This window comes from Pan troglodytes, chromosome 10, assembly GCF_028858775.2.
Source record: "Pan troglodytes isolate AG18354 chromosome 10, NHGRI_mPanTro3-v2.0_pri, whole genome shotgun sequence".
NCBI lineage: Eukaryota > Metazoa > Chordata > Mammalia > Primates > Hominidae > Pan > Pan troglodytes.
Window position 1 is genome coordinate 58,956,400 of NC_072408.2, and position 288,358 is coordinate 59,244,757.

Consider the following 288,358-nt stretch of genomic DNA (forward strand, 5'->3'; position numbering starts at 1 on the left):
GGATTTCTTCATATACTGCAAGAAAGAAGAATTCTCAGTAACTTCTTTGTGTGGTGTGTGTTCAACTCACAGAGTTAAACCTTCCTTTAGAAAGATCAGTTTTGAAACACTCTTTTTGTGGAAATTGCAAGTGGAGATTTCCAGCGATTTGAGGGCAAATTGAAATAACCCCGTTTCAAAACTACACAGAATCATTCTCAGAAACTACTTTGTAATGGGTGTGTTCAACTCACAGAGTTTAACCTTTCTTTTCATAGAGCAGTTTGGAAACACTCTGTTTGTTAAGTCTGCAAGTGGATATTTAGACCTGGTTGAGGCCTTCGTTGGAAACGGGATTTCTTCATTGAATGCTAGACAGAAGAATTCTCAGTAACTTCTTTGCGTTGTGTGTATTCAACTCACAGAGTTGAACGTTCCTTAAGACAGAGCAGTTTTGAAACACCCTTTTTGTGGAATTTGCAAGTGGAGAATTCAAGAGATTTGAAGCCAATCTTAGAAAGGGCAATATCCTCTTTTAAAAACTAGACAGAATCATTCTTAGAAACTTCTTTGTACTGGATGTGTTCAACTCACAGAGTTTAACCTTTCTTTTCATAGAGCACTTTGGAAAAACTCTGTTTGTTAAGTCTGCAAGTGGATATTTAGACCTCTTTGTGGCCTTCGTTGGAAACGGGATTTCTTCATATACTGCAAGAAAGAAGAATTCTCAGTAACTACTTTGTGTGGTGTGTGTTCAACTCACAGAGTTAAACCTCCCTTTAGAAGGATCAGTTTTGAAACACTCTTTTTGTGGAATTTCCAAGTGGAGATTTCAAGAGATTTGAGGCCAATCTTAGAAATGGCAATATCCTCGTTTAAAAACTAGACAGAATCATTCTCAGAAACTACTTTGTACTGGATGTGTTCAACTCACAGAGTTTAACCTTTCTTTTCATAGAGCAGTTTGGAAACACTCTGTTTGTTAAGTCTGCAAGTGGATATTTAGACCTCTTTGTGGCCTTCGTTGGAAACGGGATTTCTTCATATACTGCAAGAAAGAAGAATTCTCAGTAACTACTTTGTGTGGTGTGTGTTCAACTCACAGAGTTAAAAGTCCCTTTAGAAGGATCAGTTTTGAAACACTCTTTTTGTGGAATTTCCAAGTGGAGATTTCAAGAGATTTGAGGCCAATCTTAGAAATGGCAATATCCTCGTTTAAAAACTAGACAGAATCATTCTCAGAAACTACTTTGTACTGGATGTGTTCAACTCACAGAGGTTAACCTTTCTTTTCATAGAGCAGTTTGGAAACACTCTGTTTGTTAAGTCTGCAAGTGGATATTTAGACCTCTTTGTGGCCTTCGTTGGAAACGGGATTTCTTCATATACTGCAAGAAAGAAGAATTCTCAGTAACTTCTTTGTGTGGTGTGTGTTCAACTCACAGAGTTAAACCATCTTTTAGAAAGATCAGTTTTGAAACACTCTTTTTGTGGAAATTGCAAGTGGAGATTTCCAGCGATTTGAGGGCAATCTTAGAAATTGAAATAACCCCGTTTCAAAACTACACAGAATCATTCTCAGAAACTACTTTGTAATGGGTGTGTTCAACTCACAGAGATTAACCTTTCTTTTCATAGAGCAGTTTGGAAACACTCTGTTTGTTAAGTCTGCAAGTGGATATTTAGACCTCTATGTGGCCTTCGTTGGAAACGGGATTTCTTCATATACTGCAAGAAAGAATTCTCAGTAACTTCTTTGTGTGGTGTGTGTTCAACTCACAGAGTTAAACCTCCCTTTAGAAGGATCAGTTTTGAAACACTCTTTTTGTGGAATTTCCAAGTGGAGATTTCAAGAGATTTGAGGCCAATCTTAGAAATGGCAATATCCTCGTTTAAAAACTAGACAGAATCATTCTCAGAAACTTCTTTGTACTGGATGTGTTCAACTCACAGAGTTTAACCTTTCTTTTCATAGAGCAGTTTGGAAACACTCTGTTTGTTAAGTCTGCAGGTGGATATTTAGACCTCTTTGTGGCCTTCGTTGGAAACGGGATTCTCAGTAACTTCTTTGTGTGGTGTGTGTTCAACTCACAGAGTTAAACCTTCCTTTAGAAAGATCAGTTTTGAAACACTCTTTTTGTGGAAATTGCAAGTGGAGATTTCCAGCGATTTGAGGGCAAATTGAAATAACCCCGTTTCAAAACAACACAGAATCATTCTCAGAAACTACTTTGTAATGGGTGTGTTCAACTCACAGAGTTTAACCTTTCTTTTCATAGAGCAGTTTGGAAACACTCTGTTTGTTAAGTCTGCAAGTGGATATTTAGACCTGGTTGAGGCCTTCGTTGGAAACGGGATTTCTTCATTGAATGCTAGACAGAAGAATTCTCAGTAACTTCTTTGCGTTGTGTGTATTCAACTCACAGAGTTGAACGTTCCTTAAGACAGAGCAGTTTTGAAACACCCTTTTTGTGGAATTTGCAAGTGGAGAATTCAAGAGATTTGAAGCCAATCTTAGAAATGGCAATATCCTCTTTTAAAAACTAGACAGAATCATTCTTAGAAACTACTTTGTACTGGATGTGTTCAACTCTCAGAGTTTAACCTTTCTTTTCATAGAGCAGTTTGGAAACACTCTGTTTGTTAAGTCTGCTAGTGGATATTTAGACATCTTTGTGGCCTTCGTTGGAAACGGGATTTCTTCAAATACTGCAAGAAAGAAGAATTCTCAGTAACTACTTTGTGTGGTGTGTGTTCAACTCACAGAGTTAAAACTCCCTTTAGAAGGATCAGTTTTGAAACTCTCTTTTTGTGGAATTTCCAAGTGGAGATTTCAAGAGATTTGAGGCCAATCTTAGAAATGGCAATATCCTCGTTTAAAAACTAGACAGAATCATTCTCAGAAACTACTTTGTACTGGATGTGTTCAACTCACAGAGTTTAACCTTTCTTTTCATAGAGCAGTTTGGAAACACTCTGTTTGTTAAGTCTGCAAGTGGATATTTAGACCTCTTTGTGGCCTTCGTTGGAAACGGGATTTCTTCCTATACTGCAAGAAAGAGGAATTCTCAGTAACTTCTTTGTGTGGTGTGTGTTCAACTCAGAGAGTTAAACCTTCCTTTAGAAAGATCAGTTTTGAAACACTCTTTTTGTGGAAATTGCAAGTGGAGATTTCCAGCGATTTGAGGGCAAATTGAAATAACCCCGTTTCAAAACTACACAGAATCATTCTCAGAAACTACTTTGTAATGGGTGTGTTCAACTCACAGAGTTTAACCTTTCTTTTCATAGAGCAGTTTGGAAACACTCTGTTTGTTAAGTCTGCAAGTGGATATTTAGACCTGGTTGAGGCCTTCGTTGGAAACGGGATTTCTTCATTGAATGCTAGACAGAAGAATTCTCAGTAACTTCTTTGCGTTGTGTGTATTCAACTCACAGAGTTGAACGTTCCTTAAGACAGAGCAGTTTTGAAACACCCTTTTTGTGGAATTTGCAAGTGGAGAATTCAAGAGATTTGAAGCCAATCTTAGAAATGGCAATATCCTCTCTTAAAAACTAGACAGAATCATTCTTAGAAACTACTTTGTACTGGATGTGTTCAACTCACAGAGTTTAACCTTTCTTTTCATAGAGCAGTTTGGAAAAACTCTGTTTGTTAAGTCTGCAAGTGGATATTTAGACCTCTTTGTGGCCTTCGTTGGAAACGGGATTTCTTCATATACTGCAAGAAAGAAGAATTCTCAGTAACTACTTTGTGTGGTGTGTGTTCAACTCACAGAGTTAAACCTCCCTTTAGAAGGATCAGTTTTGAAACACTCTTTTTGTGGAATTTCCAAGTGGAGATTTCAAGAGATTTGAGGCCAATCTTAGAAATGGCAATATCCTCGTTTAAAAACTACACAGAATCATTCTCAGAAACTACTTTGTAATGGGTGTGTTCAACTCACAGAGTTTAACCTTTCTTTTCATAGAGCAGTTTGGAAACACTCTGTTTGTTAAGTCTGCAAGTGGATATTTAGACCTCTTTGTGGCCTTCGTTGGAAACGGGATTTCTTCATATACTGCAAGAAAGAAGAATTCTCAGTAACTACTTTGTGTGGTGTGTGTTCAACTCACAGAGTTAAAAGTCCCTTTAGAAGGATCAGTTTTGAAACACTCTTTTTGTGGAATTTCCAAGTGGAGATTTCAAGAGATTTGAGGCCAATCTTAGAAATGGCAATATCCTCGTTTAAAAACTAGACAGAATCATTCTCAGAAACTACTTTGTACTGGATGTGTTCAACTCACAGAGTTTAACCTTTCTTTTCATAGAGCAGTTTGGAAACACTCTGTTTGTTAAGTCTGCAAGTGGATATTTAGACCTCTTTGTGGCCTTCGTTGGAAACGGGATTTCTTCATATACTGCAAGAAAGAAGAATTCTCAGTAACTTCTTTGTGTGGTGTGTGTTGAACTCACAGAGTTAAACCATCTTTTAGAAAGATCAGTTTTGAAACACTCTTTTTGTGGAAATTGCAAGTGGAGATTTCCAGCGATTTGAGGGCAATCTTAGAAATTGAAATAACCCCGTTTCAAAACTACACAGAATCATTCTCAGAAACTACTTTGTAATGGGTGTGTTCAACTCACAGAGTTTAACCTTTCTTTTCATAGAGCAGTTTGGAAACACTCTGCTTGTTAAGTCTGCAAGTGGATATTTAGACCTCTATGTGGCCTTCGTTGTAAACGGGATTTCTTCATATACTGCAAGAAAGAAGAATTCTCAGTAACTTCTTTGTGTGGTGTGTGTTCAACTCACAGAGTTAAACCTCCCTTTAGAAAGATCAGTTTTGAAACACTCTTTTTGTGGAAATTGCAAGTGGAGATTTCCAGCGATTTGAGGGCAATCTTAGAAATTGAAATAACCCCGTTTCAAAACTACACAGAATCATTCTCAGAAACTACTTTGTAATGGGTGTGTTCAACTCACAGAGTTTAACCTTTCTTTTCATAGAGCAGTTTGGAAACACTCTGTTTGTTAAGTCTGCAAGTGGATATTTAGACCTCTTTGTGGCCTTCGTTGGAAACGGGATTTCTTCATATACTGCAAGAAAGAAGAATTCTCAGTAACTACTTTGTGTGGTGTGTGTTCAACTCACAGAGTTAAACCTCCCTTTAGAAGGATCAGTTTTGAAACACTCTTTTTGTGGAATTTCCAAGTGGAGATTTCAAGAGATTTGAGGCCAATCTTAGAAATGGCAATATCCTCGTTTAAAAACTAGACAGAATCATTCTCAGAAACTTCTTTGTACTGGATGTGTTCAACTCACAGAGTTTAACCTTTCTTTTCATAGAGCAGTTTGGAAACACTCTGTTTGTTAAGTCTGCAAGTGGATATTTAGACCTCTTTGTGGCCTTCGTTGGAAACGGGATTTCTTCATATACTGCAAGAAAGAAGAATTCTCAGTAACTTCTTTGTGTGGTGTGTGTTCAACTCACAGAGTTAAACCTTCCTTTAGAAAGATCAGTTTTGAAACACTCTTTTTGTGGAAATTGCAAGTGGAGATTTCCAGCGATTTGAGGGCAAATTGAAATAACCCCGTTTCAAAACTACACAGAATCATTCTCAGAAACTACTTTGTAATGGGTGTGTTCAACTCACAGAGTTTAACCTTTCTTTTCATAGAGCAGTTTGGAAACAGTCTGTTTGTTAAGTCTGCAAGTGGATATTTAGACCTGGTTGAGGCCTTCGTTGGAAACGGGATTTCTTCATTGAATGCTAGACAGAAGAATTCTCAGTAACTTCTTTGCGTTGTGTGTATTCAACTCACAGAGTTGAACGTTCCTTAAGACAGAGCAGTTTTGAAACACCCTTTTTGTGGAATTTGCAAGTGGAGAATTCAAGAGATTTGAAGCCAATCTTAGAAAGGGCAATATCCTCTTTTAAAAACTAGACAGAATCATTCTTAGAAACTACTTTGTACTGGATGTGTTCAACTCACAGAGTTTAACCTTTCTTTTCATAGAGCAGTTTGGAAAAACTCTGTTTGTTAAGTCTGCAAGTGGATATTTAGACCTCTTTGTGGCATTCGTTGGAAACGGGATTTCTTCATATACTGCAAGAAAGAAGAATTCTCAGTAACTACTTTGTGTGGTGTGTGTTCAACTCACAGAGTTAAACCTCCCTTTAGAAGGATCAGTTTTGAAACACTCTTTTTGTGGAATTTCCAAGTGGAGATTTCAAGAGATTTGAGGCCAATCTTAGAAATGGCAATATCCTCGTTTAAAAACTAGACAGAATCATTCTCAGAAACTACTTTGTACTGGATGTGTTCAACTCACAGAGTTTAACCTTTCTTTTCATAGAGCAGTTTGGAAACACTCTGTTTGTTAAGTCTGCAAGTGGATATTTAGACCTCTTTGTGGCCTTCGTTGGAAACGGGATTTCTTCATATACTGCAAGAAAGAAGAATTCTCAGTAACTACTTTGTGTGGTGTGTGTTCAACTCACAGAGTTAAAAGTCCCTTTAGAAGGATCAGTTTTGAAACACTCTTTTTGTGGAATTTCCAAGTGGAGATTTCAAGAGATTTGAGGCCAATCTTAGAAATGGCAATATCCTCGTTTAAAAACTAGACAGAATCATTCTCAGAAACTACTTTGTACTGGATGTGTTCAACTCACAGAGGTTAACCTTTCTTTTCATAGAGCAGTTTGGAAACACTCTGTTTGTTAAGTCTGCAAGTGGATATTTAGACCTCTTTGTGGCCTTCGTTGGAAACGGGATTTCTTCATATACTGCAAGAAAGAAGAATTCTCAGTAACTTCTTTGTGTGGTGTGTGTTCAACTCACAGAGTTAAACCATCTTTTAGAAAGATCAGTTTTGAAACACTCTTTTTGTGGAAATTGCAAGTGGAGATTTCCAGCGATTTGAGGGCAATCTTAGAAATTGAAATAACCCCGTTTCAAAACTACACAGAATCATTCTCAGAAACTACTTTGTAATGGGTGTGTTCAACTCACAGAGTTTAACCTTTCTTTTCATAGAGCAGTTTGGAAACACTCTGTTTGTTAAGGCTGCAAGTGGATATTTAGACCTCTATGTGGCCTTCGTTGGAAACGGGATTTCTTCATATACTGCAAGAAAGAAGAATTCTCAGTAACTTCTTTGTGTGGTGTGTGTTCAACTCACAGAGTTAAACCTCCCTTTAGAAAGATCAGTTTTGAAACACTCTTTTTGTGGAAATTGCAAGTGGAGATTTCCAGCGATTTGAGGGCAATCTTAGAAATTGAAATAACCCCGTTTCAAAACTACACAGAATCATTCTCAGAAACTACTTTGTAATGGGTGTGTTCAACTCACAGATTTTAACCTTTCTTTTCATAGAGCAGTTTGGAAACACTCTGTTTGTTAAGTCTACAAGTGGATATTTAGACCTCTTTGTGGCCTTCGTTGGAAACGGGATTTCTTCATATACTGCAAGAAAGAAGAATTCTCAGTAACTTCTTTGTGTGGTGTGTGTTCAACTCACAGAGTTAAACCTCCCTTTAGAAAGATCAGTTTTGAAACACTCTTTTTGTGGAAATTGCAAGTGGAGATTTCCAGCGATTTGAGGGCAATCTTAGAAATTGAAATAACCCCGTTTCAAAACTACACAGAATCATTCTCAGAAACTACTTTCTAATGGGTGTGTTCAACTCACAGAGTTTAACCTTTCTTTTCATAGAGCAGTTTGGAAACACTCTGTTTGTTAAGTCTGCAAGTGGATATTTAGACCTCTTTGTGGCCTTCGTTGGAAACGGGATTTCTTCATATACTGCAAGAAAGAAGAATTCTCAGTAACTACTTTGTGTGGTGTGTGTTCAACTCACAGAGTTAAACCTCCCTTTAGAAGGATCAGTTTTGAAACACTCTTTTTGTGGAATTTCCAAGTGGAGATTTCAAGAGATTTGAGGCCAATCTTAGAAATGGCAATATATCCTCGTTTAAAAACTAGACAGAATCATTCTCAGAAACTACTTTGTACTGGATGTGTTCAACACACAGAGTTTAACCTTTCTTTTCATAGAGCAGTTTGGAAACACTCTGTTTGTTAAGTCTGCAAGTGGATATTTAGACCTCTTTGTGGCCTTCGTTGGAAACGGGATTTCTTCATATACTGCAAGAAAGAAGAATTCTCAGTAACTACTTTGTGTGGTGTGTGTTCAACTCACAGAGTTAAAAGTCCCTTTAGAAGGATCAGTTTTGAAACACTCTTTTTGTGGAATTTCCAAGTGGAGATTTCAAGAGATTTGAGGCCAATCTTAGAAATGGCAATATCCTCGTTTAAAAACTAGACAGAATCATTCTCAGAAACTACTTTGTACTGGATGTGTTCAACTCACAGAGTTTAACCTTTCTTTTCATAGAGCAGTTTGGAAACACTCTGTTTGTTAAGTCTGCAAGTGGATATTTAGACCTCTTTGTGGCCTTCGTTGGAAACGGGATTTCTTCATATACTGCAAGAAAGAAGAATTCTCAGTAACTTCTTTGTGTGGTGTGTGTTGAACTCACAGAGTTAAACCATCTTTTAGAAAGATCAGTTTTGAAACACTCTTTTTGTGGAAATTGCAAGTGGAGATTTCCAGCGATTTGAGGGCAATCTTAGAAATTGAAATAACCCCGTTTCAAAACTACACAGAATCATTCTCAGAAACTACTTTGTAATGGGTGTGTTCAACTCACAGAGTTTAACCTTTCTTTTCATAGAGCAGTTTGGAAACACTCTGCTTGTTAAGTCTGCAAGTGGATATTTAGACCTCTATGTGGCCTTCGTTGTAAACGGGATTTCTTCATATACTGCAAGAAAGAAGAATTCTCAGTAACTTCTTTGTGTGGTGTGTGTTCAACTCACAGAGTTAAACCTCCCTTTAGAAAGATCAGTTTTGAAACACTCTTTTTGTGGAAATTGCAAGTGGAGATTTCCAGCGATTTGAGGGCAATCTTAGAAATTGAAATAACCCCGTTTCAAAACTACACAGAATCATTCTCAGAAACTACTTTGTAATGGGTGTGTTCAACTCACAGAGTTTAACCTTTCTTTTCATAGAGCAGTTTGGAAACACTCTGTTTGTTAAGTCTGCAAGTGGATATTTAGACCTCTTTGTGGCCTTCGTTGGAAACGGGATTTCTTCATATACTGCAAGAAAGAAGAATTCTCAGTAACTACTTTGTGTGGTGTGTGTTCAACTCACAGAGTTAAACCTCCCTTTAGAAGGATCAGTTTTGAAACACTCTTTTTGTGGAATTTCCAAGTGGAGATTTCAAGAGATTTGAGGCCAATCTTAGAAATGGCAATATCCTCGTTTAAAAACTAGACAGAATCATTCTCAGAAACTTCTTTGTACTGGATGTGTTCAACTCACAGAGTTTAACCTTTCTTTTCATAGAGCAGTTTGGAAACACTCTGTTTGTTAAGTCTGCAAGTGGATATTTAGACGTCTTTGTGGCCTTCGTTGGAAACGGGATTTCTTCATATACTGCAAGAAAGAAGAATTCTCAGTAACTTCTTTGTGTGGTGTGTGTTCAACTCACAGAGTTAAACCTTCCTTTAGAAAGATCAGTTTTGAAACACTCTTTTTGTGGAAATTGCAAGTGGAGATTTCCAGCGATTTGAGGGCAAATTGAAATAACCCCGTTTCAAAACTACACAGAATCATTCTCAGAAACTACTTTGTAATGGGTGTGTTCAACTCACAGAGTTTAACCTTTCTTTTCATAGAGCAGTTTGGAAACAGTCTGTTTGTTAAGTCTGCAAGTGGATATTTAGACCTGGTTGAGGCCTTCGTTGGAAACGGGATTTCTTCATTGAATGCTAGACAGAAGAATTCTCAGTAACTTCTTTGCGTTGTGTGTATTCAACTCACAGAGTTGAACGTTCCTTAAGACAGAGCAGTTTTGAAACACCCTTTTTGTGGAATTTGCAAGTGGAGAATTCAAGAGATTTGAAGCCAATCTTAGAAAGGGCAATATCCTCTTTTAAAAACTAGACAGAATCATTCTTAGAAACTACTTTGTACTGGATGTGTTCAACTCACAGAGTTTAACCTTTCTTTTCATAGAGCAGTTTGGAAAAACTCTGTTTGTTAAGTCTGCAAGTGGATATTTAGACCTCTTTGTGGCATTCGTTGGAAACGGGATTTCTTCATATACTGCAAGAAAGAAGAATTCTCAGTAACTACTTTGTGTGGTGTGTGTTCAACTCACAGAGTTAAACCTCCCTTTAGAAGGATCAGTTTTGAAACACTCTTTTTGTGGAATTTCCAAGTGGAGATTTCAAGAGATTTGAGGCCAATCTTAGAAATGGCAATATCCTCGTTTAAAAACTAGACAGAATCATTCTCAGAAACTACTTTGTACTGGATGTGTTCAACTCACAGAGTTTAACCTTTCTTTTCATAGAGCAGTTTGGAAACACTCTGTTTGTTAAGTCTGCAAGTGGATATTTAGACCTCTTTGTGGCCTTCGTTGGAAACGGGATTTCTTCATATACTGCAAGAAAGAAGAATTCTCAGTAACTACTTTGTGTGGTGTGTGTTCAACTCACAGAGTTAAAAGTCCCTTTAGAAGGATCAGTTTTGAAACACTCTTTTTGTGGAATTTCCAAGTGGAGATTTCAAGAGATTTGAGGCCAATCTTAGAAATGGCAATATCCTCGTTTAAAAACTAGACAGAATCATTCTCAGAAACTACTTTGTACTGGATGTGTTCAACTCACAGATGTTAACCTTTCTTTTCATAGAGCAGTTTGGAAACACTCTGTTTGTTAAGTCTGCAAGTGGATATTTAGACCTCTTTGTGGCCTTCGTTGGAAACGGGATTTCTTCATATACTGCAAGAAAGAAGAATTCTCAGTAACTTCTTTGTGTGGTGTGTGTTCAACTCACAGAGTTAAACCATCTTTTAGAAAGATCAGTTTTGAAACACTCTTTTTGTGGAAATTGCAAGTGGAGATTTCCAGCGATTTGAGGGCAATCTTAGAAATTGAAATAACCCCGTTTCAAAACTACACAGAATCATTCTCAGAAACTACTTTGTAATGGGTGTGTTCAACTCACAGAGTTTAACCTTTCTTTTCATAGAGCAGTTTGGAAACACTCTGTTTGTTAAGGCTGCAAGTGGATATTTAGACCTCTATGTGGCCTTCGTTGGAAACGGGATTTCTTCATATACTGCAAGAAAGAAGAATTCTCAGTAACTTCTTTGTGTGGTGTGTGTTCAACTCACAGAGTTAAACCTCCCTTTAGAAAGATCAGTTTTGAAACACTCTTTTTGTGGAAATTGCAAGTGGAGATTTCCAGCGATTTGAGGGCAATCTTAGAAATTGAAATAACCCCGTTTCAAAACTACACAGAATCATTCTCAGAAACTACTTTGTAATGGGTGTGTTCAACTCACAGATTTTAACCTTTCTTTTCATAGAGCAGTTTGGAAACACTCTGTTTGTTAAGTCTACAAGTGGATATTTAGACCTCTTTGTGGCCTTCGTTGGAAACGGGATTTCTTCATATACTGCAAGAAAGAAGAATTCTCAGTAACTTCTTTGTGTGGTGTGTGTTCAACTCACAGAGTTAAACCTCCCTTTAGAAAGATCAGTTTTGAAACACTCTTTTTGTGGAAATTGCAAGTGGAGATTTCCAGCGATTTGAGGGCAATCTTAGAAATTGAAATAACCCCGTTTCAAAACTACACAGAATCATTCTCAGAAACTACTTTCTAATGGGTGTGTTCAACTCACAGAGTTTAACCTTTCTTTTCATAGAGCAGTTTGGAAACACTCTGTTTGTTAAGTCTGCAAGTGGATATTTAGACCTCTTTGTGGCCTTCGTTGGAAACGGGATTTCTTCATATACTGCAAGAAAGAAGAATTCTCAGTAACTACTTTGTGTGGTGTGTGTTCAACTCACAGAGTTAAACCTCCCTTTAGAAGGATCAGTTTTGAAACACTCTTTTTGTGGAATTTCCAAGTGGAGATTTCAAGAGATTTGAGGCCAATCTTAGAAATGGCAATATATCCTCGTTTAAAAACTAGACAGAATCATTCTCAGAAACTACTTTGTACTGGATGTGTTCAACTCACAGAGTTTAACCTTTCTTTTCATAGAGCAGTTTGGAAACACTCTGTTTGTTAAGTCTGCAAGTGGATATTTAGACCTCTTTGTGGCCTTCGTTGGAAACGGGATTTCTTCATATACTGCAAGAAAGAAGAATTCTCAGTAACTACTTTGTGTGGTGTGTGATCAACTCACAGAGTTAAACCTCCCTTTAGAAGGATCAGTTTTGAAACACCCTTTTTGTGGAATTTCCAAGTGGAGATTTCAAGAGATTTGAGGCCAATCTTAGAAATGGCAATATCCTCGTTTAAAAACTAGACAGAATCATTCTCAGAAACTACTTTGTACTGGATGTGCTCAACTTACAGAGTTTAACCTTTCTTTTCATAGAGCAGTTTGGAAACACTCTGTTTGTTAAGTCTGCAAGTGGATATTTAGACCTCTTTGTGGCCTTCGTTGGAAACGGGATTTCTTCATATACTGCAAGAAAGAAGAATTCTCAGTAACTTCTTCGTGTGGTGGGTGTTCAACTCACAGAGTTAAACCTTACTTTAGAAAGATCAGTTTTGAAACACTCTTTTTGTGGAAATTGCAAGTGGAGATTTCCAGCGATTTGAGGGCAAATTGAAATAACCCCGTTTCAAAACAACACAGAATCATTCTCAGAAACTACTTTGTAATGGGTGTGTTCAACTCACAGAGTTTAACCTTTCTTTTCATAGAGCAGTTTGGAAACACTCTGTTTGTTAAGTCTGCAAGTGGATATTTAGACCTCTTTGTGGCCTTCGTTGGAAACGGGATTTCTTCATATACTGCAAGAAAGAAGAATTCTCAGTAACTACTTTGTGTGGTGTGTGTTCAACTCACAGAGTTAAACCTCCCTTTAGAAGGATCAGTTTTGAAACACTCTTTTTGTGGAATTTCCAAGTGGAGATTTCAAGAGATTTGAGGCCAATCTTAGAAATGGCAATATCCTCGTTTAAAAACTAGACAGAATCATTCTCAGAAACTTCTTTGTACTGGATGTGTTCAACTCACAGAGTTTAACCTTTCTTTTCATAGAGCAGTTTGGAAACACTCTGTTTGTTAAGTCTGCAAGTGGATATTTAGACGTCTTTGTGGCCTTCGTTGGAAACGGGATTTCTTCATATACTGCAAGAAAGAAGAATTCTCAGTAACTTCTTTGTGTGGTGTGTGTTCAACTCACAGAGTTAAACCTTCCTTTAGAAAGATCAGTTTTGAAACACTCTTTTTGTGGAAATTGCAAGTGGAGATTTCCAGCGATTTGAGGGCAAATTGAAATAACCCCGTTTCAAAACTACACAGAATCATTCTCAGAAACTACTTTGTAATGGGTGTGTTCAACTCACAGAGTTTAACCTTTCTTTTCATAGAGCAGTTTGGAAACAGTCTGTTTGTTAAGTCTGCAAGTGGATATTTAGACCTGGTTGAGGCCTTCGTTGGAAACGGGATTTCTTCATTGAATGCTAGACAGAAGAATTCTCAGTAACTTCTTTGCGTTGTGTGTATTCAACTCACAGAGTTGAACGTTCCTTAAGACAGAGCAGTTTTGAAACACCCTTTTTGTGGAATTTGCAAGTGGAGAATTCAAGAGATTTGAAGCCAATCTTAGAAAGGGCAATATCCTCTTTTAAAAACTAGACAGAATCATTCTTAGAAACTACTTTGTACTGGATGTGTTCAACTCACAGAGTTTAACCTTTCTTTTCATAGAGCAGTTTGGAAAAACTCTGTTTGTTAAGTCTGCAAGTGGATATTTAGACCTCTTTGTGGCATTCGTTGGAAACGGGATTTCTTCATATACTGCAAGAAAGAAGAATTCTCAGTAACTACTTTGTGTGGTGTGTGTTCAACTCACAGAGTTAAACCTCCCTTTAGAAGGATCAGTTTTGAAACACTCTTTTTGTGGAATTTCCAAGTGGAGATTTCAAGAGATTTGAGGCCAATCTTAGAAATGGCAATATCCTCGTTTAAAAACTAGACAGAATCATTCTCAGAAACTACTTTGTACTGGATGTGTTCAACTCACAGAGTTTAACCTTTCTTTTCATAGAGCAGTTTGGAAACACTCTGTTTGTTAAGTCTGCAAGTGGATATTTAGACCTCTTTGTGGCCTTCGTTGGAAACGGGATTTCTTCATATACTGCAAGAAAGAAGAATTCTCAGTAACTACTTTGTGTGGTGTGTGTTCAACTCACAGAGTTAAAAGTCCCTTTAGAAGGATCAGTTTTGAAACACTCTTTTTGTGGAATTTCCAAGTGGAGATTTCAAGAGATTTGAGGCCAATCTTAGAAATGGCAATATCCTCGTTTAAAAACTAGACAGAATCATTCTCAGAAACTACTTTGTACTGGATGTGTTCAACTCACAGAGGTTAACCTTTCTTTTCATAGAGCAGTTTGGAAACACTCTGTTTGTTAAGTCTGCAAGTGGATATTTAGACCTCTTTGTGGCCTTCGTTGGAAACGGGATTTCTTCATATACTGCAAGAAAGAAGAATTCTCAGTAACTTCTTTGTGTGGTGTGTGTTCAACTCACAGAGTTAAACCATCTTTTAGAAAGATCAGTTTTGAAACACTCTTTTTGTGGAAATTGCAAGTGGAGATTTCCAGCGATTTGAGGGCAATCTTAGAAATTGAAATAACCCCGTTTCAAAACTACACAGAATCATTCTCAGAAACTACTTTGTAATGGGTGTGTTCAACTCACAGAGTTTAACCTTTCTTTTCATAGAGCAGTTTGGAAACACTCTGTTTGTTAAGGCTGCAAGTGGATATTTAGACCTCTATGTGGCCTTCGTTGGAAACGGGATTTCTTCATATACTGCAAGAAAGAAGAATTCTCAGTAACTTCTTTGTGTGGTGTGTGTTCAACTCACAGAGTTAAACCTCCCTTTAGAAAGATCAGTTTTGAAACACTCTTTTTGTGGAAATTGCAAGTGGAGATTTCCAGCGATTTGAGGGCAATCTTAGAAATTGAAATAACCCCGTTTCAAAACTACACAGAATCATTCTCAGAAACTACTTTGTAATGGGTGTGTTCAACTCACAGATTTTAACCTTTCTTTTCATAGAGCAGTTTGGAAACACTCTGTTTGTTAAGTCTACAAGTGGACATTTAGACCTCTTTGTGGCCTTCGTTGGAAACGGGATTTCTTCATATACTGCAAGAAAGAAGAATTCTCAGTAACTTCTTTGTGTGGTGTGTGTTCAACTCACAGAGTTAAACCTCCCTTTAGAAAGATCAGTTTTGAAACACTCTTTTTGTGGAAATTGCAAGTGGAGATTTCCAGCGATTTGAGGGCAATCTTAGAAATTGAAATAACCCCGTTTCAAAACTACACAGAATCATTCTCAGAAACTACTTTCTAATGGGTGTGTTCAACTCACAGAGTTTAACCTTTCTTTTCATAGAGCAGTTTGGAAACACTCTGTTTGTTAAGTCTGCAAGTGGATATTTAGACCTCTTTGTGGCCTTCGTTGGAAACGGGATTTCTTCATATACTGCAAGAAAGAAGAATTCTCAGTAACTACTTTGTGTGGTGTGTGTTCAACTCACAGAGTTAAACCTCCCTTTAGAAGGATCAGTTTTGAAACACTCTTTTTGTGGAATTTCCAAGTGGAGATTTCAAGAGATTTGAGGCCAATCTTAGAAATGGCAATATATCCTCGTTTAAAAACTAGACAGAATCATTCTCAGAAACTACTTTGTACTGGATGTGTTCAACTCACAGAGTTTAACCTTTCTTTTCATAGAGCAGTTTGGAAACACTCTGTTTGTTAAGTCTGCAAGTGGATATTTAGACCTCTTTGTGGCCTTCGTTGGAAACGGGATTTCTTCATATACTGCAAGAAAGAAGAATTCTCAGTAACTACTTTGTGTGGTGTGTGATCAACTCACAGAGTTAAACCTCCCTTTAGAAGGATCAGTTTTGAAACACCCTTTTTGTGGAATTTCCAAGTGGAGATTTCAAGAGATTTGAGGCCAATCTTAGAAATGGCAATATCCTCGTTTAAAAACTAGACAGAATCATTCTCAGAAACTACTTTGTACTGGATGTGCTCAACTTACAGAGTTTAACCTTTCTTTTCATAGAGCAGTTTGGAAACACTCTGTTTGTTAAGTCTGCAAGTGGATATTTAGACCTCTTTGTGGCCTTCGTTGGAAACGGGATTTCTTCATATACTGCAAGAAAGAAGAATTCTCAGTAACTTCTTCGTGTGGTGGGTGTTCAACTCACAGAGTTAAACCTTACTTTAGAAAGATCAGTTTTGAAACACTCTTTTTGTGGAAATTGCAAGTGGAGATTTCCAGCGATTTGAGGGCAAATTGAAATAACCCCGTTTCAAAACAACACAGAATCATTCTCAGAAACTACTTTGTAATGGGTGTGTTCAACTCACAGAGTTTAACCTTTCTTTTCATAGAGCAGTTTGGAAACACTCTGTTTGTTAAGTCTGCCAGTGGATATTTAGACCTCTTTGTGGCCTTCGTTGGAAACGGGATTTCTTCATATACTGCAAGAAAGAAGAATTCTCAGTAACTAGTTTGTGTGGTGTGTGTTCAACTCACAGAGTTAAACCTCCCTTTAGAAGGATCAGTTTTGAAACACTCTTTTTGTGGAATTTCCAAGTGGAGATTTCAAGAGATTTGAGGCCAATCTTAGAAATGGCAATATCCTCGTTTAAAAACTAGACAGAATCATTCTCAGAAACTACTTTGTACTGGATGTGTTCAACTCACAGAGTTTAAACTTTCTTTTCATAGAGCAGTTTGGAAACACTCTGTTTGTTAAGTCTGCAAGTGGATATTTAGACCTGGTTGAGGCCTTCGTTGGAAACGGGATTTCTTCATATACTGCAAGAAAGAAGAATTCTCAGTAACTTCTTTGTGTGGTGTGTGTTCAACTCACAGAGTTAAACCTTCCTTTAGAAAGATCAGTTTTGAAACACTCTTTTTGTGGAAATTGCAAGTGGAGATTTCCAGCGATTTGAGGGCAAATTGAAATAACCCCGTTTCAAAACAACACAGAATCATTCTCAGAAACTACTTTGTAATGGGTGTGTTCAACTCACAGAGTTTAACCTTTCTTTTCATAGAGCAGTTTGGAAACACTCTGTTTGTTAAGTCTGCCAGTGGATATTTAGACCTCTTTGTGGCCTTCGTCGGAAACGGGATTTCTTCATATACTGCAAGAAAGAAGAATTCTCAGTAACTACTTTGTGTGGTGTGTGTTCAACTCACAGAGTTAAACCTCCCTTTAGAAGGATCAGTTTTGAAACACTCTTTTTGTGGAATTTCCAAGTGGAGATTTCAAGAGATTTGAGGCCAATCTTAGAAATGGCAATATCCTCGTTTAAAAACTAGACAGAATCATTCTCAGAAACTACTTTGTACTGGATGTGTTCAACTCACAGAGTTTAACCTTTCTTTTCATAGAGCAGTTTGGAAACACTCTGTTTGTTAAGTCTGCAAGTGGATATTTAGACCTGGTTGAGGCCTTCGTTGGAAACGGGATTTCTTCATATACTGCAAGAAAGAAGAATTCTCAGTAACTTCTTTGTGTGGTGTGTGTTCAACTCACAGAGTTAAACCTTCCTTTAGAAAGATCAGTTTTGAAACACTCTTTTTGTGGAAATTGCAAGTGGAGATTTCCAGCGATTTGAGGGCAAATTGAAATAACCCCGTTTCAAAACAACACAGAATCATTCTCAGAAACTACTTTGTAATGGGTGTGTTCAACTCACAGAGTTTAACCTTTCTTTTCATAGAGCAGTTTGGAAACACTCTGTTTGTTAAGTCTGCCAGTGGATATTTAGACCTCTTTGTGGCCTTCGTTGGAAACGGGATTTCTTCATATACTGCAAGAAAGAAGAATTCTCAGTAACTACTTTGTGTGGTGTGTGTTCAACTCACAGAGTTAAACCTCCCTTTAGAAGGATCAGTTTTGAAACACTCTTTTTGTGGAATTTCCAAGTGGAGATTTCAAGAGATTTGAGGCCAATCTTAGAAATGGCAATATATCCTCGTTTAAAAACTAGACAGAATCATTCTCAGAAACTACTTTGTACTGGATGTGTTCAACTCACAGAGTTTAACCTTTCTTTTCATAGAGCAGTTTGGAAACACTCTGTTTGTTAAGTCTGCAAGTGGATATTTAGACCTCTTTGTGGCCTTCGTTGGAAACGGGATTTCTTCATATACTGCAAGAAAGAAGAATTCTCAGTAACTTCTTTGTGTGGTGTGTGTTCAACTCACAGAGTTAAACCTTCCTTTAGAAAGATCAGTTTTGAAACACTCTTTTTGTGGAAATTGCAAGTGGAGATTTCCAGCGATTTGAGGGCAAATTGAAATAACCCCGTTTCAAAACTACACAGAATCATTCTCAGAAACTACTTTGTAATGGGTGTGTTCAACTCACAGAGTTTAACCTTTCTTTTCATAGAGCAGTTTGGAAACACTCTGTTTGTTAAGTCTGCAAGTGGATATTTAGACCTGGTTGAGGCCTTCGTTGGAAACGGGATTTCTTCATTGAATGCTAGACAGAAGAATTCTCAGTAACTTCTTTGCGTTGTGTGTATTCAACTCACAGAGTTGAACGTTCCTTAAGACAGAGCAGTTTTGAAACACCCTTTTTGTGGAATTTGCAAGTGGAGAATTCAAGAGATTTGAAGCCAATCTTAGAAAGGGCAATATCCTCTTTTAAAAACTAGACAGAATCATTCTTAGAAAGTACTTTGTACTGGATGTGTTCAACTCACAGAGTTTAACCTTTCTTTTCATAGAGCAGTTTGGAAAAACTCTGTTTGTTAAGTCTGCAAGTGGATATTTAGACCTCTTTGTGGCCTTCGTTGGAAACGGGATTTCTTCATATACTGCAAGAAAGAAGAATTCTCAGTAACTACTTTGTGTGGTGTGTGTTCAACTCACAGAGTTAAACCTCCCTTTAGAAGGATCAGTTTTGAAACACTCTTTTTGTGGAATTTCCAAGTGGAGATTTCAAGAGATTTGAGGCCAATCTTAGAAATGGCAATATCCTCGTTTAAAAACTAGACAGAATCATTCTCAGAAACTACTTTGTACTGGATGTGTTCAACTCACAGAGTTTAACCTTTCTTTTCATAGAGCAGTTTGGAAACACTCTGTTTGTTAAGTCTGCAAGTGGATATATAGACCTCTTTGTGGCCTTCGTTGGAAACGGGATTTCTTCATATACTGCAAGAAAGAAGAATTCTCAGTAACTACTTTGTGTGGTGTGTGTTCAACTCACAGAGTTAAAAGTCCCTTTAGAAGGATCAGTTTTGAAACACTCTTTTTGTGGAATTTCCAAGTGGAGATTTCAAGAGATTTGAGGCCAATCTTAGAAATGGCAATATCCTCGTTTAAAAACTAGACAGAATCATTCTCAGAAACTACTTTGTACTGGATGTGTTCAACTCACAGAGGTTAACCTTTCTTTTCATAGAGCAGTTTGGAAACACTCTGTTTGTTAAGTCTGCAAGTGGATATTTAGACCTCTTTGTGGCCTTCGTTGGAAACGGGATTTCTTCATATACTGCAAGAAAGAAGAATTCTCAGTAACTTCTTTGTGTGGTGTGTGTTCAACTCACAGAGTTAAACCTTCCTTTAGAAAGATCAGTTTTGAAACACTCTTTTTGTGGAAATTGCAAGTGGAGATTTCCAGCGATTTGAGGGCAAATTGAAATAACCCCGTTTCAAAACTACACAGAATCATTCTCAGAAACTACTTTGTAATGGGTGTGTTCAACTCACAGAGTTTAACCTTTCTTTTCATAGAGCAGTTTGGAAACACTCTGTTTGTTAAGTCTGCAAGTGGATATTTAGACCTGGTTGAGGCCTTCGTTGGAAACGGGATTTCTTCATTGAATGCTAGACAGAAGAATTCTCAGTAACTTCTTTGCGTTGTGTGTATTCAACTCACAGAGTTGAACGTTCCTTAAGACAGAGCAGTTTTGAAACACCCTTTTTGTGGAATTTGCAAGTGGAGAATTCAAGAGATCTGAAGCCAATCTTAGAAAGGGCAATATCGTCTTTTAAAAACTAGACAGAATCATTCTTAGAAAGTACTTTGTACTGGATGTGTTCAACTCACAGAGTTTAACCTTTCTTTTCATAGAGCAGTTTGGAAAAACTCTGTTTGTTAAGTCTGCAAGTGGATATTTAGACCTCTTTGTGGCCTTCGTTGGAAACGGGATTTCTTCATATACTGCAAGAAAGAAGAATTCTCAGTAACTACTTTGTGTGGTGTGTGTTCAACTCACAGAGTTAAACCTCCCTTTAGAAGGATCAGTTTTGAAACACTCTTTTTGTGGAATTTCCAAGTGGAGATTTCAAGAGATTTGAGGCCAATCTTAGAAATGGCAATATCCTCGTTTAAAAACTAGACAGAATCATTCTCAGAAACTACTTTGTACTGGATGTGTTCAACTCACAGAGTTTAACCTTTCTTTTCATAGAGCAGTTTGGAAACACTCTGTTTGTTAAGTCTGCAAGTGGATATATAGACCTCTTTGTGGCCTTCGTTGGAAACGGGATTTCTTCATATACTGCAAGAAAGAAGAATTCTCAGTAACTACTTTGTGTGGTGTGTGTTCAACTCACAGAGTTAAAAGTCCCTTTAGAAGGATCAGTTTTGAAACACTCTTTTTGTGGAATTTCCAAGTGGAGATTTCAAGAGATTTGAGGCCAATCTTAGAAATGGCAATATCCTCGTTTAAAAACTAGACAGAATCATTCTCAGAAACTACTTTGTACTGGATGTGTTCAACTCACAGAGGTTAACCTTTCTTTTCATAGAGCAGTTTGGAAACACTCTGTTTGTTAAGTCTGCAAGTGGATATTTAGACCTCTTTGTGGCCTTCGTTGGAAACGTGATTTCTTCATATACTGCAAGAAAGAAGAATTCTCAGTAACTTCTTTGTGTGGTGTGTGTTCAACTCACAGAGTTAAACCTTCCTTTAGAAAGATCAGTTTTGAAACACTCTTTTTGTGGAAATTGCAAGTGGAGATTTCCAGCGATTTGAGGGCAAATTGAAATAACCCCGTTTCAAAACTACACAGAATCATTCTCAGAAACTACTTTGTAATGGGTGTGTTCAACTCACAGAGTTTAACCTTTCTTTTCATAGAGCAGTTTGGAAACACTCTGTTTGTTAAGTCTGCAAGTGGATATTTAGACCTGGTTGAGGCCTTCGTTGGAAACGGGATTTCTTCATTGAATGCTAGACAGAAGAATTCTCAGTAACTTCTTTGCGTTGTGTGTATTCAACTCACAGAGTTGAACGTTCCTTAAGACAGAGCAGTTTTGAAACACCCTTTTTGTGGAATTTGCAAGTGGAGAATTCAAGAGATCTTAAGCCAATCTTAGAAAGGGCAATATCGTCTTTTAAAAACTAGACAGAATCATTCTTAGAAAGTACTTTGTACTGGATGTGTTCAACTCACAGAGTTTAACCTTTCTTTTCATAGAGCAGTTTGGAAAAACTCTGTTTGTTAAGTCTGCAAGTGGATATTTAGACCTCTTTGTGGCCTTCGTTGGAAACGGGATTTCTTCCTATACTGCAAGAAAGAAGAATTCTCAGTAACTACTTTGTGTGGTGTGTGTTCAACTCACAGAGTTAAACCTCGCTTTAGAAGGATCAGTTTTGAAACACTCTTTTTATGGAATTTCCAAGTGGAGATTTCAAGAGATTTGAGGCCAATCTTAGAAATGGCAATATCCTCGTTTAAAAACTAGACAGAATCATTCTCAGAAACTACTTTGTACTGGATGTGTTCAACTCACAGAGTTTAACCTTTCTTTTCATAGAGCAGTTTGGAAACACTCTGTTTGTTAAGTCTGCAAGTGGATATATAGACCTCTTTGTGGCCTTCGTTGGAAACGGGATTTCTTCATATACTGCAAGAAAGAAGAATTCTCAGTAACTACTTTGTGTGGTGTGTGTTCAACTCACAGAGTTAAAAGTCCCTTTAGAAGGATCAGTTTTGAAACACTCTTTTTGTGGAATTTCCAAGTGGAGATTTCAAGAGATTTGAGGCCAATCTTAGAAATGGCAATATCCTCGTTTAAAAACTAGACAGAATCATTCTCAGAAACTACTTTGTACTGGATGTGTTCAACTCACAGAGGTTAACCTTTCTTTTCATAGAGCAGTTTGGAAACACTCTGTTTGTTAAGTCTGCAAGTGGATATTTAGACCTCTTTGTGGCCTTCGTTGGAAACGGGATTTCTTCATATACTGCAAGAAAGAAGAATTCTCAGTAACTTCTTTGTGTGGTGTGTGTTCAACTCACAGAGTTAAACCTTCCTTTAGAAAGATCAGTTTTGAAACACTCTTTTTGTGGAAATTGCAAGTGGAGATTTCCAGCGATTTGAGGGCAAATTGAAATAACCCCGTTTCAAAACTACACAGAATCATTCTCAGAAACTACTTTGTAATGGGTGTGTTCAACTCACAGAGTTTAACCTTTCTTTTCATAGAGCAGTTTGGAAACACTCTGTTTGTTAAGTCTGCAAGTGGATATTTAGACCTGGTTGAGGCCTTCGTTGGAAACGGGATTTCTTCATTGAATGCTAGACAGAAGAATTCTCAGTAACTTCTTTGCGTTGTGTGTATTCAACTCACAGAGTTGAACGTTCCTTAAGACAGAGCAGTTTTGAAACACCCTTTTTGTGGAATTTGCAAGTGGAGAATTCAAGAGATCTGAAGCCAATCTTAGAAAGGGCAATATCGTCTTTTAAAAACTAGACAGAATCATTCTTAGAAAGTACTTTGTACTGGATGTGTTCAACTCACAGAGTTTAACCTTTCTTTTCATAGAGCAGTTTGGAAAAACTCTGTTTGTTAAGTCTGCAAGTGGATATTTAGACCTCTTTGTGGCCTTCGTTGGAAACGGGATTTCTTCATATACTGCAAGAAAGAAGAATTCTCAGTAACTACTTTGTGTGGTGTGTGTTCAACTCACAGAGTTAAACCTCCCTTTAGAAGGATCAGTTTTGAAACACTCTTTTTGTGGAATTTCCAAGTGGAGATTTCAAGAGATTTGAGGCCAATCTTAGAAATGGCAATATCCTCGTTTAAAAACTAGACAGAATCATTCTCAGAAACTACTTTGTACTGGATGTGTTCAACTCACAGAGTTTAACCTTTCTTTTCATAGAGCAGTTTGGAAACACTCTGTTTGTTAAGTCTGCAAGTGGATATATAGACCTCTTTGTGGCCTTCGTTGGAAACGGGATTTCTTCATATACTGCAAGAAAGAAGAATTCTCAGTAACTACTTTGTGTGGTGTGTGTTCAACTCACAGAGTTAAAAGTCCCTTTAGAAGGATCAGTTTTGAAACACTCTTTTTGTGGAATTTCCAAGTGGAGATTTCAAGAGATTTGAGGCCAATCTTAGAAATGGCAATATCCTCGTTTAAAAACTAGACAGAATCATTCTCAGAAACTACTTTGTACTGGATGTGTTCAACTCACAGAGGTTAACCTTTCTTTTCATAGAGCAGTTTGGAAACACTCTGTTTGTTAAGTCTGCAAGTGGATATTTAGACCTCTTTGTGGCCTTCGTTGGAAACGTGATTTCTTCATATACTGCAAGAAAGAAGAATTCTCAGTAACTTCTTTGTGTGGTGTGTGTTCAACTCACAGAGTTAAACCTTCCTTTAGAAAGATCAGTTTTGAAACACTCTTTTTGTGGAAATTGCAAGTGGAGATTTCCAGCGATTTGAGGGCAAATTGAAATAACCCCGTTTCAAAACTACACAGAATCATTCTCAGAAACTACTTTGTAATGGGTGTGTTCAACTCACAGAGTTTAACCTTTCTTTTCATAGAGCAGTTTGGAAACACTCTGTTTGTTAAGTCTGCAAGTGGATATTTAGACCTGGTTGAGGCCTTCGTTGGAAACGGGATTTCTTCATTGAATGCTAGACAGAAGAATTCTCAGTAACTTCTTTGCGTTGTGTGTATTCAACTCACAGAGTTGAACGTTCCTTAAGACAGAGCAGTTTTGAAACACCCTTTTTGTGGAATTTGCAAGTGGAGAATTCAAGAGATCTTAAGCCAATCTTAGAAAGGGCAATATCGTCTTTTAAAAACTAGACAGAATCATTCTTAGAAAGTACTTTGTACTGGATGTGTTCAACTCACAGAGTTTAACCTTTCTTTTCATAGAGCAGTTTGGAAAAACTCTGTTTGTTAAGTCTGCAAGTGGATATTTAGACCTCTTTGTGGCCTTCGTTGGAAACGGGATTTCTTCCTATACTGCAAGAAAGAAGAATTCTCAGTAACTACTTTGTGTGGTGTGTGTTCAACTCACAGAGTTAAACCTCCCTTTAGAAGGATCAGTTTTGAAACACTCTTTTTATGGAATTTCCAAGTGGAGATTTCAAGAGATTTGAGGCCAATCTTAGAAATGGCAATATCCTCGTTTAAAAACTAGACAGAATCATTCTCAGAAACTACTTTGTACTGGATGTGTTCAACTCACAGAGTTTAACCTTTCTTTTCATAGAGCAGTTTGGAAACACTCTGTTTGTTAAGTCTGCAAGTGGATATATAGACCTCTTTGTGGCCTTCGTTGGAAACGGGATTTCTTCATATACTGCAAGAAAGAAGAATTCTCAGTAACTACTTTGTGTGGTGTGTGTTCAACTCACAGAGTTAAAAGTCCCTTTAGAAGGATCAGTTTTGAAACACTCTTTTTGTGGAATTTCCAAGTGGAGATTTCAAGAGATTTGAGGCCAATCTTAGAAATGGCAATATCCTCGTTTAAAAACTAGACAGAATCATTCTCAGAAACTACTTTGTACTGGATGTGTTCAACTCACAGAGGTTAACCTTTCTTTTCATAGAGCAGTTTGGAAACACTCTGTTTGTTAAGTCTGCAAGTGGATATTTAGACCTCTTTGTGGCCTTCGTTGGAAACGGGATTTCTTCATATACTGCAAGAAAGAAGAATTCTCAGTAACTTCTTTGTGTGGTGTGTGTTCAACTCACAGAGTTAAACGTTCCTTTAGAAAGATCAGTTTTGAAACACTCTTTTTGTGGAAATTGCAATTGGAGATTTCCAGCGATTTGAGGGCAAATTGAAATAACCCCGTTTCAAAACTACACAGAATCATTCTCAGAAACTACTTTGTAATGGGTGTGTTCAACTCACAGAGTTTAACCTTTCTTTTCATAGAGCAGTTTGGAAACACTCTGTTTGTTAAGTCTGCAAGTGGATATTTAGACCTGGTTGAGGCCTTCATTGGAAACGGGATTTCTTCATTGAATGCTAGACAGAAGAATTCTCAGTAACTTCTTTGCGTTGTGTGTATTCAACTCACAGAGTTGAACGTTCCTTAAGACAGAGCAGTTTTGAAACACCCTTTTTGTGGAATTTGCAAGTGGAGAATTCAAGAGATTTGAAGCCAATCTTAGAAAGGGCAATATCCTCTTTTAAAAACTAGACAGAATCATTCTTAGAAAGTACTTTGTACTGGATGTGTTCAACTCACAGAGTTTAACCTTTTTTTTCATAGAGCAGTTTGGAAAAACTCTGTTTGTTAAGTCTGCAAGTGGATATTTAGACCTCTTTGTGGCCTTCGTTGGAAACGGGATTTCTTCATATACTGCAAGAAAGAAGAATTCTCAGTAACTACTTTGTGTGGTGTGTGTTCAACTCACAGAGTTAAACCTCCCTTTAGAAGGATCAGTTTTGAAACACTCTTTTTGTGGAATTTCCAAATGGAGATTTCAAGAGATTTGAGGCCAATCTTAGAAATGGCAATATCCTCGTTTAAAAACTAGACAGAATCATTCTCAGAAACTACTTTGTATAGGATGTGTTCAACTCACAGAGTTTAACCTTTCTTTTCATAGAGCAGTTTGGAAACACTCTGTTTGTTAAGTCTGCAAGTGGATATTTAGACCTCTTTGTGGCCTTCGTTGGAAACGGGATTTCTTCATATACTGCAAGAAAGAAGAATTCTCAGTAACTACTTTGTGTGGTGTGTGTTCAACTCACAGAGTTAAAAGTCCCTTTAGAAGGATCAGTGTTGAAACACTCTTTTTGTGGAATTTCCAAGTGGAGATTTCAAGAGATTTGAGGCCAATCTTAGAAATGGCAATATCCTCGTTTAAAAACTAGACAGAATCATTCTCAGAAACTACTTTGTACTGGATGTGTTCAACTCACAGAGTTTAACCTTTCTTTTCATAGAGCAGTTTGGAAACACTCTGTTTGTTAAGTCTGCAAGTGGATATTTAGACCTCTATGTGGCCTTCGTTGTAAACGGGATTTCTTCATATACTGCAAGAAAGAAGAATTCTCAGTAACTTCTTTGTGTGGTGTGTGTTCAACTCACAGAGTTAAACCTCCCTTTAGAAAGATCAGTTTTGAAACACTCTTTTTGTGGAAATTGCAATTGGAGATTTCCAGCGATTTGAGGGCAATCTTAGAAATTGAAATAACCGCGTTTCAAAACTACACAGAATCATTCTCAGAAACTACTTTGTAATGGGTGTGTTCAACTCACAGAGTTTAACCTTTCTTTTCATAGAGCAGTTTGGAAACACTCTGTTTGTTAAGTCTGCAAGTGGATATTTAGACCTCTTTGTGGCCTTCGTTGGAAACGGGATTTCTTCATATACTGCAAGAAAGAAGAATTCTCAGTAACTACTTTGTGTGGTGTGTGTTGAACTCACAGAGTTAAACCTCCCTTTAGAAGGATCAGTTTTGAAACACTCTTTTTGTGGAATTTCCAAGTGGAGATTTCAAGAGATTTGAGGCCAATCTTAGAAATGGCAATATCCTCGTTTAAAAACTAGACAGAATCATTCTCAGAAACTTCTTTGTACTGGATGTGTTCAACTCACAGAGTTTAACCTTTCTTTTCATAGAGCAGTTTGGAAACACTCTGTTTGTTAAGTCTGCAAGTGGATATTTAGACCTCTTTGTGGCCTTCGTTGGAAACGGGATTTCTTCATATACTGCAAGAAAGAAGAATTCTCAGTAACTTCTTTGTGTGGTGTGTGTTCAACTCACAGAGTTAAACCTTCCTTTAGAAAGATCAGTTTTGAAACACTCTTTTTGTGGAAATTGCAAGTGGAGATTTCCAGCGATTTGAGGGCAAATTGAAATAACCCCGTTTCAAAACTACACAGAATCATTCTCAGAAACTACTTTGTAATGGGTGTGTTCAACTCACAGAGTTTAACCTTTCTTTTCATAGAGCAGTTTGGAAACACTCTGTTTGTTAAGTCTGCAAGTGGATATTTAGACCTGGTTGAGGCCTTCGTTGGAAACGGGATTTCTTCATTGAATGCTAGATAGAAGAATTCTCAGTAACTTCTTTGCGTTGTGTGTATTCAACTCACAGAGTTGAACGTTCCTTAAGACAGAGCAGTTTTGAAACACCCTTTTTGTGGAATTTGCAAGTGGAGAATTCAAGAGATTTGAAGCCAATCTTAGAAAGGGCAATATCCTCTTTTAAAAACTAGACAGAATCATTCTTAGAAACTTCTTTGTACTGGATGTGTTCAACTCACAGAGTTTAACCTTTCTTTTCATAGAGCAGTTTGGAAAAACTCTGTTTGTTAAGTCTGCAAGTGGATATTTAGACCTCTTTGTGGCCTTCGTTGGAAACGGGATTTCTTCCTATACTGCAAGAAAGAAGAATTCTCAGTAACTACTTTGTGTGGTGTGTGTTCAACTCACAGAGTTAAACCTCCCTTTAGAAGGATCAGTTTTGAAACACTCTTTTTGTGGAATTTCCAAGTGGAGATTTCAAGAGATTTGAGGCCAATCTTAGAAATGGCAATATCCTCGTTTAAAAACTAGACAGAATCATTCTCAGAAACTACTTTGTACTGGATGTGTTCAACTCACAGAGTTTAACCTTTCTTTTCATAGAGCAGTTTGGAAACACTCTGTTTGTTAAGTCTGCAAGTGGATATTTAGACCTCTTTGTGGCCTTCGTTGGAAACGGGATTTCTTCATATACTGCAAGAAAGAAGAATTCTCAGTAACTACTTTGTGTGGTGTGTGTTCAACTCACAGAGTTAAAAGTCCCTTTAGAAGGATCAGTTTTGAAACACTCTTTTTGTGGAATTTCCAAGTGGAGATTTCAAGAGATTTGAGGCCAATCTTAGAAATGGCAATATCCTCGTTTAAAAACTAGACAGAATCATTCTCAGAAACTACTTTGTACTGGATGTGTTCAACTCACAGAGGTTAACCTTTCTTTTCATAGAGCAGTTTGGAAACACTCTGTTTGTTAAGTCTGCAAGTGGATATTTAGACCTCTTTGTGGCCTTCGTTGGAAACGGGATTTCTTCATATACTGCAAGAAAGAAGAATTCTCAGTAACTTCTTTGTGTGGTGTGTGTTCAACTCACAGAGTTAAACCTTCCTTTAGAAAGATCAGTTTTGAAACACTCTTTTTGTGGAAATTGCAAGTGGAGATTTCCAGCGATTTGAGGGCAAATTGAAATAACCCCGTTTCAAAACTACACAGAATCATTCTCAGAAACTACTTTGTAATGGGTGTGTTCAACTCACAGAGTTTAACCTTTCTTTTCATAGAGCAGTTTGGAAACACTCTGTTTGTTAAGTCTGCAAGTGGATATTTAGACCTGGTTGAGGCCTTCGTTGGAAACGGGATTTCTTCATTGAATGCTAGACAGAAGAATTCTCAGTAACTTCTTTGCGTTGTGTGTATTCAACTCACAGAGTTGAACGTTCCTTAAGACAGAGCAGTTTTGAAACACCCTTTTTGTGGAATTTGCAAGTGGAGAATTCAAGAGATCTGAAGCCAATCTTAGAAAGGGCAATATCGTCTTTTAAAAACTAGACAGAATCATTCTTAGAAAGTACTTTGTACTGGATGTGTTCAACTCACAGAGTTTAACCTTTCTTTTCATAGAGCAGTTTGGAAAAACTCTGTTCGTTAAGTCTGCAAGTGGATATTTAGACCTCTTTGTGGCCTTCGTTGGAAACGGGATTTCTTCATATACTGCAAGAAAGAAGAATTCTCAGTAACTACTTTGTGTGGTGTGTGTTCAACTCACAGAGTTAAACCTCCCTTTAGAAGGATCAGTTTTGAAAGACTCTTTTTATGGAATTTCCAAGTGGAGATTTCAAGAGATTTGAGGCCAATCTTAGAAATGGCAATATCCTCGTTTAAAAACTAGACAGAATCATTCTCAGAAACTACTTTGTACCGGATGTGTTCAACTCACAGAGTTTAACCTTTCTTTTCATAGAGCAGTTTGGAAACACTCTGTTTGTTAAGTCTGCAAGTGGATATATAGACCTCTTTGTGGCCTTCGTTGGAAACGGGATTTCTTCATATACTGCAAGAAAGAAGAATTCTCAGTAACTACTTTGTGTGGTGTGTGTTCAACTCACAGAGTTAAAAGTCCCTTTAGAAGGATCAGTTTTGAAACACTCTTTTTGTGGAATTTCCAAGTGGAGATTTCAAGAGATTTGAGGCCAATCTTAGAAATGGCAATATCCTCGTTTAAAAACTAGACAGAATCATTCTCAGAAACTACTTTGTACTGGATGTGTTCAACTCACAGAGGTTAACCTTTCTTTTCATAGAGCAGTTTGGAAACACTCTGTTTGTTAAGTCTGCAAGTGGATATTTAGACCTCTTTGTGGCCTTCGTTGGAAACGGGATTTCTTCATATACTGCAAGAAAGAAGAATTCTCAGTAACTTCTTTGTGTGGTGTGTGTTCAACTCACAGAGTTAAACGTTCCTTTAGAAAGATCAGTTTTGAAACACTCTTTTTGTGGAAATTGCAATTGGAGATTTCCAGCGATTTGAGGGCAAATTGAAATAACCCCGTTTCAAAACTACACAGAATCATTCTCAGAAACTACTTTGTAATGGGTGTGTTCAACTCACAGAGTTTAACCTTTCTTTTCATAGAGCAGTTTGGAAACACTCTGTTTGTTAAGTCTGCAAGTGGATATTTAGACCTGGTTGAGGCCTTCATTGGAAACGGGATTTCTTCATTGAATGCTAGACAGAAGAATTCTCAGTAACTTCTTTGCGTTGTGTGTATTCAACTCACAGAGTTGAACGTTCCTTAAGACAGAGCAGTTTTGAAACACCCTTTTTGTGGGATTTGCAAGTGGAGAATTCAAGAGATTTGAAGCCAATCTTAGAAAGGGCAATATCCTCTTTTAAAAACTAGACAGAATCATTCTTAGAAACTACTTTGTACTGGATGTGTTCAACTCACAGAGTTTAACCTTTCTTTTCATAGAGCAGTTTGGAAAAACTCTGTTTGTTAAGTCTGCAAGTGGATATTTAGACCTCTTTGTGGCCTTCGTTGGAAACGGGATTTCTTCATATACTGCAAGAAAGAAGAATTCTCAGTAACTACTTTGTGTGGTGTGTGTTCAACTCACAGAGTTAAACCTCCCTTTAGAAGGATCAGTTTTGAAACACTCTTTTTGTGGAATTTCCAAGTGGAGATTTCAAGAGATTTGAGGCCAATCTTAGAAATGGCAATATCCTCGTTTAAAAACTACACAGAATCATTCTCAGAAACTACTTTGTAATGGGTGTGTTCAACTCACAGAGTTTAACCTTTCTTTTCATAGAGCAGTTTGGAAACACTCTGTTTGTTAAGTCTGCAAGTGGATATTTAGACCTCTTTGTGGCCTTCGTTGGAAACGGGATTTCTTCATATACTGCAAGAAAGAAGAATTCTCAGTAACTACTTTGTGTGGTGTGTGTTCAACTCACAGAGTTAAAAGTCCCTTTAGAAGGATCAGTTTTGAAACACTCTTTTTGTGGAATTTCCAAGTGGAGATTTCAAGAGATTTGAGGCCAATCTTAGAAATGGCAATATCCTCGTTTAAAAACTAGACAGAATCATTCTCAGAAACTACTTTGTACTGGATGTGTTCAACTCACAGAGGTTAACCTTTCTTTTCATAGAGCAGTTTGGAAACACTCTGTTTGTTAAGTCTGCAAGTGGATATTTAGACCTCTTTGTGGCCTTCGTTGGAAACGGGATTTCTTCATATACTGCAAGAAAGAAGAATTCTCAGTAACTTCTTTGTGTGGTGTGTGTTCAACTCACAGAGTTAAACCATCTTTTAGAAAGATCAGTTTTGAAACACTCTTTTTGTGGAAATTGCAAGTGGAGATTTCCAGCGATTTGAGGGCAATCTTAGAAATTGAAATAACCCCGTTTCAAAACTACACAGAATCATTCTCAGAAACTACTTTGTAATGGGTGTGTTCAACTCACAGAGTTTAACCTTTCTTTTCATAGAGCAGTTTGGAAACACTCTGTTTGTTAAGGCTGCAAGTGGATATTTAGACCTCTTTGTGGCCTTCGTTGGAAACGGGATTTCTTCATATAGTGCAAGAAAGAAGAATTCTCAGTAACTTCTTTGTGTGGTGTGTGTTCAACTCACAGAGTTAAACCTCCCTTTAGAAAGATCAGTTTTGAAACACTCTTTTTGTGGAAATTGCAAGTGGAGATTTCCAGCGATTTGAGGGCAATCTTAGAAATTGAAATAACCCCGTTTCAAAACTACACAGAATCATTCTCAGAAACTACTTTCTAATGGGTGTGTTCAACTCACAGAGTTTAACCTTTCTTTTCATAGAGCAGTTTGGAAACACTCTGTTTGTTAAGTCTGCAAGTGGATATTTAGACCTCTTTGTGGACTTCGTTGGAAACGGGATTTCTTCATATACTGCAAGAAAGAAGAATTCTCAGTAACTACTTTGTGTGGTGTGTGTTCAACTCACAGAGTTAAACCTCCCTTTAGAAGGATCAGTTTTGAAACACTCTTTTTGTGGAATTTCCAAGTGGAGATTTCAAGAGATTTGAGGCCAATCTTAGAAATGGCAATATATCCTCGTTTAAAAACTAGACAGAATCATTCTAAGAAACTACTTTGTACTGGATGTGTTCAACTCACAGAGTTTAACCTTTCTTTTCATAGAGCAGTTTGGAAACACTCTGTTTGTTAAGTCTGCCAGTGGATATTTAGACCTCTTTGTGGCCTTCGTTGGAAACGGGATTTCTTCATATACTGCAAGAAAGAAGAATTCTCAGTAACTACTTTGTGTGGTGTGTGATCAACTCACAGAGTTAAACCTCCCTTTAGAAGGATCAGTTTTGAAACACTCTTTTTGTGGAATTTCCAAGTGGAGATTTCAAGAGATTTGAGGCCAATCTTAGAAATGGCAATATCCTCGTTTAAAAACTAGACAGAATCATTCTCAGAAACTACTTTGTACTGGATGTGCTCAACTCACAGAGTTTAAACTTTCTTTTCATAGAGCAGTTTGGAAACACTCTGTTTGTTAAGTCTGCAAGTGGATATTTAGACCTGGTTGAGGCCTTCGTTGGAAACGGGATTTCTTCATATACTGCAAGAAAGAAGAATTCTCAGTAACTTCTTTGTGTGGTGGGTGTTCAACTCACAGAGTTAAACCTTACTTTAGAAAGATCAGTTTTGAAACACTCTTTTTGTGGAAATTGCAAGTGGAGATTTCCAGCGATTTGAGGGCAAATTGAAATAACCCCGTTTCAAAACAACACAGAATCATTCTCAGAAACTACTTTGTAATGGGTGTGTTCAACTCACAGAGTTTAACCTTTCTTTTCATAGAGCAGTTTGGAAACACTCTGTTTGTTAAGTCTGCCAGTGGATATTTAGACCTCTTTGTGGCCTTCGTTGGAAACGGGATTTCTTCATATACTGCAAGAAAGAAGAATTCTCAGTAACTACTTTGTGTGGTGTGTGTTCAACTCACAGAGTTAAACCTCCCTTTAGAAGGATCAGTTTTGAAACACTCTTTTTGTGGAATTTCCAAGTGGAGATTTCAAGAGATTTGAGGCCAATCTTAGAAATGGCAATATCCTCGTTTAAAAACTAGACAGAATCATTCTCAGAAACTACTTTGTACTGGATGTGTTCAACTCACAGAGTTTAAACTTTCTTTTCATAGAGCAGTTTGGAAACACTCTGTTTGTTAAGTCTGCAAGTGGATATTTAGACCTGGTTGAGGCCTTCGTTGGAAACGGGATTTCTTCATATACTGCAAGAAAGAAGAATTCTCAGTAACTTCTTTGTGTGGTGTGTGTTCAACTCACAGAGTTAAACCTTCCTTTAGAAAGATCAGTTTTGAAACACTCTTTTTGTGGAAATTGCAAGTGGAGATTTCCAGCGATTTGAGGGCAAATTGAAATAACCCCGTTTCAAAACAACACAGAATCATTCTCAGAAACTACTTTGTAATGGGTGTGTTCAACTCACAGAGTTTAACCTTTCTTTTCATAGAGCAGTTTGGAAACACTCTGTTTGTTAAGTCTGCAACTGGATATTTAGACCTCTTTGTGGCCTTCGTTGGAAACGGGATTTCTTCATATACTGCAAGAAAGAAGAATTCTCAGTAACTACTTTGTGTGGTGTGTGTTCAACTCACAGAGTTAAACCTCCCTTTAGAAGGATCAGTTTTGAAACACTCTTTTTGTGGAATTTCCAAGTGGAGATTTCAAGAGATTTGAGGCCAATCTTAGAAATGGCAATATCCTCGTTTAAAAACTAGACAGAATCATTCTCAGAAACTACTTTGTACTGGATGTGTTCAACTCACAGAGTTTAACCTTTCTTTTCATAGAGCAGTTTGGAAACACTCTGTTTGTTAAGTCTGCAAGTGGATATTTAGACCTGGTTGAGGCCTTCGTTGGAAACGGGATTTCTTCATATAATGCAAGAAAGAAGAATTCTCAGTAACTTCTTTGTGTGGTGTGTGTTCAACTCACAGAGTTAAACCTTCCTTTAGAAAGATCAGTTTTGAAACACTCTTTTTGTGGAAATTGCAAGTGGAGATTTCCAGCGATTTGAGGGCAAATTGAAATAACCCCGTTTCAAAACAACACAGAATCATTCTCAGAAACTACTTTGTAATGGGTGTGTTCAACTCACAGAGTTTAACCTTTCTTTTCATAGAGCAGTTTGGAAACACTCTGTTTGTTAAGTCTGCCAGTGGATATTTAGACCTCTTTGTGGCCTTCGTTGGAAACGGGATTTCTTCATATACTGCAAGAAAGAAGAATTCTCAGTAACTACTTTGTGTGGTGTGTGTTCAACTCACAGAGTTAAACCTCCCTTTAGAAGGATCAGTTTTGAAACACTCTTTTTGTGGAATTTCCAAGTGGAGATTTCAAGAGATTTGAGGCCAATCTTAGAAATGGCAATATATCCTCGTTTAAAAACTAGACAGAATCATTCTCAGAAACTACTTTGTACTGGATGTGTTCAACTCACAGAGTTTAACCTTTCTTTTCATAGAGCAGTTTGGAAACACTCTGTTTGTTAAGTCTGCAAGTGGATATTTAGACCTCTTTGTGGCCTTCGTTGGAAACGGGATTTCTTCATATACTGCAAGAAAGAAGAATTCTCAGTAACTTCTTTGTGTGGTGTGTGTTCAACTCACAGAGTTAAACCTTCCTTTAGAAAGATCAGTTTTGAAACACTCTTTTTGTGGAAATTGCAAGTGGAGATTTCCAGCGATTTGAGGGCAAATTGAAATAACCCCGTTTCAAAACTACACAGAATCATTCTCAGAAACTACTTTGTAATGGGTGTGTTCAACTCACAGAGTTTAACCTTTCTTTTCATAGAGCAGTTTGGAAACACTCTGTTTGTTAAGTCTGCAAGTGGATATTTAGACCTGGTTGAGGCCTTCGTTGGAAACGGGATTTCTTCATTGAATGCTAGACAGAAGAATTCTCAGTAACTTCTTTGCGTTGTGTGTATTCAACTCACAGAGTTGAACGTTCCTTAAGACAGAGCAGTTTTTAAACACCCTTTTTGTGGAATTTGCAAGTGGAGAATTCAAGAGATTTGAAGCCAATCTTAGAAAGGGCAATATCCTCTTTTAAAAACTAGACAGAATCATTCTTAGAAAGTACTTTGTACTGGATGTGTTCAACTCACAGAGTTTAACCTTTCTTTTCATAGAGCAGTTTGGAAAAACTCTGTTTGTTAAGTCTGCAAGTGGATATTTAGACCTCTTTGTGGCCTTCGTTGGAAACGGGATTTCTTCATATACTGCAAGAAAGAAGAATTCTCAGTAACTTCTTTGTGTGGTGTGTGTTCAACTCACAGAGTTAAACGTTCCTTTAGAAAGATCAGTTTTGAAACACTCTTTTTGTGGAAATTGCAATTGGAGATTTCCAGCGATTTGAGGGCAAATTGAAATAACCCCGTTTCAAAACTACACAGAATCATTCTCAGAAACTACTTTGTAATGGGTGTGTTCAACTCACAGAGTTTAACCTTTCTTTTCATAGAGCAGTTTGGAAACACTCTGTTTGTTAAGTCTGCAAGTGGATATTTAGACCTGGTTGAGGCCTTCATTGGAAACGGGATTTCTTCATTGAATGCTAGACAGAAGAATTCTCAGTAACTTCTTTGCGTTGTGTGTATTCAACTCACAGAGTTGAACGTTCCTTAAGACAGAGCAGTTTTGAAACACCCTTTTTGTGGAATTTGCAAGTGGAGAATTCAAGAGATTTGAAGCCAATCTTAGAAAGGGCAATATCCTCTTTTAAAAACTAGACAGAATCATTCTTAGAAACTACTTTGTACTGGATGTGTTCAACTCACAGAGTTTAACCTTTCTTTTCATAGAGCAGTTTGGAAAAACTCTGTTTGTTAAGTCTGCAAGTGGATATTTAGACCTCTTTGTGGCCTTCGTTGGAAACGGGATTTCTTCATATACTGCAAGAAAGAAGAATTCTCAGTAACTACTTTGTGTGGTGTGTGTTCAACTCACAGAGTTAAACCTCCCTTTAGAAGGATCAGTTTTGAAACACTCTTTTAGTGGAATTTCCAAGTGGAGATTTCAAGAGATTTGAGGCCAATCTTAGAAATGGCAATATCCTCGTTTAAAAACTAGACAGAATCATTCTCAGAAACTACTTTGTACTGGATGTGTTCAACTCACAGAGTTTAACCTTTCTTTTCATAGAGCAGTTTGGAAACACTCTGTTTGTTAAGTCTGCAAGTGGATATTTAGACCTCTTTGTGGCCTTCGTTGGAAACGGGATTTCTTCATATACTGCAAGAAAGAAGAATTCTCAGTAACTACTTTGTGTGGTGTGTGTTCAACTCACAGAGTTAAACCTCCCTTTAGAAGGATCAGTTTTGAAACACTCTTTTTGTGGAATTTCCAAGTGGAGATTTCAAGAGATTTGAGGCCAATCTTAGAAATGGCAATATATCCTCGTTTAAAAACTAGACAGAATCATTCTCAGAAACTACTTTGTACTGGATGTGTTCAACTCACAGAGTTTAACCTTTCTTTTCATAGAGCAGTTTGGAAACACTCTGTTTGTTAAGTCTGCAAGTGGATATTTAGACCTCTTTGTGGCCTTCGTTGGAAACGGGATTTCTTCATATACTGCAAGAAAGAAGAATTCTCAGTAACTTCTTTGTGTGGTGTGTGTTCAACTCACAGAGTTAAACCTTCCTTTAGAAAGATCAGTTTTGAAACACTCTTTTTGTGGAAATTGCAAGTGGAGATTTCCAGCGATTTGAGGGCAAATTGAAATAACCCCGTTTCAAAACTACACAGAATCATTCTCAGAAACTACTTTGTAATGGGTGTGTTCAACTCACAGAGTTTAACCTTTCTTTTCATAGAGCAGTTTGGAAACACTCTGTTTGTTAAGTCTGCAAGTGGATATTTAGACCTGGTTGAGGCCTTCGTTGGAAACGGGATTTCTTCATTGAATGCTAGACAGAAGAATTCTCAGTAACTTCTTTGCGTTGTGTGTATTCAACTCACAGAGTTGAACGTTCCTTAAGACAGAGCAGTTTTGAAACACCCTTTTTGTGGAATTTGCAAGTGGAGAATTCAAGAGATTTGAAGCCAATCTTAGAAAGGGCAATATCCTCTTTTAAAAACTAGACAGAATCATTCTTAGAAAGTACTTTGTACTGGATGTGTTCAACTCACAGAGTTTAACCTTTCTTTTCATAGAGCAGTTTGGAAAAACTCTGTTTGTTAAGTCTGCAAGTGGATATTTAGACCTCTTTGTGGCCTTCGTTGGAAACGGGATTTCTTCATATACTGCAAGAAAGAAGAATTCTCAGTAACTACTTTGTGTGGTGTGTGTTCAACTCACAGAGTTAAACCTCCCTTTAGAAGGATCAGTTTTGAAACACTCTTTTTGTGGAATTTCCAAGTGGAGATTTCAAGAGATTTGAGGCCAATCTTAGAAATGGCAATATCCTCGTTTAAAAACTAGACAGAATCATTCTCAGAAACTACTTTGTACTGGATGTGTTCAACTCACAGAGTTTAACCTTTCTTTTCATAGAGCAGTTTGGAAACACTCTGTTTGTTAAGTCTGCAAGTGGATATATAGACCTCTTTGTGGCCTTCGTTGGAAACGGGATTTCTTCATATACTGCAAGAAAGAAGAATTCTCAGTAACTACTTTGTGTGGTGTGTGTTCAACTCACAGAGTTAAAAGTCCCTTTAGAAGGATCAGTTTTGAAACACTCTTTTTGTGGAATTTCCAAGTGGAGATTTCAAGAGATTTGAGGCCAATCTTAGAAATGGCAATATCCTCGTTTAAAAACTAGACAGAATCATTCTCAGAAACTACTTTGTACTGGATGTGTTCAACTCACAGAGGTTAACCTTTCTTTTCATAGAGCAGTTTGGAAACACTCTGTTTGTTAAGTCTGCAAGTGGATATTTAGACCTCTTTGTGGCCTTCGTTGGAAACGTGATTTCTTCATATACTGCAAGAAAGAAGAATTCTCAGTAACTTCTTTGTGTGGTGTGTGTTCAACTCACAGAGTTAAACCTTCCTTTAGAAAGATCAGTTTTGAAACACTCTTTTTGTGGAAATTGCAAGTGGAGATTTCCAGCGATTTGAGGGCAAATTGAAATAACCCCGTTTCAAAACTACACAGAATCATTCTCAGAAACTACTTTGTAATGGGTGTGTTCAACTCACAGAGTTTAACCTTTCTTTTCATAGAGCAGTTTGGAAACACTCTGTTTGTTAAGTCTGCAAGTGGATATTTAGACCTGGTTGAGGCCTTCGTTGGAAACGGGATTTCTTCATTGAATGCTAGACAGAAGAATTCTCAGTAACTTCTTTGCGTTGTGTGTATTCAACTCACAGAGTTGAACGTTGCTTAAGACAGAGCAGTTTTGAAACACCCTTTTTGTGGAATTTGCAAGTGGAGAATTCAAGAGATCTGAAGCCAATCTTAGAAAGGGCAATATCGTCTTTTAAAAACTAGACAGAATCATTCTTAGAAAGTACTTTGTACTGGATGTGTTCAACTCACAGAGTTTAACCTTTCTTTTCATAGAGCAGTTTGGAAAAACTCTGTTTGTTAAGTCTGCAAGTGGATATTTAGACCTCTTTGTGGCCTTCGTTGGAAACGGGATTTCTTCCTATACTGCAAGAAAGAAGAATTCTCAGTAACTACTTTGTGTGGTGTGTGTTCAACTCACAGAGTTAAACCTCCCTTTAGAAGGATCAGTTTTGAAACACTCTTTTTATGGAATTTCCAAGTGGAGATTTCAAGAGATTTGAGGCCAATCTTAGAAATGGCAATATCCTCGTTTAAAAACTAGACAGAATCATTCTCAGAAACTACTTTGTACTGGATGTGTTCAACTCACAGAGTTTAACCTTTCTTTTCATAGAGCAGTTTGGAAACACTCTGTTTGTTAAGTCTGCAAGTGGATATATAGACCTCTTTGTGGCCTTCGTTGGAAACGGGATTTCTTCATATACTGCAAGAAAGAAGAATTCTCAGTAACTACTTTGTGTGGTGTGTGTTCAACTCACAGAGTTAAAAGTCCCTTTAGAAGGATCAGTTTTGAAACACTCTTTTTGTGGAATTTCCAAGTGGAGATTTCAAGAGATTTGAGGCCAATCTTAGAAATGGCAATATCCTCGTTTAAAAACTAGACAGAATCATTCTCAGAAACTACTTTGTACTGGATGTGTTCAACTCACAGAGGTTAACCTTTCTTTTCATAGAGCAGTTTGGAAACACTCTGTTTGTTAAGTCTGCAAGTGGATATTTAGACCTCTTTGTGGCCTTCGTTGGAAACGGGATTTCTTCATATACTGCAAGAAAGAAGAATTCTCAGTAACTTCTTTGTGTGGTGTGTGTTCAACTCACAGAGTTAAACGTTCCTTTAGAAAGATCAGTTTTGAAACACTCTTTTTGTGGAAATTGCAATTGGAGATTTCCAGCGATTTGAGGGCAAATTGAAATAACCCCGTTTCAAAACTACACAGAATCATTCTCAGAAACTACTTTGTAATGGGTGTGTTCAACTCACAGAGTTTAACCTTTCTTTTCATAGAGCAGTTTGGAAACACTCTGTTTGTTAAGTCTGCAAGTGGATATTTAGACCTGGTTGAGGCCTTCATTGGAAACGGGATTTCTTCATTGAATGCTAGACAGAAGAATTCTCAGTAACTTCTTTGCGTTGTGTGTATTCAACTCACAGAGTTGAACGTTCCTTAAGACAGAGCAGTTTTGAAACACCCTTTTTGTGGAATTTGCAAGTGGAGAATTCAAGAGATTTGAAGCCAATCTTAGAAAGGGCAATATCCTCTTTTAAAAACTAGACAGAATCATTCTTAGAAAGTACTTTGTACTGGATGTGTTCAACTCACAGAGTTTAACCTTTCTTTTCATAGAGCAGTTTGGAAAAACTCTGTTTGTTAAGTCTGCAAGTGGATATTTAGACCTCTTTGTGGCCTTCGTTGGAAACGGGATTTCTTCATATACTGCAAGAAAGAAGAATTCTCAGTAACTACTTTGTGTGGTGTGTGTTCAACTCACAGAGTTAAACCTCCCTTTAGAAGGATCAGTTTTGAAACACTCTTTTTGTGGAATTTCCAAGTGGAGATTTCAAGAGATTTGAGGCCAATCTTAGAAATGGCAATATCCTCGTTTAAAAACTAGACAGAATCATTCTCAGAAACTACTTTGTATAGGATGTGTTCAACTCACAGAGTTTAACCTTTCTTTTCATAGAGCAGTTTGGAAACACTCTGTTTGTTAAGTCTGCAAGTGGATATTTAGACCTCTTTGTGGCCTTCGTTGGAAACGGGATTTCTTCATATACTGCAAGAAAGAAGAATTCTCAGTAACTACTTTGTGTGGTGTGTGTTCAACTCACAGAGTTAAAAGTCCCTTTAGAAGGATCAGTGTTGAAACACTCTTTTTGTGGAATTTCCAAGTGGAGATTTCAAGAGATTTGAGGCCAATCTTAGAAATGGCAATATCCTCGTTTAAAAACTAGACAGAATCATTCTCAGAAACTACTTTGTACTGGATGTGTTCAACTCACAGAGTTTAACCTTTCTTTTCATAGAGCAGTTTGGAAACACTCTGTTTGTTAAGTCTGCAAGTGGATATTTAGACCTCTATGTGGCCTTCGTTGTAAACGGGATTTCTTCATATACTGCAAGAAAGAAGAATTCTCAGTAACTTCTTTGTGTGGTGTGTGTTCAACTCACAGAGTTAAACCTCCCTTTAGAAAGATCAGTTTTGAAACACTCTTTTTGTGGAAATTGCAAGTGGAGATTTCCAGCGATTTGAGGGCAATCTTAGAAATTGAAATAACCGCGTTTCAAAACTACACAGAATCATTCTCAGAAACTACTTTGTAATGGGTGTGTTCAACTCACAGAGTTTAACCTTTCTTTTCATAGAGCAGTTTGGAAACACTCTGTTTGTTAAGTCTGCAAGTGGATATTTAGACCTCTTTGTGGCCTTCGTTGGAAACGGGATTTCTTCATATACTGCAAGAAAGAAGAATTCTCAGTAACTACTTTGTGTGGTGTGTGTTCAACTCACAGAGTTAAACCTCCCTTTAGAAGGATCAGTTTTGAAACACTCTTTTTGTGGAATTTCCAAGTGGAGATTTCAAGAGATTTGAGGCCAATCTTAGAAATGGCAATATCCTCGTTTAAAAACTAGACAGAATCATTCTCAGAAACTTCTTTGTACTGGATGTGTTCAACTCACAGAGTTTAACCTTTCTTTTCATAGAGCAGTTTGGAAACACTCTGTTTGTTAAGTCTGCAAGTGGATATTTAGACCTCTTTGTGGCCTTCGTTGGAAACGGGATTTCTTCATATACTGCAAGAAAGAAGAATTCTCAGTAACTTCTTTGTGTGGTGTGTGTTCAGCTCACAGAGTTAAACCTTCCTTTAGAAAGATCAGTTTTGAAACACTCTTTTTGTGGAAATTGCAAGTGGAGATTTCCAGCGATTTGAGGGCAAATTGAAATAACCCCGTTTCAAAACTACACAGAATCATTCTCAGAAACTACTTTGTAATGGGTGTGTTCAACTCACAGAGTTTAACCTTTCTTTTCATAGAGCAGTTTGGAAACACTCTGTTTGTTAAGTCTGCAAGTGGATATTTAGACCTGGTTGAGGCCTTCGTTGGAAACGGGATTTCTTCATTGAATGCTAGACAGAAGAATTCTCAGTAACTTCTTTGCGTTGTGTGTATTCAACTCACAGAGTTGAACGTTCCTTAAGACAGAGCAGTTTTGAAACACCCTTTTTGTGGAATTTGCAAGTGGAGAATTCAAGAGATTTGAAGCCAATCTTAGAAAGGGCAATATCCTCTTTTAAAAACTAGACAGAATCATTCTTAGAAACTTCTTTGTACTGGATGTGTTCAACTCACAGAGTTTAACCTTTCTTTTCATAGAGCAGTTTGGAAAAACTCTGTTTGTTAATTCTGCAAGTGGATATTTAGACCTCTTTGTGGCCTTCGTTGGAAACGGGATTTCTTCATATACTGCAAGAAAGAAGAATTCTCAGTAACTACTTTGTGTGGTGTGTGTTCAACTCACAGAGTTAAACCTCCCTTTAGAAGGATCAGTTTTGAAACACTCTTTTTGTGGAATTTCCAAGTGGAGATTTCAAGAGATTTGAGGCCAATCTTAGAAATGGCAATATCCTCGTTTAAAAACTAGACAGAATCATTCTCAGAAACTACTTTGTACTGGATGTGTTCAACTCACAGAGTTTAACCTTTCTTTTCATAGAGCAGTTTGGAAACACTCTGTTTGTTAAGTCTGCAAGTGGATATTTAGACCTCTTTGTGGCCTTCGTTGGAAACGGGATTTCTTCATATACTGCAAGAAAGAAGAATTCTCAGTAACTACTTTGTGTGGTGTGTGTTCAACTCACAGAGTTAAAAGTCCCTTTAGAAGGATCAGTTTTGAAACACTCTTTTTGTGGAATTTCCAAGTGGAGATTTCAAGAGATTTGAGGCCAATCTTAGAAATGGCAATATCCTCGTTTAAAAACTAGACAGAATCATTCTCAGAAACTACTTTGTACTGGATGTGTTCAACTCACAGAGGTTAACCTTTCTTTTCATAGAGCAGTTTGGAAACACTCTGTTTGTTAAGTCTGCAAGTGGATATTTAGACCTCTTTGTGGCCTTCGTTGGAAACGGGATTTCTTCATATACTGCAAGAAAGAAGAATTCTCAGTAACTTCTTTGTGTGGTGTGTGTTCAACTCACAGAGTTAAACCTTCCTTTAGAAAGATCAGTTTTGAAACACTCTTTTTGTGGAAATTGCAAGTGGAGATTTCCAGCGATTTGAGGGCAAATTGAAATAACCCCGTTTCAAAACTACACAGAATCATTCTCAGAAACTACTTTGTAATGGGTGTGTTCAACTCACAGAGTTTAACCTTTCTTTTCATAGAGCAGTTTGGAAACACTCTGTTTGTTAAGTCTGCAAGTGGATATTTAGACCTGGTTGAGGCCTTCGTTGGAAACGGGATTTCTTCATTGAATGCTAGACAGAAGAATTCTCAGTAACTTCTTTGCGTTGTGTGTATTCAACTCACAGAGTTGAACGTTCCTTAAGACAGAGCAGTTTTGAAACACCCTTTTTGTGGAATTTGCAAGTGGAGAATTCAAGAGATCTGAAGCCAATCTTAGAAAGGGCAATATCGTCTTTTAAAAACTAGACAGAATCATTCTTAGAAAGTACTTTGTACTGGATGTGTTCAACTCACAGAGTTTAACCTTTCTTTTCATAGAGCAGTTTGGAAAAACTCTGTTTGTTAAGTCTGCAAGTGGATATTTAGACCTCTTTGTGGCCTTCGTTGGAAACGGGATTTCTTCCTATACTGCAAGAAAGAAGAATTCTCAGTAACTACTTTGTGTGGTGTGTGTTCAACTCACAGAGTTAAACCTCCCTTTAGAAGGATCAGTTTTGAAACACTCTTTTTATGGAATTTCCAAGTGGAGATTTCAAGAGATTTGAGGCCAATCTTAGAAATGGCAATATCCTCGTTTAAAAACTAGACAGAATCATTCTCAGAAACTACTTTGTACTGGATGTGTTCAACTCACAGAGTTTAACCTTCCTTTTCATAGAGCAGTTTGGAAACACTCTGTTTGTTAAGTCTGCAAGTGGATATATAGACCTCTTTGTGGCCTTCGTTGGAAACGGGATTTCTTCATATACTGCAAGAAAGAAGAATTCTCAGTAACTACTTTGTGTGGTGTGTGTTCAACTCACAGAGTTAAAAGTCCCTTTAGAAGGATCAGTTTTGAAACACTCTTTTTGTGGAATTTCCAAGTGGAGATTTCAAGAGATTTGAGGCCAATCTTAGAAATGGCAATATCCTCGTTTAAAAACTAGACAGAATCATTCTCAGAAACTACTTTGTACTGGATGTGTTCAACTCACAGAGGTTAACCTTTCTTTTCATAGAGCAGTTTGGAAACACTCTGTTTGTTAAGTCTGCAAGTGGATATTTAGACCTCTTTGTGGCCTTCGTTGGAAACGGGATTTCTTCATATACTGCAAGAAAGAAGAATTCTCAGTAACTTCTTTGTGTGGTGTGTGTTCAACTCACAGAGTTAAACGTTCCTTTAGAAAGATCAGTTTTGAAACACTCTTTTTGTGGAAATTGCAATTGGAGATTTCCAGCGATTTGAGGGCAAATTGAAATAACCCCGTTTCAAAACTACACAGAATCATTCTCAGAAACTACTTTGTAATGGGTGTGTTCAACTCACAGAGTTTAACCTTTCTTTTCATAGAGCAGTTTGGAAACACTCTGTTTGTTAAGTCTGCAAGTGGATATTTAGACCTGGTTGAGGCCTTCATTGGAAACGGGATTTCTTCATTGAATGCTAGACAGAAGAATTCTCAGTAACTTCTTTGCGTTGTGTGTATTCAACTCACAGAGTTGAACGTTCCTTAAGACAGAGCAGTTTTGAAACACCCTTTTTGTGGAATTTGCAAGTGGAGAATTCAAGAGATTTGAAGCCAATCTTAGAAAGGGCAATATCCTCTTTTAAAAACTAGACAGAATCATTCTTAGAAACTACTTTGTACTGGATGTGTTCAACTCACAGAGTTTAACCTTTCTTTTCATAGAGCAGTTTGGAAAAACTCTGTTTGTTAAGTCTGCAAGTGGATATTTAGACCTCTTTGTGGCCTTCGTTGGAAACGGGATTTCTTCATATACTGCAAGAAAGAAGAATTCTCAGTAACTACTTTGTGTGGTGTGTGTTCAACTCACAGAGTTAAACCTCCCTTTAGAAGGATCAGTTTTGAAACATTCTGTTTGTGGAATTTCCAAGTGGAGATTTCAAGAGATTTGAGGCCAATCTTAGAAATGGCAATATCCTCGTTTAAAAACTAGACAGAATCATTCTCAGAAACTACTTTGTACTGGATGTGTTCAACTCACAGAGTTTAACCTTTCTTTTCATAGAGCAGTTTGGAAACACTCTGTTTGTTAAGTCTGCAAGTGGATATTTAGACCTCTTTGTGGCCTTCGTTGGAAACGGGATTTCTTCATATACTGCAAGAAAGAAGAATTCTCAGTAACTACTTTGTGTGGTGTGTGTTCAACTCACAGAGTTAAAAGTCCCTTTAGAAGGATCAGTTTTGAAACACTCTTTTTGTGGAATTTCCAAGTGGAGATTTCAAGAGATTTGAGGCCAATCTTAGAAATGGCAATATCCTCGTTTAAAAACTAGACAGAATCATTCTCAGAAACTACTTTGTACTGGATGTGTTCAACTCACAGAGTTTAACCTTTCTTTTCATAGAGCAGTTTGGAAACACTCTGTTTGTTAAGTCTGCAAGTGGATATTTAGACCTCTATGTGGCCTTCGTTGTAAACGGGATTTCTTCATATACTGCAAGAAAGAAGAATTCTCAGTAACTTCTTTGTGTGGTGTGTGTTCAACTCACAGAGTTAAACCTCCCTTTAGAAAGATCAGTTTTGAAACACTCTTTTTGTGGAAATTGCAAGTGGAGATTTCCAGGGATTTGAGGGCAATCTTAGAAATTGAAATAACCCCGTTTCAAAACTACACAGAATCATTCTCAGAAACTACTTTGTAATGGGTGTGTTCAACTCACAGAGTTTAACCTTTCTTTTCATAGAGCAGTTTGGAAACACTCTGTTTGTTAAGTCTGCAAGTGGATATTTAGACCTCTTTGTGGCCTTCGTTGGAAACGGGATTTCTTCATATACTGCAAGAAAGAAGAATTCTCAGTAACTACTTTGTGTGGTGTGTGTTCAACTCACAGAGTTAAACCTCCCTTTAGAAGGATCAGTTTTGAAACACTCTTTTTGTGGAATTTCCAAGTGGAGATTTCAAGAGATTTGAGGCCAATCTTAGAAATGGCAATATCCTCGTTTAAAAACTAGACAGAATCATTCTCAGAAACTTCTTTGTACTGGATGTGTTCAACTCACAGAGTTTAACCTTTCTTTTCATAGAGCAGTTTGGAAACACTCTGTTTGTTAAGTCTGCAAGTGGATATTTAGACCTCTTTGTGGCCTTCGTTGGAAACGGGATTTCTTCATATACTGCAAGAAAGAAGAATTCTCAGTAACTTCTTTGTGTGGTGTGTGTTCAACTCACAGAGTTAAACCTTCCTTTAGAAAGATCAGTTTTGAAACACTCTTTTTGTGGAAATTGCAAGTGGAGATTTCCAGCGATTTGAGGGCAAATTGAAATAACCCCGTTTCAAAACTACACAGAATCATTCTCAGAAACTACTTTGTAATGGGTGTGTTCAACTCACAGAGTTTAACCTTTCTTTTCATAGAGCAGTTTGGAAACACTCTGTTTGTTAAGTCTGCAAGTGGATATTTAGACCTGCTTGAGGCCTTCGTTGGAAACGGGATTTCTTCATTGAATGCTAGACAGAAGAATTCTCAGTAACTTCTTTGCGTTGTGTGTATTCAACTCACAGAGTTGAACGTTCCTTAAGACAGAGCAGTTTTGAAACACCCTTTTTGTGGAATTTGCAAGTGGAGAATTCAAGAGATTTGAAGCCAATCTTAGAAAGGGCAATATCCTCTTTTAAAAACTAGACAGAATCATTCTTAGAAACTTCTTTGTACTGGATGTGTTCAACTCACAGAGTTTAACCTTTCTTTTCATAGAGCAGTTTGGAAAAACTCTGTTTGTTAAGTCTGCAAGTGGATATTTAGACCTCTTTGTGGCCTTCGTTGGAAACGGGATTTCTTCATATACTGCAAGAAAGAAGAATTCTCAGTAACTACTTTGTGTGGTGTGTGTTCAACTCACAGAGTTAAACCTCCCTTTAGAAGGATCAGTTTTGAAACACTCTTTTTGTGGAATTTCCAAGTGGAGATTTCAAGAGATTTGAGGCCAATCTTAGAAATGGCAATATCCTCGTTTAAAAACTAGACAGAATCATTCTCAGAAACTACTTTGTACTGGATGTGTTCAACTCACAGAGTTTAACCTTTCTTTTCATAGAGCAGTTTGGAAACACTCTGTTTGTTAAGTCTGCAAGTGGATATTTAGACCTCTTTGTGGCCTTCGTTGGAAACGGGATTTCTTCATATACTGCAAGAAAGAAGAATTCTCAGTAACTACTTTGTGTGGTGTGTGTTCAACTCACAGAGTTAAAAGTCCCTTTAGAAGGATCAGTTTTGAAACACTCTTTTTGTGGAATTTCCAAGTGGAGATTTCAAGAGATTTGAGGCCAATCTTAGAAATGGCAATATCCTCGTTTAAAAACTAGACAGAATCATTCTCAGAAACTACTTTGTACTGGATGTGTTCAACTCACAGAGGTTAACCTTTCTTTTCATAGAGCAGTTTGGAAACACTCTGTTTGTTAAGTCTGCAAGTGGATATTCAGACCTCTTTGTGGCCTTCGTTGGAAACGGGATTTCTTCATATACTGCAAGAAAGAAGAATTCTCAGTAACTTCTTTGTGTGGTGTGTGTTCAACTCACAGAGTTAAACCATCTTTTAGAAAGATCAGTTTTGAAACACTCTTTTTGTGGAAATTGCAAGTGGAGATTTCCAGCGATTTGAGGGCAATCTTAGAAATTGAAATAACCCCGTTTCAAAACTACAAAGAATCATTCTCAGAAACTACTTTGTAATGGGTGTGTTCAACTCACAGAGTTTAACCTTTCTTTTCATAGAGCAGTTTGGAAACACTCTGTTTGTTAAGTCTGCAAGTGGATATTTAGACCTCTATGTGGCCTTCGTTGGAAACGGGATTTCTTCATATACTGCAAGAAAGAAGAATTCTCAGTAACTTCTTTGTGTGGTGTGTGTTCAACTCACAGAGTTAAACCTCCCTTTAGAAAGATCAGTTTTGAAACACTCTTTTTGTGGAAATTGCAAGTGGAGATTTCCAGCGATTTGAGGGCAATCTTAGAAATTGAAATAACCCCGTTTCAAAACTACACAGAATCATTCTCAGAAACTACTTTGTAAAGGGTGTGTTCAACTCACAGAGTTTAACCTTTCTTTTCATAGAGCAGTTTGGAAACACTCTGTTTGTTAAGTCTGCAAGTGGATATTTAGACGTCTTTGTGGCCTTCGTTGGAAACGGGATTTCTTCATATACTGCAAGAAAGAAGAATTCTTAGTAACTACTTTGTGTGGTGTGTGTTCAACTCACAGAGTTAAACCTCCCTTTAGAAGGATCAGTTTTGAAACACTCTTTTTGTGGAATTTCCAAGTGGAGATTTCAAGAGATTTGAGGCCAATCTTAGAAATGGCAATATCCTCGTTTAAAAACTAGACAGAATCATTCTCAGAAACTTCTTTGTACTGGATGTGTTCAACTCACAGAGTTTAACCTTTCTTTTCATAGAGCAGTTTGGAAACACTCTGTTTGTTAAGTCTGCAGGTGGATATTTAGACCTCTTTGTGGCCTTCGTTGGAAACGGGATTCTCAGTAACTTCTTTGTGTGGTGTGGGTTCAACTCACAGAGTTAAACCTTCCTTTAGAAAGATCAGTTTTGAAACACTCTTTTTGTGGAAATTGCAAGTGGAGATTTCCAGCGATTTGAGGGCAAATTGAAATAACCCCGTTTCAAAACAACACAGAATCATTCTCAGAAACTACTTTGTAATGGGTGTGTTCAACTCACAGAGTTTAACCTTTCTTTTCATAGAGCAGTTTGGAAACACTCTGTTTGTTAAGTCTGCAAGTGGATATTTAGACCTGGTTGAGGCCTTCGTTGGAAACGGGATTTCTTCATTGAATGCTAGACAGAAGAATTCTCAGTAACTTCTTTGCGTTGTGTGTATTCAACTCACAGAGTTGAACGTTCCTTAAGACAGAGCAGTTTTGAAACACCCTTTTTGTGGAATTTGCAAGTGGAGAATTCAAGAGATTTGAAGCCAATCTTAGAAATGGCAATATCCTCTTTTAAAAACTAGACAGAATCATTCTTAGAAACTACTTTGTACTGGATGTGTTCAACTCTCAGAGTTTAACCTTTCTTTTCATAGAGCAGTTTGGAAACACTCTGTTTGTTAAGTCTGCTAGTGGATATTTAGACATCTTTGTGGCCTTCGTTGGAAACGGGATTTCTTCAAATACTGCAAGAAAGAAGAATTCTCAGTAACTACTTTGTGTGGTGTGTGTTCAACTCACAGAATTAAAACTCCCTTTAGAAGGATCAGTTTTGAAACTCTCTTTTTGTGGAATTTCCAAGTGGAGATTTCAAGAGATTTGAGGCCAATCTTAGAAATGGCAATATCCTCGTTTAAAAACTAGACAGAATCATTCTCAGAAACTACTTTGTACTGGATGTGTTCAACTCACAGAGTTTAACCTTTCTTTTCATAGAGCAGTTTGGAAACACTCTGTTTGTTAAGTCTGCAAGTGGATATTTAGACCTCTTTGTGGCCTTCGTTGGAAACGGGATTTCTTCATATACTGCAAGAAAGAAGAATTCTCAGTAACTTCTTTGTGTGGTGTGTGTTCAACTCAGAGAGTTAAACCTTCCTTTAGAAAGATCAGTTTTGAAACACTCTTTTTGTGGAAATTGCAAGTGGAGGTTTCCAGCGATTTGAGGGCAAATTGAAATAACCCCGTTTCAAAACTACACAGAATCATTCTCAGAAACTACTTTGTAATGGGTGTGTTCAACTCACAGAGTTTAACCTTTCTTTTCATAGAGCAGTTTGGAAACACTCTGTTTGTTAAGTCTGCAAGTGGATATTTAGACCTGGTTGAGGCCTTCGTTGGAAACGGGATTTCTTCATTGAATGCTAGACAGAAGAATTCTCAGTAACTTCTTTGCGTTGTGTGTATTCAACTCACAGAGTTGAACGTTCCTTAAGACAGAGCAGTTTTGAAACACCCTTTTTGTGGAATTTGCAAGTGGAGAATTCAAGAGATTTGAAGCCAATCTTAGAAATGGCAATATCCTCTTTTAAAAACTAGACAGAATCATTCTTAGAAAGTACTTTGTACTGGATGTGTTCAACTCACAGAGTTTAACCTTTCTTTTCATAGAGCAGTTTGGAAAAACTCTGTTTGTTAAGTCTGCAAGTGGATATTTAGACCTCTTTGTGGCCTTCGTTGGAAACGGGATTTCTTCATATACTGCAAGAAAGAAGAATTCTCAGTAACTACTTTGTGTGGGGTGTGTTCAACTCACAGAGTTAAACCTCCCTTTAGAAGGATCAGTTTTGAAACACTCTTTTTGTGGAATTTCCAAGTGGAGATTTCAAGAGATTTGAGGCCAATCTTAGAAATGGCAATATCCTCGTTTAAAAACTAGACAGAATCATTCTCAGAAACTACTTTGTACTGGATGTGTTCAACTCACAGAGTTTAACCTTTCTTTTCATAGAGCAGTTTGGAAACACTCTGTTTGTTAAGTCTGCAAGTGGATATTTAGACCTCTTTGTGGCCTTCGTTGGAAACGGGATTTCTTCATATACTGCAAGAAAGAAGAATTCTCAGTAACTACTTTGTGTGGTGTGTGTTCAACTCACAGAGTTAAAAGTCCCTTTAGAAGGATCAGTTTTGAAACACTCTTTTTGTGGAATTTCCAAGTGGAGATTTCAAGAGATTTGAGGCCAATCTTAGAAATGGCAATATCCTCGTTTCAAAACTAGACAGAATCATTCTCAGAAACTACTTTGTACTGGATGTGTTCAACTCACAGAGGTTAACCTTTCTTTTCATAGAGCAGTTTGGAAACACTCTGTTTGTTAAGTCTGCAAGTGGATATTTAGACCTCTTTGTGGCCTTCGTTGGAAACGGGATTTCTTCATATACTGCAAGACAGAAGAATTCTCAGTAACTTCTTTGTGTGGTGTGTGTTCAACTCACAGAGTTAAACCATCTTTTAGAAAGATCAGTTTTGAAACACTCTTTTTGTGGAAATTGCAAGTGGAGATTTCCAGCGATTTGAGGGCAATCTTAGAAATTGAAATAACCCCGTTTCAAAACTCCACAGAATCATTCTCAGAAACTACTTTGTAATGGGTGTTTTCAACTCACAGAGTTTAACCTTTCTTTTCATAGAGCAGTTTGGAAACACTCTGTTTGTTAAGTCTGCAAGTTGATATTTAGACCTCTATTTGGCCTTCGTTGGAAACGGGATTTCTTCATATACTGCAAGAAAGAAGAATTCTCAGTAACTTCTTTGTGTCGTGTGTGTTCAACTCACAGAGTTAAACCTCCCTTTAGAAAGATCAGTTTTGAAACACTCTTTTTGTGGAAATTGCAAGTGGAGATTTCCAGCGATTTGAGGGCAATCTTAGAAATTGAAATAACCCCGTTTCAAAACTACACAGAATCATTCTCAGAAACTACTTTGTAATGGGTGTGTTCAACTCACAGAGTTTAACCTTTCTTTTCATAGAGCAGTTTGGAAACACTCTGTTTGTTAAGTCTGCAAGTGGATATTTAGACCTCTTTGTGGCCTTCGTTGGAAACGGGATTTCTTCATATACTGCAAGAAAGAAGAATTCTCAGTAACTACTTTGTGTGGTGTGTGTTCAACTCACAGAGTTAAACCTCCCTTTAGAAGGATCAGTTTTGAAACACTCTTTTTGTGGAATTTCCAAGTGGAGATTTCAAGAGATTTGAGGCCAATCTTAGAAATGGCAATATCCTCGTTTAAAAACTAGACAGAATCATTCTCAGAAACTTCTTTGTACTGGATGTGTTCAACTCACAGAGTTTAACCTTTCTTTTCATAGAGCAGTTTGGAAACACTCTGTTTGTTAAGTCTGCAAGTGGATATTTAGACCTCTTTGTGGCCTTCGTTGGAAACGGGATTTCTTCATATACTGCAAGAAAGAAGAATTCTCAGTAACTTCTTTGTGTGGTGTGTGTTCAACTCACAGAGTTAAACCTTCCTTTAGAAAGATCAGTTTTGAAACACTCTTTTTGTGGAAATTGCAAGTGGAGATTTCCAGCGATTTGAGGGCAAATTGAAATAACCCCGTTTCAAAACTACACAGAATCATTCTCAGAAACTACTTTGTAATGGGTGTGTTCAACTCACAGAGTTTAACCTTTCTTTTCATAGAGCAGTTTGGAAACACTCTGTTTGTTAAGTCTGCAAGTGGATATTTAGACCTGGTTGAGGCCTTCGTTGGAAACGGGATTTCTTCATTGAATGCTAGACAGAAGAATTCTCAGTAACTTCTTTGCGTTGTGTGTATTCAACTCACAGAGTTGAACGTTCCTTAAGACAGAGCAGTTTTGAAACACCCTTTTTGTGGAATTTGCAAGTGGAGAATTCAAGAGATTTGAAGCCAATCTTAGAAAGGGCAATATCCTCTTTTAAAAACTAGACAGAATCATTCTTAGAAACTTCTTTGTACTGGATGTGTTCAACTCACAGAGTTTAACCTTTCTTTTCATAGAGCAGTTTGGAAAAACTCTGTTTGTTAAGTCTGCAAGTGGATATTTAGACCTCTTTGTGGCCTTCGTTGGAAACGGGATTTCTTCATATACTGCAAGAAAGAAGAATTCTCAGTAACTACTTTGTGTGGTGTGTGTTCAACTCACAGAGTTAAACCTCCCTTTAGAAGGATCAGTTTTGAAACACTCTTTTTGTGGAATTTCCAAGTGGAGATTTCAAGAGATTTGAGGCCAATCTTAGAAATGGCAATATCCTCGTTTAAAAACTAGACAGAATCATTCTCAGAAACTACTTTGTACTGGATGTGTTCAACTCACAGAGTTTAACCTTTCTTTTCATAGAGCAGTTTGGAAACACTCTGTTTGTTAAGTCTGCAAGTGGATATTTAGACCTCTTTGTGGCCTTCGTTGGAAACGGGATTTCTTCATATACTGCAAGAAAGAAGAATTCTCAGTAACTACTTTGTGTGGTGTGTGTTCAACTCACAGAGTTAAAAGTCCCTTTAGAAGGATCAGTTTTGAAACACTCTTTTTGTGGAATTTCCAAGTGGAGATTTCAAGAGATTTGAGGCCAATCTTAGAAATGGCAATATCCTCGTTTAAAAACTAGACAGAATCATTCTCACAAACTACTTTGTACTGGATGTGTTCAACTCACAGAGGTTAACCTTTCTTTTCATAGAGCAGTTTGGAAACACTCTGTTTGTTAAGTCTGCAAGTGGATATTTAGACCTCTTTGTGGCCTTCGTTGGAAACGGGATTTCTTCATATACTGCAAGACAGAAGAATTCTCAGTAACTTCTTTGTGTGGTGTGTGTTCAACTCACAGAGTTAAACCATCTTTTAGAAAGATCAGTTTTGAAACACTCTTTTTGTGGAAATTGCAAGTGGAGATTTCCAGCGATTTGAGGGCAATCTTAGAAATTGAAATAACCCCGTTTCAAAACTTCACAGAATCATTCTCAGAAACTACTTTGTAATGGGTGTGTTCAACTCACAGAGTTTAACCTTTCTTTTCATAGAGCAGTTTGGAAACACTCTGTTTGTTAAGTCTGCAAGTGGATATTTAGACCTCTATGTGGCCTTCGTTGGAAACGGGATTTCTTCATATACTGCAAGAAAGAAGAATTCTCAGTAACTTCTTTGTGTCGTGTGTGTTCAACTCACAGAGTTAAACCTCCCTTTAGAAAGATCAGTTTTGAAACACTCTTTTTGTGGAAATTGCAAGTGGAGATTTCCAGCGATTTGAGGGCAATCTTAGAAATTGAAATAACCCCGTTTCAAAACTACACAGAATCATTCTCAGAAACTACTTTGTAATGGGTGTGTTCAACTCACAGAGTTTAACCTTTCTTTTCATAGAGCAGTTTGGAAACACTCTGTTTGTTAAGTCTGCAAGTGGATATTTAGACCTCTTTGTGGCCTTCGTTGGAAACGGGATTTCTTCCTATACTGCAAGAAAGAAGAATTCTCAGTAACTACTTTGTGTGGTGTGTGTTCAACTCACAGAGTTAAACCTCCCTTTAGAAGGATCAGTTTTGAAACACTCTTTTTGTGGAATTTCCAAGTGGAGATTTCAAGAGATTTGAGGCCAATCTTAGAAATGGCAATATCCTCGTTTAAAAACTAGACAGAATCATTCTCAGAAACTACTTTGTACTGGATGTGTTCAACTCACAGAGGTTAACCTTTCTTTTCATAGAGCAGTTTGGAAACACTCTGTTTGTTAAGTCTGCAAGTGGATATTTAGACCTCTTTGTGGCCTTCGTTGGAAACGGGATTTCTTCATATACTGCAAGAAAGAAGAATTCTCAGTAACTTCTTTGTGTGGTGTGTGTTCAACTCACAGAGTTAAACCTTCCTTTAGAAAGATCAGTTTTGAAACACTCTTTTTGTGGAAATTGCAAGTGGAGATTTCCAGCGATTTGAGGGCAAATTGAAATAACCCCGTTTCAAAACTCCACAGAATCATTCTCAGAAACTACTTTGTAATGGGTGTGTTCAACTCACAGAGTTTAACCTTTCTTTTCATAGAGCAGTTTGGAAACACTCTGTTTGTTAAGTCTGCAAGTGGATATTTAGACCTGGTTGAGGCCTTCGTTGGAAACGGGATTTCTTCATTGAATGCTAGACAGAAGAATTCTCAGTAACTTCTTTGCGTTGTGTGTATTCAACTCACAGAGTTGAACGTTCCTTAAGACAGAGCAGTTTTGAAACACCCTTTTTGTGGAATTTGCAAGTGGAGAATTCAAGAGATTTGAAGCCAATCTTAGAAAGGGCAATATCCTCTTTTAAAAACTAGACAGAATCATTCTTAGAAACTTCTTTGTACTGGATGTGTTCAACTCACAGAGTTTAACCTTTCTTTTCATAGAGCAGTTTGGAAAAACTCTGTTTGTTAAGTCTGCAAGTGGATATTTAGACCTCTTTGTGGCCTTCGTTGGAAACGGGATTTCTTCATATACTGCAAGAAAGAAGAATTCTCAGTAACTACTTTGTGTGGTGTGTGTTCAACTCACAGAGTTAAACCTCCCTTTAGAAGGATCAGTTTTGAAACACTCTTTTTGTGGAATTTCCAAGTGGAGATTTCAAGAGATTTGAGGCCAATCTTAGAAATGGCAATATCCTCGTTTAAAAACTAGACAGAATCATTCTCAGAAACTACTTTGTACTGGATGTGTTCAACTCACAGAGTTTAACCTTTCTTTTCATAGAGCAGTTTGGAAACACTCTGTTTGTTAAGTCTGCAAGTGGATATTTAGACCTCTTTGTGGCCTTCGTTGGAAACGGGATTTCTTCATATACTGCAAGAAAGAAGAATTCTCAGTAACTACTTTGTGTGGTGTGTGTTCAACTCACAGAGTTAAAAGTCCCTTTAGAAGGATCAGTTTTGAAACACTCTTTTTGTGGAATTTCCAAGTGGAGATTTCAAGAGATTTGAGGCCAATCTTAGAAATGGCAATATCCTCGTTTAAAAACTAGACAGAATCATTCTCAGAAACTACTTTGTACTGGATGTGTTCAACTCACAGAGGTTAACCTTTCTTTTCATAGAGCAGTTTGGAAACACTCTGTTTGTTAAGTCTGCAAGTGGATATTTAGACCTCTTTGTGGCCTTCGTTGGAAACGGGATTTCTTCATATACTGCAAGAAAGAAGAATTCTCAGTAACTTCTTTGTGTGGTGTGTGTTCAACTCACAGAGTTAAACCATCTTTTAGAAAGATCAGTTTTGAAACACCCTTTTTGTGGAAATTGCAAGTGGAGATTTCCAGCGATTTGAGGGCAATCTTAGAAATTGAAATAACCCCGTTTCAAAACTACAAAGAATCATTCTCAGAAACTACTTTGTAATGGGTGTGTTCAACTCACAGAGTTTAACCTTTCTTTTCATAGAGCAGTTTGGAAACACTCTGTTTGTTAAGTCTGCAAGTGGATATTTAGACCTCTATGTGGCCTTCGTTGGAAACGGGATTTCTTCATATACTGCAAGAAAGAAGAATTCTCAGTAACTTCTTTGTGTGGTGTGTGTTCAACTCACAGAGTTAAACCTCCCTTTAGAAAGATCAGTTTTGAAACACTCTTTTTGTGGAAATTGCAAGTGGAGATTTCCAGCGATTTGAGGGCAATCTTAGAAATTGAAATAACCCCGTTTCAAAACTACACAGAATCATTCTCAGAAACTACGTTGTAATGGGTGTGTTCAACTCACAGAGTTTAACCTTTCTTTTCATAGAGCAGTTTGGAAACACTCTGTTTGTTAAGTCTGCAAGTGGATATTTAGACGTCTTTGTGGCCTTCGTTGGAAACGGGATTTCTTCATATACTGCAAGAAAGAAGAATTCTTAGTAACTACTTTGTGTGGTGTGTGTTCAACTCACAGAGTTAAACCTCCCTTTAGAAGGATCAGTTTTGAAACACTCTTTTTGTGGAATTTCCAAGTGGAGATTTCAAGAGATTTGAGGCCAATCTTAGAAATGGCAATATCCTCGTTTAAAAACTAGACAGAATCATTCTCAGAAACTTCTTTCTACTGGATGTGTTCAACTCACAGAGTTTAACCTTTCTTTTCATAGAGCAGTTTGGAAACACTCTGTTTGTTAAGTCTGCAGGTGGATATTTAGACCTCTTTGTGGCCTTCGTTGGAAACGGGATTCTCAGTAACTTCTTTGTGTGGTGTGTGTTCAACTCACAGAGTTAAACCTTCCTTTAGAAAGATCAGTTTTGAAACACTCTTTTTGTGGAAATTGCAAGTGGAGATTTCCAGCGATTTGAGGGCAAATTGAAATAACCCCGTTTCAAAACAACACAGAATCATTCTCAGAAACTACTTTGTAATGGGTGTGTTCAACTCACAGAGTTTAACCTTTCTTTTCATAGAGCAGTTTGGAAACACTCTGTTTGTTAAGTCTGCAAGTGGATATTTAGACCTGGTTGAGGCCTTCGTTGGAAACGGGATTTCTTCATTGAATGCTAGACAGAAGAATTCTCAGTAACTTCTTTGCGTTGTGTGTATTCAACTCACAGAGTTGAACGTTCCTTAAGACAGAGCAGTTTTGAAACACCCTTTTTGTGGAATTTGCAAGTGGAGAATTCAAGAGATTTGAAGCCAATCTTAGAAATGGCAATATCCTCTTTTAAAAACTAGACAGAATCATTCTTAGAAACTACTTTGTACTGGATGTGTTCAACTCTCAGAGTTTAACCTTTCTTTTCATAGAGCAGTTTGGAAACACTCTGTTTGTTAAGTCTGCTAGTGGATATTTAGACCTCTTTGTGGCCTTCGTTGGAAACGGGATTTCTTCATATACTGCAAGAAAGAAGAATTCTCAGTAACTTCTTTGTGTGGTGTGTGTTCAACTCACAGAGTTAAACCTTCCTTTAGAAAGATCAGTTTTGAAACACTCTTTTTGTGGAAATTGCAAGTGGAGATTTCCAGCGATTTGAGGGCAAATTGAAATAACCCCGTTTCAAAACTACACAGAATCATTCTCAGAAACTACTTTGTAATGGGTGTGTTCAACTCACAGAGTTTAACCTTTCTTTTCATAGAGCAGTTTGGAAACACTCTGTTTGTTAAGTCTGCAAGTGGATATTTAGACCTGGTTGAGGCCTTCGTTGGAAACGGGATTTCTTCATTGAATGCTAGACAGAAGAATTCTCAGTAACTTCTTTGCGTTGTGTGTATTCAACTCACAGAGTTGAACGTTCCTTAAGACAGAGCAGTTTTGAAACACCCTTTTTGTGGAATTTGCAAGTGGAGAATTCAAGAGATTTGAAGCCAATCTTAGAAATGGCAATATCCTCTTTTAAAAACTAGACAGAATCATTCTTAGAAACTACTTTGTACTGGATGTGTTCAACTCACAGAGTTTAACCTTTCTTTTCATAGAGCAGTTTGGAAAAACTCTGTTTGTTAAGTCTGCAAGTGGATATTTAGACCTCTTTGTGGCCTTCGTTGGAAACGGGATTTCTTCATATACTGCAAGAAAGAAGAATTCTCAGTAACTACTTTGTGTGGGGTGTGTTCAACTCACAGAGTTAAACCTCCCTTTAGAAGGATCAGTTTTGAAACACTCTTTTTGTGGAATTTCCAAGTGGAGATTTCAAGAGATTTGAGGCCAATCTTAGAAATGGCAATATCCTCGTTTAAAAACTAGACAGAATCATTCTCAGAAACTACTTTGTACTGGATGTGTTCAACTCACAGAGTTTAACCTTTCTTTTCATAGAGCAGTTTGGAAACACTCTGTTTGTTAAGTCTGCAAGTGGATATTTAGACCTCTTTGTGGCCTTCGTTGGAAACGGGATTTCTTCATATACTGCAAGAAAGAAGAATTCTCAGTAACTACTTTGTGTGGTGTGTGTTCAACTCACAGAGTTAAAAGTCCCTTTAGAAGGATCAGTTTTGAAACACTCTTTTTGTGGAATTTCCAAGTGGAGATTTCAAGAGATTTGAGGCCAATCTTAGAAATGGCAATATCCTCGTTTCAAAACTAGACAGAATCATTCTCAGAAACTACTTTGTACTGGATGTGTTCAACTCACAGAGGTTAACCTTTCTTTTCATAGAGCAGTTTGGAAACACTCTGTTTGTTAAGTCTGCAAGTGGATATTTAGACCTCTTTGTGGCCTTCGTTGGAAACGGGATTTCTTCATATACTGCAAGACAGAAGAATTCTCAGTAACTTCTTTGTGTGGTGTGTGTTCAACTCACAGAGTTAAACCATCTTTTAGAAAGATCAGTTTTGAAACACTCTTTTTGTGGAAATTGCAAGTGGAGATTTCCAGCGATTTGAGGGCAATCTTAGAAATTGAAATAACCCCGTTTCAAAACTACACAGAATCATTCTCAGAAACTACTTTGTAATGGGTGTTTTCAACTCACAGAGTTTAACCTTTCTTTTCATAGAGCAGTTTGGAAACACTCTGTTTGTTAAGTCTGCAAGTTGATATTTAGACCTCTATTTGGCCTTCGTTGGAAACGGGATTTCTTCATATACTGCAAGAAAGAAGAATTCTCAGTAACTTCTTTGTGTCGTGTGTGTTCAACTCACAGAGTTAAACCTCCCTTTAGAAAGATCAGTTTTGAAACACTCTTTTTGTGGAAATTGCAAGTGGAGATTTCCAGCGATTTGAGGGCAATCTTAGAAATTGAAATAACCCCGTTTCAAAACTACACAGAATCATTCTCAGAAACTACTTTGTAATGGGTGTGTTCAACTCACAGAGTTTAACCTTTCTTTTCATAGAGCAGTTTGGAAACACTCTGTTTGTTAAGTCTGCAAGTGGATATTTAGACCTCTTTGTGGCCTTCGTTGGAAACGGGATTTCTTCATATACTGCAAGAAAGAAGAATTCTCAGTAACTACTTTGTGTGGTGTGTGTTCAACTCACAGAGTTAAACCTCCCTTTAGAAGGATCAGTTTTGAAACACTCTTTTTGTGGAATTTCCAAGTGGAGATTTCAAGAGATTTGAGGCCAATCTTAGAAATGGCAATATCCTCGTTTAAAAACTAGACAGAATCATTCTCAGAAACTACTTTGTACTGGATGTGTTCAACTCACAGCGGTTAACCTTTCTTTTCATAGAGCAGTTTGGAAACACTCTGTTTGTTAAGTCTGCAAGTGGATATTTAGACCTCTTTGTGGCCTTCGTTGGAAACGGGATTTCTTCATATACTGCAAGAAAGAAGAATTCTCAGTAACTTCTTTGTGTGGTGTGTGTTCAACTCACAGAGTTAAACGTTCCTTTAGAAAGATCAGTTTTGAAACACTCTTTTTGTGGAAATTGCAATTGGAGATTTCCAGCGATTTGAGGGCAAATTGAAATAACCCCGTTTCAAAACTACACAGAATCATTCTCAGAAACTACTTTGTAATGGGTGTGTTCAACTCACAGAGTTTAACCTTTCTTTTCATAGAGCAGTTTGGAAACACTCTGTTTGTTAAGTCTGCAAGTGGATATTTAGACCTGGTTGAGGCCTTCATTGGAAACGGGATTTCTTCATTGAATGCTAGACAGAAGAATTCTCAGTAACTTCTTTGCGTTGTGTGTATTCAACTCACAGAGTTGAACGTTCCTTAAGACAGAGCAGTTTTGAAACACCCTTTTTGTGGAATTTGCAAGTGGAGAATTCAAGAGATTTGAAGCCAATCTTAGAAAGGGCAATATCCTCTTTTAAAAACTAGACAGAATCATTCTTAGAAACTACTTTGTACTGGATGTGTTCAACTCACAGAGTTTAACCTTTCTTTTCATAGAGCAGTTTGGAAAAACTCTGTTTGTTAAGTCTGCAAGTGGATATTTAGACCTCTTTGTGGCCTTCGTTGGAAACGGGATTTCTTCATATACTGCAAGAAAGAAGAATTCTCAGTAACTACTTTGTGTGGTGTGTGTTCAACTCACAGAGTTAAACCTCCCTTTAGAAGGATCAGTTTTGAAACACTCTTTTTGTGGAATTTCCAAGTGGAGATTTCAAGAGATTTGAGGCCAATCTTAGAAATGGCAATATCCTCGTTTAAAAACTAGACAGAATCATTCTCAGAAACTACTTTGTACTGGATGTGTTCAACTCACAGAGTTTAACCTTTCTTTTCATAGAGCAGTTTGGAAACACTCTGTTTGTTAAGTCTGCAAGTGGATATTTAGACCTCTTTGTGGCCTTCGTTGGAAACGGGATTTCTTCATATACTGCAAGAAAGAAGAATTCTCAGTAACTACTTTGTGTGGTGTGTGTTCAACTCACAGAGTTAAAAGTCCCTTTAGAAGGATCAGTTTTGAAACACTCTTTTTGTGGAATTTCCAAGTGGAGATTTCAAGAGATTTGAGGCCAATCTTAGAAATGGCAATATCCTCGTTTAAAAACTAGACAGAATCATTCTCAGAAACTACTTTGTACTGGATGTGTTCAACTCACAGAGTTTAACCTTTCTTTTCATAGAGCAGTTTGGAAACACTCTGTTTGTTAAGTCTGCAAGTGGATATTTAGACCTCTATGTGGCCTTCGTTGTAAACGGGATTTCTTCATATACTGCAAGAAAGAAGAATTCTCAGTAACTTCTTTGTGTGGTGTGTGTTCAACTCACAGAGTTAAACCTCCCTTTAGAAAGATCAGTTTTGAAACACTCTTTTTGTGGAAATTGCAAGTGGAGATTTCCAGCGATTTGAGGGCAAATTGAAATAACCCCGTTTCAAAACTACACAGAATCATTCTCAGAAACTACTTTGTAATGGGTGTGTTCAACTCACAGAGTTTAACCTTTCTTTTCATAGAGCAGTTTGGAAACACTCTGTTTGTTAAGTCTGCAAGTGGATATTTAGACCTGGTTGAGGCCTTCGTTGGAAACGGGATTTCTTCATTGAATGCTAGACAGAAGAATTCTCAGTAACTTCTTTGCGTTGTGTGTATTCAACTCACAGAGTTGAACGTTCCTTAAGACAGAGCAGTTTTGAAACACCCTTTTTGTGGAATTTGCAAGTGGAGAATTCAAGAGATTTGAAGCCAATCTTAGAAAGGGCAATATCCTCTTTTAAAAACTAGACAGAATCATTCTTAGAAACTTCTTTGTACTGGATGTGTTCAACTCACAGAGTTTAACCTTTCTTTTCATAGAGCAGTTTGGAAAAACTCTGTTTGTTAAGTCTGCAAGTGGATATTTAGACCTCTTTGTGGCCTTCGTTGGAAACGGGATTTCTTCATATACTGCAAGAAAGAAGAATTCTCAGTAACTACTTTGTGTGGTGTGTGTTCAACTCACAGAGTTAAACCTCCCTTTAGAAGGATCAGTTTTGAAACACTCTTTTTGTGGAATTTCCAAGTGGAGATTTCAAGAGATTTGAGGCCAATCTTAGAAATGGCAATATCCTCGTTTAAAAACTAGACAGAATCATTCTCAGAAACTACTTTGTACTGGATGTGTTCAACTCACAGAGTTTAACCTTTCTTTTCATAGAGCAGTTTGGAAACACTCTGTTTGTTAAGTCTGCAAGTGGATATTTAGACCTCTTTGTGGCCTTCGTTGGAAACGGGATTTCTTCATATACTGCAAGAAAGAAGAATTCTCAGTAACTACTTTGTGTGGTGTGTGTTCAACTCACAGAGTTAAAAGTCCCTTTAGAAGGATCAGTTTTGAAACACTCTTTTTGTGGAATTTCCAAGTGGAGATTTCAAGAGATTTGAGGCCAATCTTAGAAATGGCAATATCCTCGTTTAAAAACTAGACAGAATCATTCTCAGAAACTACTTTGTACTGGATGTGTTCAACTCACAGAGGTTAACCTTTCTTTTCATAGAGCAGTTTGGAAACACTCTGTTTGTTAAGTCTGCAAGTGGATATTTAGACCTCTTTGTGGCCTTCGTTGGAAACGGGATTTCTTCATATACTGCAAGAAAGAAGAATTCTCAGTAACTTCTTTGTGTGGTGTCTGTTCAACTCACAGAGTTAAACCTTCCTTTAGAAAGATCAGTTTTGAAACACTCTTTTTGTGGAAATTGCAAGTGGAGATTTCCAGCGATTTGAGGGCAAATTGAAATAACCCCGTTTCAAAACTACACAGAATCATTCTCAGAAACTACTTTGTAATGGGTGTGTTCAACTCACAGAGTTTAACCTTTCTTTTCATAGAGCAGTTTGGAAACACTCTGTTTGTTAAGTCTGCAAGTGGATATTTAGACCTGGTTGAGGCCTTCGTTGGAAACGGGATTTCTTCATTGAATGCTAGACAGAAGAATTCTCAGTAACTTCTTTGCGTTGTGTGTATTCAACTCACAGAGTTGAACGTTCCTTAAGACAGAGCAGTTTTGAAACACCCTTTTTGTGGAATTTGCAAGTGGAGAATTCAAGAGATCTGAAGCCAATCTTAGAAAGGGCAATATCGTCTTTTAAAAACTAGACAGAATCATTCTTAGAAAGTACTTTGTACTGGATGTGTTCAACTCACAGAGTTTAACCTTTCTTTTCATAGAGCAGTTTGGAAAAACTCTGTTTGTTAAGTCTGCAAGTGGATATTTAGACCTCTTTGTGGCCTTCGTTGGAAACGGGATTTCTTCCTATACTGCAAGAAAGAAGAATTCTCAGTAACTACTTTGTGTGGTGTGTGTTCAACTCACAGAGTTAAACCTCCCTTTAGAAGGATAAGTTTTGAAACACTCTTTTTATGGAATTTCCAAGTGGAGATTTCAAGAGATTTGAGGCCAATCTTAGAAATGGCAATATCCTCGTTTAAAAACTAGACAGAATCATTCTCAGAAACTACTTTGTACTGGATGTGTTCAACTCACAGAGTTTAACCTTTCTTTTCATAGAGCAGTTTGGAAACACTCTGTTTGTTAAGTCTGCAAGTGGATATATAGACCTCTTTGTGGCCTTCGTTGGAAACGGGATTTCTTCATATACTGCAAGAAAGAAGAATTCTCAGTAACTACTTTGTGTGGTGTGTGTTCAACTCACAGAGTTAAAAGTCCCTTTAGAAGGATCAGTTTTGAAACACTCTTTTTGTGGAATTTCCAAGTGGAGATTTCAAGAGATTTGAGGCCAATCTTAGAAATGGCAATATCCTCGTTTAAAAACTAGACAGAATCATTCTCAGAAACTACTTTGTACTGGATGTGTTCAACTCACAGAGGTTAACCTTTCTTTTCATAGAACAGTTTGGAAACACTCTGTTTGTTAAGTCTGCAAGTGGATATTTAGACCTCTTTGTGGCCTTCGTTGGAAACGGGATTTCTTCATATACTGCAAGAAAGAAGAATTCTCAGTAACTTCTTTGTGTGGTGTGTGTTCAACTCACAGAGTTAAACGTTCCTTTAGAAAGATCAGTTTTGAAACACTCTTTTTGTGGAAATTGCAATTGGAGATTTCCAGCGATTTGAGGGCAAATTGAAATAACCCCGTTTCAAAACTACACAGAATCATTCTCAGAAACTACTTTGTAATGGGTGTGTTCAACTCACAGAGTTTAACCTTTCTTTTCATAGAGCAGTTTGGAAACACTCTGTTTGTTAAGTCTGCAAGTGGATATTTAGACCTGGTTGAGGCCTTCATTGGAAACGGGATTTCTTCATTGAATGCTAGACAGAAGAATTCTCAGTAACTTCTTTGCGTTGTGTGTATTCAACTCACAGAGTTGAACGTTCCTTAAGACAGAGCAGTTTTGAAACACCCTTTTTGTGGAATTTGCAAGTGGAGAATTCAAGAGATTTGAAGCCAATCTTAGAAAGGGCAATATCCTCTTTTAAAAACTAGACAGAATCATTCTTAGAAACTACTTTGTACTGGATGTGTTCAACTCACAGAGTTTAACCTTTCTTTTCATAGAGCAGTTTGGAAAAACTCTGTTTGTTAAGTCTGCAAGTGGATATTTAGACCTCTTTGTGGCCTTCGTTGGAAACGGGATTTCTTCATATACTGCAAGAAAGAAGAATTCTCAGTAACTACTTTGTGTGGTGTGTGTTCAACTCACAGAGTTAAACCTCTCTTTAGAAGGATCAGTTTTGAAACACTCTTTTTGTGGAATTTCCAAGTGGAGATTTCAAGAGATTTGAGGCCAATCTTAGAAATGGCAATATCCTCGTTTAAAAACTAGACAGAATCATTCTCAGAAACTTCTTTGTACTGGATGTGTTCAACTCACAGAGTTTAACCTTTCTTTTCATAGAGCAGTTTGGAAACACTCTGTTTGTTAAGTCTGCAAGTGGATATTTAGACCTCTTTGTGGCCTTCGTTGGAAACGGGATTTCTTCATATACTGCAAGAAAGAAGAATTCTCAGTAACTTCTTTGTGTGGTGTGTGTTCAACTCACAGAGTTAAACCTTCCTTTAGAAAGATCAGTTTTGAAACACTCTTTTTGTGGAAATTGCAAGTGGAGATTTCCAGCGATTTGAGGGCAAATTGAAATAACCCCGTTTCAAAACTACACAGAATCATTCTCAGAAACTACTTTGTAATGGGTGTGTTCAACTCACAGAGTTTAACCTTTCTTTTCATAGAGCAGTTTGGAAACACTCTGTTTGTTAAGTCTGCAAGTGGATATTTAGACCTGGTTGAGGCCTTCGTTGGAAACGGGATTTCTTCATTGAATGCTAGACAGAAGAATTCTCAGTAACTTCTTTGCGTTGTGTGTATTCAACTCACAGAGTTGAACGTTCCTTAAGACAGAGCAGTTTTGAAACACCCTTTTTGTGGAATTTGCAAGTGGAGAATTCAAGAGATTTGAAGCCAATCTTAGAAAGGGCAATATCCTCTTTTAAAAACTAGACAGAATCATTCTTAGAAACTTCTTTGTACTGGATGTGTTCAACTCACAGAGTTTAACCTTTCTTTTCATAGAGCAGTTTGGAAAAACTCTGTTTGTTAAGTCTGCAAGTGGATATTTAGACCTCTTTGTGGCCTTCGTTGGAAACGGGATTTCTTCATATACTGCAAGAAAGAAGAATTCTCAGTAACTACTTTGTGTGGTGTGTGTTCAACTCACAGAGTTAAACCTCCCTTTAGAAGGATCAGTTTTGAAACACTCTTTTTGTGGAATTTCCAAGTGGAGATTTCAAGAGATTTGAGGCCAATCTTAGAAATGGCAATATCCTCGTTTAAAAACTAGACAGAATCATTCTCAGAAACTACTTTGTACTGGATGTGTTCAACTCACAGAGTTTAACCTTTCTTTTCATAGAGCAGTTTGGAAACACTCTGTTTGTTAAGTCTGCAAGTGGATATTTAGAACTCTTTGTGGCCTTCGTTGGAAACGGGATTTCTTCATATACTGCAAGAAAGAAGAATTCTCAGTAACTACTTTGTGTGGTGTGTGTTCAACTCACAGAGTTAAAAGTCCCTTTAGAAGGATCAGTTTTGAAACACTCTTTTTGTGGAATTTCCAAGTGGAGATTTCAAGAGATTTGAGGCCAATCTTAGAAATGGCAATATCCTCGTTTAAAAACTAGACAGAATCATTCTCAGAAACTACTTTGTACTGGATGTGTTCAACTCACAGAAGTTAACCTTTCTTTTCATAGAGCAGTTTGGAAACACTCTGTTTGTTAAGTCTGCAAGTGGATATTTAGACCTCTTTGTGGCCTTCGTTGGAAACGGGATTTCTTCATATACTGCAAGAAAGAAGAATTCTCAGTAACTTCTTTGTGTGGTGTGTGTTCAACTCACAGAGTTAAACCATCTTTTAGAAAGATCAGTTTTGAAACACTCTTTTTGTGGAAATTGCAAGTGGAGATTTCCAGCGATTTGAGGGCAATCTTAGAAATTGAAATAACCCCGTTTCAAAACTACAAAGAATCATTCTCAGAAACTACTTTGTAATGGGTGTGTTCAACTCACAGAGTTTAACCTTTCTTTTCATAGAGCAGTTTGGAAACACTCTGTTTGTTAAGTCTGCAAGTGGATATTTAGACCTCTATGTGGCCTTCGTTGGAAACGGGATTTCTTCATATACTGCAAGAAAGAAGAATTCTCAGTAACTTCTTTGTGTGGTGTGTGTTCAACTCACAGAGTTAAACCTCCCTTTAGAAAGATCAGTTTTGAAACACTCTTTTTGTGGAAATTGCAAGTGGAGATTTCCAGCGATTTGAGGGCAATCTTAGAAATTGAAATAACCCCGTTTCAAAACTACACAGAATCATTCTCAGAAACTACTTTGTAATGGGTGTGTTCAACTCACAGAGTTTAACCTTTCTTTTCATAGAGCAGTTTGGAAACACTCTGTTTGTTAAGTCTGCAAGTGGATATTTAGACGTCTTTGTGGCCTTCGTTGGAAACGGGATTTCTTCATATACTGCAAGAAAGAAGAATTCTTAGTAACTACTTTGTGTGGTGTGTGTTCAACTCACAGAGTTAAACCTCCCTTTAGAAGGATCAGTTTTGAAACACTCTTTTTGTGGAATTTCCAAGTGGAGATTTCAAGAGATTTGAGGCCAATCTTAGAAATGGCAATATCCTCGTTTAAAAACTAGACAGAATCATTCTCAGAAACTTCTTTGTACTGGATGTGTTCAACTCACAGAGTTTAACCTTTCTTTTCATAGAGCAGTTTGGAAACACTCTGTTTGTTAAGTCTGCAGGTGGATATTTAGACCTCTTTGTGGCCTTCGTTGGAAACGGGATTCTCAGTAACTTCTTTGTGTGGTGTGTGTTCAACTCACAGAGTTAAACCTTCCTTTAGAAAGATCAGTTTTGAAACACTCTTTTTGTGGAAATTGCAAGTGGAGATTTCCAGCGATTTGAGGGCAAATTGAAATAACCCCGTTTCAAAACTACACAGAATCATTCTCAGAAACTACTTTGTAATGGGTGTGTTCAACTCACAGAGTTTAACCTTTCTTTTCATAGAGCAGTTTGGAAACACTCTGTTTGTTAAGTCTGCAAGTGGATATTTAGACCTGGTTGAGGCCTTCGTTGGAAACGGGATTTCTTCATTGAATGCTAGACAGAAGAATTCTCAGTAACTTCTTTGCGTTGTGTGTATTCAACTCACAGAGTTGAACGTTCCTTAAGACAGAGCAGTTTTGAAACACCCTTTTTGTGGAATTTGCAAGTGGAGAATTCAAGAGATTTGAAGCCAATCTTAGAAAGGGCAATATCCTCTTTTAAAAACTAGACAGAATCATTCTTAGAAACTTCTTTGTACTGGATGTGTTCAACTCACAGAGTTTAACCTTTCTTTTCATAGAGCAGTTTGGAAAAACTCTGTTTGTTAAGTCTGCAAGTGGATATTTAGACCTCTTTGTGGCCTTCGTTGGAAACGGGATTTCTTCATATACTGCAAGAAAGAAGAATTCTCAGTAACTACTTTGTGTGGTGTGTGTTCAACTCACAGAGTTAAACCTCCCTTTAGAAGGATCAGTTTTGAAACACTCTTTTTGTGGAATTTCCAAGTGGAGATTTCAAGAGATTTGAGGCCAATCTTAGAAATGGCAATATCCTCGTTTAAAAACTAGACAGAATCATTCTCAGAAACTACTTTGTACTGGATGTGTTCAACTCACAGAGTTTAACCTTTCTTTTCATAGAGCAGTTTGGAAACACTCTGTTTGTTAAGTCTGCAAGTGGATATTTAGACCTCTTTGTGGCCTTCGTTGGAAACGGGATTTCTTCATATACTGCAAGAAAGAAGAATTCTCAGTAACTACTTTGTGTGGTGTGTGTTCAACTCACAGAGTTAAAAGTCCCTTTAGAAGGATCAGTTTTGAAACACTCTTTTTGTGGAATTTCCAAGTGGAGATTTCAAGAGATTTGAGGCCAATCTTAGAAATGGCAATATCCTCGTTTAAAAACTAGACAGAATCATTCTCAGAAACTACTTTGTACTGGATGTGTTCAACTCACAGAGGTTAACCTTTCTTTTCATAGAGCAGTTTGGAAACACTCTGTTTGTTAAGTCTGCAAGTGGATATTTAGACCTCTTTGTGGCCTTCGTTGGAAACGGGATTTCTTCATATACTGCAAGAAAGAAGAATTCTCAGTAACTTCTTTGTGTGGTGTGTGTTCAACTCACAGAGTTAAACCTTCCTTTAGAAAGATCAGTTTTGAAACACTCTTTTTGTGGAAATTGCAAGTGGAGATTTCCAGCGATTTGAGGGCAAATTGAAATAACCCCGTTTCAAAACTACACAGAATCATTCTCAGAAACTACTTTGTAATGGGTGTGTTCAACTCACAGAGTTTAACCTTTCTTTTCATAGAGCAGTTTGGAAACACTCTGTTTGTTAAGTCTGCAAGTGGATATTTAGACCTGGTTGAGGCCTTCGTTGGAAACGGGATTTCTTCATTGAATGCTAGACAGAAGAATTCTCAGTAACTTCTTTGCGTTGTGTGTATTCAACTCACAGAGTTGAACGTTCCTTAAGACAGAGCAGTTTTGAAACACCCTTTTTGTGGAATTTGCAAGTGGAGAATTCAAGAGATCTGAAGCCAATCTTAGAAAGGGCAATATCGTCTTTTAAAAACTAGACAGAATCATTCTTAGAAAGTACTTTGTACTGGATGTGTTCAACTCACAGAGTTTAACCTTTCTTTTCATAGAGCAGTTTGGAAAAACTCTGTTTGTTAAGTCTGCAAGTGGATATTTAGACCTCTTTGTGGCCTTCGTTGGAAACGGGATTTCTTCCTATACTGCAAGAAAGAAGAATTCTCAGTAACTACTTTGTGTGGCGTGTGTTCAACTCACAGAGTTAAACCTCCCTTTAGAAGGATAAGTTTTGAAACACTCTTTTTATGGAATTTCCAAGTGGAGATTTCAAGAGATTTGAGGCCAATCTTAGAAATGGCAATATCCTCGTTTAAAAACTAGACAGAATCATTCTCAGAAACTACTTTGTACTGGATGTGTTCAACTCACAGAGTTTAACCTTTCTTTTCATAGAGCAGTTTGGAAACACTCTGTTTGTTAAGTCTGCAAGTGGATATATAGACCTCTTTGTGGCCTTCGTTGGAAACGGGATTTCTTCATATACTGCAAGAAAGAAGAATTCTCAGTAACTACTTTGTGTGGTGTGTGTTCAACTCACAGAGTTAAAAGTCCCTTTAGAAGGATCAGTTTTGAAACACTCTTTTTGTGGAATTTCCAAGTGGAGATTTCAAGAGATTTGAGGCCAATCTTAGAAATGGCAATATCCTCGTTTAAAAACTAGACAGAATCATTCTCAGAAACTACTTTGTACTGGATGTGTTCAACTCACAGAGGTTAACCTTTCTTTTCATAGAGCAGTTTGGAAACACTCTGTTTGTTAAGTCTGCAAGTGGATATTTAGACCTCTTTGTGGCCTTCGTTGGAAACGGGATTTCTTCATATACTGCAAGAAAGAAGAATTCTCAGTAACTTCTTTGTGTGGTGTGTGTTCAACTCACAGAGTTAAACGTTCCTTTAGAAAGATCAGTTTTGAAACACTCTTTTTGTGGAAATTGCAATTGGAGATTTCCAGCGATTTGAGGGCAAATTGAAATAACCCCGTTTCAAAACTACACAGAATCATTCTCAGAAACTACTTTGTAATGGGTGTGTTCAACTCACAGAGTTTAACCTTTCTTTTCATAGAGCAGTTTGGAAACACTCTGTTTGTTAAGTCTGCAAGTGGATATTTAGACCTGGTTGAGGCCTTCATTGGAAACGGGATTTCTTCATTGAATGCTAGACAGAAGAATTCTCAGTAACTTCTTTGCGTTGTGTGTATTCAACTCACAGAGTTGAACGTTCCTTAAGACAGAGCAGTTTTGAAACACCCTTTTTGTGGAATTTGCAAGTGGAGAATTCAAGAGATTTGAAGCCAATCTTAGAAAGGGCAATATCCTCTTTTAAAAACTAGACAGAATCATTCTTAGAAACTACTTTGTACTGGATGTGTTCAACTCACAGAGTTTAACCTTTCTTTTCATAGAGCAGTTTGGAAAAACTCTGTTTGTTAAGTCTGCAAGTGGATATTTAGACCTCTTTGTGGCCTTCGTTGGAAACGGGATTTCTTCATATACTGCAAGAAAGAAGAATTCTCAGTAACTACTTTGTGTGGTGTGTGTTCAACTCACAGAGTTAAACCTCTCTTTAGAAGGATCAGTTTTGAAACACTCTTTTTGTGGAATTTCCAAGTGGAGATTTCAAGAGATTTGAGGCCAATCTTAGAAATGGCAATATCCTCGTTTAAAAACTAGACAGAATCATTCTCAGAAACTTCTTTGTACTGGATGTGTTCAACTCACAGAGTTTAACCTTTCTTTTCATAGAGCAGTTTGGAAACACTCTGTTTGTTAAGTCTGCAAGTGGATATTTAGACCTCTTTGTGGCCTTCGTTGGAAACGGGATTTCTTCATATACTGCAAGAAAGAAGAATTCTCAGTAACTTCTTTGTGTGGTGTGTGTTCAACTCACAGAGTTAAACCTTCCTTTAGAAAGATCAGTTTTGAAACACTCTTTTTGTGGAAATTGCAAGTGGAGATTTCCAGCGATTTGAGGGCAAATTGAAATAACCCCGTTTCAAAACTACACAGAATCATTCTCAGAAACTACTTTGTAATGGGTGTGTTCAACTCACAGAGTTTAACCTTTCTTTTCATAGAGCAGTTTGGAAACACTCTGTTTGTTAAGTCTGCAAGTGGATATTTAGACCTGGTTGAGGCCTTCGTTGGAAACGGGATTTCTTCATTGAATGCTAGACAGAAGAATTCTCAGTAACTTCTTTGCGTTGTGTGTATTCAACTCACAGAGTTGAACGTTCCTTAAGACAGAGCAGTTTTGAAACACCCTTTTTGTGGAATTTGCAAGTGGAGAATTCAAGAGATTTGAAGCCAATCTTAGAAAGGGCAATATCCTCTTTTAAAAACTAGACAGAATCATTCTTAGAAACTTCTTTGTACTGGATGTGTTCAACTCACAGAGTTTAACCTTTCTTTTCATAGAGCAGTTTGGAAAAACTCTGTTTGTTAAGTCTGCAAGTGGATATTTAGACCTCTTTGTGGCCTTCGTTGGAAACGGGATTTCTTCATATACTGCAAGAAAGAAGAATTCTCAGTAACTACTTTGTGTGGTGTGTGTTCAACTCACAGAGTTAAACCTCCCTTTAGAAGGATCAGTTTTGAAACACTCTTTTTGTGGAATTTCCAAGTGGAGATTTCAAGAGATTTGAGGCCAATCTTAGAAATGGCAATATCCTCGTTTAAAAACTAGACAGAATCATTCTCAGAAACTACTTTGTACTGGATGTGTTCAACTCACAGAGTTTAACCTTTCTTTTCATAGAGCAGTTTGGAAACACTCTGTTTGTTAAGTCTGCAAGTGGATATTTAGAACTCTTTGTGGCCTTCGTTGGAAACGGGATTTCTTCATATACTGCAAGAAAGAAGAATTCTCAGTAACTACTTTGTGTGGTGTGTGTTCAACTCACAGAGTTAAAAGTCCCTTTAGAAGGATCAGTTTTGAAACACTCTTTTTGTGGAATTTCCAAGTGGAGATTTCAAGAGATTTGAGGCCAATCTTAGAAATGGCAATATCCTCGTTTAAAAACTAGACAGAATCATTCTCAGAAACTACTTTGTACTGGATGTGTTCAACTCACAGAGGTTAACCTTTCTTTTCATAGAGCAGTTTGGAAACACTCTGTTTGTTAAGTCTGCAAGTGGATATTTAGACCTCTTTGTGGCCTTCGTTGGAAACGGGATTTCTTCATATACTGCAAGAAAGAAGAATTCTCAGTAACTTCTTTGTGTGGTGTGTGTTCAACTCACAGAGTTAAACCATCTTTTAGAAAGATCAGTTTTGAAACACTCTTTTTGTGGAAATTGCAAGTGGAGATTTCCAGCGATTTGAGGGCAATCTTAGAAATTGAAATAACCCCGTTTCAAAACTACAAAGAATCATTCTCAGAAACTACTTTGTAATGGGTGTGTTCAACTCACAGAGTTTAACCTTTCTTTTCATAGAGCAGTTTGGAAACACTCTGTTTGTTAAGTCTGCAAGTGGATATTTAGACCTCTATGTGGCCTTCGTTGGAAACGGGATTTCTTCATATACTGCAAGAAAGAAGAATTCTCAGTAACTTCTTTGTGTGGTGTGTGTTCAACTCACAGAGTTAAACCTCCCTTTAGAAAGATCAGTTTTGAAACACTCTTTTTGTGGAAATTGCAAGTGGAGATTTCCAGCGATTTGAGGGCAATCTTAGAAATTGAAATAACCCCGTTTCAAAACTACACAGAATCATTCTCAGAAACTACTTTGTAATGGGTGTGTTCAACTCACAGAGTTTAACCTTTCTTTTCATAGAGCAGTTTGGAAACACTCTGTTTGTTAAGTCTGCAAGTGGATATTTAGACGTCTTTGTGGCCTTCGTTGGAAACGGGATTTCTTCATATACTGCAAGAAAGAAGAATTCTTAGTAACTACTTTGTGTGGTGTGTGTTCAACTCACAGAGTTAAACCTCCCTTTAGAAGGATCAGTTTTGAAACACTCTTTTTGTGGAATTTCCAAGTGGAGATTTCAAGAGATTTGAGGCCAATCTTAGAAATGGCAATATCCTCGTTTAAAAACTAGACAGAATCATTCTCAGAAACTTCTTTGTACTGGATGTGTTCAACTCACAGAGTTTAACCTTTCTTTTCATAGAGCAGTTTGGAAACACTCTGTTTGTTAAGTCTGCAGGTGGATATTTAGACCTCTTTGTGGCCTTCGTTGGAAACGGGATTCTCAGTAACTTCTTTGTGTGGTGTGTGTTCAACTCACAGAGTTAAACCTTCCTTTAGAAAGATCAGTTTTGAAACACTCTTTTTGTGGAAATTGCAAGTGGAGATTTCCAGCGATTTGAGGGCAAATTGAAATAACCCCGTTTCAAAACTACACAGAATCATTCTCAGAAACTACTTTGTAATGGGTGTGTTCAACTCACAGAGTTTAACCTTTCTTTTCATAGAGCAGTTTGGAAACACTCTGTTTGTTAAGTCTGCAAGTGGATATTTAGACCTGGTTGAGGCCTTCGTTGGAAACGGGATTTCTTCATTGAATGCTAGACAGAAGAATTCTCAGTAACTTCTTTGCGTTGTGTGTATTCAACTCACAGAGTTGAACGTTCCTTAAGACAGAGCAGTTTTGAAACACCCTTTTTGTGGAATTTGCAAGTGGAGAATTCAAGAGATTTGAAGCCAATCTTAGAAATGGCAATATCCTCTTTTAAAAACTAGACAGAATCATTCTTAGAAACTACTTTGTACTGGATGTGTTCAACTCTCAGAGTTTAACCTTTCTTTTCATAGAGCAGTTTGGAAACACTCTGTTTGTTAAGTCTGCTAGTGGATATTTAGACATCTTTGTGGCCTTCGTTGGAAACGGGATTTCTTCAAATACTGCAAGAAAGAAGAATTCTCAGTAACTACTTTGTGTGGTGTGTGTTCAACTCACAGAGTTAAAACTCCCTTTAGAAGGATCAGTTTTGAAACTCTCTTTTTGTGGAATTTCCAAGTGGAGATTTCAAGAGATTTGAGGCCAATCTTAGAAATGGCAATATCCTCGTTTAAAAACTAGACAGAATCATTCTCAGAAACTACTTTGTACTGGATGTGTTCAACTCACAGAGTTTAACCTTTCTTTTCATAGAGCAGTTTGGAAACACTCTGTTTGTTAAGTCTGCAAGTGAATATTTAGACCTCTTTGTGGCCTTCGTTGGAAACGGGATTTCTTCATATACTGCAAGAAAGAAGAATTCTCAGTAACTTCTTTGTGTGGTGTGTGTTCAACTCAGAGAGTTAAACCTTCCTTTAGAAAGATCAGTTTTGAAACACTCTTTTTGTGGAAATTGCAAGTGGAGATTTCCAGCGATTTGAGGGCAAATTGAAATAACCCCGTTTCAAAACTACACAGAATCATTCTCAGAAACTACTTTGTAATGGGTGTGTTCAACTCACAGAGTTTAACCTTTCTTTTCATAGAGCAGTTTGGAAACACTCTGTTTGTTAAGTCTGCAAGTGGATATTTAGACCTGGTTGAGGCCTTCGTTGGAAACGGGATTTCTTCATTGAATGCTAGACAGAAGAATTCTCAGTAACTTCTTTGCGTTGTGTGTACTCAACTCACAGAGTTGAACGTTCCTTAAGACAGAGCAGTTTTGAAACACCCTTTTTGTGGAATTTGCAAGTGGAGAATTCAAGAGATTTGAAGCCAATCTTAGAAATGGCAATATCCTCTTTTAAAAACTAGACAGAATCATTCTTAGAAACTACTTTGTACTGGATGTGTTCAACTCACAGAGTTTAACCTTTCTTTTCATAGAGCAGTTTGGAAAAACTCTGTTTGTTAAGTCTGCAAGTGGATATTTAGACCTCTTTGTGGCCTTCGTTGGAAACGGGATTTCTTCATATACTGCAAGAAAGAAGAATTCTCAGTAACTACTTTGTGTGGGGTGTGTTCAACTCACAGAGTTAAACCTCCCTTTAGAAGGATCAGTTTTGAAACACTCTTTTTGTGGAATTTCCAAGTGGAGATTTCAAGAGATTTGAGGCCAATCTTAGAAATGGCAATATCCTCGTTTAAAAACTAGACAGAATCATTCTCAGAAACTACTTTGTACTGGATGTGTTCAACTCACAGAGTTTAACCTTTCTTTTCATAGAGCAGTTTGGAAACACTCTGTTTGTTAAGTCTGCAAGTGGATATTTAGACCTCTTTGTGGCCTTCGTTGGAAACGGGATTTCTTCATATACTGCAAGAAAGAAGAATTCTCAGTAACTACTTTGTGTGGTGTGTGTTCAACTCACAGAGTTAAAAGTCCCTTTAGAAGGATCAGTTTTGAAACACTCTTTTTGTGGAATTTCCAAGTGGAGATTTCAAGAGATTTGAGGCCAATCTTAGAAATGGCAATATCCTCGTTTCAAAACTAGACAGAATCATTCTCAGAAACTACTTTGTACTGGATGTGTTCAACTCACAGAGGTTAACCTTTCTTTTCATAGAGCAGTTTGGAAACACTCTGTTTGTTAAGTCTGCAAGTGGATATTTAGACCTCTTTGTGGCCTTCGTTGGAAACGGGATTTCTTCATATACTGCAAGACAGAAGAATTCTCAGTAACTTCTTTGTGTGGTGTGTGTTCAACTCACAGAGTTAAACCATCTTTTAGAAAGATCAGTTTTGAAACACTCTTTTTGTGGAAATTGCAAGTGGAGATTTCCAGCGATTTGAGGGCAATCTTAGAAATTGAAATAACCCCGTTTCAAAACTACACAGAATCATTCTCAGAAACTACTTTGTAATGGGTGTTTTCAACTCACAGAGTTTAACCTTTCTTTTCATAGAGCAGTTTGGAAACACTCTGTTTGTTAAGTCTGCAAGTTGATATTTAGACCTCTATTTGGCCTTCGTTGGAAACGGGATTTCTTCATATACTGCAAGAAAGAAGAATTCTCAGTAACTTCTTTGTGTCGTGTGTGTTCAACTCACAGAGTTAAACCTCCCTTTAGAAAGATCAGTTTTGAAACACTCTTTTTGTGGAAATTGCAAGTGGAGATTTCCAGCGATTTGAGGGCAATCTTAGAAATTGAAATAACCCCGTTTCAAAACTACACAGAATCATTCTCAGAAACTACTTTGTAATGGGTGTGTTCAACTCACAGAGTTTAACCTTTCTTTTCATAGAGCAGTTTGGAAACACTCTGTTTGTTAAGTCTGCAAGTGGATATTTAGACCTCTTTGTGGCCTTCGCTGGAAACGGGATTTCTTCATATACTGCAAGAAAGAAGAATTCTCAGTAACTACTTTGTGTGGTGTGTGTTCAACTCACAGAGTTAAACCTCCCTTTAGAAGGATCAGTTTTGAAACACTCTTTTTGTGGAATTTCCAAGTGGAGATTTCAAGAGATTTGAGGCCAATCTTAGAAATGGCAATATCCTCGTTTAAAAACTAGACAGAATCATTCTCAGAAACTACTTTGTACTGGATGTGTTCAACTCACAGAGGTTAACCTTTCTTTTCATAGAGCAGTTTGGAAACACTCTGTTTGTTAAGTCTGCAAGTGGATATTTAGACCTCTTTGTGGCCTTCGTTGGAAACGGGATTTCTTCATATACTGCAAGAAAGAAGAATTCTCAGTAACTTCTTTGTGTGGTGTGTGTTCAACTCACAGAGTTAAACGTTCCTTTAGAAAGATCAGTTTTGAAACACTCTTTTTGTGGAAATTGCAATTGGAGATTTCCAGCGATTTGAGGGCAAATTGAAATAACCCCGTTTCAAAACTACACAGAATCATTCTCAGAAACTACTTTGTAATGGGTGTGTTCAACTCACAGAGTTTAACCTTTCTTTTCATAGAGCAGTTTGGAAACACTCTGTTTGTTAAGTCTGCAAGTGGATATTTAGACCTGGTTGAGGCCTTCATTGGAAACGGGATTTCTTCATTGAATGCTAGACAGAAGAATTCTCAGTAACTTCTTTGCGTTGTGTGTATTCAACTCACAGAGTTGAACGTTCCTTAAGACAGAGCAGTTTTGAAACACCCTTTTTGTGGAATTTGCAAGTGGAGAATTCAAGAGATTTGAAGCCAATCTTAGAAAGGGCAATATCCTCTTTTAAAAACTAGACAGAATCATTCTTAGAAACTACTTTGTACTGGATGTGTTCAACTCACAGAGTTTAACCTTTCTTTTCATAGAGCAGTTTGGAAAAACTCTGTTTGTTAAGTCTGCAAGTGGATATTTAGACCTCTTTGTGGCCTTCGTTGGAAACGGGATTTCTTCATATACTGCAAGAAAGAAGAATTCTCAGTAACTACTTTGTGTGGTGTGTGTTCAACTCACAGAGTTAAACCTCCCTTTAGAAGGATCAGTTTTGAAACACTCTTTTTGTGGAATTTCCAAGTGGAGATTTCAAGAGATTTGAGGCCAATCTTAGAAATGGCAATATCCTCGTTTAAAAACTAGACAGAATCATTCTCAGAAACTACTTTGTACTGGATGTGTTCAACTCACAGAGTTTAACCTTTCTTTTCATAGAGCAGTTTGGAAACACTCTGTTTGTTAAGTCTGCAAGTGGATATTTAGACCTCTTTGTGGCCTTCGTTGGAAACGGGATTTCTTCATATACTGCAAGAAAGAAGAATTCTCAGTAACTACTTTGTGTGGTGTGTGTTCAACTCACAGAGTTAAAAGTCCCTTTAGAAGGATCAGTTTTGAAACACTCTTTTTGTGGAATTTCCAAGTGGAGATTTCAAGAGATTTGAGGCCAATCTTAGAAATGGCAATATCCTCGTTTAAAAACTAGACAGAATCATTCTCAGAAACTACTTTGTACTGGATGTGTTCAACTCACAGAGTTTAACCTTTCTTTTCATAGAGCAGTTTGGAAACACTCTGTTTGTTAAGTCTGCAAGTGGATATTTAGACCTCTATGTGGCCTTCGTTGTAAACGGGATTTCTTCATATACTGCAAGAAAGAAGAATTCTCAGTAACTTCTTTGTGTGGTGTGTGTTCAACTCACAGAGTTAAACCTCCCTTTAGAAAGATCAGTTTTGAAACACTCTTTTTGTGGAAATTGCAAGTGGAGATTTCCAGCGATTTGAGGGCAATCTTAGAAATTGAAATAACCGCGTTTCAAAACTACACAGAATCATTCTCAGAAACTACTTTGTAATGGGTGTGTTCAACTCACAGAGTTTAACCTTTCTTTTCATAGAGCAGTTTGGAAACACTCTGTTTGTTAAGTCTGCAAGTGGATATTTAGACCTCTTTGTGGCCTTCGTTGGAAACGGGATTTCTTCATATACTGCAAGAAAGAAGAATTCTCAGTAACTACTTTGTGTGGTGTGTGTTCAACTCACAGAGTTAAACCTCCCTTTAGAAGGATCAGTTTTGAAACACTCTTTTTGTGGAATTTCCAAGTGGAGATTTCAAGAGATTTGAGGCCAATCTTAGAAATGGCAATATCCTCGTTTAAAAACTAGACAGAATCATTCTCAGAAACTTCTTTGTACTGGATGTGTTCAACTCACAGAGTTTAACCTTTCTTTTCATAGAGCAGTTTGGAAACACTCTGTTTGTTAAGTCTGCAAGTGGATATTTAGACCTCTTTGTGGCCTTCGTTGGAAACGGGATTTCTTCATATACTGCAAGAAAGAAGAATTCTCAGTAACTTCTTTGTGTGGTGTGTGTTCAACTCACAGAGTTAAACCTTCCTTTAGAAAGATCAGTTTTGAAACACTCTTTTTGTGGAAATTGCAAGTGGAGATTTCCAGCGATTTGAGGGCAAATTGAAATAACCCCGTTTCAAAACTACACAGAATCATTCTCAGAAACTACTTTGTAATGGGTGTGTTCAACTCACAGAGTTTAACCTTTCTTTTCATAGAGCAGTTTGGAAACACTCTGTTTGTTAAGTCTGCAAGTGGATATTTAGACCTGGTTGAGGCCTTCGTTGGAAACGGGATTTCTTCATTGAATGCTAGACAGAAGAATTCTCAGTAACTTCTTTGCGTTGTGTGTATTCAACTCACAGAGTTGAACGTTCCTTAAGACAGAGCAGTTTTGAAACACCCTTTTTGTGGAATTTGCAAGTGGAGAATTCAAGAGATTTGAAGCCAATCTTAGAAAGGGCAATATCCTCTTTTAAAAACTAGACAGAATCATTCTTAGAAAGTACTTTGTACTGGATGTGTTCAACTCACAGAGTTTAACCTTTCTTTTCATAGAGCAGTTTGGAAACACTCTGTTTGTTAAGTCTGCAAGTGGATATATAGACCTCTTTGTGGCCTTCGTTGGAAACGGGATTTCTTCATATACTGCAAGAAAGAAGAATTCTCAGTAACTACTTTGTGTGGTGTGTGTTCAACTCACAGAGTTAAAAGTCCCTTTAGAAGGATCAGTTTTGAAACACTCTTTTTGTGGAATTTCCAAGTGGAGATTTCAAGAGATTTGAGGCCAATCTTAGAAATGGCAATATCCTCGTTTAAAAACTAGACAGAATCATTCTCAGAAACTACTTTGTACTGGATGTGTTCAACTCACAGAGGTTAACCTTTCTTTTCATAGAGCAGTTTGGAAACACTCTGTTTGTTAAGTCTGCAAGTGGATATTTAGACCTCTTTGTGGCCTTCGTTGGAAACGGGATTTCTTCATATACTGCAAGAAAGAAGAATTCTCAGTAACTTCTTTGTGTGGTGTGTGTTCAACTCACAGAGTTAAACGTTCCTTTAGAAAGATCAGTTTTGAAACACTCTTTTTGTGGAAATTGCAATTGGAGATTTCCAGCGATTTGAGGGCAAATTGAAATAACCCCGTTTCAAAACTACACAGAATCATTCTCAGAAACTACTTTGTAATGGGTGTGTTCAACTCACAGAGTTTAACCTTTCTTTTCATAGAGCAGTTTGGAAACACTCTGTTTGTTAAGTCTGCAAGTGGATATTTAGACCTGGTTGAGGCCTTCATTGGAAACGGGATTTCTTCATTGAATGCTAGACAGAAGAATTCTCAGTAACTTCTTTGCGTTTTGTGTATTCAACTCACAGAGTTGAACGTTCCTTAAGACAGAGCAGTTTTGAAACACCCTTTTTGTGGAATTTGCAAGTGGAGAATTCAAGAGATTTGAAGCCAATCTTAGAAAGGGCAATATCCTCTTTTAAAAACTAGACAGAATCATTCTTAGAAACTACTTTGTACTGGATGTGTTCAACTCACAGAGTTTAACCTTTCTTTTCATAGAGCAGTTTGGAAAAACTCTGTTTGTTAAGTCTGCAAGTGGATATTTAGACCTCTTTGTGGCCTTCGTTGGAAACGGGATTTCTTCATATACTGCAAGAAAGAAGAATTCTCAGTAACTACTTTGTGTGGTGTGTGTTCAACTCACAGAGTTAAACCTCCCTTTAGAAGGATCAGTTTTGAAACACTCTTTTTGTGGAATTTCCAAGTGGAGATTTCAAGAGATTTGAGGCCAATCTTAGAAATGGCAATATCCTCGTTTAAAAACTAGACAGAATCATTCTCAGAAACTACTTTGTACTGGATGTGTTCAACTCACAGAGTTTAACCTTTCTTTTCATAGAGCAGTTTGGAAACACTCTGTTTGTTAAGTCTGCAAGTGGATATTTAGACCTCTATGTGGCCTTCGTTGTAAACGGGATTTCTTCATATACTGCAAGAAAGAAGAATTCTCAGTAACTTCTTTGTGTGGTGTGTGTTCAACTCACAGAGTTAAACCTCCCTTTAGAAAGATCAGTTTTGAAACACTCTTTTTGTGGAAATTGCAAGTGGAGATTTCCAGCGATTTGAGGGCAATCTTAGAAATTGAAATAACCCCGTTTCAAAACTACACAGAATCATTCTCAGAAACTACTTTGTAATGGGTGTGTTCAACTCACAGAGTTTAACCTTTCTTTTCATAGAGCAGTTTGGAAACACTCTGTTTATTAAGTCTGCAAGTGGATATTTAGACCTCTTTGTGGCCTTCGTTGGAAACGGGATTTCTTCATATACTGCAAGAAAGAAGAATTCTCAGTAACTACTTTGTGTGGTGTGTGTTCAACTCACAGAGTTAAAAGTCCCTTTAGAAGGATCAGTTTTGAAACACTCTTTTTGTGGAATTTCCAAGTGGAGATTTCAAGAGATTTGAGGCCAATCTTAGAAATGGCAATATCCTCGTTTAAAAACTAGACAGAATCATTCTCAGAAACTACTTTGTACTGGATGTGTTCAACTCACAGAGGTTAACCTTTCTTTTCATAGAGCAGTTTGGAAACACTCTGTTTGTTAAGTCTGCAAGTGGATATTTAGACCTCTTTGTGGCCTTCGTTGGAAACGGGATTTCTTCATATACTGCAAGAAAGAAGAATTCTCAGTAACTTCTTTGTGTGGTGTGTGTTCAACTCACAGAGTTAAACCTTCCTTTAGAAAGATCAGTTTTGAAACACTCTTTTTGTGGAAATTGCAAGTGGAGATTTCCAGCGATTTGAGGGCAAATTGAAATAACCCCGTTTCAAAACTACACAGAATCATTCTCAGAAACTACTTTGTAATGGGTGTGTTCAACTCACAGAGTTTAACCTTTCTTTTCATAGAGCAGTTTGGAAACACTCTGTTTGTTAAGTCTGCAAGTGGATATTTAGACCTGGTTGAGGCCTTCGTTGGAAACGGGATTTCTTCATTGAATGCTAGACAGAAGAATTCTCAGTAACTTCTTTGCGTTGTGTGTATTCAACTCACAGAGTTGAACGTTCCTTAAGACAGAGCAGTTTTGAAACACCCTTTTTGTGGAATTTGCAAGTGGAGAATTCAAGAGATCTGAAGCCAATCTTAGAAAGGGCAATATCGTCTTTTAAAAACTAGACAGAATCATTCTTAGAAAGTACTTTGTACTGGATGTGTTCAACTCACAGAGTTTAACCTTTCTTTTCATAGAGCAGTTTGGAAAAACTCTGTTTGTTAAGTCTGCAAGTGGATATTTAGACCTCTTTGTGGCCTTCGTTGGAAACGGGATTTCTTCATATACTGCAAGAAAGAAGAATTCTCAGTAACTACTTTGTGTGGTGTGTGTTCAACTCACAGAGTTAAACCTCCCTTTAGAAGGATCAGTTTTGAAACACTCTTTTTATGGAATTTCCAAGTGGAGATTTCAAGAGATTTGAGGCCAATCTTAGAAATGGCAATATCCTCGTTTAAAAACTAGACAGAATCATTCTCAGAAACTACTTTGTACTGGATGTGTTCAACTCACAGAGTTTAACCTTTCTTTTCATAGAGCAGTTTGGAAACACTCTGTTTGTTAAGTCTGCAAGTGGATATATAGACCTCTTTGTGGCCTTCGTTGGAAACGGGATTTCTTCATATACTGCAAGAAAGAAGAATTCTCAGTAACTACTTTGTGTGGTGTGTGTTCAACTCACAGAGTTAAAAGTCCCTTTAGAAGGATCAGTTTTGAAACACTCTTTTTGTGGAATTTCCAAGTGGAGATTTCAAGAGATTTGAGGCCAATCTTAGAAATGGCAATATCCTCGTTTAAAAACTAGACAGAATCATTCTCAGAAACTACTTTGTACTGGATGTGTTCAACTCACAGAGGTTAACCTTTCTTTTCATAGAGCAGTTTGGAAACACTCTGTTTGTTAAGTCTGCAAGTGGATATTTAGACCTCTTTGTGGCCTTCGTTGGAAACGGGATTTCTTCATATACTGCAAGAAAGAAGAATTCTCAGTAACTTCTTTGTGTGGTGTGTGTTCAACTCACAGAGTTAAACCATCTTTTAGAAAGATCAGTTTTGAAACACTCTTTTTGTGGAAATTGCAAGTGGAGATTTCCAGCGATTTGAGGGCAATCTTAGAAATTGAAATAACCCCGTTTCAAAACTACAAAGAATCATTCTCAGAAACTACTTTGTAATGGGTGTGTTCAACTCACAGAGTTTAACCTTTCTTTTCATAGAGCAGTTTGGAAACACTCTGTTTGTTAAGTCTGCAAGTGGATATTTAGACCTGGTTGAGGCCTTCGTTGGAAACGGGATTTCTTCATTGAATGCTAGACAGAAGAATTCTCAGTAACTTCTTTGCGTTGTGTGTATTCAACTCACAGAGTTGAACGTTCCTTAAGACAGAGCAGTTTTGAAACACCCTTTTTGTGGAATTTGCAAGTGGAGAATTCAAGAGATTTGAAGCCAATCTTAGAAAGGGCAATATCCTCTTTTAAAAACTAGACAGAATCATTCTTAGAAACTTCTTTGTACTGGATATGTTCAACTCACAGAGTTTAACCTTTCTTTTCATAGAGCAGTTTGGAAAAACTCTGTTTGTTAAGTCTGCAAGTGGATATTTAGACCTCTTTGTGGCCTTCGTTGGAAACGGGATTTCTTCATATACTGCAAGAAAGAAGAATTCTCAGTAACTTCTTTGTGTGGTGTGTGTTCAACTCACAGAGTTAAACCTCCCTTTAGAAGGATCAGTTTTGAAACACTCTTTTTGTGGAATTTCCAAGTGGAGATTTCAAGAGATTTGAGGCCAATCTTAGAAATGGCAATATCCTCGTTTAAAAACTAGACAGAATCATTCTCAGAAACTACTTTGTACTGGATGTGTTCAACTCACAGAGTTTAACCTTTCTTTTCATAGAGCAGTTTGGAAACACTCTGTTTATTAAGTCTGCAAGTGGATATTTAGACCTCTTTGTGGCCTTCGTTGGAAACGGGATTTCTTCATATACTGCAAGAAAGAAGAATTCTCAGTAACTACTTTGTGTGGTGTGTGTTCAACTCACAGAGTTAAAAGTCCCTTTAGAAGGATCAGTTTTGAAACACTCTTTTTGTGGAATTTCCAAGTGGAGATTTCAAGAGATTTGAGGCCAATCTTAGAAATGGCAATATCCTCGTTTAAAAACTAGACAGAATCATTCTCAGAAACTACTTTGTACTGGATGTGTTCAACTCACAGAGGTTAACCTTTCTTTTCATAGAGCAGTTTGGAAACACTCTGTTTGTTAAGTCTGCAAGTGGATATTTAGACCTCTTTGTGGCCTTCGTTGGAAACGGGATTTCTTCATATACTGCAAGAAAGAAGAATTCTCAGTAACTTCTTTGTGTGGTGTGTGTTCAACTCACAGAGTTAAACCTTCCTTTAGAAAGATCAGTTTTGAAACACTCTTTTTGTGGAAATTGCAAGTGGAGATTTCCAGCGATTTGAGGGCAAATTGAAATAACCCCGTTTCAAAACTACACAGAATCATTCTCAGAAACTACTTTGTAATGGGTGTGTTCAACTCACAGAGTTTAACCTTTCTTTTCATAGAGCAGTTTGGAAACACTCTGTTTGTTAAGTCTGCAAGTGGATATTTAGACCTGGTTGAGGCCTTCGTTGGAAACGGGATTTCTTCATTGAATGCTAGACAGAAGAATTCTCAGTAACTTCTTTGCGTTGTGTGTATTCAACTCACAGAGTTGAACGTTCCTTAAGACAGAGCAGTTTTGAAACACCCTTTTTGTGGAATTTGCAAGTGGAGAATTCAAGAGATCTGAAGCCAATCTTAGAAAGGGCAATATCGTCTTTTAAAAACTAGACAGAATCATTCTTAGAAAGTACTTTGTACTGGATGTGTTCAACTCACAGAGTTTAACCTTTCTTTTCATAGAGCAGTTTGGAAAAACTCTGTTTGTTAAGTCTGCAAGTGGATATTTAGACCTCTTTGTGGCCTTCGTTGGAAACGGGATTTCTTCATATACTGCAAGAAAGAAGAATTCTCAGTAACTACTTTGTGTGGTGTGTGTTCAACTCACAGAGTTAAACCTCCCTTTAGAAGGATCAGTTTTGAAACACTCTTTTTATGGAATTTCCAAGTGGAGATTTCAAGAGATTTGAGGCCAATCTTAGAAATGGCAATATCCTCGTTTAAAAACTAGACAGAATCATTCTCAGAAACTACTTTGTACTGGATGTGTTCAACTCACAGAGTTTAACCTTTCTTTTCATAGAGCAGTTTGGAAACACTCTGTTTGTTAAGTCTGCAAGTGGATATATAGACCTCTTTGTGGCCTTCGTTGGAAACGGGATTTCTTCATATACTGCAAGAAAGAAGAATTCTCAGTAACTACTTTGTGTGGTGTGTGTTCAACTCACAGAGTTAAAAGTCCCTTTAGAAGGATCAGTTTTGAAACACTCTTTTTGTGGAATTTCCAAGTGGAGATTTCAAGAGATTTGAGGCCAATCTTAGAAATGGCAATATCCTCGTTTAAAAACTAGACAGAATCATTCTCAGAAACTACTTTGTACTGGATGTGTTCAACTCACAGAGGTTAACCTTTCTTTTCATAGAGCAGTTTGGAAACACTCTGTTTGTTAAGTCTGCAAGTGGATATTTAGACCTCTTTGTGGCCTTCGTTGGAAACGGGATTTCTTCATATACTGCAAGAAAGAAGAATTCTCAGTAACTTCTTTGTGTGGTGTGTGTTCAACTCACAGAGTTAAACCTTCCTTTAGAAAGATCAGTTTTGAAACACTCTTTTTGTGGAAATTGCAATTGGAGATTTCCAGCGATTTGAGGGCAAATTGAAATAACCCCGTTTCAAAACTACACAGAATCATTCTCACAAACTACTTTGTAATGGGTGTGTTCAACTCACAGAGTTTAACCTTTCTTTTCATAGAGCAGTTTGGAAACACTCTGTTTGTTAAGTCTGCAAGTGGATATTTAGACCTGGTTGAGGCCTTCATTGGAAACGGGATTTCTTCATTGAATGCTAGACAGAAGAATTCTCAGTAACTTCTTTGCGTTGTGTGTATTCAACTCACAGAGTTGAACGTTCCTTAAGACAGAGCAGTTTTGAAACACCCTTTTTGTGGAATTTGCAAGTGGAGAATTCAAGAGATTTGAAGCCAATCTTAGAAAGGGCAATATCCTCTTTTAAAAACTAGACAGAATCATTCTTAGAAACTACTTTGTACTGGATGTGTTCAACTCACAGAGTTTAACCTTTCTTTTCATAGAGCAGTTTGGAAAAACTCTGTTTGTTAAGTCTGCAAGTGGATATTTAGACCTCTTTGTGGCCTTCGTTGGAAACGGGATTTCTTCATATACTGCAAGAAAGAAGAATTCTCAGTAACTACTTTGTGTGGTGTGTGTTCAACTCACAGAGTTAAACCTCCCTTTAGAAGGATCAGTTTTGAAACACTCTTTTTGTGGAATTTCCAAGTGGAGATTTCAAGAGATTTGAGGCCAATCTTAGAAATGGCAATATCCTCGTTTAAAAACTAGACAGAATCATTCTCAGAAACTACTTTGTACTGGATGTGTTCAACTCACAGAGTTTAACCTTTCTTTTCATAGAGCAGTTTGGAAACACTCTGTTTGTTAAGTCTGCAAGTGGATATTTAGACCTCTTTGTGGCCTTCGTTGGAAACGGGATTTCTTCATATACTGCAAGAAAGAAGAATTCTCAGTAACTACTTTGTGTGGTGTGTGTTCAACTCACAGAGTTAAAAGTCCCTTTAGAAGGATCAGTTTTGAAACACTCTTTTTGTGGAATTTCCAAGTGGAGATTTCAAGAGATTTGAGGCCAATCTTAGAAATGGCAATATCCTCGTTTAAAAACTAGACAGAATCATTCTCAGAAACTACTTTGTACTGGATGTGTTCAACTCACAGAGTTTAACCTTTCTTTTCATAGAGCAGTTTGGAAACACTCTGTTTGTTAAGTCTGCAAGTGGATATTTAGACCTCTATGTGGCCTTCGTTGTAAACGGGATTTCTTCATATACTGCAAGAAAGAAGAATTCTCAGTAACTTCTTTGTGTGGTGTGTGTTCAACTCACAGAGTTAAACCTCCCTTTAGAAAGATCAGTTTTGAAACACTCTTTTTGTGGAAATTGCAAGTGGAGATTTCCAGCGATTTGAGGGCAATCTTAGAAATTGAAATAACCCCGTTTCAAAACTACACAGAATCATTCTCAGAAACTACTTTGTAATGGGTGTGTTCAACTCACAGAGTTTAACCTTTCTTTTCATAGAGCAGTTTGGAAACACTCTGTTTGTTAAGTCTGCAAGTGGATATTTAGACCTCTTTGTGGCCTTCGTTGGAAACGGGATTTCTTCATATACTGCAAGAAAGAAGAATTCTCAGTAACTACTTTGTGTGGTGTGTGTTCAACTCACAGAGTTAAACCTCCCTTTAGAAGGATCAGTTTTGAAACACTCTTTTTGTGGAATTTCCAAGTGGAGATTTCAAGAGATTTGAGGCCAATCTTAGAAATGGCAATATCCTCGTTTAAAAACTAGACAGAATCATTCTCAGAAACTTCTTTGTACTGGATGTGTTCAACTCACAGAGTTTAACCTTTCTTTTCATAGAGCAGTTTGGAAACACTCTGTTTGTTAAGTCTGCAAGTGGATATTTAGACCTCTTTGTGGCCTTCGTTGGAAACGGGATTTCTTCATATACTGCAAGAAAGAAGAATTCTCAGTAACTTCTTTGTGTGGTGTGTGTTCAACTCACAGAGTTAAACCATCTTTTAGAAAGATCAGTTTTGAAACACTCTTTTTGTGGAAATTGCAAGTGGAGATTTCCAGCGATTTGAGGGCAATCTTAGAAATTGAAATAACCCCGTTTCAAAACTACAAAGAATCATTCTCAGAAACTACTTTGTAATGGGTGTGTTCAACTCACAGAGTTTAACCTTTCTTTTCATAGAGCAGTTTGGAAACACTCTGTTTGTTAAGTCTGCAAGTGGATATTTAGACCTGGTTGAGGCCTTCGTTGGAAACGGGATTTCTTCATTGAATGCTAGACAGAAGAATTCTCAGTAACTTCTTTGCGTTGTGTGTATTCAACTCACAGAGTTGAACGTTCCTTAAGACAGAGCAGTTTTGAAACACCCTTTTTGTGGAATTTGCAAGTGGAGAATTCAAGAGATTTGAAGCCAATCTTAGAAATGGCAATATCCTCTTTTAAAAACTAGACAGAATCATTCTTAGAAACTACTTTGTACTGGATGTGTTCAACTCTCAGAGTTTAACCTTTCTTTTCATAGAGCAGTTTGGAAACACTCTGTTTGTTAAGTCTGCTAGTGGATATTTAGACATCTTTGTGGCCTTCGTTGGAAACGGGATTTCTTCAAATACTGCAAGAAAGAAGAATTCTCAGTAACTACTTTGTGTGGTGTGTGTTCAACTCACAGAATTAAAACTCCCTTTAGAAGGATCAGTTTTGAAACTCTCTTTTTGTGGAATTTCCAAGTGGAGATTTCAAGAGATTTGAGGCCAATCTTAGAAATGGCAATATCCTCGTTTAAAAACTAGACAGAATCATTCTCAGAAACTACTTTGTACTGGATGTGTTCAACTCACAGAGTTTAACCTTTCTTTTCATAGAGCAGTTTGGAAACACTCTGTTTGTTAAGTCTGCAAGTGGATATTTAGACCTCTTTGTGGCCTTCGTTGGAAACGGGATTTCTTCATATACTGCAAGAAAGAAGAATTCTCAGTAACTTCTTTGTGTGGTGTGTGTTCAACTCAGAGAGTTAAACCTTCCTTTAGAAAGATCAGTTTTGAAACACTCTTTTTGTGGAAATTGCAAGTGGAGATTTCCAGCGATTTGAGGGCAAATTGAAATAACCCCGTTTCAAAACTACACAGAATCATTCTCAGAAACTACTTTGTAATGGGTGTGTTCAACTCACAGAGTTTAACCTTTCTTTTCATAGAGCAGTTTGGAAACACTCTGTTTGTTAAGTCTGCAAGTGGATATTTAGACCTGGTTGAGGCCTTCGTTGGAAACGGGATTTCTTCATTGAATGCTAGACAGAAGAATTCTCAGTAACTTCTTTGCGTTGTGTGTATTCAACTCACAGAGTTGAACGTTCCTTAAGACAGAGCAGTTTGAAACACCCTTTTTGTGGAATTTGCAAGTGGAGAATTCAAGAGATTTGAAGCCAATCTTAGAAATGGCAATATCCTCTTTTAAAAACTAGACAGAATCATTCTTAGAAACTACTTTGTACTGGATGTGTTCAACTCACAGAGTTTAACCTTTCTTTTCATAGAGCAGTTTGGAAAAACTCTGTTTGTTAAGTCTGCAAGTGGATATTTAGACCTCTTTGTGGCCTTCGTTGGAAACGGGATTTCTTCATATACTGCAAGAAACAAGAATTCTCAGTAACTACTTTGTGTGGGGTGTGTTCAACTCACAGAGATAAACCTCCCTTTAGAAGGATCAGTTTTGAAACACTCTTTTTGTGGAATTTCCAAGTGGAGATTTCAAGAGATTTGAGGCCAATCTTAGAAATGGCAATATCCTCGTTTAAAAACTAGACAGAATCATTCTCAGAAACTACTTTGTACTGGATGTGTTCAACTCACAGAGTTTAACCTTTCTTTTCATAGAGCAGTTTGGAAACACTCTGTTTGTTAAGTCTGCAAGTGGATATTTAGACCTCTTTGTGGCCTTCGTTGGAAACGGGATTTCTTCATATACTGCAAGAAAGAAGAATTCTCAGTAACTACTTTGTGTGGTGTGTGTTCAACTCACAGAGTTAAAAGTCCCTTTAGAAGGATCAGTTTTGAAACACTCTTTTTGTGGAATTTCCAAGTGGAGATTTCAAGAGATTTGAGGCCAATCTTAGAAATGGCAATATCCTCGTTTCAAAACTAGACAGAATCATTCTCAGAAACTACTTTGTACTGGATGTGTTCAACTCACAGAGGTTAACCTTTCTTTTCATAGAGCAGTTTGGAAACACTCTGTTTGTTAAGTCTGCAAGTGGATATTTAGACCTCTTTGTGGCCTTCGTTGGAAACGGGATTTCTTCATATACTGCAAGACAGAAGAATTCTCAGTAACTTCTTTGTGTGGTGTGTGTTCAACTCACAGAGTTAAACCATCTTTTAGAAAGATCAGTTTTGAAACACTCTTTTTGTGGAAATTGCAAGTGGAGATTTCCAGCGATTTGAGGGCAATCTTAGAAATTGAAATAACCCCGTTTCAAAACTACACAGAATCATTCTCAGAAACTACTTTGTAATGGGTGTTTTCAACTCACAGAGTTTAACCTTTCTTTTCATAGAGCAGTTTGGAAACACTCTGTTTGTTAAGTCTGCAAGTTGATATTTAGACCTCTATTTGGCCTTCGTTGGAAACGGGATTTCTTCATATACTGCAAGAAAGAAGAATTCTCAGTAACTTCTTTGTGTCGTGTGTGTTCAACTCACAGAGTTAAACCTCCCTTTAGAAAGATCAGTTTTGAAACACTCTTTTTGTGGAAATTGCAAGTGGAGATTTCCAGCGATTTGAGGGCAATCTTAGAAATTGAAATAACCCCGTTTCAAAACTACACAGAATCATTCTCAGAAACTACTTTGTAATGGGTGTGTTCAACTCACAGAGTTTAACCTTTCTTTTCATAGAGCAGTTTGGAAACACTCTGTTTGTTAAGTCTGCAAGTGGATATTTAGACCTCTTTGTGGCCTTCGTTGGAAACGGGATTTCTTCATATACTGCAAGAAAGAAGAATTCTCAGTAACTACTTTGTGTGGTGTGTGTTCAACTCACAGAGTTAAACCTCCCTTTAGAAGGATCAGTTTTGAAACACTCTTTTTGTGGAATTTCCAAGTGGAGATTTCAAGAGATTTGAGGCCAATCTTAGAAATGGCAATATCCTCGTTTAAAAACTAGACAGAATCATTCTCAGAAACTTCTTTGTACTGGATGTGTTCAACTCACAGAGTTTAACCTTTCTTTTCATAGAGCAGTTTGGAAACACTCTGTTTGTTAAGTCTGCAAGTGGATATTTAGACCTCTTTGTGGCCTTCGTTGGAAACGGGATTTCTTCATATACTGCAAGAAAGAAGAATTCTCAGTAACTTCTTTGTGTGGTGTGTGTTCAACTCACAGAGTTAAACCTTCCTTTAGAAAGATCAGTTTTGAAACACTCTTTTTGTGGAAATTGCAAGTGGAGATTTACAGCGATTTGAGGGCAAATTGAAATAACCCCGTTTCAAAACTACACAGAATCATTCTCAGAAACTACTTTGTAATGGGTGTGTTCAACTCACAGAGTTTAACCTTTCTTTTCATAGAGCAGTTTGGAAACACTCTGTTTGTTAAGTCTGCAAGTGGATATTTAGACCTGGTTGAGGGCTTCGTTGGAAACGGGATTTCTTCATTGAATGCTAGACAGAAGAATTCTCAGTAACTTCTTTGCGTTGTGTGTATTCAACTCACAGAGTTGAACGTTCCTTAAGACAGAGCAGTTTTGAAACACCCTTTTTGTGGAATTTGCAAGTGGAGAATTCAAGAGATTTGAAGCCAATCTTAGAAAGGGCAATATCCTCTTTTAAAAACTAGACAGAATCATTCTTAGAAACTTCTTTGTACTGGATGTGTTCAACTCACAGAGTTTAACCTTTCTTTTCATAGAGCAGTTTGGAAACACTCTGTTTGTTAAGTCTGCAAGTGGATATTTAGACCTCTTTGTGGCCTTCGTTGGAAACGGGATTTCTTCCTATACTGCAAGAAAGAAGAATTCTCAGTAACTACTTTGTGTGGTGTGTGTTCAACTCACAGAGTTAAACCTCCCTTTAGAAGGATCAGTTTTGAAACACTCTTTTTGTGGAATTTCCAAGTGGAGATTTCAAGAGATTTGAGGCCAATCTTAGAAATGGCAATATCCTCGTTTAAAAACTAGACAGAATCATTCTCAGAAACTACTTTGTACTGGATGTGTTCAACTCACAGAGTTTAACCTTTCTTTTCATAGAGCAGTTTGGAAACACTCTGTTTGTTAAGTCTGCAAGTGGATATTTAGACCTCTTTGTGGCCTTCGTTGGAAACGGGATTTCTTCATATACTGCAAGAAAGAAGAATTCTCAGTAACTACTTTGTGTGGTGTGTGTTCAACTCACAGAGTTAAAAGTCCCTTTAGAAGGATCAGTTTTGAAACACTCTTTTTGTGGAATTTCCAAGTGGAGATTTCAAGAGATTTGAGGCCAATCTTAGAAATGGCAATATCCTCGTTTAAAAACTAGACAGAATCATTCTCAGAAACTACTTTGTACTGGATGTGTTCAACTCACAGAGGTTAACCTTTCTTTTCATAGAGCAGTTTGGAAACACTCTGTTTGTTAAGTCTGCAAGTGGATATTTAGACCTCTTTGTGGCCTTCGTTGGAAACGGGATTTCTTCATATACTGCAAGAAAGAAGAATTCTCAGTAACTTCTTTGTGTGGTGTGTGTTCAACTCACAGAGTTAAACGTTCCTTTAGAAAGATCAGTTTTGAAACACTCTTTTTGTGGAAATTGCAATTGGAGATTTCCAGCGATTTGAGGGCAAATTGAAATAACCCCGTTTCAAAACTACACAGAATCATTCTCAGAAACTACTTTGTAATGGGTGTGTTCAACTCACAGAGTTTAACCTTTCTTTTCATAGAGCAGTTTGGAAACACTCTGTTTGTTAAGTCTGCAAGTGGATATTTAGACCTGGTTGAGGCCTTCATTGGAAACGGGATTTCTTCATTGAATGCTAGACAGAAGAATTCTCAGTAACTTCTTTGCGTTGTGTGTATTCAACTCACAGAGTTGAACGTTCCTTAAGACAGAGCAGTTTTGAAACACCCTTTTTGTGGAATTTGCAAGTGGAGAATTCAAGAGATTTGAAGCCAATCTTAGAAAGGGCAATATCCTCTTTTAAAAACTAGACAGAATCATTCTTAGAAACTACTTTGTACTGGATGTGTTCAACTCACAGAGTTTAACCTTTCTTTTCATAGAGCAGTTTGGAAAAACTCTGTTTGTTAAGTCTGCAAGTGGATATTTAGACCTCTTTGTGGCCTTCGTTGGAAACGGGATTTCTTCATATACTGCAAGAAAGAAGAATTCTCAGTAACTACTTTGTGTGGTGTGTGTTCAACTCACAGAGTTAAACCTCCCTTTAGAAGGATCAGTTTTGAAACACTCTTTTTGTGGAATTTCCAAGTGGAGATTTCAAGAGATTTGAGGCCAATCTTAGAAATGGCAATATCCTCGTTTAAAAACTAGACAGAATCATTCTCAGAAACTACTTTGTACTGGATGTGTTCAACTCACAGAGTTTAACCTTTCTTTTCATAGAGCAGTTTGGAAACACTCTGTTTGTTAAGTCTGCAAGTGGATATTTAGACCTCTTTGTGGCCTTCGTTGGAAACGGGATTTCTTCATATACTGCAAGAAAGAAGAATTCTCAGTAACTACTTTGTGTGGTGTGTGTTCAACTCACAGAGTTAAAAGTCCCTTTAGAAGGATCAGTTTTGAAACACTCTTTTTGTGGAATTTCCAAGTGGAGATTTCAAGAGATTTGAGGCCAATCTTAGAAATGGCAATATCCTCGTTTAAAAACTAGACAGAATCATTCTCAGAAACTACTTTGTACTGGATGTGTTCAACTCACAGAGTTTAACCTTTCTTTTCATAGAGCAGTTTGGAAACACTCTGTTTGTTAAGTCTGCAAGTGGATATTTAGACCTCTATGTGGCCTTCGTTGTAAACGGGATTTCTTCATATACTGCAAGAAAGAAGAATTCTCAGTAACTTCTTTGTGTGGTGTGTGTTCAACTCACAGAGTTAAACCTCCCTTTAGAAAGATCAGTTTTGAAACACTCTTTTTGTGGAAATTGCAAGTGGAGATTTCCAGCGATTTGAGGGCAATCTTAGAAATTGAAATAACCCCGTTTCAAAACTACACAGAATCATTCTCAGAAACTACTTTGTAATGGGTGTGTTCAACTCACAGAGTTTAACCTTTCTTTTCATAGAGCAGTTTGGAAACACTCTGTTTGTTAAGTCTGCAAGTGGATATTTAGACCTCTTTGTGGCCTTCGTTGGAAACGGGATTTCTTCATATACTGCAAGAAAGAAGAATTCTCAGTAACTACTTTGTGTGGTGTGTGTTCAACTCACAGAGTTAAACCTCCCTTTAGAAGGATCAGTTTTGAAACACTCTTTTTGTGGAATTTCCAAGTGGAGATTTCAAGAGATTTGAGGCCAATCTTAGAAATGGCAATATCCTCGTTTAAAAACTAGACAGAATCATTCTCAGAAACTTCTTTGTACTGGATGTGTTCAACTCACAGAGTTTAACCTTTCTTTTCATAGAGCAGTTTGGAAACACTCTGTTTGTTAAGTCTGCAAGTGGATATTTAGACCTCTTTGTGGCCTTCGTTGGAAACGGGATTTCTTCATATACTGCAAGAAAGAAGAATTCTCAGTAACTTCTTTGTGTGGTGTGTGTTCAACTCACAGAGTTAAACCTTCCTTTAGAAAGATCAGTTTTGAAACACTCTTTTTGTGGAAATTGCAAGTGGAGATTTCCAGCGATTTGAGGGCAAATTGAAATAACCCCGTTTCAAAACTACACAGAATCATTCTCAGAAACTACTTTGTAATGGGTGTGTTCAACTCACAGAGTTTAACCTTTCTTTTCATAGAGCAGTTTGGAAACACTCTGTTTGTTAAGTCTGCAAGTGGATATTTAGACCTGGTTGAGGCCTTCGTTGGAAACGGGATTTCTTCATTGAATGCTAGACAGAAGAATTCTCAGTAACTTCTTTGCGTTGTGTGTATTCAACTCACAGAGTTGAACGTTCCTTAAGACAGAGCAGTTTTGAAACACCCTTTTTGTGGAATTTGCAAGTGGAGAATTCAAGAGATTTGAAGCCAATCTTAGAAAGGGCAATATCCTCTTTTAAAAACTAGACAGAATCATTCTTAGAAACTTCTTTGTACTGGATGTGTTCAACTCACAGAGTTTAACCTTTCTTTTCATAGAGCAGTTTGGAAAAACTCTGTTTGTTAAGTCTGCAAGTGGATATTTAGACCTCTTTGTGGCCTTCGTTGGAAACGGGATTTCTTCATATACTGCAAGAAAGAAGAATTCTCAGTAACTACTTTGTGTGGTGTGTGTTCAACTCACAGAGTTAAACCTCCCTTTAGAAGGATCAGTTTTGAAACACTCTTTTTGTGGAATTTCCAAGTGGAGATTTCAAGAGATTTGAGGCCAATCTTAGAAATGGCAATATCCTCGTTTAAAAACTAGACAGAATCATTCTCAGAAACTACTTTGTACTGGATGTGTTCAACTCACAGAGTTTAACCTTTCTTTTCATAGAGCAGTTTGGAAACACTCTGTTTGTTAAGTCTGCAAGTGGATATTTAGACCTCTTTGTGGCCTTCGTTGGAAACGGGATTTCTTCATATACTGCAAGAAAGAAGAATTCTCAGTAACTACTTTGTGTGGTGTGTGTTCAACTCACAGAGTTAAAAGTCCCTTTAGAAGGATCAGTTTTGAAACACTCTTTTTGTGGAATTTCCAAGTGGAGATTTCAAGAGATTTGAGGCCAATCTTAGAAATGGCAATATCCTCGTTTAAAAACTAGACAGAATCATTCTCAGAAACTACTTTGTACTGGATGTGTTCAACTCACAGAGGTTAACCTTTCTTTTCATAGAGCAGTTTGGAAACACTCTGTTTGTTAAGTCTGCAAGTGGATATTTAGACCTCTTTGTGGCCTTCGTTGGAAACGGGATTTCTTCATATACTGCAAGAAAGAAGAATTCTCAGTAACTTCTTTGTGTGGTGTGTGTTCAACTCACAGAGTTAAACCATCTTTTAGAAAGATCAGTTTTGAAACACTCTTTTTGTGGAAATTGCAAGTGGAGATTTCCAGCGATTTGAGGGCAATCTTAGAAATTGAAATAACCCCGTTTCAAAACTACAAAGAATCATTCTCAGAAACTACTTTGTAATGGGTGTGTTCAACTCACAGAGTTTAACCTTTCTTTTCATAGAGCAGTTTGGAAACACTCTGTTTGTTAAGTCTGCAAGTGGATATTTAGACCTCTATGTGGCCTTCGTTGGAAACGGGATTTCTTCATATACTGCAAGAAAGAAGAATTCTCAGTAACTTCTTTGTGTGGTGTGTGTTCAACTCACAGAGTTAAACCTCCCTTTAGAAAGATCAGTTTTGAAACACTCTTTTTGTGGAAATTGCAAGTGGAGATTTCCAGCGATTTGAGGGCAATCTTAGAAATTGAAATAACCCCGTTTCAAAACTACACAGAATCATTCTCAGAAACTACTTTGTAATGGGTGTGTTCAACTCACAGAGTTTAACCTTTCTTTTCATAGAGCAGTTTGGAAACACTCTGTTTGTTAAGTCTGCAAGTGGATATTTAGACGTCTTTGTGGCCTTCGTTGGAAACGGGATTTCTTCATATACTGCAAGAAAGAAGAATTCTTAGTAACTACTTTGTGTGGTGTGTGTTCAACTCACAGAGTTAAACCTCCCTTTAGAAGGATCAGTTTTGAAACACTCTTTTTGTGGAATTTCCAAGTGGAGATTTCAAGAGATTTGAGGCCAATCTTAGAAATGGCAATATCCTCGTTTAAAAACTAGACAGAATCATTCTCAGAAACTTCTTTGTACTGGATGTGTTCAACTCACAGAGTTTAACCTTTCTTTTCATAGAGCAGTTTGGAAACACTCTGTTTGTTAAGTCTGCAGGTGGATATTTAGACCTCTTTGTGGCCTTCGTTGGAAACGGGATTCTCAGTAACTTCTTTGTGTGGTGTGTGTTCAACTCACAGAGTTAAACCTTCCTTTAGAAAGATCAGTTTTGAAACACTCTTTTTGTGGAAATTGCAAGTGGAGATTTCCAGCGATTTGAGGGCAAATTGAAATAACCCCGTTTCAAAACAACACAGAATCATTCTCAGAAACTACTTTGTAATGGGTGTGTTCAACTCACAGAGTTTAACCTTTCTTTTCATAGAGCAGTTTGGAAACACTCTGTTTGTTAAGTCTGCAAGTGGATATTTAGACCTGGTTGAGGCCTTCGTTGGAAACGGGATTTCTTCATTGAATGCTAGACAGAAGAATTCTCAGTAACTTCTTTGCGTTGTGTGTATTCAACTCACAGAGTTGAACGTTCCTTAAGACAGAGCAGTTTTGAAACACCCTTTTTGTGGAATTTGCAAGTGGAGAATTCAAGAGATTTGAAGCCAATCTTAGAAATGGCAATATCCTCTTTTAAAAACTAGACAGAATCATTCTTAGAAACTACTTTGTACTGGATGTGTTCAACTCTCAGAGTTTAACCTTTCTTTTCATAGAGCAGTTTGGAAACACTCTGTTTGTTAAGTCTGCTAGTGGATATTTAGACATCTTTGTGGCCTTCGTTGGAAACGGGATTTCTTCAAATACTGCAAGAAAGAAGAATTCTCAGTAACTACTTTGTGTGGTGTGTGTTCAACTCACAGAGTTAAAACTCCCTTTAGAAGGATCAGTTTTGAAACTCTCTTTTTGTGGAATTTCCAAGTGGAGATTTCAAGAGATTTGAGGCCAATCTTAGAAATGGCAATATCCTCGTTTAAAAACTAGACAGAATCATTCTCAGAAACTACTTTGTACTGGATGTGTTCAACTCACAGAGTTTAACCTTTCTTTTCATAGAGCAGTTTGGAAACACTCTGTTTGTTAAGTCTGCAAGTGGATATTTAGACCTCTTTGTGGCCTTCGTTGGAAACGGGATTTCTTCATATACTGCAAGAAAGAAGAATTCTCAGTAACTTCTTTGTGTGGTGTGTGTTCAACTCAGAGAGTTAAACCTTCCTTTAGAAAGATCAGTTTTGAAACACTCTTTTTGTGGAAATTGCAAGTGGAGATTTCCAGCGATTTGAGGGCAAATTGAAATAACCCCGTTTCAAAACTACACAGAATCATTCTCAGAAACTACTTTGTAATGGGTGTGTTCAACTCACAGAGTTTAACCTTTCTTTTCATAGAGCAGTTTGGAAACACTCTGTTTGTTAAGTCTGCAAGTGGATATTTAGACCTCTTTGTGGCCTTCGTTGGAAACGGGATTTCTTCATATACTGCAAGAAAGAAGAATTCTCAGTAACTACTTTGTGTGGTGTGTGTTCAACTCACAGAGTTAAACCTCCCTTTAGAAGGATCAGTTTTGAAACACTCTTTTTGTGGAATTTCCAAGTGGAGATTTCAAGAGATTTGAGGCCAATCTTAGAAATGGCAATATCCTCGTTTAAAAACTAGACAGAATCATTCTCAGAAACTACTTTGTACTGGATGTGTTCAACTCACAGAGGTTAACCTTTCTTTTCATAGAGCAGTTTGGAAACACTCTGTTTGTTAAGTCTGCAAGTGGATATTTAGACCTCTTTGTGGCCTTCGTTGGAAACGGGATTTCTTCATATACTGCAAGAAAGAAGAATTCTCAGTAACTTCTTTGTGTGGTGTGTGTTCAACTCACAGAGTTAAACGTTCCTTTAGAAAGATCAGTTTTGAAACACTCTTTTTGTGGAAATTGCAATTGGAGATTTCCAGCGATTTGAGGGCAAATTGAAATAACCCCGTTTCAAAACTACACAGAATCATTCTCAGAAACTACTTTGTAATGGGTGTGTTCAACTCACAGAGTTTAACCTTTCTTTTCATAGAGCAGTTTGGAAACACTCTGTTTGTTAAGTCTGCAAGTGGATATTTAGACCTGGTTGAGGCCTTCATTGGAAACGGGATTTCTTCATTGAATGCTAGACAGAAGAATTCTCAGTAACTTCTTTGCGTTGTGTGTATTCAACTCACAGAGTTGAACGTTCCTTAAGACAGAGCAGTTTTGAAACACCCTTTTTGTGGAATTTGCAAGTGGAGAATTCAAGAGATTTGAAGCCAATCTTAGAAAGGGCAATATCCTCTTTTAAAAACTAGACAGAATCATTCTTAGAAACTACTTTGTACTGGATGTGTTCAACTCACAGAGTTTAACCTTTCTTTTCATAGAGCAGTTTGGAAAAACTCTGTTTGTTAAGTCTGCAAGTGGATATTTAGACCTCTTTGTGGCCTTCGTTGGAAACGGGATTTCTTCATATACTGCAAGAAAGAAGAATTCTCAGTAACTACTTTGTGTGGTGTGTGTTCAACTCACAGAGTTAAACCTCCCTTTAGAAGGATCAGTTTTGAAACACTCTTTTTGTGGAATTTCCAAGTGGAGATTTCAAGAGATTTGAGGCCAATCTTAGAAATGGCAATATCCTCGTTTAAAAACTAGACAGAATCATTCTCAGAAACTACTTTGTACTGGATGTGTTCAACTCACAGAGTTTAACCTTTCTTTTCATAGAGCAGTTTGGAAACACTCTGTTTGTTAAGTCTGCAAGTGGATATTTAGACCTCTTTGTGGCCTTCGTTGGAAACGGGATTTCTTCATATACTGCAAGAAAGAAGAATTCTCAGTAACTACTTTGTGTGGTGTGTGTTCAACTCACAGAGTTAAAAGTCCCTTTAGAAGGATCAGTTTTGAAACACTCTTTTTGTGGAATTTCCAAGTGGAGATTTCAAGAGATTTGAGGCCAATCTTAGAAATGGCAATATCCTCGTTTAAAAACTAGACAGAATCATTCTCAGAAACTACTTTGTACTGGATGTGTTCAACTCACAGAGTTTAACCTTTCTTTTCATAGAGCAGTTTGGAAACACTCTGTTTGTTAAGTCTGCAAGTGGATATTTAGACCTCTATGTGGCCTTCGTTGTAAACGGGATTTCTTCATATACTGCAAGAAAGAAGAATTCTCAGTAACTTCTTTGTGTGGTGTGTGTTCAACTCACAGAGTTAAACCTCCCTTTAGAAAGATCAGTTTTGAAACACTCTTTTTGTGGAAATTGCAAGTGGAGATTTCCAGCGATTTGAGGGCAATCTTAGAAATTGAAATAACTGCGTTTCAAAACTACACAGAATCATTCTCAGAAACTACTTTGTAATGGGTGTGTTCAACTCACAGAGTTTAACCTTTCTTTTCATAGAGCAGTTTGGAAACACTCTGTTTGTTAAGTCTGCAAGTGGATATTTAGACCTCTTTGTGGCCTTCGTTGGAAACGGGATTTCTTCATATACTGCAAGAAAGAAGAATTCTCAGTAACTACTTTGTGTGGTGTGTGTTCAACTCACAGAGTTAAACCTCCCTTTAGAAGGATCAGTTTTGAAACACTCTTTTTGTGGAATTTCCAAGTGGAGATTTCAAGAGATTTGAGGCCAATCTTAGAAATGGCAATATCCTCGTTTAAAAACTAGACAGAATCATTCTCAGAAACTTCTTTGTACTGGATGTGTTCAACTCACAGAGTTTAACCTTTCTTTTCATAGAGCAGTTTGGAAACACTCTGTTTGTTAAGTCTGCAAGTGGATATTTAGACCTCTTTGTGGCCTTCGTTGGAAACGGGATTTCTTCATATACTGCAAGAAAGAAGAATTCTCAGTAACTTCTTTGTGTGGTGTGTGTTCAACTCACAGAGTTAAACCTTCCTTTAGAAAGATCAGTTTTGAAACACTCTTTTTGTGGAAATTGCAAGTGGAGATTTCCAGCGATTTGAGGGCAAATTGAAATAACCCCGTTTCAAAACTACACAGAATCATTCTCAGAAACTACTTTGTAATGGGTGTGTTCAACTCACAGAGTTTAACCTTTCTTTTCATAGAGCAGTTTGGAAACACTCTGTTTGTTAAGTCTGCAAGTGGATATTTAGACCTGGTTGAGGCCTTCGTTGGAAACGGGATTTCTTCATTGAATGCTAGACAGAAGAATTCTCAGTAACTTCTTTGCGTTGTGTGTATTCAACTCACAGAGTTGAACGTTCCTTAAGACAGAGCAGTTTTGAAACACCCTTTTTGTGGAATTTGCAAGTGGAGAATTCAAGAGATTTGAAGCCAATCTTAGAAAGGGCAATATCCTCTTTTAAAAACTAGACAGAATCATTCTTAGAAACTTCTTTGTACTGGATGTGTTCAACTCACAGAGTTTAACCTTTCTTTTCATAGAGCAGTTTGGAAAAACTCTGTTTGTTAAGTCTGCAAGTGGATATTTAGACCTCTTTGTGGCCTTCGTTGGAAACGGGATTTCTTCATATACTGCAAGAAAGAAGAATTCTCAGTAACTACTTTGTGTGGGGTGTGTTCAACTCACAGAGTTAAACCTCCCTTTAGAAGGATCAGTTTTGAAACACTCTTTTTGTGGAATTTCCAAGTGGAGATTTCAAGAGATTTGAGGCCAATCTTAGAAATGGCAATATCCTCGTTTAAAAACTAGACAGAATCATTCTCAGAAACTACTTTGTACTGGATGTGTTCAACTCACAGAGTTTAACCTTTCTTTTCATAGAGCAGTTTGGAAACACTCTGTTTGTTAAGTCTGCAAGTGGATATATAGACCTCTTTGTGGCCTTCGTTGGAAACGGGATTTCTTCATATACTGCAAGAAAGAAGAATTCTCAGTAACTACTTTGTGTGGTGTGTGTTCAACTCACAGAGTTAAAAGTCCCTTTAGAAGGATCAGTTTTGAAACACTCTTTTTGTGGAATTTCCAAGTGGAGATTTCAAGAGATTTGAGGCCAATCTTAGAAATGGCAATATCCTCGTTTAAAAACTAGACAGAATCATTCTCAGAAACTACTTTGTACTGGATGTGTTCAACTCACAGAGGTTAACCTTTCTTTTCATAGAGCAGTTTGGAAACACTCTGTTTGTTAAGTCTGCAAGTGGATATTTAGACCTCTTTGTGGCCTTCGTTGGAAACGGGATTTCTTCATATACTGCAAGAAAGAAGAATTCTCAGTAACTTCTTTGTGTGGTGTGTGTTCAACTCACAGAGTTAAACGTTCCTTTAGAAAGATCAGTTTTGAAACACTCTTTTTGTGGAAATTGCAATTGGAGATTTCCAGCGATTTGAGGGCAAATTGAAATAACCCCGTTTCAAAACTACACAGAATCATTCTCAGAAACTACTTTGTAATGGGTGTGTTCAACTCACAGAGTTTAACCTTTCTTTTCATAGAGCAGTTTGGAAACACTCTGTTTGTTAAGTCTGCAAGTGGATATTTAGACCTGGTTGAGGCCTTCATTGGAAACGGGATTTCTTCATTGAATGCTAGACAGAAGAATTCTCAGTAACTTCTTTGCGTTGTGTGTATTCAACTCACAGAGTTGAACGTTCCTTAAGACAGAGCAGTTTTGAAACACCCTTTTTGTGGAATTTGCAAGTGGAGAATTCAAGAGATTTGAAGCCAATCTTAGAAAGGGCAATATCCTCTTTTAAAAACTAGACAGAATCATTCTTAGAAACTACTTTGTACTGGATGTGTTCAACTCACAGAGTTTAACCTTTCTTTTCATAGAGCAGTTTGGAAAAACTCTGTTTGTTAAGTCTGCAAGTGGATATTTAGACCTCTTTGTGGCCTTCGTTGGAAACGGGATTTCTTCATATACTGCAAGAAAGAAGAATTCTCAGTAACTACTTTGTGTGGTGTGTGTTCAACTCACAGAGTTAAACCTCCCTTTAGAAAGATCAGTTTTGAAACACTCTTTTTGTGGAATTTCCAAGTGGAGATTTCAAGAGATTTGAGGCCAATCTTAGAAATGGCAATATCCTCGTTTAAAAACTAGACAGAATCATTCTCAGAAACTACTTTGTACTGGATGTGTTCAACTCACAGAGTTTAACCTTTCTTTTCATAGAGCAGTTTGGAAACACTCTGTTTGTTAAGTCTGCAAGTGGATATTTAGACCTCTATGTGGCCTTCGTTGTAAACGGGATTTCTTCATATACTGCAAGAAAGAAGAATTCTCAGTAACTTCTTTGTGTGGTGTGTGTTCAACTCACAGAGTTAAACCTCCCTTTAGAAAGATCAGTTTTGAAACACTCTTTTTGTGGAAATTGCAAGTGGAGATTTCCAGCGATTTGAGGGCAATCTTAGAAATTGAAATAACCCCGTTTCAAAACTACACAGAATCATTCTCAGAAACTACTTTGTAATGGGTGTGTTCAACTCACAGAGTTTAACCTTTCTTTTCATAGAGCAGTTTGGAAACACTCTGTTTGTTAAGTCTGCAAGTGGATATTTAGACCTCTTTGTGGCCTTCGTTGGAAACGGGATTTCTTCATATACTGCAAGAAAGAAGAATTCTCAGTAACTACTTTGTGTGGTGTGTGTTCAACTCACAGAGTTAAACCTCCCTTTAGAAGGATCAGTTTTGAAACACTCTTTTTGTGGAATTTCCAAGTGGAGATTTCAAGAGATTTGAGGCCAATCTTAGAAATGGCAATATCCTCGTTTAAAAACTAGACAGAATCATTCTCAGAAACTTCTTTGTACTGGATGTGTTCAACTCACAGAGTTTAACCTTTCTTTTCATAGAGCAGTTTGGAAACACTCTGTTTGTTAAGTCTGCAAGTGGATATTTAGACCTCTTTGTGGCCTTCGTTGGAAACGGGATTTCTTCATATACTGCAAGAAAGAAGAATTCTCAGTAACTTCTTTGTGTGGTGTGTGTTCAACTCACAGAGTTAAACCTTCCTTTAGAAAGATCAGTTTTGAAACACTCTTTTTGTGGAAATTGCAAGTGGAGATTTCCAGCGATTTGAGGGCAAATTGAAATAACCCCGTTTCAAAACTACACAGAATCATTCTCAGAAACTACTTTGTAATGGGTGTGTTCAACTCACAGAGTTTAACCTTTCTTTTCATAGAGCAGTTTGGAAACACTCTGTTTGTTAAGTCTGCAAGTGGATATTTAGACCTGGTTGAGGCCTTCGTTGGAAACGGGATTTCTTCATTGAATGCTAGACAGAAGAATTCTCAGTAACTTCTTTGCGTTGTGTGTATTCAACTCACAGAGTTGAACGTTCCTTAAGACAGAGCAGTTTTGAAACACCCTTTTTGTGGAATTTGCAAGTGGAGAATTCAAGAGATTTGAAGCCAATCTTAGAAAGGGCAATATCCTCTTTTAAAAACTAGACAGAATCATTCTTAGAAACTTCTTTGTACTGGATATGTTCAACTCACAGAGTTTAACCTTTCTTTTCATAGAGCAGTTTGGAAAAACTCTGTTTGTTAAGTCTGCAAGTGGATATTTAGACCTCTTTGTGGCCTTCGTTGGAAACGGGATTTCTTCATATACTGCAAGAAAGAAGAATTCTCAGTAACTTCTTTGTGTGGTGTGTGTTCAACTCACAGAGTTAAACCTCCCTTTAGAAGGATCAGTTTTGAAACACTCTTTTTGTGGAATTTCCAAGTGGAGATTTCAAGAGATTTGAGGCCAATCTTAGAAATGGCAATATCCTCGTTTAAAAACTAGACAGAATCATTCTCAGAAACTACTTTGTACTGGATGTGTTCAACTCACAGAGTTTAACCTTTCTTTTCATAGAGCAGTTTGGAAACACTCTGTTTGTTAAGTCTGCAAGTGGATATTTAGACCTCTTTGTGGCCTTCGTTGGAAACGGGATTTCTTCATATACTGCAAGAAAGAAGAATTCTCAGTAACTACTTTGTGTGGTGTGTGTTCAACTCACAGAGTTAAAAGTCCCTTTAGAAGGATCAGTTTTGAAACACTCTTTTTGTGGAATTTCCAAGTGGAGATTTCAAGAGATTTGAGGCCAATCTTAGAAATGGCAATATCCTCGTTTAAAAACTAGACAGAATCATTCTCAGAAACTACTTTGTACTGGATGTGTTCAACTCACAGAGGTTAACCTTTCTTTTCATAGAGCAGTTTGGAAACACTCTGTTTGTTAAGTCTGCAAGTGGATATTTAGACCTCTTTGTGGCCTTCGTTGGAAACGGGATTTCTTCATATACTGCAAGAAAGAAGAATTCTCAGTAACTTCTTTGTGTGGTGTGTGTTCAACTCACAGAGTTAAACCTTCCTTTAGAAAGATCAGTTTTGAAACACTCTTTTTGTGGAAATTGCAAGTGGAGATTTCCAGCGATTTGAGGGCAAATTGAAATAACCCCGTTTCAAAACTACACAGAATCATTCTCAGAAACTACTTTGTAATGGGTGTGTTCAACTCACAGAGTTTAACCTTTCTTTTCATAGAGCAGTTTGGAAACACTCTGTTTGTTAAGTCTGCAAGTGGATATTTAGACCTGGTTGAGGCCTTCGTTGGAAACGGGATTTCTTCATTGAATGCTAGACAGAAGAATTCTCAGTAACTTCTTTGCGTTGTGTGTATTCAACTCACAGAGTTGAACGTTCCTTAAGACAGAGCAGTTTTGAAACACCCTTTTTGTGGAATTTGCAAGTGGAGAATTCAAGAGATCTGAAGCCAATCTTAGAAAGGGCAATATCGTCTTTTAAAAACTAGACAGAATCATTCTTAGAAAGTACTTTGTACTGGATGTGTTCAACTCACAGAGTTTAACCTTTCTTTTCATAGAGCAGTTTGGAAAAACTCTGTTTGTTAAGTCTGCAAGTGGATATTTAGACCTCTTTGTGGCCTTCGTTGGAAACGGGATTTCTTCATATACTGCAAGAAAGAAGAATTCTCAGTAACTACTTTGTGTGGTGTGTGTTCAACTCACAGAGTTAAACCTCCCTTTAGAAGGATCAGTTTTGAAACACTCTTTTTATGGAATTTCCAAGTGGAGATTTCAAGAGATTTGAGGCCAATCTTAGAAATGGCAATATCCTCGTTTAAAAACTAGACAGAATCATTCTCAGAAACTACTTTGTACTGGATGTGTTCAACTCACAGAGTTTAACCTTTCTTTTCATAGAGCAGTTTGGAAACACTCTGTTTGTTAAGTCTGCAAGTGGATATATAGACCTCTTTGTGGCCTTCGTTGGAAACGGGATTTCTTCATATACTGCAAGAAAGAAGAATTCTCAGTAACTACTTTGTGTGGTGTGTGTTCAACTCACAGAGTTAAAAGTCCCTTTAGAAGGATCAGTTTTGAAACACTCTTTTTGTGGAATTTCCAAGTGGAGATTTCAAGAGATTTGAGGCCAATCTTAGAAATGGCAATATCCTCGTTTAAAAACTAGACAGAATCATTCTCAGAAACTACTTTGTACTGGATGTGTTCAACTCACAGAGGTTAACCTTTCTTTTCATAGAGCAGTTTGGAAACACTCTGTTTGTTAAGTCTGCAAGTGGATATTTAGACCTCTTTGTGGCCTTCGTTGGAAACGGGATTTCTTCATATACTGCAAGAAAGAAGAATTCTCAGTAACTTCTTTGTGTGGTGTGTGTTCAACTCACAGAGTTAAACGTTCCTTTAGAAAGATCAGTTTTGAAACACTCTTTTTGTGGAAATTGCAATTGGAGATTTCCAGCGATTTGAGGGCAAATTGAAATAACCCCGTTTCAAAACTACACAGAATCATTCTCACAAACTACTTTGTAATGGGTGTGTTCAACTCACAGAGTTTAACCTTTCTTTTCATAGAGCAGTTTGGAAACACTCTGTTTGTTAAGTCTGCAAGTGGATATTTAGACCTGGTTGAGGCCTTCATTGGAAACGGGATTTCTTCATTGAATGCTAGACAGAAGAATTCTCAGTAACTTCTTTGCGTTGTGTGTATTCAACTCACAGAGTTGAACGTTCCTTAAGACAGAGCAGTTTTGAAACACCCTTTTTGTGGAATTTGCAAGTGGAGAATTCAAGAGATTTGAAGCCAATCTTAGAAAGGGCAATATCCTCTTTTAAAAACTAGACAGAATCATTCTTAGAAACTACTTTGTACTGGATGTGTTCAACTCACAGAGTTTAACCTTTCTTTTCATAGAGCAGTTTGGAAAAACTCTGTTTGTTAAGTCTGCAAGTGGATATTTAGACCTCTTTGTGGCCTTCGTTGGAAACGGGATTTCTTCATATACTGCAAGAAAGAAGAATTCTCAGTAACTACTTTGTGTGGTGTGTGTTCAACTCACAGAGTTAAACCTCCCTTTAGAAGGATCAGTTTTGAAACACTCTTTTTGTGGAATTTCCAAGTGGAGATTTCAAGAGATTTGAGGCCAATCTTAGAAATGGCAATATCCTCGTTTAAAAACTAGACAGAATCATTCTCAGAAACTACTTTGTACTGGATGTGTTCAACTCACAGAGTTTAACCTTTCTTTTCATAGAGCAGTTTGGAAACACTCTGTTTGTTAAGTCTGCAAGTGGATATTTAGACCTCTTTGTGGCCTTCGTTGGAAACGGGATTTCTTCATATACTGCAAGAAAGAAGAATTCTCAGTAACTACTTTGTGTGGTGTGTGTTCAACTCACAGAGTTAAAAGTCCCTTTAGAAGGATCAGTTTTGAAACACTCTTTTTGTGGAATTTCCAAGTGGAGATTTCAAGAGATTTGAGGCCAATCTTAGAAATGGCAATATCCTCGTTTAAAAACTAGACAGAATCATTCTCAGAAACTACTTTGTACTGGATGTGTTCAACTCACAGAGTTTAACCTTTCTTTTCATAGAGCAGTTTGGAAACACTCTGTTTGTTAAGTCTGCAAGTGGATATTTAGACCTCTATGTGGCCTTCGTTGTAAACGGGATTTCTTCATATACTGCAAGAAAGAAGAATTCTCAGTAACTTCTTTGTGTGGTGTGTGTTCAACTCACAGAGTTAAACCTCCCTTTAGAAAGATCAGTTTTGAAACACTCTTTTTGTGGAAATTGCAAGTGGAGATTTCCAGCGATTTGAGGGCAATCTTAGAAATTGAAATAACCCCGTTTCAAAACTACACAGAATCATTCTCAGAAACTACTTTGTAATGGGTGTGTTCAACTCACAGAGTTTAACCTTTCTTTTCATAGAGCAGTTTGGAAACACTCTGTTTGTTAAGTCTGCAAGTGGATATTTAGACCTCTTTGTGGCCTTCGTTGGAAACGGGATTTCTTCATATACTGCAAGAAAGAAGAATTCTCAGTAACTACTTTGTGTGGTGTGTGTTCAACTCACAGAGTTAAACCTCCCTTTAGAAGGATCAGTTTTGAAACACTCTTTTTGTGGAATTTCCAAGTGGAGATTTCAAGAGATTTGAGGCCAATCTTAGAAATGGCAATATCCTCGTTTAAAAACTAGACAGAATCATTCTCAGAAACTTCTTTGTACTGGATGTGTTCAACTCACAGAGTTTAACCTTTCTTTTCATAGAGCAGTTTGGAAACACTCTGTTTGTTAAGTCTGCAAGTGGATATTTAGACCTCTTTGTGGCCTTCGTTGGAAACGGGATTTCTTCATATACTGCAAGAAAGAAGAATTCTCAGTAACTTCTTTGTGTGGTGTGTGTTCAACTCACAGAGTTAAACCTTCCTTTAGAAAGATCAGTTTTGAAACACTCTTTTTGTGGAAATTGCAAGTGGAGATTTCCAGCGATTTGAGGGCAAATTGAAATAACCCCGTTTCAAAACTACACAGAATCATTCTCAGAAACTACTTTGTAATGGGTGTGTTCAACTCACAGAGTTTAACCTTTCTTTTCATAGAGCAGTTTGGAAACACTCTGTTTGTTAAGTCTGCAAGTGGATATTTAGACCTGGTTGAGGCCTTCGTTGGAAACGGGATTTCTTCATTGAATGCTAGACAGAAGAATTCTCAGTAACTTCTTTGCGTTGTGTGTATTCAACTCACAGAGTTGAACGTTCCTTAAGACAGAGCAGTTTTGAAACACCCTTTTTGTGGAATTTGCAAGTGGAGAATTCAAGAGATTTGAAGCCAATCTTAGAAAGGGCAATATCCTCTTTTAAAAACTAGACAGAATCATTCTTAGAAACTTCTTTGTACTGGATGTGTTCAACTCACAGAGTTTAACCTTTCTTTTCATAGAGCAGTTTGGAAAAACTCTGTTTGTTAAGTCTGCAAGTGGATATTTAGACCTCTTTGTGGCCTTCGTTGGAAACGGGATTTCTTCATATACTGCAAGAAAGAAGAATTCTCAGTAACTACTTTGTGTGGTGTGTGTTCAACTCACAGAGTTAAACCTCCCTTTAGAAGGATCAGTTTTGAAACACTCTTTTTGTGGAATTTCCAAGTGGAGATTTCAAGAGATTTGAGGCCAATCTTAGAAATGGCAATATCCTCGTTTAAAAACTAGACAGAATCATTCTCAGAAACTACTTTGTACTGGATGTGTTCAACTCACAGAGTTTAACCTTTCTTTTCATAGAGCAGTTTGGAAACACTCTGTTTGTTAAGTCTGCAAGTGGATATTTAGACCTCTTTGTGGCCTTCGTTGGAAACGGGATTTCTTCATATACTGCAAGAAAGAAGAATTCTCAGTAACTACTTTGTGTGGTGTGTGTTCAACTCACAGAGTTAAAAGTCCCTTTAGAAGGATCAGTTTTGAAACACTCTTTTTGTGGAATTTCCAAGTGGAGATTTCAAGAGATTTGAGGCCAATCTTAGAAATGGCAATATCCTCGTTTAAAAACTAGACAGAATCATTCTCAGAAACTACTTTGTACTGGATGTGTTCAACTCACAGAGGTTATCCTTTCTTTTCATAGAGCAGTTTGGAAACACTCTGTTTGTTAAGTCTGCAAGTGGATATTTAGACCTCTTTGTGGCCTTCGTTGGAAACGGGATTTCTTCATATACTGCAAGAAAGAAGAATTCTCAGTAACTTCTTTGTGTGGTGTGTGTTCAACTCACAGAGTTAAACCATCTTTTAGAAAGATCAGTTTTGAAACACTCTTTTTGTGGAAATTGCAAGTGGAGATTTCCAGCGATTTGAGGGCAATCTTAGAAATTGAAATAACCCCGTTTCAAAACTACAAAGAATCATTCTCAGAAACTACTTTGTAATGGGTGTGTTCAACTCACAGAGTTTAACCTTTCTTTTCATAGAGCAGTTTGGAAACACTCTGTTTGTTAAGTCTGCTAGTGGATATTTAGACCTCTATGTGGCCTTCGTTGGAAACGGGATTCTCAGTAACTTCTTTGTGTGGTGTGTGTTCAACTCACAGAGTTAAACCTTCCTTTAGAAAGATCAGTTTTGAAACACTCTTTTTGTGGAAATTGCAAGTGGAGATTTCCAGCGATTTGAGGGCAAATTGAAATAACCCCGTTTCAAAACAACACAGAATCATTCTCAGAAACTACTTTGTAATGGGTGTGTTCAACTCACAGAGTTTAACCTTTCTTTTCATAGAGCAGTTTGGAAACACTCTGTTTGTTAAGTCTGCAAGTGGATATTTAGACCTGGTTGAGGCCTTCGTTGGAAACGGGATTTCTTCATTGAATGCTAGACAGAAGAATTCTCAGTAACTTCTTTGCGTTGTGTGTATTCAACTCACAGAGTTGAACGTTCCTTAAGACAGAGCAGTTTTGAAACACCCTTTTTGTGGAATTTGCAAGTGGAGAATTCAAGAGATTTGAAGCCAATCTTAGAAATGGCAATATCCTCTTTTAAAAACTAGACAGAATCATTCTTAGAAACTACTTTGTACTGGATGTGTTCAACTCTCAGAGTTTAACCTTTCTTTTCATAGAGCAGTTTGGAAACACTCTGTTTGTTAAGTCTGCTAGTGGATATTTAGACATCTTTGTGGCCTTCGTTGGAAACGGGATTTCTTCAAATACTGCAAGAAAGAAGAATTCTCAGTAACTACTTTGTGTGGTGTGTGTTCAACTCACAGAGTTAAAAGTCCCTTTAGAAGGATCAGTTTTGAAACTCTCTTTTTGTGGAATTTCCAAGTGGAGATTTCAAGAGATTTGAGGCCAATCTTAGAAATGGCAATATCCTCGTTTAAAAACTAGACAGAATCATTCTCAGAAACTACTTTGTAATGGGTGTGTTCAACTCACAGAGTTTAACCTTTCTTTTCATAGAGCAGTTTGGAAACACTCTGTTTGTTAAGTCTGCAAGTGGATATTTAGACCTCTTTGTGGCCTTCGTTGGAAACGGGATTTCTTCCTATACTGCAAGAAAGAAGAATTCTCAGTAACTTCTTTGTGTGGTGTGTGTTCAACTCAGAGAGTTAAACCTTCCTTTAGAAAGATCAGTTTTGAAACACTCTTTTTGTGGAAATTGCAAGTGGAGATTTCCAGCGATTTGAGGGCAAATTGAAATAACCCCGTTTCAAAACTACACAGAATCATTCTCAGAAACTACTTTGTAATGGGTGTGTTCAACTCACAGAGTTTAACCTTTCTTTTCATAGAGCAGTTTGGAAACACTCTGTTTGTTAAGTCTGCAAGTGGATATTTAGACCTGGTTGAGGCCTTCGTTGGAAACGGGATTTCTTCATTGAATGCTAGACAGAAGAATTCTCAGTAACTTCTTTGCGTTGTGTGTATTCAACTCACAGAGTTGAACGTTCCTTAAGACAGAGCAGTTTTGAAACACCCTTTTTGTGGAATTTGCAAGTGGAGAATTCAAGAGATTTGAAGCCAATCTTAGAAATGGCAATATCCTCTTTTAAAAACTAGACAGAATCATTCTTAGAAACTACTTTGTACTGGATGTGTTCAACTCACAGAGTTTAACCTTTCTTTTCATAGAGCAGTTTGGAAAAACTCTGTTTGTTAAGTCTGCAAGTGGATATTTAGACCTCTTTGTGGCCTTCGTTGGAAACGGGATTTCTTCATATACTGCAAGAAAGAAGAATTCTCAGTAACTACTTTGTGTGGGGTGTGTTCAACTCACAGAGTTAAACCTCCCTTTAGAAGGATCAGTTTTGAAACACACTTTTTGTGGAATTTCCAAGTGGAGATTTCAAGAGATTTGAGGCCAATCTTAGAAATGGCAATATCCTCGTTTAAAAACTAGACAGAATCATTCTCAGAAACTACTTTGTACTGGATGTGTTCAACTCACAGAGTTTAACCTTTCTTTTCATAGAGCAGTTTGGAAACACTCTGTTTGTTAAGTCTGCAAGTGGATATTTAGACCTCTTTGTGGCCTTCGTTGGAAACGGGATTTCTTCATATACTGCAAGAAAGAAGAATTCTCAGTAACTACTTTGTGTGGTGTGTGTTCAACTCACAGAGTTAAAAGTCCCTTTAGAAGGATCAGTTTTGAAACACTCTTTTTGTGGAATTTCCAAGTGGAGATTTCAAGAGATTTGAGGCCAATCTTAGAAATGGCAATATCCTCGTTTAAAAACTAGACAGAATCATTCTCAGAAACTACTTTGTACTGGATGTGTTCAACTCACAGAGGTTAACCTTTCTTTTCATAGAGCAGTTTGGAAACACTCTGTTTGTTAAGTCTGCAAGTGGATATTTAGACCTCTTTGTGGCCTTCGTTGGAAACGGGATTTCTTCATATACTGCAAGACAGAAGAATTCTCAGTAACTTCTTTGTGTGGTGTGTGTTCAACTCACAGAGTTAAACCATCTTTTAGAAAGATCAGTTTTGAAACACTCTTTTTGTGGAAATTGCAAGTGGAGATTTCCAGCGATTTGAGGGCAATCTTAGAAATTGAAATAACCCCGTTTCAAAACTACACAGAATCATTCTCAGAAACTACTTTGTAATGGGTGTTTTCAACTCACAGAGTTTAACCTTTCTTTTCATAGAGCAGTTTGGAAACACTCTGTTTGTTAAGTCTGCAAGTTGATATTTAGACCTCTATTTGGCCTTCGTTGGAAACGGGATTTCTTCATATACTGCAAGAAAGAAGAATTCTCAGTAACTTCTTTGTGTCGTGTGTGTTCAACTCACAGAGTTAAACCTCCCTTTAGAAAGATCAGTTTTGAAACACTCTTTTTGTGGAAATTGCAAGTGGAGATTTCCAGCGATTTGAGGGCAATCTTAGAAATTGAAATAACCCCGTTTCAAAACTACACAGAATCATTCTCAGAAACTACTTTGTAATGGGTGTGTTCAACTCACAGAGTTTAACCTTTCTTTTCATAGAGCAGTTTGGAAACACTCTGTTTGTTAAGTCTGCAAGTGGATATTTAGACCTCTTTGTGGCCTTCGTTGGAAACGGGATTTCTTCATATACTGCAAGAAAGAAGAATTCTCAGTAACTACTTTGTGTGGTGTGTGTTCAACTCACAGAGTTAAACCTCCCTTTAGAAGGATCAGTTTTGAAACACTCTTTTTGTGGAATTTCCAAGTGGAGATTTCAAGAGATTTGAGGCCAATCTTAGAAATGGCAATATCCTCGTTTAAAAACTAGACAGAATCATTCTCAGAAACTACTTTGCAATGGATGTGTTCAACTCACAGAGTTTAACCTTTCTTCTCATAGAGCAGTTTGGAAACACTCTGTTTGTTAAGTCTGCAAGTGGATATTTAGACCTCTTTGTGGCCTTCGTTGGAAACGGGATTTCTTCATATACTGCAAGAAAGAAGAATTCTCAGTAACTTCTTTGTGTGGTGTGTGTTCAACTCACAGAGTTAAACCTTCCTTTAGAAAGATCAGTTTTGAAACACTCTTTTTGTGGAAATTGCAAGTGGAGATTTCCAGCGATTTGAGGGCAAATTGAAATAACCCCGTTTCAAAACTACACAGAATCATTCTCAGAAACTACTTTGTAATGGGTGTGTTCAACTCACAGAGTTTAACCTTTCTTTTCATAGAGCAGTTTGGAAACACTCTGTTTGTTAAGTCTGCAAGTGGATATTTAGACCTGGTTGAGGCCTTCGTTGGAAACGGGATTTCTTCATTGAATGCTAGACAGAAGAATTCTCAGTAACTTCTTTGCGTTGTGTGTATTCAACTCACAGAGTTGAACGTTCCTTAAGACAGAGCAGTTTTGAAACACCCTTTTTGTGGAATTTGCAAGTGGAGAATTCAAGAGATTTGAAGCCAATCTTAGAAAGGGCAATATCCTCTTTTAAAAACTAGACAGAATCATTCTTAGAAAGTACTTTGTACTGGATGTGTTCAACTCACAGAGTTTAACCTTTCTTTTCATAGAGCAGTTTGGAAAAACTCTGTTTGTTAAGTCTGCAAGTGGATATTTAGACCTCTTTGTGGCCTTCGTTGGAAACGGGATTTCTTCATATACTGCAAGAAAGAAGAATTCTCAGTAACTACTTTGTGTGGTGTGTGTTCAACTCACAGAGTTAAACCTCCCTTTAGAAGGATCAGTTTTGAAACACTCTTTTTGTGGAATTTCCAAGTGGAGATTTCAAGAGATTTGAGGCCAATCTTAGAAATGGCAATATCCTCGTTTAAAAACTAGACAGAATCATTCTCAGAAACTACTTTGTACTGGATGTGTTCAACTCACAGAGTTTAACCTTTCTTTTCATAGAGCAGTTTGGAAACACTCTGTTTGTTAAGTCTGCAAGTGGATATTTAGACCTCTTTGTGGCCTTCGTTGGAAACGGGATTTCTTCCTATACTGCAACAAAGAAGAATTCTCAGTAACTTCTTTGTGTGGTGTGTGTTCAACTCAGAGAGTTAAACCTTCCTTTAGAAAGATCAGTTTTGAAACACTCTTTTTGTGGAAATTGCAAGTGGAGATTTCCAGCGATTTGAGGGCAAATTGAAATAACCCCGTTTCAAAACTACACAGAATCATTCTCAGAAACTACTTTGTAATGGGTGTGTTCAACTCACAGAGTTTAACCTTTCTTTTCATAGAGCAGTTTGGAAACACTCTGTTTGTTAAGTCTGCAAGTGGATATTTAGACCTGGTTGAGGCCTTCGTTGGAAACGGGATTTCTTCATTGAATGCTAGACAGAAGAATTCTCAGTAACTTCTTTGCGTTGTGTGTATTCAACTCACAGAGTTGAACGTTCCTTAAGACAGAGCAGTTTTGAAACACCCTTTTTGTGGAATTTGCAAGTGGAGAATTCAAGAGATTTGAAGCCAATCTTAGAAATGGCAATATCCTCTTTTAAAAACTAGACAGAATCATTCTTAGAAACTACTTTGTACTGGATGTGTTCAACTCACAGAGTTTAACCTTTCTTTTCATAGAGCAGTTTGGAAAAACTCTGTTTGTTAAGTCTGCAAGTGGATATTTAGACCTCTTTGTGGCCTTCGTTGGAAACGGGATTTCTTCATATACTGCAAGAAAGAAGAATTCTCAGTAACTACTTTGTGTGGGGTGTGTTCAACTCACAGAGTTAAACCTCCCTTTAGAAGGATCAGTTTTGAAACACTCTTTTTGTGGAATTTCCAAGTGGAGATTTCAAGAGATTTGAGGCCAATCTTAGAAATGGCAATATCCTCGTTTAAAAACTAGACAGAATCATTCTCAGAAACTACTTTGTACTGGATGTGTTCAACTCACAGAGTTTAACCTTTCTTTTCATAGAGCAGTTTGGAAACACTCTGTTTGTTAAGTCTGCAAGTGGATATTTAGACCTCTTTGTGGCCTTCGTTGGAAACGGGATTTCTTCATATACTGCAAGAAAGAAGAATTCTCAGTAACTACTTTGTGTGGTGTGTGTTCAACTCACAGAGTTAAAAGTCCCTTTAGAAGGATCAGTTTTGAAACACTCTTTTTGTGGAATTTCCAAGTGGAGATTTCAAGAGATTTGAGGCCAATCTTAGAAATGGCAATATCCTCGTTTCAAAACTAGACAGAATCATTCTCAGAAACTACTTTGTACTGGATGTGTTCAACTCACAGAGGTTAACCTTTCTTTTCATAGAGCAGTTTGGAAACACTCTGTTTGTTAAGTCTGCAAGTGGATATTTAGACCTCTTTGTGGCCTTCGTTGGAAACGGGATTTCTTCATATACTGCAAGACAGAAGAATTCTCAGTAACTTCTTTGTGTGGTGTGTGTTCAACTCACAGAGTTAAACCATCTTTTAGAAAGATCAGTTTTGAAACACTCTTTTTGTGGAAATTGCAAGTGGAGATTTCCAGCGATTTGAGGGCAATCTTAGAAATTGAAATAACCCCGTTTCAAAACTACACAGAATCATTCTCAGAAACTACTTTGTAATGGGTGTTTTCAACTCACAGAGTTTAACCTTTCTTTTCATAGAGCAGTTTGGAAACACTCTGTTTGTTAAGTCTGCAAGTTGATATTTAGACCTCTATTTGGCCTTCGTTGGAAACGGGATTTCTTCATATACTGCAAGAAAGAAGAATTCTCAGTAACTTCTTTGTGTCGTGTGTGTTCAACTCACAGAGATAAACCTCCCTTTAGAAAGATCAGTTTTGAAACACTCTTTTTGTGGAAATTGCAAGTGGAGATTTCCAGCGATTTGAGGGCAATCTTAGAAATTGAAATAACCCCGTTTCAAAACTACACAGAATCATTCTCAGAAACTACTTTGTAATGGGTGTGTTCAACTCACAGAGTTTAACCTTTCTTTTCATAGAGCAGTTTGGAAACACTCTGTTTGTTAAGTCTGCAAGTGGATATTTAGACCTCTTTGTGGCCTTCGTTGGAAACGGGATTTCTTCATATACTGCAAGAAAGAAGAATTCTCAGTAACTTCTTTGTGTGGTGTGTGTTCAACTCACAGAGTTAAACCTTCCTTTAGAAAGATCAGTTTTGAAACACTCTTTTTGTGGAAATTGCAAGTGGAGATTTCCAGCGATTTGAGGGCAAATTGAAATAACCCCGTTTCAAAACTACACAGAATCATTCTCAGAAACTACTTTGTAATGGGTGTGTTCAACTCACAGAGTTTAACCTTTCTTTTCATAGAGCAGTTTGGAAACACTCTGTTTGTTAAGTCTGCAAGTGGATATTTAGACCTGGTTGAGGCCTTCGTTGGAAACGGGATTTCTTCATTGAATGCTAGACAGAAGAATTCTCAGTAACTTCTTTGCGTTGTGTGTATTCAACTCACAGAGTTGAACGTTCCTTAAGACAGAGCAGTTTTGAAACACCCTTTTTGTGGAATTTGCAAGTGGAGAATTCAAGAGATTTGAAGCCAATCTTAGAAAGGGCAATATCCTCTTTTAAAAACTAGACAGAATCATTCTTAGAAACTACTTTGTACTGGATGTGTTCAACTCACAGAGTTTAACCTTTCTTTTCATAGAGCAGTTTGGAAAAACTCTGTTTGTTAAGTCTGCAAGTGGATATTTAGACCTCTTTGTGGCCTTCGTTGGAAACGGGATTTCTTCATATACTGCAAGAAAGAAGAATTCTCAGTAACTACTTTGTGTGGGGTGTGTTCAACTCACAGAGTTAAACCTCCCTTTAGAAGGATCAGTTTTGAAACACTCTTTTTGTGGAATTTCCAAGTGGAGATTTCAAGAGATTTGAGGCCAATCTTAGAAATGGCAATATCCTCGTTTAAAAACTAGACAGAATCATTCTCAGAAACTACTTTGTACTGGATGTGTTCAACTCACAGAGTTTAACCTTTCTTTTCATAGAGCAGTTTGGAAACACTCTGTTTGTTAAGTCTGCAAGTGGATATTTATACCTCTTTGTGGCCTTCGTTGGAAACGGGATTTCTTCATATACTGCAAGAAAGAAGAATTCTCAGTAACTACTTTGTGTGGTGTGTGTTCAACTCACAGAGTTAAAAGTCCCTTTAGAAGGATCAGTTTTGAAACACTCTTTTTGTGGAATTTCCAAGTGGAGATTTCAAGAGATTTGAGGCCAATCTTAGAAATGGCAATATCCTCGTTTCAAAACTAGACAGAATCATTCTCAGAAACTACTTTGTACTGGATGTGTTCAACTCACAGAGGTTAACCTTTCTTTTCATAGAGCAGTTTGGAAACACTCTGTTTGTTAAGTCTGCAAGTGGATATTTAGACCTCTTTGTGGCCTTCGTTGGAAACGGGATTTCTTCATATACTGCAAGACAGAAGAATTCTCAGTAACTTCTTTGTGTGGTGTGTGTTCAACTCACAGAGTTAAACCATCTTTTAGAAAGATCAGTTTTGAAACACTCTTTTTGTGGAAATTGCAAGTGGAGATTTCCAGCGATTTGAGGGCAATCTTAGAAATTGAAATAACCCCGTTTCAAAACTACACAGAATCATTCTCAGAAACTACTTTGTAATGGGTGTTTTCAACTCACAGAGTTTAACCTTTCTTTTCATAGAGCAGTTTGGAAACACTCTGTTTGTTAAGTCTGCAAGTGGATATTTAGACCTCTATGTGGCCTTCGTTGGAAACGGGATTTCTTCATATACTGCAAGAAAGAAGAATTCTCAGTAACTTCTTTGTGTCGTGTGTGTTCAACTCACAGAGTTAAACCTCCCTTTAGAAAGATCAGTTTTGAAACACTCTTTTTGTGGAAATTGCAAGTGGAGATTTCCAGCGATTTGAGGGCAATCTTAGAAATTGAAATAACCCCGTTTCAAAACTACACAGAATCATTCTCAGAAACTACTTTGTAATGGGTGTGTTCAACTCACAGAGTTTAACCTTTCTTTTCATAAAGCAGTTTGGAAACACTCTGTTTGTTAAGTCTGCAAGTGGATATTTAGACCTCTTTGTGGCCTTCGTTGGAAACGGGATTTCTTCATATACTGCAAGAAAGAAGAATTCTCAGTAACTACTTTGTGTGGTGTGTGTTCAACTCACAGATTTAAACCTCCCTTTAGAAGGATCAGTTTTGAAACACTCTTTTTGTGGAATTTCCAAGTGGAGATTTCAAGAGATTTGAGGCCAATCTTAGAAATGGCAATATCCTCGTTTAAAAACTAGACAGAATCATTCTCAGAAACTTCTTTGTACTGGATGTGTTCAACTCACAGAGTTTAACCTTTCTTTTCATAGAGCAGTTTGGAAACACTCTGTTTGTTAAGTCTGCAAGTGGATATTTAGACCTCTTTGTGGCCTTCGTTGGAAACGGGATTTCTTCATATACTGCAAGAAAGAAGAATTCTCAGTAACTTCTTTGTGTGGTGTGTGTTCAACTCACAGAGTTAAACCTTCCTTTAGAAAGATCAGTTTTGAAACACTCTTTTTGTGGAAATTGCAAGTGGAGATTTCCAGCGATTTGAGGGCAAATTGAAATAACCCCGTTTCAAAACTACACAGAATCATTCTCAGAAACTACTTTGTAATGGGTGTGTTCAACTCACAGAGTTTAACCTTTCTTTTCATAGAGCAGTTTGGAAACACTCTGTTTGTTAAGTCTGCAAGTGGATATTTAGACCTGGTTGAGGCCTTCGTTGGAAACGGGATTTCTTCATTGAATGCTAGACAGAAGAATTCTCAGTAACTTCTTTGCGTTGTGTGTATTCAACTCACAGAGTTGAACGTTCCTTAAGACAGAGCAGTTTTGAAACACCCTTTTTGTGGAATTTGCAAGTGGAGAATTCAAGAGATTTGAAGCCAATCTTAGAAAGGGCAATATCCTCTTTTAAAAACTAGACAGAATCATTCTTAGAAAGTACTTTGTACTGGATGTGTTCAACTCACAGAGTTTAACCTTTCTTTTCATAGAGCAGTTTGGAAAAACTCTGTTTGTTAAGTCTGCAAGTGGATATTTAGACCTCTTTGTGGCCTTCGTTGGAAACGGGATTTCTTCATATACTGCAAGAAAGAAGAATTCTCAGTAACTACTTTGTGTGGTGTGTGTTCAACTCACAGAGTTAAACCTCCCTTTAGAAGGATCAGTTTTGAAACACTCTTTTTGTGGAATTTCCAAGTGGAGATTTCAAGAGATTTGAGGCCAATCTTAGAAATGGCAATATCCTCGTTTAAAAACTAGACAGAATCATTCTCAGAAACTACTTTGTACTGGATGTGTTCAACTCACAGAGTTTAACCTTTCTTTTCATAGAGCAGTTTGGAAACACTCTGTTTGTTAAGTCTGCAAGTGGATATATAGACCTCTTTGTGGCCTTCGTTGGAAACGGGATTTCTTCATATACTGCAAGAAAGAAGAATTCTCAGTAACTTCTTTGTGTGGTGTGTGTTCAACTCACAGAGTTAAACCATCTTTTAGAAAGATCAGTTTTGAAACACTCTTTTTGTGGAAATTGCAAGTGGAGATTTCCAGCGATTTGAGGGCAATCTTAGAAATTGAAATAACCCCGTTTCAAAACTACACAGAATCATTCTCAGAAACTACTTTGTAATGGGTGTGTTCAACTCACAGAGTTTAACCTTTCTTTTCATAGAGCAGTTTGGAAACACTCTGCTTGTTAAGTCTGCAAGTGGATATTTAGACCTCTATGTGGCCTTCGTTGTAAACGGGATTTCTTCATATACTGCAAGAAAGAAGAATTCTCAGTAACTTCTTTGTGTGGTGTGTGTTCAACTCACAGAGTTAAACCTCCCGTTAGAAAGATCAGTTTTGAAACACTCTTTTTGTGGAAATTGCAAGTGGAGATTTCCAGCGATTTGAGGGCAATCTTAGAAATTGAAATAACCCCGTTTCAAAACTACACAGAATCATTCTCAGAAACTACTTTGTAATGGGTGTGTTCAACTCACAGAGTTTAACCTTTCTTTTCATAGAGCAGTTTGGAAACACTCTGTTTGTTAAGTCTGCAAGTGGATATTTAGACCTGGTTGAGGCCTTCGTTGGAAACGGGATTTCTTCATTGAATGCTAGACAGAAGAATTCTCAGTAACTTCTTTGCGTTGTGTGTATTCAACTCACAGAGTTGAACGTTCCTTAAGACAGAGCAGTTTTGAAACACCCTTTTTGTGGAATTTGCAAGTGGAGAATTCAAGAGATTTGAAGCCAATCTTAGAAATGGCAATATCCTCTTTTAAAAACTAGACAGAATCATTCTTAGAAACTACTTTGTACTGGATGTGTTCAACTCTCAGAGTTTAACCTTTCTTTTCATAGAGCAGTTTGGAAACACTCTGTTTGTTAAGTCTGCTAGTGGATATTTAGACATCTTTGTGGCCTTCGTTGGAAACGGGATTTCTTCAAATACTGCAAGAAAGAAGAATTCTCAGTAACTACTTTGTGTGGTGTGTGTTCAACTCACAGAGTTAAAACTCCCTTTAGAAGGATCAGTTTTGAAACTCTCTTTTTGTGGAATTTCCAAGTGGAGATTTCAAGAGATTTGAGGCCAATCTTAGAAATGGCAATATCCTCGTTTAAAAACTAGACAGAATCATTCTCAGAAACTACTTTGTACTGGATGTGTTCAACTCACAGAGTTTAACCTTTCTTTTCATAGAGCAGTTTGGAAACACTCTGTTTGTTAAGTCTGCAAGTGGATATTTAGACCTCTTTGTGGCCTTCGTTGGAAACGGGATTTCTTCATATACTGCAAGAAAGAAGAATTCTCAGTAACTTCTTTGTGTGGTGTGTGTTCAACTCAGAGAGTTAAACCTTCCTTTAGAAAGATCAGTTTTGAAACACTCTTTTTGTGGAAATTGCAAGTGGAGATTTCCAGCGATTTGAGGGCAAATTGAAATAACCCCGTTTCAAAACTACACAGAATCATTCTCAGAAACTACTTTGTAATGGGTGTGTTCAACTCACAGAGTTTAACCTTTCTTTTCATAGAGCAGTTTGGAAACACTCTGTTTGTTAAGTCTGCAAGTGGATATTTAGACCTGGTTGAGGCCTTCGTTGGAAACGGGATTTCTTCATTGAATGCTAGACAGAAGAATTCTCAGTAACTTCTTTGCGTTGTGTGTACTCAACTCACAGAGTTGAACGTTCCTTAAGACAGAGCAGTTTTGAAACACCCTTTTTGTGGAATTTGCAAGTGGAGAATTCAAGAGATTTGAAGCCAATCTTAGAAATGGCAATATCCTCTTTTAAAAACTAGACAGAATCATTCTTAGAAACTACTTTGTACTGGATGTGTTCAACTCACAGAGTTTAACCTTTCTTTTCATAGAGCAGTTTGGAAAAACTCTGTTTGTTAAGTCTGCAAGTGGATATTTAGACCTCTTTGTGGCCTTCGTTGGAAACGGGATTTCTTCATATACGGCAAGAAAGAAGAATTCTCAGTAACTACTTTGTGTGGGGTGTGTTCAACTCACAGAGTTAAACCTCCCTTTAGAAGGATCAGTTTTGAAACACTCTTTTTGTGGAATTTCCAAGTGGAGATTTCAAGAGATTTGAGGCCAATCTTAGAAATGGCAATATCCTCGTTTAAAAACTAGACAGAATCATTCTCAGAAACTACTTTGTACTGGATGTGTTCAACTCACAGAGTTTAACCTTTCTTTTCATAGAGCAGTTTGGAAACACTCTGTTTGTTAAGTCTGCAAGTGGATATTTAGACCTCTTTGTGGCCTTCGTTGGAAACGGGATTTCTTCATATACTGCAAGAAAGAAGAATTCTCAGTAACTACTTTGTGTGGTGTGTGTTCAACTCACAGAGTTAAAAGTCCCTTTAGAAGGATCAGTTTTGAAACACTCTTTTTGTGGAATTTCCAAGTGGAGATTTCAAGAGATTTGAGGCCAATCTTAGAAATGGCAATATCCTCGTTTCAAAACTAGACAGAATCATTCTCAGAAACTACTTTGTACTGGATGTGTTCAACTCACAGAGGTTAACCTTTCTTTTCATAGAGCAGTTTGGAAACACTCTGTTTGTTAAGTCTGCAAGTGGATATTTAGACCTCTTTGTGGCCTTCGTTGGAAACGGGATTTCTTCATATACTGCAAGACAGAAGAATTCTCAGTAACTTCTTTGTGTGGTGTGTGTTCAACTCACAGAGTTAAACCATCTTTTAGAAAGATCAGTTTTGAAACACTCTTTTTGTGGAAATTACAAGTGGAGATTTCCAGCGATTTGAGGGCAATCTTAGAAATTGAAATAACCCCGTTTCAAAACTACACAGAATCATTCTCAGAAACTACTTTGTAATGGGTGTTTTCAACTCACAGAGTTTAACCTTTCTTTTCATAGAGCAGTTTGGAAACACTCTGTTTGTTAAGTCTGCAAGTTGATATTTAGACCTCTATTTGGCCTTCGTTGGAAACGGGATTTCTTCATATACTGCAAGAAAGAAGAATTCTCAGTAACTTCTTTGTGTCGTGTGTGTTCAACTCACAGAGTTAAACCTCCCTTTAGAAAGATCAGTTTTGAAACACTCTTTTTGTGGAAATTGCAAGTGGAGATTTCCAGCGATTTGAGGGCAATCTTAGAAATTGAAATAACCCCGTTTCAAAACTACACAGAATCATTCTCAGAAACTACTTTGTAATGGGTGTGTTCAACTCACAGAGTTTAACCTTTCTTTTCATAGAGCAGTTTGGAAACACTCTGTTTGTTAAGTCTGCAAGTGGATATTTAGACCTCTTTGTGGCCTTCGTTGGAAACGGGATTTCTTCATATACTGCAAGAAAGAAGAATTCTCAGTAACTACTTTGTGTGGTGTGTGTTCAACTCACAGAGTTAAACCTCCCTTTAGAAGGATCAGTTTTGAAACACTCTTTTTGTGGAATTTCCAAGTGGAGATTTCAAGAGATTTGAGGCCAATCTTAGAAATGGCAATATCCTCGTTTAAAAACTAGACAGAATCATTCTCAGAAACTACTTTGTACTGGATGTGTTCAACTCACAGAGGTTAACCTTTCTTTTCATAGAGCAGTTTGGAAACACTCTGTTTGTTAAGTCTGCAAGTGGATATTTAGACCTCTTTGTGGCCTTCGTTGGAAACGGGATTTCTTCATATACTGCAAGAAAGAAGAATTCTCAGTAACTTCTTTGTGTGGTGTGTGTTCAACTCACAGAGTTAAACGTTCCTTTAGAAAGATCAGTTTTGAAACACTCTTTTTGTGGAAATTGCAATTGGAGATTTCCAGCGATTTGAGGGCAAATTGAAATAACCCCGTTTCAAAACTACACAGAATCATTCTCAGAAACTACTTTGTAATGGGTGTGTTCAACTCACAGAGTTTAACCTTTCTTTTCATAGAGCAGTTTGGAAACACTCTGTTTGTTAAGTCTGCAAGTGGATATTTAGACCTGGTTGAGGCCTTCATTGGAAACGGGATTTCTTCATTGAATGCTAGACAGAAGAATTCTCAGTAACTTCTTTGCGTTGTGTGTATTCAACTCACAGAGTTGAACGTTCCTTAAGACAGAGCAGTTTTGAAACACCCTTTTTGTGGAATTTGCAAGTGGAGAATTCAAGAGATTTGAAGCCAATCTTAGAAAGGGCAATATCCTCTTTTAAAAACTAGACAGAATCATTCTTAGAAACTACTTTGTACTGGATGTGTTCAACTCACAGAGTTTAACCTTTCTTTTCATAGAGCAGTTTGGAAAAACTCTGTTTGTTAAGTCTGCAAGTGGATATTTAGACCTCTTTGTGGCCTTCGTTGGAAACGGGATTTCTTCATATACTGCAAGAAAGAAGAATTCTCAGTAACTACTTTGTGTGGTGTGTGTTCAACTCACAGAGTTAAACCTCCCTTTAGAAGGATCAGTTTTGAAACACTCTTTTTGTGGAATTTCCAAGTGGAGATTTCAAGAGATTTGAGGCCAATCTTAGAAATGGCAATATCCTCGTTTAAAAACTAGACAGAATCATTCTCAGAAACTACTTTGTACTGGATGTGTTCAACTCACAGAGTTTAACCTTTCTTTTCATAGAGCAGTTTGGAAACACTCTGTTTGTTAAGTCTGCAAGTGGATATTTAGACCTCTTTGTGGCCTTCGTTGGAAACGGGATTTCTTCATATACTGCAAGAAAGAAGAATTCTCAGTAACTACTTTGTGTGGTGTGTGTTCAACTCACAGAGTTAAAAGTCCCTTTAGAAGGATCAGTTTTGAAACACTCTTTTTGTGGAATTTCCAAGTGGAGATTTCAAGAGATTTGAGGCCAATCTTAGAAATGGCAATATCCTCGTTTAAAAACTAGACAGAATCATTCTCAGAAACTACTTTGTACTGGATGTGTTCAACTCACAGAGTTTAACCTTTCTTTTCATAGAGCAGTTTGGAAACACTCTGTTTGTTAAGTCTGCAAGTGGATATTTAGACCTCTATGTGGCCTTCGTTGTAAACGGGATTTCTTCATATACTGCAAGAAAGAAGAATTCTCAGTAACTTCTTTGTGTGGTGTGTGTTCAACTCACAGAGTTAAACCTCCCTTTAGAAAGATCAGTTTTGAAACACTCTTTTTGTGGAAATTGCAAGTGGAGATTTCCAGCGATTTGAGGGCAATCTTAGAAATTGAAATAACCGCGTTTCAAAACTACACAGAATCATTCTCAGAAACTACTTTGTAATGGGTGTGTTCAACTCACAGAGTTTAACCTTTCTTTTCATAGAGCAGTTTGGAAACACTCTGTTTGTTAAGTCTGCAAGTGGATATTTAGACCTCTTTGTGGCCTTCGTTGGAAACGGGATTTCTTCATATACTGCAAGAAAGAAGAATTCTCAGTAACTACTTTGTGTGGTGTGTGTTCAACTCACAGAGTTAAACCTCCCTTTAGAAGGATCAGTTTTGAAACACTCTTTTTGTGGAATTTCCAAGTGGAGATTTCAAGAGATTTGAGGCCAATCTTAGAAATGGCAATATCCTCGTTTAAAAACTAGACAGAATCATTCTCAGAAACTTCTTTGTACTGGATGTGTTCAACTCACAGAGTTTAACCTTTCTTTTCATAGAGCAGTTTGGAAACACTCTGTTTGTTAAGTCTGCAAGTGGATATTTAGACCTCTTTGTGGCCTTCGTTGGAAACGGGATTTCTTCATATACTGCAAGAAAGAAGAATTCTCAGTAACTTCTTTGTGTGGTGTGTGTTCAACTCACAGAGTTAAACGTTCCTTTAGAAAGATCAGTTTTGAAACACTCTTTTTGTGGAAATTGCAAGTGGAGATTTCCAGCGATTTGAGGGCAAATTGAAATAACCCCGTTTCAAAACTACACAGAATCATTCTCAGAAACTACTTTGTAATGGGTGTGTTCAACTCACAGAGTTTAACCTTTCTTTTCATAGAGCAGTTTGGAAACACTCTGTTTGTTAAGTCTGCAAGTGGATATTTAGACCTGGTTGAGGCCTTCGTTGGAAACGGGATTTCTTCATTGAATGCTAGACAGAAGAATTCTCAGTAACTTCTTTGCGTTGTGTGTATTCAACTCACAGAGTTGAACGTTCCTTAAGACAGAGCAGTTTTGAAACACCCTTTTTGTGGAATTTGCAAGTGGAGAATTCAAGAGATTTGAAGCCAATCTTAGAAAGGGCAATATCCTCTTTTAAAAACTAGACAGAATCATTCTTAGAAACTTCTTTGTACTGGATGTGTTCAACTCACAGAGTTTAACCTTTCTTTTCATAGAGCAGTTTGGAAAAACTCTGTTTGTTAAGTCTGCAAGTGGATATTTAGACCTCTTTGTGGCCTTCGTTGGAAACGGGATTTCTTCATATACTGCAAGAAAGAAGAATTCTCAGTAACTACTTTGTGTGGGGTGTGTTCAACTCACAGAGTTAAACCTCCCTTTAGAAGGATCAGTTTTGAAACACTCTTTTTGTGGAATTTCCAAGTGGAGATTTCAAGAGATTTGAGGCCAATCTTAGAAATGGCAATATCCTCGTTTAAAAACTAGACAGAATCATTCTCAGAAACTACTTTGTACTGGATGTGTTCAACTCACAGAGTTTAACCTTTCTTTTCATAGAGCAGTTTGGAAACACTCTGTTTGTTAAGTCTGCAAGTGGATATATAGACCTCTTTGTGGCCTTCGTTGGAAACGGGATTTCTTCATATACTGCAAGAAAGAAGAATTCTCAGTAACTACTTTGTGTGGTGTGTGTTCAACTCACAGAGTAAAAAGTCCCTTTAGAAGGATCAGTTTTGAAACACTCTTTTTGTGGAATTTCCAAGTGGAGATTTCAAGAGATTTGAGGCCAATCTTAGAAATGGCAATATCCTCGTTTAAAAACTAGACAGAATCATTCTCAGAAACTACTTTGTACTGGATGTGTTCAACTCACAGAGGTTAACCTTTCTTTTCATAGAGCAGTTTGGAAACACTCTGTTTGTTAAGTCTGCAAGTGGATATTTAGACCTCTTTGTGGCCTTCGTTGGAAACGGGATTTCTTCATATACTGCAAGAAAGAAGAATTCTCAGTAACTTCTTTGTGTGGTGTGTGTTCAACTCACAGAGTTAAACGTTCCTTTAGAAAGATCAGTTTTGAAACACTCTTTTTGTGGAAATTGCAATTGGAGATTTCCAGCGATTTGAGGGCAAATTGAAATAACCCCGTTTCAAAACTACACAGAATCATTCTCAGAAACTACTTTGTAATGGGTGTGTTCAACTCACAGAGTTTAACCTTTCTTTTCATAGAGCAGTTTGGAAACACTCTGTTTGTTAAGTCTGCAAGTGGATATTTAGACCTGGTTGAGGCCTTCATTGGAAACGGGATTTCTTCATTGAATGCTAGACAGAAGAATTCTCAGTAACTTCTTTGCGTTGTGTGTATTCAACTCACAGAGTTGAACGTTCCTTAAGACAGAGCAGTTTTGAAACACCCTTTTTGTGGAATTTGCAAGTGGAGAATTCAAGAGATTTGAAGCCAATCTTAGAAAGGGCAATATCCTCTTTTAAAAACTAGACAGAATCATTCTTAGAAACTACTTTGTACTGGATGTGTTCAACTCACAGAGTTTAACCTTTCTTTTCATAGAGCAGTTTGGAAAAACTCTGTTTGTTAAGTCTGCAAGTGGATATTTAGACCTCTTTGTGGCCTTCGTTGGAAACGGGATTTCTTCATATACTGCAAGAAAGAAGAATTCTCAGTAACTACTTTGTGTGGTGTGTGTTCAACTCACAGAGTTAAACCTCCCTTTAGAAGGATCAGTTTTGAAACACTCTTTTTGTGGAATTTCCAAGTGGAGATTTCAAGAGATTTGAGGCCAATCTTAGAAATGGCAATATCCTCGTTTAAAAACTAGACAGAATCATTCTCAGAAACTTCTTTGTACTGGATGTGTTCAACTCACAGAGTTTAACCTTTCTTTTCATAGAGCAGTTTGGAAACACTCTGTTTGTTAAGTCTGCAAGTGGATATTTAGACCTCTTTGTGGCCTTCGTTGGAAACGGGATTTCTTCATATACTGCAAGAAAGAAGAATTCTCAGTAACTACTTTGTGTGGTGTGTGTTCAACTCACAGAGTTAAAAGTCCCTTTAGAAGGATCAGTTTTGAAACACTCTTTTTGTGGAATTTCCAAGTGGAGATTTCAAGAGATTTGAGGCCAATCTTAGAAATGGCAATATCCTCGTTTAAAAACTAGACAGAATCATTCTCAGAAACTACTTTGTACTGGATGTGTTCAACTCACAGAGTTTAACCTTTCTTTTCATAGAGCAGTTTGGAAACACTCTGTTTGTTAAGTCTGCAAGTGGATATTTAGACCTCTATGTGGCCTTCGTTGTAAACGGGATTTCTTCATATACTGCAAGAAAGAAGAATTCTCAGTAACTTCTTTGTGTGGTGTGTGTTCAACTCACAGAGTTAAACCTCCCTTTAGAAAGATCAGTTTTGAAACACTCTTTTTGTGGAAATTGCAAGTGGAGATTTCCAGCGATTTGAGGGCAATCTTAGAAATTGAAATAACCGCGTTTCAAAACTACACAGAATCATTCTCAGAAACTACTTTGTAATGGGTGTGTTCAACTCACAGAGTTTAACCTTTCTTTTCATAGAGCAGTTTGGAAACACTCTGTTTGTTAAGTCTGCAAGTGGATATTTAGACCTCTTTGTGGCCTTCGTTGGAAACGGGATTTCTTCATATACTGCAAGAAAGAAGAATTCTCAGTAACTACTTTGTGTGGTGTGTGTTCAACTCACAGAGTTAAACCTCCCTTTAGAAGGATCAGTTTTGAAACACTCTTTTTGTGGAATTTCCAAGTGGAGATTTCAAGAGATTTGAGGCCAATCTTAGAAATGGCAATATCCTCGTTTAAAAACTAGACAGAATCATTCTCAGAAACTTCTTTGTACTGGATGTGTTCAACTCACAGAGTTTAACCTTTCTTTTCATAGAGCAGTTTGGAAACACTCTGTTTGTTAAGTCTGCAAGTGGATATTTAGACCTCTTTGTGGCCTTCGTTGGAAACGGGATTTCTTCATATACTGCAAGAAAGAAGAATTCTCAGTAACTTCTTTGTGTGGTGTGTGTTCAACTCACAGAGTTAAACCTTCCTTTAGAAAGATCAGTTTTGAAACACTCTTTTTGTGGAAATTGCAAGTGGAGATTTCCAGCGATTTGAGGGCAAATTGAAATAACCCCGTTTCAAAACTACACAGAATCATTCTCAGAAACTACTTTGTAATGGGTGTGTTCAACTCACAGAGTTTAACCTTTCTTTTCATAGAGCAGTTTGGAAACACTCTGTTTGTTAAGTCTGCAAGTGGATATTTAGACCTGGTTGAGGCCTTCGTTGGAAACGGGATTTCTTCATTGAATGCTAGACAGAAGAATTCTCAGTAACTTCTTTGCGTTGTGTGTATTCAACTCACAGAGTTGAACGTTCCTTAAGACAGAGCAGTTTTGAAACACCCTTTTTGTGGAATTTGCAAGTGGAGAATTCAAGAGATTTGAAGCCAATCTTAGAAAGGGCAATATCCTCTTTTAAAAACTAGACAGAATCATTCTTAGAAACTTCTTTGTACTGGATGTGTTCAACTCACAGAGTTTAACCTTTCTTTTCATAGAGCAGTTTGGAAAAACTCTGTTTGTTAAGTCTGCAAGTGGATATTTAGACCTCTTTGTGGCCTTCGTTGGAAACGGGATTTCTTCATATACTGCAAGAAAGAAGAATTCTCAGTAACTACTTTGTGTGGGGTGTGTTCAACTCACAGAGTTAAACCTCCCTTTAGAAGGATCAGTTTTGAAACACTCTTTTTGTGGAATTTCCAAGTGGAGATTTCAAGAGATTTGAGGCCAATCTTAGAAATGGCAATATCCTCGTTTAAAAACTAGACAGAATCATTCTCAGAAACTACTTTGTACTGGATGTGTTCAACTCACAGAGTTTAACCTTTCTTTTCATAGAGCAGTTTGGAAACACTCTGTTTGTTAAGTCTGCAAGTGGATATATAGACCTCTTTGTGGCCTTCGTTGGAAACGGGATTTCTTCATATACTGCAAGAAAGAAGAATTCTCAGTAACTACTTTGTGTGGTGTGTGTTCAACTCACAGAGTAAAAAGTCCCTTTAGAAGGATCAGTTTTGAAACACTCTTTTTGTGGAATTTCCAAGTGGAGATTTCAAGAGATTTGAGGCCAATCTTAGAAATGGCAATATCCTCGTTTCAAAACTAGACAGAATCATTCTCAGAAACTACTTTGTACTGGATGTGTTCAACTCACAGAGGTTAACCTTTCTTTTCATAGAGCAGTTTGGAAACACTCTGTTTGTTAAGTCTGCAAGTGGATATTTAGACCTCTTTGTGGCCTTCGTTGGAAACGGGATTTCTTCATATACTGCAAGAAAGAAGAATTCTCAGTAACTTCTTTGTGTGGTGTGTGTTCAACTCACAGAGTTAAACGTTCCTTTAGAAAGATCAGTTTTGAAACACTCTTTTTGTGGAAATTGCAATTGGAGATTTCCAGCGATTTGAGGGCAAATTGAAATAACCCCGTTTCAAAACTACACAGAATCATTCTCAGAAACTACTTTGTAATGGGTGTGTTCAACTCACAGAGTTTAACCTTTCTTTTCATAGAGCAGTTTGGAAACACTCTGTTTGTTAAGTCTGCAAGTGGATATTTAGACCTGGTTGAGGCCTTCATTGGAAACGGGATTTCTTCATTGAATGCTAGACAGAAGAATTCTCAGTAACTTCTTTGCGTTGTGTGTATTCAACTCACAGAGTTGAACGTTCCTTAAGACAGAGCAGTTTTGAAACACCCTTTTTGTGGAATTTGCAAGTGGAGAATTCAAGAGATTTGAAGCCAATCTTAGAAAGGGCAATATCCTCTTTTAAAAACTAGACAGAATCATTCTTAGAAACTACTTTGTACTGGATGTGTTCAACTCACAGAGTTTAACCTTTCTTTTCATAGAGCAGTTTGGAAAAACTCTGTTTGTTAAGTCTGCAAGTGGATATTTAGACCTCTTTGTGGCCTTCGTTGGAAACGGGATTTCTTCATATACTGCAAGAAAGAAGAATTCTCAGTAACTACTTTGTGTGGTGTGTGTTCAACTCACAGAGTTAAACCTCCCTTTAGAAGGATCAGTTTTGAAACACTCTTTTTGTGGAATTTCCAAGTGGAGATTTCAAGAGATTTGAGGCCAATCTTAGAAATGGCAATATCCTCGTTTAAAAACTAGACAGAATCATTCTCAGAAACTACTTTGTACTGGATGTGTTCAACTCACAGAGTTTAACCTTTCTTTTCATAGAGCAGTTTGGAAACACTCTGTTTGTTAAGTCTGCAAGTGGATATTTAGACCTCTATGTGGCCTTCGTTGTAAACGGGATTTCTTCATATACTGCAAGAAAGAAGAATTCTCAGTAACTTCTTTGTGTGGTGTGTGTTCAACTCACAGAGTTAAACCTCCCTTTAGAAAGATCAGTTTTGAAACACTCTTTTTGTGGAAATTGCAAGTGGAGATTTCCAGCGATTTGAGGGCAATCTTAGAAATTGAAATAACCCCGTTTCAAAACTACACAGAATCATTCTCAGAAACTACTTTGTAATGGGTGTGTTCAACTCACAGAGTTTAACCTTTCTTTTCATAGAGCAGTTTGGAAACACTCTGTTTGTTAAGTCTGCAAGTGGATATTTAGACCTCTTTGTGGCCTTCGTTGGAAACGGGATTTCTTCATATACTGCAAGAAAGAAGAATTCTCAGTAACTACTTTGTGTGGTGTGTGTTCAACTCACAGAGTTAAACCTCCCTTTAGAAGGATCAGTTTTGAAACACTCTTTTTGTGGAATTTCCAAGTGGAGATTTCAAGAGATTTGAGGCCAATCTTAGAAATGGCAATATCCTCGTTTAAAAACTAGACAGAATCATTCTCAGAAACTTCTTTGTACTGGATGTGTTCAACTCACAGAGTTTAACCTTTCTTTTCATAGAGCAGTTTGGAAACACTCTGTTTGTTAAGTCTGCAAGTGGATATTTAGACCTCTTTGTGGCCTTCTTTGGAAACGGGATTTCTTCATATACTGCAAGAAAGAAGAATTCTCAGTAACTTCTTTGTGTGGTGTGTGTTCAACTCACAGAGTTAAACCTTCCTTTAGAAAGATCAGTTTTGAAACACTCTTTTTGTGGAAATTGCAAGTGGAGATTTCCAGCGATTTGAGGGCAAATTGAAATAACCCCGTTTCAAAACTACACAGAATCATTCTCAGAAACTACTTTGTAATGGGTGTGTTCAACTCACAGAGTTTAACCTTTCTTTTCATAGAGCAGTTTGGAAACACTCTGTTTGTTAAGTCTGCAAGTGGATATTTAGACCTGGTTGAGGCCTTCGTTGGAAATGGGATTTCTTCATTGAATGCTAGACAGAAGAATTCTCAGTAACTTCTTTGCGTTGTGTGTATAAAACTCACAGAGTTGAACGTTCCTTAAGACAGAGCAGTTTTGAAACACCCTTTTTGTGGAATTTGCAAGTGGAGAATTCAAGAGATTTGAAGCCAATCTTAGAAAGGGCAATATCCTCTTTTAAAAACTAGACAGAATCATTCTTAGAAACTTCTTTGTACTGGATATGTTCAACTCACAGAGTTTAACCTTTCTTTTCATAGAGCAGTTTGGAAAAACTCTGTTTGTTAAGTCTGCAAGTGGATATTTAGACCTCTTTGTGGCCTTCGTTGGAAACGGGATTTCTTCATATACTGCAAGAAAGAAGAATTCTCAGTAACTTCTTTGTGTGGTGTGTGTTCAACTCACAGAGTTAAACCTCCCTTTAGAAGGATCAGTTTTGAAACACTCTTTTTGTGGAATTTCCAAGTGGAGATTTCAAGAGATTTGAGGCCAATCTTAGAAATGGCAATATCCTCGTTTAAAAACTAGACAGAATCATTCTCAGAAACTACTTTGTACTGGATGTGTTCAACTCACAGAGTTTAACCTTTCTTTTCATAGAGCAGTTTGGAAACACTCTGTTTGTTAAGTCTGCAAGTGGATATTTAGACCTCTTTGTGGCCTTCGTTGGAAACGGGATTTCTTCATATACTGCAAGAAAGAAGAATTCTCAGTAACTACTTTGTGTGGTGTGTGTTCAACTCACAGAGTTAAAAGTCCCTTTAGAAGGATCAGTTTTGAAACACTCTTTTTGTGGAATTTCCAAGTGGAGATTTCAAGAGATTTGAGGCCAATCTTAGAAATGGCAATATCCTCGTTTAAAAACTAGACAGAATCATTCTCAGAAACTACTTTGTACTGGATGTGTTCAACTCACAGAGGTTAACCTTTCTTTTCATAGAGCAGTTTGGAAACACTCTGTTTGTTAAGTCTGCAAGTGGATATTTAGACCTCTTTGTGGCCTTCGTTGGAAACGGGATTTCTTCATATACTGCAAGAAAGAAGAATTCTCAGTAACTTCTTTGTGTGGTGTGTGTTCAACTCACAGAGTTAAACCTTCCTTTAGAAAGATCAGTTTTGAAACACTCTTTTTGTGGAAATTGCAAGTGGAGATTTCCAGCGATTTGAGGGCAAATTGAAATAACCCCGTTTCAAAACTACACAGAATCATTCTCAGAAACTACTTTGTAATGGGTGTGTTCAACTCACAGAGTTTAACCTTTCTTTTCATAGAGCAGTTTGGAAACACTCTGTTTGTTAAGTCTGCAAGTGGATATTTAGACCTGGTTGAGGCCTTCGTTGGAAACGGGATTTCTTCATTGAATGCTAGACAGAAGAATTCTCAGTAACTTCTTTGCGTTGTGTGTATTCAACTCACAGAGTTGAACGTTCCTTAAGACAGAGCAGTTTTGAAACACCCTTTTTGTGGAATTTGCAAGTGGAGAATTCAAGAGATCTGAAGCCAATCTTAGAAAGGGCAATATCGTCTTTTAAAAACTAGACAGAATCATTCTTAGAAAGTACTTTGTACTGGATGTGTTCAACTCACAGAGTTTAACCTTTCTTTTCATAGAGCAGTTTGGAAAAACTCTGTTTGTTAAGTCTGCAAGTGGATATTTAGACCTCTTTGTGGCCTTCGTTGGAAACGGGATTTCTTCCTATACTGCAAGAAAGAAGAATTCTCAGTAACTACTTTGTGTGGTGTGTGTTCAACTCACAGAGTTAAACCTCCCTTTAGAAGGATCAGTTTTGAAACACTCTTTTTATGGAATTTCCAAGTGGAGATTTCAAGAGATTTGAGGCCAATCTTAGAAATGGCAATATCCTCGTTTAAAAACTAGACAGAATCATTCTCAGAAACTACTTTGTACTGGATGTGTTCAACTCACAGAGTTTAACCTTTCTTTTCATAGAGCAGTTTGGAAACACTCTGTTTGTTAAGTCTGCAAGTGGATATATAGACCTCTTTGTGGCCTTCGTTGGAAACGGGATTTCTTCATATACTGCAAGAAAGAAGAATTCTCAGTAACTACTTTGTGTGGTGTGTGTTCAACTCACAGAGTTAAAAGTCCCTTTAGAAGGATCAGTTTTGAAACACTCTTTTTGTGGAATTTCCAAGTGGAGATTTCAAGAGATTTGAGGCCAATCTTAGAAATGGCAATATCCTCGTTTAAAAACTAGACAGAATCATTCTCAGAAACTACTTTGTACTGGATGTGTTCAACTCACAGAGGTTAACCTTTCTTTTCATAGAGCAGTTTGGAAACACTCTGTTTGTTAAGTCTGCAAGTGGATATTTAGACCTCTTTGTGGCCTTCGTTGGAAACGGGATTTCTTCATATACTGCAAGAAAGAAGAATTCTCAGTAACTTCTTTGTGTGGTGTGTGTTCAACTCACAGAGTTAAACCTTCCTTTAGAAAGATCAGTTTTGAAACACTCTTTTTGTGGAAATTGCAATTGGAGATTTCCAGCGATTTGAGGGCAAATTGAAATAACCCCGTTTCAAAACTACACAGAATCATTCTCACAAACTACTTTGTAATGGGTGTGTTCAACTCACAGAGTTTAACCTTTCTTTTCATAGAGCAGTTTGGAAACACTCTGTTTGTTAAGTCTGCAAGTGGATATTTAGACCTGGTTGAGGCCTTCATTGGAAACGGGATTTCTTCATTGAATGCTAGACAGAAGAATTCTCAGTAACTTCTTTGCGTTGTGTGTATTCAACTCACAGAGTTGAACGTTCCTTAAGACAGAGCAGTTTTGAAACACCCTTTTTGTGGAATTTGCAAGTGGAGAATTCAAGAGATTTGAAGCCAATCTTAGAAAGGGCAATATCCTCTTTTAAAAACTAGACAGAATCATTCTTAGAAACTACTTTGTACTGGATGTGTTCAACTCACAGAGTTTAACCTTTCTTTTCATAGAGCAGTTTGGAAAAACTCTGTTTGTTAAGTCTGCAAGTGGATATTTAGACCTCTTTGTGGCCTTCGTTGGAAACGGGATTTCTTCATATACTGCAAGAAAGAAGAATTCTCAGTAACTACTTTGTGTGGTGTGTGTTCAACTCACAGAGTTAAACCTCCCTTTAGAAGGATCAGTTTTGAAACACTCTTTTTGTGGAATTTCCAAGTGGAGATTTCAAGAGATTTGAGGCCAATCTTAGAAATGGCAATATCCTCGTTTAAAAACTAGACAGAATCATTCTCAGAAACTACTTTGTACTGGATGTGTTCAACTCACAGAGTTTAACCTTTCTTTTCATAGAGCAGTTTGGAAAAACTCTGTTTGTTAAGTCTGCAAGTGGATATTTAGACCTCTTTGTGGCCTTCGTTGGAAACGGGATTTCTTCATATACTGCAAGAAAGAAGAATTCTCAGTAACTACTTTGTGTGGTGTGTGTTCAACTCACAGAGTTAAAAGTCCCTTTAGAAGGATCAGTTTTGAAACACTCTTTTTGTGGAATTTCCAAGTGGAGATTTCAAGAGATTTGAGGCCAATCTTAGAAATGGCAATATCCTCGTTTAAAAACTAGACAGAATCATTCTCAGAAACTACTTTGTACTGGATGTGTTCAACTCACAGAGTTTAACCTTTCTTTTCATAGAGCAGTTTGGAAACACTCTGTTTGTTAAGTCTGCAAGTGGATATTTAGACCTCTATGTGGCCTTCGTTGTAAACGGGATTTCTTCATATACTGCAAGAAAGAAGAATTCTCAGTAACTTCTTTGTGTGGTGTGTGTTCAACTCACAGAGTTAAACCTCCCTTTAGAAAGATCAGTTTTGAAACACTCTTTTTGTGGAAATTGCAAGTGGAGATTTCCAGCGATTTGAGGGCAATCTTAGAAATTGAAATAACCCCGTTTCAAAACTACACAGAATCATTCTCAGAAACTACTTTGTAATGGGTGTGTTCAACTCACAGAGTTTAACCTTTCTTTTCATAGAGCAGTTTGGAAACACTCTGTTTGTTAAGTCTGCAAGTGGATATTTAGACCTCTTTGTGGCCTTCGTTGGAAACGGGATTTCTTCATATACTGCAAGAAAGAAGAATTCTCAGTAACTACTTTGTGTGGTGTGTGTTCAACTCACAGAGTTAAACCTCCCTTTAGAAGGATCAGTTTTGAAACACTCTTTTTGTGGAATTTCCAAGTGGAGATTTCAAGAGATTTGAGGCCAATCTTAGAAATGGCAATATCCTCGTTTAAAAACTAGACAGAATCATTCTCAGAAACTTCTTTGTACTGGATGTGTTCAACTCACAGAGTTTAACCTTTCTTTTCATAGAGCAGTTTGGAAACACTCTGTTTGTTAAGTCTGCAAGTGGATATTTAGACCTCTTTGTGGCCTTCTTTGGAAACGGGATTTCTTCATATACTGCAAGAAAGAAGAATTCTCAGTAACTTCTTTGTGTGGTGTGTGTTCAACTCACAGAGTTAAACCTTCCTTTAGAAAGATCAGTTTTGAAACACTCTTTTTGTGGAAATTGCAAGTGGAGATTTCCAGCGATTTGAGGGCAAATTGAAATAACCCCGTTTCAAAACTACACAGAATCATTCTCAGAAACTACTTTGTAATGGGTGTGTTCAACTCACAGAGTTTAACCTTTCTTTTCATAGAGCAGTTTGGAAACACTCTGTTTGTTAAGTCTGCAAGTGGATATTTAGACCTGGTTGAGGCCTTCGTTGGAAACGGGATTTCTTCATTGAATGCTAGACAGAAGAATTCTCAGTAACTTCTTTGCGTTGTGTGTATTCAACTCACAGAGTTGAACGTTCCTTAAGACAGAGCAGTTTTGAAACACCCTTTTTGTGGAATTTGCAAGTGGAGAATTCAAGAGATTTGAAGCCAATCTTAGAAAGGGCAATATCCTCTTTTAAAAACTAGACAGAATCATTCTTAGAAACTTCTTTGTACTGGATGTGTTCAACTCACAGAGTTTAACCTTTCTTTTCATAGAGCAGTTTGGAAAAACTCTGTTTGTTAAGTCTGCAAGTGGATATTTAGACCTCTTTGTGGCCTTCGTTGGAAACGGTATTTCTTCATATACTGCAAGAAAGAAGAATTCTCAGTAACTACTTTGTGTGGTGTGTGTTCAACTCACAGAGTTAAACCTCCCTTTAGAAGGATCAGTTTTGAAACACTCTTTTTGTGGAATTTCCAAGTGGAGATTTCAAGAGATTTGAGGCCAATCTTAGAAATGGCAATATCCTCGTTTAAAAACTAGACAGAATCATTCTCAGAAACTACTTTGTACTGGATGTGTTCAACTCACAGAGTTTAACCTTTCTTTTCATAGAGCAGTTTGGAAACACTCTGTTTGTTAAGTCTGCAAGTGGATATTTAGACCTCTTTGTGGCCTTCGTTGGAAACGGGATTTCTTCATATACTGCAAGAAAGAAGAATTCTCAGTAACTACTTTGTGTGGTGTGTGTTCAACTCACAGAGTTAAAAGTCCCTTTAGAAGGATCAGTTTTGAAACACTCTTTTTGTGGAATTTCCAAGTGGAGATTTCAAGAGATTTGAGGCCAATCTTAGAAATGGCAATATCCTCGTTTAAAAACTAGACAGAATCATTCTCAGAAACTACTTTGTACTGGATGTGTTCAACTCACAGAGGTTATCCTTTCTTTTCATAGAGCAGTTTGGAAACACTCTGTTTGTTAAGTCTGCAAGTGGATATTTAGACCTCTTTGTGGCCTTCGTTGGAAACGGGATTTCTTCATATACTGCAAGAAAGAAGAATTCTCAGTAACTTCTTTGTGTGGTGTGTGTTCAACTCACAGAGTTAAACCATCTTTTAGAAAGATCAGTTTTGAAACACTCTTTTTGTGGAAATTGCAAGTGGAGATTTCCAGCGATTTGAGGGCAATCTTAGAAATTCAAATAACCCCGTTTCAAAACTACAAAGAATCATTCTCAGAAACTACTTTGTAATGGGTGTGTTCAACTCACAGAGTTTAACCTTTCTTTTCATAGAGCAGTTTGGAAACACTCTGTTTGTTAAGTCTGCTAGTGGATATTTAGACCTCTATGTGGCCTTCGTTGGAAACGGGATTCTCAGTAACTTCTTTGTGTGGTGTGTGTTCAACTCACAGAGTTAAACCTTCCTTTAGAAAGATCAGTTTTGAAACACTCTTTTTGTGGAAATTGCAAGTGGAGATTTCCAGCGATTTGAGGGCAAATTGAAATAACCCCGTTTCAAAACAACACAGAATCATTCTCAGAAACTACTTTGTAATGGGTGTGTTCAACTCACAGAGTTTAACCTTTCTTTTCATAGAGCAGTTTGGAAACACTCTGTTTGTTAAGTCTGCAAGTGGATATTTAGACCTGGTTGAGGCCTTCGTTGGAAACGGGATTTCTTCATTGAATGCTAGACAGAAGAATTCTCAGTAACTTCTTTGCGTTGTGTGTATTCAACTCACAGAGTTGAACGTTCCTTAAGACAGAGCAGTTTTGAAACACCCTTTTTGTGGAATTTGCAAGTGGAGAATTCAAGAGGTTTGAAGCCAATCTTAGAAATGGCAATATCCTCTTTTAAAAACTAGACAGAATCATTCTTAGAAACTACTTTGTACTGGATGTGTTCAACTCTCAGAGTTTAACCTTTCTTTTCATAGAGCAGTTTGGAAACACTCTGTTTGTTAAGTCTGCTAGTGGATATTTAGACATCTTTGTGGCCTTCGTTGGAAACGGGATTTCTTCAAATACTGCAAGAAAGAAGAATTCTCAGTAACTACTTTGTGTGGTGTGTGTTCAACTCACAGAGTTAAAAGTCCCTTTAGAAGGATCAGTTTTGAAACTCTCTTTTTGTGGAATTTCCAAGTGGAGATTTCAAGAGATTTGAGGCCAATCTTAGAAATGGCAATATCCTCGTTTAAAAACTAGACAGAATCATTCTCAGAAACTACTTTGTAATGGGTGTGTTCAACTCACAGAGTTTAACCTTTCTTTTCATAGAGCAGTTTGGAAACACTCTGTTTGTTAAGTCTGCAAGTGGATATTTAGACCTCTTTGTGGCCTTCGTTGGAAACGGGATTTCTTCCTATACTGCAAGAAAGAAGAATTCTCAGTAACTTCTTTGTGTGGTGTGTGTTCAACTCAGAGAGTTAAACCTTCCTTTAGAAAGATCAGTTTTGAAACACTCTTTTTGTGGAAATTGCAAGTGGAGATTTCCAGCGATTTGAGGGCAAATTGAAATAACCCCGTTTCAAAACTACACAGAATCATTCTCAGAAACTACTTTGTAATGGGTGTGTTCAACTCACAGAGTTTAACCTTTCTTTTCATAGAGCAGTTTGGAAACACTCTGTTTGTTAAGTCTGCAAGTGGATATTTAGACCTGGTTGAGGCCTTCGTTGGAAACGGGATTTCTTCATTGAATGCTAGACAGAAGAATTCTCAGTAACTTCTTTGCGTTGTGTGTATTCAACTCACAGAGTTGAACGTTCCTTAAGACAGAGCAGTTTTGAAACACCCTTTTTGTGGAATTTGCAAGTGGAGAATTCAAGAGATTTGAAGCCAATCTTAGAAATGGCAATATCCTCTTTTAAAAACTAGACAGAATCATTCTTAGAAACTACTTTGTACTGGATGTGTTCAACTCACAGAGTTTAACCTTTCTTTTCATAGAGCAGTTTGGAAAAACTCTGTTTGTTAAGTCTGCAAGTGGATATTTAGACCTCTTTGTGGCCTTCGTTGGAAACGGGATTTCTTCATATACTGCAAGAAAGAAGAATTCTCAGTAACTACTTTGTGTGGGGTGTGTTCAACTCACAGAGTTAAACCTCCCTTTAGAAGGATCAGTTTTGAAACACTCTTTTTGTGGAATTTCCAAGTGGAGATTTCAAGAGATTTGAGGCCAATCTTAGAAATGGCAATATCCTCGTTTAAAAACTAGACAGAATCATTCTCAGAAACTACTTTGTACTGGATGTGTTCAACTCACAGAGTTTAACCTTTCTTTTCATAGAGCAGTTTGGAAACACTCTGTTTGTTAAGTCTGCAAGTGGATATTTAGACCTCTTTGTGGCCTTCGTTGGAAACGGGATTTCTTCATATACTGCAAGAAAGAAGAATTCTCAGTAACTACTTTGTGTGGTGTGTGTTCAACTCACAGAGTTAAAAGTCCCTTTAGAAGGATCAGTTTTGAAACACTCTTTTTGTGGAATTTCCAAGTGGAGATTTCAAGAGATTTGAGGCCAATCTTAGAAATGGCAATATCCTCGTTTCAAAACTAGACAGAATCATTCTCAGAAACTACTTTGTACTGGATGTGTTCAACTCACAGAGGTTAACCTTTCTTTTCATAGAGCAGTTTGGAAACACTCTGTTTGTTAAGTCTGCAAGTGGATATTTAGACCTCTTTGTGGCCTTCGTTGGAAACGGGATTTCTTCATATACTGCAAGACAGAAGAATTCTCAGTAACTTCTTTGTGTGGTGTGTGTTCAACTCACAGAGTTAAACCATCTTTTAGAAAGATCAGTTTTGAAACACTCTTTTTGTGGAAATTGCAAGTGGAGATTTCCAGCGATTTGAGGGCAATCTTAGAAATTGAAATAACCCCGTTTCAAAACTACACAGAATCATTCTCAGAAACTACTTTGTAATGGGTGTTTTCAACTCACAGAGTTTAACCTTTCTTTTCATAGAGCAGTTTGGAAACACTCTGTTTGTTAAGTCTGCAAGTTGATATTTAGACCTCTATTTGGCCTTCGTTGGAAACGGGATTTCTTCATATACTGCAAGAAAGAAGAATTCTCAGTAACTTCTTTGTGTCGTGTGTGTTCAACTCACAGAGTTAAACCTCCCTTTAGAAAGATCAGTTTTGAAACACTCTTTTTGTGGAAATTGCAAGTGGAGATTTCCAGCGATTTGAGGGCAATCTTAGAAATTGAAATAACCCCGTTTCAAAACTACACAGAATCATTCTCAGAAACTACTTTGTAATGGGTGTGTTCAACTCACAGAGTTTAACCTTTCTTTTCATAGAGCAGTTTGGAAACACTCTGTTTGTTAAGTCTGCAAGTGGATATTTAGACCTCTTTGTGGCCTTCGTTGGAAACGGGATTTCTTCATATACTGCAAGAAAGAAGAATTCTCAGTAACTACTTTGTGTGGTGTGTGTTCAACTCACAGAGTTAAACCTCCCTTTAGAAGGATCAGTTTTGAAACACTCTTTTTGTGGAATTTCCAAGTGGAGATTTCAAGAGATTTGAGGCCAATCTTAGAAATGGCAATATCCTCGTTTAAAAACTAGACAGAATCATTCTCAGAAACTACTTTGTACTGGATGTGTTCAACTCACAGAGTTTAACCTTTCTTTTCATAGAGCAGTTTGGAAACACTCTGTTTGTTAAGTCTGCAAGTGGATATTTAGACCTCTTTGTGGCCTTCGTTGGAAACGGGATTTCTTCCTATACTGCAACAAAGAAGAATTCTCAGTAACTTCTTTGTGTGGTGTGTGTTCAACTCAGAGAGTTAAACCTTCCTTTAGAAAGATCAGTTTTGAAACACTCTTTTTGTGGAAATTGCAAGTGGAGATTTCCAGCGATTTGAGGGCAAATTGAAATAACCCCGTTTCAAAACTACACAGAATCATTCTCAGAAACTACTTTGTAATGGGTGTGTTCAACTCACAGAGTTTAACCTTTCTTTTCATAGAGCAGTTTGGAAACACTCTGTTTGTTAAGTCTGCAAGTGGATATTTAGACCTGGTTGAGGCCTTCGTTGGAAACGGGATTTCTTCATTGAATGCTAGACAGAAGAATTCTCAGTAACTTCTTTGCGTTGTGTGTATTCAACTCACAGAGTTGAACGTTCCTTAAGACAGAGCAGTTTTGAAACACCCTTTTTGTGGAATTTGCAAGTGGAGAATTCAAGAGATTTGAAGCCAATCTTAGAAATGGCAATATCCTCTTTTAAAAACTAGACAGAATCATTCTTAGAAACTACTTTGTACTGGATGTGTTCAACTCACAGAGTTTAACCTTTCTTTTCATAGAGCAGTTTGGAAAAACTCTGTTTGTTAAGTCTGCAAGTGGATATTTAGACCTCTTTGTGGCCTTCGTTGGAAACGGGATTTCTTCATATACTGCAAGAAAGAAGAATTCTCAGTAACTACTTTGTGTGGGGTGTGTTCAACTCACAGAGTTAAACCTCCCTTTAGAAGGATCAGTTTTGAAACACTCTTTTTGTGGAATTTCCAAGTGGAGATTTCAAGAGATTTGAGGCCAATCTTAGAAATGGCAATATCCTCGTTTAAAAACTAGACAGAATCATTCTCAGAAACTACTTTGTACTGGATGTGTTCAACTCACAGAGTTTAACCTTTCTTTTCATAGAGCAGTTTGGAAACACTCTGTTTGTTAAGTCTGCAAGTGGATATTTAGACCTCTTTGTGGCCTTCGTTGGAAACGGGATTTCTTCATATACTGCAAGAAAGAAGAATTCTCAGTAACTACTTTGTGTGGTGTGTGTTCAACTCACAGAGTTAAAAGTCCCTTTAGAAGGATCAGTTTTGAAACACTCTTTTTGTGGAATTTCCAAGTGGAGATTTCAAGAGATTTGAGGCCAATCTTAGAAATGGCAATATCCTCGTTTAAAAACTAGACAGAATCATTCTCAGAAACTACTTTGTACTGGATGTGTTCAACTCACAGAGGTTAACCTTTCTTTTCATAGAGCAGTTTGGAAACACTCTGTTTGTTAAGTCTGCAAGTGGATATTTAGACCTCTTTGTGGCCTTCGTTGGAAACGGGATTTCTTCATATACTGCAAGACAGAAGAATTCTCAGTAACTTCTTTGTGTGGTGTGTGTTCAACTCACAGAGTTAAACCATCTTTTAGAAAGATCAGTTTTGAAACACTCTTTTTGTGGAAATTGCAAGTGGAGATTTCCAGCGATTTGAGGGCAATCTTAGAAATTGAAATAACCCCGTTTCAAAACTACACAGAATCATTCTCAGAAACTACTTTGTAATGGGTGTTTTCAACTCACAGAGTTTAACCTTTCTTTTCATAGAGCAGTTTGGAAACACTCTGTTTGTTAAGTCTGCAAGTGGATATTTAGACCTCTATGTGGCCTTCGTTGGAAACGGGATTTCTTCATATACTGCAAGAAAGAAGAATTCTCAGTAACTTCTTTGTGTCGTGTGTGTTCAACTCACAGAGTTAAACCTCCCTTTAGAAAGATCAGTTTTGAAACACTCTTTTTGTGGAAATTGCAAGTGGAGATTTCCAGCGATTTGAGGGCAATCTTAGAAATTGAAATAACCCCGTTTCAAAACTACACAGAATCATTCTCAGAAACTACTTTGTAATGGGTGTGTTCAACTCACAGAGTTTAACCTTTCTTTTCATAAAGCAGTTTGGAAACACTCTGTTTGTTAAGTCTGCAAGTGGATATTTAGACCTCTTTGTGGCCTTCGTTGGAAACGGGATTTCTTCATATACTGCAAGAAAGAAGAATTCTCAGTAACTACTTTGTGTGGTGTGTGTTCAACTCACAGAGTTAAACCTCCCTTTAGAAGGATCAGTTTTGAAACACTCTTTTTGTGGAATTTCCAAGTGGAGATTTCAAGAGATTTGAGGCCAATCTTAGAAATGGCAATATCCTCGTTTAAAAACTAGACAGAATCATTCTCAGAAACTTCTTTGTACTGGATGTGTTCAACTCACAGAGTTTAACCTTTCTTTTCATAGAGCAGTTTGGAAACACTCTGTTTGTTAAGTCTGCAAGTGGATATTTAGACCTCTTTGTGGCCTTCGTTGGAAACGGGATTTCTTCATATACTGCAAGAAAGAAGAATTCTCAGTAACTTCTTTGTGTGGTGTGTGTTCAACTCACAGAGTTAAACCTTCCTTTAGAAAGATCAGTTTTGAAACACTCTTTTTGTGGAAATTGCAAGTGGAGATTTCCAGCGATTTGAGGGCAAATTGAAATAACCCCGTTTCAAAACTACACAGAATCATTCTCAGAAACTACTTTGTAATGGGTGTGTTCAACTCACAGAGTTTAACCTTTCTTTTCATAGAGCAGTTTGGAAACACTCTGTTTGTTAAGTCTGCAAGTGGATATTTAGACCTGGTTGAGGCCTTCGTTGGAAACGGGATTTCTTCATTGAATGCTAGACAGAAGAATTCTCAGTAACTTCTTTGCGTTGTGTGTATTCAACTCACAGAGTTGAACGTTCCTTAAGACAGAGCAGTTTTGAAACACCCTTTTTGTGGAATTTGCAAGTGGAGAATTCAAGAGATTTGAAGCCAATCTTAGAAAGGGCAATATCCTCTTTTAAAAACTAGACAGAATCATTCTTAGAAAGTACTTTGTACTGGATGTGTTCAACTCACAGAGTTTAACCTTTCTTTTCATAGAGCAGTTTGGAAAAACTCTGTTTGTTAAGTCTGCAAGTGGATATTTAGACCTCTTTGTGGCCTTCGTTGGAAACGGGATTTCTTCATATACTGCAAGAAAGAAGAATTCTCAGTAACTACTTTGTGTGGTGTGTGTTCAACTCACAGAGTTAAACCTCCCTTTAGAAGGATCAGTTTTGAAACACTCTTTTTGTGGAATTTCCAAGTGGAGATTTCAAGAGATTTGAGGCCAATCTTAGAAATGGCAATATCCTCGTTTAAAAACTAGACAGAATCATTCTCAGAAACTACTTTGTACTGGATGTGTTCAACTCACAGAGTTTAACCTTTCTTTTCATAGAGCAGTTTGGAAACACTCTGTTTGTTAAGTCTGCAAGTGGATATATAGACCTCTTTGTGGCCTTCGTTGGAAACGGGATTTCTTCATATACTGCAAGAAAGAAGAATTCTCAGTAACTTCTTTGTGTGGTGTGTGTTCAACTCACAGAGTTAAACCATCTTTTAGAAAGATCAGTTTTGAAACACTCTTTTTGTGGAAATTGCAAGTGGAGATTTCCAGCGATTTGAGGGCAATCTTAGAAATTGAAATAACCCCGTTTCAAAACTACACAGAATCATTCTCAGAAACTACTTTGTAATGGGTGTGTTCAACTCACAGAGTTTAACCTTTCTTTTCATAGAGCAGTTTGGAAACACTCTGCTTGTTAAGTCTGCAAGTGGATATTTAGACCTCTATGTGGCCTTCGTTGTAAACGGGATTTCTTCATATACTGCAAGAAAGAAGAATTCTCAGTAACTTCTTTGTGTGGTGTGTGTTCAACTCACAGAGTTAAACCTCCCTTTAGAAAGATCAGTTTTGAAACACTCTTTTTGTGGAAATTGCAAGTGGAGATTTCCAGCGATTTGAGGGCAATCTTAGAAATTGAAATAACCCCGTTTCAAAACTACACAGAATCATTCTCAGAAACTACTTTGTAATGGGTGTGTTCAACTCACAGAGTTTAACCTTTCTTTTCATAGAGCAGTTTGGAAACACTCTGTTTGTTAAGTCTGCAAGTGGATATTTAGACCTCTTTGTGGCCTTCGTTGGAAACGGGATTTCTTCATATACTGCAAGAAAGAAGAATTCTCAGTAACTACTTTGTGTGGTGTGTGTTCAACTCACAGAGTTAAACCTCCCTTTAGAAGGATCAGTTTTGAAACACTCTTTTTGTGGAATTTCCAAGTGGAGATTTCAAGAGATTTGAGGCCAATCTTAGAAATGGCAATATCCTCGTTTAAAAACTAGACAGAATCATTCTCAGAAACTTCTTTGTACTGGATGTGTTCAACTCACAGAGTTTAACCTTTCTTTTCATAGAGCAGTTTGGAAACACTCTGTTTGTTAAGTCTGCAAGTGGATATTTAGACCTCTTTGTGGCCTTCGTTGGAAACGGGATTTCTTCATATACTGCAAGAAAGAAGAATTCTCAGTAACTTCTTTGTGTGGTGTGTGTTCAACTCACAGAGTTAAACCTTCCTTTAGAAAGATCAGTTTTGAAACACTCTTTTTGTGGAAATTGCAAGTGGAGATTTCCAGCGATTTGAGGGCAAATTGAAATAACCCCGTTTCAAAACTACACAGAATCATTCTCAGAAACTACTTTGTAATGGGTGTGTTCAACTCACAGAGTTTAACCTTTCTTTTCATAGAGCAGTTTGGAAACAGTCTGTTTGTTAAGTCTGCAAGTGGATATTTAGACCTGGTTGAGGCCTTCGTTGGAAACGGGATTTCTTCATTGAATGCTAGACAGAAGAATTCTCAGTAACTTCTTTGCGTTGTGTGTATTCAACTCACAGAGTTGAACGTTCCTTAAGACAGAGCAGTTTTGAAACACCCTTTTTGTGGAATTTGCAAGTGGAGAATTCAAGAGATTTGAAGCCAATCTTAGAAAGGGCAATATCCTCTTTTAAAAACTCGACAGAATCATTCTTAGAAACTACTTTGTACTGGATGTGTTCAACTCACAGAGTTTAACCTTTCTTTTCATAGAGCAGTTTGGAAAAACTCTGTTTGTTAAGTCTGCAAGTGGATATTTAGACCTCTTTGTGGCCTTCGTTGGAAACGGGATTTCTTCATATACTGCAAGAAAGAAGAATTCTCAGTAACTACTTTGTGTGGTGTGTGTTCAACTCACAGAGTTAAACCTCCCTTTAGAAGGATCAGTTTTGAAACACTCTTTTTGTGGAATTTCCAAGTGGAGATTTCAAGAGATTTGAGGCCAATCTTAGAAATGGCAATATCCTCGTTTAAAAACTAGACAGAATCATTCTCAGAAACTACTTTGTACTGTATGTGTTCAACTCACAGAGTTTAACCTTTCTTTTCATAGAGCAGTTTGGAAACACTCTGTTTGTTAAGTCTGCAAGTGGATATTTAGACCTCTTTGTGGCCTTCGTTGGAAACGGGATTTCTTCATATACTGCAAGAAAGAAGAATTCTCAGTAACTACTTTGTGTGGTGTGTGTTCATCTCACAGAGTTAAAAGTCCCTTTAGAAGGATCAGTTTTGAAACACTCTTTTTGTGGAATTTCCAAGTGGAGATTTCAAGAGATTTGAGGCCAATCTTAGAAATGGCAATATCCTCGTTTAAAAACTAGACAGAATCATTCTCAGAAACTACTTTGTACTGGATGTGTTCAACTCACAGAGGTTAACCTTTCTTTTCATAGAGCAGTTTGGAAACACTCTGTTTGTTAAGTCTGCAAGTGGATATTTAGACCTCTTTGTGGCCTTCGTTGGAAACGGGATTTCTTCATATACTGCAAGAAAGAAGAATTCTCAGTAACTTCTTTGTGTGGTGTGTGTTCAACTCACAGAGTTAAACCTCCCTTTAGAAAGATCAGTTTTGAAACACTCTTTTTGTGGAAATTGCAAGTGGAGATTTCCAGCGATTTTAGGGCAATCTTAGAAATTGAAATAACCTCGTTTCAAAACTACACAGAATCATTCTCAGAAACTACTTTGTAATGGGTGTGTTCAACTCACAGATTTTAACCTTTCTTTTCATAGAGCAGTTTGGAAACACTCTGTTTGTTAAGTCTGCAAGTGGATATTTAGACCTCTTTGTGGCCTTCGTTGGAAACGGGATTTCTTCATATACTGCAAGAAAGAAGAATTCTCAGTAACTACTTTGTGTGGTGTGTGTTCAACTCACAGAGTTAAACCTCCCTTTAGAAGGATCAGTTTTGAAACACTCTTTTTGTGGAATTTCCAAGTGGAGATTTCAAGAGATTTGAGGCCAATCTTAGAAATGGCAATATATCCTCGTTTAAAAACTAGACAGAATCATTCTCAGAAACGACTTTGTACTGGATGTGTTCAACTCACAGAGTTTAACCTTTCTTTTCATAGAGCAGTTTGGAAACACTCTGTTTGTTAAGTCTGCAAGTGGATATTTAGACCTCTTTATGGCCTTCGTTGGAAACGGGATTTCTTCATATACTGCAAGAAAGAAGAATTCTCAGTAACTTCTTTGTGTGGTGTGTGTTCAACTCACAGAGTTAAACCTTCCTTTAGAAAGATCAGTTTTGAAACACTCTTTTTGTGGAAATTGCAAGTGGAGATTTCCAGCGATTTGAGGGCAAATTGAAATAACCCCGTTTCAAAACTACACAGAATCATTCTCAGAAACTACTTTGTAATGGGTGTGTTCAACTCACAGAGTTTAACCTTTCTTTTCATAGAGCAGTTTGGAAACACTCTGTTTGTTAAGTCTGCAAGTGGATATTTAGACCTGGTTGAGGCCTTCGTTGGAAACGGGATTTCTTCATTGAATGCTAGACAGAAGAATTCTCAGTAACTTCTTTGCGTTGTGTGTATTCAACTCACAGAGTTGAACGTTCCTTAAGACAGAGCAGTTTTGAAACACCCTTTTTGTGGAATTTGCAAGTGGAGAATTCAAGAGATTTGAAGCCAATCTTAGAAATGGCAATATCCTCTTTTAAAAACTAGACAGAATCATTCTTAGAAACTACATTGTACTGGATGTGTTCAACTCACAGAGTTTAACCTTTCTTTTCATAGAGCAGTTTGGAAACACTCTGTTTGTTAAGTCTGCAAGTGGATATTTAGACCTCTTTGTGGCCTTCGTTGGAAACGGGATTTCTTCATATACTGCAAGAAAGAAGAATTCTCAGTAACTACTTTGTGTGGTGTGTGTTCAACTCACAGAGTTAAACCTCCCTTTAGAAGGATCAGTTTTGAAACACTCTTTTTGTGGAATTTCCAAGTGGAGATTTCAAGAGATTTGAGGCCAATCTTAGAAATGGCAATATCCTCGTTTAAAAACTACACAGAATCATTCTCAGAAACTACTTTGTAATGGGTGTGTTCAACTCACAGAGTTTAACCTTTCTTTTCATAGAGCAGTTTGGAAACACTCTGTTTGTTAAGTCTGCAAGTGGATATTTAGACCTCTTTGTGGCCTTCGTTGGAAACGGGATTTCTTCATATACTGCAAGAAAGAAGAATTCTCAGTAACTACTTTGTGTGGTGTGTGTTCAACTCACAGAGTTAAAAGTCCCTTTAGAAGGATCAGTTTTGAAACACTCTTTTTGTGGAATTTCCAAGTGGAGATTTCAAGAGATTTGAGGCCAATCTTAGAAATGGCAATATCCTCGTTTAAAAACTAGACAGAATCATTCTCAGAAACTACTTTGTACTGGATGTGTTCAACTCACAGAGGTTAACCTTTCTTTTCATAGAGCAGTTTGGAAACACTCTGTTTGTTAAGTCTGCAAGTGGATATTTAGACCTCTTTGTGGCCTTCGTTGGAAACGGGATTTCTTCATATACTGCAAGAAAGAAGAATTCTCAGTAACTTCTTTGTGTGGTGTGTGTTCAACTCACAGAGTTAAACCATCTTTTAGAAAGATCAGTTTTGAAACACTCTTTTTGTGGAAATTGCAAGTGGAGATTTCCAGCGATTTGAGGGCAATCTTAGAAATTGAAATAACCCCGTTTCAAAACTACACAGAATCATTCTCAGAAACTACTTTGTAATGGGTGTGTTCAACTCACAGAGTTTAACCTTTCTTTTCATAGAGCAGTTTGGAAACACTCTGCTTGTTAAGTCTGCAAGTGGATATTTAGACCTCTATGTGGCCTTCGTTGTAAACGGGATTTCTTCATATACTGCAAGAAAGAAGAATTCTCAGTAACTTCTTTGTGTGGTGTGTGTTCAACTCACAGAGTTAAACCTCCCTTTAGAAAGATCAGTTTTGAAACACTCTTTTTGTGGAAATTGCAAGTGGAGATTTCCAGCGATTTGAGGGCAATCTTAGAAATTGAAATAACCCCGTTTCAAAACTACACAGAATCATTCTCAGAAACTACTTTGTAATGGGTGTGTTCAACTCACAGAGTTTAACCTTTCTTTTCATAGAGCAGTTTGGAAACACTCTGTTTGTTAATTCTGCAAGTGGATATTTAGACCTCTTTGTGGCCTTCGTTGGAAACGGGATTTCTTCATATACTGCAAGAAAAAAGAATTCTCAGTAACTACTTTGTGTGGTGTGTGTTCAACTCACAGAGTTAAACCTCCCTTTAGAAGGATCAGTTTTGAAACACTCTTTTTGTGGAATTTCCAAGTGGAGATTTCAAGAGATTTGAGGCCAATCTTAGAAATGGCAATATCCTCGTTTAAAAACTAGACAGAATCATTCTCAGAAACTTCTTTGTACTGGATGTGTTCAACTCACAGAGTTTAACCTTTCTTTTCATAGAGCAGTTTGGAAACACTCTGTTTGTTAAGTCTGCAAGTGGATATTTAGACCTCTTTGTGGCCTTCGTTGGAAACGGGATTTCTTCATATACTGCAAGAAAGAAGAATTCTCAGTAACTTCTTTGTGTGGTGTGTGTTCAACTCACAGAGTTAAACCTTCCTTTAGAAAGATCAGTTTTGAAACACTCTTTTTGTGGAAATTGCAAGTGGAGATTTCCAGCGATTTGAGGGCAAATTGAAATAACCCCGTTTCAAAACTACACAGAATCATTCTCAGAAACTACTTTGTAATGGGTGTGTTCAACTCACAGAGTTTAACCTTTCTTTTCATAGAGCAGTTTGGAAACACTCTGCTTGTTAAGTCTGCAAGTGGATATTTAGACCTCTATGTGGCCTTCGTTGTAAACGGGATTTCTTCATATACTGCAAGAAAGAAGAATTCTCAGTAACTTCTTTGTGTGGTGTGTGTTCAACTCACAGAGTTAAACCTCCCTTTAGAAAGATCAGTTTTGAAACACTCTTTTTGTGGAAATTGCAAGTGGAGATTTCCAGCGATTTGAGGGCAATCTTAGAAATTGAAATAACCCCGTTTCAAAACTACACAGAATCATTCTCAGAAACTACTTTGTAATGGGTGTGTTCAACTCACAGAGTTTAACCTTTCTTTTCATAGAGCAGTTTGGAAACACTCTGTTTGTTAATTCTGCAAGTGGATATTTAGACCTCTTTGTGGCCTTCGTTGGAAACGGGATTTCTTCATATACTGCAAGAAAAAAGAATTCTCAGTAACTACTTTGTGTGGTGTGTGTTCAACTCACAGAGTTAAACCTCCCTTTAGAAGGATCAGTTTTGAAACACTCTTTTTGTGGAATTTCCAAGTGGAGATTTCAAGAGATTTGAGGCCAATCTTAGAAATGGCAATATCCTCGTTTAAAAACTAGACAGAATCATTCTCAGAAACTTCTTTGTACTGGATGTGTTCAACTCACAGAGTTTAACCTTTCTTTTCATAGAGCAGTTTGGAAACACTCTGTTTGTTAAGTCTGCAAGTGGATATTTAGACCTCTTTGTGGCCTTCGTTGGAAACGGGATTTCTTCATATACTGCAAGAAAGAAGAATTCTCAGTAACTTCTTTGTGTGGTGTGTGTTCAACTCACAGAGTTAAACCTCCCTTTAGAAAGATCAGTTTTGAAACACTCTTTTTGTGGAAATTGCAAGTGGAGATTTCCAGCGATTTTAGGGCAATCTTAGAAATTGAAATAACCTCGTTTCAAAACTACACAGAATCATTCTCAGAAACTACTTTGTAATGGGTGTGTTCAACTCACAGATTTTAACCTTTCTTTTCATAGAGCAGTTTGGAAACACTCTGTTTGTTAAGTCTGCAAGTGGATATTTAGACCTCTTTGTGGCCTTCGTTGGAAACGGGATTTCTTCATATACTGCAAGAAAGAAGAATTCTCAGTAACTACTTTGTGTGGTGTGTGTTCAACTCACAGAGTTAAACCTCCCTTTAGAAGGATCAGTTTTGAAACACTCTTTTTGTGGAATTTCCAAGTGGAGATTTCAAGAGATTTGAGGCCAATCTTAGAAATGGCAATATATCCTCGTTTAAAAACTAGACAGAATCATTCTCAGAAACGACTTTGTACTGGATGTGTTCAACTCACAGAGTTTAACCTTTCTTTTCATAGAGCAGTTTGGAAACACTCTGTTTGTTAAGTCTGCAAGTGGATATTTAGACCTCTTTATGGCCTTCGTTGGAAACGGGATTTCTTCATATACTGCAAGAAAGAAGAATTCTCAGTAACTTCTTTGTGTGGTGTGTGTTCAACTCACAGAGTTAAACCTTCCTTTAGAAAGATCAGTTTTGAAACACTCTTTTTGTGGAAATTGCAAGTGGAGATTTCCAGCGATTTGAGGGCAAATTGAAATAACCCCGTTTCAAAACTACACAGAATCATTCTCAGAAACTACTTTGTAATGGGTGTGTTCAACTCACAGAGTTTAACCTTTCTTTTCATAGAGCAGTTTGGAAACACTCTGTTTGTTAAGTCTGCAAGTGGATATTTAGACCTGGTTGAGGCCTTCGTTGGAAACGGGATTTCTTCATTGAATGCTAGACAGAAGAATTCTCAGTAACTTCTTTGCGTTGTGTGTATTCAACTCACAGAGTTGAACGTTCCTTAAGACAGAGCAGTTTTGAAACACCCTTTTTGTGGAATTTGCAAGTGGAGAATTCAAGAGATTTGAAGCCAATCTTAGAAATGGCAATATCCTCTTTTAAAAACTAGACAGAATCATTCTTAGAAACTACATTGTACTGGATGTGTTCAACTCACAGAGTTTAACCTTTCTTTTCATAGAGCAGTTTGGAAACACTCTGTTTGTTAAGTCTGCAAGTGGATATTTAGACCTCTTTGTGGCCTTCGTTGGAAACGGGATTTCTTCATATACTGCAAGAAAGAAGAATTCTCAGTAACTACTTTGTGTGGTGTGTGTTCAACTCACAGAGTTAAACCTCCCTTTAGAAGGATCAGTTTTGAAACACTCTTTTTGTGGAATTTCCAAGTGGAGATTTCAAGAGATTTGAGGCCAATCTTAGAAATGGCAATATCCTCGTTTAAAAACTACACAGAATCATTCTCAGAAACTACTTTGTAATGGGTGTGTTCAACTCACAGAGTTTAACCTTTCTTTTCATAGAGCAGTTTGGAAACACTCTGTTTGTTAAGTCTGCAAGTGGATATTTAGACCTCTTTGTGGCCTTCGTTGGAAACGGGATTTCTTCATATACTGCAAGAAAGAAGAATTCTCAGTAACTACTTTGTGTGGTGTGTGTTCAACTCACAGAGTTAAAAGTCCCTTTAGAAGGATCAGTTTTGAAACACTCTTTTTGTGGAATTTCCAAGTGGAGATTTCAAGAGATTTGAGGCCAATCTTAGAAATGGCAATATCCTCGTTTAAAAACTAGACAGAATCATTCTCAGAAACTACTTTGTACTGGATGTGTTCAACTCACAGAGGTTAACCTTTCTTTTCATAGAGCAGTTTGGAAACACTCTGTTTGTTAAGTCTGCAAGTGGATATTTAGACCTCTTTGTGGCCTTCGTTGGAAACGGGATTTCTTCATATACTGCAAGAAAGAAGAATTCTCAGTAACTTCTTTGTGTGGTGTGTGTTCAACTCACAGAGTTAAACCATCTTTTAGAAAGATCAGTTTTGAAACACTCTTTTTGTGGAAATTGCAAGTGGAGATTTCCAGCGATTTGAGGGCAATCTTAGAAATTGAAATAACCCCGTTTCAAAACTACACAGAATCATTCTCAGAAACTACTTTGTAATGGGTGTGTTCAACTCACAGAGTTTAACCTTTCTTTTCATAGAGCAGTTTGGAAACACTCTGCTTGTTAAGTCTGCAAGTGGATATTTAGACCTCTATGTGGCCTTCGTTGTAAACGGGATTTCTTCATATACTGCAAGAAAGAAGAATTCTCAGTAACTTCTTTGTGTGGTGTGTGTTCAACTCACAGAGTTAAACCTCCCTTTAGAAAGATCAGTTTTGAAACACTCTTTTTGTGGAAATTGCAAGTGGAGATTTCCAGCGATTTGAGGGCAATCTTAGAAATTGAAATAACCCCGTTTCAAAACTACACAGAATCATTCTCAGAAACTACTTTGTAATGGGTGTGTTCAACTCACAGAGTTTAACCTTTCTTTTCATAGAGCAGTTTGGAAACACTCTGTTTGTTAATTCTGCAAGTGGATATTTAGACCTCTTTGTGGCCTTCGTTGGAAACGGGATTTCTTCATATACTGCAAGAAAAAAGAATTCTCAGTAACTACTTTGTGTGGTGTGTGTTCAACTCACAGAGTTAAACCTCCCTTTAGAAGGATCAGTTTTGAAACACTCTTTTTGTGGAATTTCCAAGTGGAGATTTCAAGAGATTTGAGGCCAATCTTAGAAATGGCAATATCCTCGTTTAAAAACTAGACAGAATCATTCTCAGAAACTTCTTTGTACTGGATGTGTTCAACTCACAGAGTTTAACCTTTCTTTTCATAGAGCAGTTTGGAAACACTCTGTTTGTTAAGTCTGCAAGTGGATATTTAGACCTCTTTGTGGCCTTCGTTGGAAACGGGATTTCTTCATATACTGCAAGAAAGAAGAATTCTCAGTAACTTCTTTGTGTGGTGTGTGTTCAACTCACAGAGTTAAACCTTCCTTTAGAAAGATCAGTTTTGAAACACTCTTTTTGTGGAAATTGCAAGTGGAGATTTCCAGCGATTTGAGGGCAAATTGAAATAACCCCGTTTCAAAACTACACAGAATCATTCTCAGAAACTACTTTGTAATGGGTGTGTTCAACTCAGAGAGTTTAACCTTTCTTTTCATAGAGCAGTTTGGAAACAGTCTGTTTGTTAAGTCTGCAAGTGGATATTTAGACCTGGTTGAGGCCTTCGTTGGAAACGGGATTTCTTCATTGAATGCTAGACAGAAGAATTCTCAGTAACTTCTTTGCGTTGTGTGTATTCAACTCACAGAGTTGAACGTTCCTTAAGACAGAGCAGTTTTGAAACACCCTTTTTGTGGAATTTGCAAGTGGAGAATTCAAGAGATTTGAAGCCAATCTTAGAAAGGGCAATATCCTCTTTTAAAAACTCGACAGAATCATTCTTAGAAACTACTTTGTACTGGATGTGTTCAACTCACAGAGTTTAACCTTTCTTTTCATAGAGCAGTTTGGAAAAACTCTGTTTGTTAAGTCTGCAAGTGGATATTTAGACCTCTTTGTGGCCTTCGTTGGAAACGGGATTTCTTCATATACTGCAAGAAAGAAGAATTCTCAGTAACTACTTTGTGTGGTGTGTGTTCAACTCACAGAGTTAAACCTCCCTTTAGAAGGATCAGTTTTGAAACACTCTTTTTGTGGAATTTCCAAGTGGAGATTTCAAGAGATTTGAGGCCAATCTTAGAAATGGCAATATCCTCGTTTAAAAACTAGACAGAATCATTCTCAGAAACTACTTTGTACTGGATGTGTTCAACTCACAGAGTTTAACCTTTCTTTTCATAGAGCAGTTTGGAAACACTCTGTTTGTTAAGTCTGCAAGTGGATATTTAGACCTCTATGTGGCCTTCGTTGGAAACGGGATTTCTTCATATACTGCAAGAAAGAAGAATTCTCAGTAACTTCTTTGTGTGGTGTGTGTTCAACTCACAGAGTTAAACCTCCCTTTAGAAAGATCAGTTTTGAAACACTCTTTTTGTGGAAATTGCAAGTGGAGATTTCCAGCGATTTGAGGGCAATCTTAGAAATTGAAATAACCCCGTTTCAAAACTACACAGAATCATTCTCAGAAACTACTTTGTAATGGGTGTGTTCAACTCACAGAGTTTAACCTTTCTTTTCATAGAGCAGTTTGGAAACACTCTGTTTGTTAAGTCTGCAAGTGGATATTTAGACCTGGTTGAGGCCTTCGTTGGAAACGGGATTTCTTCATTGAATGCTAGACAGAAGAATTCTCAGTAACTTCTTTGCGTTGTGTGTATTCAACTCACAGAGTTGAACGTTCCTTAAGACAGAGCAGTTTTGAAACACCCTTTTTGTGGAATTTGCAAGTGGAGAATTCAAGAGATTTGAAGCCAATCTTAGAAAGGGCAATATCGTCTTTTAAAAACTAGACAGAATCATTCTTAGAAACTACTTTGTACTGGATGTGTTCAACTCACAGAGTTTAACCTTTCTTTTCATAGAGCAGTTTGGAAAAACTCTGTTTGTTAAGTCTGCAAGTGGATATTTAGACCTCTTTGTGGCCTTCGTTGGAAACGGGATTTCTTCATATACTGCAAGAAAGAAGAATTCTCAGTAACTACTTTGTGTGGTGTGTGTTCAACTCACAGAGTTAAACCTCCCTTTAGAAGGATCAGTTTTGAAACACTCTTTTTGTGGAATTTCCAAGTGGAGATTTCAAGAGATTTGAGGCCAATCTTAGAAATGGCAATATCCTCGTTTAAAAACTAGACAGAATCATTCTCAGAAACTACTTTGTACTGGATGTGTTCAACTCACAGAGTTTAACCTTTCTTTTCATAGAGCAGTTTGGAAACACTCTGTTTGTTAAGTCTGCAAGTGGATATTTAGACCTCTTTGTGGCCTTCGTTGGAAACGGGATTTCTTCCTATACTGCAACAAAGAAGAATTCTCAGTAACTTCTTTGTGTGGTGTGTGTTCAACTCAGAGAGTTAAACCTTCCTTTAGAAAGATCAGTTTTGAAACACTCTTTTTGTGGAAATTGCAAGTGGAGATTTCCAGCGATTTGAGGGCAAATTGAAATAACCCCGTTTCAAAACTACACAGAATCATTCTCAGAAACTACTTTGTAATGGGTGTGTTCAACTCAGAGAGTTTAACCTTTCTTTTCATAGAGCAGTTTGGAAACACTCTGTTTGTTAAGTCTGCAAGTGGATATTTAGACCTGGTTGAGGCCTTCGTTGGAAACGGGATTTCTTCATTGAATGCTAGACAGAAGAATTCTCAGTAACTTCTTTGCGTTGTGTGTATTCAACTCACAGAGTTGAACGTTCCTTAAGACAGAGCAGTTTTGAAACACCCTTTTTGTGGAATTTGCAAGTGGAGAATTCAAGAGATTTGAAGCCAATCTTAGAAATGGCAATATCCTCTTTTAAAAACTAGACAGAATCATTCTTAGAAACTACTTTGTACTGGATGTGTTCAACTCACAGAGTTTAACCTTTCTTTTCATAGAGCAGTTTGGAAAAACTCTGTTTGTTAAGTCTGCAAGTGGATATTTAGACCTCTTTGTGGCCTTCGTTGGAAACGGGATTTCTTCATATACTGCAAGAAAGAAGAATTCTCAGTAACTACTTTGTGTGGGGTGTGTTCAACTCACAGAGTTAAACCTCCCTTTAGAAGGATCAGTTTTGAAACACTCTTTTTGTGGAATTTCCAAGTGGAGATTTCAAGAGATTTGAGGCCAATCTTAGAAATGGCAATATCCTCGTTTAAAAACTAGACAGAATCATTCTCAGAAACTACTTTGTACTGGATGTATTCAACTCACAGAGTTTAACCTTTCTTTTCATAGAGCAGTTTGGAAACACTCTGTTTGTTAAGTCTGCAAGTGGATATTTAGACCTCTTTGTGGCCTTCGTTGGAAACGGGATTTCTTCATATACTGCAAGAAAGAAGAATTCTCAGTAACTACTTTGTGTGGTGTGTGTTCAACTCACAGAGTTAAAAGTCCCTTTAGAAGGATCAGTTTTGAAACACTCTTTTTGTGGAATTTCCAAGTGGAGATTTCAAGAGATTTGAGGCCAATCTTAGAAATGGCAATATCCTCGTTTCAAAACTAGACAGAATCATTCTCAGAAACTACTTTGTACTGGATGTGTTCAACTCACAGAGGTTAACCTTTCTTTTCATAGAGCAGTTTGGAAACACTCTGTTTGTTAAGTCTGCAAGTGGATATTTAGACCTCTTTGTGGCCTTCGTTGGAAACGGGATTTCTTCATATACTGCAAGACAGAAGAATTCTCAGTAACTTCTTTGTGTGGTGTGTGTTCAACTCACAGAGTTAAACCATCTTTTAGAAAGATCAGTTTTGAAACACTCTTTTTGTGGAAATTGCAAGTGGAGATTTCCAGCGATTTGAGGGCAATCTTAGAAATTGAAATAACCCCGTTTCAAAACTACACAGAATCATTCTCAGAAACTACTTTGTAATGGGTGTTTTCAACTCACAGAGTTTAACCTTTCTTTTCATAGAGCAGTTTGGAAACACTCTGTTTGTTAAGTCTGCAAGTTGATATTTAGACCTCTATTTGGCCTTCGTTGGAAACGGGATTTCTTCATATACTGCAAGAAAGAAGAATTCTCAGTAACTTCTTTGTGTCGTGTGTGTTCAACTCACAGAGTTAAACCTCCCTTTAGAAAGATCAGTTTTGAAACACTCTTTTTGTGGAAATTGCAAGTGGAGATTTCCAGCGATTTGAGGGCAATCTTAGAAATTGAAATAACCCCGTTTCAAAACTACACAGAATCATTCTCAGAAACTACTTTGTAATGGGTGTGTTCAACTCACAGAGTTTAACCTTTCTTTTCATAGAGCAGTTTGGAAACACTCTGTTTGTTAAGTCTGCAAGTGGATATTTAGACCTCTTTGTGGCCTTCGTTGGAAACGGGATTTCTTCATATACTGCAAGAAAGAAGAATTCTCAGTAACTACTTTGTGTGGTGTGTGTTCAACTCACAGAGTTAAACCTCCCTTTAGAAGGATCAGTTTTGAAACACTCTTTTTGTGGAATTTCCAAGTGGAGATTTCAAGAGATTTGAGGCCAATCTTAGAAATGGCAATATCCTCGTTTAAAAACTAGACAGAATCATTCTCAGAAACTTCTTTGTACTGGATGTGTTCAACTCACAGAGTTTAACCTTTCTTTTCATAGAGCAGTTTGGAAACACTCTGTTTGTTAAGTCTGCAAGTGGATATTCAGACCTCTTTGTGGCCTTCGTTGGAAACGGGATTTCTTCATATACTGCAAGAAAGAAGAATTCTCAGTAACTTCTTTGTGTGGTGTGTGTTCAACTCACAGAGTTAAACCTTCCTTTAGAAAGATCAGTTTTGAAACACTCTTTTTGTGGAAATTGCAAGTGGAGATTTCCAGCGATTTGAGGGCAAATTGAAATAACCCCGTTTCAAAACTACACAGAATCATTCTCAGAAACTACTTTGTAATGGGTGTGTTCAACTCACAGAGTTTAACCTTTCTTTTCATAGAGCAGTTTGGAAACACTCTGTTTGTTAAGTCTGCAAGTGGATATTTAGACCTGGTTGAGGCCTTCGTTGGAAACGGGATTTCTTCATTGAATGCTAGACAGAAGAATTCTCAGTAACTTCTTTGCGTTGTGTGTATTCAACTCACAGAGTTGAACGTTCCTTAAGACAGAGCAGTTTTGAAACACCCTTTTTGTGGAATTTGCAAGTGGAGAATTCAAGAGATTTGAAGCCAATCTTAGAAAGGGCAATATCCTCTTTTAAAAACTCGACAGAATCATTCTTAGAAACTACTTTGTACTGGATGTGTTCAACTCACAGAGTTTAACCTTTCTTTTCATAGAGCAGTTTGGAAAAACTCTGTTTGTTAAGTCTGCAAGTGGATATTTAGACCTCTTTGTGGCCTTCGTTGGAAACGGGATTTCTTCATATACTGCAAGAAAGAAGAATTCTCAGTAACTACTTTGTGTGGGGTGTGTTCAACTCACAGAGTTAAACCTCCCTTTAGAAGGATCAGTTTTGAAACACTCTTTTTGTGGAATTTCCAAGTGGAGATTTCAAGAGATTTGAGGCCAATCTTAGAAATGGCAATATCCTCGTTTAAAAACTAGACAGAATCATTCTCAGAAACTACTTTGTACTGGATGTGTTCAACTCACAGAGTTTAACCTTTCTTTTCATAGAGCAGTTTGGAAACACTCTGTTTGTTAAGTCTGCAAGTGGATATTTATACCTCTTTGTGGCCTTCGTTGGAAACGGGATTTCTTCATATACTGCAAGAAAGAAGAATTCTCAGTAACTACTTTGTGTGGTGTGTGTTCAACTCACAGAGTTAAAAGTCCCTTTAGAAGGATCAGTTTTGAAACACTCTTTTTGTGGAATTTCCAAGTGGAGATTTCAAGAGATTTGAGGCCAATCTTAGAAATGGCAATATCCTCGTTTCAAAACTAGACAGAATCATTCTCAGAAACTACTTTGTACTGGATGTGTTCAACTCACAGAGGTTAACCTTTCTTTTCATAGAGCAGTTTGGAAACACTCTGTTTGTTAAGTCTGCAAGTGGATATTTAGACCTCTTTGTGGCCTTCGTTGGAAACGGGATTTCTTCATATACTGCAAGACAGAAGAATTCTCAGTAACTTCTTTGTGTGGTGTGTGTTCAACTCACAGAGTTAAACCATCTTTTAGAAAGATCAGTTTTGAAACACTCTTTTTGTGGAAATTGCAAGTGGAGATTTCCAGCGATTTGAGGGCAATCTTAGAAATTGAAATAACCCCGTTTCAAAACTACACAGAATCATTCTCAGAAACTACTTTGTAATGGGTGTTTTCAACTCACAGAGTTTAACCTTTCTTTTCATAGAGCAGTTTGGAAACACTCTGTTTGTTAAGTCTGCAAGTGGATATTTAGACCTCTATGTGGCCTTCGTTGGAAACGGGATTTCTTCATATACTGCAAGAAAGAAGAATTCTCAGTAACTTCTTTGTGTCGTGTGTGTTCAACTCACAGAGTTAAACCTCCCTTTAGAAAGATCAGTTTTGAAACACTCTTTTTGTGGAAATTGCAAGTGGAGATTTCCAGCGATTTGAGGGCAATCTTAGAAATTGAAATAACCCCGTTTCAAAACTACACAGAATCATTCTCAGAAACTACTTTGTAATGGGTGTGTTCAACTCACAGAGTTTAACCTTTCTTTTCATAAAGCAGTTTGGAAACACTCTGTTTGTTAAGTCTGCAAGTGGATATTTAGACCTCTTTGTGGCCTTCGTTGGAAACGGGATTTCTTCATATACTGCAAGAAAGAAGAATTCTCAGTAACTACTTTGTGTGGTGTGTGTTCAACTCACAGAGTTAAACCTCCCTTTAGAAGGATCAGTTTTGAAACACTCTTTTTGTGGAATTTCCAAGTGGAGATTTCAAGAGATTTGAGGCCAATCTTAGAAATGGCAATATCCTCGTTTAAAAACTAGACAGAATCATTCTCAGAAACTTCTTTGTACTGGATGTGTTCAACTCACAGAGTTTAACCTTTCTTTTCATAGAGCAGTTTGGAAACACTCTGTTTGTTAAGTCTGCAAGTGGATATTTAGACCTCTTTGTGGCCTTCGTTGGAAACGGGATTTCTTCATATACTGCAAGAAAGAAGAATTCTCAGTAACTTCTTTGTGTGGTGTGTGTTCAACTCACAGAGTTAAACCTTCCTTTAGAAAGATCAGTTTTGAAACACTCTTTTTGTGGAAATTGCAAGTGGAGATTTCCAGCGATTTGAGGGCAAATTGAAATAACCCCGTTTCAAAACTACACAGAATCATTCTCAGAAACTACTTTGTAATGGGTGTGTTCAACTCACAGAGTTTAACCTTTCTTTTCATAGAGCAGTTTGGAAACACTCTGTTTGTTAAGTCTGCTAGTGGATATTTAGACCTCTATGTGGCCTTCGTTGGAAACGGGATTCTCAGTAACTTCTTTGTGTGGTGTGTGTTCAACTCACAGAGTTAAACCTTCCTTTAGAAAGATCAGTTTTGAAACACTCTTTTTGTGGAAATTGCAAGTGGAGATTTCCAGCGATTTGAGGGCAAATTGAAATAACCCCGTTTCAAAACAACACAGAATCATTCTCAGAAACTACTTTGTAATGGGTGTGTTCAACTCACAGAGTTTAACCTTTCTTTTCATAGAGCAGTTTGGAAACACTCTGTTTGTTAAGTCTGCAAGTGGATATTTAGACCTGGTTGAGGCCTTCGTTGGAAACGGGATTTCTTCATTGAATGATAGACAGAAGAATTCTCAGTAACTTCTTTGCGTTGTGTGTATTCAACTCACAGAGTTGAACGTTCCTTAAGACAGAGCAGTTTTGAAACACCCTTTTTGTGGAATTTGCAAGTGGAGAATTCAAGAGATTTGAAGCCAATCTTAGAAATGGCAATATCCTCTTTTAAAAACTAGACAGAATCATTCTTAGAAACTACTTTGTACTGGATGTGTTCAACTCTCAGAGTTTAACCTTTCTTTTCATAGAGCAGTTTGGAAACACTCTGTTTGTTAAGTCTGCTAGTGGATATTTAGACATCTTTGTGGCCTTCGTTGGAAACGGGATTTCTTCAAATACTGCAAGAAAGAAGAATTCTCAGTAACTACTTTGTGTGGTGTGTGTTCAACTCACAGAGTTAAAAGTCCCTTTAGAAGGATCAGTTTTGAAACTCTCTTTTTGTGGAATTTCCAAGTGGAGATTTCAAGAGATTTGAGGCCAATCTTAGAAATGGCAATATCCTCGTTTAAAAACTAGACAGAATCATTCTCAGAAACTACTTTGTAATGGGTGTGTTCAACTCACAGAGTTTAACCTTTCTTTTCATAGAGCAGTTTGGAAACACTCTGTTTGTTAAGTCTGCAAGTGGATATTTAGACCTCTTTGTGGCCTTCGTTGGAAACGGGATTTCTTCCTATACTGCAAGAAAGAAGAATTCTCAGTAACTTCTTTGTGTGGTGTGTGTTCAACTCAGAGAGTTAAACCTTCCTTTAGAAAGATCAGTTTTGAAACACTCTTTTTGTGGAAATTGCAAGTGGAGATTTCCAGCGATTTGAGGGCAAATTGAAATAACCCCGTTTCAAAACTACACAGAATCATTCTCAGAAACTACTTTGTAATGGGTGTGTTCAACTCACAGAGTTTAACCTTTCTTTTCATAGAGCAGTTTGGAAACACTCTGTTTGTTAAGTCTTCAAGTGGATATTTAGACCTGGTTGAGGCCTTCGTTGGAAACGGGATTTCTTCATTGAATGCTAGACAGAAGAATTCTCAGTAACTTCTTTGCGTTGTGTGTATTCAACTCACAGAGTTGAACGTTCCTTAAGACAGAGCAGTTTTGAAACACCCTTTTTGTGGAATTTGCAAGTGGAGAATTCAAGAGATTTGAAGCCAATCTTAGAAATGGCAATATCCTCTTTTAAAAACTAGACAGAATCATTCTTAGAAACTACTTTGTACTGGATGTGTTCAACTCACAGAGTTTAACCTTTCTTTTCATAGAGCAGTTTGGAAAAACTCTGTTTGTTAAGTCTGCAAGTGGATATTTAGACCTCTTTGTGGCCTTCGTTGGAAACGGGATTTCTTCATATACTGCAAGAAAGAAGAATTCTCAGTAACTACTTTGTGTGGGGTGTGTTCAACTCACAGAGTTAAACCTCCCTTTAGAAGGATCAGTTTTGAAACACTCTTTTTGTGGAATTTCCAAGTGGAGATTTCAAGAGATTTGAGGCCAATCTTAGAAATGGCAATATCCTCGTTTAAAAACTAGACAGAATCATTCTCAGAAACTACTTTGTACTGGATGTGTTCAACTCACAGAGTTTAACCTTTCTTTTCATAGAGCAGTTTGGAAACACTCTGTTTGTTAAGTCTGCAAGTGGATATTTATACCTCTTTGTGGCCTTCGTTGGAAACGGGATTTCTTCATATACTGCAAGAAAGAAGAATTCTCAGTAACTACTTTGTGTGGTGTGTGTTCAACTCACAGAGTTAAAAGTCCCTTTAGAAGGATCAGTTTTGAAACACTCTTTTTGTGGAATTTCCAAGTGGAGATTTCAAGAGATTTGAGGCCAATCTTAGAAATGGCAATATCCTCGTTTCAAAACTAGACAGAATCATTCTCAGAAACTACTTTGTACTGGATGTGTTCAACTCACAGAGGTTAACCTTTCTTTTCATAGAGCAGTTTGGAAACACTCTGTTTGTTAAGTCTGCAAGTGGATATTTAGACCTCTTTGTGGCCTTCGTTGGAAACGGGATTTCTTCATATACTGCAAGACAGAAGAATTCTCAGTAACTTCTTTGTGTGGTGTGTGTTCAACTCACAGAGTTAAACCATCTTTTAGAAAGATCAGTTTTGAAACACTCTTTTTGTGGAAATTGCAAGTGGAGATTTCCAGCGATTTGAGGGCAATCTTAGAAATTGAAATAACCCCGTTTCAAAACTACACAGAATCATTCTCAGAAACTACTTTGTAATGGGTGTTTTCAACTCACAGAGTTTAACCTTTCTTTTCATAGAGCAGTTTGGAAACACTCTGTTTGTTAAGTCTGCAAGTTGATATTTAGACCTCTATTTGGCCTTCGTTGGAAACGGGATTTCTTCATATACTGCAAGAAAGAAGAATTCTCAGTAACTTCTTTGTGTCGTGTGTGTTCAACTCACAGAGTTAAACCTCCCTTTAGAAAGATCAGTTTTGAAACACTCTTTTTGTGGAAATTGCAAGTGGAGATTTCCAGCGATTTGAGGGCAATCTTAGAAATTGAAATAACCCCGTTTCAAAACTACACAGAATCATTCTCAGAAACTACTTTGTAATGGGTGTGTTCAACTCACAGAGTTTAACCTTTCTTTTCATAGAGCAGTTTGGAAACACTCTGTTTGTTAAGTCTGCAAGTGGATATTTAGACCTCTTTGTGGCCTTCGTTGGAAACGGGATTTCTTCATATACTGCAAGAAAGAAGAATTCTCAGTAACTACTTTGTGTGGTGTGTGTTCAACTCACAGAGTTAAACCTCCCTTTAGAAGGATCAGTTTTGAAACACTCTTTTTGTGGAATTTCCAAGTGGAGATTTCAAGAGATTTGAGGCCAATCTTAGAAATGGCAATATCCTCGTTTAAAAACTAGACAGAATCATTCTCAGAAACTTCTTTGTACTGGATGTGTTCAACTCACAGAGTTTAACCTTTCTTTTCATAGAGCAGTTTGGAAACACTCTGTTTGTTAAGTCTGCAAGTGGATATTTAGACCTCTTTGTGGCCTTCGTTGGAAACGGGATTTCTTCATATACTGCAAGAAAGAAGAATTCTCAGTAACTTCTTTGTGTGGTGTGTGTTCAACTCACAGAGTTAAACCTTCCTTTAGAAAGATCAGTTTTGAAACACTCTTTTTGTGGAAATTGCAAGTGGAGATTTCCAGCGATTTGAGGGCAAATTGAAATAACCCCGTTTCAAAACTACACAGAATCATTCTCAGAAACTACTTTGTAATGGGTGTGTTCAACTCACAGAGTTTAACCTTTCTTTTCATAGAGCAGTTTGGAAACAGTCTGTTTGTTAAGTCTGCAAGTGGATATTTAGACCTGGTTGAGGCCTTCGTTGGAAACGGGATTTCTTCATTGAATGCTAGACAGAAGAATTCTCAGTAACTTCTTTGCGTTGTGTGTATTCAACTCACAGAGTTGAACGTTCCTTAAGACAGAGCAGTTTTGAAACACCCTTTTTGTGGAATTTGCAAGTGGAGAATTCAAGAGATTTGAAGCCAATCTTAGAAAGGGCAATATCCTCTTTTAAAAACTAGACAGAATCATTCTTAGAAAGTACTTTGTACTGGATGTGTTCAACTCACAGAGTTTAACCTTTCTTTTCATAGAGCAGTTTGGAAAAACTCTGTTTGTTAAGTCTGCAAGTGGATATTTAGACCTCTTTGTGGCCTTCGTTGGAAACGGGATTTCTTCATATACTGCAAGAAAGAAGAATTCTCAGTAACTACTTTGTGTGGTGTGTGTTCAACTCACAGAGTTAAACCTCCCTTTAGAAGGATCAGTTTTGAAACACTCTTTTTGTGGAATTTCCAAGTGGAGATTTCAAGAGATTTGAGGCCAATCTTAGAAATGGCAATATCCTCGTTTAAAAACTAGACAGAATCATTCTCAGAAACTACTTTGTACTGGATGTGTTCAACTCACAGAGTTTAACCTTTCTTTTCATAGAGCAGTTTGGAAACACTCTGTTTGTTAAGTCTGCAAGTGGATATTTAGACCTCTTTGTGGCCTTCGTTGGAAACGGGATTTCTTCCTATACTGCAACAAAGAAGAATTCTCAGTAACTTCTTTGTGTGGTGTCTGTTCAACTCAGAGAGTTAAACCTTCCTTTAGAAAGATCAGTTTTGAAACACTCTTTTTGTGGAAATTGCAAGTGGAGATTTCCAGCGATTTGAGGGCAAATTGAAATAACCCCGTTTCAAAACTACACAGAATCATTCTCAGAAACTACTTTGTAATGGGTGTGTTCAACTCACAGAGTTTAACCTTTCTTTTCATAGAGCAGTTTGGAAACACTCTGTTTGTTAAGTCTGCAAGTGGATATTTAGACCTGGTTGAGGCCTTCGTTGGAAACGGGATTTCTTCATTGAATGCTAGACAGAAGAATTCTCAGTAACTTCTTTGCGTTGTGTGTATTCAACTCACAGAGTTGAACGTTCCTTAAGACAGAGCAGTTTTGAAACACCCTTTTTGTGGAATTTGCAAGTGGAGAATTCAAGAGATTTGAAGCCAATCTTAGAAATGGCAATATCCTCTTTTAAAAACTAGACAGAATCATTCTTAGAAACTACTTTGTACTGGATGTGTTCAACTCACAGAGTTTAACCTTTCTTTTCATAGAGCAGTTTGGAAAAACTCTGTTTGTTAAGTCTGCAAGTGGATATTTAGACCTCTTTGTGGCCTTCGTTGGAAACGGGATTTCTTCATATACTGCAAGAAAGAAGAATTCTCAGTAACTACTTTGTGTGGGGTGTGTTCAACTCACAGAGTTAAACCTCCCTTTAGAAGGATCAGTTTTGAAACACTCTTTTTGTGGAATTTCCAAGTGGAGATTTCAAGAGATTTGAGGCCAATCTTAGAAATGGCAATATCCTCGTTTCAAAACTAGACAGAATCATTCTCAGAAACTACTTTGTACTGGATGTGTTCAACTCACAGAGGTTAACCTTTCTTTTCATAGAGCAGTTTGGAAACACTCTGTTTGTTAAGTCTGCAAGTGGATATTTAGACCTCTTTGTGGCCTTCGTTGGAAACGGGATTTCTTCATATACTGCAAGACAGAAGAATTCTCAGTAACTTCTTTGTGTGGTGTGTGTTCAACTCACAGAGTTAAACCATCTTTTAGAAAGATCAGTTTTGAAACACTCTTTTTGTGGAAATTGCAAGTGGAGATTTCCAGCGATTTGAGGGCAATCTTAGAAATTGAAATAACCCCGTTTCAAAACTACACAGAATCATTCTCAGAAACTACTTTGTAATGGGTGTTTTCAACTCACAGAGTTTAACCTTTCTTTTCATAGAGCAGTTTGGAAACACTCTGTTTGTTAAGTCTGCAAGTTGATATTTAGACCTCTATTTGGCCTTCGTTGGAAACGGGATTTCTTCATATACTGCAAGAAAGAAGAATTCTCAGTAACTTCTTTGTGTCGTGTGTGTTCAACTCACAGAGTTAAACCTCCCTTTAGAAAGATCAGTTTTGAAACACTCTTTTTGTGGAAATTGCAAGTGGAGATTTCCAGCGATTTGAGGGCAATCTTAGAAATTGAAATAACCCCGTTTCAAAACTACACAGAATCATTCTCAGAAACTACTTTGTAATGGGTGTGTTCAACTCACAGAGTTTAACCTTTCTTTTCATAGAGCAGTTTGGAAACACTCTGTTTGTTAAGTCTGCAAGTGGATATTTAGACCTCTTTGTGGCCTTCGTTGGAAACGGGATTTCTTCATATACTGCAAGAAAGAAGAATTCTCAGTAACTACTTTGTGTGGTGTGTGTTCAACTCACAGAGTTAAACCTCCCTTTAGAAGGATCAGTTTTGAAACACTCTTTTTGTGGAATTTCCAAGTGGAGATTTCAAGAGATTTGAGGCCAATCTTAGAAATGGCAATATCCTCGTTTAAAAACTAGACAGAATCATTCTCAGAAACTTCTTTGTACTGGATGTGTTCAACTCACAGAGTTTAACCTTTCTTTTCATAGAGCAGTTTGGAAACACTCTGTTTGTTAAGTCTGCAAGTGGATATTTAGACCTCTTTGTGGCCTTCGTTGGAAACGGGATTTCTTCATATACTGCAAGAAAGAAGAATTCTCAGTAACTTCTTTGTGTGGTGTGTGTTCAACTCACAGAGTTAAACCTTCCTTTAGAAAGATCAGTTTTGAAACACTCTTTTTGTGGAAATTGCAAGTGGAGATTTCCAGCGATTTGAGGGCAAATTGAAATAACCCCGTTTCAAAACTACACAGAATCATTCTCAGAAACTACTTTGTAATGGGTGTGTTCAACTCACAGAGTTTAACCTTTCTTTTCATAGAGCAGTTTGGAAACACTCTGTTTGTTAAGTCTGCAAGTGGATATTTAGACCTGGTTGAGGCCTTCGTTGGAAACGGGATTTCTTCATTGAATGCTAGACAGAAGAATTCTCAGTAACTTCTTTGCGTTGTGTGTATTCAACTCACAGAGTTGAACGTTCCTTAAGACAGAGCAGTTTTGAAACACCCTTTTTGTGGAATTTGCAAGTGGAGAATTCAAGAGATTTGAAGCCAATCTTAGAAAGGGCAATATCCTCTTTTAAAAACTAGACAGAATCATTCTTAGAAACTACTTTGTACTGGATGTGTTCAACTCACAGAGTTTAACCTTTCTTTTCATAGAGCAGTTTGGAAACACTCTGTTTGTTAAGTCTGCAAGTGGATATTTAGACCTCTTTGTGGCCTTCGTTGGAAACGGGATTTCTTCATATACTGCAAGAAAGAAGAATTCTCAGTAACTACTTTGTGTGGGGTGTGTTCAACTCACAGAGTTAAACCTCCCTTTAGAAGGATCAGTTTTGAAACACTCTTTTTGTGGAATTTCCAAGTGGAGATTTCAAGAGATTTGAGGCCAATCTTAGAAATGGCAATATCCTCGTTTAAAAACTAGACAGAATCATTCTCAGAAACTACTTTGTACTGGATGTGTTCAACTCACAGAGTTTAACCTTTCTTTTCATAGAGCAGTTTGGAAACACTCTGTTTGTTAAGTCTGCAAGTGGATATTTAGACCTCTTTGTGGCCTTCGTTGGAAACGGGATTTCTTCATATACTGCAAGAAAGAAGAATTCTCAGTAACTACTTTGTGTGGTGTGTGTTCAACTCACAGAGTTAAAAGTCCCTTTAGAAGGATCAGTTTTGAAACACTCTTTTTGTGGAATTTCCAAGTGGAGATTTCAAGAGATTTGAGGCCAATCTTAGAAATGGCAATATCCTCGTTTCAAAACTAGACAGAATCATTCTCAGAAACTACTTTGTACTGGATGTGTTCAACTCACAGAGGTTAACCTTTCTTTTCATAGAGCAGTTTGGAAACACTCTGTTTGTTAAGTCTGCAAGTGGATATTTAGACCTCTTTGTGGCCTTCGTTGGAAACGGGATTTCTTCATATACTGCAAGACAGAAGAATTCTCAGTAACTTCTTTGTGTGGTGTGTGTTCAACTCACAGAGTTAAACCATCTTTTAGAAAGATCAGTTTTGAAACACTCTTTTTGTGGAAATTGCAAGTGGAGATTTCCAGCGATTTGAGGGCAATCTTAGAAATTGAAATAACCCCGTTTCAAAACTCCACAGAATCATTCTCAGAAACTACTTTGTAATGGGTGTTTTCAACTCACAGAGTTTAACCTTTCTTTTCATAGAGCAGTTTGGAAACACTCTGTTTGTTAAGTCTGCAAGTGGATATTTAGACCTCTATGTGGCCTTCGTTGGAAACGGGATTTCTTCATATACTGCAAGAAAGAAGAATTCTCAGTAACTTCTTTGTGTCGTGTGTGTTCAACTCACAGAGTTAAACCTCCCTTTAGAAAGATCAGTTTTGAAACACTCTTTTTGTGGAAATTGCAAGTGGAGATTTCCAGCGATTTGAGGGCAATCTTAGAAATTGAAATAACCCCGTTTCAAAACTACACAGAATCATTCTCAGAAACTACTTTGTAATGGGTGTGTTCAACTCACAGAGTTTAACCTTTCTTTTCATAAAGCAGTTTGGAAACACTCTGTTTGTTAAGTCTGCAAGTGGATATTTAGACCTCTTTGTGGCCTTCGTTGGAAAAGGGATTTCTTCATATACTGCAAGAAAGAAGAATTCTCAGTAACTACTTTGTGTGGTGTGTGTTCAACTCACAGAGTTAAACCTCCCTTTAGAAGGATCAGTTTTGAAACACTCTTTTTGTGGAATTTCCAAGTGGAGATTTCAAGAGATTTGAGGCCAATCTTAGAAATGGCAATATCCTCGTTTAAAAACTAGACAGAATCATTCTCAGAAACTTCTTTGTACTGGATGTGTTCAACTCACAGAGTTTAACCTTTCTTTTCATAGAGCAGTTTGGAAACACTCTGTTTGTTAAGTCTGCAAGTGGATATTTAGACCTCTTTGTGGCCTTCGTTGGAAACGGGATTTCTTCATATACTGCAAGAAAGAAGAATTCTCAGTAACTTCTTTGTGTGGTGTGTGTTCAACTCACAGAGTTAAACCTTCCTTTAGAAAGATCAGTTTTGAAACACTCTTTTTGTGGAAATTGCAAGTGGAGATTTCCAGCGATTTGAGGGCAAATTGAAATAACCCCGTTTCAAAACTACACAGAATCATTCTCAGAAACTACTTTGTAATGGGTGTGTTCAACTCACAGAGTTTAACCTTTCTTTTCATAGAGCAGTTTGGAAACACTCTGTTTGTTAAGTCTGCAAGTGGATATTTAGACCTGGTTGAGGCCTTCGTTGGAAACGGGATTTCTTCATTGAATGCTAGACAGAAGCATTCTCAGTAACTTCTTTGCGTTGTGTGTATTCAACTCACAGAGTTGAACGTTCCTTAAGACAGAGCAGTTTTGAAACACCCTTTTTGTGGAATTTGCAAGTGGAGAATTCAAGAGATTTGAAGCCAATCTTAGAAAGGGCAATATCGTCTTTTAAAAACTAGACAGAATCATTCTTAGAAAGTACTTTGTACTGGATGTGTTCAACTCACAGAGTTTAACCTTTCTTTTCATAGAGCAGTTTGGAAAAACTCTGTTTGTTAAGTCTGCAAGTGGATATTTAGACCTCTTTGTGGCCTTCGTTGGAAACGGGATTTCTTCATATACTGCAAGAAAGAAGAATTCTCAGTAACTACTTTGTGTGGTGTGTGTTCAACTCACAGAGTTAAACCTCCCTTTAGAAGGATCAGTTTTGAAACACTCTTTTTGTGGAATTTCCAAGTGGAGATTTCAAGAGATTTGAGGCCAATCTTAGAAATGGCAATATCCTCGTTTAAAAACTAGACAGAATCATTCTCAGAAACTACTTTGTACTGGATGTGTTCAACTCACAGAGTTTAACCTTTCTTTTCATAGAGCAGTTTGGAAACACTCTGTTTGTTAAGTCTGCAAGTGGATATATAGACCTCTTTGTGGCCTTCGTTGGAAACGGGATTTCTTCATATACTGCAAGAAAGAAGAATTCTCAGTAACTTCTTTGTGTGGTGTGTGTTCAACTCACAGAGTTAAACCATCTTTTAGAAAGATCAGTTTTGAAACACTCTTTTTGTGGAAATTGCAAGTGGAGATTTCCAGCGATTTGAGGGCAATCTTAGAAATTGAAATAACCCCGTTTCAAAACTACACAGAATCATTCTCAGAAACTACTTTGTAATGGGTGTGTTCAACTCACAGAGTTTAACCTTTCTTTTCATAGAGCAGTTTGGAAACACTCTGTTTGTTAAGTCTGCAAGTGGATATTTAGACCTCTTTGTGGCCTTCGTTGGAAACGGGATTTCTTCATATACTGCAAGAAAGAAGAATTCTCAGTAACTACTTTGTGTGGTGTGTGTTCAACTCACAGAGTTAAACCTCCCTTTAGAAGGATCAGTTTTGAAACACTCTTTTTGTGGAATTTCCAAGTGGAGATTTCAAGAGATTTGAGGCCAATCTTAGAAATGGCAATATCCTCGTTTAAAAACTAGACAGAATCATTCTCAGAAACTTCTTTGTACTGGATGTGTTCAACTCACAGAGTTTAACCTTTCTTTTCATAGAGCAGTTTGGAAACACTCTGTTTGTTAAGTCTGCAAGTGGATATTTAGACCTCTTTCTGGCCTTCGTTGGAAACGGGATTTCTTCATATACTGCAAGAAAGAAGAATTCTCAGTAACTTCTTTGTGTGGTGTGTGTTCAACTCACAGAGTTAAACCTTCCTTTAGAAAGATCAGTTTTGAAACACTCTTTTTGTGGAAATTGCAAGTGGAGATTTCCAGCGATTTGAGGGCAAATTGAAATAACCCCGTTTCAAAACTACACAGAATCATTCTCAGAAACTACTTTGTAATGGGTGTGTTCAACTCACAGAGTTTAACCTTTCTTTTCATAGAGCAGTTTGGAAACAGTCTGTTTGTTAAGTCTGCAAGTGGATATTTAGACCTGGTTGAGGCCTTCGTTGGAAACGGGATTTCTTCATTGAATGCTAGACAGAAGAATTCTCAGTAACTTCTTTGCGTTGTGTGTATTCAACTCACAGAGTTGAACGTTCCTTAAGACAGAGCAGTTTTGAAACACCCTTTTTGTGGAATTTGCAAGTGGAGAATTCAAGAGATTTGAAGCCAATCTTAGAAAGGGCAATATCCTCTTTTAAAAACTCGACAGAATCATTCTTAGAAACTACTTTGTACTGGATGTGTTCAACTCACAGAGTTTAACCTTTCTTTTCATAGAGCAGTTTGGAAAAACTCTGTTTGTTAAGTCTGCAAGTGGATATTTAGACCTCTTTGTGGCCTTCGTTGGAAACGGGATTTCTTCATATACTGCAAGAAAGAAGAATTCTCAGTAACTACTTTGTGTGGTGTGTGTTCAACTCACAGAGTTAAACCTCCCTTTAGAAGGATCAGTTTTGAAACACTCTTTTTGTGGAATTTCCAAGTGGAGATTTCAAGAGATTTGAGGCCAATCTTAGAAATGGCAATATCCTCGTTTAAAAACTAGACAGAATCATTCTCAGAAACTACTTTGTACTGTATGTGTTCAACTCACAGAGTTTAACCTTTCTTTTCATAGAGCAGTTTGGAAACACTCTGTTTGTTAAGTCTGCAAGTGGATATTTAGACCTCTTTGTGGCCTTCGTTGGAAACGGGATTTCTTCATATACTGCAAGAAAGAAGAATTCTCAGTAACTACTTTGTGTGGTGTGTGTTCATCTCACAGAGTTAAAAGTCCCTTTAGAAGGATCAGTTTTGAAACACTCTTTTTGTGGAATTTCCAAGTGGAGATTTCAAGAGATTTGAGGCCAATCTTAGAAATGGCAATATCCTCGTTTAAAAACTAGACAGAATCATTCTCAGAAACTACTTTGTACTGGATGTGTTCAACTCACAGAGGTTAACCTTTCTTTTCATAGAGCAGTTTGGAAACACTCTGTTTGTTAAGTCTGCAAGTGGATATTTAGACCTCTTTGTGGCCTTCGTTGGAAACGGGATTTCTTCATATACTGCAAGAAAGAAGAATTCTCAGTAACTTCTTTGTGTGGTGTGTGTTCAACTCACAGAGTTAAACCATCTTTTAGAAAGATCAGTTTTGAAACACTCTTTTTGTGGAAATTGCAAGTGGAGATTTCCAGCGATTTGAGGGCAATCTTAGAAATTGAAATAACCCCGTTTCAAAACTACACAGAATCATTCTCAGAAACTACTTTGTAATGGGTGTGTTCAACTCACAGAGTTTAACCTTTCTTTTCATAGAGCAGTTTGGAAACACTCTGTTTGTTAAGTCTGCAAGTGGATATTTAGACCTCTATGTGGCCTTCGTTGGAAACGGGATTTCTTCATATACTGCAAGAAAGAAGAATTCTCAGTAACTTCTTTGTGTGGTGTGTGTTCAACTCACAGAGTTAAACCTCCCTTTAGAAAGATCAGTTTTGAAACACTCTTTTTGTGGAAATTGCAAGTGGAGATTTCCAGCGATTTGAGGGCAATCTTAGAAATTGAAATAACCTCGTTTCAAAACTACACAGAATCATTCTCAGAAACTACTTTGTAATGGGTGTGTTCAACTCACAGATTTTAACCTTTCTTTTCATAGAGCAGTTTGGAAACACTCTGTTTGTTAAGTCTGCAAGTGGATATTTAGACCTCTTTGTGGCCTTCGTTGGAAACGGGATTTCTTCATATACTGCAAGAAAGAAGAATTCTCAGTAACTACTTTGTGTGGTGTGTGTTCAACTCACAGAGTTAAACCTCCCTTTAGAAGGATCAGTTTTGAAACACTCTTTTTGTGGAATTTCCAAGTGGAGATTTCAAGAGATTTGAGGCCAATCTTAGAAATGGCAATCTATCCTCGTTTAAAAACTAGACAGAATCATTCTCAGAAACGACTTTGTACTGGATGTGTTCAACTCACAGAGTTTAACCTTTCTTTTCATAGAGCAGTTTGGAAACACTCTGTTTGTTAAGTCTGCAAGTGGATATTTAGACCTCTTTGTGGCCTTCGTTGGAAACGGGATTTCTTCATATACTGCAAGAAAGAAGAATTCTCAGTAACTTCTTTGTGTGGTGTGTGTTCAACTCACAGAGTTAAACCTTCCTTTAGAAAGATCAGTTTTGAAACACTCTTTTTGTGGAAATTGCAAGTGGAGATTTCCAGCGATTTGAGGGCAAATTGAAATAACCCCGTTTCAAAACTACACAGAATCATTCTCAGAAACTACTTTGTAATGGGTGTGTTCAACTCACAGAGTTTAACCTTTCTTTTCATAGAGCAGTTTGGAAACACTCTGTTTGTTAAGTCTGCAAGTGGATATTTAGACCTGGTTGAGGCCTTCGTTGGAAACGGGATTTCTTCATTGAATGCTAGACAGAAGAATTCTCAGTAACTTCTTTGCGTTGTGTGTATTCAACTCACAGAGTTGAACGTTCCTTAAGACAGAGCAGTTTTGAAACACCCTTTTTGTGGAATTTGCAAGTGGAGAATTCAAGAGATTTGAAGCCAATCTTAGAAATGGCAATATCCTCTTTTAAAAACTAGACAGAATCATTCTTAGAAACTACATTGTACTGGATGTGTTCAACTCACAGAGTTTAACCTTTCTTTTCATAGAGCAGTTTGGAAACACTCTGTTTGTTAAGTCTGCAAGTGGATATTTAGACCTCTTTGTGGCCTTCGTTGGAAACGGGATTTCTTCATATACTGCAAGAAAGAAGAATTCTCAGTAACTACTTTGTGTGGTGTGTGTTCAACTCACAGAGTTAAACCTCCCTTTAGAAGGATCAGTTTTGAAACACTCTTTTTGTGGAATTTCCAAGTGGAGATTTCAAGAGATTTGAGGCCAATCTTAGAAATGGCAATATCCTCGTTTAAAAACTACACAGAATCATTCTCAGAAACTACTTTGTAATGGGTGTGTTCAACTCACAGAGTTTAACCTTTCTTTTCATAGAGCAGTTTGGAAACACTCTGTTTGTTAAGTCTGCAAGTGGATATTTAGACCTCTTTGTGGCCTTCGTTGGAAACGGGATTTCTTCATATACTGCAAGAAAGAAGAATTCTCAGTAACTACTTTGTGTGGTGTGTGTTCAACTCACAGAGTTAAAAGTCCCTTTAGAAGGATCAGTTTTGAAACACTCTTTTTGTGGAATTTCCAAGTGGAGATTTCAAGAGATTTGAGGCCAATCTTAGAAATGGCAATATCCTCGTTTAAAAACTAGACAGAATCATTCTCAGAAACTACTTTGTACTGGATGTGTTCAACTCACAGAGGTTAACCTTTCTTTTCATAGAGCAGTTTGGAAACACTCTGTTTGTTAAGTCTGCAAGTGGATATTTAGACCTCTTTGTGGCCTTCGTTGGAAACGGGATTTCTTCATATACTGCAAGAAAGAAGAATTCTCAGTAACTTCTTTGTGTGGTGTGTGTTCAACTCACAGAGTTAAACCATCTTTTAGAAAGATCAGTTTTGAAACACTCTTTTTGTGGAAATTGCAAGTGGAGATTTCCAGCGATTTGAGGGCAATCTTAGAAATTGAAATAACCCCGTTTCAAAACTACACAGAATCATTCTCAGAAACTACTTTGTAATGGGTGTGTTCAACTCACAGAGTTTAACCTTTCTTTTCATAGAGCAGTTTGGAAACACTCTGCTTGTTAAGTCTGCAAGTGGATATTTAGACCTCTATGTGGCCTTCGTTGTAAACGGGATTTCTTCATATACTGCAAGAAAGAAGAATTCTCAGTAACTTCTTTGTGTGGTGTGTGTTCAACTCACAGAGTTAAACCTCCCTTTAGAAAGATCAGTTTTGAAACACTCTTTTTGTGGAAATTGCAAGTGGAGATTTCCAGCGATTTGAGGGCAATCTTAGAAATTGAAATAACCCCGTTTCAAAACTACACAGAATCATTCTCAGAAACTACTTTGTAATGGGTGTGTTCAACTCACAGAGTTTAACCTTTCTTTTCATAGAGCAGTTTGGAAACACTCTGTTTGTTAAGTCTGCAAGTGGATATTTAGACCTCTTTGTGGCCTTCGTTGGAAACGGGATTTCTTCATATACTGCAAGAAAGAAGAATTCTCAGTAACTACTTTGTGTGGTGTGTGTTCAACTCACAGAGTTAAACCTCCCTTTAGAAGGATCAGTTTTGAAACACTCTTTTTGTGGAATTTCCAAGTGGAGATTTCAAGAGATTTGAGGCCAATCTTAGAAATGGCAATATCCTCGTTTAAAAACTAGACAGAATCATTCTCAGAAACTTCTTTGTACTGGATGTGTTCAACTCACAGAGTTTAACCTTTCTTTTCATAGAGCAGTTTGGAAACACTCTGTTTGTTAAGTCTGCAAGTGGATATTTAGACCTCTTTGTGGCCTTCGTTGGAAACGGGATTTCTTCATATACTGCAAGAAAGAAGAATTCTCAGTAACTTCTTTGTGTGGTGTGTGTTCAACTCACAGAGTTAAACCTTCCTTTAGAAAGATCAGTTTTGAAACACTCTTTTTGTGGAAATTGCAAGTGGAGATTTCCAGCGATTTGAGGGCAAATTGAAATAACCCCGTTTCAAAACTACACAGAATCATTCTCAGAAACTACTTTGTAATGGGTGTGTTCAACTCACAGAGTTTAACCTTTCTTTTCATAGAGCAGTTTGGAAACAGTCTGTTTGTTAAGTCTGCAAGTGGATATTTAGACCTGGTTGAGGCCTTCGTTGGAAACGGGATTTCTTCATTGAATGCTAGACAGAAGAATTCTCAGTAACTTCTTTGCGTTGTGTGTATTCAACTCACAGAGTTGAACGTTCCTTAAGACAGAGCAGTTTTGAAACACCCTTTTTGTGGAATTTGCAAGTGGAGAATTCAAGAGATTTGAAGCCAATCTTAGAAAGGGCAATATCCTCTTTTAAAAACTCGACAGAATCATTCTTAGAAACTACTTTGTACTGGATGTGTTCAACTCACAGAGTTTAACCTTTCTTTTCATAGAGCAGTTTGGAAAAACTCTGTTTGTTAAGTCTGCAAGTGGATATTTAGACCTCTTTGTGGCCTTCGTTGGAAACGGGATTTCTTCATATACTGCAAGAAAGAAGAATTCTCAGTAACTACTTTGTGTGGTGTGTGTTCAACTCACAGAGTTAAACCTCCCTTTAGAAGGATCAGTTTTGAAACACTCTTTTTGTGGAATTTCCAAGTGGAGATTTCAAGAGATTTGAGGCCAATCTTAGAAATGGCAATATCCTCGTTTAAAAACTAGACAGAATCATTCTCAGAAACTACTTTGTACTGGATGTGTTCAACTCACAGAGTTTAACCTTTCTTTTCATAGAGCAGTTTGGAAACACTCTGTTTGTTAAGTCTGCAAGTGGATATTTAGACCTCTATGTGGCCTTCGTTGGAAACGGGATTTCTTCATATACTGCAAGAAAGAAGAATTCTCAGTAACTTCTTTGTGTGGTGTGTGTTCAACTCACAGAGTTAAACCTCCCTTTAGAAAGATCAGTTTTGAAACACTCTTTTTGTGGAAATTGCAAGTGGAGATTTCCAGCGATTTGAGGGCAATCTTAGAAATTGAAATAACCCCGTTTCAAAACTACACAGAATCATTCTCAGAAACTACTTTGTAATGGGTGTGTTCAACTCACAGAGTTTAACCTTTCTTTTCATAGAGCAGTTTGGAAACACTCTGTTTGTTAAGTCTGCAAGTGGATATTTAGACCTGGTTGAGGCCTTCGTTGGAAACGGGATTTCTTCATTGAATGCTAGACAGAAGAATTCTCAGTAACTTCTTTGCGTTGTGTGTATTCAACTCACAGAGTTGAACGTTCCTTAAGACAGAGCAGTTTTGAAACACCCTTTTTGTGGAATTTGCAAGTGGAGAATTCAAGAGATTTGAAGCCAATCTTAGAAAGGGCAATATCCTCTTTTAAAAACTAGACAGAATCATTCTTAGAAACTACTTTGTACTGGATGTGTTCAACTCACAGAGTTTAACCTTTCTTTTCATAGAGCAGTTTGGAAAAACTCTGTTTGTTAAGTCTGCAAGTGGATATTTAGACCTCTTTGTGGCCTTCGTTGGAAACGGGATTTCTTCATATACTGCAAGAAAGAAGAATTCTCAGTAACTACTTTGTGTGGTGTGTGTTCAACTCACAGAGTTAAACCTCCCTTTAGAAGGATCAGTTTTGAAACACTCTTTTTGTGGAATTTCCAAGTGGAGATTTCAAGAGATTTGAGGCCAATCTTATAAATGGCAATATCCTCGTTTAAAAACTAGACAGAATCATTCTCAGAAACTACTTTGTACTGGATGTGTTCAACTCACAGAGTTTAACCTTTCTTTTCATAGAGCAGTTTGGAAACACTCTGTTTGTTAAGTCTGCAAGTGGATATTTAGACCTCTTTGTGGCCTTCGTTGGAAACGGGATTTCTTCCTATACTGCAACAAAGAAGAATTCTCAGTAACTTCTTTGTGTGGTGTGTGTTCAACTCAGAGAGTTAAACCTTCCTTTAGAAAGATCAGTTTTGAAACACTCTTTTTGTGGAAATTGCAAGTGGAGATTTCCAGCGATTTGAGGGCAAATTGAAATAACCCCGTTTCAAAACTACACAGAATCATTCTCAGAAACTACTTTGTAATGGGTGTGTTCAACTCACAGAGTTTAACCTTTCTTTTCATAGAGCAGTTTGGAAACACTCTGTTTGTTAAGTCTGCAAGTGGATATTTAGACCTGGTTGAGGCCTTCGTTGGAAACGGGATTTCTTCATTGAATGCTAGACAGAAGAATTCTCAGTAACTTCTTTGCGTTGTGTGTATTCAACTCACAGAGTTGAACGTTCCTTAAGACAGAGCAGTTTTGAAACACCCTTTTTGTGGAATTTGCAAGTGGAGAATTCAAGAGATTTGAAGCCAATCTTAGAAATGGCAATATCCTCTTTTAAAAACTAGACAGAATCATTCTTAGAAACTACTTTGTACTGGATGTGTTCAACTCACAGAGTTTAACCTTTCTTTTCATAGAGCAGTTTGGAAAAACTCTGTTTGTTAAGTCTGCAAGTGGATATTTAGACCTCTTTGTGGCCTTCGTTGGAAACGGGATTTCTTCATATACTGCAAGAAAGAAGAATTCTCAGTAACTACTTTGTGTGGGGTGTGTTCAACTCACAGAGTTAAACCTCCCTTTAGAAGGATCAGTTTTGAAACACTCTTTTTGTGGAATTTCCAAGTGGAGATTTCAAGAGATTTGAGGCCAATCTTAGAAATGGCAATATCCTCGTTTAAAAACTAGACAGAATCATTCTCAGAAACTACTTTGTACTGGATGTGTTCAACTCACAGAGTTTAACCTTTCTTTTCATAGAGCAGTTTGGAAACACTCTGTTTGTTAAGTCTGCAAGTGGATATTTATACCTCTTTGTGGCCTTCGTTGGAAACGGGATTTCTTCATATACTGCAAGAAAGAAGAATTCTCAGTAACTACTTTGTGTGGTGTGTGTTCAACTCACAGAGTTAAAAGTCCCTTTAGAAGGATCAGTTTTGAAACACTCTTTTTGTGGAATTTCCAAGTGGAGATTTCAAGAGATTTGAGGCCAATCTTAGAAATGGCAATATCCTCGTTTCAAAACTAGACAGAATCATTCTCAGAAACTACTTTGTACTGGATGTGTTCAACTCACAGAGGTTAACCTTTCTTTTCATAGAGCAGTTTGGAAACACTCTGTTTGTTAAGTCTGCAAGTGGATATTTAGACCTCTTTGTGGCCTTCGTTGGAAACGGGATTTCTTCATATACTGCAAGACAGAAGAATTCTCAGTAACTTCTTTGTGTGGTGTGTGTTCAACTCACAGAGTTAAACCATCTTTTAGAAAGATCAGTTTTGAAACACTCTTTTTGTGGAAATTGCAAGTGGAGATTTCCAGCGATTTGAGGGCAATCTTAGAAATTGAAATAACCCCGTTTCAAAACTACACAGAATCATTCTCAGAAACTACTTTGTAATGGGTGTTTTCAACTCACAGAGTTTAACCTTTCTTTTCATAGAGCAGTTTGGAAACACTCTGTTTGTTAAGTCTGCAAGTGGATATTTAGACCTCTATGTGGCCTTCGTTGGAAACGGGATTTCTTCATATACTGCAAGAAAGAAGAATTCTCAGTAACTTCTTTGTGTCGTGTGTGTTCAACTCACAGAGTTAAACCTCCCTTTAGAAAGATCAGTTTTGAAACACTCTTTTTGTGGAAATTGCAAGTGGAGATTTCCAGCGATTTGAGGGCAATCTTAGAAATTGAAATAACCCCGTTTCAAAACTACACAGAATCATTCTCAGAAACTACTTTGTAATGGGTGTGTTCAACTCACAGAGTTTAACCTTTCTTTTCATAAAGCAGTTTGGAAACACTCTGTTTGTTAAGTCTGCAAGTGGATATTTAGACCTCTTTGTGGCCTTCGTTGGAAACGGGATTTCTTCATATACTGCAAGAAAGAAGAATTCTCAGTAACTACTTTGTGTGGTGTGTGTTCAACTCACAGAGTTAAACCTCCCTTTAGAAGGATCAGTTTTGAAACACTCTTTTTGTGGAATTTCCAAGTGGAGATTTCAAGAGATTTGAGGCCAATCTTAGAAATGGCAATATCCTCGTTTAAAAACTAGACAGAATCATTCTCAGAAACTTCTTTGTACTGGATGTGTTCAACTCACAGAGTTTAACCTTTCTTTTCATAGAGCAGTTTGGAAACACTCTGTTTGTTAAGTCTGCAAGTGGATATTTAGACCTCTTTGTGGCCTTCGTTGGAAACGGGATTTCTTCATATACTGCAAGAAAGAAGAATTCTCAGTAACTTCTTTGTGTGGTGTGTGTTCAACTCACAGAGTTAAACCTTCCTTTAGAAAGATCAGTTTTGAAACACTCTTTTTGTGGAAATTGCAAGTGGAGATTTCCAGCGATTTGAGGGCAAATTGAAATAACCCCGTTTCAAAACTACACAGAATCATTCTCAGAAACTACTTTGTAATGGGTGTGTTCAACTCACAGAGTTTAACCTTTCTTTTCATAGAGCAGTTTGGAAACACTCTGTTTGTTAAGTCTGCAAGTGGATATTTATACCTGGTTGAGGCCTTCGTTGGAAACGGGATTTCTTCATTGAATGCTAGACAGAAGAATTCTCAGTAACTTCTTTGCGTTGTGTGTATTCAACTCACAGAGTTGAACGTTCCTTAAGACAGAGCAGTTTTGAAACACCCTTTTTGTGGAATTTGCAAGTGGAGAATTCAAGAGATTTGAAGCCAATCTTAGAAAGGGCAATATCCTCTTTTAAAAACTAGACAGAATCATTCTTAGAAAGTACTTTGTACTGGATGTGTTCAACTCACAGAGTTTAACCTTTCTTTTCATAGAGCAGTTTGGAAAAACTCTGTTTGTTAAGTCTGCAAGTGGATATTTAGACCTCTTTGTGGCCTTCGTTGGAAACGGGATTTCTTCATATACTGCAAGAAAGAAGAATTCTCAGTAACTACTTTGTGTGGTGTGTGTTCAACTCACAGAGTTAAACCTCCCTTTAGAAGGATCAGTTTTGAAACACTCTTTTTGTGGAATTTCCAAGTGGAGATTTCAAGAGATTTGAGGCCAATCTTAGAAATGGCAATATCCTCGTTTAAAAACTAGACAGAATCATTCTCAGAAACTACTTTGTACTGGATGTGTTCAACTCACAGAGTTTAACCTTTCTTTTCATAGAGCAGTTTGGAAACACTCTGTTTGTTAAGTCTGCAAGTGGATATATAGACCTCTTTGTGGCCTTCGTTGGAAACGGGATTTCTTCATATACTGCAAGAAAGAAGAATTCTCAGTAACTACTTTGTGTGGTGTGTGTTCAACTCACAGAGTTAAAAGTCCCTTTAGAAGGATCAGTTTTGAAACACTCTTTTTGTGGAATTTCCAAGTGGAGATTTCAAGAGATTTGAGGCCAATCTTAGAAATGGCAATATCCTCGTTTAAAAACTAGACAGAATCATTCTCAGAAACTACTTTGTACTGGATGTGTTCAACTCACAGAGGTTAACCTTTCTTTTCATAGAGCAGTTTGGAAACACTCTGTTTGTTAAGTCTGCAAGTGGATATTTAGACCTCTTTGTGGCCTTCGTTGGAAACGGGATTTCTTCATATACTGCAAGAAAGAAGAATTCTCAGTAACTTCTTTGTGTGGTGTGTGTTCAACTCACAGAGTTAAACCATCTTTTAGAAAGATCAGTTTTGAAACACTCTTTTTGTGGAAATTGCAAGTGGAGATTTCCAGCGATTTGAGGGCAATCTTAGAAATTGAAATAACCCCGTTTCAAAACTACACAGAATCATTCTCAGAAACTACTTTGTAATGGGTGTGTTCAACTCACAGAGTTTAACCTTTCTTTTCATAGAGCAGTTTGGAAGCACTCTGCTTGTTAAGTCTGCAAGTGGATATTTAGACCTCTATGTGGCCTTCGTTGTAAACGGGATTTCTTCATATACTGCAAGAAAGAAGAATTCTCAGTAACTTCTTTGTGTGGTGTGTGTTCAACTCACAGAGTTAAACCTCCCTTTAGAAAGATCAGTTTTGAAACACTCTTTTTGTGGAAATTGCAAGTGGAGATTTCCAGCGATTTGAGGGCAATCTTAGAAATTGAAATAACCCCGTTTCAAAACTACACAGAATCATTCTCAGAAACTACTTTGTAATGGGTGTGTTCAACTCACAGAGTTTAACCTTTCTTTTCATAGAGCAGTTTGGAAACACTCTGTTTGTTAAGTCTGCAAGTGGATATTTAGACCTCTTTGTGGCCTTCGTTGGAAACGGGATTTCTTCATATACTGCAAGAAAGAAGAATTCTCAGTAACTACTTTGTGTGGTGTGTGTTCAACTCACAGAGTTAAACCTCCCTTTAGAAGGATCAGTTTTGAAACACTCTTTTTGTGGAATTTCCAAGTGGAGATTTCAAGAGATTTGAGGCCAATCTTAGAAATGGCAATATCCTCGTTTAAAAGCTAGACAGAATCATTCTCAGAAACTTCTTTGTACTGGATGTGTTCAACTCACAGAGTTTAACCTTTCTTTTCATAGAGCAGTTTGGAAACACTCTGTTTGTTAAGTCTGCAAGTGGATATTTAGACCTCTTTGTGGCCTTCGTTGGAAACGGGATTTCTTCATATACTGCAAGAAAGAAGAATTCTCAGTAACTTCTTTGTGTGGTGTGTGTTCAACTCACAGAGTTAAACCTTCCTTTAGAAAGATCAGTTTTGAAACACTCTTTTTGTGGAAATTGCAAGTGGAGATTTCCAGCGATTTGAGGGCAAATTGAAATAACCCCGTTTCAAAACTACACAGAATCATTCTCAGAAACTACTTTGTAATGGGTGTGTTCAACTCACAGAGTTTAACCTTTCTTTTCATAGAGCAGTTTGGAAACAGTCTGTTTGTTAAGTCTGCAAGTGGATATTTAGACCTGGTTGAGGCCTTCGTTGGAAACGGGATTTCTTCATTGAATGCTAGACAGAAGAATTCTCAGTAACTTCTTTGCGTTGTGTGTATTCAACTCACAGAGTTGAACGTTCCTTAAGACAGAGCAGTTTTGAAACACCCTTTTTGTGGAATTTGCAAGTGGAGAATTCAAGAGATTTGAAGCCAATCTTAGAAAGGGCAATATCCTCTTTTAAAAACTCGACAGAATCATTCTTAGAAACTACTTTGTACTGGATGTGTTCAACTCACAGAGTTTAACCTTTCTTTTCATAGAGCAGTTTGGAAAAACTCTGTTTGTTAAGTCTGCAAGTGGATATTTAGACCTCTTTGTGGCCTTCGTTGGAAACGGGATTTCTTCATATACTGCAAGAAAGAAGAATTCTCAGTAACTACTTTGTGTGGTGTGTGTTCAACTCACAGAGTTAAACCTCCCTTTAGAAGGATCAGTTTTGAAACACTCTTTTTGTGGAATTTCCAAGTGGAGATTTCAAGAGATTTGAGGCCAATCTTAGAAATGGCAATATCCTCGTTTAAAAACTAGACAGAATCATTCTCAGAAACTACTTTGTACTGTATGTGTTCAACTCACAGAGTTTAACCTTTCTTTTCATAGAGCAGTTTGGAAACACTCTGTTTGTTAAGTCTGCAAGTGGATATTTAGACCTCTTTGTGGCCTTCGTTGGAAACGGGATTTCTTCATATACTGCAAGAAAGAAGAATTCTCAGTAACTACTTTGTGTGGTGTGTGTTCATCTCACAGAGTTAAAAGTCCCTTTAGAAGGATCAGTTTTGAAACACTCTTTTTGTGGAATTTCCAAGTGGAGATTTCAAGAGATTTGAGGCCAATCTTAGAAATGGCAATATCCTCGTTTAAAAACTAGACAGAATCATTCTCAGAAACTACTTTGTACTGGATGTGTTCAACTCACAGAGGTTAACCTTTCTTTTCATAGAGCAGTTTGGAAACACTCTGTTTGTTAAGTCTGCAAGTGGATATTTAGACCTCTTTGTGGCCTTCGTTGGAAACGGGATTTCTTCATATACTGCAAGAAAGAAGAATTCTCAGTAACTTCTTTGTGTGGTGTGTGTTCAACTCACAGAGTTAAACCATCTTTTAGAAAGATCAGTTTTGAAACACTCTTTTTGTGGAAATTGCAAGTGGAGATTTCCAGCGATTTGAGGGCAATCTTAGAAATTGAAATAACCCCGTTTCAAAACTACACAGAATCATTCTCAGAAACTACTTTGTAATGGGTGTGTTCAACTCACAGAGTTTAACCTTTCTTTTCATAGAGCAGTTTGGAAACACTCTGTTTGTTAAGTCTGCAAGTGGATATTTAGACCTCTATGTGGCCTTCGTTGGAAACGGGATTTCTTCATATACTGCAAGAAAGAAGAATTCTCAGTAACTTCTTTGTGTGGTGTGTGTTCAACTCACAGAGTTAAACCTCCCTTTAGAAAGATCAGTTTTGAAACACTCTTTTTGTGGAAATTGCAAGTGGAGATTTCCAGCGATTTGAGGGCAATCTTAGAAATTGAAATAACCTCGTTTCAAAACTACACAGAATCATTCTCAGAAACTACTTTGTAATGGGTGTGTTCAACTCACAGATTTTAACCTTTCTTTTCATAGAGCAGTTTGGAAACACTCTGTTTGTTAAGTCTGCAAGTGGATATTTAGACCTCTTTGTGGCCTTCGTTGGAAACGGGATTTCTTCATATACTGCAAGAAAGAAGAATTCTCAGTAACTACTTTGTGTGGTGTGTGTTCAACTCACAGAGTTAAACCTCCCTTTAGAAGGATCAGTTTTGAAACACTCTTTTTGTGGAATTTCCAAGTGGAGATTTCAAGAGATTTGAGGCCAATCTTAGAAATGGCAATCTATCCTCGTTTAAAAACTAGACAGAATCATTCTCAGAAACGACTTTGTACTGGATGTGTTCAACTCACAGAGTTTAACCTTTCTTTTCATAGAGCAGTTTGGAAACACTCTGTTTGTTAAGTCTGCAAGTGGATATTTAGACCTCTTTGTGGCCTTCGTTGGAAACGGGATTTCTTCATATACTGCAAGAAAGAAGAATTCTCAGTAACTTCTTTGTGTGGTGTGTGTTCAACTCACAGAGTTAAACCTTCCTTTAGAAAGATCAGTTTTGAAACACTCTTTTTGTGGAAATTGCAAGTGGAGATTTCCAGCGATTTGAGGGCAAATTGAAATAACCCCGTTTCAAAACTACACAGAATCATTCTCAGAAACTACTTTGTAATGGGTGTGTTCAACTCACAGAGTTTAACCTTTCTTTTCATAGAGCAGTTTGGAAACACTCTGTTTGTTAAGTCTGCAAGTGGATATTTAGACCTGGTTGAGGCCTTCGTTGGAAACGGGATTTCTTCATTGAATGCTAGACAGAAGAATTCTCAGTAACTTCTTTGCGTTGTGTGTATTCAACTCACAGAGTTGAACGTTCCTTAAGACAGAGCAGTTTTGAAACACCCTTTTTGTGGAATTTGCAAGTGGAGAATTCAAGAGATTTGAAGCCAATCTTAGAAATGGCAATATCCTCGTTTAAAAACTAGACAGAATCATTCTCAGAAACTACTTTGTAATGGGTGTGTTCAACTCACAGAGTTTAACCTTTCTTTTCATAGAGCAGTTTGGAAACACTCTGTTTGTTAAGTCTGCAAGTGGATATTTAGACCTCTTTGTGGCCTTCGTTGGAAACGGGATTTCTTCATATACTGCAAGAAAGAAGAATTCTCAGTAACTACTTTGTGTGGTGTGTGTTCAACTCACAGAGTTAAAAGTCCCTTTAGAAGGATCAGTTTTGAAACACTCTTTTTGTGGAATTTCCAAGTGGAGATTTCAAGAGATTTGAGGCCAATCTTAGAAATGGCAATATCCTCGTTTAAAAACTAGACAGAATCATTCTCAGAAACTACTTTGTACTGGATGTGTTCAACTCACAGAGGTTAACCTTTCTTTTCATAGAGCAGTTTGGAAACACTCTGTTTGTTAAGTCTGCAAGTGGATATTTAGACCTCTTTGTGGCCTTCGTTGGAAACGGGATTTCTTCATATACTGCAAGAAAGAAGAATTCTCAGTAACTTCTTTGTGTGGTGTGTGTTCAACTCACAGAGTTAAACCATCTTTTAGAAAGATCAGTTTTGAAACACTCTTTTTGTGGAAATTGCAAGTGGAGATTTCCAGCGATTTGAGGGCAATCTTAGAAATTGAAATAACCCCGTTTCAAAACTACACAGAATCATTCTCAGAAACTACTTTGTAATGGGTGTGTTCAACTCACAGAGTTTAACCTTTCTTTTCATAGAGCAGTTTGGAAACACTCTGCTTGTTAAGTCTGCAAGTGGATATTTAGACCTCTATGTGGCCTTCGTTGTAAACGGGATTTCTTCATATACTGCAAGAAAGAAGAATTCTCAGTAACTTCTTTGTGTGGTGTGTGTTCAACTCACAGAGTTAAACCTCCCTTTAGAAAGATCAGTTTTGAAACACTCTTTTTGTGGAAATTGCAAGTGGAGATTTCCAGCGATTTGAGGGCAATCTTAGAAATTGAAATAACCCCGTTTCAAAACTACACAGAATCATTCTCAGAAACTACTTTGTAATGGGTGTGTTCAACTCACAGAGTTTAACCTTTCTTTTCATAGAGCAGTTTGGAAACACTCTGTTTGTTAAGTCTGCAAGTGGATATTTAGACCTCTTTGTGGCCTTCGTTGGAAACGGGATTTCTTCATATACTGCAAGAAAAAAGAATTCTCAGTAACTACTTTGTGTGGTGTGTGTTCAACTCACAGAGTTAAACCTCCCTTTAGAAGGATCAGTTTTGAAACACTCTTTTTGTGGAATTTCCAAGTGGAGATTTCAAGAGATTTGAGGCCAATCTTAGAAATGGCAATATCCTCGTTTAAAAACTAGACAGAATCATTCTCAGAAACTTCTTTGTACTGGATGTGTTCAACTCACAGAGTTTAACCTTTCTTTTCATAGAGCAGTTTGGAAACACTCTGTTTGTTAAGTCTGCAAGTGGATATTTAGACCTCTTTGTGGCCTTCGTTGGAAACGGGATTTCTTCATATACTGCAAGAAAGAAGAATTCTCAGTAACTTCTTTGTGTGGTGTGTGTTCAACTCACAGAGTTAAACCTTCCTTTAGAAAGATCAGTTTTGAAACACTCTTTTTGTGGAAATTGCAAGTGGAGATTTCCAGCGATTTGAGGGCAAATTGAAATAACCCCGTTTCAAAACTACACAGAATCATTCTCAGAAACTACTTTGTAATGGGTGTGTTCAACTCACAGAGTTTAACCTTTCTTTTCATAGAGCAGTTTGGAAACAGTCTGTTTGTTAAGTCTGCAAGTGGATATTTAGACCTGGTTGTGGCCTTCGTTGGAAACGGGATTTCTTCATTGAATGCTAGACAGAAGAATTCTCAGTAACTTCTTTGCGTTGTGTGTATTCAACTCACAGAGTTGAACGTTCCTTAAGACAGAGCAGTTTTGAAACACCCTTTTTGTGGAATTTGCAAGTGGAGAATTCAAGAGATTTGAAGCCAATCTTAGAAAGGGCAATATCCTCTTTTAAAAACTCGACAGAATCATTCTTAGAAACTACTTTGTACTGGATGTGTTCAACTCACAGAGTTTAACCTTTCTTTTCATAGAGCAGTTTGGAAAAACTCTGTTTGTTAAGTCTGCAAGTGGATATTTAGACCTCTTTGTGGCCTTCGTTGGAAACGGGATTTCTTCATATACTGCAAGAAAGAAGAATTCTCAGTAACTACTTTGTGTGGTGTGTGTTCAACTCACAGAGTTAAACCTCCCTTTAGAAGGATCAGTTTTGAAACACTCTTTTTGTGGAATTTCCAAGTGGAGATTTCAAGAGATTTGAGGCCAATCTTAGAAATGGCAATATCCTCGTTTAAAAACTAGACAGAATCATTCTCAGAAACTACTTTGTACTGGATGTGTTCAACTCACAGAGGTTAACCTTTCTTTTCATAGAGCAGTTTGGAAACACTCTGTTTGTTAAGTCTGCAAGTGGATATTTAGACCTCTATGTGGCCTTCGTTGGAAACGGGATTTCTTCATATACTGCAAGAAAGAAGAATTCTCAGTAACTTCTTTGTGTGGTGTGTGTTCAACTCACAGAGTTAAACCTCCCTTTAGAAAGATCAGTTTTGAAACACTCTTTTTGTGGAAATTGCAAGTGGAGATTTCCAGCGATTTGAGGGCAATCTTAGAAATTGAAATAACCCCGTTTCAAAACTACACAGAATCATTCTCAGAAACTACTTTGTAATGGGTGTGTTCAACTCACAGAGTTTAACCTTTCTTTTCATAGAGCAGTTTGGAAACACTCTGTTTGTTAAGTCTGCAAGTGGATATTTAGACCTGGTTGAGGCCTTCGTTGGAAACGGGATTTCTTCATTGAATGCTAGACAGAAGAATTCTCAGTAACTTCTTTGCGTTGTGTGTATTCAACTCACAGAGTTGAACGTTCCTTAAGACAGAGCAGTTTTGAAACACCCTTTTTGTGGAATTTGCAAGTGGAGAATTCAAGAGATTTGAAGCCAATCTTAGAAAGGGCAATATCCTCTTTTAAAAACTAGACAGAATCATTCTTAGAAACTACTTTGTACTGGATGTGTTCAACTCACAGAGTTTAACCTTTCTTTTCATAGAGCAGTTTGGAAAAACTCTGTTTGTTAAGTCTACAAGTGGATATTTAGACCTCTTTGTGGCCTTCGTTGGAAACGGGATTTCTTCATATACTGCAAGAAAGAAGAATTCTCAGTAACTACTTTGTGTGGTGTGTGTTCAACTCACAGAGTTAAACCTCCCTTTAGAAGGATCAGTTTTGAAACACTCTTTTTGTGGAATTTCCAAGTGGAGATTTCAAGAGATTTGAGGCCAATCTTAGAAATGGCAATATCCTCGTTTAAAAACTAGACAGAATCATTCTCAGAAACTACTTTGTACTGGGTGTGTTCAACTCACAGAGTTTAACCTTTCTTTTCATAGAGCAGTTTGGAAACACTCTGTTTGTTAAGTCTGCAAGTGGATATTTAGACCTCTTTGTGGCCTTCGTTGGAAACGGGATTTCTTCATATACTGCAAGAAAGAAGAATTCTCAGTAACTACTTTGTGTGGTGTGTGTTCAACTCACAGAGTTAAAAGTCCCTTTAGAAGGATCAGTTTTGAAACACTCTTTTTGTGGAATTTCCAAGTGGAGATTTCAAGAGATTTGAGGCCAATCTTAGAAATGGCAATATCCTCGTTTAAAAACTAGACAGAATCATTCTCAGAAACTACTTTGTACTGGATGTGTTCAACTCACAGAGGTTAACCTTTCTTTTCATAGAGCAGTTTGGAAACACTCTGTTTGTTAAGTCTGCAAGTGGATATTTAGACCTCTTTGTGGCCTTCGTTGGAAACGGGATTTCTTCATATACTGCAAGAAAGAAGAATTCTCAGTAACTTCTTTGTGTGGTGTGTGTTCAACTCACAGAGGTAAACCATCTTTTAGAAAGATCAGTTTTGAAACACTCTTTTTGTGGAAATTGCAAGTGGAGATTTCCAGCGATTTGAGGGCAATCTTAGAAATTGAAATAACCCCGTTTCAAAACTACACAGAATCATTCTCAGAAACTACTTTGTAATGGGTGTGTTCAACTCACAGAGTTTAACCTTTCTTTTCATAGAGCAGTTTGGAAACACTCTGTTTGTTAAGTCTGCAAGTGGATATTTAGACCTCTATGTGGCCTTCGTTGGAAACGGGATTTCTTCATATACTGCAAGAAAGAAGAATTCTCAGTAACTTCTTTGTGTGGTGTGTGTTCAACTCACAGAGTTAAACCTCCCTTTAGAAAGATCAGTTTTGAAACACTCTTTTTGTGGAAATTGCAAGTGGAGATTTCCAGCGATTTGAGGGCAATCTTAGAAATTGAAATAACCCCGTTTCAAAACTACACAGAATCATTCTCAGAAACTACTTTGTAATGGGTGTGTTCAACTCACAGAGTTTAACCTTTCTTTTCATAGAGCAGTTTGGAAACACTCTGTTTGTTAAGTCTGCAAGTGGATATTTAGACCTCTTTGTGGCCTTCGTTGGAAACGGGATTTCTTCATATACTGCAAGAAAGAAGAATTCTCAGTAACTACTTTGTGTGGTGTGTGTTCAACTCACAGAGTTAAACCTCCCTTTAGAAGGATCAGTTTTGAAACACTCTTTTTGTGGAATTTCCAAGTGGAGATTTCAAGAGATTTGAGGCCAATCTTAGAAATGGCAATATCCTCGTTTAAAAACTAGACAGAATCATTCTCAGAAACTTCTTTGTACTGGATGTGTTCAACTCACAGAGTTTAACCTTTCTTTTCATAGAGCAGTTTCGAAAAACTCTGTTTGTTAAGTCTGCAGGTGGATATTTAGAACTCTTTGTGGCCTTCGTTGGAAACGGGATTCTCAGTAACTTCTTTGTGTGGTGTGTGTTCAACTCACAGAGTTAAACCTTCCTTTAGAAAGATCAGTTTTGAAACACTCTTTTTGTGGAAATTGCAAGTGGAGATTTCCAGCGATTTGAGGGCAAATTGAAATAACCCCGTTTCAAAACTACACAGAATCATTCTCAGAAACTACTTTGTAATGGGTGTGTTCAACTCACAGAGTTTAACCTTTCTTTTCATAGAGCAGTTTGGAAACACTCTGTTTGTTAAGTCTGCAAGTGGATATTTAGACCTGGTTGAGGCCTTCGTTGGAAACGGGATTTCTTCATTGAATGCTAGACAGAAGAATTCTCAGTAACTTCTTTGCGTTGTGTGTATTCAACTCACAGAGTTGAACGTTCCTTAAGACAGAGCAGTTTTGAAACACCCTTTTTGTGGAATTTGCAAGTGGAGAATTCAAGAGATTTGAAGCCAGTCTTAGAAATGGCAATATCCTCGTTTAAAAACTAGACAGAATCATTCTCAGAAACTACTTTGTAATGGGTGTGTTCAACTCACAGAGTTTAACCTTTCTTTTCATAGAGCAGTTTGGAAACACTCTGTTTGTTAAGTCTGCAAGTGGATATTTAGACCTCTTTGTGGCCTTCGTTGGAAACGGGATTTCTTCATATACTGCAAGAAAGAAGAATTCTCAGTAACTACTTTGTGTGGTGTGTGTTCAACTCCCAGAGTTAAAAGTCCCTTTAGAAGGATCAGTTTTGAAACACTCTTTTTGTGGAATTTCCAAGTGGAGATTTCAAGAGATTTGAGGCCAATCTTAGAAATGGCAATATCCTCGTTTAAAAACTAGACAGAATCATTCTCAGAAACTACTTTGTACTGGATGTGTTCAACTCACAGAGGTTAACCTTTCTTTTCATAGAGCAGTTTGGAAACACTCTGTTTGTTAAGTCTGCAAGTGGATATTTAGACCTCTTTGTGGCCTTCGTTGGAAACGGGATTTCTTCATATACTGCAAGAAAGAAGAATTCTCAGTAACTTCTTTGTGTGGTGTGTGTTCAACTCACAGAGTTAAACCATCTTTTAGAAAGATCAGTTTTGAAACACTCTTTTTGTGGAAATTGCAAGTGGAGATTTCCAGCGATTTGAGGGCAATCTTAGAAATTGAAATAACCCCGTTTCAAAACTACACAGAATCATTCTCAGAAACTACTTTGTAATGGGTGTGTTCAACTCACAGAGTTTAACCTTTCTTTTCATAGAGCAGTTTGGAAACACTCTGCTTGTTAAGTCTGCAAGTGGATATTTAGACCTCTATGTGGCCTTCGTTGTAAACGGGATTTCTTCATATACTGCAAGAAAGAAGAATTCTCAGTAACTTCTTTGTGTGGTGTGTGTTCAACTCACAGAGTTAAACCTCCCTTTAGAAAGATCAGTTTTGAAACACTCTTTTTGTGGAAATTGCAAGTGGAGATTTCCAGCGATTTGAGGGCAATCTTAGAAATTGAAATAACCCCGTTTCAAAACTACACAGAATCATTCTCAGAAACTACTTTGTAATGGGTGTGTTCAACTCACAGAGTTTAACCTTTCTTTTCATAGAGCAGTTTGGAAACACTCTGTTTGTTAAGTCTGCAAGTGGATATTTAGACCTCTTTGTGGCCTTCGTTGGAAACGGGATTTCTTCATATACTGCAAGAAAAAAGAATTCTCAGTAACTACTTTGTGTGGTGTGTGTTCAACTCACAGAGTTAAACCTCCCTTTAGAAGGATGAGTTTTGAAACACTCTTTTTGTGGAATTTCCAAGTGGAGATTTCAAGAGATTTGAGGCCAATCTTAGAAATGGCAATATCCTCGTTTAAAAACTAGACAGAATCATTCTCAGAAACTTCTTTGTACTGGATGTGTTCAACTCACAGAGTTTAACCTTTCTTTTCATAGAGCAGTTTGGAAACACTCTGTTTGTTAAGTCTGCAAGTGGATATTTAGACCTCTTTGTGGCCTTCGTTGGAAACGGGATTTCTTCATATACTGCAAGAAAGAAGAATTCTCAGTAACTTCTTTGTGTGGTGTGTGTTCAACTCACAGAGTTAAACCTTCCTTTAGAAAGATCAGTTTTGAAACACTCTTTTTGTGGAAATTGCAAGTGGAGATTTCCAGCGATTTGAGGGCAAATTGAAATAACCCCGTTTCAAAACTACACAGAATCATTCTCAGAAACTACTTTGTAATGGGTGTGTTCAACTCACAGAGTTTAACCTTTCTTTTCATAGAGCAGTTTGGAAACAGTCTGTTTGTTAAGTCTGCAAGTGGATATTTAGACCTGGTTGAGGCCTTCGTTGGAAACGGGATTTCTTCATTGAATGCTAGACAGAAGAATTCTCAGTAACTTCTTTGCGTTGTGTGTATTCAACTCACAGAGTTGAACGTTCCTTAAGACAGAGCAGTTTTGAAACACCCTTTTTGTGGAATTTGCAAGTGGAGAATTCAAGAGATTTGAAGCCAATCTTAGAAAGGGCAATATCCTCTTTTAAAAACTCGACAGAATCATTCTTAGAAACTACTTTGTACTGGATGTGTTCAACTCACAGAGTTTAACCTTTCTTTTCATAGAGCAGTTTGGAAAAACTCTGTTTGTTAAGTCTGCCAGTGGATATTTAGACCTCTTTGTGGCCTTCGTTGGAAACGGGATTTCTTCATATACTGCAAGAAAGAAGAATTCTCAGTAACTACTTTGTGTGGTGTGTGTTCAACTCACAGAGTTAAACCTCCCTTTAGAAGGATCAGTTTTGAAACACTCTTTTTGTGGAATTTCCAAGTGGAGATTTCAAGAGATTTGAGGCCAATCTTAGAAATGGCAATATCCTCGTTTAAAAACTAGACAGAATCATTCTCAGAAACTACTTTGTACTGGATGTGTTCAACTCACAGAGTTTAACCTTTCTTTTCATAGAGCAGTTTGGAAACACTCTGTTTGTTAAGTCTGCAAGTGGATATTTAGACCTCTATGTGGCCTTCGTTGGAAACGGGATTTCTTCATATACTGCAAGAAAGAAGAATTCTCAGTAACTTCTTTGTGTGGTGTGTGTTCAACTCACAGAGTTAAACCTCCCTTTAGAAAGATCAGTTTTGAAACACTCTTTTTGTGGAAATTGCAAGTGGAGATTTCCAGCGATTTGAGGGCAATCTTAGAAATTGAAATAACCCCGTTTCAAAACTACACAGAATCATTCTCAGAAACTACTTTGTAATGGGTGTGTTCAACTCACAGAGTTTAACCTTTCTTTTCATAGAGCAGTTTGGAAACACTCTGTTTGTTAAGTCTGCAAGTGGATATTTAGACCTGGTTGAGGCCTTCGTTGGAAACGGGATTTCTTCATTGAATGCTAGACAGAAGAATTCTCAGTAACTTCTTTGCGTTGTGTGTATTCAACTCACAGAGTTGAACGTTCCTTAAGACAGAGCAGTTTTGAAACACCCTTTTTGTGGAATTTGCAAGTGGAGAATTCAAGAGATTTGAAGCCAATCTTAGAAAGGGCAATATCCTCTTTTAAAAACTAGACAGAATCATTCTTAGAAACTACTTTGTACTGGATGTGTTCAACTCACAGAGTTTAACCTTTCTTTTCATAGAGCAGTTTGGAAAAACTCTGTTTGTTAAGTCTACAAGTGGATATTTAGACCTCTTTGTGGCCTTCGTTGGAAACGGGATTTCTTCATATACTGCAAGAAAGAAGAATTCTCAGTAACTACTTTGTGTGGTGTGTGTTCAACTCACAGAGTTAAACCTCCCTTTAGAAGGATCAGTTTTGAAACACTCTTTTTGTGGAATTTCCAAGTGGAGATTTCAAGAGATTTGAGGCCAATCTTAGAAATGGCAATATCCTCGTTTAAAAACTAGACAGAATCATTCTCAGAAACTACTTTGTACTAGGTGTGTTCAACTCACAGAGTTTAACCTTTCTTTTCATAGAGCAGTTTGGAAACACTCTGTTTGTTAAGTCTGCAAGTGGATATTTAGACCTCTTTGTGGCCTTCGTTGGAAACGGGATTTCTTCATATACTGCAAGAAAGAAGAATTCTCAGTAACTACTTTTTGTGGTGTGTGTTCAACTCACAGAGTTAAAAGTCCCTTTAGAAGGATCAGTTTTGAAACACTCTTTTTGTGGAATTTCCAAGTGGAGATTTCAAGAGATTTGAGGCCAATCTTAGAAATGGCAATATCCTCGTTTAAAAACTAGACAGAATCATTCTCAGAAACTACTTTGTACTGGATGTGTTCAACTCACAGAGGTTAACCTTTCTTTTCATAGAGCAGTTTGGAAACACTCTGTTTGTTAAGTCTGCAAGTGGATATTTAGACCTCTTTGTGGCCTTCGTTGGAAACGGGATTTCTTCATATACTGCAAGAAAGAAGAATTCTCAGTAACTTCTTTGTGTGGTGTGTGTTCAACTCACAGAGTTAAACCATCTTTTAGAAAGATCAGTTTTGAAACACTCTTTTTGTGGAAATTGCAAGTGGAGATTTCCAGCGATTTGAGGGCAATCTTAGAAATTGAAATAACCCCGTTTCAAAACTACACAGAATCATTCTCAGAAACTACTTTGTAATGGGTGTGTTCAACTCACAGAGTTTAACCTTTCTTTTCATAGAGCAGTTTGGAAACAGTCTGTTTGTTAAGTCTGCAAGTGGATATTTAGACCTGGTTGAGGCCTTCGTTGGAAACGGGATTTCTTCATTGAATGCTAGACAGAAGAATTCTCAGTAACTTCTTTGCGTTGTGTGTATTCAACTCACAGAGTTGAACGTTCCTTAAGACAGAGCAGTTTTGAAACACCCTTTTTGTGGAATTTGCAAGTGGAGAATTCAAGAGATTTGAAGCCAATCTTAGAAAGGGCAATATCCTCTTTTAAAAACTCGACAGAATCATTCTTAGAAACTACTTTGTACTGGATGTGTTCAACTCACAGAGTTTAACCTTTCTTTTCATAGAGCAGTTTGGAAAAACTCTGTTTGTTATGTCTGCAAGTGGATATTTAGACCTCTTTGTGGCCTTCGTTGGAAACGGGATTTCTTCATATACTGCAAGAAAGAAGAATTCTCAGTAACTACTTTGTGTGGTGTGTGTTCAACTCACAGAGTTAAACCTCCCTTTAGAAGGATCAGTTTTGAAACACTCTTTTTGTGGAATTTCCAAGTGGAGATTTCAAGAGATTTGAGGCCAATCTTAGAAATGGCAATATCCTCGTTTAAAAACTAGACAGAATCATTCTCAGAAACTACTTTGTACTGTATGTGTTCAACTCACAGAGTTTAACCTTTCTTTTCATAGAGCAGTTTGGAAACACTCTGTTTGTTAAGTCTGCAAGTGGATATTTAGACCTCTATGTGGCCTTCGTTGGAAACGGGATTTCTTCATATACTGCAAGAAAGAAGAATTCTCAGTAACTTCTTTGTGTGGTGTGTGTTCAACTCACAGAGTTAAACCTCCCTTTAGAAAGATCAGTTTTGAAACACTCTTTTTGTGGAAATTGCAAGTGGAGATTTCCAGCGATTTGAGGGCAATCTTAGAAATTGAAATAACCCCGTTTCAAAACTACACAGAATCATTCTCAGAAACTACTTTGTAATGGGTGTGTTCAACTCACAGAGTTTAACCTTTCTTTTCATAGAGCAGTTTGGAAACACTCTGTTTGTTAAGTCTGCAAGTGGATATTTAGACCTGGTTGAGGCCTTCGTTGGAAACGGGATTTCTTCATTGAATGCTAGACAGAAGAATTCTCAGTAACTTCTTTGCGTTGTGTGTATTCAACTCACAGAGTTGAACGTTCCTTAAGACAGAGCAGTTTTGAAACACCCTTTTTGTGGAATTTGCAAGTGGAGAATTCAAGAGATTTGAAGCCAATCTTAGAAAGGGCAATATCCTCTTTTAAAAACTAGACAGAATCATTCTTAGAAACTACTTTGTACTGGATGTGTTCAACTCACAGAGTTTAACCTTTCTTTTCATAGAGCAGTTTGGAAAAACTCTGTTTGTTAAGTCTACAAGTGGATATTTAGACCTCTTTGTGGCCTTCGTTGGAAACGGGATTTCTTCATATACTGCAAGAAAGAAGAATTCTCAGTAACTACTTTGTGTGGTGTGTGTTCAACTCACAGAGTTAAACCTCCCTTTAGAAGGATCAGTTTTGAAACACTCTTTTTGTGGAATTTCCAAGTGGAGATTTCAAGAGATTTGAGGCCAATCTTAGAAATGGCAATATCCTCGTTTAAAAACTAGACAGAATCATTCTCAGAAACTACTTTGTACTGGGTGTGTTCAACTCACAGAGTTTAACCTTTCTTTTCATAGAGCAGTTTGGAAACACTCTGTTTGTTAAGTCTGCAAGTGGATATTTAGACCTCTTTGTGGCCTTCGTTGGAAACGGGATTTCTTCATATACTGCAAGAAAGAAGAATTCTCAGTAACTACTTTGTGTGGTGTGTGTTCAACTCACAGAGTTAAAAGTCCCTTTAGAAGGATCAGTTTTGAAACACTCTTTTTGTGGAATTTCCAAGTGGAGATTTCAAGAGATTTGAGGCCAATCTTAGAAATGGCAATATCCTCGTTTAAAAACTAGACAGAATCATTCTCAGAAACTACTTTGTACTGGATGTGTTCAACTCACAGAGGTTAACCTTTCTTTTCATAGAGCAGTTTGGAAACACTCTGTTTGTTAAGTCTGCAAGTGGATATTTAGACCTCTTTGTGGCCTTCGTTGGAAACGGGATTTCTTCATATACTGCAAGAAAGAAGAATTCTCAGTAACTTCTTTGTGTGGTGTGTGTTCAACTCACAGAGTTAAACCATCTTTTAGAAAGATCAGTTTTGAAACACTCTTTTTGTGGAAATTGCAAGTGGAGATTTCCAGCGATTTGAGGGCAATCTTAGAAATTGAAATAACCCCGTTTCAAAACTACACAGAATCATTCTCAGAAACTACTTTGTAATGGGTGTGTTCAACTCACAGAGTTTAACCTTTCTTTTCATAGAGCAGTTTGGAAACACTCTGTTTGTTAAGTCTGCAAGTGGATATTTAGACCTCTATGTGGCCTTCGTTGTAAACGGGATTTCTTCATATACTGCAAGAAAGAAGAATTCTCAGTAACTTCTTTGTGTGGTGTGTGTTCAACTCACAGAGTTAAACCTCCCTTTAGAAAGATCAGTTTTGAAACACTCTTTTTGTGGAAATTGCAAGTGGAGATTTCCAGCGATTTGAGGGCAATCTTAGAAATTGAAATAACCCCGTTTCAAAACTACACAGAATCATTCTCAGAAACTACTTTGTAATGGGTGTGTTCAACTCACAGAGTTTAACCTTTCTTTTCATAGAGCAGTTTGGAAACACTCTGTTTGTTAAGTCTGCAAGTGGATATTTAGACCTCTTTGTGGCCTTCGTTGGAAACGGGATTTCTTCATATACTGCAAGAAAGAAGAATTCTCAGTAACTACTTTGTGTGGTGTGTGTTCAACTCACAGAGTTAAACCTCCCTTTAGAAGGATCAGTTTTGAAACACTCTTTTTGTGGAATTTCCAAGTGGAGATTTCAAGAGATTTGAGGCCAATCTTAGAAATGGCAATATCCTCGTTTAAAAACTAGACAGAATCATTCTCAGAAACTTCTTTGTACTGGATGTGTTCAACTCACAGAGTTTAACCTTTCTTTTCATAGAGCAGTTTCGAAAAACTCTGTTTGTTAAGTCTGCAGGTGGATATTTAGACCTCTTTGTGGCCTTCGTTGGAAACGGGATTCTCAGTAACTTCTTTGTGTGGTGTGTGTTCAACTCACAGAGTTAAACCTTCCTTTAGAAAGATCAGTTTTGAAACACTCTTTTTGTGGAAATTGCAAGTGGAGATTTCCAGCGATTTGAGGGCAAATTGAAATAACCCCGTTTCAAAACAACACAGAATCATTCTCAGAAACTACTTTGTAATGGGTGTGTTCAACTCACAGAGTTTAACCTTTCTTTTCATAGAGCAGTTTGGAAACACTCTGTTTGTTAAGTCTGCAAGTGGATATTTAGACCTGGTTGAGGCCTTCGTTGGAAACGGGATTTCTTCATTGAATGCTAGACAGAAGAATTCTCAGTAACTTCTTTGCGTTGTGTGTATTCAACTCACAGAGTTGAACGTTCCTTAAGACAGAGCAGTTTTGAAACACCCTTTTTGTGGAATTTGCAAGTGGAGAATTCAAGAGATTTGAAGCCAATCTTAGAAATGGCAATATCCACTTTTAAAAACTAGACAGAATCATTCTTAGAAACTACTTTGTACTGGATGTGTTCAACTCTCAGAGTTTAACCTTTCTTTTCATAGAGCAGTTTGGAAACACTCTGTTTGTTAAGTCTGCTAGTGGATATTTAGACATCTTTGTGGCCTTCGTTGGAAACGGGATTTCTTCAAATACTGCAAGAAAGAAGAATTCTCAGTAACTACTTTGTGTGGTGTGTGTTCAACTCACAGAGTTAAAACTCCCTTTAGAAGGATCAGTTTTGAAACTCTCTTTTTGTGGAATTTCCAAGTGGAGATTTCAAGAGATTTGAGGCCAATCTTAGAAATGGCAATATCCTCGTTTAAAAACTAGACAGAATCATTCTCAGAAACTACTTTGTACTGGATGTGTTCAACTCACAGAGTTTAACCTTTCTTTTCATAGAGCAGTTTGGAAACACTCTCTTTGTTAAGTCTGCAAGTGGATATTTAGACCTCTTTGTGGCCTTCGTTGGAAACGGGATTTCTTCATATACTGCAAGAAAGAAGAATTCTCAGTAACTTCTTTGTGTGGTGTGTGTTCAACTCACAGAGTTAAACCTTCTTTTAGAAAGATCAGTTTTGAAACACTCTTTTTGTGGAAATTGCAAGTGGAGATTTCCAGCGATTTGAGGGCAATCTTAGAAATTGAAATAACCCCGTTTCAAAACTACACAGAATCATTCTCAGAAACTACTTTGTAATGGGTGTGTTCAACTCACAGAGTTTAACCTTTCTTTTCATAGAGCAGTTTGGAAACAGTCTGTTTGTTAAGTCTGCAAGTGGATATTTAGACCTGGTTGAGGCCTTCGTTGGAAACGGGATTTCTTCATTGAATGCTAGACAGAAGAATTCTCAGTAACTTCTTTGCGTTGTGTGTATTCAACTCACAGAGTTGAACGTTCCTTAAGACAGAGCAGTTTTGAAACACCCTTTTTGTGGAATTTGCAAGTGGAGAATTCAAGAGATTTGAAGCCAATCTTAGAAAGGGCAATATCCTCTTTTAAAAACTCGACAGAATCATTCTTAGAAACTACTTTGTACTGGATGTGTTCAACTCACAGAGTTTAACCTTTCTTTTCATAGAGCAGTTTGGAAAAACTCTGTTTGTTAAGTCTGCAAGTGGATATTTAGACCTCTTTGTGGCCTTCGTTGGAAACGGGATTTCTTCATATACTGCAAGAAAGAAGAATTCTCAGTAACTACTTTGTGTGGTGTGTGTTCAACTCACAGAGTTAAACCTCCCTTTAGAAGGATCAGTTTTGAAACACTCTTTTTGTGGAATTTCCAAGTGGAGATTTCAAGAGATTTGAGGCCAATCTTAGAAATGGCAATATCCTCGTTTAAAAACTAGACAGAATCATTCTCAGAAACTACTTTGTACTGGATGTGTTCAACTCACAGAGTTTAACCTTTCTTTTCATAGAGCAGTTTGGAAACACTCTGTTTGTTAAGTCTGCAAGTGGATATTTAGACCTCTATGTGGCCTTCGTTGGAAACGGGATTTCTTCATATACTGCAAGAAAGAAGAATTCTCAGTAACTTCTTTGTGTGGTGTGTGTTCAACTCACAGAGTTAAACCTCCCTTTAGAAAGATCAGTTTTGAAACACTCTTTTTGTGGAAATTGCAAGTGGAGATTTCCAGCGATTTGAGGGCAATCTTAGAAATTGAAATAACCCCGTTTCAAAACTACACAGAATCATTCTCAGAAACTACTTTGTAATGGGTGTGTTCAACTCACAGAGTTTAACCTTTCTTTTCATAGAGCAGTTTGGAAACACTCTGTTTGTTAAGTCTGCAAGTGGATATTTAGACCTGGTTGAGGCCTTCGTTGGAAACGGGATTTCTTCATTGAATGCTAGACAGAAGAATTCTCAGTAACTTCTTTGCGTTGTGTGTATTCAACTCACAGAGTTGAACGTTCCTTAAGACAGAGCAGTTTTGAAACACCCTTTTTGTGGAATTTGCAAGTGGAGAATTCAAGAGATTTGAAGCCAATCTTAGAAAGGGCAATATCCTCTTTTAAAAACTAGACAGAATCATTCTTAGAAACTACTTTGTACTGGATGTGTTCAACTCACAGAGTTTAACCTTTCTTTTCATAGAGCAGTTTGGAAAAACTCTGTTTGTTAAGTCTACAAGTGGATATTTAGACCTCTTTGTGGCCTTCGTTGGAAACGGGATTTCTTCATATACTGCAAGAAAGAAGAATTCTCAGTAACTACTTTGTGTGGTGTGTGTTCAACTCACAGAGTTAAACCTCCCTTTAGAAGGATCAGTTTTGAAACACTCTTTTTGTGGAATTTCCAAGTGGAGATTTCAAGAGATTTGAGGCCAATCTTAGAAATGGCAATATCCTCGTTTAAAAACTAGACAGAATCATTCTCAGAAACTACTTTGTACTGGGTGTGTTCAACTCACAGAGTTTAACCTTTCTTTTCATAGAGCAGTTTGGAAACACTCTGTTTGTTAAGTCTGCAAGTGGATATTTAGACCTCTTTGTGGCCTTCGTTGGAAACGGGATTTCTTCATATACTGCAAGAAAGAAGAATTCTCAGTAACTACTTTGTGTGGTGTGTGTTCAACTCACAGAGTTAAAAGTCCCTTTAGAAGGATCAGTTTTGAAACACTCTTTTTGTGGAATTTCCAAGTGGAGATTTCAAGAGATTTGAGGCCAATCTTAGAAATGGCAATATCCTCGTTTAAAAACTAGACAGAATCATTCTCAGAAACTACTTTGTACTGGATGTGTTCAACTCACAGAGGTTAACCTTTCTTTTCATAGAGCAGTTTGGAAACACTCTGTTTGTTAAGTCTGCAAGTGGATATTTAGACCTCTTTGTGGCCTTCGTTGGAAACGGGATTTCTTCATATACTGCAAGAAAGAAGAATTCTCAGTAACTTCTTTGTGTGGTGTGTGTTCAACTCACAGAGTTAAACCATCTTTTAGAAAGATCAGTTTTGAAACACTCTTTTTGTGGAAATTGCAAGTGGAGATTTCCAGCGATTTGAGGGCAATCTTAGAAATTGAAATAACCCCGTTTCAAAACTACACAGAATCATTCTCAGAAACTACTTTGTAATGGGTGTGTTCAACTCACAGAGTTTAACCTTTCTTTTCATAGAGCAGTTTGGAAACACTCTGTTTGTTAAGTCTGCAAGTGGATATTTAGACCTCTATGTGGCCTTCGTTGTAAACGGGATTTCTTCATATACTGCAAGAAAGAAGAATTCTCAGTAACTTCTTTGTGTGGTGTGTGTTCAACTCACAGAGTTAAACCTCCCTTTAGAAAGATCAGTTTTGAAACACTCTTTTTGTGGAAATTGCAAGTGGAGATTTCCAGCGATTTGAGGGCAATCTTAGAAATTGAAATAACCCCGTTTCAAAACTACACAGAATCATTCTCAGAAACTACTTTGTAATGGGTGTGTTCAACTCACAGAGTTTAACCTTTCTTTTCATAGAGCAGTTTGGAAACACTCTGTTTGTTAAGTCTGCAAGTGGATATTTAGACCTCTTTGTGGCCTTCGTTGGAAACGGGATTTCTTCATATACTGCAAGAAAGAAGAATTCTCAGTAACTACTTTGTGTGGTGTGTGTTCAACTCACAGAGTTAAACCTCCCTTTAGAAGGATCAGTTTTGAAACACTCTTTTTGTGGAATTTCCAAGTGGAGATTTCAAGAGATTTGAGGCCAATCTTAGAAATGGCAATATCCTCGTTTAAAAACTAGACAGAATCATTCTCAGAAACTTCTTTGTACTGGATGTGTTCAACTCACAGAGTTTAACCTTTCTTTTCATAGAGCAGTTTCGAAAAACTCTGTTTGTTAAGTCTGCAGGTGGATATTTAGACCTCTTTGTGGCCTTCGTTGGAAACGGGATTCTCAGTAACTTCTTTGTGTGGTGTGTGTTCAACTCACAGAGTTAAACCTTCCTTTAGAAAGATCAGTTTTGAAACACTCTTTTTGTGGAAATTGCAAGTGGAGATTTCCAGCGATTTGAGGGCAAATTGAAATAACCCCGTTTCAAAACAACACAGAATCATTCTCAGAAACTACTTTGTAATGGGTGTGTTCAACTCACAGAGTTTAACCTTTCTTTTCATAGAGCAGTTTGGAAACACTCTGTTTGTTAAGTCTGCAAGTGGATATTTAGACCTGGTTGAGGCCTTCGTTGGAAACGGGATTTCTTCATTGAATGCTAGACAGAAGAATTCTCAGTAACTTCTTTGCGTTGTGTGTATTCAACTCACAGAGTTGAACGTTCCTTAAGACAGAGCAGTTTTGAAACACCCTTTTTGTGGAATTTGCAAGTGGAGAATTCAAGAGATTTGAAGCCAATCTTAGAAATGGCAATATCCACTTTTAAAAACTAGACAGAATCATTCTTAGAAACTACTTTGTACTGGATGTGTTCAACTCTCAGAGTTTAACCTTTCTTTTCATAGAGCAGTTTGGAAACACTCTGTTTGTTAAGTCTGCTAGTGGATATTTAGACATCTTTGTGGCCTTCGTTGGAAACGGGATTTCTTCAAATACTGCAAGAAAGAAGAATTCTCAGTAACTACTTTGTGTGGTGTGTGTTCAACTCACAGAGTTAAAACTCCCTTTAGAAGGATCAGTTTTGAAACTCTCTTTTTGTGGAATTTCCAAGTGGAGATTTCAAGAGATTTGAGGCCAATCTTAGAAATGGCAATATCCTCGTTTAAAAACTAGACAGAATCATTCTCAGAAACTACTTTGTACTGGATGTGTTCAACTCACAGAGTTTAACCTTTCTTTTCATAGAGCAGTTTGGAAACACTCTCTTTGTTAAGTCTGCAAGTGGATATTTAGACCTCTTTGTGGCCTTCGTTGGAAACGGGATTTCTTCATATACTGCAAGAAAGAAGAATTCTCAGTAACTTCTTTGTGTGGTGTGTGTTCAACTCACAGAGTTAAACCTTCTTTTAGAAAGATCAGTTTTGAAACACTCTTTTTGTGGAAATTGCAAGTGGAGATTTCCAGCGATTTGAGGGCAATCTTAGAAATTGAAATAACCCCGTTTCAAAACTACACAGAATCATTCTCAGAAACTACTTTGTAATGGGTGTGTTCAACTCACAGAGTTTAACCTTTCTTTTCATAGAGCAGTTTGGAAACACTCTGTTTGTTAAGTCTGCAAGTGGATATTTAGACCTCTTTGTGGCCTTCGTTGGAAACGGGATTTCTTCATATACTGCAAGAAAGAAGAATTCTCAGTAACTACTTTGTGTGGTGTGTGTTCAACTCACAGAGTTAAACCTCCCTTTAGAAGGATCAGTTTTGAAACACTCTTTTTCTGGAATTTCCAAGTGGAGATTTCAAGAGATTTGAGGCCAATCTTAGAAATGGCAATATCCTCGTTTAAAAACTACACAGAATCATTCTCAGAAACTACTTTGTAATGGGTGTGTTCAACTCACAGAGTTTAACCTTTCTTTTCATAGAGCAGTTTGGAAACACTCTGTTTGTTAAGTCTGCAAGTGGATATTTAGACCTCTTTGTGGCCTTCGTTGGAAACGGGATTTCTTCCTATACTGCAAGAAAGAAGAATTCTCAGTAACTTCTTTGTGTGGTGTGTGTTCAACTCAGAGAGTTAAACCTTCCTTTAGAAAGATCAGTTCTGAAACACTCTTTTTGTGGAAATTGCAAGTGGAGATTTCCAGCGATTTGAGGGCAAATTGAAATAACCCCGTTTCAAAACTACACAGAATCATTCTCAGAAACTACTTTGTAATGGGTGTGTTCAACTCACAGAGTTTAACCTTTCTTTTCATAGAGCAGTTTGGAAACACTCTGTTTGTTAAGTCTGCAAGTGGATATTTAGACCTGGTTGAGGCCTTCGTTGGAAACGGGATTTCTTCATTGAATGCTAGACAGAAGAATTCTCAGTAACTTCTTTGCGTTGTGTGTATTCAACTCACAGAGTTGAACGTTCCTTAAGACAGAGCAGTTTTGAAACACCCTTTTTGTGGAATTTGCAAGTGGAGAATTCAAGAGATTTGAAGCCAATCTTAGAAAGGGCAATATCCTCTTTTAAAAACTAGACAGAATCATTCTTAGAAAGTACTTTGTACTGGATGTGTTCAACTCACAGAGTTTAACCTTTCTTTTCATAGAGCAGTTTGGAAAACCTCTGTTTGTTAAGTCTGCAAGTGGATATTTAGACCTCTTTGTGGCCTTCGTTGGAAACGGGATTTCTTCATATACTGCAAGAAAGAAGAATTCTCAGTAACTACTTTGTGTGGTGTGTGTTCAACTCACAGAGTTAAACCTCCCTTTAGAAGGATCAGTTTTGAAACACTCTTTTTGTGGAATTTCCAAGTGGAGATTTCAAGAGATTTGAGGCCAATCTTAGAAATGGCAATATCCTCGTTTAAAAACAAGACAGAATCATTCTCAGAAACTACTTTGTACTGGATGTGTTCAACTCACAGAGTTTAACCTTTCTTTTCATAGAGCAGTTTGGAAACACTCTGTTTGTTAAGTCTGCAAGTGGATATTTAGACCTCTTTGTGGCCTTCGTTGGAAACGGGATTTCTTCATATATTGCAAGAAAGAAGAATTCTCAGTAACTACTTTGTGTGGTGTGTGTTCAACTCACAGAGTTAAACCTCCCTTTAGAAGGATCAGTTTTGAAACACTCTTTTTGTGGAATTTCCAAGTGGAGATTTCAAGAGATTTGAGGCCAATCTTAGAAATGGCAATATCCTCGTTTAAAAACTAGACAGAATCATTCTCAGAAACTACTTTGTACTGGATGTGTTCAACTCACAGAGTTTAACCTTTCTTTTCATAGAGCAGTTTGGAAACACTCTGTTTGTTAAGTCTGCAAGTGGATATTTAGACCTCTATGTGGCCTTCGTTGGAAACGGGATTTCTTCATATACTGCAAGAAAGAAGAATTCTCAGTAACTTCTTTGTGTGGTGTGTGTTCAACTCACAGAGTTAAACCTCCCTTTAGAAAGATCAGTTTTGAAACACTCTTTTTGTGGAAATTGCAAGTGGAGATTTCCAGCGATTTGAGGGCAATCTTAGAAATTGAAATAACCCCGTTTCAAAACTACACAGAATCATTCTCAGAAACTACTTTGTAATGGGTGTGTTCAACTCACAGAGTTTAACCTTTCTTTTCATAGAGCAGTTTGGAAACACTCTGTTTGTTAAGTCTGCAAGTGGATATTTAGACCTGGTTGAGGCCTTCGTTGGAAACGGGATTTCTTCATTGAATGCTAGACAGAAGAATTCTCAGTAACTTCTTTGCGTTGTGTGTATTCAACTCACAGAGTTGAACGTTCCTTAAGACAGAGCAGTTTTGAAACACCCTTTTTGTGGAATTTGCAAGTGGAGAATTCAAGAGATTTGAAGCCAATCTTAGAAAGGGCAATATCCTCTTTTAAAAACTAGACAGAATCATTCTTAGAAACTACTTTGTACTGGATGTGTTCAACTCACAGAGTTTAACCTTTCTTTTCATAGAGCAGTTTGGAAAAACTCTGTTTGTTAAGTCTACAAGTGGATATTTAGACCTCTTTGTGGCCTTCGTTGGAAACGGGATTTCTTCATATACTGCAAGAAAGAAGAATTCTCAGTAACTACTTTGTGTGGTGTGTGTTCAACTCACAGAGTTAAACCTCCCTTTAGAAGGATCAGTTTTGAAACACTCTTTTTGTTGAATTTCCAAGTGGAGATTTCAAGAGATTTGAGGCCAATCTTAGAAATGGCAATATCCTCTTTTAAAAACTAGACAGAATCATTCTCAGAAACTACTTTGTACTGGGTGTGTTCAACTCACAGAGTTTAACCTTTCTTTTCATAGAGCAGTTTGGAAACACTCTGTTTGTTAAGTCTGCAAGTGGATATTTAGACCTCTTTGTGGCCTTCGTTGGAAACGGGATTTCTTCATATACTGCAAGAAAGAAGAATTCTCAGTAACTACTTTGTGTGGTGTGTGTTCAACTCACAGAGTTAAAAGTCCCTTTAGAAGGATCAGTTTTGAAACACTCTTTTTGTGGAATTTCCAAGTGGAGATTTCAAGAGATTTGAGGCCAATCTTAGAAATGGCAATATCCTCGTTTAAAAACTAGACAGAATCATTCTCAGAAACTACTTTGTACTGGATGTGTTCAACTCACAGAGGTTAACCTTTCTTTTCATAGAGCAGTTTGGAAACACTCTGTTTGTTAAGTCTGCAAGTGGATATTTAGACCTCTTTGTGGCCTTCGTTGGAAACGGGATTTCTTCATATACTGCAAGAAAGAAGAATTCTCAGTAACTTCTTTGTGTGGTGTGTGTTCAACTCACAGAGTTAAACCATCTTTTAGAAAGATCAGTTTTGAAACACTCTTTTTGTGGAAATTGCAAGTGGAGATTTCCAGCGATTTGAGGGCAATCTTAGAAATTGAAATAACCCCGTTTCAAAACTACACAGAATCATTCTCAGAAACTACTTTGTAATGGGTGTGTTCAACTCACAGAGTTTAACCTTTCTTTTCATAGAGCAGTTTGGAAACACTCTGTTTGTTAAGTCTGCAAGTGGATATTTAGACCTCTATGTGGCCTTCGTTGTAAACGGGATTTCTTCATATACTGCAAGAAAGAAGAATTCTCAGTAACTTCTTTGTGTGGTGTGTGTTCAACTCACAGAGTTAAACCTCCCTTTAGAAAGATCAGTTTTGAAACACTCTTTTTGTGGAAATTGCAAGTGGAGATTTCCAGCGATTTGAGGGCAATCTTAGAAATTGAAATAACCCCGTTTCAAAACTACACAGAATCATTCTCAGAAACTACTTTGTAATGGGTGTGTTCAACTCACAGAGTTTAACCTTTCTTTTCATAGAGCAGTTTGGAAACACTCTGTTTGTTAAGTCTGCAAGTGGATATTTAGACCTCTTTGTGGCCTTCGTTGGAAACGGGATTTCTTCATATACTGCAAGAAAGAAGAATTCTCAGTAACTACTTTGTGTGGTGTGTGTTCAACTCACAGAGTTAAACCTCCCTTTAGAAGGATCAGTTTTGAAACACTCTTTTTGTGGAATTTCCAAGTGGAGATTTCAAGAGATTTGAGGCCAATCTTAGAAATGGCAATATCCTCGTTTAAAAACTAGACAGAATCATTCTCAGAAACTTCTTTGTACTGGATGTGTTCAACTCACAGAGTTTAACCTTTCTTTTCGTAGAGCAGTTTCGAAAAACTCTGTTTGTTAAGTCTGCAGGTGGATATTTAGACCTCTTTGTGGCCTTCGTTGGAAACGGGATTCTCAGTAACTTCTTTGTGTGGTGTGTGTTCAACTCACAGAGTTAAACCTTCCTTTAGAAAGATCAGTTTTGAAACACTCTTTTTGTGGAAATTGCAAGTGGAGATTTCCAGCGATTTGAGGGCAAATTGAAATAACCCCGTTTCAAAACAACACAGAATCATTCTCAGAAACTACTTTGTAATGGGTGTGTTCAACTCACAGAGTTTAACCTTTCTTTTCATAGAGCAGTTTGGAAACACTCTGTTTGTTAAGTCTGCAAGTGGATATTTAGACCTGGTTGAGGCCTTCGTTGGAAACGGGATTTCTTCATTGAATGCTAGACAGAAGAATTCTCAGTAACTTCTTTGCGTTGTGTGTATTCAACTCACAGAGTTGAACGTTCCTTAAGACAGAGCAGTTTTGAAACACCCTTTTTGTGGAATTTGCAAGTGGAGAATTCAAGAGATTTGAAGCCAATCTTAGAAATGGCAATATCCTCTTTTAAAAACTAGACAGAATCATTCTTAGAAACTACTTTGTACTGGATGTGTTCAACTCTCAGAGTTTAACCTTTCTTTTCATAGAGCAGTTTGGAAACACTCTGTTTGTTAAGTCTGCTAGTGGATATTTAGACATCTTTGTGGCCTTCGTTGGAAACGGGATTTCTTCAAATACTGCAAGAAAGAAGAATTCTCAGTAACTACTTTGTGTGGTGTGTGTTCAACTCACAGAGTTAAAACTCCCTTTAGAAGGATCAGTTTTGAAACTCTCTTTTTGTGGAATTTCCAAGTGGAGATTTCAAGAGATTTGAGGCCAATCTTAGAAATGGCAATATCCTCGTTTAAAAACTAGACAGAATCATTCTCAGAAACTACTTTGTACTGGATGTGTTCAACTCACAGAGTTTAACCTTTCTTTTCATAGAGCAGTTTGGAAACACTCTGTTTGTTAAGTCTGCAAGTGGATATTTAGACCTCTTTGTGGCCTTCGTTGGAAACGGGATTTCTTCCTATACTGCAAGAAAGAAGAATTCTCAGTAACTTCTTTGTGTGGTGTGTGTTCAACTCAGAGAGTTAAACCTTCCTTTAGAAAGATCAGTTTTGAAACACTCTTTTTGTGGAAATTGCAAGTGGAGATTTCCAGCGATTTGAGGGCAAATTGAAATAACCCCGTTTCAAAACTACACAGAATCATTCTCAGAAACTACTTTGTAATGGGTGTGTTCAACTCACAGAGTTTAACCTTTCTTTTCATAGAGCAGTTTGGAAACACTCTGTTTGTTAAGTCTGCAAGTGGATATTTAGACCTGGTTGAGGCCTTCGTTGGAAACGGGATTTCTTCATTGAATGCTAGACAGAAGAATTCTCAGTAACTTCTTTGCGTTGTGTGTATTCAACTCACAGAGTTGAACGTTCCTTAAGACAGAGCAGTTTTGAAACACCCTTTTTGTGGAATTTGCAAGTGGAGAATTCAAGAGATTTGAAGCCAATCTTAGAAAGGGCAATATCCTCTTTTAAAAACTAGACAGAATCATTCTTAGAAAGTACTTTGTACTGGATGTGTTCAACTCACAGAGTTTAACCTTTCTTTTCATAGAGCAGTTTGGAAAAACTCTGTTTGTTAAGTCTGCAAGTGGATATTTAGACCTCTTTGTGGCCTTCGTTGGAAACGGGATTTCTTCATATACTGCAAGAAAGAAGAATTCTCAGTAACTACTTTGTGTGGTGTGTGTTCAACTCACAGAGTTAAAAGTCCCTTTAGAAGGATCAGTTTTGAAACACTCTTTTTGTGGAATTTCCAAGTGGAGATTTCAAGAGATTTGAGGCCAATCTTAGAAATGGCAATATCCTCGTTTAAAAACTAGACAGAATCATTCTCAGAAACTACTTTGTACTGGATGTGTTCAACTCACAGAGGTTAACCTTTCTTTTCATAGAGCAGTTTGGAAACACTCTGTTTGTTAAGTCTGCAAGTGGATATTTAGACCTCTTTGTGGCCTTCGTTGGAAACGGGATTTCTTCATATACTGCAAGAAAGAAGAATTCTCAGTAACTTCTTTGTGTGGTGTGTGTTCAACTCACAGAGTTAAACCATCTTTTAGAAAGATCAGTTTTGAAACACTCTTTTTGTGGAAATTGCAAGTGGAGATTTCCAGCGATTTGAGGGCAATCTTAGAAATTGAAATAACCCCGTTTCAAAACTACACAGAATCATTCTCAGAAACTACTTTGTAATGGGTGTGTTCAACTCACAGAGTTTAACCTTTCTTTTCATAGAGCAGTTTGGAAACACTCTGTTTGTTAAGTCTGCAAGTGGATATTTAGACCTCTATGTGGCCTTCGTTGTAAACGGGATTTCTTCATATACTGCAAGAAAGAAGAATTCTCAGTAACTTCTTTGTGTGGTGTGTGTTCAACTCACAGAGTTAAACCTCCCTTTAGAAAGATCAGTTTTGAAACACTCTTTTTGTGGAAATTGCAAGTGGAGATTTCCAGCGATTTGAGGGCAATCTTAGAAATTGAAATAACCCCGTTTCAAAACTACACAGAATCATTCTCAGAAACTACTTTGTAATGGGTGTGTTCAACTCACAGAGTTTAACCTTTCTTTTCATAGAGCAGTTTGGAAACACTCTGTTTGTTAAGTCTGCAAGTGGATATTTAGACCTCTTTGTGGCCTTCGTTGGAAACGGGATTTCTTCATATACTGCAAGAAAGAAGAATTCTCAGTAACTACTTTGTGTGGTGTGTGTTCAACTCACAGAGTTAAACCTCCCTTTAGAAGGATCAGTTTTGAAACACTCTTTTTGTGGAATTTCCAAGTGGAGATTTCAAGAGATTTGAGGCCAATCTTAGAAATGGCAATATCCTCGTTTAAAAACTAGACAGAATCATTCTCAGAAACTTCTTTGTACTGGATGTGTTCAACTCACAGAGTTTAACCTTTCTTTTCATAGAGCAGTTTCGAAACACTCTGTTTGTTAAGTCTGCAGGTGGATATTTAGACCTCTTTGTGGCCTTCGTTGGAAACGGGATTCTCAGTAACTTCTTTGTGTGGTGTGTGTTCAACTCACAGAGTTAAACCTTCCTTTAGAAAGATCAGTTTTGAAACACTCTTTTTGTGGAAATTGCAAGTGGAGATTTCCAGCGATTTGAGGGCAAATTGAAATAACCCCGTTTCAAAACAACACAGAATCATTCTCAGAAACTACTTTGTAATGGGTGTGTTCAACTCACAGAGTTTAACCTTTCTTTTCATAGAGCAGTTTGGAAACACTCTGTTTGTTAAGTCTGCAAGTGGATATTTAGACCTGGTTGAGGCCTTCGTTGGAAACGGGATTTCTTCATTGAATGCTAGACAGAAGAATTCTCAGTAACTTCTTTGCGTTGTGTGTATTCAACTCACAGAGTTGAACGTTCCTTAAGACAGAGCAGTTTTGAAACACCCTTTTTGTGGAATTTGCAAGTGGAGAATTCAAGAGATTTGAAGCCAATCTTAGAAAGGGCAATATCCTCTTTTAAAAACTAGACAGAATCATTCTTAGAAACTACTTTGTACTGGATGTGTTCAACTCACAGAGTTTAACCTTTCTTTTCATAGAGCAGTTTGGAAAAACTCTGTTTGTTAAGTCTACAAGTGGATATTTAGACCTCTTTGTGGCCTTCGTTGGAAACGGGATTTCTTCATATACTGCAAGAAAGAAGAATTCTCAGTAACTACTTTGTGTGGTGTGTGTTCAACTCACAGAGTTAAACCTCCCTTTAGAAGGATCAGTTTTGAAACACTCTTTTTGTTGAATTTCCAAGTGGAGATTTCAAGAGATTTGAGGCCAATCTTAGAAATGGCAATATCCTCTTTTAAAAACTAGACAGAATCATTCTCAGAAACTACTTTGTACTGGGTGTGTTCAACTCACAGAGTTTAACCTTTCTTTTCATAGAGCAGTTTGGAAACACTCTGTTTGTTAAGTCTGCAAGTGGATATTTAGACCTCTTTGTGGCCTTCGTTGGAAACGGGATTTCTTCATATACTGCAAGAAAGAAGAATTCTCAGTAACTACTTTGTGTGGTGTGTGTTCAACTCACAGAGTTAAAAGTCCCTTTAGAAGGATCAGTTTTGAAACACTCTTTTTGTGGAATTTCCAAGTGGAGATTTCAAGAGATTTGAGGCCAATCTTAGAAATGGCAATATCCTCGTTTAAAAACTAGACAGAATCATTCTCAGAAACTACTTTGTACTGGATGTGTTCAACTCACAGAGGTTAACCTTTCTTTTCATAGAGCAGTTTGGAAACACTCTGTTTGTTAAGTCTGCAAGTGGATATTTAGACCTCTTTGTGGCCTTCGTTGGAAACGGGATTTCTTCATATACTGCAAGAAAGAAGAATTCTCAGTAACTTCTTTGTGTGGTGTGTGTTCAACTCACAGAGTTAAACCATCTTTTAGAAAGATCAGTTTTGAAACACTCTTTTTGTGGAAATTGCAAGTGGAGATTTCCAGCGATTTGAGGGCAATCTTAGAAATTGAAATAACCCCGTTTCAAAACTACACAGAATCATTCTCAGAAACTACTTTGTAATGGGTGTGTTCAACTCACAGAGTTTAACCTTTCTTTTCATAGAGCAGTTTGGAAACACTCTGTTTGTTAAGTCTGCAAGTGGATATTTAGACCTCTATGTGGCCTTCGTTGTAAACGGGATTTCTTCATATACTGCAAGAAAGAAGAATTCTCAGTAACTTCTTTGTGTGGTGTGTGTTCAACTCACAGAGTTAAACCTCCCTTTAGAAAGATCAGTTTTGAAACACTCTTTTTGTGGAAATTGCAAGTGGAGATTTCCAGCGATTTGAGGGCAATCTTAGAAATTGAAATAACCCCGTTTCAAAACTACACAGAATCATTCTCAGAAACTACTTTGTAATGGGTGTGTTCAACTCACAGAGTTTAACCTTTCTTTTCATAGAGCAGTTTGGAAACACTCTGTTTGTTAAGTCTGCAAGTGGATATTTAGACCTCTTTGTGGCCTTCGTTGGAAACGGGATTTCTTCATATACTGCAAGAAAGAAGAATTCTCAGTAACTACTTTGTGTGGTGTGTGTTCAACTCACAGAGTTAAACCTCCCTTTAGAAGGATCAGTTTTGAAACACTCTTTTTGTGGAATTTCCAAGTGGAGATTTCAAGAGATTTGAGGCCAATCTTAGAAATGGCAATATCCTCGTTTAAAAACTAGACAGAATCATTCTCAGAAACTTCTTTGTACTGGATGTGTTCAACTCACAGAGTTTAACCTTTCTTTTCGTAGAGCAGTTTCGAAAAACTCTGTTTGTTAAGTCTGCAGGTGGATATTTAGACCTCTTTGTGGCCTTCGTTGGAAACGGGATTCTCAGTAACTTCTTTGTGTGGTGTGTGTTCAACTCACAGAGTTAAACCTTCCTTTAGAAAGATCAGTTTTGAAACACTCTTTTTGTGGAAATTGCAAGTGGAGATTTCCAGCGATTTGAGGGCAAATTGAAATAACCCCGTTTCAAAACAACACAGAATCATTCTCAGAAACTACTTTGTAATGGGTGTGTTCAACTCACAGAGTTTAACCTTTCTTTTCATAGAGCAGTTTGGAAACACTCTGTTTGTTAAGTCTGCAAGTGGATATTTAGACCTGGTTGAGGCCTTCGTTGGAAACGGGATTTCTTCATTGAATGCTAGACAGAAGAATTCTCAGTAACTTCTTTGCGTTGTGTGTATTCAACTCACAGAGTTGAACGTTCCTTAAGACAGAGCAGTTTTGAAACACCCTTTTTGTGGAATTTGCAAGTGGAGAATTCAAGAGATTTGAAGCCAATCTTAGAAATGGCAATATCCTCTTTTAAAAACTAGACAGAATCATTCTTAGAAACTACTTTGTACTGGATGTGTTCAACTCTCAGAGTTTAACCTTTCTTTTCATAGAGCAGTTTGGAAACACTCTGTTTGTTAAGTCTGCTAGTGGATATTTAGACATCTTTGTGGCCTTCGTTGGAAACGGGATTTCTTCAAATACTGCAAGAAAGAAGAATTCTCAGTAACTACTTTGTGTGGTGTGTGTTCAACTCACAGAGTTAAAACTCCCTTTAGAAGGATCAGTTTTGAAACTCTCTTTTTGTGGAATTTCCAAGTGGAGATTTCAAGAGATTTGAGGCCAATCTTAGAAATGGCAATATCCTCGTTTAAAAACTAGACAGAATCATTCTCAGAAACTACTTTGTACTGGATGTGTTCAACTCACAGAGTTTAACCTTTCTTTTCATAGAGCAGTTTGGAAACACTCTGTTTGTTAAGTCTGCAAGTGGATATTTAGACCTCTTTGTGGCCTTCGTTGGAAACGGGATTTCTTCCTATACTGCAAGAAAGAAGAATTCTCAGTAACTTCTTTGTGTGGTGTGTGTTCAACTCAGAGAGTTAAACCTTCCTTTAGAAAGATCAGTTTTGAAACACTCTTTTTGTGGAAATTGCAAGTGGAGATTTCCAGCGATTTGAGGGCAAATTGAAATAACCCCGTTTCAAAACTACACAGAATCATTCTCAGAAACTACTTTGTAATGGGTGTGTTCAACTCACAGAGTTTAACCTTTCTTTTCATAGAGCAGTTTGGAAACACTCTGTTTGTTAAGTCTGCAAGTGGATATTTAGACCTGGTTGAGGCCTTCGTTGGAAACGGGATTTCTTCATTGAATGCTAGACAGAAGAATTCTCAGTAACTTCTTTGCGTTGTGTGTATTCAACTCACAGAGTTGAACGTTCCTTAAGACAGAGCAGTTTTGAAACACCCTTTTTGTGGAATTTGCAAGTGGAGAATTCAAGAGATTTGAAGCCAATCTTAGAAAGGGCAATATCCTCTTTTAAAAACTAGACAGAATCATTCTTAGAAAGTACTTTGTACTGGATGTGTTCAACTCACAGAGTTTAACCTTTCTTTTCATAGAGCAGTTTGGAAAAACTCTGTTTGTTAAGTCTGCAAGTGGATATTTAGACCTCTTTGTGGCCTTCGTTGGAAACGGGATTTCTTCATATACTGCAAGAAAGAAGAATTCTCAGTAACTACTTTGTGTGGTGTGTGTTCAACTCACAGAGTTAAAAGTCCCTTTAGAAGGATCAGTTTTGAAACACTCTTTTTGTGGAATTTCCAAGTGGAGATTTCAAGAGATTTGAGGCCAATCTTAGAAATGGCAATATCCTCGTTTAAAAACTAGACAGAATCATTCTCAGAAACTACTTTGTACTGGATGTGTTCAACTCACAGAGGTTAACCTTTCTTTTCATAGAGCAGTTTGGAAACACTCTGTTTGTTAAGTCTGCAAGTGGATATTTAGACCTCTTTGTGGCCTTCGTTGGAAACGGGATTTCTTCATATACTGCAAGAAAGAAGAATTCTCAGTAACTTCTTTGTGTGGTGTGTGTTCAACTCACAGAGTTAAACCATCTTTTAGAAAGATCAGTTTTGAAACACTCTTTTTGTGGAAATTGCAAGTGGAGATTTCCAGCGATTTGAGGGCAATCTTAGAAATTGAAATAACCCCGTTTCAAAACTACACAGAATCATTCTCAGAAACTACTTTGTAATGGGTGTGTTCAACTCACAGAGTTTAACCTTTCTTTTCATAGAGCAGTTTGGAAACACTCTGTTTGTTAAGTCTGCAAGTGGATATTTAGACCTCTATGTGGCCTTCGTTGTAAACGGGATTTCTTCATATACTGCAAGAAAGAAGAATTCTCAGTAACTTCTTTGTGTGGTGTGTGTTCAACTCACAGAGTTAAACCTCCCTTTAGAAAGATCAGTTTTGAAACACTCTTTTTGTGGAAATTGCAAGTGGAGATTTCCAGCGATTTGAGGGCAATCTTAGAAATTGAAATAACCCCGTTTCAAAACTACACAGAATCATTCTCAGAAACTACTTTGTAATGGGTGTGTTCAACTCACAGAGTTTAACCTTTCTTTTCATAGAGCAGTTTGGAAACACTCTGTTTGTTAAGTCTGCAAGTGGATATTTAGACCTCTTTGTGGCCTTCGTTGGAAACGGGATTTCTTCATATACTGCAAGAAAGAAGAATTCTCAGTAACTACTTTGTGTGGTGTGTGTTCAACTCACAGAGTTAAACCTCCCTTTAGAAGGATCAGTTTTGAAACACTCTTTTTGTGGAATTTCCAAGTGGAGATTTCAAGAGATTTGAGGCCAATCTTAGAAATGGCAATATCCTCGTTTAAAAACTAGACAGAATCATTCTCAGAAACTTCTTTGTACTGGATGTGTTCAACTCACAGAGTTTAACCTTTCTTTTCATAGAGCAGTTTCGAAACACTCTGTTTGTTAAGTCTGCAGGTGGATATTTAGACCTCTTTGTGGCCTTCGTTGGAAACGGGATTCTCAGTAACTTCTTTGTGTGGTGTGTGTTCAACTCACAGAGTTAAACCTTCCTTTAGAAAGATCAGTTTTGAAACACTCTTTTTGTGGAAATTGCAAGTGGAGATTTCCAGCGATTTGAGGGCAAATTGAAATAACCCCGTTTCAAAACAACACAGAATCATTCTCAGAAACTACTTTGTAATGGGTGTGTTCAACTCACAGAGTTTAACCTTTCTTTTCATAGAGCAGTTTGGAAACACTCTGTTTGTTAAGTCTGCAAGTGGATATTTAGACCTGGTTGAGGCCTTCGTTGGAAACGGGATTTCTTCATTGAATGCTAGACAGAAGAATTCTCAGTAACTTCTTTGCGTTGTGTGTATTCAACTCACAGAGTTGAACGTTCCTTAAGACAGAGCAGTTTTGAAACACCCTTTTTGTGGAATTTGCAAGTGGAGAATTCAAGAGATTTGAAGCCAATCTTAGAAATGGCAATATCCTCTTTTAAAAACTAGACAGAATCATTCTTAGAAACTACTTTGTACTGGATGTGTTCAACTCTCAGAGTTTAACCTTTCTTTTCATAGAGCAGTTTGGAAACACTCTGTTTGTTAAGTCTGCTAGTGGATATTTAGACATCTTTGTGGCCTTCGTTGGAAACGGGATTTCTTCAAATACTGCAAGAAAGAAGAATTCTCAGTAACTACTTTGTGTGGTGTGTGTTCAACTCACAGAGTTAAAACTCCCTTTAGAAGGATCAGTTTTGAAACTCTCTTTTTGTGGAATTTCCAAGTGGAGATTTCAAGAGATTTGAGGCCAATCTTAGAAATGGCAATATCCTCGTTTAAAAACTAGACAGAATCATTCTCAGAAACTACTTTGTACTGGATGTGTTCAACTCACAGAGTTTAACCTTTCTTTTCATAGAGCAGTTTGGAAACACTCTGTTTGTTAAGTCTGCAAGTGGATATTTAGACCTCTTTGTGGCCTTCGTTGGAAACGGGATTTCTTCATATACTGCAAGAAAGAAGAATTCTCAGTAACTTCTTTGTGTGGTGTGTGTTCAACTCACAGAGTTAAACCTTCCTTTAGAAAGATCAGTTTTGAAACACTCTTTTTGTGGAATTTCCAAGTGGAGATTTCAAGAGATTTGAGGCCAATCTTAGAAATGGCAATATCCTCGTTTAAAAACTAGACAGAATCATTCTCAGAAACTACTTTGTACTGGATGTGTTCAACTCACAGAGTTTAACCTTTCTTTTCATAGAGCAGTTTGGAAACACTCTCTTTGTTAAGTCTGCAAGTGGATATTTAGACCTCTTTGTGGCCTTCGTTGGAAACGGGATTTCTTCATATACTGCAAGAAAGAAGAATTCTCAGTAACTTCTTTGTGTGGTGTGTGTTCAACTCACAGAGTTAAACCTTCTTTTAGAAAGATCAGTTTTGAAACACTCTTTTTGTGGAAATTGCAAGTGGAGATTTCCAGCGATTTGAGGGCAATCTTAGAAATTGAAATAACCCCGTTTCAAAACTACACAGAATCATTCTCAGAAACTACTTTCTAATGGGTGTGTTCAACTCACAGAGTTTAACCTTTCTTTTCATAGAGCAGTTTGGAAACACTCTGTTTGTTAAGTCTGCAAGTGGATATTTAGACCTCTTTGTGGCCTTCGTTGGAAACGGGATTTCTTCATATACTGCAAGAAAGAAGAATTCTCAGTAACTACTTTGTGTGGTGTGTGTTCAACTCACAGAGTTAAACCTCCCTTTAGAAGGATCAGTTTTGAAACACTCTTTTTCTGGAATTTCCAAGTGGAGATTTCAAGAGATTTGAGGCCAATCTTAGAAATGGCAATATCCTCGTTTAAAAACTAGACAGAATCATTCTCAGAAACTACTTTGTAATGGGTGTGTTCAACTCACAGAGTTTAACCTTTCTTTTCATAGAGCAGTTTGGAAACACTCTGTTTGTTAAGTCTGCAAGTGGATATTTAGACCTCTTTGTGGCCTTCGTTGGAAACGGGATTTCTTCCTATACTGCAAGAAAGAAGAATTCTCAGTAACTTCTTTGTGTGGTGTGTGTTCAACTCAGAGAGTTAAACCTTCCTTTAGAAAGATCAGTTCTGAAACACTCTTTTTGTGGAAATTGCAAGTGGAGATTTCCAGCGATTTGAGGGCAAATTGAAATAACCCCGTTTCAAAACTACACAGAATCATTCTCAGAAACTACTTTGTAATGGGTGTGTTCAACTCACAGAGTTTAACCTTTCTTTTCATAGAGCAGTTTGGAAACACTCTGTTTGTTAAGTCTGCAAGTGGATATTTAGACCTGGTTGAGGCCTTCGTTGGAAACGGGATTTCTTCATTGAATGCTAGACAGAAGAATTCTCAGTAACTTCTTTGCGTTGTGTGTATTCAACTCACAGAGTTGAACGTTCCTTAAGACAGAGCAGTTTTGAAACACCCTTTTTGTGGAATTTGCAAGTGGAGAATTCAAGAGATTTGAAGCCAATCTTAGAAATGGCAATATCCTCTTTTAAAAACTAGACAGAATCATTCTTAGAAACTACTTTGTACTGGATGTGTTCAACTCACAGAGTTTAACCTTTCTTTTCATAGAGCAGTTTGGAAAAACTCTGTTTGTTAAGTCTGCAAGTGGATATTTAGACCTCTTTGTGGCCTTCGTTGGAAACGGGATTTCTTCATATACTGCAAGAAAGAAGAATTCTCAGTAACTACTTTGTGTGGTGTGTGTTCAACTCACAGAGTTAAACCTCCCTTTAGAAGGATCAGTTTTGAAACACTCTTTTTGTGGAATTTCCAAGTGGAGATTTCAAGAGATTTGAGGCCAATCTTAGAAATGGCAATATCCTCGTTTAAAAACTACACAGAATCATTCTCAGAAACTACTTTGTAATGGGTGTGTTCAACTCACAGAGTTTAACCTTTCTTTTCATAGAGCAGTTTGGAAACACTCTGTTTGTTAAGTCTGCAAGTGGATATTTAGACCTCTTTGTGGCCTTCGTTGGAAACGGGATTTCTTCATATACTGCAAGAAAGAAGAATTCTCAGTAACTACTTTGTGTGGTGTGTGTTCAACTCACAGAGTTAAAAGTCCCTTTAGAAGGATCAGTTTTGAAACACTCTTTTTGTGGAATTTCCAAGTGGAGATTTCAAGAGATTTGAGGCCAATCTTAGAAATGGCAATATCCTCGTTTTAAAACTAGACAGAATCATTCTCAGAAACTACTTTGTACTGGATGTGTTCAACTCACAGAGGTTAACCTTTCTTTTCATAGAGCAGTTTGGAAACACTCCGTTTGTTAAGTCTGCAAGTGGATATTTACACCTCTTTGTGGCCTTCGTTGGAAACGGGATTTCTTCATATACTGCAAGAAAGAAGAATTCTCAGTAACTTCTTTGTGTGGTGTGTGTTCAACTCACAGAGTTAAACCATCTTTTAGAAAGATCAGTTTTGAAACACTCTTTTTGTGGAAATTGCAAGTGGAGATTTCCAGCGATTTGAGGGCAATCTTAGAAATTGAAATAACCCCGTTTCAAAACTACACAGAATCATTCTCAGAAACTACTTTGTAATGGGTGTGTTCAACTCACAGAGTTTAACCTTTCTTTTCATAGAGCAGTTTGGAAACACTCTGTTTGTTAAGTCTGCAAGTGGATATTTAGACCTCTATGTGGCCTTCGTTGTAAACGGGATTTCTTCATATACTGCAAGAAAGAAGAATTCTCAGTAACTTCTTTGTGTGGTGTGTGTTCAACTCACAGAGTTAAACCTCCCTTTAGAAAGATCAGTTTTGAAACACTCTTTTTGTGGAAATTGCAAGTGGAGATTTCCAGCGATTTGAGGGCAATCTTAGAAATTGAAATAACCCCGTTTCAAAACTACACAGAATCATTCTCAGAAACTACTTTGTAATGGGTGTGTTCAACTCACAGAGTTTAACCTTTCTTTTCATAGAGCAGTTTGGAAACACTCTGTTTGTTAAGTCTGCAAGTGGATATTTAGACCTCTTTGTGGCCTTCGTTGGAAACGGGATTTCTTCATATACTGCAAGAAAGAAGAATTCTCAGTAACTACTTTGTGTGGTGTGTGTTCAACTCACAGAGTTAAACCTCCCTTTAGAAGGATCAGTTTTGAAACACTCTTTTTGTGGAATTTCCAAGTGGAGATTTCAAGAGATTTGAGGCCAATCTTAGAAATGGCAAAATCCTCGTTTAAAAACTAGACAGAATCATTCTCAGAAACTTCTTTGTACTGGATGTGTTCAACTCACAGAGTTTAACCTTTCTTTTCATAGAGCAGTTTGGAAACACTCTGATTGTTAAGTCTGCAAGTGGATATTTAGACCTCTTTGTGGCCTTCGTTGGAAACGGGATTTCTTCATATACTGCAAGAAAGAAGAATTCTCAGTAACTTCTTTGTGTGGTGTGTGTTCAACTCACAGAGTTAAACCTTCCTTTAGAAAGATCAGTTTTGAAACACTCTTTTTGTGGAAATTGCAAGTGGAGATTTCCAGCGAATTGAGGGCAAATTGAAATAACCCCGTTTCAAAACTACACAGAATCATTCTCAGAAACTACTTTGTAATGGGTGTGTTCAACTCACAGAGTTTAACCTTTCTTTTCATAGAGCAGTTTGGAAACACTCTGTTTGTTAAGTCTGCAAGTGGATATTTAGACCTGGTTGAGGCCTTCGTTGGAAACGGGATTTCTTCATTGAATGCTAGACAGAAGAATTCTCAGTAACTTCTTTGCGTTGTGTGTATTCAACTCACAGAGTTGAACGTTCCTTAAGACAGAGCAGTTTTGAAACACCCTTTTTGTGGAATTTGCAAGTGGAGAATTCAAGAGATTTGAAGCCAATCTTAGAAAGGGCAATATCCTCTTTTAAAAACTAGACAGAATCATTCTTAGAAACTACTTTGTACTGGATGTGTTCAACTCACAGAGTTTAACCTTTCTTTTCATAGAGCAGTTTGGAAACACTCTGTTTGTTAAGTCTGCAAGTGGATATTTAGACCTCTTTGTGGCCTTCGTTGGAAACGGGATTTCTTCATATACTGCAAGAAAGAAGAATTCTCAGTAACTACTTTGTGTGGTGTGTGTTCAACTCACATAGTTAAAAGTCCCTTTAGAAGGATCAGTTTTGAAACACTCTTTTTGTGGAATTTCCAAGTGGAGATTTCAAGAGATTTGAGGCCAATCTTAGAAATGGCAATATCCTCGTTTAAAAACTAGACAGAATCATTCTCAGAAACTACTTTGTACTGGATGTGTTCAACTCACAGAGGTTAACGTTTCTTTTCATAGAGCAGTTTGGAAAAACTCTGTTTGTTAAGTCTGCAAGTGGATATTTAGACCTCTTTGTGGCCTTCGTTGGAAACGGGATTTCTTCATATACTGCAAGAAAGAAGAATTCTCAGTAACTTCTTTGTGTGGTGTGTGTTCAACTCAAAGAGTTAAACCATCTTTTAGAAAGATCAGTTTTGAAACACTCTTTTTGTGGAAATTGCAAGTGGAGATTTCCAGCGATTTGAGGGCAATCTTAGAAATTGAAATAACCCCGTTTCAAAACTACACAGAATCATTCTCAGAAACTAGTTTGTAATGGGTGTGTTCAACTCACAGAGTTTAACCTTTCTTTTCATAGAGCAGTTTGGAAACACTCTGTTTGTTAAGTCTGCAAGTGGATATTTAGACCTCTTTGTGGCCTTCGTTGTAAACGGGATTTCTTCATATACTGCAAGAAAGAAGAATTCTCAGTAACTTCTTTGTGTGGTGTGTGTTCAACTCACAGAGTTAAACCTCCCTTTAGAAAGATCAGTTTTGAAACACTCTTTTTGTGGAAATTGCAAGTGGAGATTTCCAGCGATTTGAGGGCAATCTTAGAAATTGAAATAACCCCGTTTCAAAACTACACAGAATCATTCTCAGAAACTACTTTGTAATGGGTGTGTTCAACTCACAGAGTTTAACCTTTCTTTTCATAGAGCAGTTTGGAAACACTCTGTTTGTTAAGTCTGCAAGTGGATATTTAGACCTCTTTGTGGCCTTCGTTGGAAACGGGATTTCTTCATATACTGCAAGAAAGAAGAATTCTCAGTAACTTCTTTGTGTGGTGTGTGTTCAACTCACAGAGTTAAACCTTCCTTTAGAAATATCAGTTTTGAAACACTCTTTTTGTGGAAATTGCAAGTGGAGATTTCCAGCGATTTGAGGGCAAATTGAAATAACCCCGTTTCAAAACTACACAGAATCATTCTCAGAAACTACTTTGTAATGGGTGTGTTCAACTCACAGAGTTTAACCTTTCTTTTCATAGAGCAGTTTGGAAACACTCTGTTTGTTAAGTCTGCAAGTGGATATTTAGACCTGGTTGAGGCCTTCGTTGGAAACGGGATTTCTTCATTGAATGCTAGACAGAAGCATTCTCAGTAACTTCTTTGCGTTGTGTGTATTCAACTCACAGAGTTGAACGTTCCTTAAGACAGAGCAGTTTTGAAACACCCTTTTTGTGGAATTTGCAAGTGGAGAATTCAAGAGATTTGAAGCCAATCTTAGAAATGGCAATATCCTCTTTTAAAAACTAGACAGAATCATTCTTAGAAACTACTTTGTACTGGATGTGTTCAACTCACAGAGTTTAACCTTTCTTTTCATAGAGCAGTTTGGAAAAACTCTGTTTGTTAAGTCTGCAAGTGGATATTTAGACCTCTTTGTGGCCTTCGTTGGAAACGGGATTTCTTCATATACTGCAAGAAAGAAGAATTCTCAGTAACTACTTTGTGTGGTGTGTGTTCAACTCACAGAGTTAAAAGTCCCTTTAGAAGGATCAGTTTTGAAACACTCTTTTTGTGGAATTTCCAAGTGGAGATTTCAAGAGATTTGAGGCCAGTCTTAGAAATGGCAATATCCTCGTTTAAAAACTAGACAGAATCATTCTCAGAAACTACTTTGTACTGGATGTGTTCAACTCACAGAGGTTAACCTTTCTTTTCATAGAGCAGTTTGGAAACACTCTGTTTGTTAAGTCTGCAAGTGGATATTTAGACCTCTTTGTGGCCTTCGTTGGAAACGGGATTTCTTCATATACTGCAAGAAAGAAGAATTCTCAGTAACTTCTTTGTGTGGTGTGTGTTCAACTCACAGAGTTAAACCATCTTTTAGAAAGATCAGTTTTGAAACACTCTTTTTGTGGAAATTGCAAGTGGAGATTTCCAGCGATTTGAGGGCAATCTTAGAAATTGAAATAACCCCGTTTCAAAACTACACAGAATCATTCTCAGAAACTACTTTGTAATGGGTGTGTTCAACTCACAGAGTTTAACCTTTCTTTTCATAGAGCAGTTTGGAAACACTCTGTTTGTTAAGTCTGCAAGTGGATATTTAGACCTCTATGTGGCCTTCGTTGGAAACGGGATTTCTTCATATACTGCAAGAAAGAAGAATTCTCAGTAACTTCTTTGTGTGGTGTGTGTTCAACTCACAGAGTTAAACCTCCCTTTAGAAAGATCAGTTTTGAAACACTCTTTTTGTGGAAATTGCAAGTGGAGATTTCCAGCGATTTGAGGGCAATCTTAGAATTTGAAATAACCCCGTTTCAAAACTACACAGAATCATTCTCAGAAACTATTTTGTAATGGGTGTGTTCAACTCACAGAGTTTAACCTTTCTTTTCATAGAGCAGTTTGGAAACACTCTGTTTGTTAAGTCTGCAAGTGGATATTTAGACCTCTTTGTGGCCTTCGTTGGAAACGGGATTTCTTCATATACTGCAAGAAAGAAGAATTCTCAGTAACTACTTTGTGTGGTGTGTGTTCAACTCACAGAGTTAAACCTCCCTTTAGAAGGATCAGTTTTGAAACACTCTTTTTGTGGAATTTCCAAGTGGAGATTTCAAGAGATTTGAGGCCAATCTTAGAAATGGCAATATCCTCGTTTAAAAACTAGACAGAATCATTCTCAGAAACTTCTTGGTACTGGATGTGTTCAACTCACAGAGTTTAACCTTTCTTTTCATAGAGCAGTTTGGAAACACTCTGTTTGTTAAGTCTGCAAGTGGATATTTAGACCTCTTTGTGGCCTTCGTTGGAAACGGGATTTCTTCATATACTGCAAGAAAGAAGAATTCTCAGTAACTTCTTTGTGTGGTGTGTGTTCAACTCACAGAGTTAAACCTTCCTTTAGAAAGATCAGTTTTGAAACACTCTTTTTGTGGAAATTGCAAGTGGAGATTTCCAGCGATTTGAGGGCAAATTGAAATAACCCCGTTTCAAAACTACACAGAATCATTCTCACAAACTACTTTGTAATGGGTGTGTTCAACTCACAGAGTTTAACCTTTCTTTTCATAGAGCAGTTTGGAAACACTCTGTTTGTTAAGTCTGCAAGTGGATATTTAGACCTGGTTGAGGCCTTCGTTGGAAACGGGATTTCTTCATTGAATGCTAGACAGAAGAATTCTCAGTAACTTCTTTGCGTTGTGTGTATTCAACTCACAGAGTTGAACGTTCCTTAAGACAGAGCAGTTTTGAAACACCCTTTTTGTGGAATTTGCAAGTGGAGAATTCAAGAGATTTGAAGCCAATCTTAGAAAGGGCAATATCCTCTTTTAAAAACTAGACAGAATCATTCTTAGAAACTACTTTGTACTGGATGTGTTCAACTCACAGAGTTTAACCTTTCTTTTCATAGAGCAGTTTGGAAAAACTCTGTTTGTTAAGTCTGCAAGTGGATATTTAGACCTCTTTGTGGCCTTCGTTGGAAACGGGATTTCTTCATATACTGCAAGAAAGAAGAATTCTCAGTAACTACTTTGTGTGGTGTGTGTTCAACTCACAGAGTTAAACCTCCCTTTAGAAGGATCAGTTTTGAAACACTCTTTTTGTGGAATTTCCAAGTGGAGATTTCAAGAGATTTGAGGCCAATCTTAGAAATGGCAATATCCTCGTTTAAAAACTACACAGAATCATTCTCAGAAACTACTTTGTACTGGATGTGTTCAACTCACAGAGTTTAACCTTTCTTTTCATAGAGCAGTTTGGAAACACTCTGTTTGTTAAGTCTGCAAGTGGATATTTAGACCTCTTTGTGGCCTTCGTTGGAAACGGGATTTCTTCATATACTGCAAGAAAGAAGAATTCTCAGTAACTACTTTGTGTGGTGTGTGTTCAACTCACAGAGTTAAAAGTCCCTTTAGAAGGATCAGTTTTGAAAAACTCTTTTTGTGGAATTTCCAAGTGGAGATTTCAAGAGATTTGAGGCCAATCTTAGAAATGGCAATATCCTCGTTTAAAAACTAGACAGAATCATTCTCAGAAACTACTTTGTACTGGATGTGTTCAACTCACAGAGGTTAACCTTTCTTTTCATAGAGCAGTTTGGAAACACTCTGTTTGTTAAGTCTGCAAGTGGATATTTAGACCTCTTTGTGGCCTTCGTTGGAAACGGGATTTCTTCATATACTGCAAGAAAGAAGAATTCTCAGTAACTTCTTTGTGTGGTGTGTGTTCAACTCACAGAGTTAAACCATCTTTTAGAAAGATCAGTTTTGAAACACTCTTTTTGTGGAAATTGCAAGTGGAGATTTCCAGCGATTTGAGGGCAATCTTAGAAATTGAAATAACCCCGTTTCAAAACTACACAGAATCATTCTCAGAAACTACTTTGTAATGGGTGTGTTCAACTCACAGAGTTTAACCTTTCTTTTCATAGAGCAGTTTGGAAACACTCTGTTTGTTAAGTCTGCAAGTGGATATTTAGACCTCTATGTGGCCTTCGTTGTAAACGGGATTTCTTCATATACTGCAAGAAAGAAGAATTCTCAGTAACTTCTTTGTGTGGTGTGTGTTCAACTCACAGAGTTAAACCTCCCTTTAGAAAGATCAGTTTTGAAACACTCTTTTTGTGGAAATTGCAAGTGGAGATTTCCAGCGATTTGAGGGCAATCTTAGAAATTGAAATAACCCCGTTTCAAAACTACACAGAATCATTCTCAGAAACTACTTTGTAATGGGTGTGTTCAACTCACAGAGTTTAACCTTTCTTTTCATAGAGCAGTTTGGAAACACTCTGTTTGTTAAGTCTGCAAGTGGATATTTAGACCTCTTTGTGGCCTTCGTTGGAAACGGGATTTCTTCATATACTGCAAGAAAGAAGAATTCTCAGTAACTACTTTGTGTGGTGTGTGTTCAACTCACAGAGTTAAACCTCCCTTTAGAAGGATCAGTTTTGAAACACTCTTTTTGTGGAATTTCCAAGTGGAGATTTCAAGAGATTTGAGGCCAATCTTAGAAATGGCAATATCCTCGTTTAAAAACTAGACAGAATCATTCTCAGAAACTTCTTTGTACTGGATGTGTTCAACTCACAGAGTTTAACCTTTCTTTTCATAGAGCAGTTTGGAAACACTCTGTTTGTTAAGTCTGCAGGTGGATATTTAGACCTCTTTGTGGCCTTCGTTGGAAACGGGATTCTCAGTAACTTCTTTGTGTGGTGTGTGTTCAACTCACAGAGTTAAACCTTCCTTTAGAAAGATCAGTTTTGAAACACTCTTTTTGTGGAAATTGCAAGTGGAGATTTCCAGCAATTTGAGGGCAAATTGAAATAACCCCGTTTCAAAACAACACAGAATCATTCTCAGAAACTACTTTGTAATGGGTGTGTTCAACTCACAGAGTTTAACCTTTCTTTTCATAGAGCAGTTTGGAAACACTCTGTTTGTTAAGTCTGCAAGTGGATATTTAGACCTGGTTGAGGCCTTCGTTGGAAACGGGATTTCTTCATTGAATGCTAGACAGAAGAATTCTCAGTAACTTCTTTGCGTTGTGTGTATTCAACTCACAGAGTTGAACGTTCCTTAAGACAGAGCAGTTTTGAAACACCCTTTTTGTGGAATTTGCAAGTGGAGAATTCAAGAGATTTGAAGCCAATCTTAGAAAGGGCAATATCCTCTTTTAAAAACTAGACAGAATCATTCTTAGAAACTACTTTGTACTGGATGTGTTCAAATCACAGGGTTTAACCTTTCTTTTCATAGAGCAGTTTGGAAACACTCTGTTTGTTAAGTCTGCAAGTGGATATTTAGACCTCTTTGTGGCCTTCGTTGGAAACGGGATTTCTTCATATACTGCAAGAAAGAAGAATTCTCAGTAACTACTTTGTGTGGTGTGTGTTCAACTCACAGAGTTAAACCTCCCTTTAGAAGGATCAGTTTTGAAACACTCTTTTTGTGGAATTTCCAAGTGGAGATTTCAAGAGATTTGAGGCCAATCTTAGAAATGGCAATATCCTCGTTTAAAAACTAGACAGAATCATTCTCAGAAACTACTTTGTACTGGATGTGTTCAACTCACAGAGTTTAACCTTTCTTTTCATAGAGCAGTTTGGAAACACTCTGTTTGTTAAGTCTGCAAGTGGATATTTAGACCTCTTTGTGGCCTTCGTTGGAAACGGGATTTCTTCATATACTGCAAGAAAGAAGAATTCTCAGTAACTACTTTGTGTGGTGTGTGTTCAACTCACAGAGTTAAAAGTCCCTTTAGAAGGATCAGTTTTGAAACACTCTTTTTGTGGAATTTCCAAGTGGAGATTTCAAGAGATTTGAGGCCAATCTTAGAAATGGCAATATCCTCGTTTAAAAACTAGACAGAATCATTCTCAGAAACTACTTTGTACTGGATGTGTTCAACTCACAGAGGTTAACCTTTCTTTTCATAGAGCAGTTTGGAAACACTCTGTTTGTTAAGTCTGCAAGTGGATATTTAGACCTCTTTGTGGCCTTCGTTGGAAACGGGATTTCTTCATATACTGCAAGAAAGAAGAATTCTCAGTAACTTCTTTGTGTGGTGTGTGTTCAACTCACAGAGTTAAACCATCTTTTAGAAAGATCAGTTTTGAAACACTCTTTTTGTGGAAATTGCAAGTGGAGATTTCCAGCGATTTGAGGGCAATCTTAGAAATTGAAATAACCCCGTTTCAAAACTACACAGAATCATTCTCAGAAACTACTTTGTAATGGGTGTGTTCAACTCACAGAGTTTAACCTTTCTTTTCATAGAGCAGTTTGGAAACACTCTGTTTGTTAAGTCTGCAAGTGGATATTTAGACCTCTATGTGGCCTTCGTTGGAAACGGGATTTCTTCATATACTGCAAGAAAGAAGAATTCTCAGTAACTTCTTTGTGTGGTGTGTGTTCAACTCACAGAGTTAAACCTCCCTTTAGAAAGATCAGTTTTGAAACACTCTTTTTGTGGAAATTGCAAGTGGAGATTTCCAGCGATTTGAGGGCAATCTTAGAAATTGAAATAACCCCGTTTCAAAACTACACAGAATCATTCTCAGAAACTACTTTCTAATGGGTGTGTTCAACTCACAGAGTTTAACCTTTCTTTTCATAGAGCAGTTTGGAAACACTCTGTTTGTTAAGTCTGCAAGTGCATATTTAGACCTCTTTGTGGCCTTCGTTGGAAACGGGATTTCTTCATATACTGCAAGAAAGAAGAATTCTCAGTAACTACTTTGTGTGGTGTGTGTTCAACTCACAGAGTTAAACCTCCCTTTAGAAGGATCAGTTTTGAAACACTCTTTTTGTGGAATTTCCAAGTGGAGATTTCAAGAGATTTGAGGCCAATCTTAGAAATGGCAATATCCTCGTTTAAAAACTAGACAGAATCATTCTCAGAAACTTCTTTGTACTGGATGTGTTCAATTCACAGAGTTTAACCTTTCTTTTCATAGAGCAGTTTGGAAACACTCTGTTTGTTAAGTCTGCAGGTGGATATTTAGACCTCTTTGTGGCCTTCGTTGGAAACGGGATTCTCAGTAACTTCTTTGTGTGGTGTGTGTTCAACTCAAAGAGTTAAACCTTCCTTTAGAAAGATCAGTTTTGAAACACTCTTTTTGTGGAAATTGCAAGTGGAGATTTCCAGCAATTTGAGGGCAAATTGAAATAACCCCGTTTCAAAACAACACAGAATCATTCTCAGAAACTACTTTGTAATGGGTGTGTTCAACTCACAGAGTTTAACCTTTCTTTTCATAGAGCAGTTTGGAAACACTCTGTTTGTTAAGTCTGCAAGTGGATATTTAGACCTGGTTGAGGCCTTCGTTGGAAACGGGATTTCTTCATATACTGCAAGAAAGAAGAATTCTCAGTAACTACTTTGTGTGGGGTGTGTTCAACTCACAGAGTTAAACCTCCCTTTAGAAGGATCAGTTTTGAAACACTCTTTTTGTGGAATTTCCAAGTGGAGATTTCAAGAGATTTGAGGCCAATCTTAGAAATGGCAATATCCTCGTTTAAAAACTAGACAGAATCATTCTCAGAAACTTCTTTGTACTGGATGTGTTCAACTCACAGAGTTTAACCTTTCTTTTCATAGAGCAGTTTGGAAACACTCTGTTTGTTAAGTCTGCAAGTGGATATTTAGACCTCTTTGTGGCCTTCGTTGGAAACGGGATTTCTTCATATACTGCAAGAAAGAAGAATTCTCAGTAACTTCTTTGTGTGGTGTGTGTTCAACTCACAGATTTAAACCTTCCTTTAGAAAGATCAGTTTTGAAACACTCTTTTTGTGGAAATTGCAAGTGGAGATTTCCAGCGATTTGAGGGCAAATTGAAAAAACCCCGTTTCAAAACTACACAGAATCATTCTCACAAACTACTTTGTAATGGGTGTGTTCAACTCACAGAGTTTAACCTTTCTTTTCATAGAGCAGTTTGGAAACACTCTGTTTGTTAAGTCTGCAAGTGGATATTTAGACCTGGTTGAGGCCTTCGTTGGAAACGGGATTTCTTCATTGAATGCTAGACAGAAGAATTCTCAGTAACTTCTTTGCGTTGTGTGTATTCAACTCACAGAGTTGAACGTTCCTTAAGACAGAGCAGTTTTGAAACACCCTTTTTGTGGAATTTGCAAGTGGAGAATTCAAGAGATTTGAAGCCAATCTTAGAAAGGGCAATATCCTCTTTTAAAAACTAGACAGAATCATTCTTAGAAACTACTTTGTACTGGATGTGTTCAACTCACAGAGTTTAACCTTTCTTTTCATAGAGCAGTTTGGAAAAACTCTGTTTGTTAAGTCTGCAAGTGGATATTTAGACCTCTTTGTGGCCTTCGTTGGAAACGGGATTTCTTCATATACTGCAAGAAAGAAGAATTCTCAGTAACTACTTTGTGTGGTGTGTGTTCAACTAACAGAGTTAAACCTCCCTTTAGAAGGATCAGTTTTGAAACACTCTTTTTGTGGAATTTCCAAGTGGAGATTTCAAGAGATTTGAGGCCAATCTTAGAAATGGCAATATCCTCGTTTAAAAACTAGACAGAATCATTCTCAGAAACTACTTTGTACTGGATGTGTTCAACTCACAGAGTTTAACCTTTCTTTTCATAGAGCAGTTTGGAAACACTCTGTTTGTTAAGTCTGCAAGTGGATATTTAGACCTCTTTGTGGCCTTCGTTGGAAACGGGATTTCTTCATATACTGCAAGAAAGAAGAATTCTCAGTAACTACTTTGTGTGGTGTGTGTTCAACTCACAGAGTTAAAAGACCCTTTAGAAGGATCAGTTTTGAAACACTCTTTTTGTGGAATTTCCAAGTGGAGATTTCAAGAGATTTGAGGCCAATCTTAGAAATGGCAATATCCTCGTTTAAAAACTAGACAGAATCATTCTCAGAAACTACTTTGTACTGGATGTGTTCAACTCACAGAGGTTAACCTTTCTTTTCATAGAGCAGTTTGGAAACACTCTGTTTGTTAAGTCTGCAAGTGGATATTTAGACCTCTATGTGGCCTTCGTTGTAAACGGGATTTCTTCATATACTGCAAGAAAGAAGAATTCTCAGTAACTTCTTTGTGTGGTGTGTGTTCAACTCACAGAGTTAAACCTCCCTTTAGAAAGATCAGTTTTGAAACACTCTTTTTGTGGAAATTGCAAGTGGAGATTTCCAGCGATTTGAGGGCAATCTTAGAAATTGAAATAACCCCGTTTCAAAACTACACAGAATCATTCTCAGAAACTACTTTGTAATGGGTGTGTTCAACTCACAGAGTTTAACCTTTCTTTTCATAGAGCAGTTTGGAAACACTCTGTTTGTTAAGTCTGCAAGTGGATATTTAGACCTCTTTGTGGCCTTCGTTGGAAACGGGATTTCTTCATATACTGCAAGAAAGAAGAATTCTCAGTAACTACTTTGTGTGGTGTGTGTTCAACTCACAGAGTTAAACCTCCCTTTAGAAGGATCAGTTTTGAAACACTCTTTTTGTGGAATTTCCAAGTGGAGATTTCAAGAGATTTGAGGCCAATCTTAGAAATGGCAATATCCTCGTTTAAAAACTAGACAGAATCATTCTCAGAAACTTCTTTGTACTGGATGTGTTCAACTCACAGAGTTTAACCTTTCTTTTCATAGAGCAGTTTGGAAACACTCTGTTTGTTAAGTCTGCAGGTGGATATTTAGACCTCTTTGTGGCCTTCGTTGGAAACGGGATTCTCAGTAACTTCTTTGTGTGGTGTGTGTTCAACTCACAGAGTTAAACCTTCCTTTAGAAAGATCAGTTTTGAAACACTCTTTTTGTGGAAATTGCAAGTGGAGATTTCCAGCGATTTGAGGGCAAATTGAAATAACCCCGTTTCAAAACAACACAGAATCATTCTCAGAAACTACTTTGTAATGGGTGTGTTCAACTCACAGAGTTTAACCTTTCTTTTCATAGAGCAGTTTGGAAACACTCTGTTTGTTAAGTCTGCAAGTGGATATTTAGACCTGGTTGAGGCCTTCGTTGGAAACGGGATTTCTTCATTGAATGCTAGACAGAAGAATTCTCAGTAACTTCTTTGCGTTGTGTGTATTCAACTCACAGAGTTGAACGTTCCTTAAGACAGAGCAGTTTTGAAACACCCTTTTTGTGGAATTTGCAAGTGGAGAATTCAAGAGATTTGAAGCCAATCTTAGAAAGGGCAATATCCTCTTTTAAAAACTAGACAGAATCATTCTTAGAAACTACTTTGTACTGGATGTGTTCAACTCACAGAGTTTAACCTTTCTTTTCATAGAGCAGTTTGGAAAAACTCTGTTTGTTAAGTCTGCAAGTGGATATTTAGACCTCTTTGTGGCCTTCGTTGGAAACGGGATTTCTTCATATACTGCAAGAAAGAAGAATTCTCAGTAACTACTTTGTGTGGTGTGTGTTCAACTCACAGAGTTAAACCTCCCTTTAGAAGGATCAGTTTTGAAACACTCTTTTTGTGGAATTTCCAAGTGGAGATTTCAAGAGATTTGAGGCCAATCTTAGAAATGGCAATATCCTCGTTTAAAAACTAGACAGAATCATTCTCAGAAACTACTTTGTACTGGATGTGTTCAACTCACAGAGTTTAACCTTTCTTTTCATAGAGCAGTTTGGAAACACTCTGTTTGTTAAGTCTGCAAGTGGATATTTAGACCTCTTTGTGGCCTTCGTTGGAAACGGGATTTCTTCATATACTGCAAGAAAGAAGAATTCTCAGTAACTACTTTGTGTGGTGTGTGTTCAACTCACAGAGTTAAAAGTCCCTTTAGAAGGATCAGTTTTGAAACACTCTTTTTGTGGAATTTCCAAGTGGAGATTTCAAGAGATTTGAGGCCAATCTTAGAAATGGCAATATCCTCGTTTAAAAACTAGACAGAATCATTCTCAGAAACTACTTTGTACTGGATGTGTTCAACTCACAGAGGTTAACCTTTCTTTTCATAGAGCAGTTTGGAAACACTCTGTTTGTTAAGTCTGCAAGTGGATATTTAGACCTCTTTGTGGCCTTCGTTGGAAACGGGATTTCTTCATATACTGCAAGAAAGAAGAATTCTCAGTAACTTCTTTGTGTGGTGTGTGTTCAACTCACAGAGTTAAACCATCTTTTAGAAAGATCAGTTTTGAAACACTCTTTTTGTGGAAATTGCAAGTGGAGATTTCCAGCGATTTGAGGGCAATCTTAGAAATTGAAATAACCCCGTTTCAAAACTACACAGAATCATTCTCAGAAACTACTTTGTAATGGGTGTGTTCAACTCACAGAGTTTAACCTTTCTTTTCATAGAGCAGTTTGGAAACACTCTGTTTGTTAAGTCTGCAAGTGGATATTTAGACCTCTATGTGGCCTTCGTTGTAAACGGGATTTCTTCATATACTGCAAGAAAGAAGAATTCTCAGTAACTTCTTTGTGTGGTGTGTGTTCAACTCACAGAGTTAAACCTCCTTTTAGAAAGATCAGTTTTGAAACACTCTTTTTGTGGAAATTGCAAGTGGAGATTTCCAGCGATTTGAGGGCAATCTTAGAAATTGAAATAACCCCGTTTCAAAACTACACAGAATCATTCTCAGAAACTACTTTGTAATGGGTGTGTTCAACTCACAGAGTTTAACCTTTCTTTTCATAGAGCAGTTTGGAAACACTCTGTTTGTTAAGTCTGCAAGTGGATATTTAGACCTCTTTGTGGCCTTCGTTGGAAACGGGATTTCTTCATATACTGCAAGAAAGAAGAATTCTCAGTAACTACTTTGTGTGGTGTGTGTTCAACTCACAGAGTTAAACCTCCCTTTAGAAGGATCAGATTTGAAACACTCTTTTTGTGGAATTTCCAAGTGGAGATTTCAAGAGATTTGAGGCCAATCTTAGAAATGGCAATATCCTCGTTTAAAAACTAGACAGAATCATTCTCAGAAACTTCTTTGTACTGGATGTGTTCAACTCACAGAGTTTAACCTTTCTTTTCATAGAGCAGTTTGGAAACACTCTGTTTGTTAAGTCTGCAGGTGGATATTTAGACCTCTTTGTGGCCTTCGTTGGAAACGGGATTCTCAGTAACTTCTTTGTGTGGTGTGTGTTCAACTCACAGAGTTAAACCTTCCTTTAGAAAGATCAGTTTTGAAACACTCTTTTTGTGGAAATTGCAAGTGGAGATTTCCAGCAATTTGAGGGCAAATTGAAATAACCCCGTTTCAAAACAACACAGAATCATTCTCAGAAACTACTTTGTAATGGGTGTGTTCAACTCACAGAGTTTAACCTTTCTTTTCATAGAGCAGTTTGGAAACACTCTGTTTGTTAAGTCTGCAAGTGGATATTTAGACCTGGTTGAGGCCTTCGTTGGAAACGGGATTTCTTCATTGAATGCTAGACAGAAGAATTCTCAGTAACTTCTTTGCGTTGTGTGTATTCAACTCACAGAGTTGAACGTTCCTTAAGACAGAGCAGTTTTGAAACACCCTTTTTGTGGAATTTGCAAGTGGAGAATTCAAGAGATTTGAAGCCAATCTTAGAAAGGGCAATATCCTCTTTTAAAAACTAGACAGAATCATTCTTAGAAACTACTTTGTACTGGATGTGTTCAAATCACAGAGTTTAACCTTTCTTTTCATAGAGCAGTTTGGAAAAACTCTGTTTGTTAAGTCTGCAAGTGGATATTTAGACCTCTTTGTGGCCTTCGTTGGAAACGGGATTTCTTCATATACTGCAAGAAAGAAGAATTTTCAGTAACTACTTTGTGTGGTGTGTGTTCAACTCACAGAGTTAAACCTCCCTTTAGAAGGATCAGTTTTGAAACACTCTTTTTGTGGAATTTCCAAGTGGAGATTTCAAGAGATTTGAGGCCAATCTTAGAAATGGCAATATCCTCGTTTAAAAACTAGACAGAATCATTCTCAGAAACTACTTTGTACTGGATGTGTTCAACTCACAGAGTTTAACCTTTCTTTTCATAGAGCAGTTTGGAAACACTCTGTTTGTTAAGTCTGCAAGTGGATATTTAGACCTCTTTGTGGCCTTCGTTGGAAACGGGATTTCTTCATATACTGCAAGAAAGAAGAATTCTCAGTAACTACTTTGTGTGGTGTGTGTTCAACTCACAGAGTTAAAAGTCCCTTTAGAAGGATCAGTTTTGAAACACTCTTTTTGTGGAATTTCCAAGTGGAGATTTCAAGAGATTTGAGGCCAATCTTAGAAATGGCAATATCCTCGTTTAAAAACTAGACAGAATCATTCTCAGAAACTACTTTGTACTGGATGTGTTCAACTCACAGAGGTTAACCTTTCTTTTCATAGAGCAGTTTGGAAACACTCTGTTTGTTAAGTCTGCAAGTGGATATTTAGACCTCTTTGTGGCCTTCGTTGGAAACGGGATTTCTTCATATACTGCAAGAAAGAAGAATTCTCAGTAACTTCTTTGTGTGGTGTGTGTTCAACTCACAGAGTTAAACCATCTTTTAGAAAGATCAGTTTTGAAACACTCTTTTTGTGGAAATTGCAAGTGGAGATTTCCAGCGATTTGAGGGCAATCTTAGAAATTGAAATAACCCCGTTTCAAAACTACACAGAATCATTCTCAGAAACTACTTTGTAATGGGTGTGTTCAACTCACAGAGTTTAACCTTTCTTTTCATAGAGCAGTTTGGAAACACTCTGTTTGTTAAGTCTGCAAGTGGATATTTAGACCTCTATGTGGCCTTCGTTGTAAACGGGATTTCTTCACATACTGCAAGAAAGAAGAATTCTCAGTAACTTCTTTGTGTGGTGTGTGTTCAACTCACAGAGTTAAACCTCCCTTTAGAAAGATCAGTTTTGAAACACTCTTTTTGTGGAAATTGCAAGTGGAGATTTCCAGCGATTTGAGGGCAATCTTAGAAATTGAAATAACCCCGTTTCAAAACTACACAGAATCATTCTCAGAAACTACTTTGTAATTGGTGTGTTCAACTCACAGAGTTTAACCTTTCTTTTCATAGAGCAGTTTGGAAACACTCTGTTTGTTAAGTCTGCAAGTGGATATTTAGACCTCTTTGTGGCCTTCGTTGGAAACGGGATTTCTTCATATACTGCAAGAAAGAAGAATTCTCAGTAACTACTTTGTGTGGTGTGTGTTCAACTCACAGAGTTAAACCTCCCTTTGGAAGGATCAGTTTTGAAACACTCTTTTTGTGGAATTTCCAAGTGGAGATTTCAAGAGATTTGAGGCCAATCTTAGAAATGGCAATATCCTCGTTTAAAAACTAGACAGAATCATTCTCAGAAACTTCTTTGTACTGGATGTGTTCAACTCACAGAGTTTAACCTTTCTTTTCATAGAGCAGTTTGGAAACACTCTGTTTGTTAAGTCTGCAGGTGGATATTTAGACCTCTTTGTGGCCTTCGTTGGAAACGGGATTTCTTCCTATACTGCAAGAAAGAAGAATTCTCAGTAACTTCTTTGTGTGGTGTGTGTTCAACTCACAGAGTTAAACCTTCCTTTAGAAAGATCAGTTTTGAAACACTCTTTTTGTGGAAATTGCAAGTGGAGATTTCCAGCGATTTGAGGGCAAATTGAAATAACCCCGTTTCAAAACTACACAGAATCATTCTCAGAAACTACTTTGTAATGGGTGTGTTCAACTCACAGAGTTTAACCTTTCTTTTCATAGAGCAGTTTGGAAACACTCTGTTTGTTAAGTCTGCAAGTGGATATTTAGACCTGGTTGAGGCCTTCGTTGGAAACGGGATTTCTTCATTGAATGCTAGACAGAAGAATTCTCAGTAACTTCTTTGCGTTGTGTGTATTCAACTCACAGAGTTGAACGTTCCTTAAGACAGAGCAGTTTTGAAACACCCTTTTTGTGGAATTTGCAAGTGGAGAATTCAAGAGATTTGAAGCCAATCTTAGAAATGGCAATATCCTCTTTTAAAAACTAGACAGAATCATTCTTAGAAACTACTTTGTACTGGATGTGTTCAACTCACAGAGTTTAACCTTTCTTTTCATAGAGCAGTTTGGAAACACTCTGTTTGTTAAGTCTGCAAGTGGATATTTAGACCTCTTTGTGGCCTTCGTTGGAAACGGGATTTCTTCATATACTGCAAGAAAGAAGAATTCTCAGTAACTACTTTGTGTGGTGTGTGTTCAACTCACAGAGTTAAACCTCCGTTTAGAAGGATCAGTTTTGAAACACTCTTTTTCTGGAATTTCCAAGTGGAGATTTCAAGAGATTTGAGGCCAATCTTAGAAATGGCAATATCCTCGTTTAAAAACTAGACAGAATCATTCTCAGAAACTACTTTGTAATGGGTGTGTTCAACTCACAGAGTTTAACCTTTCTTTTCATAGAGCAGTTTGGAAACACTCTGTTTGTTAAGTCTGCAAGTGGATATTTAGACCTCTTTGTGGCCTTCGTTGGAAACGGGATTTCTTCCTATACTGCAAGACAGAAGAATTCTCAGTAACTTCTTTGTGTGGTGTGTGTTCAACTCAGAGAGTTAAACCTTCCTTTAGAAAGATAAGTTTTGAAACACTCTTTTTGTGGAAATTGCAAGTGGAGATTTCCAGCGATTTGAGGGCAAATTGAAATAACCCCGTTTCAAAACTACACAGAATCATTCTCAGAAACTACTTTGTAATGGGTGTGTTCAACTCACAGAGTTTAACCTTTCTTTTCATAGAGCAGTTTGGAAACACTCTGTTTGTTAAGTCTGCAAGTGGATATTTAGACCTCTTTGTGGCCTTCGTTGGAAACGGGATTTCTTCCTATACTGCAATAAAGAAGAATTCTCCGTAACTTCTTTGTGTGGTGTGTGTTCAACTCACAGAGTTAAACCTTCCTTTAGAAAGATCAGTTTTGAAACACTCTTTTTGTGGAAATTGCAAGTGGAGATTTCCAGCGATTTGAGGGCAAATTGAAATAACCCCGTTTCAAAACTACACAGAATCATTCTCAGAAACTACTTTGTAATGGGTGTGTTCAACTCACAGAGTTTAACCTTTCTTTTCATAGAGCAGTTTGGAAACACTCTGTTTGTTAAGTCTGCAAGTGGATACTTAGACCTCTTTGTGGCCTTCGTTGGAAACGGGATTTCTTCATATACTGCAAGAAAGAAGAATTCTCAGTAACTACTTTGTGTGGTGTGTGTTCAACTCACAGAGTTAAACCTCCCTTTAGAAGGATCAGTTTTGAAACACTCTTTTTGTGGAATTTCCAAGTGGAGATTTCAAGAGATTTGAGGCCAATCTTAGAAATGGCAATATCCTCGTTTAAAAACTAGACAGAATCATTCTCAGAAACTACTTTGTACTGGATATGTTCAACTTACAGAGTTTAACCTTTCTTTTCATAGAGCAGTTTGGAAACACTCTGTTTGTTAAGTCTGCAAGTGGATATTTAGACCTCTTTGTGGCCTTCGTTGGAAACGGGATTTCTTCATATACTGCAAGAAAGAAGAATTCTCAGTAACTTCTTCGTGTGGTGTGTGTTCAACTCACAGAGTTAAACCTTCTTTTAGAAAGATCAGTTTTGAAACACTCTTTTTGTGGAAATTGCAAGTGGAGATTACCAGCGATTTGAGGGCAATCTTAGAAATTGAAATAACCCCGTTTCAAAACTACACAGAATCATTCTCAGAAACTACTTTGTAATGGGTGTGTTCAACTCACAGAGTTCAACCTTTCTTTTCATAGAGCAGTTTGGAAACACTCTGTTTGTTAAGTCTGCAAGTGGATATTTAGACCTCTTTGTGGCCTTCGTTGGAAACGGGATTTCTTCATATACTGCAAGAAAGAAGAATTCTCAGTAACTACTTTGTGTGGTGTGTGTTCAACTCACAGACTTAAACCTCCCTTTAGAAGGATCAGTTTTGAAACACTCTTTTTGTGGAATTTCCAAGTGGAGATTTCAAGAGATTTGAGGCCAATCTTAGAAATGGCAATATCCTCGTTTAAAAACTAGACAGAATCATTCTCAGAAACTACTTTGTACTGGATGTGTTCAACTCACAGAGTTTAACCTTTCTTTTCATAGAGCAGTTTGGAAACACTCTGTTTGTTAAGTCTGCAAGTGGATATTTAGACCTCTTTGTGGCCTTCGTTGGAAACGGGATTTCTTCATATACTTCAAGAAAGAAGAATTCTCAGTAACTTCTTTTTGTGGTGTGTGTTCAACTCACAGAGTTAAACCTTCCTTTAGAAAGATCAGTTTTGAAACACTCTTTTTGTGGAAATTGCAAGTGGAGTTTTCCAGCGATTTGAGGGCAAATTGAAATAACCCCGTTTCAAAACTACACAGAATCATTCTCAGAAACTACTTTGTAATGGGTGTGATCAACTCACAGAGTTTAACCTTTCTTTTCATAGAGCAGTTTGGAAACACTCTGTTTGTTAAGTCTGCAAGTGGATATTTAGACCTCTTTGTGGCCTTCGTTGGAAACGGGATTTCTTCATATACTTCAAGAAAGAAGAATTCTCAGTAACTTCTTTTTGTGGTGTGTGTTCAACTCACAGAGTTAAACCTTCCTTTAGAAAGATCAGTTTTGAAACACTCTTTTTGTGGAAATTGCAAGTGGAGTTTTCCAGCGATTTGAGGGCAAATTGAAATAACACCGTTTCAAAACTACACAGAATCATTCTCAGAAACTACTTTGTAATGGGTGTGATCAACTCACAGAGTTTAACCTTTCTTTTCATAGAGCAGTTTGGAAACACTCTGTTTGTTAAGTCTGCAAGTGGATATTTAGACCTGGTTGAGGCCTTCGTTGGAAACGGGATTTCTTCATTGAATGCTAGACAGAAGAATTCTCAGTAACTTCTTTGCGTTGTGTGTATTCAACTCACAGAGTTGAACGTTCCTTAAGACAGAGCAGTTTTGAAACACCCTTTTTGTGGAATTTGCAAGTAGAGAATTCAAGAGATTTGAGGCCAATCTTAGAAATGGCAATATCCTCGTTTAAAAACTAGACAGAATCATTCTCAGAAACTACTTTGTACTGGATGTGTTCAACTTACAGAGTTTAACCTTTCTTTTCATAGAGCAGTTTGGAAACACTCTGTTTGTTAAGTCTGCAAGTGGATATTTAGACCTCTTTGTGGCCTTCGTTGGAAACGGGATTTCTTCATATACTGCAAGAAAGAAGAATTCTCAGTAACTTCTTTGTGTGGTGTGTGTTCAACTCACAGAGTTAAACCTTCTTTTAGAAAGATCAGTTTTGAAACACTCTTTTTGTGGAATTTGCAAGTAGAGAATTCAAGAGATTTGAGGCCAATCTTAGAAATGGCAATATCCTCGTTTAAAAACTAGACAGAATCATTCTCAGAAACTACTTTGTACTGGATGTGTTCAACTTACAGAGTTTAACCTTTCTTTTCATAGAGCAGTTTGGAAACACTCTGTTTGTTAAGTCTGCAAGTGGATATTTAGACCTCTTTGTGGCCTTCGTTGGAAACGGGATTTCTTCATATACTGCAAGAAATAAGAATTCTCAGTAACTTCTTTGTGTGGTGTGTGTTCAACTCACAGAGTTAAACCTTCTTTTAGAAAGATCAGTTTTGAAACACTCTTTTTGTGGAAATTGCAAGTGGAGATTTCCAGCGATTTGAGGGCAATCTTAGAAATTGAACTAACCCCGTTTCAAAACTACACAGAATCATTCTCAGAAACTACTTTGTACTGGATGTGTTCAACTCACAGAGTTTAACCTTTCTTTTCATAGAGCAGTTTGGAAACACTCTGTTTGTTACGTCTGCAAGTGGATATTTAGACCTCTTTGTGGCCTTCGTTGGAAACGGGATTTCTTCATATACTGCAAGAAAGAAGAATTCTCAGTAACTACTTTGTGTGGTGTGTGTTCAACTCACAGAGTTAAACCTTCCTTTAGAAAGATCAGTTTTGAAACACTCTTTTTGTGGAAATTGCAAGTGGAGATTTCCAGCGATTTGAGGGCAAATTGAAATAACCCCGTTTCAAAACTACACAGAATCATTCTCAGAAACTACTTTGTAATGGGTGTGTTCAACTCACAGAGTTTAACCTTTCTTTTCATAGAGCAGTTTGGAAACACTCTGTTTGTTAAGTCTGCAAGTGGATATTTAGACCTGGTTGAGGCCTTCGTTGGAAACGGGATTTCTTCATTGAATGCTAGACAGAAGAATTCTCAGTAACTTCTTTGCGTTGTGTGTATTCAACTCACAGAGTTGAACGTTCCTTAAGACAGAGCAGTTTTGAAACACCCTTTTTGTGGAATTTGCAAGTGGAGAATTCAAGAGATTTGAGGCCAATCTTAGAAATGGCAATATCCTCTTTTAAAAACTAGACAGAATCATTCTCAGAAACTACTTTGTACTGGATGTGTTCAACTCACAGAGTTTAACCTTTCTTTTCATAGAGCACTTTGGAAACACTCTGTTTGTTAAGTCTGCATGTGGATATTTAGACCTCTTTGTGGCCTTCGTTGGAAACGGGATTTCTTCATATACTGCAAGAAAGAAGAATTCTCAGTAACTACTTTGTGTGGTGTGTGTTCAACTCACAGAGTTAAACCTCCCTTTAGAAGGATCAGTTTTGAAACACTCTTTTTGTCGAATTTCCAAGTGGAGATTTCAAGAGATTTGGGGCCAATCTTAGAAATGGCAATATCCTCGTTTAAAAACTAGACAGAATCATTCTCAGAAACTACTTTGTACTGGATGTGTTCAACTCACAGAGTTTAACCTTTCTTTTCATAGAGCAGTTTGGAAACACTCTGTTTGTTAAGTCTGCAAGTGGATATTTAGACCTCTTTGTGGCCTTCGTTGGAAACGGGATTTCTTCCTATACTGCAAGAAAGAAGAATTCTCAGTAACTTCTTTGTGTGGTGTGTGTTCAACTCACAGAGTTAAACCTTCCTTTAGAAAGATCAGTTTTGAAACACTCTTTTTGTGGAAATTGCAAGTGGAGATTTCCAGTGATTTGAGGGCAATCTTAGAAATTGAAATAACCCCGTTTCAAAACTACACAGAATCATTCTCAGAAACTACTTTGTAATGGGTGTGTTCAACTCACAGAGTTTAACCTTTCTTTTCATAGAGCAGTTTGGAAACACTCTGTTTGTTAAGTCTGCAAGTGGATATTTAGACCTCTTTGTGGCCTTCGTTGGAAACGGGATTTCTTCATATACTGCAAGAGAGAAGAATTCTCAGTAACTACTTTGTGTGGTGTGTGTTCAACTCACAGAGTTAAACCTCCCTTTAGAAGGATCAGTTTTGAAACACTCTTTTTGTGGAATTTCCAAGTGGAGATTTCAAGAGATTTGAGGCCAATCTTAGAAATGGCAATATCCTCGTTTAAAAACTAGACAGAATCATTCTCAGAAACTACTTTGTACTGGATGTGTTCAACTCACAGAGTTTAACCTTTCTTTTCATAGAGCAGTTTGGAAACACTCTGTTTGTTAAGTCTGCAAGTGGATATTTAGACCTCTTTGTGGCCTTCGTTGGAAACGGGATTTCTTCCTATACTGCAAGAAAGAAGAATTCTCAGTAACTTCTTTGTGTGGTGTGTGTTCAACTCACCGAGTTAAACCTTCCTTTAGAAAGATCAGTTTTGAAACACTCTTTTTGTGGAAATTGCAAGTGGAGATTTCCAGCGATTTGAGGGCAAATTGAAATAACCACGTTTCAAAACTACACAGAATCATTCTCAGAAACTACTTTGTAATGGGTGTGTTCAACTCACAGAGTTTAACCTTTCTTTTCATAGAGCAGTTTGGAAACACTCTGTTTGGTAAGTCTGCAAGTGGATATTTAGACCTGGTTGAGGCCTTCGTTGGAAACGGGATTTCTTCATTGAATGCTAGACAGAAGAATTCTCAGTAACTTATTTGCGTTGCGTGTATTCAACTCACAGAGTTCAACGTTCCTTAAGACAGAGCAGTTTTGAAACACCCTTTTTGTGGAATTTGCAAGTGGAGATTTCAAGAGATTTGAGGCCAATCTTAGAAATGGCAATATCCTCGTTTAAAAACTAGACAGAATCATTCTAAGAAACTACTTTGTACTGGATGTGTTCAACTCACAGGGTTTAACCTTTCTTTTCATAGAGCAGTTTGGAAACACTCTGTTTGTTAAGTCTGCAAGTGGATATTTAGACCTCTTTGTGGCCTTCGTTGGAAACGGGATTTCTTCATATACTGCAAGAAAGAAGAATTCTCAGTAACTACTTTGTGTGGTGTGTGTTCAACTCACAGAGTTAAACCTCCCTTTAGAAGGATCAGTTTTGAAACACTCTTTTTGTGGAATTTCCAAGTGGAGATTTCAAGAGATTTGAGGCCAATCTTAGAAATGGCAATATCCTCGTTTAAAAACTAGACAGAATCATTCTCAGAAACTACTTTGTACTGGATGTGTTCAACTCACAGAGTTTAACCTTTCTTTTCATAGAGCAGTTTGGAAACACTCTGTTTGTTAAGTCTGCAAGTGGATATTTAGACCTCTTTGTGGCCTTCGTTGGAAACGGGATTTCTTCATATACTGCAAGAAAGAAGAATTCTCAGTAACTTCTTTGTGTGGTGTGTGTTCAACTCACAGAGTTAAACCTTCTTTTAGAAAGATCAGTTTTGAAACAATCTTTTTGTGGAAATTGCAAGTGGAGATTTCCAGCGATTTGAGGGCAATCTTAGAAATTGAAATAACCACGTTTCAAAACTACACAGAATCATTCTCAGAAACTACTTTGTAATGGGTGTGTTCAACTCACAGAGTTTAACCTTTCTTTTCATAGAGCAGTTTGGAAACACTCTGTTTGTTAAGTCTGCAAGTGGATATTTAGACCTCTTTGTGGCCTTCGTTGGAAACGGGATTTCTTCATATACTGCAAGAAAGAAGAATTCTCAGTAACTACTTTGTGTGGTGTGTGTTCAACTCACAGAGTTAAACCTCCCTTTAGAAGGATCAGTTTTGAAACACTCTTTTTGTGGAATTTCCAAGTGGAGATTTCAAGAGATTTGAGGTCAATCTTAGAAATGGCAATATCCTCGTTTAAAAACTAGACAGAATCATTCTCAGAAACTACTTTGTACTGGATATGTTCAACTTACAGAGTTTAACCTTTCTTTTCATAGAGCAGTTTGGAAACACTCTGTTTGTTACGTCTGCAAGTGGATATTTAGACCTGGTTGAGGCCTTCGTTGGAAACTGGATTTCTTCATTGAATGCTAGACAGAAGAATTCTCAGTAACTTCTTTGCGTTGTGTGTATTCAACTCACAGAGTTGAACGTTCCTTAAGACAGAGCAGTTTTGAAACACCCTTTTTGTGGAATTTGCAAGTGGAGAATTCAAGAGATTTGAGGCCAATCTTAGAAATGGCAATATCCTCTTTTAAAAACTAGACAGAATCATTCTCAGAAACTACTTTGTACTGGATGTGTTCAACTCACAGAGTTTAACCTTTCTTTTCATAGAGCAGTTTGGAAACACTCTGTTTGTGAAGTCTGCATGTGGATATTTAGACCTCTTTGTGGCCTTCGTTGGAAACGGGATTTCTTCATATAATGCAAGAAAGAAGAATTCTCAGTAACTACTTTGTGTGGTGTGTGTTCAACTCACAGAGTTAAACCTCCCTTTAGAAGGATCAGTTTTGAAACACTCTTTTTGTCGAATTTCCAAGTGGAGATTTCAAGAGATTTGGGGCCAATCTTAGAAATGGCAATATCCTCGTTTAAAAACTAGACAGAATCATTCTCAGAAACTACTTTGTACTGGATGTGTTCAACTCACAGAGTTTAACCTTTCTTTTCATAGAGCAGTTTGGAAACACTCTGTTTGTTAAGTCTGCAAGTGGATATTTAGACCTCTTTGTGGCCTTCGTTGGAAACGGGATTTCTTCATATACTGCAAGAAAGAAGAATTCTCAGTAACTTCTTTGTGTGGTGTGTGTTCAACTCACAGAGTTAAACCTTCCTTTAGAAAGATCAGTTTTGAAACACTCTTTTTGTGGAAATTGCAAGTGGAGATTTCCAGCGATTTGAGGGCAATCTTAGAAATTGAAATAACCCCGTTTCAAAACTACACAGAATCATTCTCAGAAACTACTTTGTAATGGGTGTGTTCAACTCACAGAGTTTAACCTTTCTTTTCATAGAGCAGTTTGGAAACACTCTGTTTGTTAAGTCTGCAAGTGGATATTTAGACCTCTTTGTGGCCTTCGTTGGAAACGGGATTTCTTCATATACTGCAAGAAAGAAGAATTCTCAGTAACTTCTTCGTGTGGTGTGTGTTCAACTCACAGAGTTAAACCTTCTTTTAGAAAGATCAGTTTTGAAACACTCTTTTTGTGGAAATTGCAAGTGGAGATTACCAGCGATTTGAGGGCAATCTTAGAAATTGAAATAACCCCGTTTCAAAACTACACAGAATCATTCTCAGAAACTACTTTGTAATGGGTGTGTTCAACTCACAGAGTTCAACCTTTCTTTTCATAGAGCAGTTTGGAAACACTCTGTTTGTTAAGTCTGCAAGTGGATATTTAGACCTCTTTGTGGCCTTCGTTGGAAACGGGATTTCTTCATATACTGCAAGAAAGAAGAATTCTCAGTAACTACTTTGTGTGGTGTGTGTTCAACTCACAGACTTAAACCTCCCTTTAGAAGGATCAGTTTTGAAACACTCTTTTTGTGGAATTTCCAAGTGGAGATTTCAAGAGATTTGAGGCCAATCTTAGAAATGGCAATATCCTCGTTTAAAAACTAGACAGAATCATTCTCAGAAACTACTTTGTACTGGATGTGTTCAACTCACAGAGTTTAACCTTTCTTTTCATAGAGCAGTTTGGAAACACTCTGTTTGTTAAGTCTGCAAGTGGATATTTAGACCTCTTTGTGGCCTTCGTTGGAAACGGGATTTCTTCATATACTTCAAGAAAGAAGAATTCTCAGTAACTTCTTTTTGTGGTGTGTGTTCAACTCACAGAGTTAAACCTTCCTTTAGAAAGATCAGTTTTGAAACACTCTTTTTGTGGAAATTGCAAGTGGAGTTTTCCAGCGATTTGAGGGCAAATTGAAATAACCCCGTTTCAAAACTACACAGAATCATTCTCAGAAACTACTTTGTAATGGGTGTGATCAACTCACAGAGTTTAACCTTTCTTTTCATAGAGCAGTTTGGAAACACTCTGTTTGTTAAGTCTGCAAGTGGATATTTAGACCTCTTTGTGGCCTTCGTTGGAAACGGGATTTCTTCATATACTTCAAGAAAGAAGAATTCTCAGTAACTTCTTTTTGTGGTGTGTGTTCAACTCACAGAGTTAAACCTTCCTTTAGAAAGATCAGTTTTGAAACACTCTTTTTGTGGAAATTGCAAGTGGAGTTTTCCAGCGATTTGAGGGCAAATTGAAATAACACCGTTTCAAAACTACACAGAATCATTCTCAGAAACTACTTTGTAATGGGTGTGATCAACTCACAGAGTTTAACCTTTCTTTTCATAGAGCAGTTTGGAAACACTCTGTTTGTTAAGTCTGCAAGTGGATATTTAGACCTGGTTGAGGCCTTCGTTGGAAACGGGATTTCTTCATTGAATGCTAGACAGAAGAATTCTCAGTAACTTCTTTGCGTTGTGTGTATTCAACTCACAGAGTTGAACGTTCCTTAAGACAGAGCAGTTTTGAAACACCCTTTTTGTGGAATTTGCAAGTAGAGAATTCAAGAGATTTGAGGCCAATCTTAGAAATGGCAATATCCTCGTTTAAAAACTAGACAGAATCATTCTCAGAAACTACTTTGTACTGGATGTGTTCAACTTACAGAGTTTAACCTTTCTTTTCATAGAGCAGTTTGGAAACACTCTGTTTGTTAAGTCTGCAAGTGGATATTTAGACCTCTTTGTGGCCTTCGTTGGAAACGGGATTTCTTCATATACTGCAAGAAAGAAGAATTCTCAGTAACTTCTTTGTGTGGTGTGTGTTCAACTCACAGAGTTAAACCTTCTTTTAGAAAGATCAGTTTTGAAACACTCTTTTTGTGGAATTTGCAAGTAGAAAATTCAAGAGATTTGAGGCCAATCTTAGAAATGGCAATATCCTCGTTTAAAAACTAGACAGAATCATTCTCAGAAACTACTTTGTACTGGATGTGTTCAACTTACAGAGTTTAACCTTTCTTTTCATAGAGCAGTTTGGAAACACTCTGTTTGTTAAGTCTGCAAGTGGATATTTAGACCTCTTTGTGGCCTTCGTTGGAAACGGGATTTCTTCATATACTGCAAGAAATAAGAATTCTCAGTAACTTCTTTGTGTGGTGTGTGTTCAACTCACAGAGTTAAACCTTCCTTTAGAAAGATCAGTTTTGAAACACTCTTTTTGTGGAATTTCCAAGTGGAGATTTCAAGAGATTTGAGGCCAATCTTAGAAATGGCAATATCCTCGTTTAAAAACTAGACAGAATCATTCTCAGAAACTACTTTGTACTGGATGTGTTCAACTCACAGAGTTTAACCTTTCTTTTCATAGAGCAGTTTGGAAACACTCTGTTTGTTAAGTCTGCAAGTGGATATTTAGACCTCTTTGTGGCCTTCGTTGGAAACGGGATTTCTTCCTATACTGCAAGAAAGAAGAATTCTCAGTAACTTCTTTGTGTGGTGTGTGTTCAACTCACAGAGTTAAACCTTCCTTTAGAAAGATGAGTTTTGAAACACTCTTTTTGTGGAAATTGCAAGTGGAGATTTCCAGCGATTTGAGGGCAATCTTAGAAATGGAAATAACCCAGTTTCAAAACTACACAGAATCATTCTCAGAAACTACTTTGTAATGGGTGTGTTCAACTCACAGAGCTTAACCTTTCTTTTCATAGAGCAGTTTGGAAACACTCTGTTTGTTAAGTCTGCAAGTGGATATTTAGACCTCTTTGTGGCCTTCGTTGGAAACGGGATTTCTTCATATACTGCAAGAAAGAAGAATTCTCAGTAACTACTTTGTGTGGTGTGTGTTCAACTCACAGAGTTAAACCTCCCTTTAGAAGGATCAGTTTTGAAACACTCTTTTTGTGGAATTTCCAAGTGGAGATTTCAAGCGATTTGAGGGCAAATTGAAATAACCCCGTTTCAAAACTACACAGAATCATTCTCAGAAACTACTTTGCAATGGGTGTGTTCAACTCACAGAGTTTAACCTTTCTTTTCATAGAGCAGTTTGGAAACACTCTGTTTGTTAAGTCTGCAAGTGGATATTTAGACCTGGTTGAGGCCTTCGTTGGAAACGGGATTTCTTCATTGAATGCTAGACAGAAGAATTCTCAGTAACTTCTTTGCGTTGTGTGTATTCAACTCACAGAGTTGAACGTTCCTTAAGACAGAGCAGTTTTGAAACACACTTTTTGTGGAATTTGCAAGTGGAGAATTCAAGAGATTTGAAGCCAATCTTAGAAATGGCAATATCCTCTTTTAAAAACTAGACAGAATAATTCTCAGAAACTACTTTGTACTGGATGTGTTCAACTCACAGAGTTTAACCTTTCTCTTCATAGAGCAGTTTGGAAACACTCTGTTTGTTAAGTCTGCAAGTGGATATTTAGACCTCTTTGTGGCCTTCGTTGGAAACGGGATGTCTTCATATACTGCAAGAAAGAAGAATTCTCAGTAACTTCTTTGAGTGGTGTGTGCTCAACTCACAGAGTTTAACCTCCCTTTAGAAGGATCAGTTTTGAAACACTCTTTTTGTGGAATTTTCAAGCGGAGATTTCAGGAGATTTGAGGCCAATCTTAGAAACGGCAATATCCTCGTTTAAAAACTAGACAGAATCATTCTCAGAAACTACTTTGTACTGGATGTGTTCAACTCACAGAGTTTAACCTTTCTTTTCATAGAGCAGTTTGGAAACACTCTGTTTGTTAAGTCTGCAGGTGGATATTTAGACCTCTTTGTGGCCTTCGTTGGAAACGGGATTTCTTCCTATACTGCAAGGAAGAAGAATTCTCAGTAACTTCTTTGTGTGGTGTGTGTTCAACTCACAGAGTTAAACTTTTCTTTAGAAAGATCAGTTTTGAAACACTCTTTTTGTGGAAATTGCAAGTGGAGATTTCCAGCGATTTGAGGGCAATCTTAGAAATGGAAATAACCGCGTTTCAAAACTACACAGAATCATTCTCAGAAACTACTTTGTAATGGGTGTGTTCAACTCACAGAGTTTAACCTTTCTTTTCATAGAGCAGTTTGGAAACACTCTGTTTGTTAAGTCTGCAAGTGGATATTTAGACCTGGTTGAGGCCTTCGTTGGAAATGGGATTTCTTCATTGAATGCTAGACAGAAGAATTCTCAGCAACTTCTTTGCGTTGCGTGTATTCAACTCACAGAGTTGAACGTTCCTTAAGACAGAGCAGTTTTGAAACACCCTTTTTGTGGAATTTCCAAGTGGAGATTTCAAGAGATTTGAGGCCAATCTTAGAAATGGCAATATCCTCGTTTAATAACTAGACAGAATCATTCTCAGAAACTACTTTGTACTGGATGTGTTCAACTCACAGAGTTTAACCTTTCTTTTCATAGAGCAGTTTGGAAACACTCTGTTTGTTAAGTCTGCAAGTGGATATTTAGACCTCTTTGTGGCCTTCGTTGGAAACGGGATTTCTTCATATACTGCAAGAAAGAAGAATTCTCAGTAACTTCTTTGTGTGGTGTGTGTTCAACTCACAGAGTTAAACCTTCCTTTAGAAAGATCAGTTTTGAAACACTCTTTTTGTGGAAATTGCAAGTGGAGATTTCCAGCGATTTGTGGGCAATCTTAGAAATTGAACTAACCCCGTTTCAAAACTACACAGAATCATTCTCAGAAACTACTTTGTAATGGGTGTGTTCAACTCACAGAGTTTAACCTTTCTTTTCATAGAGCAGTTTGGAAACACTCTGTTTGTTAAGTCTGCAAGTGGATATTTAGACCTGGTTGAGGCCTTCGTTGGAAACGGGATTTCTTCATTGAATGCGAGACAGAAGAATTCTCACCAACTTCTTTGCGTTGCGTGTATTCAACTAACAGAGTTGAACGTTCCTTAAGACAGAGCAGTTTTGAAACACTCTTTTTGTGGAATTTGCAAGTGGAGATTTCAAGAGATTTGAGGCCAATCTTAGAAATGGCAATATCCTCGTTTAAAAACTAGACAGAATCATTCTCAGAAACTACTTTGTACTGGATGTGTTCAACTCACAGAGTTTAACCTTTCTTTTCATAGAGCAGTTTGGAAACACTCTGTTTGTTAAGTCTGCAAGTGGATATTTAGACCTCTTTGTGGCCTTCGTTGTAAACGGGATTTCTTCCTATACTGCAATAAAGAAGAATTCTCCGTAACTTCTTTGTGTGGTGTGTGTTCAACTCACAGAGTTAAACCTTCCTTTAGAAAGATCAGTTTTGAAACACTCTTTTTGTGGAAATTGCAAGTGGAGATTTCCAGCGATTTGAGGGCAAATTGAAATAACCCCGTTTCAAAACTACACAGAATCATTCTCAGAAACTACTTTGTAATGGGTGTGTTCAACTCACAGAGTTTAACCTTTCTTTCCATAGAGCAGTTTGGAAACACTCTGTTTGTTAAGTCTGCAAGTGGATATTTAGACCTCTTTGTGGCCTTCGTTGGAAACGGGGTTTCTTCATATACTGCAAGAAAGAAGAATTCTCAGTAACTACTTTGTGTGGTGTGTGTTCAACTCACAGAGTTAAACCTCCCTTTAGAAGGATCAGTTTTGAAACACTCTTTTTGTGGAATTTCCAAGTGGAGATTTCAAGAGATTTGAGGTCAATCTTAGAAATGGCAATATCCTCGTTTAAAAACTAGACAGAATCATTCTCAGAAACTACTTTGTACTGGATATGTTCAACTTACAGAGTTTAACCTTTCTTTTCATAGAGCAGTTTGGTAACACTCTGTTTGTTACGTCTGCAAGTGGATATTTAGACCTGGTTGAGGCCTTCGTTGGAAACGGGATTTCTTCATTGAATGCTAGACAGAAGAATTCTCAGTAACTTCTTTGCGTTGTGTGTATTCAACTCACAGAGTTGAACGTTCCTTAAGACAGAGCAGTTTTGAAACACCCTTTTTGTGGAATTTGCAAGTGGAGAATTCAAGAGATTTGAGGCCAATCTTAGAAATGGCAATATCCTCTTTTAAAAACTAGACAGAATCATTCTCAGAAACTACTTTGTACTGGATGTGTTCAACTCACAGAGTTTAACCTTTCTTTTCATAGAGCAGTTTGGAAACACTCTGTTTGTTAAGTCTGCATGTGGATATTTAGACCTCTTTGTGGCCTTCGTTGGAAACGGGATTTCTTCATATACTGCAAGAAAGAAGAATTCTCAGTAACTACTTTGTGTGGTGTGTGTTCAACTCACAGAGTTAAACCTCCCTTTAGAAGGATCAGTTTTGAAACACTCTTTTTGTCGAATTTCCAAGTGGAGATTTCAAGAGATTTGAGGCCAATCTTAGAAATGGCAATATCCTCGTTTAAAAACTAGACAGAATCATTCTCAGAAACTACTTTGTACTGGATGTGTTCAACTCACAGAGTTTAACCTTTCTTTTCATAGAGCAGTTTGGAAACACTCTGTTTGTTAAGTCTGCAAGTGGATATTTAGACCTCTTTGTGGCCTTCGTTGGAAACGGGATTTCTTCATATACTGCAAGAAAGAAGAATTCTCAGTAACTTCTTTGTGTGGTGTGTGTTCAACTCACAGAGTTAAACCTTCCTTTAGAAAGATCAGTTTTGAAACACTCTTTTTGTGGAAATTGCAAGTGGAGATTTCCAGCGATTTGAGGGCAATCTTAGAAATTGAAATAACCCCGTTTCAAAACTACACAGAATCATTCTCAGAAACTACTTTGTAATGGGTGTGTTCAACTCACAGAGTTTAACCTTTCTTTTCATAGAGCAGTTTGGAAACACTCTGTTTGTTAAGTCTGCAAGTGGATATTTAGACCTCTTTGTGGCCTTCGTTGGAAACGGGATTTCTTCATATACTGCAAGAAAGAAGAATTCTCAGTAACTACTTTGTGTGGTGTGTGTTCAACTCACAGAGTTAAACCTCCCTTTAGAAGGATCAGTTTTGAAACACTCTTTTTGTGGAATTTCCAAGTGGAGATTTCAAGAGATTTGAGGCCAATCTTAGAAATGGCAATATCCTCGTTTAAAAACTAGACAGAATCATTCTCAGAAACTACTTTGTACTGGATGTGTTCAACTCACAGAGTTTAACCTTTCTTTTCATAGAGCAGTTTGGAAACACTCTGTTTGTTAAGTCTGCAAGTGGATATTTAGACCTCTTTGTGGCCTTCGTTGGAAACGGGATTTCTTCCTATACTGCAAGAAAGAAGAATTCTCAGTAACTTCTTTGTGTGGTGTGTGTTCAACTCACAGAGTTAAACCTTCCTTTAGAAAGATCAGTTTTGAAACACTCTTCTTGTGGAAATTGCAAGTGGAGATTTCCAGCGATTTGAGGGCAATCTTAGAAATGGAAATAACCCAGTTTCAAAACTACACAGAATCATTCTCAGAAACTACTTTGTAATGGGTGTGTTCAACTCACAGAGTTTAACCTTTCTTTTCATAGAGCAGTTTGGAAACACTCTGTTTGTTAAGTCTGAAAGTGGATATTTAGACCTCTTTGTGGCCTTCGTTGGAAACGGGATTTCTTCATATACTGCAAGAAAGAAGAATTCTCAGTAACTACTTTGTGTGGTGTGTGTTCAACTCACAGAGTTAAACCTCCCTTTAGAAGGATCAGTTTTGAAACACTCTTTTTGTGGAATTTCCAAGTGGAGATTTCAAGCGATTTGAGGGCAAATTGAAATAACCCCGTTTCAAAACTACACAGAATCATTCTCAGAAACTACTTTGTAATGGGTGTGTTCAACTCACAGAGTTTAACCTTTCTTTTCATAGAGCAGTTTGGAAACACTCTGTTTGTTAAGTCTGCAAGTGGATATTTAGACCTGGTTGAGGCCTTCGTTGGAAACGGGATTTCTTCATTGAATGCTAGACAGAAGAATTCTCAGTAACTTCTTTGCGTTGTGTGTATTCAACTCACAGAGTTGAACGTTCCTTAAGACAGAGCAGTTTTGAAACACCCTTTTTGTGGAATTTGCAAGTGGAGAATTCAAGAGATTTGAAGCCAATCTTAGAAATGGCAATATCCTCTTTTAAAAACTAGACAGAATAATTCTCAGAAACTACTTTGTACTGGATGTGTTCAACTCACAGAGTTTAACCTTTCTCTTCATAGAGCAGTTTGGAAACACTCTGTTTGTTAAGTCTGCAAGTGGATATTTAGACCTCTTTGTGGCCTTCGTTGGAAACGGGATGTCTTCATATACTGCAAGAAAGAAGAATTCTCAGTAACTTCTTTGAGTGGTGTGTGTTCAACTCACAGAGTTAAACCTCCCTTTAGAAGGATCAGTTTTGAAACACTCTTTTTGTGGAATTTCCAAGCGGAGATTTCAGGAGATTTGAGGCCAATCTTAGAAACGGCAATATCCTCGTTTAAAAACTAGACAGAATCATTCTCACAAACTACTTTGTACTGGATGTGTTCAACTCACAGAGTTTAACCTTTCTTTTCATAGAGCAGTTTGGAAACACTCTGTTTGTTAAGTCTGCAAGTGGATATTTAGACCTCTTTGTGGCCTTCGTTGGAAACGGGATTTCTTCCTATACTGCAAGAAAGAAGAATTCTCAGTAACTTCTTTGTGTGGTGTGTGTTCAACTCACAGAGTTAAACTTTCCTTTAGAAAGATCAGTTTTGAAACACTCTTTTTGTGGAAATTGCAAGTGGAGATTTCCAGCGATTTGAGGGCAATCTTAGAAATGGAAATAACCGCGTTTCAAAACTACACAGAATCATTCTCAGAAACTACTTTGTAATGGGTGTGTTCAACTCACAGAGTTTAACCTTTCTTTTCATAGAGCAGTTTGGAAACACTCTGTTTGTTAAGTCTGCAAGTGGATATTTAGACCTGGTTGAGGCCTTCGTTGGAAATGGGATTTCTTCATTGAATGCTAGACAGAAGAATTCTCAGCAACTTCTTTGCGTTGCGTGTATTCAACTCACAGAGTTGAACGTTCCTTAAGACAGAGCAGTTTTGAAACACCCTTTTTGTGGAATTTGCAAGTGGAGATTTCAAGAGATTTGAGGCCAATCTTAGAAATGGCAATATCCTCGTTTAAAAACTAGACAGAATCATTCTCAGAAACTACTTTGTACTGGATGTGTTCAACTCACAGGGTTTAACCTTTCTTTTCATAGAGCAGTTTGGAAACACTCTGTTTGTTAAGTCTGCAAGTGGATATTTAGACCTCTTTGTGGCCTTCGTTGGAAACGGGATTTCTTCATATACTGCAAGAAAGAAGAATTCTCAGTAACTTCTTTGTGTGGTGTGTGTTCAACTCACAGAGTTAAACCTTCCTTTAGAAAGATCAGTTTTGAAACACTCTTTTTGTGGAAATTGCAAGTGGAGATTCCCAGCGATTTGAGGGCAATCTCAGAAATTGAAATAACCCCGTTTCAAAACTACACAGAATCATTCTCAGAAACTACTTTGTAATGGGTGTGTTCAACTCACAGAGTTTAACCTTTCTTTTCATAGAGCAGTTTGGAAACACTCTGTTTGTTAAGTCTGCAAGTGGATATTTAGACCTCTTTGTGGCCTTCGTTGGAAACGGGATTTCTTCATATACTGCAAGAAAGAAGAATTCTCAGTAACTACTTTGTGTGGTGTGTGTTCAACTCACAGAGTTAAACCTCCCTTTAGAAGGATCAGTTTTGAAACACTCTTTTTGTGGAATTTCCAAGTGGAGATTTCAAGAGATTTGAGGCCAATCTTAGAAATGGCAATATCCTCGTTTAAAAACTAGACAGAATCATTCTCAGAAACTACTTTGTACTGGATGTGTTCAACTAACAGAGTTTAACCTTTCTTTTCATAGAGCAGTTTGGAAACACTCTGTTTGTTAAGTCTGCAAGTGGATATTTAGACCTCTTTGTGGCCTTCGTTGGAAACGGGATTTCTTCATATACTGCAAGAAAGAAAAATTCTCAGTAACTTCTTTGTGTGGTGTGTGTTCAACTCACAGAGTTAAAACTTCTTTTAGAAAGATCAGTTTTGAAACACTCTTTTTGTGGAAATTGCAAGTGGAGATTTCCAGCGATTTGAGGGTAATCTTAGAAATTGAAATAACCCCGTTTCAAAACTACACAGAATCATTCTCAGAAACTACTTTGTAATGGGTGTGTTCAACTCACAGAGTTTAACCTTTCTTTTCATAGAGCAGTTTGGAAACACTCTGTTTGTTAAGTCTGCAAGTGGATATTTAGACCTCTTTGTGGCCTTCGTTGGAAACGGGATTTCTTCATATACTGCAAGAAAGAATTCTCAGTAACTACTTTGTGTGGTGTGTGTTCAACTCACAGAGTTAAATCTCCCTTTAGAAGGATCAGTTTTGAAACACTCTTTTTGTGGAATTTCCAAGTGGAGATTTCAAGAGATTTGAGGCCAATCTTAGAAATGGCAATATCCTCGTTTAATAACTAGACAGAATCATTCTCAGAAACTACTTTGTACTGGATGTGTTCAACTCACAGAGTTTAACCTTTCTTTTCATAGAGCAGTTTGGAAACACTCTGTTTGTTAAGTCTGCAAGTGGATATTTAGACCTCTTTGTGGCCTTCGTTGGAAACGGGATTTCTTCATATACTGCAAGAAAGAAGAATTCTCAGTAACTTCTTTGTGTGGTGTGTGTTCAACTCACAGAGTTAAACCTTCCTTTAGAAAGATCAGTTTTGAAACACTCTTTTTGTGGAAATTGCAAGTGGAGATTTCCAGCGATTTGTGGGCAATCTTAGAAATTGAACTAACCCCGTTTCAAAACTACACAGAATCATTCTCAGAAACTACTTTGTAATGGGTGTGTTCAACTCACAGAGTTTAACCTTTCTTTTCATAGAGCAGTTTGGAAACACTCTGTTTGTTAAGTCTGCAAGTGGATATTTAGACCTGGTTGAGGCCTTCGTTGGAAACGGGGTTTCTTCATTGAATGCGAGACAGAAGAATTCTCAGCAACTTCTTTGCGTTGCGTGTATTCAACTAACAGAGTTGAACGTTCCTTAAGACAGAGCAGTTTTGAAACACTCTTTTTGTGGAATTTCCAAGTGGAGATTTCAAGAGATTTGAGGCCAATCTTAGAAATGGCAATATCCTCGTTTAAAAACTAGACAGAATCATTCTCAGAAACTACTTTGTACTGGATGTGTTCAACTCACAGAGTTTAACCTTTCTTTTCATAGAGCAGTTTGGAAACACTCTGTTTGTTAAGTCTGCAAGTGGATATTTAGACCTCTTTGTGGCCTTCGTTGTAAACGGGATTTCTTCCTATACTGCAATAAAGAAGAATTCTCCGTAACTTCTTTGTGTGGTGTGTGTTCAACTCACAGAGTTAAACCTTCCTTTAGAAAGATCAGTTTTGAAACACTCTTTTTGTGGAAATTGCAAGTGGAGATTTCCAGCGATTTGAGGGCAAATTGAAATAACCCCGTTTCAAAACTACACAGAATCATTCTCAGAAACTACTTTGTAATGGGTGTGTTCAACTCACAGAGTTTAACCTTTCTTTTCATAGAGCAGTTTGGAAACACTCTGTTTGTTAAGTCTGCAAGTGGATATTTAGACCTCTTTGTGGCCTTCGTTGGAAACGGGATTTCTTCATATACTGCAAGAAAGAATTCTCAGTAACTACTTTGTGTGGTGTGTGTTCAACTCACAGAGTTAAACCTCCCTTTAGAAGGATCAGTTTTGAAACACTCTTTTTGTGGAATTTCCAAGTGGAGATTTCAAGAGAATTGAGGCCAATCTTAGAAATGGCAATATCCTCGTTTAAAAACTAGACAGAATCATTCTCAGAAACTACTTTGTACTGGATATGTTCAACTTACAGAGTTTAATCTTTCTTTTCATAGAGCAGTTTGGAAACACTCTGTTTGTTAAGTCTGCAAGTGGATATTTAGACCTGGTTGAGGCCTTCGTTGGAAACGGGATTTCTTCATTGAATGCTAGACAGAAGAATTCTCAGTAACTTCTTTGCATTGTGTGTATTCAACTCACAGAGTTGAACGTTCCTTAAGACAGAGCAGTTTTGAAACACCCTTTTTGTGGAATTTGCAAGTGGAGAATTCAAGAGATTTGAGGCCAATCTTAGAAATGGCAATATCCTCTTTTAAAAACTAGACAGAATCATTCTCAGAAACTACTTTGTACTGGATGTGTTCAACTCACAGAGTTTAACCTTTCTTTTCATAGAGCAGTTTGGAAACACTCTGTTTGTTAAGTCTGCATGTGGATATTTAGACCTCTTTGTGGCCTTCGTTGGAAACGGGATTTCTTCATATAATGCAAGAAAGAAGAATTCTCAGTAACTACTTTGTGTGGTGTGTGTTCAACTCACAGAGTTAAACCTCCCTTTAGAAGGATCAGTTTTGAAACACTCTTTTTGTCGAATTTCCAAGTGGAGATTTCAAGAGATTTGGGGCCAATCTTAGAAATGGCAATATCCTCGTTTAAAAACTAGACAGAATCATTCTCAGAAACTACTTTGTACTGGATGTGTTCAACTCACAGAGTTTAACCTTTCTTTTCATAGAGCAGTTTGGAAACACTCTGTTTGTTAAGTCTGCAAGTGGATATTTAGACCTCTTTGTGGCCTTCGTTGGAAACGGGATTTCTTCATATACTGCAAGAAAGAAGAATTCTCAGTAACTTCTTTGTGTGGTGTGTGTTCAACTCACAGAGTTAAACCTTCCTTTAGAAAGATCAGTTTTGAAACACTCTTTTTGTGGAAATTGCAAGTGGAGATTTCCAGCGATTTGAGGGCAATCTTAGAAATTGAAATAACCCCGTTTCAAAACTACACAGAATCATTCTCAGAAACTACTTTGTAATGGGTGTGTTCAACTCACAGAGTTTAACCTTTCTTTTCATAGAGCAGTTTGGAAACACTCTGTTTGTTAAGTCTGCAAGTGGATATTTAGACCTCTTTGTGGCCTTCGTTGGAAACGGGATTTCTTCATATACTGCAAGAAAGAAGAATTCTCAGTAACTACTTTGTGTGGTGTGTGTTCAACTCACAGAGTTAAACCTCCCTTTAGAAGGATCAGTTTTGAAACACTCTTTTTGTGGAATTTCCAAGTGGAGATTTCAAGAGATTTGAGGCCAATCTTAGAAATGGCAATATCCTCGTTTAAAAACTAGACAGAATCATTCTCAGAAACTACTTTGTACTGGATGTGTTCAACTCACAGAGTTTAACCTTTCTTTTCATAGAGCAGTTTGGAAACACTCTGTTTGTTAAGTCTGCAAGTGGATATTTAGACCTCTTTGTGGCCTTCGTTGGAAACGGGATTTCTTCCTATACTGCAAGAAAGAAGAATTCTCAGTAACTTCTTTGTGTGGTGTGTGTTCAACTCACAGAGTTAAACCTTCCTTTAGATAGATCAGTTTTGAAACACTCTTTTTGTGGAAATTGGAAGTGGAGATTTCCAGCGATTTGAGGGCAATCTTAGAAATGGAAATAACCCAGTTTCAAAACTACACAGAATCATTCTCAGAAACTACTTTGTAATGGGTGTGTTCAACTCACAGAGTTTAACCTTTCTTTTCATAGAGCAGTTTGGAAACACTCTGTTTGTTAAGTCTGCAAGTGGATATTTAGACCTCTTTGTGGCCTTCTTTGGAAAAGGGATTTCTTCATAAACTGCAAGAAAGAAGAATTCTCAGTAACTTCTTTGTGTGGTGTGTGTTCAACTCTCAGAGTTAAACCTTCCTTTAGAAAGATCAGTTTTGAAACACTCTTTTTGTGGAAATTGCAAGTGGAGATTTCCAGCGATTTGAGGGCAAATTGAAATAACCCCGTTTCAAAACTACACAGAATGATTCTCAGAAACTACTTTGTAATGGGTGTGTTCAACTCACAGAGTTTAACCTTTCTTTTCATAGAGCAGTTTGGAAACACTCTGTTTGTTAAGTCTGCAAGTGGATATTTAGACCTGGTTGAGGCCTTCGTTGGAAACGGGATTTCTTCATTGAATGCCAGACAGAAGAATTCTCAGTAACTTCTTTGCATTGTGTGTATTCAACTCACAGAGTTGAACGTTCCTTAAGACAGAGCAGTTTTGAAACACCCTTTTTCTGGAATTTGCAAGTGGAGAATTCAAGAGATTTGAGGCCAATCTTAGAAATGGCAATATCCTCTTTTAAAAACTAGACAGAATCATTCTCAGAAACTACTTTGTACTGGATGTGTTCAACTCACAGAGTTTAACCTTTCTTTTCATAGAGCAGTTTGGAAACACTCTGTTTGTTAAGTCTGCATGTGGATATTTAGACCTCTTTGTGGCCTTCGTTGGAAACGGGATTTCTTCATATACTGCAAGAAAGAAGAATTCTCAGTAACTACTTTGTGTGGTGTGTGTTCAACTCACAGAGTTAAACCTCCCTTTAGAAGGATCAGTTTTGAAACACTCTTTTTGTCGAATTTCCAAGTGGAGATTTCAAGAGATTTGGGGCCAATCTTAGAAATGGCAATATCCTCGTTTAAAAACTAGACAGAATCATTCTCAGAAACTACTTTGTACTGGATGTGTTCAACTCACAGAGTTTAACCTTTCTTTTCATAGAGCAGTTTGGAAACACTCTGTTTGTTAAGTCTGCAAGTGGATATTTAGACCTCTTTGTGGCCTTCGTTGGAAACGGGATTTCTTCATATACTGCAAGAAAGAAGAATTCTCAGTAACTTCTTTGTGTGGTGTGTGTTCAACTCACAGAGTTAAACCTCCCTTTAGAAAGATCAGTTTTGAAACACTCTTTTTGTGGAAATTGCAAGTGGAGATTTCCAGCGATTTGAGGGCAATCTTAGAAATTGAAATAACCCCGTTTCAAAACTACACAGAATCATTCTCAGAAACTACTTTGTAATGGGTGTGTTCAACTCACAGAGTTTAACCTTTCTTTTCATAGAGCAGTTTGGAAACACTCTGTTTGTTAAGTCTGCAAGTGGATATTTAGACCTCTTTGTGGCCTTCGTTGGAAACGGGATTTCTTCATATACTGCAAGAAAGAAGAATTCTCAGTAACTACTTTGTGTGGTGTGTGTTCAACTCACAGAGTTAAACCTCCCTTTAGAAGGATCAGTTTTGAAACACTCTTTTTGTGGAATTTCCAAGTGGAGATTTCAAGAGATTTGAGGCCAATCTTAGAAATGGCAATATCCTCGTTTAAAAACTAGACAGAATCATTCTCAGAAACTACTTTGTACTGGATGTGTTCAACTCACAGAGTTTAACCTTTCTTTTCATAGAGCAGTTTGGAAACACTCTGTTTGTTAAGTCTGCAAGTGGATATTTAGACCTCTTTGTGGCCTTCGTTGTAAACGGGATTTCTTCCTATACTGCAATAAAGAAGAATTCTCCGTAACTTCTTTGTGTGGTGTGTGTTCAACTCACAGAGTTAAACCTTCCTTTAGAAAGATCAGTTTTGAAACACTCTTTTTGTGGAAATTGCAAGTGGAGATTTCCAGCGATTTGAGGGCAAATTGAAATAACCCCGTTTCAAAACTACACAGAATCATTCTCAGAAACTACTTTGTAATGGGTGTGTTCAACTCACAGAGTTTAACCTTTCTTTTCATAGAGCAGTTTGGAAACACTCTGTTTGTTAAGTCTGCAAGTGGATATTTAGACCTCTTTGTGGCCTTCGTTGGAAACGGGATTTCTTCATATACTGCAAGAAAGAATTCTCAGTAACTACTTTGTGTGGTGTGTGTTCAACTCACAGAGTTAAACCTCCCTTTAGAAGGATCAGTTTTGAAACACTCTTTTTGTGGAATTTCCAAGTGGAGATTTCAAGAGATTTGAGGTCAATCTTAGAAATGGCAATATCCTCGTTTAAAAACTAGACAGAATCATTCTCAGAAACTACTTTGTACTGGATATGTTCAACTTACAGAGTTTTACCTTTCTTTTCATAGAGCAGTTTGGAAACACTCTGTTTGTTACGTCTGCAAGTGGATATTTAGACCTGGTTGAGGCCTTCGTTGGAAACGGGATTTCTTCATTGAATGCTAGACAGAAGAATTCTCAGTAACTTCTTTGCGTTGTGTGTATTCAACTCACAGAGTTGAACGTTCCTTAAGACAGAGCAGTTTTGAAACACCCTTTTTGTGGAATTTGCAAGTGGAGAATTCAAGAGATTTGAGGCCAATCTTAGAAATGGCAATATCCTCTTTTAAAAACTAGACAGAATCATTCTCAGAAACTACTTTGTACTGGATGTGTTCAACTCACAGAGTTTAACCTTTCTTTTCATAGAGCAGTTTGGAAACACTCTGTTTGTTAAGTCTGCATGTGGATATTTAGACCTCTTTGTGGCCTTCGTTGGAAACGGGATTTCTTCATATAATGCAAGAAAGAAGAATTCTCAGTAACTACTTTGTGTGGTGTGTGTTCAACTCACAGAGTTAAACCTCCCTTTAGAAGGATCAGTTTTGAAACACTCTTTTTGTCGAATTTCCAAGTGGAGATTTCAAGAGATTTGGGGCCAATCTTAGAAATGGCAATATCCTCGCTTAAAAACTAGACAGAATCATTCTCAGAAACTACTTTGTACTGGATGTGTTCAACTCACAGAGTTTAACCTTTCTTTTCATAGAGCAGTTTGGAAACACTCTGTTTGTTAAGTCTGCATGTGGATATTTAGACCTCTTTGTGGCCTTCGTTGGAAACGGGATTTCTTCATATACTGCAAGAAAGAAGAATTCTCAGTAACTTCTTTGTGTGGTGTGTGTTCAACTCACAGAGTTAAACCTTCCTTTAGAAAGATCAGTTTTGAAACACTCTTTTTGTGGAAATTGCAAGTGGAGATTTCCAGCGATTTGAGGGCAATCTTAGAAATTGAAATAACCCCGTTTCAAAACTACACAGAATCATTCTCAGAAACTACTTTGTAATGGGTGTGTTCAACTCACAGAGTTTAACCTTTCTTTTCATAGAGCAGTTTGGAAACACTCTGTTTGTTAAGTCTGCAAGTGGATATTTAGACCTCTTTGTGGCCTTCGTTGGAAACGGGATTTCTTCATATACTGCAAGAAAGAAGAATTCTCAGTAACTACTTTGTGTGGTGTGTGTTCAACTCACAGAGTTAAACCTCCCTTTAGAAGGATCAGTTTTGAAACACTCTTTTTGTGGAATTTCCAAGTGGAGATTTCAAGAGATTTGAGGCCAATCTTAGAAATGGCAATATCCTCGTTTAAAAACTAGACAGAATCATTCTCAGAAACTACTTTGTACTGGATGTGTTCAACTCACAGAGTTTAACCTTTCTTTTCATAGAGCAGTTTGGAAACACTCTGTTTGTTAAGTCTGCAAGTGGATATTTAGACCTCTTTGTGGCCTTCGTTGGAAACGGGATTTCTTCCTATACTGCAAGAAAGAAGAATTCTCAGTAACTTCTTTGTGTGGTGTGTGTTCAACTCACAGAGTTAAACCTTCCTTTAGAAAGATCAGTTTTGAAACACTCTTTTTGTGGAAATTGCAAGTGGAGATTTCCAGCGATTTGAGGGCAATCTTAGAAATGGAAATAACCCAGTTTCAAAACTACACAGAATCATTCTCAGAAACTACTTTGTAATGGGTGTGTTCAACTCACAGAGTTTAACCTTTCTTTTCATAGAGCAGTTTGGAAACACTCTGTTTGTTAAGTCTGCAAGTGGATATTTAGACCTCTTTGTGGCCTTCGTTGGAAACGGGATTTCTTCATATACTGCAAGAAAGAAGAATTCTCAGTAACTACTTTGTGTGGTGTGTGTTCAACTCACAGAGTTAAACCTCCCTTTAGAAGGATCAGTTTTGAAACACTCTTTTTGTGGAATTTCCAAGTGGAGATTTCAAGCGATTTGAGGGCAAATTGAAATAACCCCGTTTCAAAACTACACAGAATCATTCTCAGAAACTACTTTGTAATGGGTGTGTTCAACTCACAGAGTTTAACCTTTCTTTTCATAGAGCAGTTGGGAAACACTCTGTTTGTTAAGTCTGCAAGTGGATATTTAGACCTGGTTGAGGCCTTCTTTGGAAACGGGATTTCTTCATTGAATGCTAGACAGAGGAATTCTCAGTAACTTCTTTGCGTTGTGTGTATTCAACTCACAGAGTTGAACGTTCCTTAAGACAGAGCAGTTTTGAAACACCCTTTTTGTGGAATTTGCAAGTGGAGAATTCAAGAGATTTGAAGCCAATCTTAGAAATGGCAATATCCTCTTTTAAAAACTAGACAGAATAATTCTCAGAAACTACTTTGTACTGGATGTGTTCAACTCACAGAGTTTAACCTTTCTCTTCATAGAGCAGTTTGGAAACACTCTGTTTGTTAAGTCTGCCAGTGGATATTTAGACCTCTTTGTGGCCTTCGTTGGAAACGGGATGTCTTCATATACTGCAAGAAAGAAGAATTCTCAGTAACTTCTTTGAGTGGTGTGTGTTCAACTCACAGAGTTAAACCTCCCTTTAGAAGGATCAGTTTTGAAACACTCTTTTTGTGGAATTTCCTAGCGGAGATTTCAGGAGATTTGAGGCCAATCTTAGAAACGGCAATATCCTCGTTTAAAAACTAGACAGAATCATTCTCAGAAACTACTTTGTACTGGATGTGTTCAACTCACAGAGTTTAACCTTTCTTTTCATAGAGCAGTTTGGAAACACTCTGTTTGTTAAGTCTGCAAGTGGATATTTAGACCTCTTTGTGGCCTTCGTTGGAAACGGGATTTCTTCCTATACTGCAAGAAAGAAGAATTCTCAGTAACTTCTTTGTGTGGTGTGTGTTCAACTCACAGAGTTAAACTTTCCTTTAGAAAGATCAGTTTTGAAACACTCTTTTTGTGGAAATTGCAAGTGGAGATTTCCAGCGATTTGAGGGCAATCTTAGAAATGGAAATAACCGCGTTTCAAAACTACACAGAATCATTCTCAGAAACTACTTTGTAATGGGTGTGTTCAACTCACAGAGTTTAACCTTTCTTTTCATAGAGCAGTTTGGAAACACTCTGTTTGTTAAGTCTGCAAGTGGATATTTAGACCTGGTTGAGGCCTTCGTTGGAAATGGGATTTCTTCATTGAATGCTAGACAGAAGAATTCTCAGCAACTTCTTTGCGTTGCGTGTATTCAACTCACAGAGTTGAACGTTCCTTAAGACAGAGCAGTTTTGAAACACCCTTTTTGTGGAATTTGCAAGTGGAGATTTCAAGAGATTTGAGGCCAATCTAAGAAATGGCAATATCCTCGTTTAAAAACTAGACAGAATCATTCTCAGAAACTACTTTGTACTGGATGTGTTCAACTCACAGGGTTTAACCTTTCTTTTCATAGAGCAGTTTGGAAACACTCTGTTTGTTAAGTCTGCAAGTGGATATTTAGACCTCTTTGTGGCCTTCGTTGGAAACGGGATTTCTTCATATACTGCAAGAAAGAAGAATTCTCAGTAGCTACTTTGTGTGGTGTGTGTTCAACTCACAGAGTTAAACCTCCCTTTAGAAGGATCAGTTTTGAAACACTCTTTTTGTCGAATTTCCAAGTGGAGATTTCAAGAGATTTGAGGCCAATCTTAGAAATGGCAATATCCTCGTTTAAAAATTAGACAGAATCATTCTCAGAAACTACTTTGTACTGGATGTGTTCAACTCACAGAGTTTAACCTTTCTTTTCATAGAGCTGTTTGAAACACTCTGTTTGTTAAGTCTGCAAGTGGATATTTAGACCTCTTTGTGGCCTTCGTTGGAAACGGGATTTCTTCATATACTGCAAGAAAGAAGAATTCTCAGTAACTTCTTTGTGTGGTGTGTGTTCAACTCACAGAGTTAAACCTTCCTTTAGAAAGATCAGTTTTGAAACACTCTTTTTGTGGAAATTGCAAGTGGAGATTCCCAGCGATTTGAGGGCAATCTCAGAAATTGAAATAACCCCGTTTCAAAACTACACAGAATCATTCTCAGAAACTACTTTGTAATGGGTGTGTTCAACTCACAGAGTTTAACCTTTCTTTTCATAGAGCAGTTTGGAAACACTCTGTTTGTTAAGTCTGCAAGTGGATATTTAGACCTCTTTGTGGCCTTCGTTGGAAACGGGATTTCTTCATATACTGCAAGAAAGAAGAATTCTCAGTAACTACTTTGTGTGGTGTGTGTTCAACTCACAGAGTTAAACCTCCCTTTAGAAGGATCAGTTTTGAAACACTCTTTTTGTGGAATTTCCAAGTGGAGATTTCAAGAGATTTGAGGCCAATCTTAGAAATGGCAATATCCTCGTTTAAAAACTAGACAGAATCATTCTCAGAAAGTACTTTGTACTGGATGTGTTCAACTTACAGAGTTTAACCTTTCTTTTCATAGAGCAGTTTGGAAACACTCTGTTTGTTAAGTCTGCAAGTGGATATTTAGACCTCTTTGTGGCCTTCGTTGGAAACGGGATTTCTTCATATACTGCAAGAAAGAAGAATTCTCAGTAACTTCTTTGTGTGGTGTGTGTGCAACTCACAGAGTTAAACCTTCCTTTAGAAAGATCAGTTTTGAAACACTCTTTTTGTGGAAATTGCAAGTGGAGATTTCCAGCGATTTGTGGGCAATCTTAGAAATTGAACTAACCCCGTTTCAAAACTACACAGAATCATTCTCAGAAACTACTTTGTAATGGGTGTGTTCAACTCACAGAGTTTAACCTTTCTTTTCATAGAGCAGTTTGGAAACACTCTGTTTGTTAAGTCTGCAAGTGGATATTTAGACCTGGTTGAGGCCTTCGTTGGAAACGGGGTTTCTTCATTGAATGCGAGACAGAAGAATTCTCAGCAACTTCTTTGCGTTGCGTGTATTCAACTAACAGAGTTGAACGTTCCTTAAGACAGAGCAGTTTTGAAACACTCTTTTTGTGGAATTTCCAAGTGGAGATTTCAAGAGATTTTAGGCCAATCTTAGAAATGGCAATATCCTCGTTTAAAAACTAGACAGAATCATTCTCAGAAACTACTTTGTACTGGATGTGTTCAACTCACAGAGTTTAACCTTTCTTTTCATAGAGCAGTTTGGAAACACTCTGTTTGTTAAGTCTGCAAGTGGATATTTAGACCTCTTTGTGGCCTTCGTTGTAAACGGGATTTCTTCCTATACTGCAAGAAAGAAGAATTCTCCGTAACTTCTTTGTGTGGTGTGTGTTCAACTCACAGAGTTAAACCTTCCTTTAGAAAGATCAGTTTTGAAACACTCTTTTTGTGGAAATTGCAAGTGGAGATTTCCAGGGATTTGAGGGCAAATTGAAATAACCCCGTTTCAAAACTACACAGAATCATTCTCAGAAACTACTTTGTAATGGGTGTGTTCAACTCACAGAGTTTAACCTTTCTTTTCATAGAGCAGTTTGGAAACACTCTGTTTGTTAAGTCTGCAAGTGGATATTTAGACCTCTTTGTGGCCTTCGTTGGAAACGGGATTTCTTCATATACTGCAAGAAAGAATTCTCAGTAACTACTTTGTGTGGTGTGTGTTCAACTCACAGAGTTAAACCTCCCTTTAGAAGGATCAGTTTTGAAACACTCTTTTTGTGGAATTTCCAAGTGGAGATTTCAAGAGATTTGAGGCCAATCTTAGAAATGGCAATATCCTCGTTTAAAAACTAGACAGAATCATTCTCAGAAACTACTTTGTACTGGATATGTTCAACTTACAGAGTTTAACCTTTCTTTTCATAGAGCAGTTTGAAAACACTCTGTTTGTTAAGTCTGCAAGTGGATATTTAGACCTGGTTGAGGCCTTCGTTGGAAACGGGATTTCTTCATTGAATGCTAGACAGAAGAATTCTCAGTAACTAATTTGCGTTGTGTGTATTCAACTCACAGAGTTGAACGTTCCTTAAGACAGAGCAGTTTTGAAACACCCTTTTTCTGGAATTTGCAAGTGGAGAATTCAAGAGATTTGAGGCCAATCTTAGAAATGGCAATATCCTCTTTTAAAAACTAGACAGAATCATTCTCAGAAACTACTTTGTACTGGATGTGTTCAACTCACAGAGTTTAACCTTTCTTTTCATAGAGCAGTTTGGAAACACTCTGTTTGTTAAGTCTGCATGTGGATATTTAGACCTATTTGTGGCCTTCGTTGGAAACGGGATTTCTTCATATAATGCAAGAAAGAAGAATTCTCAGTAACTACTTTGTGTGGTGTGTGTTCAACTCACAGAGTTAAACCTCCCTTTAGAAGGATCAGTTTTGAAACACTCTTTTTGTCGAATTTCCAAGTGGAGATTTCAAGAGATTTGAGGCCAATCTTAGAAATGGCAATATCCTCGTTTAAAAATTAGACAGAATCATTCTCAGAAACTACTTTGTACTGGATGTGTTCAACTCACAGAGTTTAACCTTTCTTTTCATAGAGCTGTTTGAAACACTCTGTTTGTTAAGTCTGCAAGTGGATATTTAGACCTCTTTGTGGCCTTCGTTGGAAACGGGATTTCTTCATATACTGCAAGAAAGAAGAATTCTCAGTAACTTCTTTGTGTGGTGTGTGTTCAACTCACAGAGTTAAACCTTCCTTTAGAAAGATCAGTTTTGAAACACTCTTTTTGTGGAAATTGCAAGTGGAGATTCCCAGCGATTTGAGGGCAATCTCAGAAATTGAAATAACCCCGTTTCAAAACTACACAGAATCATTCTCAGAAACTACTTTGTAATGGGTGTGTTCAACTCACAGAGTTTAACCTTTCTTTTCATAGAGCAGTTTGGAAACACTCTGTTTGTTAAGTCTGCAAGTGGATATTTAGACCTCTTTGTGGCCTTCGTTGGAAACGGGATTTCTTCATATACTGCAAGAAAGAAGAATTCTCAGTAACTACTTTGTGTGGTGTGTGTTCAACTCACAGAGTTAAACCTCCCTTTAGAAGGATCAGTTTTGAAACACTCTTTTTGTGGAATTTCCAAGTGGAGATTTCAAGAGATTTGAGGCCAATCTTAGAAATGGCAATATCCTCGTTTAAAAACTAGACAGAATCATTCTCAGAAACTACTTTGTACTGGATGTGTTCAACTTACAGAGTTTAACCTTTCTTTTCATAGAGCAGTTTGGAAACACTCTGTTTGTTAAGTCTGCAAGTGGATATTTAGACCTCTTTGTGGCCTTCGTTGGAAACGGGATTTCTTCATATACTGCAAGAAAGAAGAATTCTCAGTAACTTCTTTGTGTGGTGTGTGTTCAACTCACAGAGTTAAAACTTCTTTTAGAAAGATCAGTTTTGAAACACTCTTTTTGTGGAAATTGCAAGTGGAGATTTCCAGCGATTTGAGGGCAATCTTAGAAATTGAAATAACCCCGTTTCAAAACTACACAGAATCATTCTCAGAAACTACTTTGTAATGGGTGTGTTCAACTCACAGAGTTTAACCTTTCTTTTCATAGAGCAGTTTGGAAACACTCTGTTTGTTAAGTCTGCAAGTGGATATTTAGACCTCTTTGTGGCCTTCGTTGGAAACGGGATTTCTTCATATACTGCAAGAAAGAAGAATTCTCAGTAACTACTTTGTGTGGTGTGTGTTCAACTCACAGAGTTAAATCTCCCTTTAGAAGGATCAGTTTTGAAACACTCTTTTTGTGGAATTTCCAAGTGGAGATTTCAAGAGATTTGAGGCCAATCTTAGAAATGGCAATATCCTCGTTTAATAACTAGACAGAATCATTCTCAGAAACTACTTTGTACTGGATGTGTTCAACTCACAGAGTTTAACCTTTCTTTTCATAGAGCAGTTTGGAAACACTCTGTTTGTTAAGTCCGCAAGTGGATATTTAGACCTCTTTGTGGCCTTCGTTGGAAACGGGATTTCTTCATATACTGCAAGAAAGAAGAATTCTCAGTAACTTCTTTGTGTGGTGTGTGTTCAACTCACAGAGTTAAACCTTCCTTTAGAAAGATCAGTTTTGAAACACTCTTTTTGTGGAAATTGCAAGTGGAGATTTCCAGCGATTTGTGAGCAATCTTAGAAATTGAACTAACCCCGTTTCAAAACTACACAGAATCATTCTCAGAAACTACTTTGTAATGGGTGTGTTCAACTCACAGAGTTTAACCTTTCTTTTCATAGAGCAGTTTGGAAACACTCTGTTTGTTAAGTCTGCAAGTGGATATTTAGACCTGGTTGAGGCCTTCGTTGGAAACGGGGTTTCTTCATTGAATGCGAGACAGAAGAATTCTCAGCAACTTCTTTGCGTTGCGTGTATTCAACTAACAGAGTTGAACGTTCCTTAAGACAGAGCAGTTTTGAAACACTCTTTTTGTGGAATTTCCAAGTGGAGATTTCAAGAGATTTGAGGCCAATCTTAGAAATGGCAATATCCTCGTTTAAAAACTAGACAGAATCATTCTCAGAAACTACTTTGTACTGGATGTGTTCAACTCACAGAGTTTAACCTTTCTTTTCATAGAGCAGTTTGGAAACACTCTGTTTGTTAAGTCTGCAAGTGGATATTTAGACCTCTTTGTGGCCTTCGTTGTAAACGGGATTTCTTCCTATACTGCAATAAAGAAGAATTCTCCGTAACTTCTTTGTGTGGTGTGTGTTCAACTCACAGAGTTAAACCTTCCTTTAGAAAGATCAGTTTTGAAACACTCTTTTTGTGGAAATTGCAAGTGGAGATTTCCAGGGATTTGAGGGCAAATTGAAATAACCCCGTTTCAAAACTACACAGAATCATTCTCAGAAACTACTTTGTAATGGGTGTGTTCAACTCACAGAGTTTAACCTTTCTTTTCATAGAGCAGTTTGGAAACACTCTGTTTGTTAAGTCTGCAAGTGGATATTTAGACCTCTTTGTGGCCTTCGTTGGAAACGGGATTTCTTCATATACTGCAAGAAAGAATTCTCAGTAACTACTTTGTGTGGTGTGTGTTCAACTCACAGAGTTAAACCTCCCTTTAGAAGGATCAGTTTTGAAACACTCTTTTTGTGGAATTTCCAAGTGGAGATTTCAAGAGATTTGAGGCCAATCTTAGAAATGGCAATATCCTCGTTTAAAAACTAGACAGAATCATTCTCAGAAACTACTTTGTACTGGATATGTTCAACTTACAGAGTTTAACCTTTCTTTTCATAGAGCAGTTTGAAAACACTCTGTTTGTTAAGTCTGCAAGTGGATATTTAGACCTGGTTGAGGCCTTCGTTGGAAACGGGATTTCTTCATTGAATGCTAGACAGAAGAATTCTCAGTAACTAATTTGCGTTGTGTGTATTCAACTCACAGAGTTGAACGTTCCTTAAGACAGAGCAGTTTTGAAACACCCTTTTTCTGGAATTTGCAAGTGGAGAATTCAAGAGATTTGAGGCCAATCTTAGAAATGGCAATATCCTCTTTTAAAAACTAGACAGAATCATTCTCAGAAACTACTTTGTACTGGATGTGTTCAACTCACAGAGTTTAACCTTTCTTTTCATAGAGCAGTTTGGAAACACTCTGTTTGTTAAGTCTGCATGTGGATATTTAGACCTCTTTGTGGCCTTCGTTGGAAACGGGATTTCTTCATATAATGCAAGAAAGAAGAATTCTCAGTAACTACTTTGTGTGGTGTGTGTTCAACTCACAGAGTTAAACCTCCCTTTAGAAGGATCAGTTTTGAAACACTCTTTTTGTCGAATTTCCAAGTGGAGATTTCAAGAGATTTGAGGCCAATCTTAGAAATGGCAATATCCTCGTTTAAAAATTAGACAGAATCATTCTCAGAAACTACTTTGTACTGGATGTGTTCAACTCACAGAGTTTAACCTTTCTTTTCATAGAGCTGTTTGAAACACTCTGTTTGTTAAGTCTGCAAGTGGATATTTAGACCTCTTTGTGGCCTTCGTTGGAAACGGGATTTCTTCATATACTGCAAGAAAGAAGAATTCTCAGTAACTTCTTTGTGTGGTGTGTGTTCAACTCACAGAGTTAAACCTTCATTTAGAAAGATCAGTTTTGAAACACTCTTTTTGTGGAAATTGCAAGTGGAGATTCCCAGCGATTTGAGGGCAATCTCAGAAATTGAAATAACCCCGTTTCAAAACTACACAGAATCATTCTCAGAAACTACTTTGTAATGGGTGTGTTCAACTCACAGAGTTTAACCTTTCTTTTCATAGAGCAGTTTGGAAACACTCTGTTTGTTAAGTCTGCAAGTGGATATTTAGACCTCTTTGTGGCCTTCGTTGGAAACGGGATTTCTTCATATACTGCAAGAAAGAAGAATTCTCAGTAACTACTTTGTGTGGTGTGTGTTCAACTCACAGAGTTAAACCTCCCTTTAGAAGGATCAGTTTTGAAACACTCTTTTTGTGGAATTTCCAAGTGGAGATTTCAAGAGATTTGAGGCCAATCTTAGAAATGGCAATATCCTCGTTTAAAAACTAGACAGAATCATTCTCAGAAACTACTTTGTACTGGATGTGTTCAACTTACAGAGTTTAACCTTTCTTTTCATAGAGCAGTTTGGAAACACTCTGTTTGTTAAGTCTGCAAGTGGATATTTAGACCTCTTTGTGGCCTTCGTTGGAAACGGGATTTCTTCATATACTGCAAGAAAGAAGAATTCTCAGTAACTTCTTTGTGTGGTGTGTGTTCAACTCACAGAGTTAAAACTTCTTTTAGAAAGATCAGTTTTGAAACACTCTTTTTGTGGAAATTGCAAGTGGAGATTTCCAGCGATTTGAGGGCAATCTTAGAAATTGAAATAACCCCGTTTCAAAACTACACAGAATCATTCTCAGAAACTACTTTGTAATGGGTGTGTTCAACTCACAGAGTTTAACCTTTCTTTTCATAGAGCAGTTTGGAAACACTCTGTTTGTTAAGTCTGCAAGTGGATATTTAGACCTCTTTGTGGCCTTCGTTGGAAACGGGATTTCTTCATATACTGCAAGAAAGAAGAATTCTCAGTAACTACTTTGTGTGGTGTGTGTTCAACTCACAGAGTTAAATCTCCCTTTAGAAGGATCAGTTTTGAAACACTCTTTTTGTGGAATTTCCAAGTGGAGATTTCAAGAGATTTGAGGCCAATCTTAGAAATGGCAATATCCTCGTTTAATAACTAGACAGAATCATTCTCAGAAACTACTTTGTACTGGATGTGTTCAACTCACAGAGTTTAACCTTTCTTTTCATAGAGCAGTTTGGAAACACTCTGTTTGTTAAGTCTGCAAGTGGATATTTAGACCTCTTTGTGGCCTTCGTTGGAAACGGGATTTCTTCATATACTGCAAGAAAGAAGAATTCTCAGTAACTTCTTTGTGTGGTGTGTGTTCAACTCACAGAGTTAAACCTTCCTTTAGAAAGATCAGTTTTGAAACACTCTTTTTGTGGAAATTGCAAGTGGAGATTTCCAGCGATTTGTGGGCAATCTTAGAAATTGAACTAACCCCGTTTCAAAACTACACAGAATCATTCTCAGAAACTACTTTGTAATGGGTGTGTTCAACTCACAGAGTTTAACCTTTCTTTTCATAGAGCAGTTTGGAAACACTCTGTTTGATAAGTCTGCAAGTGGATATTTAGACCTGGTTGAGGCCTTCGTTGGAAACGGGGTTTCTTCATTGAATGCGAGACAGAAGAATTCTCAGCAACTTCTTTGCGTTGCGTGTATTCAACTAACAGAGTTGAACGTTCCTTAAGACAGAGCAGTTTTGAAACACTCTTTTTGTGGAATTTCCAAGTGGAGATTTCAAGAGATTTGAGGCCAATCTTAGAAATGGCAATATCCTCGTTTAAAAACTAGACAGAATCATTCTCAGAAACTACTTTGTACTGGATGTGTTCAACTCACAGAGTTTAACCTTTCTTTTCATAGAGCAGTTTGGAAACACTCTGTTTGTTAAGTCTGCAAGTGGATATTTAGACCTCTTTGTGGCCTTCGTTGTAAACGGGATTTCTTCCTATACTGCAATAAAGAAGAATTCTCCGTAACTTCTTTGTGTGGTGTGTGTTCAACTCACAGAGTTAAACCTTCCTTTAGAAAGATCAGTTTTGAAACACTCTTTTTGTGGAAATTGCAAGTGGAGATTTCCAGGGATTTGAGGGCAAATTGAAATAACCCCGTTTCAAAACTACACAGAATCATTCTCAGAAACTACTTTGTAATGGGTGTGTTCAACTCACAGAGTTTAACCTTTCTTTTCATAGAGCAGTTTGGAAACACTCTGTTTGTTAAGTCTGCAAGTGGATATTTAGACCTCTTTGTGGCCTTCGTTGGAAACGGGATTTCTTCATATACTGCAAGAAAGAATTCTCAGTAACTACTTTGTGTGGTGTGTGTTCAACTCACAGAGTTAAACCTCCCTTTAGAAGGATCAGTTTTGAAACACTCTTTTTGTGGAATTTCCAAGTGGAGATTTCAAGAGATTTGAGGCCAATCTTAGAAATGGCAATATCCTCGTTTAAAAACTAGACAGAATCATTCTCAGAAACTACTTTGTACTGGATATGTTCAACTTACAGAGTTTAACCTTTCTTTTCATAGAGCAGTTTGAAAACACTCTGTTTGTTAAGTCTGCAAGTGGATATTTAGACCTGGTTGAGGCCTTCGTTGGAAACGGGATTTCTTCATTGAATGCTAGACAGAAGAATTCTCAGTAACTAATTTGTGTTGTGTGTATTCAACTCACAGAGTTGAACGTTCCTTAAGACAGAGCAGTTTTGAAACACCCTTTTTCTGGAATTTGCAAGTGGAGAATTCAAGAGATTTGAGGCCAATCTTAGAAATGGCAATATCCTCTTTTAAAAACTAGACAGAATCATTCTCAGAAACTACTTTGTACTGGATGTGTTCAACTCACAGAGTTTAACCTTTCTTTTCATAGAGCAGTTTGGAAACACTCTGTTTGTTAAGTCTGCATGTGGATATTTAGACCTCTTTGTGGCCTTCGTTGGAAACGGGATTTCTTCATATAATGCAAGAAAGAAGAATTCTCAGTAACTACTTTGTGTGGTGTGTGTTCAACTCACAGAGTTAAACCTCCCTTTAGAAGGATCAGTTTTCAAACACTCTTTTTGTCGAATTTCCAAGTGGAGATTTCAAGAGATTTGGGGCCAATCTTAGAAATGGCAATATCCTCGTTTAAAAACTAGACAGAATCATTCTCAGAAACTACTTTGTACTGGATGTGTTCAACTCACAGAGTTTAACCTTTCTTTTCATAGAGCAGTTTGGAAACACTCTGTTTGTTAAGTCTGCAAGTGGATATTTAGACCTCTTTGTGGCCTTCGTTGGAAACGGGATTTCTTCATATACTGCAAGAAAGAAGAATTCTCAGTAACTTCTTTGTGTGGTGTGTGTTCAACTCACAGAGTTAAACCTTCCTTTAGAAAGATCAGTTTTGAAACACTCTTTTTGTGGAAATTGCAAGTGGAGATTTCCAGCGATTTGAGGGCAATCTTAGAAATTGAAATAACCCCGTTTCAAAACTACACAGAATCATTCTCAGAAACTACTTTGTAATGGGTGTGTTCAACTCACAGAGTTTAACCTTTCTTTTCATAGAGCAGTTTGGAAACACTCTGTTTGTTAAGTCTGCAAGTGGATATTTAGACCTCTTTGTGGCCTTCGTTGGAAACGGGATTTCTTCATATACTGCAAGAAAGAAGAATTCTCAGTAACTACTTTGTGTGGTGTGTGTTCAACTCACAGAGTTAAACCTCCCTTTAGAAGGATCAGTTTTGAAACACTCTTTTTGTGGAATTTCCAAGTGGAGATTTCAAGAGATTTGAGGCCAATCTTAGAAATGGCAATATCCTCGTTTAAAAACTAGACAGAATCATTCTCAGAAACTACTTTGTACTGGATGTGTTCAACTCACAGAGTTTAACCTTTCTTTTCATAGAGCAGTTTGGAAACACTCTGTTTGTTAAGTCTGCATGTGGATATTTAGACCTCTTTGTGGCCTTCGTTGGAAACGGGATTTCTTCATATACTGCAAGAAAGAACAATTCTCAGTAACTACTTTGTGTGGTGTGTGTTCAACTCACAGAGTTAAACCTCCCTTTAGAAGGATCAGTTTTGAAACACTCTTTTTGTCGAATTTCCAAGTGGAGATTTCAAGAGATTTGGGGCCAATCTTAGAAATGGCAATATCCTCGTTTAAAAACTAGACAGAATCATTCTCAGAAACTACTTTGTACTGGATGTGTTCAACTCACAGAGTTTAACCTTTCTTTTCATAGAGCAGTTTGGAAACACTCTGTTTGTTAAGTCTGCAAGGGGATATTTAGACCTCTTTGTGGCCTTCGTTGGAAACGGGATTTCTTCCTATACTGCAAGAAAGAAGAATTCTCAGTAACTTCTTTGTGTGGTGTGTGTTCAACTCACAGAGTTAACCCTTCCTTTAGAAAGATCAGTTTTGAAACACTCTTTTTGTGGAAATTGCAAGTGGAGATTTCCAGCGATTTGAGGGCAATCTTAGAAATTGAAATAACCCCGTTTCAAAACTACACAGAATCATTCTCAGAAACTACTTTGTAATGGGTGTGTTCAACTCACAGAGTTTAACCTTTCTTTTCATAGAGCAGTTTGGAAACACTCTGTTTGTTAAGTCTGCAAGTGGATATTTAGACCTCTTTGTGGCCTTCGTTGGAAACGGGATTTCTTCATATACTGCAAGAAAGAAGCATTCTCAGTAACTACTTTGTGTGGTGTGTGTTCAACTCACAGAGTTAAACCTCCCTTTAGAAGGATCAGTTTTGAAACACTCTTTTTGTGGAATTTCCAAGTGGAGATTTCAAGAGATTTGAGGCCAATCTTAGAAATGGCAATATCCTCGTTTAAAAACTAGACAGAATCATTCTCAGAAACTACTTTGTACTGGATGTGTTCAACTCACAGAGTTTAACCTTTCTTTTCATAGAGCAGTTTGGAAACACTCTGTTTGTTAAGTCTGCAAGTGGATATTTAGACCTCTTTGTGGCCTTCGTTGGAAACGGGATTTCTTCCTATACTGCAAGAAAGAAGAATTCTCAGTAACTTCTTTGTGTGGTGTGTGTTCAACTCACAGAATTAAACCTTCCTTTAGAAAGATCAGTTTTGAAACACTCTTTTTGTGGAAATTGCAAGTGGAGATTTCCAGCGATTTGAGGGCAATCTTAGAAATGGAAATAACCCAGTTTCAAAACTACACAGAATCATTCTCAGAAACTACTTTGTAATGGGTGTGTTCAACTCACAGAGTTTAACCTTTCTTTTCATAGAGCAGTTTGGAAACACTCTGTTTGTTAAGTCTGCAAGTGGATATTTAGACCTCTTTGTGGCCTTCTTTGGAAACGGGATTTCTTCATAAACTGCAAGAAAGAAGAATTCTCAGTAACTTCTTTGTGTGGTGTGTGTTCAACTCACAGAGTTAAACCTTCCTTTAGAAAGATCAGTTTTGAAACACTCTTTTTGTGGAAATTGCAAGTGGAGATTTCCAGCGATTTGAGGGCAAATTGAAATAACCACGTTTCAAAACTACACAGAATCATTCTCAGAAACTACTTTGTAATGGGTGTGTTCAACTCACAGAGTTTAACCTTTCTTTTCATAGAGCAGTTTGGAAACACTCTGTTTGTTAAGTCTGCAAGTGGATATTTAGACCTGGTTGAGGCCTTCGTTGGAAACGGGATTTCTTCATTGAATGCTAGACAGAAGAATTCTCAGTAACTTATTTGCGTTGCGTGTATTCAACTCACAGAGTTGAACGTTCCTTAAGAAAGAGCAGTTTTGAAACACCCTTTTTGTGGAATTTGCAAGTGGAGATTTCAAGAGATTTGAGGCCAATCTTAGAAATGGCAATATCCTCGTTTAAAAACTAGACAGAATCATTCTAAGAAACTACTTTGTACTGGATGTGTTCAACTCACAGGGTTTAACCTTTCTTTTCATAGAGCAGTTTGGAAACACTCTGTTTGTTAAGTCTGCAAGTGGATATTTAGACCTCTTTGTGGCCTTCGTTGGAAACGGGATTTCTTCATATACTGCAAGAAAGAAGAATTCTCAGTAACTACTTTGTGTGGTGTGTGTTCAACTCACAGAGTTAAACCTCCCTTTAGAAGGATCAGTTTTGAAACACTCTTTTTGTCGAATTTCCAAGTGGAGATTTCAAGAGATTTGAGGCCAATCTTAGAAATGGCAATATCCTCGTTTAAAAACTAGACAGAATCATTCTCAGAAACTACTTTGTACTGGATGTGTTCAACTCACAGAGTTTAACCTTTCTTTTCATAGAGCAGTTTGGAAACACTCTGTTTGTTAAGTCTGCAAGTGGATATTTAGACCTCTTTGTGGCCTTCGTTGGAAACGGGATTTCTTCCTATACTGCAAGAAAGAAGAATTCTCAGTAACTTCTTTGTGTGGTGTGTGTTCAACTCACAGAGTTAAACCTTCCTTTAGAAAGATCAGTTTTGAAACACTCTTTTTGTGGAAATTGCAAGTGGAGATTTCCAGCGATTTGAGGGCAATCTTAGAAATGGAAATAACCCAGTTTCAAAACTACACAGAATCATTCTCAGAAACTACTTTGTAATGGGTGTGTTCAACTCACAGAGTTTAACCTTTCTTTTCATAGAGCAGTTTGGAAACACTCTGTTTGTTAAGTCTGCAAGTGGATATTTAGACCTCTTTGTGGCCTTCTTTGGAAACGGGATTTCTTCATAAACTGCAAGAAAGAAGAATTCTCAGTAACTTCTTTGTGTGGTGTGTGTTCAACTCACAGAGTTAAACCTTCCTTTAGAAAGATCAGTTTTGAAACACTCTTTTTGTGGAAATTGCAAGTGGAGATTTCCAGCGATTTGAGGGCAAATTGAAATAACCCCGTTTCAAAACTACACAGAATCATTCTCAGAAACTACTTTGTAATGGGTGTGTTCAACTCACAGAGTTTAACCTTTCTTTTCATAGAGCAGTTTGGAAACACTCTGTTTGTTAAGTCTGCAAGTGGATATTTAGACCTGGTTGAGGCCTTCGTTGGAAACGGGATTTCTTCATTGAATGCTAGACAGAAGAATTCTCAGTAACTTCTTTGCATTGTGTGTATTCAACTCACAGAGTTGAACGTTCCTTAAGACAGAGCAGTTTTGAAACACCCTTTTTGTGCAATTTGCAAGTGGAGAATTCAAGAGATTTGAGGCCAATCTTAGAAATGGCAATATCCTCTTTTAAAAACTAGACAGAATCATTCTCAGAAACTACTTTGTACTGGATGTGTTCAACTCACAGAGTTTAACCTTTCTTTTCATAGAGCAGTTTGGAAACACTCTGTTTGTTAAGTCTGCATGTGGATATTTAGACCTCTTTGTGGCCTTCGTTGGAAACGGGATTTCTTCATATACTGCAAGAAAGAAGAATTCTCAGTAACTACTTTGTGTTGTGTGTGTTCAACTCACAGAGTTAAACCTCCCTTTAGAAGGATCAGTTTTGAAACACTCTTTTTGTCGAATTTCCAAGTGGAGATTTCAAGAGATTTGGGGCCAATCTTAGAAATGGCAATATCCTCGTTTAAAAACTAGACAGAATCATTCTCAGAAACTACTTTGTACTGGATGTGTTCAACTCACAGAGTTTAACCTTTCTTTTCATAGAGCAGTAAGGAAACACTCTGTTTGTTAAGTCTGCAAGTGGATATTTAGACCTCTTTGTGGCCTTCGTTGGAAACGGGATTTCTTCCTATACTGCAAGAAAGAAGAATTCTCAGTAACTTCTTTGTGTGGTGTGTTCAACTCACAGAGTTAAACCTTCCTTTAGAAAGATCAGTTTTGAAACACTCTTTTTGTGGAAATTGCAAGTGGAGATTTCCAGCGATTTGAGGGCAATCTTAGAAATTGAAATAACCCCGTTTCAAAACTACACAGAATCATTCTCAGAAACTACTTTGTAATGGGTGTGTTCAACTCACAGAGTTTAACCTTTCTTTTCATAGAGCAGTTTGGAAACACTCTGTTTGTTAAGTCTGCAAGTGGATATTTAGACCTCTTTGTGGCCTTCGTTGGAAACGGGATTTCTTCATATACTGCAAGAAAGAAGAATTCTCAGTAACTACTTTGTGTGGTGTGTGTTCAACTCACAGAGTTAAACCTCCCTTTAGAAGGATCAGTTTTGAAACACTCTTTTTGTGGAATTTCCAAGTGGAGATTTCAAGAGATTTGAGGCCAATCTTAGAAATGGCAATATCCTCGTTTAAAAACTAGACAGAATCATTCTCAGAAACTACTTTGTACTGGATGTGTTCAACTCACAGAGTTTAACCTTTCTTTTCATAGAGCAGTTTGGAAACACTCTGTTTGTTAAGTCTGCAAGTGGATATTTAGACCTCTTTGTGGCCTTCGTTGGAAACGGGATTTCTTCCTATACTGCAAGAAAGAAGAATTCTCAGTAACTTCTTTGTGTGGTGTGTGTTCAACTCACAGAGTTAAACCTTCCTTTAGAAAGATCAGTTTTGAAACACTCTTTTTGTGGAAATTGCAAGTGGAGATTTCCAGCGATTTGAGGGCAATCTTAGAAATGGAAATAACCCAGTTTCAAAACTACACAGAATCATTCTCAGAAACTACTTTGTAATGGGTGTGTTCAACTCACAGAGTTTAACCTTTCTTTTCATAGAGCAGTTTGGAAACACTCTGTTTGTTAAGTCTGCAAGTGGATATTTAGACCTCTTTGTGGCCTTCTTTGGAAACGGGATTTCTTCATAAACTGCAAGAAAGAAGAATTCTCAGTAACTTCTTTGTGTGGTGTGTGTTCAACTCACAGAGTTAAACCTTCCTTTAGGAAGATCAGTTTTGAAACACTCTTTTTGTGGAAATTGCAAGTGGAGATTTCCAGCGATATGAGGGCAAATTGAAATAACCACGTTTAAAAACTACACAGCATCATTCTCAGAAACTACTTTGTAATGGGTGTGTTCAACTCACAGAGTTTAACCTTTCTTTTCATAGAGCAGTTTGGAAACACTCTGTTTGTTAAGTCTGCAAGTGGATATTTAGACCTGGTTGAGGCCTTCGTTGCAAACGGGATTTCTTCATTGAATGCTAGACAGAAGAATTCTCAGTAACTTATTTGCGTTGCGTGTATTCAACTCACAGAGTTGAACGTTCCTTAAGACAGAGCAGTTTTGAAACACCCTTTTTGTGGAATTTGCAAGTGGAGATTTCAAGAGATTTGAGACCAATCTTAGAAATGGCAATATCCTCGTTTAAAAACTAGACAGAATCATTCTAAGAAACTACTTTGTACTGGATGTGTTCAACTCACAGGGTTTAACCTTTCTTTTCATAGAGCAGTTTGGAAACACTCTGTTTGTTAAGTCTGCAAGTGGATATTTAGACCTCTTTGTGGCCTTCGTTGGAAACGGGATTTCTTCATATACTGCAAGAAAGAAGAATTCTCAGTAACTACTTTGTGTGGTGTGTGTTCAACTCACAGAGTTAAACCTCCCTTTAGAAGGATCAGTTTTGAAACACTCTTTTTGTGGAATTTCCTAGTGGAGATTTCAAGAGATTTGAGGCCAATCTTAGAAATGGCAATATCCTCGTTTAAAAACTAGACAGAATCATTCTCAGAAACTACTTTGTACTGGATGTGTTCAACTCACAGAGTTTAACCTTTCTTTTCATAGAGCAGTTTGGAAACACTCTGTTTGTTAAGTCTGCAAGTGGATATTTAGACCTCTTTGTGGACTTCGTTGGAAACGGGATTTCTTCCTATACTGCAAGAAAGAAGAATTCTCAGTAACTTCTTTGTGTGGTGTGTGTTCAACTCACAGAGTTAAACCTTCTTTTAGAAAGATCAGTTTTGAAACAATCTTTTTGTGGAAATTGCAAGTGGAGATTTCCAGCGATTTGAGGGCAATCTTAGAAATTGAAATAACCACGTTTCAAAACTACACAGAATCATTCTCAGAAACTACTTTGTAATGGGTGTGTTCAACTCACAGAGTTTAACCTTTCTTTTCATAGAGCAGTTTGGAAACACTCTGTTTGTTAAGTCTGCAAGTGGATATTTAGACCTCTTTGTGGCCTTCGTTGGAAACGGGATTTCTTCATATACTGCAAGAAAGAAGAATTCTCAGTAACTACTTTGTGTGGTGTGTGTTCAACTCACAGAGTTAAACCTCCCTTTAGAAGGATCAGTTTTGAAACACTCTTTTTGTGGAATTTCCAAGTGGAGATTTCAAGAGATTTGAGGCAATCTTAGAAATGGCAATATCCTCGTTTAAAAACTAGACAGAATCATTCTCAGAAACTACTTTGTACTGGATGTGTTCAACTCACAGAGTTTAACCTTTCTTTTCATAGAGCAGTTTGGAAACACTCTGTTTGTTAAGTCTGCAAGTGGATATTTAGACCTCTTTGTGGCCTTCGTTGGAAACGGGATTTCTTCATATACTGCAAGAAAGAAGAATTCTCAGTAACTACTTTGTGTGGTGTGTGTTCAACTCACAGAGTTAAACCTCCCTTTAGAAGGATCAGTTTTGAAACACTCTTTTTGTGGAATTTCCAAGTGGAGATTTCAAGCGATTTGAGGGCAAATTGAAATAACCCCGTTTCAAAACTACACAGAATCATTCTCAGAAACTACTTTGTAATGGGTGTGTTCAACTCACAGAGTTTAACCTTTCTTTTCATAGAGCAGTTTGGAAACACTCTGTTTGTTAAGTCTGCAAGTGGATATTTAGACCTGGTTGAGGCCTTCGTTGGAAACGGGATTTCTTCATTGAATGCTAGACAGAAGAATTCTCAGTAACTTCTTTGCGTTGTGTGTATTCAACTCACAGAGTTGAACGTTCCTTAAGACAGAGCAGTTTTGAAACACCCTTTTTGTGGAATTTGCAAGTGGAGAATTCAAGAGATTTGAAGCCAATCTTAGAAATGGCAATATCCTCTTTTAAAAACTAGACAGAATAATTCTCAGAAACTACTTTGTACTGGATGTGTTCAACTCACAGAGTTTAACCTTTCTCTTCATAGAGCAGTTTGGAAACACTCTGTTTGTTAAGTCTGCAAGTGGATATTTAGACCTCTTTGTGGCCTTCGTTGGAAATGGGATGTCTTCATATACTGCAAGAAAGAAGAATTCTCAGTAACTTCTTTGAGTGGTGTGTGTTCAACTCACAGAGTTAAACCTCCCTTTAGAAGGATCAGTTTTGAAACACTCTTTTTGTGGAATTTCCAAGCGGAGATTTCTAGAGATTTGAGGCCAATCTTAGAAACGGCAATATCCTCGTTTAAAAACTAGACAGAATCATTCTCAGAAACTACTTTGTACTGGATGTGTTCAACTCACAGAGTTTAACCTTTCTTTTCATAGAGCAGTTTGGAAACACTCTGTTTGTTAAGTCTGCAAGTGGATATTTAGACCTCTTTGTGGCCTTCGTTGGAAACGGGATTTCTTCATATACTGCAAGAAAGAAGAATTCTCAGTAACTTCTTTGTGTGGTGTGTGTTCAACTCACAGAGTTAAACCTTCCTTTAGAAAGATCAGTTTTGAAACACTCTTTTTGTGGAAATTGCAAGTGGAGATTTCCAGCGATTTGTGGGCAATCTTAGAAATTGAACTAACCCCGTTTCAAAACTACACAGAATCATTCTCAGAAACTACTTTGTAATGGGTGTGTTCAACTCACAGAGTTTAACCTTTCTTTTCATAGAGCAGTTTGGAAACACTCTGTTTGTTAAGTCTGCAAGTGGATATTTAGACCTGGTTGAAGCCTTCGTTGGAAACGGGATTTCTTCATTGAATGTGAGACAGAAGAATTCTCAGCAACTTCTTTGCGTTGCGTGTATTCAACTAACAGAGTTGAACGTTCCTTAAGACAGAGCAGTTTTGAAACACTCTTTTTGTGGAATTTCCAAGTGGAGATTTCAAGAGATTTGAGGCCAATCTTAGAAATGGCAATATCCTAGTTTAAAAACTAGACAGAATCATTCTCAGAAACTACTTTGTACTGGATGTGTTCAACTCACAGAGTTTAACCTTTCTTTTCATAGAGCAGTCTGGAAACACTCTGTTTGTTAAGTCTGCAAGTGGATATTTAGACCTCTTTGTGGCCTTCGTTGTAAACGGGATTTCTTCCTATACTGCAATAAAGAAGAATTCTCCGTAACTTCTTTGTGTGGTGTGTGTTCAACTCACAGAGTTAAACCTTCCTTTAGAAAGATCAGTTTTGAAACACTCTTTTTGTGGAAATTGCAAGTGGAGATTTCCAGGGATTTGAGGGCAAATTGAAATAACCCCGTTTCAAAACTACACAGAATCATTCTCAGAAACTACTTTGTAATGGGTGTGTTCAACTCACAGAGTTTAACCTTTCTTTTCATAGAGCAGTTTGGAAACACTCTGTTTGTTAAGTCTGCAAGTGGATATTTAGACCTCTTTGTGGCCTTCGTTGGAAACGGGATTTCTTCATATACTGCAAGAAAGAAGAATTCTCAGTAACTACTTTGTGTGGTGTGTGTTCAACTCACAGAGTTAAACCTCCCTTTAGAAGGATCAGTTTTGAAACACTCTTTTTGTGGAATTTCCAAGTGGAGATTTCAAGAGATTTGAGGCCAATCTTAGAAATTGCAATATCCTCGTTTAAAAACTAGACAGAATCATTCTCAGAAACTACTTTGTACTGGATATGTTCAACTTACAGAGTTTAACCTTTCTTTTCATAGAGCAGTTTGGAAACACTCTGTTTGTTAAGTCTGCAAGTGGATATTTAGACCTCTTTGTGGCCTTCGTTGGAAACGGGATTTCTTCATATACTGCAAGAAAGAAGAATTCTCAGTAACTTCTTCGTGTGGTGTGTGTTCAACTCACAGAGTTAAACCTTCTTTTAGAAAGATCAGTTTTGAAACACTCTTTTTGTGGAAATTGCAAGTGGAGATTACCAGCGATTTGAGGGCAATCTTAGAAATTGAAATAACCCCGTTTCAAAACTACACAGAATCATTCTCAGAAACTACTTTGTAATGGGTGTGTTCAACTCACAGAGTTTAACCTTTCTTTTCATAGAGCAGTTTGGAAACACTCTGTTTGTTAAGTCTGCAAGTGGATATTTAGACCTCTTTGTGGCCTTCGTTGGAAACGGGATTTCTTCATATACTGCAAGAAAGAAGAATTCTCAGTAACTACTTTGTGTGGTGTGTGTTCAACTCACAGAGTTAAACCTCCCTTTAGAAGGATCAGTTTTGAAACACTCTTTTTGTGGAATTTCCAAGTGGAGATTTCAAGAGATTTGAGGCCAATCTTAGAAATGGCAATATCCTCGTTTAAAAACTAGACAGAATCATTCTCAGAAACTACTTTGTACTGGATGTGTTCAACTCACAGAGTTTAACCTTTCTTTTCATAGAGCAGTTTGGAAACACTCTGTTTGTTAAGTCTGCAAGTGGATATTTAGACCTCTTTGTGGCCTTCGTTGGAAACGGGATTTCTTCATATACTGCAAGAAAGAAGAATTCTCAGTAACTTCTTTGTGTGGTGTGTGTTCAACTCACAGAGTTAAACCTTCCTTTAGAAAGATCAGTTTTGAAACACTCTTTTTGTGGAAATTGCAAGTGGAGATTTCCAGCGATTTGAGGGCAAATTGAAATAACCCCGTTTCAAAACTACACAGAATCATTCTCAGAAACTACTTTGTAATGGGTGTGTTCAACTCACAGAGTTTAACCTTTCTTTTCATAGAGCAGTTTGGAAACACTCTGTTTGTTAAGTCTGCAAGTGGATATTTAGACCTGGTTGAGGCCTTCGTTGGAAACGGGATTTCTTCATTGAATGCTAGACAGAAGAATTCTCAGTAACTTCTTTGCGTTGTGTGTATTCAACTCACAGAGTTGAACGTTCCTTAAGACAGAGCAGTTTTGAAACACCCTTTTTGTGGAATTTGCAAGTAGAGAATTCAAGAGATTTGAGGCCAATCTTAGAAATGGCAATATCCTCGTTTTAAAAACTAGACAGAATCATTCTCAGAAACTACTTTGTACTGGATGTGTTCAACTTACAGAGTTTAACCTTTCTTTTCATAGAGCAGTTTGGAAACACTCTGTTTGTTAAGTCTGCAAGTGGATATTTAAACTTCTTTGTGGCCTTCGTTGGAAACGGGATTTCTTCATATACTGCAAGAAAGAAGAATTCTCAGTAACTTCTTTGTGTGGTGTGTGTTCAACTCACAGAGTTAAACCTTCTTTTAGAAAGATCAGTTTTGAAACACTATTTTTGTGGAAATTGCAAGTGGAGATTTCCAGCGATTTGAGGGCAATCTTAGAAATTGAAATAACCCCGTTTCAAAACTACACAGAATCATTCTCAGAAACTACTTTGTACTGGATGTGTTCAACTCACAGAGTTTAACCTTTCTTTTCATAGAGCAGTTTGGAAACACTCTGTTTGTTAAGTCTGCAAGTGGATATTTAGACCTCTTTGTGGCCTTCGTTGGAAACGGGATTTCTTCATATACTGCAAGAAAGAAGAATTCTCAGTAACTACTTTGTGTGGTGTGTGTTCAACTCACAGAGTTAAACCTTCCTTTAGAAAGATCAGTTTTGAAACACTCTTTTTGTGGAAATTGCAAGTGGAGATTTCCAGCGATTTGAGGGCAAATTGAAATAACCCCGTTTCAAAACTACACAGAATCATTCTCAGAAACTACTTTGTAATGGGTGTGTTCAACTCACAGAGTTTAACCTTTCTTTTCATAGAGCAGTTTGGAAACACTCTGTTTGTTAAGTCTGCAAGTGGATATTTAGACCTGGTTGAGGCCTTCGTTGGAAACGGGATTTCTTCATTGAATGCTAGACAGAAGAATTCTCAGTAACTTCTTTGCGTTGTGTGTATTCAACTCACAGAGTTGAACGTTCCTTAAGACAGAGCAGTTTTGAAACACCCTTTTTGTGGAATTTGCAAGTGGAGAATTCAAGAGATTTGAAGCCAATCTTAGAAAGGGCAATATCCTCTTTTAAAAACTAGACAGAATAATTCTCAGAAACTACTTTGTACTGGATGTGTTCAACTCACAGAGTTTAACCTTTCTCTTCATAGAGCAGTTTGGAAACACTCTGTTTGTTAAGTCTGCAAGTGGATATTTAGACCTCTTTGTGGCCTTCGTTGGAAACGGGATGTCTTCATATACTGCAAGAAAGAAGAATTCTCAGTAACTTCTTTGAGTGGTGTGTGTTCAACTCACAGAGTTAAACCTCCCTTTAGAAGGATCAGTTTTGAAACACTCTTTTTGTGGAATTTCCAAGCGGAGATTTCAAGAGATTTGAGGCCAATCTTAGAAACGGCAATATCCTCGTTTAAAAACTAGACAGAATCATTCTCAGAAACTACTTTGTACTGGATGTGTTCAACTCACAGAGTTTAACCTTTCTTTTCATAGAGCAGTTTGGAAACACTCTGTTTGTTAAGTCTGCAAGTGGATATTTAGACCTCTTTGTGGCCTTCGTTGGAAACGGGATTTCTTCATATACTGCAAGAAAGAAGAATTCTCAGTAACTACTTTGTGTGGTGTGTGTTCAACTCACAGAGTTAAACCTCCCTTTAGAAGGATCAGTTTTGAAACACTCTTTTTGTGGAATTTCCAAGTGGAGATTTCAAGAGATTTGAGGCCAATCTTAGAAATGGCAATATCCTCGTTTAAAAACTAGACAGACTCATTCTCAGAAACTACTTTGTACTGGATGTGTTCAACTCACAGAGTTTAACCTTTCTTTTCATAGAGCAGTTTGGAAACACTCTGTTTGTTAAGTCTGCAAGTGGATATTTAGACCTCTTTGTGGCCTTCGTTGGAAACGGGATTTCTTCCTATACTGCAATAAAGAAGAATTCTCAGTAACTTCTTTGTGTGGTGTGTGTTCAACTCACAGAGTTAAACCTTCCTTTAGAAAGATCAGTTTTGAAACACTCTTTTTGTGGAAATTGCAAGTGGAGATTTCCAGCGATTTGAGGGCAATCTTAGAAATGGAAATAACCCAGTTTCAAAACTACACAGAATCATTCTCAGAAACTACTTTGTAATGGGTGTGTTCAACTCACAGAGTTTAAGCTTTCTTTTCATAGAGCAGTTTGGAAACACTCTGTTTGTTAAGTCTGCAAGTGGATATTTAGACCTCTTTGTGGCCTTCGTTGGAAACGGGATTTCTTCATATACTGCAAGAAAGAAGAATTCTCAGTAACTACTTTGTGTGGTGTGTGTTCAACTCACAGAGTTAAACCTCCCTTTAGAAGGATCAGTTTTGAAACACTCTTTTTGTGGAATTTCCAAGTGGAGATTTCAAGCGATTTGAGGGCAAATTGAAATAACCCCGTTTCAAAACTACACAGAATCATTCTCAGAAACTACTTTGTAATGGGTGTGTTCAACTCACAGAGTTTAACCTTTCTTTTCATAGAGCAGTTTGGAAACACTCTGTTTGTTAAGTCTGCAAGTGGATATTTAGACCTGGTTGAGGCCTTCGTTGGAAACGGGATTTCTTCATTGAATGCTAGACAGAAGAATTCTCAGTAACTTCTTTGCGTTGTGTGTATTCAACTCACAGAGTTGAACGTTCCTTAAGACAGAGCAGTTTTGAAACACCCTTTTTGTGGAATTTGCAAGTGGAGAATTCAAGAGATTTG